The sequence below is a fragment of the Chiloscyllium punctatum genome, chromosome 40, assembly GCF_047496795.1.
Source record: "Chiloscyllium punctatum isolate Juve2018m chromosome 40, sChiPun1.3, whole genome shotgun sequence".
In the NCBI taxonomy this organism is placed as follows: domain Eukaryota; kingdom Metazoa; phylum Chordata; class Chondrichthyes; order Orectolobiformes; family Hemiscylliidae; genus Chiloscyllium; species Chiloscyllium punctatum.
Genome location: NC_092778.1, coordinates 54,503,266 through 54,733,251, shown reverse-complemented (window position 1 = coordinate 54,733,251; position 229,986 = coordinate 54,503,266). Strand labels below are relative to the sequence as shown.

Sequence of the window (229,986 nt, the reverse complement as noted above, 5' to 3'; positions counted from 1 at the left end):
AAAAGGTAGGGAGGAGGGACTTGGGGAGGGGCATTGGAAATGCGATAGGTGGAAGGAGGTCACGGTAAGGGTGATAGGCCGGAGTGGAGGTGGGGGTGGAGAGGTCAGGAAGAAGATTGCAGGTTAGGAAGGTGATGCTGAGTTTGAGGGATTTGACTGAGACAAGGTGGGGGGAGGAGAAATGAGGAAACTGGAGAAATCTGAGTTCATCTCTTGTGGTTGGAGGGTTCCTAGGTGGAAGATGAGGCGCTCTTCCTCCAACCGTCGTGTTGCTATGGTCTGGCGATGGAGGAGTCCAAGGACCTGCATGTCCTTGATGGAGTGGGAGGGGGAGTTGAAGTGTTGAACCACGGAGTGGTTGGGTTGGTTGGTCCGGGTGTCCCAGAGGTGTTCTCTGAAACGTTCCGCAAGTAGGCGGCCTGTCTCCCCAATATAGAGGAGGCCACATCGGGTGCAGCGGATGCAGTAAATGATGTGTGTGGAGGTGCAGGTGAATTTGTGGCGGATATGGAAGGATCCCTTGGGGCCTTGGAGGGAAGTAAGGGGGGAGGTGTGGGCACAAGTTTTGCATTTCTTGCGGTTGCAAGGGAAGGTGCCGGGAGTGGAGGTTGGGTTGGTGGGGGGTGTGGACCTGACAAGGGAGTCACAGAGGGAGTGGTCTTTTCGGAACGCTGATAGGGGAGGGGAGGATCCCCCTCTCCTCCGCATCTCCTCCACTTCCTGCTCCTCCAGCCTTGAGCCCCACCCCTCCAACCGCCACCAGGACAGAACCCCACTGGTCCTCACCTACCACCCCACCAACCTCCATATACAGTGTATCATCCACCGTCATTTCCGCCACCTTCAAACGGACCCCACCACCATGGATATATTTCCCTCCCCATTGTACAGGGAAGTGCAGCCTAGGTGGGGTAGGAATAGGATGAAACCCCATGCAGGATTACAGGGGTGGGTCTGGGTGAGATGCTGTTTGGAAGGTCAGTGCAGGTTTGAATAGACTCTATCTGCACTGTGGGGGTTCTATGTTCATATTTATCAAAATATGCTGAAACCTTTCATCATGCTTTCATTACCTCCAGACTCAACAATTCTAAAGAACCCTGGCCAGTTACCTCTGTAAATTAGAGGCCATCCAAACTCTGTTTCCCAAGCTTTAACTTGGAAAAATTCCTATCCCTCTTTCATTCCTGTCATCATTAACCTGCCTTGACTCCCAGAGAAGAAATATTTTGAGCTTAAAATTCTCACTTTTGTTTTTCCAGTCCTTCCATGACTTCATCTCTCACCATCTCTGTAATTTCCTCTAGCCCACAAAGTAACTCTCAAAAATATTTGAGCTCCTCCAAATCTGGTCTCTTGTGCATTGCTGATTTTATTTGATCAATCAGTTGCCTCAGCTCCAAGATCTGAACTATTCTCCTTACATCTGTTCACCCCACGACAGTGCGTTCCTCTTGTGTGTTGCTATCAGAGTGGAATTTAGAAGTTGTGATGTTTAGCTACAATATTGCAAGAAGTTGGTAAGACCACATCTGGAGTACAGTTTTGGTCAATTTATTAAAGATTGGATATAAATATTTAGAAGCAGTTCGCTAGACTGAAACCTAAGTTGGGGAACAAGATCTTGTGAGGAAGGATTGGATAGACTGGGCTTGTATCGATTGGAGTTTGGAAGAATATGAGATACGCTTATCAAGACATCCCGGGAGAACTTGGTGGAATCTGTCATGTCAATGTCAACAGGACATTTCCCATTGAGGAAGAGTTTAGAACGAGGGCTAGAAATAAGGGATCTTGCAAGAGATGAGAAGAATATTTTCTCTCCAAAAGGTGAGTTGAGTCTTTGCAACTCCAGCTGTCAGGAATGATGGAGGTAGAGTCATTGAATATTGTTAAGGTGGAAGTAGAGCAACTTTTGACTAAAAAAATGATTCAAAGGCTATTGGCCCTGGGCTGGAATGTGGATTTGAAGCCATAATCAGATCAACAATGATCTGGTTGAATGTCATAGCAGGTTTGAGGGGGCATAAGGCCTACTCTTGTTCTGATTGTGAGTGTCTCTTTTTAACATACTCCTTAAAAACTCTCTCTTTGAGCAAGCATTTGGTTGCACGGCCTGATATTTTCTTATAGGGCTCAAAGTGGTACTTCATTATATATTATCTTTTTTTTATTCATTCATGGGACATGGACATCGTTCGTTGGCCAGCATTTATTGCCCATCTCTAGTTGCAATCGAAACGGGGGTGGTGAACTGCCTTCTTGAACCATTGCAGTAGGTAGACAATGGTAATTGTTGTTACTGAGCATTGGTGGTGGAGAGAGTGGGTATTTCTGGATGCAGTGTCAATCAAGCGGGCTGCTTTGTTCTGCATGGTGTCAAGCTGCTTGGATGCTGTGGAAGCTGGACTCATCCAGGCAAGTGCAGAGTATTCCATGTGATTGCACTAAAGAGGGTGAGGAAGTGATTCATCAGGATTTTGGGTGGGCAGGAACAATTCCGCTCTGAAGTGAGACTAGTTAGGCTGGGGATGTTTTTCTTAGAGCAGAGTTGTCTGAGGGGGAACATGATTGAGATGCATAAAGATTATGATAGGCATAGAAAGCATAGATTGGGAGAAACCTTGCCCTTAGCAGAGGGCTTAATAAATAAGGGGTACAGTTTTAAGGTAAAAAGCAAGAGGTTTAGAGAGGATTTGATGAAAAGTCTTTTGACCCAGAGGGTTGTTGACTTTTAGAATTCTGCCTAAAAGGATGGGAAAGGAAGAAACCTACAGGATCTTTCAGAACTATTCAGATGAACACCTGAAATACCTAGTACAGAAGGCTATGGGCCAAGTGCTGGAAATTGTGATTAGAATGGATGGATGTTTGATGACCGGTATGGACACAATGGCCCGAAGGCCTTCTTTCTGTGCTGCAAAAACTCTGACTCTACAAGATTAAATCAATCAAGGCCATTTCGCTCTTTGCTGCAAAACACATGCATACACAATGATTGTCGCGTTCAAAGTACTACAGGAAGTGTTGGTAACAATGCAATAGGAATGGATTGAAAAGGATAGTAATATATTGGGACTTTGATAGGACTGGAAATTAATAGTAAGTCAGTAAAATTAGTTCATTTTTGGGAATATAGGCAAGCTAGCATTGTCCTTTCTCTCTGCCCCAAGACACTGGTGGTGGCTGCCTTCTTTGACTAATGGTAGCAGTTTTGAAGTAACTGAGTGACTTGCTACTTACTGTAGAAGGCGGTTAAGAGTCAACCACTAAATGGGCCAATAGTCACAAACACAAAGCAAGGCCTTGCTTTATTAGTGAGCTAAATGCGATCTTGCAACACTTCAACTATTTCAGTCACTTACTTTTTCTCTTCTCCAGAGCAGTTGGGGCTGGGCAATAATAGCTGACTTAGCCAGTGACACCTCACATAAAGAAATATTAAATAAATGTTCCACTGACACAAACTTCCAACTTTCAGAATGACTATACACTTAATAGAAAAGGATAGGGAAAATAAAAACAATCCAAAAGACCAATTCAAGAATTAATAAATAGGTGGAAAATTCAGCTTTCATTCAGGGAACATAGAGCTTCACTTAATATGTTTGTTAACAATTTATCACTATGTCAAAATCTGATTTTTAAAATCAAGTCCAGTTTCTTCTTTCACCTGCATAAACAGAAATCATTGAAATAATAGCCAATTGTTTTGTCCTAACCTTAATTTCTCTCAACTGCTTTTTTGAATTAGGTAAAAACAATGACTGCAGATGCTGAAAACCAAATACTGAATTAGTGGTGCTGGAAGAGCACAGCAGTTCAGGCAGCATCCAACGAGCAGCGAAATCGACGTTTCGGGCAAAAGCCCTTCATCAGGAATAAAGGCAGTGAGCCTGAAGCGTGGAGAGATAAGCTAGAGGAGGGTGGGGGTGGGGAGAGAGTAGCATAGAGTACAATGGGTGAGTGGGGGAGGAGATGAAGGTGATAGGTCAAGGAGGAGAGGGTGGAATGGATAGGTGGAAAAGGAGATAGGCAGGTCGGACAAGTCCGGGCAAGTCAAGGGGACAGTGCTGAGCTGGAAGTTTGAAACTAGGATGAGGTGGGGGAAGGGGAAATGAGGAAGCTGTTGAAGTCCACATTGATGCCCTGGGGTTGAAGTGTTCCGAGGCGGAAGATGAGGCGTTCTTCCTCCAGGCGTCTGGTGGTGAGGGAGCGGCGGTGAAGGAGGCCCAGGACCTCCATGTCCTCGGCAGAGTGGGAGGGGGAGTTGAAATGTTGGGCCGCGGGGCGGTGTGGTTGATTGGTGTGGGTGCCTCGGAGATGTTCCCTAAAGCGCTCTGCTAGGAGGCGCCCAGTCTCCTCAATGTAGAGGAGACCACATCGGGAGCAACGGATACAATAAATGATATTAGTGGATGTGCAGGTAAAACTTTGATGGATGTGGAAGGCTCCTTTAGGGCCTTGGATAGAGGTGAGGGAGGAGGTGTGGGCACAGGTTTTACAGTTCCTGTGGTGGCAGGGGAAAGTGCCAGAATGGGAGGGTGGGTTGTAGGGGGGTGTGGACCTGACCAGGTCGTCACGGAGGGAACGGTCTTTGTGGAAGGCGGAAAGGGGTGGGGAGGGAAATATATCCCTGGTGGTGGGGTCTTTTTGGAGGTGGCGGAAATGTCGGCGGATGATTTGGTTTATGCGAAGGTTTGTGGGGTGGAAGGTGAGCACCAGGGGCGTTCTGTCCTTGTTTTTTTACGGTTGGAGGGGTGGGGTCTGAGGGCAGAGGTGCGGGATGTGGACGAGATGCGTTGGAGGGCATCTTTTTTGAATTCCTTAGTCTTTTGAGCAACTCTGTCCGCCTAGCTGCCAATGGCTTTATCAGTTTTTTTAAAAAAAATACACTTTTTGTCTCGTGTTTCTTCTAATAGCATCCATTTCTTCCAGGGACCTCGACTCACCCTCAGAATCTGTCATTTTACAGCAAAACATTTCTATGTTATGATTTCAAAACTGATTTGATTATTAGACAAGTTAGATCCAAGCCTAGCTTGATGGATCATATTCCATCTTTTTATTTTACAAGGTGGTCTTTCACTCGAACACAAGAATGCAATGCTGTAGATTTGGTTTAAACAGTAAAACTGATGTTTATTGCACAAATAAATTAAAATAAAATAGAGTAAATCCAGCTGTTGACATATAACCTAAGTTGAAAGATTTCGAAACACATTCTAAAAATATAATCCCATTTATCCCATCACTTCAAACTGCTTAAATATCATTTATGAATTTAATTTATTTCTTTATTTCAATTCCTGGTCTTGATGGTTTGAAGCCTTTTCCTTGATTTCACACACATTTAAGCTTTACCTTGCTCAGCTTTGAATAATCTTTTTAGGGTTCTAACCAAACAACTCTGGCTTAGAACTTTCAAACCAAAACCCTTATGTTGAGATAATATAAATCCTAACTGCTCTGAACTAACTTCTTTCTTCAAGAGACTTGTTCTTACATCTAACTTCAAACAAGACTTCTGCAAAGTGAAACCACAGCCTTCCAATCTATGGATTTTTTTTTACTTAAAGGAAACTTCAATTCCTGATGTTTCTAAACTGAAACAAGCTAATGAATTGTAATGTTTATTCTGACTGATTGTTCAACTCTCTCAATATCACTCCAGGAGCCTCTTGTCTCATACTAGTTTTTTTTTAAATAAAAGCATTGTTACAGAATTAAAAATCACACAATATCAGGTTATAGTCCAACACGTTTATTTGGAGGCACTAGCTTTCAAAGTGCTGCTTCTTCATCAGGTGGACAACCACTTGAAGAAGAAGCATCACTTCAAAAGCTAGTGCCTCCAAATAAACCTGTTGGACTATAACCTGGTGTTGCGTGATTTATAACTTTGCCCACCCCAGTCCAACACCAGCTCCTCCAAATTATGATTACAGAATGACTGACAAATTATTAACCCCCCCACAAATATATATTTATATTTTAAAAATCAATTACACCTTACATCACAACATCCACCATTTTTATATCGTACAATTAATTTGAAACTCCACTGTATTGTGGTCACTGGTTTTATGGTGTTCTCAAGACGTGGACACACTCGATAATTTCCTTGCTGTTAGAAATGGTATCAGCTTCAAGAAAAGTTTCCAGTCCCCCAGGACTGTCTAAAAGCCTTCAGGAATTAAAGCCTAATCTTCTGAATACTCTGAACAATCCCAGAGAAAAACAGAGGCATCTTAAAGCATTTAAAAATATCCTAACACATTAGTTATTAGTCAGAAAAGTATGAAATGCCAAAAGTGAGTGTGAGACTAACTGCCAGAAACCAATCAGCAGATAATGAGGTGTCTGCTTGTTTTACAATTGGCTTGGTTTTGGTTATTCAGTTGACCAACAACAATTGTCGGAGCAGGATTTTTTTTTGTTGTTTTCCACACTGATTCCAGCTGCCTCAGCAGACACCTTTTTATAAAAAATCTCCCACACTCCCGCCTAACTGTGGTAGTGCTTATTTTTCCCCAGCAACCATGTTGTGTTTGTGCAGGTGGGAGACACAGTGAAAAACACATGGTGTACAAATCTTTATTCAATTTCGACCACCAGGAAGAAAGGAAACACCCAGTGACAAGCAGTGGCCTTCACATCAAAGGGCAATACTACATGATCAAACAGTGAAGGGGAGGGCAGGGATTAAATCAAAATAGAATTGGAGGGGGAAATAATACTCCACTCCCTGTGGCACCCAACTCTCCCTGAATAGCTCAAGGGTATTGATGGACACCGCGTGCTCCTTCTCCAGAGAAACCCGGGCTCTAATATAACCACAGAAGAGGGGCAGGCAGTCGGCCCTAACGACCCCCTCCACGGCCCGCTGCCTGGACCTGTTTATGGCCAGTTTGACCAGGCCCAGGAGCAGACCCACGAGGAGGTCCTGAGACCTGCCCTCCCTCCTCCGTACTGGGTGCCTGAAGATCAGGAGCGTGGGACTGAAATGCAACCAAAAACAGAGAAGAAGGTTTTTAAGAAAATCAAAAAGGGTGTGCAAGCGCCCACACCCAATATAAACACGGTCTGTGAACCACTGCAATCTGTGGTTGCAGGGGACTGCTGCGTGCAGCACCCTCCACCCCAGAACCCTGAGAGAAAGGGGGAGGACTCCTGCATAGACAGCCCTCCATAGGGATCTTCACCACCCGGTGGTAAAGGCACGCCATGGTGTGTCCGGACGGTGGATGAGGAAGAAGAGGTGGACAGTGTGCAGCAGCAGTCGATACAGGTCTCGCCGTGATACGTCCCGAAAGGGGACAAAACTAAAATTCCAGAGATGGCTCAGGTGGTGGGGCACGTTTCTGGGGGAAGTACGGGGCCTTGGGGCCAATGTGAAATTCCGTCCAGGCAGGAGCAGGGCTTTTGAATGCGATGACATCTTCAGGGCAAAAGTCCAACCAGTGTTGGCAGCATATGTCCTTTCATCAAGTGTAATCATTGTAAACAGTGTCTTTTATTTTTCTGTATTTTGAATTGCGAACTGAAATGGGAAAATAAGTTTTAAAAATTAAGGGCTGCTGCAGAATTACTGGGCTTTTCAAAAAACAAGCAACGTTGCACAGTGGCTAGCACTACTGCCTCAGAGTGCCAGGGACCCAGGTTCAATTCCAGCACTGAGTGATTGTCTGCATGTATTTCTGCCATGTGCTCTGGTTTACTCCCACGGTCTAAAGATGTGCAAGTCAGGTGGATTGGTTATGCTAAATTGCCCATAGTGCCCAAGGATGTGTAGGTTAGGTGGGTTAACCATGGTAAATGCAGAGTTCGGTGGGATGCTCTTCAGAGGGTTAGCGTAGACCCAATGGGCTGAATAGCCTCTTTCTGAACTGTAGGGATTCTATGTTTCTCATTGTAAGCACTGTTTCCACAGCTGCTTGTTTAAGCAATAGTTGATGTGCAATTGCAGATGTGTACAAAAGGAGATTCAGTTGGCAACAAGTACCTGATTGGTCTGTGGACCAGTAACTAATGACAAAGCCTCATGTCTGTCCACAACTATGTCATTAGTTCTTATGTACCTAATTAGCTTGGGCTGTGAACAAGATAAGAGAAACCAACAGAACTCCACCAGCTCAGAAGCTGTGTCTTCTGCAGTCAAAGCCACTTTTAGAAAGACCTTCCATAAAGTGTAAACCAGGCACCCTGTGCTTCTTGCAAACCAGTAAAAGCATCTGGAGAATGAAGGCTGAGAAGCAACATTTTCTTCAATAAACATTTAAAATGAGTGCTGTCAGAGTGAAAGATCCCCTCAGAAACAATGACAATAACATGGTAGAATTTTGCATCTCAGTTTGAAAAGGAGAACTTGGGATGGAAATAATTGTTGAGAGTGTGGTGTTGGAAATGTGCAGCAGGTCAGGCAGCACCCAAACAGCAGGAGAATCGATGTTTTGGGCATAAGCCTTATTCCTGATGAAGGGCTTATGCCTGAAACATCGATTCCCCTGCTCCTCGGATGCTGCCTGATCTGCTGTGCTTTTCCAGAACCACACTCTTGACTCTGATCGCCAGCATCTGCAGTCCTCACTTTCTCCTTGGAAATAATTGTGTGAAGCTTAAATAAAGGCAACTACCAAGGAGTGAGGGCAGAGGTGGCAGGAATGGACTGGGAAAAGGGTTTAGCAGCAAAGACGGTTGAGGAACAATTGTAGATGGTCAAGAAGGTTGTTCATGGCTCACAGCAAATATATACTTTGGAGAAGAAGGGGAATTCTAGGAAGAGGATAAACCAACCATGGTTACCCAGGGAAGTTAAGGATTGCAAACAATTGAAAGAAAAAAAACATGCAAATTGGCAAAGATTAGTAGTAATCCAGAGGATTGGGAAAGTTTTTAAAACCAACAAAATATGAGAAAAAAAAGAGAGAAAATAAACTTTGAGGGTAAATTTACAAGAATGTCATGATATACAGCTATGATTTGGAGATGCTGGTGTTGGACTGGGGTGCACAAAGTTAAAAATCACATAACACCAGGTTACAGTCCAACAGATTTAATTGGAAGCACTAGCTTTCGGAGCGACGCTCCTTCATCAGGTGGTTGTGGACGACACCATTGTAAAGCACAGAATTTATAGCAAAAGTTTACAGTGTGATGTAACTAAAATTATACATTGAAAAATACCTTGATTGTCTGTTGAGTCTTTCATCTGTTAGAAGACCATGATAGTTTCACTTCTTTCATATGTAAATCACAAGACATTTTTTTAAAAGTTGCACTTAACTGTAACAATTGGTGTTAGCTAGACAATATGTTGAAGGTGCTAGCCTCCTGTGTTCCCTGTCTGTGCCATGATATTTAGATTAGATTACTTCGTGTGGAAACAGGCCTTCGGCCCAACAAGTCCACACTGACCTGTCAAAGTGCAACCCACCCAGACCCATTGCCCTACATTTACCCCTTCACCTAACACTACAGGCAATTTAGCATGGCCAATTCACCTAACCTCCACATTTTTGGACTGTGGGAGGAAACTGGAGCACCCGGAGGAAACCCACGCAGATACGGGGAGAATGTGCAAACTCCACACAGTCAGTCGCCTGAGGCGGGAATTGAACCAGGTCTCTGGTGCTGTGAAGCAGCAGTGCTAACCACTGTGCCACCCGTAATTTTAGTTTAGATTGATTCTAATCTAAAATTCATGCAGTTTTTGAGCAAAGTATAATGTAACTCCACAAGTACAAATTCACCCCATAAACGTGTACGCGCGCATGTGGGTCTTTGGGTCTGTCTGGGTTGGGGGTTTGTGAGTGTGAGAGAGCGCGCATATATGTGTGTGTATGTGAGTGTAGAGTGTCTTTAAGTTTGTGAGGGGGTGCATGTGAGAATATGGGAGTGTTTGTGAGAGTGAGTGTGTATGTGTGTGCGTAAGTGTAGGGTGGTCTAAGTTACTGAGAGGATGCAAGAGTGTGGGAGAGTGTGCGTGTCTGTGTGTGTATTAGTGCAATGGTGTCATGAACCCAAGGTCCCGGTTGAGGTCCTCCTTATGGGTATGGAACTTGGCTATCAGCCTTTGCTCGGCCACTTTTCGCTGCTGCCTGTCCCGAAGTCTGCCTTGCAGGATGGTCACCCGAAGGTCTGAGGTCGAATGTCCTGGACCACTGAAGTGTTCCCCAATTGGGAGGGAACAGTCCTGTCTGTTGATTGTTGTATGGTGCTCATTCATCCATTGCCGTAGCCTTTGCTCAGTTTCCCCAATGTACCATGCCTCAGGCAGGATATACAGCAAATGCTTCTTTAAACGCATATAAAAAAGTGAACATAAGCCCCTTAGAGAATGAGACAAAAAAAAACTGCAAATGCTGGAATCCAAGTAGACAGGCAGGAGGCTGGAAGAACACAGCAAGCCAAGCAGCATCGGGAAGTAGAGAAGTTAATGTTTTGGGTGTAACCTTTCCCCGAAACAGCGACTTCTCTACTTCCTGATGTTGCCTGGCTTGCTGTGTTCTTCCAGCTTTCTGCCTCCCTTAGAGAATGACGCTGGGGCAATAATAATCCAGGAAATAGCAGAGCAGTTATAGAGTCATTGAGATGTACAGCATGGAAACAGACCCTTCAGTCCAACTAGATATCCTAACCCAATCTAGTCCCACCTGCTAGTACCTGGTCCATATCCCTCCAACCCATTCCAAATTCATAGACCCATCCAAATGCCTCTTAAATATTGCAATTGTACCAGCCTCCACCACATCCTCTGGCAACTTATTTCATACACATACCATCCTCCGTGTGAAGTTGCCCCTTAGGTCTCTTTTATATCTTTTCCTTCTCACCCTAAACCTATGTCCTCTAGTTCTGGACTCCCTGACGCCAGGGAAAAGACTTTGTCTATTTACCCTATCCATGCTCCTCATTGAGTAAATACTTTACACAAGTCTTTACAGTGGAGTACAGTAATTACCAAAGGGAAAAAGGAGAGGAACTAAATACAATAACTGCCAATGCAGAAAAAATGCCAGGGAAGCTAATGGGTCGAAAAATATACAAGCCTCTTGGAACTGTTGGGATGCATTCTAGGATATGAAAGGAAGTTGCTACAGAAATCGTAGATGCACAGATGGAGACCTCCAAGAAATCCTTAGATTGAAAACCAATGTAACATTTTTATGTAAGAAGGGAATGAGACAAAACTCTCTGTTATTGGGAATATGATAGGATATTATCAGGAATGTATTAGCAGGGCACTTAGAAATACGTAAGAGAAGTCAGCTTGGCTTTATGAAAGGGAAATCTTGCCTGACAAATTTACTGGAACTCTGAGGTGGTAACAAGCAGAATAGATACAGGGGAAGCAGTGGCTGTAAGAGATTTGAATTTTCAGAAGGCACCACATTTTAGGCTATTTCATAAGCCCATGGCATTGAGGGAGTAAGTTAGCATAGATAAAGGATTGGCTAACTAATAGAAGACAGTTTAGATAAAGGGAGCATTTTCAGGATGGCAATCTAACAAGTGGTGTACCATATGAATTTTGATGAGGAATGCAAACATATTTTAGCTGAGTTTGAGGGTGAAACACAAGTAGGTCAGAAGGCAAATGGTGAGGATGACAAAAAGTGCATGGCCACAGACAGATTAAGCCAGTTGGCAAAAACATGGTAGATGGAATATAACATGGGGAAAGATGAGGTTATGCACTTTGGCGGGAAGAAGAGATACTGAATATTATGTTAATGGAGAAAGACTGCACAAAGCTATTGAACAAAATAATATGGAGGTCCTCATTCATGAATTTGAAAAAGGTAGCTTTCAAGTTCATTAGGTAATATGAAGTCATATGGAGAATGTTGGTCTTTATATCAAAAAGGGAATTAAGTAAAAATGAAGTAGGTTTGCTAAAATTATACAAAGCACTGGTTGGACCACAGCTGGAATACTGTGAACAGTTTTGGTCCCTTATCGTAGGAAAGATATACCAACATTGCAGACAATCCAGAGAAGATTCTCTTGGTTGATTTTGGCAATGGAGAAATAATCTAATGAGTATAGGTTTGGGTTGGACTGATACTCACCAGAGTTTAGGAGAGTAAGAAATCTTCGAGTCATACAAGATTCTCTGGGAACTTGACAAGATAGATGCCACGGTGTTGCTTCCCCTTGTGGGTGGGTCGAGGATCAGAGGGTACGATCTCAGATAAAGGGTTGCACATCTAAGATAAACAGTAGGAATAATCTCTTCTCGGAGGGCTGAGTCATTAAAAATGTCTCTCTTAAACTTTAAATGTACTTAATCAGTAAGGGAATCAAGAGTTGTGGGGAAGAAAGCAGGAAAGTGGAGTTGAGGTTGATCAGATCTGCCATGATTTAATTGAATGGCACAGCAGACTTGATTGGCTGAAGGGACACCTCTGTTTGTTTTAATAATGACCACATTCCAGTTTCCCTCCATCCATCATACCCATTTTTTTTTCCTGCATGCGTAACACGGAATTTGTAAGGGGATTAGAGTTATAACTAGTAGTGTTATATCCCCATGGTTCATAAATTGCTTACCTGTAGCTACAGTCTAATTACTCCTATTAAATTGCAACTTTTGTTATGGGAGGAAACTTGGGTTCACAGAAAACACAGGCCAAGTCTGAAAGTCAGGTAAATTGGGGAATTCAGTTAAAAATCTTTTAACTTTTGTGATGTTTCTGGAAACAGCAGCGATCAGTTAGAGCTCTACTCCAGTGAGACATAACACAATCAATTAGTGTGTCTGGCACCATGTTCTCACTCCCACTGCACTCTCAAATTCCCAAGCTCTGCAGGTCTTATAATTAAATTACGATGATCACATGAACATCATAGTAACAATTAGTAATCCTTGCTGAAAGGACAAAAGATTTCAATTAAACAATACATACGGCAACTGTAACAGAGCATATTAACAAAAGTGATTTTTTAAAAGTTCAGGGAACTCCAATTGTTCTGCTTGACAAGATCGTGAAATCATGAATTTGCTGACCCAAAGTCTGGACTGCTTCAATTTCTTTGTCTCACCATTAGCAACATTCAGTGACAGACATCACATACTACAATTAAACAATCAAATTGTACTGTGCTTTGTATATCCAGGTCTAATAATTTGTTAAAGCATTTAATTTTTTTTGAGGTATTCAGTTAGTTACCTTTCATTGTCTATGTTTGGGTTATATTAACACTTCAACCTAGAGGAGTACAAAATATACTTCTGGCCATCAATCTAGAACAGTAATCAATAGAGCAAACAATGTTGCATTATTTTTTGAAATTCTCAGAGGTTTTATGATGCACTTCTTAGGCCACACTTTGAATATGCATTAATTCTGGTGACTGAAGCAGAGGAGTAACATAAAAGCTCCGAAGTTTGTGGGGCAAAGCAGGCTTGTCAGCTGTCAACTTTTACAGGAAAATCCAAAGTGGAATTCAAGAAACTAACCCAATATAATATTCAAAGTGAAATTAAGAGTGGTAGGACAAGTAATAGTTCCACACTCGTGACCTCTCCACTCACTCACCTCTATTGCCGAGCTGCATGGAACAAGACTCAGCCAGTTCCACGGTTACCTTTCCAGTCATGTGATCTCCTGCAACGTCTACTTCTCACTTCCACTTTAATACCTCTGGAATCTGTTTTCATACAACTCAGTTTAAGCTTTAATTTGCAATGAATAATTCTGATCACACAGTTGGATTATTAACTTTGATTTATTAGCTTAATACTAAATTGGTGCAGCACAGTGGCTCAGTGGTTAGCACTGTTGCCTCACAGCACCAGGGTCCAAGATTTGATTACAGCTTGGGGTGACTGCGTGGAGTTTGCACATTCTCCCTGTGTCTGCATGGGTTTCCTCCGGGTGCTCTGGTTTCCTCCCATGGTCCAAAGATGTGCAGGCTACCTGAATTTGCCAAAGCTAAATTGCCCATTGTTTTAAGTGCATTAGTCAGAGTGAAATGGGTCTGGGTGGGTTACCCTTCAGAGAGTCGGTGTGGACTGGTTGAGCCGAAGGGCCTGTTTCCACACTGTAGGGAATCTAATCTAAATCAGTTGCTTAGCATTCTTAGATCAATGGTCAAGTATAGTGAATCTATAAATTTCCATATTTTAGTCTAGGAGTGACCTTTGATACATTAAGGCAGCAAAAACAATTCAACCAAGACATGTTTAGTTAGAAATCCTGACTTATGACCTGTTATGAAGAAACAAATAGTGAAACATTCTAGATAATATGTCCAAGTCTTTTTAACAATATTAAAACTTTAAGGATTTAAATTATCAGCATTTTTACATGTTTGGCTGAGGGACATCCGAACATTGACTTTGTAATTCACCGAAGATGCATCTAACTTAGAAAACAGAAATCAGTTGTGATGTGTTGTAGTTTCCTTAATGTAATTTAAGCAAAGAAATCTGCCATGTTTTCTTAATCTTGCCAATATGCAAGATATCCCACACCAACTTGACTGATTCTCAACTATCTTCTGTAGTTGCATTCGAAGCCTCTCCGTTACATCAAATGGCAGTCATTCAAAAATAGTAACAGCGTCATCTTCTCAGAACAATGAGGGACCAGCAATACATGCCAGCCGTGTCAGCAACACCCACATTGAGAATGAATATTGAAAAGGGAGAAAGTGTACTTAGGTTTTTTTTAAAAAAAATGTTCTTAATTTGTTTAGTTACCCAACGATACATTGTGAATTGACACAATGACTACCGCCATGAATTCTATAGTATTTTCTACATGCCAAATATATTGTACTGTTTTTGTGCAATGTAAAACGGCAATTTTCTTTGTTTTAAAAAAAAGTAGAAAGTTGATGGACCCAATCAATCATCTGTTATTTCTTTATAACAGCACAAATATTTTTCTTCAAAGTAGCAGCACAACAAACATTATTATTAATAAGCATCATGCAAATGAATAACAAAACATTTCATATGTATTTTGGGATAAGAACTGCATAGGAGGCAAATAGTTAATTTACAAAGAGAAAGAATGTACTCTGATAAATACAGAAAGAACAGCATCGACAGAATTCACTTTTTTTTTCTTTTATTGTCCAAGTACCTTTTAAAAGATAATTGTACAAGTCAGCACACTGAAAGATGACTGAAACCAGGTAACTAAATCTTTTGACGTGCTGCTACTTGAAAACATCTTTAGAAAATGTACATATTTACAATGGAAACCCTTAGAAAAAAGGGAAATGCAAAACCCGTGAATGCAGGGCCACATAAAATCCTGCTGGACACCAAATGCAGGAGGAGAAACCATACTGCAGAACCCTGGATGAGGAGAGCTAATCCTCAGTCATGGGGGTCACATAGCGTCAGACAGGTAACAGCATTGAATATAAAAGGCACTCTGTGATGTACTCTTATTTACACAATACCTTTCTAAATCGTGTTAGGCTTTTCTTTTGACTGCCAGATTTTGGGAAAATTTGTAACTAATTATCCTTTCCGTATAACAGACTGAAGACCCGTTATCAGTTTTGAACCCAGTTCTACACAATTGGGCAGCCGAATGGCAGTAAATGAAGCTGTGTGGAGGAACAATGCCATCAGAATGGAGGTTGGGTGGGCGGTGAAGGAGCAGCAGCATGATAAATTTGATTGTTTACATTGTTAATAAACCGGCAGAGTAATGAAAGCCCAACTTGCAGTGTCAAGTTTTAAAACCAGAATCAATGCCTTTTGACAATGAGTAGGAGTAAGGACACCTGATATAAATAAACCAGCACACAATGAAATTTGACAGATGAAGGTACAATTTTTCTCCGACAATTCCCAGCTTGAATATCCTGATTAAAGTCATTAACAGTAACTTTTACTGTATAGGCCTTTTCTTCCCCATGAGAATGCTTGCCTCAAGAAGCAAATTTACTAATGCAGTTTCTTTTAAAAGGCAGTATTTAATGCACCATTAAAACTGAAGTTGGATACCAATAACTGTAACAAATTGATTTATGGAAAAAAATACTCAAATACCAAATGTAATAAAATGCTAGTGGCTAGCACATTTAGAATGAACAGTTTGGCCAGTGTAGGATTTGCTTTTGTTACCAAGAATGGTATTTTAAAATTTGGCTGAGGGCAGTTTTAGTCCTGTAACAGATTAACAATAACTCAGCTCTACTGACCCTATATAATTTAAAGGATGTTTCCAGTTCAAAGTCTGCAAAAACATGGATATTCTAGGCATGGGTTATGATTTATTGAGCTGGTTGTAAGACATTATGTACTTCATGATGAATAAACTGAGTGGAGTTCAGTTGTGATGAGAATGGCTTTAAATTTAGACCCCCACCAAAACTTGAAAAATATTTAAGTTCTCCGATGATTTCTCCAAAAGTATTCTAGGACCATGAAACGGAGGTCAATTTAAAACAAAATTTCAGTTTGTAGGAAAACAAATGTATTTGGATCTGCTTCAAATGTAACAAAAAAAATGCTGGTGCTTTTTAAGGGATAAGTTGAAACTGTTCCTTGCCTGGATATTTTGAACTGGTTAGTGTATGAGTATTGATTCATTTTAACTCTGTATGCACCTGCAATAGTTTGAAAATGGCAATGGAAAAGCAGCATATCATTTACATTTCAAGTTGCATCCTTAACACTAACACATATGATGGTTTCAAACCAAAAAAATTAAAGTGTTGTTGACTGTTGCAATATCCATTTCATGCTGGATATATTTTGAAAGTGTAAAACATTGCAATTTTAGAGCTTGAATCAGATTCTAAGTTGCTGATTGACGAAGTTATTACCCAAGACTTGGAAGGTGCGAAGATTAGAAAATTAATCCATTGCAATATAGGCACAAGTGTTCCATTAGCTTCAACATCAGCAGCACATTACGTACAATTATGAAATGGCAATCTGACCCAGATTTTCCTATCATTTGGGATTTAGTAGCTAGGATTTAACAGTTCCTGTTTTCAAATTGGAGCTGTGTGCCATAATATGCAGAACCTTGAAAGCAGCATCACCGTAATAAGTGCTATGTACCAACAAATCATTGGTAGTGGGTGGGGAATTGATACCAGTCAATAACTCTCAACATACACATTCCTACAGGGTTGGGTTTAGCTAAACTGTGCAACTTTTTCATATGAAAAGGCCTATACAGCAGTATTTGCAAGGGTGGCCTATGTAAACTTTCTTGATGAACATTTTGTCCTGATAAGACAACAGAATCAGTGATAATCATCCATTCTACAAGTGGAGAAACAATTATCAATGGTTTGAAATATGGACCAAATACCTATTATTACAGATGGCTGTACACATTTGGTGAGCTCAAGTACCTGTATGTATGTCTTAAAATAACATAAGAGCACTGTTACATTAAAAATGCTATTTTCCTCAGATTACATTATATCAAAAATATGCAGCTTTAGTAAACAGTTTCATATTACAATTTCTAATACAATTTTACAATGCTACATTACACTTAGTGTTTGAAATATACTGATAAAGAGAAGATAATGCTGCAAACATTCCCATCAAAGGACTGCAATGGCAGACCTTGGTGTTGAAAGCACCATTTTTTCTGCTGTAATGAGCAGTTGCAAAATATCCCTGTGGAGAGTTGGAAGCTTTTATATGTCAGTATAATGCATTTCCACAGTTAACAACCGTGACCCCCAGTAATGTAGTTTGAAGTAGTCCAAGCAGCTGAAACTTCTCTTGTACCATAACAGACTCCTCTTCATGGCCATCTTGCATTTAGTCAATTTTTTCCACCTTTCCAATAATTTTCTCCTCAAAAATGGGCAGAATGGCTTCCTCATCACGCACCTCTTCAAATACTACCCCACAATCAAACTCGTCACTTACTTTCTTGAAATAATACCTGCAAAACAGAAAAAAAAAATTCTTAATATACTATTTAATGGCACGAGTAAGTGGATGAATTTCAAAGTTGGCATTTTAAAAGCAAAATCTTTTATAGAAAATTGACAATGACAGCAGTTTAAAAATAATCACAGGGTTCAGTAATGTTTACGACAATTGAAAAATTTCTTTTAGTTGAAGTGTTTCCCATCTATAAACTATATCCAGACAGAAAACAGGTAGACAATTTTTGTGATTATGCAACAGTGTGGAGTTTGCACATTCTCTCAAATGTCTATGCGAGTTTCCTCCGGGTGCTCCAGTTTCCTCCCACAGTCCAAAGATGTGCAGGTCAGGTGAATTGGCCATGCTAAATTGCCCATAGTGTTAGGTAAGGGGTAGATGTTGGGGTATGGGTGGGTTGCACTTCAGCGGGGCGGTGTGGACTTGTTGGGCTGAAGGGTCTGTTTCTATACTAAGTAATCTAATCTAGTAAAAATGATTAGAAGCTAATTCTGTAGAGATTGCAGAACCTGTAAACCTTCTCATTCTCTCAGGTATGTTAAAATTCTGCAGTGGTGGAACAGACTTAATCAGAGAATTGTACAGCACAGCAACAGACCCTTTCATCCAAGCCGTCCGTGCCAACCAGATATTCTAATTTAATCTAGTACCATTTGCCAGCACTTGCCCCATATCCCTTTAAACCCTTCCTATTCTTACACCCATCCAGGTGCCTTTTATATGTTGTAACTGTACCCGCTGCCATCACGTCCAGGCAGCTCATTCCTTACATGCACTACCCTCAGAGAGCATTGCCCCTTAGCTCTCTTAAATCTTTTCCCTCTCACCTTAAACCTATGCCATCTAGTGTTTGGACTCCCCTACCCTGGGAAAAAGGCCTTGGTTATTCACCCTATCCATACTCAATTTTATAAACCTCTATTAGGTAACTCCTCAGCCACTGTTGCTCTAAGGAAAATAGCCCCAGCCTATTCAGCTTCTCCTTATAGCTCAAACCTTCCAAGCCTGGCAATATCCTTGTAAATCCTTTCTTAACGCTTTCGAGTTTAACACCATCTTTCTGATCACAGGGAGACCGGAACTGAACGCAGTATTCCAAAAGTGGCCTTATCAATGTCCTGTACAGCTGCAACATAACACCCCAGCTCTTCTACTCAATGCACTGACCAATAAAGGCAAGTATACCAAATGCCTTCATCACTACCCTGTGACTTGACCTTCAAAAGGAGCTATGAACTTACATCTCAAGGTCTCTGTTGAGAAACACTCCCCAGCACCAAGGAGCTAAGTCTTGCCCTGACATGCCTTACCAAAATGCAACACCTCACATTTGTCTAAATTCAACTCTATTTGCTATTCCTACTTCTCAGTTTGTAACAAATTAAGTCAAAGCAACCAATTAAACAACTTGAGCCAAGACACAGATTGGTGTTCACAAAAATGACACCGAACATTCCAGTTGCCTGCTGCTTCAATGCACCACTGTTCCCAGGGCAAAATTCTTGTCTCAGGTGTTCCAGTGAGGCTAGGGCAAACTGAAAAAACAGCATCTCATTTTGTGCTTGGTGACCCTGCAGCCTTCAGGACTCAATACTGAGTTTAATCATTTTAGAACCTGAACACTTTCCATATCCTTTACCCACCCCCACATCCCAAACCCGGTTAGGATGCTTCCAGCACAGACAACTCATTTTTGCATACTTAAGTTCCCCTTTATGACGATTCTATGGCATTAAATAGTATAACAAAGAAAGGCTGAGGTCAGAGGTATCGATTGATCTGCTTCAAAGCCAGAAACTAAAGAGCCTGGGAGTCCTTGGGACTTTTTTTTCCCTAACATTGGAACAATAGAAGCAGCCTGAATGAGTGGGGTCAAGCTCCCAGAGTGCCAGGGCGTTTAGTTTTAATTTCTTAGTAGCAGCTGCTGGGGTCTTGAAGCTGGCTTTGGAAGCTGCAGTGCATCTTTCTGCCACCCCCTCTGTCTCACACTGTTTTCTCTTGATGTTTTTCCTCCTGGACTGGAGAACTGCCTGTGAGAAAATCTATTTTACTGAATTTTGCCTTTTGTCAAGGGCATGTTTATAGGATGTAACCATAGGGGAACAGTTAATTAGTAGTAGTTAATATATCTATTATTTTGTTAAGCATTTTGATAAAGTTTCAGCTAAGCCAATTCTATTTTGCCTGTATTTTAATGGTAGTGTAAAAATAAAGTGCGTTTTGCTTAACAGAGTAGTTCCACCAATTGAATTGCATCTGGAACTCAACATCTCACACATGCCTTTAAATAAGACAAAATTGGGTCTAGGCTTCCTTCTGATTATAATTTGAGGGTGTTTGGTCTGTCCCATAATACCATTAGCAGCTTTTCTTTCTCTCTGACATGGTATCACCCATCTCTTTGACTCAGTAACTCTCGCTCTGTCTAGGCTTTATCTTGTGTCTATCCACTCACTCCTAACCTCTCTTTCCGCACCCCCCCAAAACAAACTAACCCTTGTTTTTGAATACACAATCTTTGTTCCTGGCAATCTAAAGGGCCATTGAACATTAGCTCTGCTTTCTCTCCACAGATGCTACCAGACCTGTTGAGTTCCTCCAGCAATTTCAGTTCTTGTTTCAGGTTTCCAGCAGCTGGAGTTTTTTATTTTATTCAAAGTGAAATCACTACTCCTATAAATGTGCTTAACTAGAGAAAAACAGATTTTAGTGGTTTTGATTTCAATATTTCATGTTCATCTACAAATCACGAAGTATAAAATAAGCCTTTACAAAATTGGCAAATACGTGAAATCAAGCACAACATGCCAGCATGCAAATGAACGTGAGCAAATTGAACAGAGTTGTTTACAATTGCTAGACGACCAGGACCTCTAGGCTGTACATATGGGGCACAGATTTCAGCAACTTTGCATTAAATAGTAGTAAAGGCACCATTTTCTTCAAGCACAAAGTCTGTAACAAATGGACAGCTTCACAAAAAAAACTTCAATCTGCAAATTTTGAACAATGATCTGAAAGTATGTTCAAACAACCCAAATCTTTCAAGTCTTGGGATGGGAATTGGGTTGCCAGTCATAGCAAGAACTATGGTAGTGAGGCTCACTTAATTGTATGAGGCCTTGCACCAATCGCCTCAGAAGGGTAAACCTCCTTTTCAAGCTGATTGATTGATGCTCGCAGGTAAAGGGATAGCAGGAAAACGGGAGGCCTTCAAAAAAAGAGATAACTAGAGTTCAGAGACATGATATTCTATTAGGGTGAAAGGAAAGGCTGGTAGATGTAGGGAATGCTAGATGACTGGAGAAATTGAGGTTTTGGTTAAGAAAAGAAAGGGAGCATATGTCAGGTATAGACAGCAGAGATCAAATGAATCCTTAGAAGAGTATAATGGCAGTAGGAGTAAACTTGAGAGAAATCAGGAGGGCAAAAAGGGGACATGAGATAGCTTTGACAAATAGGATCAAGGAGAATTCAAAGGGTTTTTATAAACATATTAAGGACAGAAAGGTAACAAGGGAGAGAATAGGGTCCCTCAAAGATCAGCAAGGTGGCCTGTGTATGGAGCCACAGAAGATGGGGGAGATACTAAACGAGTGTTTTGCATAACTGTTTACTGTGGAGAAGGACATGGAAGATATAGAATATGGGGAAATAGTTGGGGACATCTTGAAAAATGTCTATATTACAGAGGAGGAAGTGCTGGATGCCTTGAAACGCATAAAAGTGCATAAGTACCCAGCCCCTGATCAGGTGTACCCGAGAACTCTGTGGGACGCAATTGCTGAGTCTCTTGCTGAGATATCTGTATCATCGATAGTCACAGGTGAGGTGCTGGAAGACTGGGGGTTGGCTAACGTGGTGCCACTATTTAAGGGCGGCGGTAAGGACAAGCCAGGGAACTATAGACAAGTAAGCCTGACATTGATGGTGGGCAAGTTGTTGGAGGGAATCCTGAGGGACAGGATTTACATGTATTTGGAAAAGCAAGGATTGATTAGGGATAGTCAGCATGGCTTTGTGCATGGGAAATCATGTCTCAGAAACTTGATTTGAGTTTTTTTTGAAGTAGTAACAAAGAGAATTGATGAGGGCAGAGTGGTAGATGTGATCTATATGGACTTCAGTAAAGCAATCGACAAGGCTCCCCATGGTAGGATGGTCAGCAAGGTTAGATCTCATGGAATACAGGGAGAACTAGCCATTTGGATACAGAACTGGTTGGAAGGAAGACGACAGAAGGGGTGGTGGAGGGTTGCTTTTCAGACTGGAGGCCTGTGACCAGTGGAGTGCCACAAGGAACGGTGCTGGGTCTACTGCTTTTTGTCATTTATACAAGTGATTTGGATGTGCACATAGGAGGTACAGTTAATAAGTTTGCAGATGACACCAAACTTGTAGGTGTAGTGGACAAAGAAAGTTACCTCGGAGTACAATAGGATCATGATCAGATGGGCTAATGGGCTGAGGAGTGGCAGATGGAGTTTAACTTAGATAAATGCAAGGTGCTGCATTTTGGAAAAGCAAATCAGAGCAGGACTTACACACAATGGTAAGGTCCTAGGAAGTGTTGCAGAACAAAGAGACCTCGGAGTGCAGGTTCATAGTTCCTTGAAAGTAGAGTCACTGGCAGGTAGGATAGTGGAGGTGGCATTTGGTATGCTTTCCTTTATTGGTCAGAGCATTGACTATAGGAGTTGGGAGGTTAAGTTGTGGCTGTACAGGACATTGGTAAGGCCACTTTTGGAATATTCTTTTGGAATTTGTGCAATTCTGGTCTCCCTCCTATCAGAACGATGTCGTGAAACTTGAAAGGTTTCATAAAAGATTCACAAGGATGTTGCCAAGGTTGGAGGATTTGAGCTACAGGGAGAGGCTGAATAGACTGGGCCTGTTTTCCCTGGAGAGTCGGAGGCTGAGGGGTGACCTCAGAGGTTTCTAAAATTATGAGGAGCATGGATAAGATAAACAGAAAAAGGTCTTTTCCCTGGGATAGGGTGGAAAAGAGTCCAGAAATAGAGGGCATAGATTTAGGGTGAGAGGGGAACGATTTATAAGGGACCTATGGGGCAACTTTTTCATCCAGAGGGTGGTGCATGTATGGAATGAGCTGCCAAAGGAAGTGGTGGATGTGGATACAATTATAACATGTAAAAGGGAGCTGAATGAGCATATGAATAGGATAGGTTTAGAGGGATATGGGCCAAGTGCTGACAAATGGGAATAGATTAAGTTAGGAAATCTGGTTGGCATGGATGAGTTGGACCAAAGGGTCTGTTTCCGGGCTATATATTTCTGTGGAAGATGAATGGATTGGTGCAGGTTTTAGCTGAACGTAGTAAAAGTTGATTTGATTAACTTGAGGTTTTTGCCTAAGAAATTATGCTGATTAAATGGTGACAGTACCTCTCCTATGCCCATGGAAGGCCACCCAGCAAAGCCTGTTAGGTTTTCCAGTGACCCTGAGGAGGGAGCCCCTGCTATCAGGCACTCGTTACAAATTGGAGGATCCAGGATTGAGCAAGGGGTCTTGCCCCCATTGTTGGTCACCTATTCCCCCCCCCCCCACCACCCCCCCCAATCACACAACCAACTACAAGCCACCCCTTCCTCCTTCACTCACCTGTGGCCACAGGCAGCTATAGTGCTGGCAGGAGCCACAGCACCTGCTGGCATAAAAAAATCAGATGCCACTATTTGTGTCAGGGAGGACATATATTGCCAGGGACCTCAACTGGGGGACAAAGCCCAACGATGACCAATTAGGGGAACTTAATTCTGTTTGGTCTTCTGTTCAAAACTAATGGGAGCTCTATGTCTCCTCTCCAAAGTGATGGGTGAGACCATTGTTGACCTTACAAAATCCCAGAAATAATGTTTAATGCTTACCTGTATAATGTTATTGCTTATTATTAAAGCGATAATTCAATTTCATCCGTTCAAGAAGTTATTTATCTTGTAACAATTTTTTGAACTGAAATTGTTTTGAACCTTATTGTTCACTGATTGCTCATCAATTTATCTTCACTTACATACCTGTAATTCCCTTTCTTAGTCAACAGCTCCTTGAACTGTCCCAATGTGACCACACGTCCTTTAACGGATGTCCTGTATGGAATTGGCTCCCCACAGAAATAGTATGCCACCACAATGTTATCACCAGGCTGAGACGCACCATTTGCTGACTTCTTTTGAGGTTTATGCCTATAATGGAAAGAGATCATGGTGAGTTTTTTTTTACTTCATCTTACAATTACATATTGGTAAAATGCCTGCAAAAATAAGACTGAGGAGAGGAAAGAATCAGCACTTTTTCTTACTAAACAAACCAAAGAAGTATAAATAATTTCAATTAATAAAATTATTACAGGCAACTAAGCAACGTTAACAAAATTACTGACTTCAATGAAATACCTGGTTATTCTAACACTCCTCAAATTCATAGTTTCCTTCAGATTCAAGCATAAAGCAAATGAAATTAAAAGAAGGTCTTAGGCATTTAAAAGTACTTTAATCCATTCATGCCATACACTATTACAATTCAAATTGAAACAAAATGTATTAAAATGATTTGTATTCTAAAAAAAACTGGTTTTCACTAAAAAGATCTGTAATTACCCAAGTTTATTGTTACAATTAAATCTGTGCATATTGTCAATTGATGGTGATTTTATAAAGTCACAATTTTTCAAGAAGGTGATTTGAATTTAAACATAAAATGCATAGAGCTAATACTATAACGTTTAGACAATGGAAGTCCTTTCTTAATAACTGAACAATCCTCATTAAAAACTGAGGTAACTGGAATAGAAGGGCTTATGCCCGAAACGTCGATTCTCCTGCTCCTTGGATGCTGCCTGACCTGCTGCGCTTTTCCAGCAACACATTTTTCAGCTCATAACTGGAATAGACCCAAGGGGTCAAATGGTATCATTTGTCACTAAGATTCCATGACTGAAGATGGTCCTTGAGAATTAATCCTCATGCAAAGTGGCAGATGAAGGATTCTTAATCTTGTTATAGAAAATACACCACAGTAAAGTTGAAACTTAACAGAATCTCTGAAGTGCACCGTCTTGTTTTATAGTCATTTGTTAAAATGGTGACAAGTGCCCTCTTCCATTATATGGCAGTCTTCAACAGTCTGGCTGCAAAATTACTCCCCAAAAACAGTAACTTGGAATTAGAAAAGTATCTACCAGTCAAATAAACAAACTGTACACCAGTAAACTTTGACCAAATAGGTATTGCTGAGAGAAGGATTATAAAATAGTCACTGCCAACATTTGAATTCCACTTGTTCTGAACTGTAACCATGGTTTCCAAATTATGCTAAGACATAATTGAACCTAAAGCAGTCAGTGATACAAAACTGTAATTAAAAAGGGAACAAATAGCAATTATCTCAACAACATGAGTCCTTCAAGTAAAAGTAAAAATGAGCGACAGTTTATTTTACCTTCATGAGTATCCCTTGTGGACTGATGCACAACAAAATTACTGACTTCAGTGAAAAATCTGGTTATTCTAACACATAGGCATAGAAAATCCACTTCAACCACTAGATTGGAAAATGGATTTAAAACAGGAAACCTCAATGGAGATTAATGTGGAGCTTAACTGATCAAATTAAAATGCTTACAATATTAAAATCTATTGTGCTGCAAGGCATGGATAGAGTCACAGAGCTGTAAGGTATGGAAACAGACTCTTTGGTCCAACTCATCCATGCCAACCAGATATCCTAAATTAATACAGTCCCATTTGCCAGCATTTGGCCCATATCCCTTTAACTCCTTCCCATTAATGCACCTATCCAGATGCCTTTCAAATGTTGTAATGTACCCGCTGCCACCACTTCCTCTGGCAGCTCATTCCATACACACACCATGCTTTGCATGAACAAGTTGCCCCTTAGGTCCTTTTCAAATCTTACCCCTCTCACCTTAAACCGATGCCTTCTAGTTTTTGACCCCCCCCCACCTCAGGAAAAAGACCTGGACTGGTCACCCTGTCCATTCACCTCATGATTTTTTAAACCTCTAGAAAGTCACCCCATGGCTTTTAACACTCCAGGAAAAATAGTCTCAGCCTATTCAGCCTCTTGCAACAGCTCAAATCCTCCAACCCTGGGAATATCCTTGTAAATCTTTTTTGAACCCTTTCACGTTTAACAACATCCTTCCTACAGCAGGGAGTCCAGAACTGCACACGATATTTGAACAGTGGCCTAACCAATGTCCTGTACAGCACCAATATTATCTCCCAACTCATATACTCAACACACTGACCAATAAAAGGCAAACATACCAAATGTCTCTTTCACTTTCCAGTCCACTTGGAACTCCACTTTCAAGAAACTAAGAATCTGCATTCCAAGGTGTCTCTGTTCAGCAACACTCAAGTGTACAAGCCCTGCTCTGATCTGACTTTCCAAAATGCAGCACCACACATTAAATTAAACTCCATCTGCCACTCCTTGGCCCATTGGTCCATTTGATTGAAGTTCCATTGTACCCTGAGGTAACATCTTCGCTGTCCACTGCTCTTCCAATTTGGGTGTCACCTGCCAACTTACTAACCATACCTCCTATGTTCACATGCAAACCATTTATATAAATGATGAAAAGCAGTGGACCCAGCACTGATCCTTACTAAATTCTGGGTAATCCAAGATAGAATACAGAGAAAAAACTGTAGCTGTAAGAGTTGGTCCATTTCTTTTTGAGGTATTTTCAGTGTTGGAGCTAACTGCCTCGAACTGTAGGAGCAGTATTTACTGTTTTATAAGCTGTTGCATCATTTTGGAACTTGTTTGGTTAATATTCAAAAATGTTAACAATTGTAATTATATAATAAAAATAAAACATCTCTAATTAGATCAGAAGGATTAATCAAGCCATTGATTATGTTGGTAACTGCTAAAATTAAAATCTTAAAATTATAATTTTGAATCATTTTTAAATTGGTCACATTTATTAAAAAAAGTGTCCAGATAATAAAGATGTTTTGGCAACTATATAACATTCAAACCAACTGATATCATTATCCATTTGTTTGTTACTACTTCTGGTAAATAGTTGATATAATAGTTGCGTGCTATACAGCTCAAAATCCACACTGAAAAAGGCCCACGTAATCTGCCAACAAATGGAAATTTCAAGTGACATTGATGGAACTGCAAGCCTAATAATTACCTTTGTACTGTAAATATTCACAATAATTAAGATTCATGAGTTGGAAAGTTAGCATAAGCAATATTGAACACACTTACCTTCTTTGATTTAGCTTTTAGTTAGATATACTCAAGCAATTATGTGAATGTAGCTAAATGTAGTTTGAAATCAAACTGTTGCATTTTCTTTAATCATGCCACCAAACGTAGATTAGAAACACCTTTCCATTATCGCAGCAAACTAAGCTTACTGGCTGAATGCAGTTACTAATCTGTTTCCAGAAGATGAGATTACAGGCAAAACTGATTATGTGAGCTGCACTAGAGGATACTACACCTAAAGTATCATTCTCATTCAATTTCCACATATGCAGCTGAGAGATTCAGACATGGAAATGCCTGGTGGAATTTTACAATAATAAATCTAATGTCAGTTAAATATGTACGGAGTTAGTGAATACTTCGGTTGTCAAATAGTAATGATAACATCTAGAACAAAAATATTAATAAGGTTAAAATGAATAATATACTTCAGACTTAGTTAATTAAAATTCAGTGCAATTAAAGATCTAAAGCCTATGTGCAAACTAATATCTAAACCTAAGATGACAGAGAATGCATCAACAGCAGTGGGACGTACTCTGACTCAGAGAGATCCATGTCGGAGACGGCTGGTACCACATTCAGCACCGGAATGCATGCAGGCCTGACAGAAGTGCGACCCCGTTGGATAACCTCTTGCACATACCTGCAGTGTCATGGAGAATAATCCTAGGAATTAGAATGCTCTACTCCAGCTACGTCTGCTACCTCCTCTCTGATCAATAGCCATTTCTACACACTTTTATCTGCTGCTTTACTCAGATTCAGCACTCATGTTTCATTTTATATTATGGATTATCTTGTCTCTGTGATATTGTTTTAGGCTTAAGTCTTGATTTTAAAGCTTCTGCCGAAAGAGTCAAATTGATCACGTGAATGAGCAAGAAAACAGCAACAGGCAACTTATTAAATGATTTCCATGGGTTATTAACATTGTTCTCCAGAGATTACATGATGTTTCTGTGCACAATGTGTTAATTCTAGGTACAACCAACATATACATCCATGGATCTATTATAAATTAGAATTTCAATTAGATACACTCTCAAAATAGTACATTCATTGCATATGATAACCAATAATTATGTTTTGGCCACTTGATCCAGTAACAGTTATTAATATATTAAAATATATACTTTGTTGAAATGAAATGAGTTTTTTTTCCTAAATGTTGTAACAACTTATTTAAACCTACACCGTGGGCAGCACGGTGGCTCAGTGGTTAGCACTGCTGCCTCACTGAGCCAAGGACATGTGTTCTATTCCTGCCTTGGGCCACTGTTCACGTGGAGTTTGCATATTCTCCCCCTGTCTGTGTGAATTTCCTCCCACAATCCAAAGACATGCTAAATTGCCTGTAGTGTTAGGTGCATTAGTCGGGATAAATGTAGGGAAATGGGTCTGGGTGGGTTACTCTTCGGAGGGTTAGTGTGGACTTGTTGGGCCAAATGGCCTGTTTCCACACTGTAGGGTATCTAATCTTGAAGTTATAAAAATTAAAGAAAATATTTTTTTCATTTCTAATTCAGGAGAATTTTGATAAAAAGTGGACCTGCAAAAGTGTTATTTGATGTATATGTTATAAGTTATTGCACAGCACAATAAGTTGTTAATGTGCTGTTTTTAAGGATTATTTGTAAATTCAAAGTTTGAGTAATGTACCTTTTTGGCCAGCCCCACACTGACAAAACGTACGTTGTTTTTTACTAGTTAATGGCACAAACTAAAAAAGGGTTGATTGCAAGGAAACAGTTTAGGATTATACACCTGGAGAAGAATTAACCTGTTTGATATGATTGCATATCTGAGGCGGTTTAAATATTTTGGTAGATCATCACATTTTAGTAGTATGTTATCTGACAGCCTGTGACAACACAATTGAACTATATTATAACTGAAACTGGATGCAATGGTGCATAGTCCAAAACCAAAATTTGCCATATTTTACCACTGACTACAAGTTTTCAAAGCTCTAAAACACACATTCTGAGAAGTCGTCAGAGCAGACTTTATACTAATTTAAGATTTGATGACAATTTAGAAAGCATATTTCCCACATGGCAAAAAAAAATTGCCCTGCAAAAGCCAGGCTCTTCCTAAAAAGGGAAACTATATTGGGAATCTGTGATTTGATTGAATAGGAGTTCCTTGCATCGGACGGTACTATAACACTGGAAATAACAGATTTTCAAAACTAAGAGCAAGTTAAATTGTGAAAGTAAAAATGTTTGTTCCCAACTTCAGTATCAAAAGCTGCACTTTTCAGCACCCAAATCTAAGCAAGTAGTTAGACAAAGCAAAAGTGGAATGTAGATAATTCGCCTCACCTTTGCTTGGACTGTAGTTTGCCACTCTTCTTTTCCTCTTCTTCAAGCCGTCTACGTGCTTCTTCCAGTTGAGTCAGAGGGTTTGGTGCCGGATTGGGTGGCATGGTTGGATCCTGAATGAACGGGTGTGATGGTTGGACAGGATTTCGCAGTTGTGCACTGACCCATGGGTGAACAGCTCCTGGCCTTTCAATTGAACTTGGTCTAGTATCATGACTAGGTTGTTTCTTAGCTCCACTTAAACTGTACCAAAAAGGAATTTGCATAATTAATTTAGCATTGAAAATATTTCCACTAAATCAGAAAATACACAGTAGAATGAAGAATTTTGGCCCATGTTGAGTTACTTTATTATAATGGCTGGGATTTTTAAAATGTGACATTTGTAAATCATAGTAATTGTTAGATCTGTTACAATTATGAGAACAAAAAACTCCCACATACGATCTATTGGGGATTTCCTTCTCTGCGGAAACTTGGAGGACAGTGAGAAAAATATAAATATTGAAAAGGATTCATGAGAAGATTAAAATATTTAAGTAATACACAGTATTATGATTTCAAATATATATTTAAAAAACCACGCAATGGAGCATTAGCATTTGGTCAAACATAAAAATGTTCTCTTACTTATGTGGAGCTTTTTTGTGCCTGTGAATTTCCTTCTCTCCTTCAATTATCCATTGCATAATCTTCTGATTCCGTTCCATGTCGTCTGGAGGAGCAGGGGTTTCGTAGCTCCCAGCATCGGCTTTTCCTGGTTCAGTCTTCTTAGTATTTCGCCTCGACAGTGTGTTGACTTTACCACTGCACCACAATATGCAACTTAGTCAATTTTAGAAATTTCAATGGTAGCATAACTGCTCAGTTTAGAACATTTAAAAGCAAACATTAAATATTGTTGATGCAAATAATGCAAGTCATTTAATGGAATTTTAGTATGAATTCAGTAGACCTTTGACAACAAACATTCAGTGACAATATCTATAAAACAATGTTCACTGCACAGTAAGTAGCTCAATAGTTTAAGATACTACAGGTCATTCTGCTATTATGTGAGTTTCTTAACACAAATTCGCTATAACACGATTGACAAATTGGGGACACTGTTTCTAAAATGCAAAGTCTGAAAGCGTGTACTGGTTATAACGCAATCCTGGCCTCACTACTTTAAATGGTGCAGCTATTACACAATGTTCTTATTACACTGGATTGCACAAGAGTGAAACTACCACATTATAGCAAAACTGACTACACTGGTGTTTTTACTTTGGGTCATGGGTTCACCTTGGAAGGAACTGGTAACAGAAGACTGACCAGTTTCAATCCAATAGGAAAAGCCATCCCCAATTTAACACTCATTGGCAATTTCCATTAGAAGCACTGATGTACCGACACCCTGGAGTTGTTCAGGGAGAGGTGGGTGCCGCAGGGAGTGGAGTGCATTATATCCCCCTCCAACTCTATTTTGATTTAATCCCTGCCTTCCCCTTCACTGTTTGACCATACAGCATTGCCCTTTGATGTGAAGGGCACTGCTTGTCACAGGCCACTCGGGTGTTTCTTTTCTTCCTGGTGGTGGAAATTTGAATAAAGATTCGTGCACCTTGTGTCTTTCACTGTGTCTCGCACCTGTGCACACACATGGGTACTGGGGAAAAAAAATAAGCACTACCGCAGTTAGGCGGTAGTGTGGGGGGAAAAAGAAGCAGCACTGATGTAGGGGACGGACAGATGAACAGACAGTCAGGAGTGGGAGGAGGTGGTGGTTTGGGGAGAATATGAAAGATGTCACACTAGTGAAGATAAGTAGTTGTGGCCATTGGATATTTACTGTATTTTAATTGGCCTCAGAGTGGTTATAACAAATATAATTAGAAATTGGAAGATTCAATTTCTGACAAATATCACTGGTTTTTTTTTGTTGTTCATCGATGTCAACTATTCACAGAAATTATAGGGCCCAATTATAGTACAATGCCTACATTTTAAATTTTTTAAAAAATGACCTGGGGACATGAGTGACTATGACAAGTTAGATTCATTCCCTCTATTGTTGACAGAACGAAATGAAGATAGGTGCTTTATATTTGAACTGTTGCAGTTCTCCCCGTCTTCCATATTATTCCAATCCTGTTCAACACTGCCACCAACACCTCAAAAATCTCTGGAGAATACAGGGATATGGCAGCAATTAAGAAGCACAACGTGACCAAAGTTCTTGAATTTGTCAATGTTACTTATGCAACAGGCATGTAATGTTTTTTGACAAACTCATGCTGACTTTGCTCCCTTCGTTAGGGTATCCAAGTTGTCAACCTGTTGGACATATCCACTTTGTTGAAGTCTCAGATCTGTCCGTGTTTTGCACAAGCCAACTTTAAACTCCCCAATTAGGTTTTTGCTCTGACCAAAAGCATTAAAAGCAGCTTGAACTAGTCATGGAGTACCTCCTCTGCTATCCACTATGGCCAATATTCCTTTCTTTGGTCTCTCTGGACATAGAATTATTCCTTCTTTGTCTCTTGAAACAAAGAAAGAGACAAAGAGAAAAGTGAAACCAACCTCCAGCAGTTCCCATCCCCACACTTGACAATCTTAGCCGCCTCCTATTTGATCTCATTTCTATACAGTCTCCCATAATATTGTTCATTAAAATTATCTCTACCTGTAACTCAATTGATTTGCAGTTGAATCCCTCATTAATGCCATTCACACCTTCAAACTCAACTACTCTTACGTTCTTCTTGACCTTCCGCTATCTTCCACTATCCATAAATGAATTCAATCAAAATTCTATAACCCATATCTTTTCCATACAATATTAAAATCCCTACATGGCCATGCCTCTCCATCATCTTTTCCAACATCACAACTCTATCCCTTCTAAGTTTGCCTTATTTTGCACCTGAACCTCTTCCTTATGTTCACTATTAACAACTGTGCAATGAAATGCCAAAAGCTCACTCTAATTTGATCCTTACACTCTCCATTTCACCAACTCAGTGTCCTCCATCGTCTCTTCTTCAACCTCCAACTTATTTTTGAACAACCCTACTAAGATCACCTTCTTGTTTTGCAACATCCATTTCTCAGATTCCACCTTGCCAATTGCCATGACACATCTATACTAAAAGGCACAACGTAGGTGCACATTATTGGTGTACCAACTTAAAACAGCAAACATAATTTAAGATGTGTATTTTGAAAATAAGTTTAAGTCCGTCTTTGGGCTACTGCATGCAACTCTGCTACAGGAATGATGTTATTAAATTGTAAAGGGTGTAAAAAAGATTTAGAAGGATGTTACCAAGACTGAAGGATTTTGAGTTATCAGGAGAGGATCGATAAGCTCAGACTACCCCCCACCCAGAGCATAGGAGGCTGAAGGGGGACTTTACAGAAGTTTTTAAAGTCATGAAGAGCAGAGACAAGATGAAAAGCTAAGATCTTTTCTCTAGGGTACTGAATCCAAAACAGGATGGCATTGGTTTATAATGAGAGGGGAAAGATTTAAAAGATTTAAAATCTTTTCACACAGAGGGCAACGTGTACGTGGAATGAACTGCTAGAGGAATTGGTAAAGATGAATACAATTACAAAACTTCAGAAACATTTGGACAGGTACAGGGACAGAAAAGGTTGAGAGAGATAAGGGCCAAATTCAGGCAAAGGACAACAGTTCAGTTTTTGGAAACCTGGTCAACATGGACAAGTTGGGCCAAAGGGGCCTGTTTCCGTATTGCACGACTATGGCTCTAAGTAGGGAGGAGGGACTTGGGGGAGGGGCGTCGGTAATGCGATAATACCTTCCACCCCGACCTCAAATTTACCTGGACCGTCTCAGACTCCTCCCTCCCCTTCCTAGACCTCTCCATTTCTATCTCGGGCAACTGACTCAACACGGACATTTACTATAAACCGACTGACTCCCACAGCTACTTAGATTACACCTCCTCCCAACCTGTCCCCTGTAAAAACACCATCCCATATTCCCAATTGCTTCGCCTCCGCTGCATCTGCTCCCAGGAGGACCAATTTCAATACCGAACAAGCCAGATGGCCTTCTTCAAAGACTGCAATTTCCCCTCAGACATGGTTGACTATGCTCTCCACCGCATCTCCTCCACTTCCCACTCCACCAATCGCCACCAGGACAGAACCCCACTGGTCCTCACCAACCACCCCACCAACCTCCAGATACATCGTATCATCCTTCATCATTTCCGCTACCTCCAAACAGACCCCACCACCAAGGATATATTTCCCTCCCCTCCCCTATCAGCGTTCCGGAAAGACCACTCCCTCAGTGACTCCCTCGTAGGATCCACATCCCCCACCAACCCAACCTCCACTCCCGGCACCTTCCCCTGCAACCCCAAGAAATGCAAAACTTGCACCCACACCTCCCCCCTCACTTCCAAGGCCCCAAGGGATCCTTATATATCCATCACAAATTCACCTGCACCTCCACACACATCATTTACTGCATCCGCTGCACCCGATATAGCCTCCTCTACATTGGGGAACCAGGTTGCCTGCTTGCGGAACGTTTCAGAGAACACCTCTGGGACACCCGCACCAATCAACCAACCCAACCTCCCTGTGGTTGGACACTTTAACTCCCCCTCCCACTCCGCCAAGGACATGCAGGTCCTTGACTTCCTCCATCGCCAGACCATGGCAACACAATGCCTGGAGGAAGAGCGTCTCACCTTCCGCCAAGGAACCCTCCAACCACAAGGGATGAATGCAGATTTCTCCAGCTTCCTCATTTCCCCTTCCCCCACCTTATCTCAGTCCCAACCCTCTGACTCAGCACCGCCTTTTTGACCTGCAATCTTCTTCCCGACCTCTCCACCCCACCCCCTCTCCGGTCTATCACCCTCACTTTAACCTCCTTCCACCTATTGCATTCTCAATGCCCTTCCCCCAAGCCCCTCCTCCCTACCTTTTATCTTAGCCCGCTTGGCACACCTTCCTCATTCCCGAAGGGGTTATGCCCGAAATGTCGATTGTCCTGCTCCTTGGATGCTGCCTGACCTGCTACGCTTTTCCAGCTACACATTTTTAAGCTCTGATCTCCAGCATCTGCAGTCCTCACTTTCTCCTACATTAAATTTTCTTGACAGCATTTTAGTAAGAAAGTATTAACAGATGTATGAAAATGTGATGCCAAAACTAGTAACCACCATGAAATGTATGTGACGAATGGAGAAAACAAGGTTAAAATTCAATAAAAACATTTCTTTGCTTCTCTTCAAAGACACGACAAAATAAATTCTACCAGAGAATGCTCAAATTTCAAGCTTCGATTTACCAAAATCATTTACAACCAGAACCTGTGTTGTCTTCCTCACCCCAACGATCATCCTTCCCCTCAGCTATGAAAAGTATTCAAAGTCTTTCATATCCTTGGGACATTCCAAAGCACTTCACAATCAGCAGATTACTTTTGAAGTTCAGTCACATTATGGGGAACATGGCAACAAACATTGAATCAACAAATGAATGAATGAATGATCAGGTAATCACTTTCTGGTGACACTGGCTGAGGAAACATTATTGGCCGAGGAAACATTATTGGCCAGATCACAGAGAAATCACAACACTTCCTCAAACAGCAGAAGATCTATTACGTCCAAGCAAGCAGGCAGACAGGACTTCATTTGAAAGTTACTGTGGTAATAAAGTTTATCACTACCATATTCTAATAAAAATAGTAGAATTCTATTTTAAAATACAAGAACTGAGAGCAGAACTAGACAACTCAACTACTTGAGTCTGCATCACCCATTTGATATGGCTGATTTTATCACAGCCTCAACGCCACTTTCCTGCTGGTTCTCCATAACTCTTCAACCCATTAATTAAAAATTGTCCCATCTCCTCCTCAAATTTACACTCTGGGTTCATGAATTCCACAGATTTATGGCCCTTTGACAGAAGTAATTTCTCATCTCAGTTTTAAATCTGCTACCCCTTATCCTAAAACAATGACTTCTTGTTCTAGATCACTCTACATGAGGAAATGTCCTTTACTTGTCTACTGTCTCAATCCCCTTTTAGCTTTCGTATACCTCCAATTAGATCTTGTGTCATTTGTTTAAATCCCAGGGAGAGTATTAGGCCTAAGCTACTCAAAACAAATCCCTCATCTCAGAAATCAATCTATCTGAACTGCCTCCAATATAATTACATCCCTCCTCAAGTGAAGGGACCAAGTTGTAATGCAATACTCCAGGTACAGGCTGCCCTGTACAGTTGCAGCAATACTTCTCTACTTACATTCTCCACTCTTTTTAAGCAAAAAAAACAAAATTCAATTTACTTTCCTTATTACCTGCTGTACCTGCATACTAGTTCTCTACGATTAATGCATGAAGACACCCATATCCCTTTACACTCTGAAGTTTCACCCCATTTCAATAATAAGTTACCTTTCTTTTCCTCGAAAATGAATAACCTCACACTTATCCACTATAAACTTCATCTGCAAAACTTGGCCCATTTACCTAACCAATCCATTTTAAGTTTCTTACTGCAGCTACTTCCCTACCTATTTTAGGGTCATCAGTAAACCTGGCTACAGTACATTTTATCTATGCATCCAAGGCAAATTATGAATAGTTGGGGCCCCAAGGACCAAACCCTGTGACATCCCAGTCGTTGATTTTTTCCAATCAGAAAAAGACTCACTTTCTGTTGGCTAGTAAATCCTCTGTCCAAGTTAATAAATTATACCTAACCCTCTGTGATCTTACCTTGCGCATAAACCTTGTGTGTGACACCTTATCAAATGCTTTCTGGAGTCCAGATATACTACATCTGCAGGATCACCATTATCCATATGGCTTTATACATCTTCAAAGAACTCTAGTAAATTGGTCAAACATCATTTAGTCCTCATAAAATAATGCTGACTCTGATGGATTGTGTTATTGACTTATTAAATGTCCTGCTAATACTGCCTTAAAAATGGATTCTAACAACTCCCCACAACACATATTAAACAAACTGGTCTGTAGTTTTCTACTTTCTGCATCTTGCTCTTGAATAAAAGGTGTTATGCTGGCATTTTTCCAATCCACTGGAACATTTCCACATCCAGGGAATTTCAGAATATTATAACCAAATGATGCACTATCTCTGCTGCCACTTGTTTTAAGACCCGATGACGTAGGCCATCAGACCCTCGGAACTTATCTGCTGTCAATTCCAACAATTTGCTCAGTACCTTTCCCCTTGTGATGATATTTGTTGCATGTTGCTCCCTTTCTACCACCTCTGCATTACCTATTACTATTGTGATGGTACTAGTGTCCTCCACAGTGAAAACTGAAGAAAAATATTGATTTAGTGACTGCTATTTCTGTGTTCCCCACTATTAACTCTTCAATCTCATCTTCCAAGGGACCAACATTCACATTAGCTACTTTAAGTTTGTCATAAAATCTCATACCTGTTTACAGTTTACTTATTCTGCACATCTCACAGATATGACCATTTTCCTCTGCAATTCCTAAGTTAATAGTAGCCCCAAATGCTGGATATGGAATTTCCTACCCAAGTCCCAAAATTCAGCTTTGGAGCTTTTAAAAAATTTAGGAGATCTTTGTTTTTCTGGAAGTGTATGTATGTTCAATTCTGAAGCTGTAGCAACTGTTAATGCTTAAGACATGGTCAGAGATTGACACACAAAGACAGAAAAAGAGTGCTTCAATGTTAATTTTGAACTTTTTTCTAGCTCTAAATTGGGTTACTGGATCTCACTGCTTTAGGTTTAATTTGAAGTAACGTTTTGTTTAATCTTTGCACTATTTTGCAATACTTAAAGGATGATTGAGCAGAAAATCTAATAAGGGCAAAAACTCAAATATATTAATTCAACCAAAATATTAGGGATTAGTGGTTTATTGAGGTGCTGGAAAAGCACAGCCATTCTCTTCATCAGGAACGTAATGAAGAGCTGATGCTCGAAATGTCAACTCTCCTGCTCCTCAGATGCTGCCTGACTGGCTGTGCTTTGCCAGCACCACACTTTTTGACTCTGATCTCCAGCATCTGCAGAGCTCATTTTCTCCTTAGCGGTGTATTGGATTGGTTTAGCGATTCCTGAAACAATTCTCCAGATTCACTGCTCTGTTGTATTTTGGTAATCTGATTGAGACAGTATTCACTATCCAAATATGGCCGTTGTACCTCAATGTAACAAGCGGTGCTGATTTTCAATTATTTTTAACAAGCACAGTTACTTGGCATTGTTGCTTTAGTGACCATATACAGAGGAGCCTCGGTTATCAGAATTCCAATTATCCGACAATCGGATTATCCAAAGGAGATCTCGAGGTCCCAAGGTCCCAATGGAAACATTACATCAAAGCATGTTTCCAACAGCGATCAAACAGGCACCATCTCCAAATGACTGTCTGCCCGCCCCCCCTCTCTCTCTCTCCCTCCCTACATTAGATTAGATTAGATTACTTACAGTGTGGAAACAGGCCCTTCGGCCCAACAAGTCCACACCGCCCCGCCGAAGCGCAACCCACCCATACCCCTACATTTACCCCTTACCTAACACTAGGGGCAATTTAGCATGGCCAATTCACCTGACCTGCACATTTTTGTGACTGTGGGAGGAAACCGGAGCACCCGGAGGAAACCCACGCAGACACGGGGAGAATGTGCAAACTCCACACAGACAGTCGCCCAAGGCTGGAATCGAACCTGGGACCCTGGCGCTGTGAGGCAGCAGTGCTAACCACTGAGCCACCGTGCCGCTTCCCTGAAGTCCTATACAGGTGTGTACCCTAAACTCAGCTTCCCCAGATAATCTCTCCAACATTGTCCTGTGCAGGGCAAAGGTAGAACCTGTCAAAAAGTTGCAGTAAAAAGTTGTGTGGGGGGGCTGTGGCTGCGTGAGAGTGTATGTGCTATTTGGAGATTTAACCCACAAAGGCAACTACAGCAATTTTGGTGTCCAGTCCAGCTGCCCAGAGTGGGGGAGAGTGTGTACAGGGTTGGGGGGCAGTGTTGCACAGGGTCAGGGCGGTGTTGCATGGGGTCGGGGGACAGGGTTGCACGGGGTCGGGGGGTGGGAGCGGTATTGCACAGGGGCGGGCTCCCACTCACTGTGCTGCTGCTGCAGCAATCTCCTGAACAGGGAGCAGACATTAAAAACTCAGAGCCCCAGAAGAAAGGCATTTAATCGATTAACCAAATTGTGCCCACCTATCATGTTCGGATAATCGAAGTTCCCCTATACATTAAAACAAGATTACAAAATACTTTATGATCTCATACAATTTGAACCTTCAAATATTTTAATAAATCTATAATCATGTCTTGGATGTAGGCATAGACTCTACCATAGACAGGTTTGCAGATGACACTAAACAGGTGGGAAAGTAAGCTGCAATGAGAAAATATGAAATTAAAAATAGATATGGACATAATAAATGGGCCAAAATTTCACAGATGAAGTAGTTGTTGTCCAATTGTTCTTCTTAAGTGTGCCTCAAAATTTAACTGTCTCCTTAGTTTGGTATAGTTTACAAAATTTAACAAGTACGTACTATGCTGCAGAAACCAAGTCAATAATGTAAAAGTAGAAACGGTATGACAAGGGCACCATACAGCACCCAGCATTTCACTCTAACCTGAAGTCACTATGGATGCACCCAAAGCCTTGAGTTATTTCCAGACCTCTAACAAGCGTCATCTTGGAGTCATTGTGAATCCAAAAATACCATAATTGTTCCCTACCACATTTTCTCCCTGACACCAAGCACAACAGTCACTAGTTCAATTGCTCCATCCATTCTTTGTGCAAAATTGCTGGTCACTCTATAAATCATAAAAGGAACTCCAAAATTTCTCCCCTTAAATAGAAATTCCTTGTGCACCAATAACCTCTCAAAGGTGAAGGTGCTATAGTTCCACAGGACCGTTCTTTCAGAAGGCTGACTGGTGGTTGCTTAACCTGAGGGTCACCATGGTTGAAAAGATTAAGGAGAGTCCTTCAGGTAATGACAGCCAGTGCAGGTGATGAAACCATACTGTTGCATCATTCTGTATTCAAAAACAATTGTCCAGCTAACTGAACCCCTCCAATAATCTATATACACACCATGAACAACACTGTGATAAGTATGTTAACCCTTTGTACAAAACACAACCCCCAAGCATTCTCTCTTCTGGCTGTCCATCACCTGCCAAGCCTTCACCTAACAGAGCTCTGATCCATCTGGTTCACTTCGCTGACATTGATCATTCGATCATCTTCAAACTTCTCCATTAACATGCTTCTCTCCTAGATCCACAGTTTAAATGTCCAGTCCACCTTTGGTTTCTGTCCCATTCGTCATCGACGTGCAAACATTTTGGAAGCATCTTTTACAACAGTAAGGAATATCAAGTTCTGTATTAGTATTTTTGATTAACTGGAAATCTGTTGGCACATTTTCTAGCTTCCCAACTAACAAAGACTCTGATGAGCCATCATTTCTTCCAACTTAAAGCTAGCAAGACCACAAGTACAGTTTTAAGCATTTGTGTATCCAGGTTAGCGATGTCTTCAGATTTCTAAGACATCACTCAGGTCAGGTCAGAAGGTATGGAAGCTTGTCATAACAATCAAGACTGAGCTTTAATTCCAAAGTCTCTTCTAATCAGTTTGAGATGAACTCTAGCACTCCCACTAGAATCACAGTTAAGGTAACTGAACTCAGTGCAGACCAGGTGCCATAACTGGGTCATCAACAAGGCTTCAAAGCAAGATTCAATGCAATTATTTACTGAAGCATGAGGTAAGCTTTCAAAAGCAGTCAGTATAGCATTACTAACAGAAAAACAACAGGACAATGGTTTCACCTACCCATAATTTGAAGACTCCACCGAATTAGGTGCCAAACCCATGCTTTCAGAATAGTTCCTTGATTTTGTTGCATAGTGGTGTGAATCAGCATTCCAGAAGTTACTCTGGACTCTCTGTGTGGCTTCTGCCTCAATTTGTTCTTTTGGTTTCATCCCATTGTGATGGTGAATGTGGTGGTAAACATGTTTGTGATGGTACATGTTTGGAGCCTCTACTTTCCCACCAGTCTTGGACACATGTTTATGCCCTGAAGGTAGCACCGTTCCTATTAAACTTGTAGCCTTCCCATTAGATAAACCATCAGGAGAGCGGGACTTTGGAGAATGCCTTCCAGGTCCTGGAGATTGGCAACCTGGGGTCTTCATCACACGCTGGACATGTTCATCAAGAATGGATTCTGGATTCTCTTCATGAGCATCACGCACTTGTAATCCGCCACAGCCCATCTCAGAATAACGCGAGTTAAAGTGGTGCATAGCCTGGGCAGGTGGTAGTTTGTGACTAACCACAGACGGACCTGATGAAACATCTGCATCCTCACCTTCTTCCTCCTAGAAGAGAAATCAAAGAAATAATTTAACTTTTAGTCCATATTCATTGTCAAATGGTTGCTTCAACATTTAGATCCATCTTTTACAGTGGCCTCTGACTAAAAGCTTAGTATTTTCCAATAATAGAACACTATGGAACTGGTTTTGATCTCTTTTGGTCTTAGTCTCATTTGCTGTCATATTTCCAACTTTTGAGAACCCCTAACCATCCTAAGTAACTACATTACTAAACGTTAATGAGGCAATATGATTATAGTCCATTTTAGAAATATTGCCAACATTTTGCCCACTTGCTTACCTATCAAATATCTATAAACTGTTTGTATCTGTCTCACAATTTGTCATTCCACTTATTTTTATGTTGTTTGCAAATTTTGCTACAGTACATTCGCTTCCTTCCACCAAGTCATTAACACATATTGTAAATAGCTGCACTGATCCTTGTGAAACCCCACTTGTTATACATTGCCAACCTGAAAAAGAACACCTTATCTCCACTTGCTGTTTCCTGTCCATTAGCCAATTCTCTGCCCATGCCAATATAATACCCCCAATATCACTGGTTCTTATGACGTACCTCACAAAACTTTACCTTGTCAAATACGTTCTGGAAATCCAAACACAACATATCTACCAGTAGCCCTCTATCTAATCTGGTTAAGATTTCCTCGAAAAACTCTAATATTAGTAAGACACTACTTCCCTATTGTGCAGTTGTTCTGACTCAGCTTGATTAGGTTATGATTTTCCAAACATGCTGCTACTACTTCCTTAATAATTGATACCAACAATTTTCCAATGATAGATGCTGGGCTAATTGGCCTGTAGTTACCTGCTTATCTCCATCCCTTATGAATAGGGGTGTCATGTTGGCAGTTTTTCAATCTTCTTGTATCCCTTCTGATTTTTGAAAAATTAGAACCAATGCCTCCCACTATCTCTGTGGATACTTCTTTTAGGATCCTAAACTGCAAGCCTTTCACCCCATTTGTTTGTCTCATACTATTTCTGTAGTGATGGTGATGGAATTGTACTATTTAGCATTGTGGATGTTCAAAGCATCTTTCATTGTAAAGACTGATGCCAAATATTTAATTTCTCTGCCATTTTCTAGTTTCCCATAGGTATCTCCCCACAGGGATCTATGTTTACTTTGACTTCTCTTTTCCTTTTTAAAAGGGGTAATATGATTATAGTCTATTTTACAAGTACAAAATAAACTGAAACAAAAGACTATTCAAATAAATCATGGGCTACGATCTAAAAATACCTTTGAGTTTGTCTTAAAGTTTCTTGCCATGTTAGTTACATGTTTATAATCTAATTTAAAATTTCTGTCATCTATGAATATCTAATTACAGCAACAGAAATGTCATATCGGAATTCTTAGGTGCCACATAAAAGACATCCACATAATTGGATAATAAACAAAAAGTCATGTGTGGATCAAGTGTGGTGAATTGTGACAACAATGTGATTGAGAAAGCCATATTAAATTAGGTTATGGCCTGCAGATGGCACTATTGGATCAGTTCATCGATGATGAATGCTAGCATCTTTGGTCACTAACTACAGGTGTTAATATTTTAAGTACATTGTTATTTGAAGCAAAATGCACATGAATAATCTTAAGTACTTTCCTGATCAAAAAATAAGTTAAATTGAATACTAATTACATCACAGGATATGTCTGGCTAAATATTCATGTTACTAAAATGTACTGTGCACTTCAAAAAACTGTGAACGAGACATGTAAGCTTCACAAATTGTTTTTAAAACCCTAATCTTAAATTGCCACAAGATATTTTCCTTCTACCTTTCTCCTATCTTATTGATGACCGTAAATTAAATGTTACCTTCTTCGCAATACAGATTGTTACCACCAATGAATTCTGTTATAAACATCAACATTTCATTAAAAAACTCTAAGGAAAGATATTTCAGTTCCTAAAATTAGGGAACATTATTCACGTAGGGGATAAAATACCTGCAGATTACTAAAACAGAAACTAAAACATTTGCACAGATAACCATAATGTGGCTTCCAGGAAACATCTGAACCCACAGCTGTAATTTCAGACCAATTAGCCATTCAAACAACACCTTGAGAAAAAGAAAACAGGCAGGAATCACTTTTTTCCTGAAGTACAAACACATTCGACCAATTAAAACAACGCAGTGCCAAATGGAATGTGGAAGAGTTTACAGATTACTTATCAATTCTACCACATTCACCAAAAGAGGCCAGTTATGAAAAAGGAATAAACTTAATGAAGTTGAAAAATAGACAAATGAGTAAAACAGCCTATGGTTTACAATGCAATTAGAAGCATCAGTGTGTAATGCAAATATAGCCAAATTTTCAGAATTCTATCAGCCAAGATGCCATTCAGATTGGAAAAAACCAAAAAGCTGAGTGGACTTATTAACCACAGTCATGGTCAAATTGGTAAACAAAGGAAACATCTTGGTGGTGAGAGAAGGCTGGTGACATGCACCACAGAATCAACTTTGATAATCATCATTCAGGTTCTTTAGAAAAGCTGGCATGAAACATAATTTCAAATCAGTTGTTCTGTCTGACTATCAATCTGGATGTTGACCAGTGAACAGACCCACTTAAACTGTGTTAAGGAACCTGAAGGACCATCACCGATTATTGATGGTCTACATGCTGGTTACTATGAAGTCTTAGGCAAAGGTGGGCTGCCAAAAACAACCAGTTGTTGTGGTGGAGCCTGTGTATTGATAGCATCCTTTTTTAAATTGGTATGTTAATAAAATACTGCCACTTTAAAAGTGAAAATTAAGCCTGAATGCATAGACTTAAAAATAAATGCATGAATTAAGTGACCTGAGGGGGGATAATGCAATGTACTGAAAGATGTGTTTACAATATCTCAAATGATTTTGTGCAAGATTACGTCTTGGGGATCTCCTAAATGTACAGGTACATAATTCTTTATCGGAAATTCTGAAATCCAAAGTTACTTTCGTGAAGTTTTTTCTGTATCACAAGGTTATTTGGCATGTGAACAGGTGACCCAACTCCACACCTACTCGACCCACGTCGCTCAGATGTGATGTGGCGGCGTGGCCCAGCACTAGCAGGCATCACTTGTGTTTCAGTGCTCGTACTAGTCACATGTGGGTCTGCTGTTTGCTAAGACTTTTTTTATTTCACTGTGACAATGTCATTCATTCTGAAATCTGAAAAACAACTGGCCCCAAGGATTTCGAAAAAAGGTTTGGGTACCGATGTACCACATCGGCTTATTTTTGGTGATCAATGTGTCTGTTGCCACATAGCAATCACACAAACAAAAATAATATACATTGTAACAATTGAGAAAGCCAGACAACAGTGCCTTAGATTTGCAGTTAAAGACTTCATTTTCATGTATGTTAGGGTTTAAACTCTCATCACAAAACCTACCGCTCTTACGCGTTTAAGCCGTTCTTCCAGCTTTTCCTCTGCCTCTCGCTCTCGCAGCACACTTTCCAGCCGACTGATGAGTTCTGCAGCAAACTTTTCCGGTTCAACATGGATATCCTTTGGCATCCGATACGTGCGCTATTTAGATCAAAATGATTACATGTCAATAAAGGGCTGACATTAATACAAATTCTCTCAGCAAGTCAGTAAAATATTGAAATGAGGTAACAGCATTTTAAATTCATTTTGAAAAAGCACAAGAAACAGGATCCAGCTTTACAAGAATTATGAAAGTGATAATTTCTCTTATCAACAAAAGCAAACCACTTGGAGTTTCAACATTATACAATTAGCTTAGAGCAAAGTGGTACCAAATGAGGAGGGTTAGTGGATCTGGAAAATACAAATTGGAAATTAGAGTAAGTTGCACAGAAAAGGGGCAGATTTATAGGAACTAACGTATAGCACAGAGGAATAAAAGGCAAGACTTGAAAATAGCTTCACAGCTAGTGTTAATATGGATAATAAAGTTAACCTGCAACAATAAAACAAAACCAAACAAGATTTCAAACCGACATTGATTTGTATGGTGTAGCACAGAAAATTGTAATGAAACTGTTGACTGGTCAGTCCACACCTTGGGTGTTGCATCAAGCTTTAGTTAGCAAGAGACAATCAACTGCCGGAGGCAATGCAAGGGTAGAGGTGTTAACTATGATAACAGGGATCAGACTAAGATGACAGAATAGAAAAACTTCACAAAATCACAAACCTAACTGTACAGGATTCTGGAATAGTGGTGCTGGAAAAGCACAGCAGTTCAGGCAGCAGAGGAGCAGGAAAATAGATGTTTCAGGCAAAAGCCCTTCAGGCAGAGTGCCCAAAGGGTGGAGAAATAAATGAGGGGAGGGTGGGGGTGGGGAGAAAGTAGCACAGAGTACAATAGGTGAATGGGGGTGGGGATGAAGGTGATAGGTGAGGGAGGAGGGTAGGGAAGATAGCAAAGAGTACAATGGGTGGATGGGGGTGGGATGAAGGCGATAGGTCAGAGGGGAGGGTGGAGTGGATAGGTGGAAGAGAAGATAGGCGGGTAGGCAAGTCACGGGGACAATGTTGAGCTGGAAGTTTAGAACTGGGGTGAGGTGGGGATGGGGAAATAAGGAAACTGTTGAAGTCCACATTGATACTCTGGGGTTGAAGTGTTCCGAGGCAGAAGATGAGGTGTTCCTCCTCCAGGCGTCGGGTGGTGAGGGAGTGGTGGTGAAGGAGGGGTGGTGAAGGAGGCCCAGGAACTCCATGTCCTCGGCAGAGTGGAAGGGGGAGTTGAAATGTTGGGCCACAGAGCGGTGCGGTTGATAGGTGCGGGTGTCCCAGAGATGTTCCCTAAAGCGCTCTGCTAGGAGTCGTCTCCCCACCCCCCTCTCATTTATCTCTCCACCCTTCAGGCACTCTGCCTGTATTCCTGATGAAGGGCTTTTGCCCGAAACGTCGATTTTCCTGCTCCTTGGATGCTGCCAGAACTGCTGTGCTTTTCCAGCACCACTAATCCAGAATCTGGTTTCCAGCATCTGCAGTCATTGTTTTTAACCTAACAGTACAGGACACTACTCAGACACTAACTTCTACACTAGCTCGCCACTGCAGCAATCTACCTGTGGCACTCCCCTGCCTTCTCCCTGTCGCATCCCTCCTTTTCAGGTAGGGATCCAATCCCCTATTCAAAACAAAGTTAAAAATTACGTAACACCAGATTATAGTCCAATAGGTTTATTTGGAAGTACTAGCTTTTTGGAGCGCTGCTCTTTCAGGTCGTTGTGGAGTAAAAGATCATAAGTTACAGAATTTATAGCAAAAGTTTACAGTGTGATGTAACTGAAATTATATATTGAAAAATCCCTGGATTGTTTGTGAAGTCTCTCCTCTTTTAGGATGAGCATGTTGGTTTCAGTTCTTTCATACATAAAGCACAGAACATTTAAAAGTTACATTCTCAAGTGAACTTAAACAACTGGTGTCATGTCGGCCCAGATAACATTAAAGGTGTGAGCTGCCCTGTGTGAGGCTATCTGTGCCCCAATGATCAGACCGATCCTAATAGAAAAAAAAATGGATTTACAGAATCTGACATGGATTCATGCAGTTTTTGAGCAAAGTAAAATGTAATTCTGCAAGCACAAAATTAAACATATTGAGGACAGATAGATTTCTAATCAGTTAGGGAATCAAAAAGTTATGGGAAAAAGACTTGCAAGTGGAATGAGGGTTATCAGATCAATCATTATCTTATGGAATGGCAGATCAGACTTAATGAACGAATGGCCTACTTCTGCACTTACATCCTATGAATCAGATTCTGGAGGAGAGGATGTATCTTTGAAAATTGGGACTACATTACCATGCGTAGCCACCTTGGTATCAGGTTTGTGCAGAAATAGTATTTACATACTAGACTGTTAACTTTGCTAACAGTGCAATTTAAGTGTTATGAAAATGCATATCGTTAAAATACATATATGGTATTTCATGCTGCAGTGCTGGAATTTGATTATTTTTAAGGCAGTTCTGAGTTACTTTCCTTTTGGACCTTAAAGCATCCTTGTCTATTTTAGCATGGCTCAAGTCCGATCTAGCTCAACTTGCTTTCTGTTGATTTCACTGGGCAACCTAACTACTTAATGAAAAACTACTTCATGAAACTCCATGAGTGCTGCAGGGGCACAGTCCAATGCAAATTCCCTATGAACAGGCAGCAATATTGTAGCTGTTGGTAGGTTTGTGGGCTACAATGATGCCTACGAACACACAAATGGCTACTGATGAACCTAAAAGGACCCTATACCAACAACCAGCAAAACAAATGTAATTTATAAAATACTATGCAAGGACTGTAACAAACGCTATATCGGACAGACAGGCAGAAAACTAGCCACCAAAATACACGAACACCAACTAGCCATCAAAAGACATGACCCACTATCATTAGTATCCTTACATACAGATGAAGGAGGACACCACTTCGACTGAGACAATGCATCCATCCTAGGGCAGGCTAAAGAGAGACATGCTTAGGAATTCCTACAGGTTTGTCATTCAAACTGGAACTCCAATAAACTCATCGATTTGGACCCCATTTACCAACTCTCAGAAAAAGAACCGGAAATGACATCATCCACCTTAACAAGACAAATAGAAAGTGGGACAGAACACCAGTGCTTCAATAGAGGCTCACTGATGATATCACCTAGCATGGTGACAAATCGTCTGAGAAAAAAACCTACCAGCTCAGCGAGCAAACCTACAACCTGAACCTCAATGTGAGCTACAAACCTTCTCAAAAATCACAAACGGTTCACAATAATTCAGGTATGGGCTGACTAGTGCCTTCTATAATTTTAATAAGACTTGCTGATTTTTAAACTCCAGTTCCTTTGAACTAAAAAGGTAATTTTCCTTCTGCATTACCTGCTGGAACTTGGATGCTAGATTTTTGCGATTTACAAACGACAACCCTCAAATCACTCTGTTGGAGTCTTCTACCATCTTTCAAAATTTAAATAACATTCAACTTTTCAATTCTGACAATGCATTCACATCCTTAATCCAAGTTGTTAACCCACAGGTTGCCATCCCAAAAATACCTCGGTTATGCTTATTGTATCTTCTATTAGTTAGCCAATACCCCATCCATGCTAATTTACTACCTCTAATACACTGGGCTCTCATCTCACTAAAAAAATTTGCCTTATAAGCAGTACCTCTAATGCCTGAAGGAAATCCAAATATATTACATCTACTGGTTCCCTTTAATCTATCTAGTTTGCTACCTCTCAAAGAACATGATTGATGCTGGATTCCCTACTTCTCATCATTTAAATAAATGATTTGGAGGTGAGTATAGGAGGCATGGTTATTAACTTTACTGATGACACTAAATGGTGTAGTGGACAGTGAGATTATCTCAGAGTAAAATGGGACCTTGAACAGCTGGCGCAATGGGCAGAAGTGGCAGATAGAGTTTAATTTAGATAAATGTGGGGTATTGCATTTTAATAAGGCAAATCAGGGCAGGACTTATACAGTACAATAGTAAGGCCCTGGACAGTGTTGCTGAACAAAGCGACCTAGGGGTCTAGGTGCATAGGTCCTTGAAGATTAAGTTGCAGGTCGACAGGATGGGGATAGCGGTATTTGGCACGCTTGACTTCGTTGTTCAGAATATTTGCATACAGGAGTTGGGACATCATGTTGCAGCTGGACAGGACACTGGTGAGGCCACTTTTAGAATACTATATTCACTTCCAATCACCCTGCTTTAGGAAGGATTTTATTAAGCTAGAGAGGGTTCAGAAAACATTTACAAAGACGTTACCAAGATTGGAGGATTTGAGTTATAGAGCGGCTAAATAGGCTGAGGTTTCTCCCCCGGAGCACTGGAGATGAGGCATGACTTTATACAAGTTTAAACGGTCATGAGGGGAATGGATTGGGTGAATAGCCAAAGTCTTTTTCCTAGAATGGGGAAGTTCAAAGCTAGAGGGCATTTGTTTAAGATGAGAGGAGAAAAATTTAAACAGGACCTGAGGGGTAACATTTCACGGTGGTGTGTGGGGAATGAGCTGCCAGAGGAAATGGAGGGATGGAGGCACAATTGTAACATTTAAGTTGCATCTGATGGGTATATGAATAGACAGGGTTTAAGAGGGATACGGCCCAAATGTTGGCAAATGGGACTAGGTCAGATTGGGATGCCTGGTTGGCGCAGATGAGTTGGATTGAAGAGTTTGTGCTGTTTGACTATGAATATGTTAAACATGATTTTTCCTTCATTGTTTTATAGCTGTACTGCTTTACAAGTAAGGATCACCACAGTACTGTCATCAACTTGCATGAATTGTAACTTCAGAAATTTAAGAAAACACTGCCTACAGTTGGATGGTAACTTCAGTTGAATTACAAAGTGTTGAAGTTAATTTTGAAGGAAAAATGTCAATTTACCCAGTTAGATTGATTAAAAATGTTGGAGAGAGTTATATATTTACCTGAAATGTTACTTGCACAAAAATAGCCAAAGGTTATTGTAGCAGCTTCAGGAAATAATTACACATTGTGAAATTATCCTGCAAAATCTATGCACTAGTTAACAGCTACATCTGGGCCAATAAGAACACCAGAATCCTCTTTCAAAACATCGGGTTAGTTTTAAACTAACCCACCTGCAGGAACTAGAATGGCTGAACCCAGAACTCAAAAGTGCACCGTCTGAAATCAATGCAAATCAATCATTAGACAGGAGCTTAAAATGGGTATCTGATCCAATCCACTCAGTTGTCTGCTAGTCTAAACTTACACATATGTATGCCTGTGTCACCTAGGCAATAACGTAAGTAAGAATTTTACATTAATAACCACTGAGGACAATTTTGAGGATTATGCAACACTTATAAAACGTGGCTTGTAATTAAGTTTATTCTTTATGCACAGTGAACACAGGAAATCTTCTTTGCAGCTCCCTTACACCCCCACAGTTACAACTTACTTTGATGCTGAAACCTTTTTGTTACTCAGTGTCCATTCTTCACTTTTATTGAGCTACAGTGCTATTTGAAAGAGAGAGACCTTAATTGCAAGGATAAAAGCCAGGAGTTTAATAGCGTGTTATGCCCTTCCTTTCAAAACTGACATTTATTTTTCCCTTACTTCAAGTTTAGCTTTTATGCCAATGTTTCAAAATACCTCATTGCTGTAGTTGAAATACCAGTAGATTTACATCTCAAATGATTGAGTGCTTTGAAGTCAGATGAAGGGCAACACAGATTTTGTGTAAACTGTAACATTTTATTGTTAAGCTATAAAGACAAGCTAAGATAACCTACTTGGATATATCTTTTATTTCAGATCTAACTTGTGCAAAACCAACCAATTTCCCCTATTCAGTTTCATCTTTTTAAAAGTGATGAATAAAACAGAATCACATCCGGATAAGGCTGATCAGTCAAGGTTTCTCTACAGCAACCATGCAGTAAGAGCAGCAATGTGAATGAACAGAGGGCTGCGCAGCTGGGAATAGCCAGTGCCCAATCGTTGCAGCTATTCACAACCAAATGATCAAAGCTGAAGACTAGGTCTTCTGCAGCTTAAGGATGAATATAATCTAATTTAAAGCCAAAGCTAACTGAACTCCCTTAATAAGATTAGTTTGATGGTGGATTTGCTTTTGCCGTATTGAATGTGAATGGAGTAGAGATTGTGAGAATCCAGGCCGTTTCTGGTGAAGAACGTATGACTGTACTGATGGAATTAAACCCAATCTGATGATCCTGATGCAAAGCTATCTCCAGTCAGAACAGCAAGAAATTAACTCTCTACTATGTCATTGGCAGAGATTTCTTACTTCAGCAAAGAACAGTGCACTGATATTCAACAAGTTTAGGGTCATGATAAATAAAATTGTGGCTAATAGCATCACTAAAATGTCACATGCTACTCTAGTTTTCCTAATCAATTAAGCCACAAACATTCAAATACTGAACTCAACTTTTAAAAAAAAATTAATTCATGGGATGAGGGCATCACTGGCTAGGCCAGCATTTATTGCCCAACTGTAGTTGCCCAGGCAGTTAACAGTCAACCACATTGCTATGGGTCCGGAATCAAATGCAGGCCAGACTAGGTAAGGATGGCAGTTATCTTCCCTGAAGGACATTAGTAAACCAGATTGGAGCGCATATTGTACATATTGGACTACAATCTCAAATTTGCTTAATTTTTTCACTTTGTTTACAAATTTACAATTGTATACAAACAGTTCTATGACTTAGTTCATTTACAAACAGCAGCAATCTTCATTCCTTGGAATCTGCTCGGAACTTGGATCCAGAACTGCAACTTCACATTATGATGTAAATGGCTAATACAATTTTGTTTTGTAAGTTCTGCAAAACAAAGGCTCAGTGGGATAGTAATGTGGAACCATTCAGCATTAGCCAAAATCAGAGAAGGAACAAATCTAAATTTTCAATGTAAATCCTCTACAGGCATGCTGTAGATATCAAGAGAACTTGCCAGTATACCATACAAATTGTTCTTTAATAATTTTTGGTAATTGAAAGTTGTAGAGGAAATGCAAACTGACAATGAATCTAGGACTGTTACGTCCATTAGTGTCCCTGCTTTTAATTTCAGCATGATTCAAGTATGCAGTAGATGGAAATGTGAGATCTGAAATCACTTTGTAATACACCAATTTTCAACAATGAATTAGGTGCGGAAATAAAATACAGTATCCTCTTCATAAACACTTATTCTTTGCATCATAAAAATGGCAGTAAATAAAAGTACAGGTACACAATCCTTTATCTGAAACCCTTGGGTCCAGCTGATATTCTGAATTTTTCAGATTTCGGAAAAAGTGAGTTTAGTGGTGAAATTTTAAAAATCTGTCTGAACAGCAGACGCACCTATACGTACTGCAGGCCTGGAGACAGAATCGATGTCTGCCATCTACCCCCCCACCAAAGCCCCCGTCACATCTAAGTGACATGAGTCAAGTAGGTGTGGAGTTGAGTTAACTGTTTGCATGCCAAACAACCTTGATATGAAGAAAAAAAACTTTGAAGCTTTTCAGGTTTTGGATAAAGGATTGCGCACCTGTACTTGTTCTGTTTTTTTTATTTTTCACAAAAAAACTACATAGTCCTAGTTTGGTCTTAAGATACAAACAGCTATTTTGAACTGAAAGAGCTGATCTCAATGTGATTATATTGATTATCAAGCACAAAGCAACCAAATGGGACAAATTTCATTAACTGGTAAACAACACATTCTAGAATTAGTTCAGGTTCACTGATCAAAAGCATTCTTTTGAATTTTGTTGGCTTTGAGATCAAATGATTTAATAAAAAGTTATTTTCTGGTTAATGGTCTTTCCCAAGATCTTGCACAAACTTTATCTTTATCGCTCAAGTGGACCATTTTAAGTTTCAAATAAATATCACAACATGAAGTACAAGTTGGAGTATTTATGATCTTGTTTTTGAAGCTGACATACAGCTAATATTATCTCATGCACAAATACATGAGATGTCACCTTTTCGCATTTATACGACTCATCATTAATTAGCTACAATAACACAAGTTGAATATTTTTATGGCATATATACATAAGTACAAACATCAGTTACAATAAGGCATCACTGCCTATTTTGGACCTTTACCAAATTAAATTTGCATGTTTAAAACATAGCTCTTAAATAGTATTACTCCACAAAGCTGTCATACATACCTATCTCCAGGAGGCCTATAATAAAATTTAGGATTTGAACCCCTGTAGTTAACTGGGAAACACCAATACAATCAATAGTTCCTTTCCCCCAATTGACTTCTTTTCTCTTTCCACATTCTCAATAGTTTGTGCCTCCTGTACCAGAAATAAAAAAATGGAGGGAACATTATCCCACCCTTCCTGGCACTCAAATTGGTTTACATCCCAATTAAAGGACTTAAGTATTTGAAGAAATAAACATCCTAAAGTAGTGTTGTGATGTAAGAACTGAACTAAAATCAAGTTGGCAAAATATCTTAATATATTGTTCTGGTAAAAGTCCTGGCTAAAAAAGGGCCTTGAAGATTTCTACTGAAGTGTATTTCCCTGTATTTAATTAGTCTTGAAAGTTAAGTCCAGTACACTTACCAGGCAACATCTAGCAGTAGGGTTCTACACCTATTACTATACTAATACCGATAAAAGATTCAAGGCTCTTGTAATAATACTTCAATGATAATTCTTAAATGGTAAAAAGAGGAGAATCAGCCACTGATTTTCTTTTTGCTTTATATAGGTGAGTAACTGTCCATAAATAAAAAGCAAGTGGTCATCTGTCAATTTATTGCAATGCAAAAATAAGTCTTTGACAAATATTTGTGTCATTACAGAAAAATATCCTGTGGCAACTGTTCACAGCAAATGTCAAGAATCTTTGGTTAAGGTTATTATGCAAGGAATTTTACAGAAATGCATCACTTTACTGAAGCAAAATTGGTTTGAGAAATGATTTTATCCAAAATGACAACGCTTTTGCTTTCTTAGCTGAAGCTATCTGACCTCATGAGTGTGCTTTGATTTTTTTTGTGTTTCAGATTTAACACTTGAAGGCTTTCTTTCACTATTTAACTCTTTTTGCAGAACACAGGTAGAATAAACTCCAATCCAAAATATGAATGCATTTCACAATATTAGTTGATACTCCAAGTCAGCCATTATCTGCGCAATTTTAAGATTTTGGTAAATAGGACAACAAAAGGAGAAATGGCTAAGAACAATGAGATGAATGGAGTTAAAATCTACATTTCTGTTGAAGACTTTAAAAAGCAACAGTTTTAAAAATGCCTTTTGCTCACCTGTAGAAGGTATATTTGAGGGTGCAATACTTACAGGAATGTGAGGTAGAGGCACTCGCCCATTTGCTTTGGCACTTTCATGCATCTCCCGCCGATGTTGCTTTCGGATTCTGTATGGTGGAATTCCATCTCTGCCCAAAAAAGGAGGCAATTTCATTAAACCATAGCGTACAGAATTATGAGATGAAATTATTCATGCCACTTTGGAAACTACATCTGAGCCAAACAATAATCTGCATCATTATTGCACTTCTCATGAATATTCGACTGAAAACAAGGTAGCAAGAGAAGGAAAACTAGAAAATATTGAGGCCTCGACAACGAATAGTTTCAGTCAAGTGTTCACTGGACGTTTTTTCTCTAGTACAAAGAGATGTCAACTGTAGGAAAAACAATGACTCGCTTCCAAAAATAGTTTGAAGAAAGCTAATTTTCCAATCCTCTGTTGTAAACACTTATCTGCAAAACAATGAGAAAACTCGCGCTTTCAACTTGATTATTTAAACCACTGGGCCTCGACAGTAACAAGAGAGCCAGAAACAACTGCTCAAAAAAAAACAATATTTACAGGAGTTTAAGATATACAACCCTTGAAAATACTAGTGTGAAGAAACAAAACAACAGTTAACTGATTCACGTGCTTGAAGAATCCATAAGTTAAGCAATTGGCACTATTCAATAACCATTTTCAATACATCACTAACCTGAATCATGTTCTCTACCTGACATTATCCACACATTTCTATATCTATACTGTATATACACACATAAAAGTCAAACTTTTAGACTATTTTTAAAGATTCAATTTATAGGGTCGACTATTACACGGGCACAAGTTTTGAGGAGCTGCAGTTCAAAATACTGTATTATTAGCAGAGGTCAATTTGATTATTCAACTAATCCCGGGTATAGAAGAAGAACACAATGAATTGTTGGTAGTAATTTTGTTTATACGTACCAGTACAAAAATTTAACATGTCAAACATTCATTGAAATCCTGCAAAATCACACGTTCAATGTCAGGGACTGGTATAATGGCACACTTAAAATGAAATGTTTATTAAATTCTGAACATGTAAGCATCTTGAACTTTCCTGCCAAATTCTTCCGTTTCCCTCCTATTTATGTGATGAACCTCAGCAACATTAACAAATTTGTCAAAGAATTTAAAGATATATGTAGCTAAAAATCATCACTTTTATTCAGATATAATGGCACAATTAAAATGATTAACTTTTTAATGATATTAACTTTTGGATGTATAATGAACAGTGTGATAAGTATCGATAGACTTATTACTGGTCTGAATGAATGAATCAAAACATACTGTAGTAAACAAAGTGGGTTAAGTAGAATTATGAATGAATGAATGAATGCGATTTTGTTTAAGTGGGTAAATAGGAACATGCAGTTTCCCTTATAAGGGTTGACTTTTACATGAGATATATGGAAAATCCAAGAATTTTTGGTCAAAAATAAGGGGTCAACCTTTTCGTGAGATCGACTTTACGTGAGTATATATGGTATTTAAATTTCCTATATTGAGCACGACCTATTAGCATTATTTTTCTGGAAACAATGGCAACTTCATTTCATTCAAATTTAATAAGGCACAGAAACTATTAGTCATTCACGTTTTGTTTCTCCAAGTCCAGAAGGTGATCACTGCATTCTCTCTTTGTTAAATCTGGCCTTTATTAATACGTGTATTGTGTGAAGCAAACCCAGTTTTTTTTTTAAAAACTGCCCAGCAAAGGACCGCAAAAACCAACTTTGACAACACACAAAAGATGAGAAAGCAAATATAGTGAGAGATATTTGGCAATTTCATCTTGTAAATTACAGTACCAAATATGCCACAATTCTATACATACATATACATTTCCACAGAATGTATTCTATTCTTAACTTTGATGTGTTTGTATATTAGTTATATTATTTTATATTGAGGCTCATGTGAAAGAGAGGAGTCAATTTAAAATGGGAAATTGTGAGATTATAAAGCAAGGAGAATATACATTTGGGAGTGTATGAGCAGATAAGAGCAGTAATTGTAAGACAGACTTAAACACGCTCTCCCTGAAAGTGTGCAGCATTTGTAACAAAACGGATGAATTGTTAGCATGAATAGAAATATGTATAGACGGATAGTTATCCTATATTCATTGTGCCCAAATCTTGGACCTGAATATTGTTAGGTATTTGATATTTGGTAATAGATGAAGTATCTCTATTAACAAATAATGCAATTGGTACAGTGGTGAGAAACCAAATTAGCTCACGAGAACAAGACAGACATACATTGGTTTCATATTAAAAAATATGGAAAGATAGAAGGTTGCTTGTGGAAGTACAGGCAACTTAACAGTACACTATGACAGCATACATAAAGAAATAAATTGGACATGTACAATACCATAATAAATCATTACTGGTTTTAATCCACATGCAATTCAGGATGGCAAAGATAGCTTAGAAAATGCATTCATATTGCAAGCTAGTGTAACAACATCACTCAAGAATTGAGGGAGACAAAGCAGGAAGAATTGAGGTCACTTAGACAAACGTCTCTCATAGGTAAATTGCTGAAATCCATTATTAAGGAAGCGATAACAGGATACTAGAAAAGCCCCAGGCAGAACCAACATGGTTTTGTGAAAGGGAAATTTGAGTTTAATTAAATTAAGGCCTTTAAAGAGTAACAATAAGATAGATAAAAAAAAAGGTAGAGTTGTAAACATGGTGCACTTGGATTTCCAAAAGGCATTCAATATGGTGCCAAAGGTTACTACACAACATATGGCATAAGGATAACAAGCATGGATAAATAAGTTAGGATTAATAAGGATTTGTTAATTAACAGGAAACAAGAGTAGGAATAACTGGGTCTTTTCAGGTTAGCAAGCTGTAACTAGCAATGGGTCATAGAGATCAGTGTTGTGTGGAAAAAAAACAGAACTGAATGCTGGAGACGGGAAATAAATGAACATACAAATTGCTGGAGAAAATCAGCATGCCATGCTGCACATGTGGATAGAGAAACAGTGAATGTTTTGAGTCCAGTAACTCTTCTTCAGGGTTAGGACCTCAACTATTTACAAACAACATCAATGATTTAATATCAGTAAGTATCATGGGGGAAATGTGAATGCACCCACTAACAGGAAGCATTGGGAGTTTTGCTGAACAAAGAGGCCTTTGAGTGCAATTCACAGTTCCTAAAAGAGGAGTCACAGGTAGATAGGATAGTGAAGACAGCACTTGGTATGCTTTCCTTTATTGGTCAGAGCATTGAGTATAGGAGTTGGGAAATCATGTTGTGGCTGTACAAAACATTGGTGAGGCCACATTTGGAATACTGTGCAATTCTGGTCTCCCTCCTGCAGGATGGATGTGAAACTTGAAAGAGTTCAGAAAAGATTTACAAGGATGTTGTCAGGGTTGGAGGGTTTGAGCTACAGGGAGAGGCTGAATAGGTTGGGGCTGTTTTCCCTGGAGCAGAGGAGGGATGAGTGTAAACCATAGAGGTTTACAAAATCATGCAAGGCATGGATAGGGTAAACAGACAAGGTCTTTTCCCTGGGGTGGGGGGAATCCAGAGCAAGAGGACATCGGTCAAGGGTGAAAGGGGAAAGATTTAAAAGGGGCAACTTTTTCATGCAGAGGTTGTTGAGCTGCCAGAGGAAGTGGAGGAGGCTGGTACAATTACAACATTTAAAAAGGCATCTTGATGGATATGAGAGTAGGAAGGGTTGAGAGGGATACGGGCAAGTGCTGGCAAACGGGTGTAGATTAGGTTAGGATATCTGGTGGGCAAAGATGAGTTGGACCAAAAAGTTTGTTTCCGTTCTGTACATGTGTATGTCTGTAGACTTCACTGAAAAGCAGGATCTCATTTAAATGGAGAGATTACACAACTTAGTGGTGTACGGTGATTTGGGTGCACTGGTACAATCACAAATATTAAGTGTGCAGCAACAGCAAATAATTAGGAAACCAAAAGTTGGTATTTATTGTCAGGGAAATTTCATATAAAAAGGAAATGCACAGGGCCTTGATGAAACCACAACTGGAAAAGCTTTGCTTTTTTTATTTGCAAAAAGCTTTAGAAGCAGTACAGGAAACATTCAATTGACTCATACCTGGAATGAAGTTTCATTCTCTGTAAAATGATTGAACAAGTTGGACCTATATTCATTGGAGTTAAGAAGAATAAGTATGAACTTAATGAAATATGCAAAATCTTGAGGACACTTGATAAGCTGAATGTTCCCTCTTGTAGGCAGAACTAGAACTAGGGAACAGTTTAAGAATAAGCAGTCTCTCTTTTAAGCCAGAGATGAGAACTTCTCTCAATTTTTGGAGGATTTTCTTTCCCAGAAAGTAGCAGGGGCTAGGATTTTGCATTATTCAATGCAAAAATTACAAATCTTGACAGATAAGTTATGACATTACAGGAAAATGGAGTGGAGATCAGAATCTGATCAGTCACTCGACTGAATGGAGAGCAAGCTGCAACGGATAAATGACATACTCCTGCTCCTGAATTTTACATTCCCATAGTACATTGAAATAGCAAATAGCTATGAACTTCTAACACTGGATCCAACTAAAACAGTTTTAAGTCACTGGCAACTTACTTATATTTTCAAGAAAAACCAAAGTGAATAAGAAAAGAGACATTTGACTTGAGAGTTACCCTGAATTATTTTATACTTCCTCAGGATTGTTGTTGGAAAGAGCAATTAAAAAATTAATTATATGGGCAACTTTAGTTATAAGGTAAGTCTGTCGAAGCAGGATGATGATCCATGTTACCCAGCATATGAATATATACAGAGTTCAGATTCCCACATAGCGGTGCTGGGACATTTTGTTTTACACTTCAACACCATCCTAAAGAGGAGAACATGTCTTTGTTCACATAATCATGGCAAACCACTGATAATGGCCTCTAATCTATCCGGTTTCAAACACATGTTCTGTCCTGCTGTGCTGGCTTTGATGTTTCCTGGATTGATTCCCTAGTGCCACCTTTGAACTTGAAAGGTTTGACTATTTTAACATTATTTGCCAACTCATCCATTAGCAGCAAGTTCAAACAAAGCCACATTCTGATTCATTAATTTCACATGCCCCTCCTACTCCTCTTTAATGAAGTACAGCACAATGGATGCTAACATTTAATCTTGAAGACTCCAAGGTTGCACTTATGATTAATGAAAGCAGTGTCATATGTGCAGACTTTTTAAAAAAGATGTACGATCAAACATTTTTATGTAGTTGCAGTTATGAGGTTTAAAAATCACCAAATTTGTTAGTTTCTAAACAACATGTATTCAATTCTATTTCAGAATGGCAGGTATTTGTTTCCTATTCAATTTTGTAAAATTGCTCCAGGCAAAAATAAAACATTTGACAAATTAAAAAATGTATCAAAACAGATCCAGAATACATAAAATTACATACATATTTTGAACTGAAGAGATGCATATTTTTACACAATTGTAAAAACTTTCAATAATCAACATAACTTTTTGAAGCAGAAAGTCAAATCCAAAATACAGTGTATTCTGAAAACAGAGCATAATTAACTCATTTAAAGGTAGTTCCTTTACAGGATACCGCCCTTCTAGAATTGCTGCAATTACATCACTACACTATTACAGTCTTGTTGCACTACACATTTTACCAGACAGCAAACAATATCTGCATATTAAATTTGATTTTTTAAAAAAGTTACATTAAAAATTGATCCTTATTAATTGGCTTAATACCACAATATCTAAATTATTTAAAAAAACTAACAATGGAGCACCACAAGTCACATTTTATTTCAACTGCTCAGCTTCAGGCATAGTGCAGCAAGATAGTGATGCCACATATTTATGATAAAAGTCCTCCACTACATGCATTTATCTTGGTTATTGTTCTGGTACAGACTAAAGAAAATGCAAATAAAATACCAATAAAATCCCCATGAAACAAGTAAATTGATAGTTTTTGGGGGGGGGGCACAAAGATGTGCTCAAGATGCCAGATGTAGCTGACATTTTTATTCCTGCTTATCAACTGGCAACTGCTGCTCAAGGTGTATGCAAATTGCATGTTTATTTATGACGAGGACTGAACTATTAACACTTGGGGGAAAAAGTATTTCAAAACCTTATAAATACTAAGCACCAGTATATGGTCACCACACATGGCGTGGAAAATAGAATGTTGTGGCATGCTGGGAAATTAGTCTAAACCACTTAGTTTAAGGAGAAGCAGCTGAAAGGGGTCAGCAGAAGGATAACCAGCAGAAATGTGAAATTTGCACATTGATAAAAATTTATCAAGGGGGCTCCATTTAGTCAGAGTGGTAAAACCTTGCATAATATAGAAAACGTGGAAAAGGAGGGAAAAAAAATCATGGAAATCATCAGCATTAGCGATGTAATACCAATGTTATCATAAAGCCAGGACCCTTTAGAGAGAAGACAATTAAGGGAAAATTAGATGAATTTTAAAAATGGTAGGAGTAGATGCAGCAATTTGTAAAATTTTCTTTTTAAATGTTATACTTTTAACTTATAGTTGTGGCATTATATAATAGCATAAGATTAGATGTTTGCTGACAAGATTTGAAAATAACATTTGATCAGAGATGATTCAAAAACTTTTTTTATATTACAGAACATTCAAGGTCAGACAACTACAGTGGCAGACTAACTAGATAGATTTATTTTATTCATCTAAATGTACCTCCATTTACTCTGATATCTGCTGCCACATGATAGAAAACTTGCAGGAATTCAGAATTAATTAATTGTCTTATACAAACATTTTTATACTATAACATGCTTCAGGGAGAACATATACCTGAATCTTTAAATATCATACAACTAATCATAACCTGCAAAATATTTCATTGTCAAAGACTCATTTTTGGATGAAATGCTACGGGTAAAACATTTACTGGCATTAAATGAAGAGCAGGGCGTTCTCCTATTTTCCCAGGCAACAGTCCTCTTTTAATTAAGACCAAAGACAATTAAATTGGCCAATGATGTCATCAGCTGCCACATGACAAATGATTGCACTTCGAAAACTAAGTTATTCAAAATGAAACGTTTCCAACATCTGTTGTTTTAATTTCCAATTTGAAGCATCGACTTTTTCTCTTCCCCTTTCAGGTAGATGGGGAGAAAAGGGGAATTTACTATTCAGGGAATTTCATGAGGGAATCAAAGTCATATGATCAGTATTCCGACTATTTATTTATTTGTGCAGTTTGCATAATTTTCAACCCCATTGCCCAGATGTCCATACCATCTCATGTAAATGCATTCCAAATTCAGAAATTGCTGTAGAAACTCAGCAGGTATGCAAGAAAGCAGAGTTCAGAACTTCACAAAGGTCACTAGGCTTGAAATGTTACCTCTGCTTTCTCTCCAAAAGTTACCACAACTGTTGAGTTTCTCATTTTGAATTTATTTTAGAGACTTTTAGCACTGCAGTTCTTTGTTTTATTTTAGCATAGCAAATTTACATGTTTTATCTATCTATTCTTAAATATTTTTTTGAAACATCTTCCTATTCAAGGAATAAATGACCACAGGAAAACCTTTGTAAAGAAACAATTCTCTTACAATTAACAGGAATTGTGCGGATTACACAACATTCAAATTTAAATTGTTGTTTTCATTAGAGAATAGAGATCATAAGATAGGCTAAGTACTGGCCATTGAGAAAATATGGAAATGCTAGCATTCTGATTCATACTCCTGCCCTAAATTATCAAAAGATTTATTTCCATAAAACTGGTTCTACAGATCTCTTCGGATAATATAAATCAAGGTTAAGAACCCTAAGGGCATTCAGCTTTAAACACAAGCTGTATATCAATTTTTAATTTCCTTCGATACGATGTTATGAAACAATTTCTTTACCGGGAGCAGTATCAGATTCCAAACATAAGATTGCATGCACTTCTGCTGAAACAGTCACACCAATAGGTTTGCCCAAGTTTAATACCCTGGCATTTGAATCGCTTTCATATTGCTCAATGCCTTCTCTTGCCAGCTAGCCAGCAACTCTCCCAGGAAACCCTCAAACTACAGATAAGCTTCTTCAAAGTGTTTCACAGTTCACTGAATGAGCACAACGAAGGAACATCAAACTTCCTTTTTTTCGGGTGTAAACCTCTACCCAGAATGCTAACAGCTATGTGTAATGAATCTCTTTCCATCTCTTGCTTTTATCTGCTCATTACATAGAGCCTGTTCCTCTTAATCTCCATATAAAAAAGAACCAATGCTCCCCGCAGATCTAGACATGCTGAGCCCTGGTCTGTGAAGAATCCAAATCTAATTTTATGCTGAATTCTGCTTATAATGTTAACCCTAGCCTGTTTACAGCAAAATAGATTCTATCTTAAAATGTGTCAAAAAAAGCTAAACAACGTGAATTCAAAAATAGATCAGAATTTAAAAAGTTTTTTCCCCCCCAATACTAGTTAGAATGCTTATCGTTGCCTTTATAATCAATTCCAAATTTTGTTTTGCACAAAGCAGCTATAGATTTTCTGTGGCCTAGCCAATGTGAAACCAGTATTCTTAAGAGTCTGGGATATTATCGTAAGAATAAGTATGAGTTTATTAGCTGTCACCATTATGATGGTACAAAGCTGACAAAAAAGTTCCAGCAATGCACACATACAGTAAAACATAGAAAACCGAAAGCTGCTGTCAAGTTAGTCGCTCCTCCACAGCTTTGCTCTAACAATACCATGCCAAGAGCTTCAGAATTCAAATACTGTACCACAAATTTATAGTCTTGCATGTAATTATACATCAAACACGCCTGGAAAAAAACCGTCTGTTGGGGCTTACTCATTTAAAAGTGAACTGTTAACAAAGTCTTAAATATTGCCACACTTTTTTTGGCAATAAAAATTAACTTTTACAGTGTGGAGTCTCATTCCTTCAGCTTTAATGATTTTTAAAAAAATAAACTCTATACCTGTCAATCCTAACAAAATTCTTCCCACCTCTATTTCACTTACTGTACTTCATTTCACATTGAATACTTTCAGTATCTGGTACTTCCAATGATGAGTTTGGACAGAAGGGGGTTCTGAAAACTGTAGGTGTCAATGGCTGACCACATCTTATTGATAGGCTTAGATATTTTTAAAAAAAGGTGGGAGTGCTGCCAGTCCACACACTAATTAATAGCTTGTTGAGTTCATTATAGAGCTCCTTAAACAGCATGATAAGTAATAGACAGCAATTTTCAAAACAGCCAGCATGGAGAACGGAGGATCGGAGGCACAGTTGAGCTTAGCTGTTGAGAACACAAGAGACAATAGCTCTCACAATACAGCATAACAACTCTGTATTAAAAGGTGTGTGTGAAAGAGAGCTGTCATGCAGTGGTGCTAGGCTGTTGGCGATAAAGCTGAAAGGTTTGATTTTGAAAGGACACCGTCAACTGCACTTGGGAAGAATAACACTGCTGGCATCCATGGCTATCTCTAGCCATGCCTGTTTGGTCAGTTTTGCTGTTGCCCTTCTTCCAGAAAGTCAGTAGGATACAGCTTTCCTTTATGCTGCAGTCTTCATCAAAGCCTGAAGGGAGGGTTCAGAAAAATGGTCAGGACCACCCAGAGTAGCAGTCCAAATAAGTGTAATACATTTTAACAGACAAACAGGAAAACCAAAGACAACAGTAATCCTCCAGACATGGCAGCCATTTGCCTTTTCAATTATCCCTCCATGTCTAGAACCCAACTCCTGCTTCAGCCAACACCTCTAATTAGTACCAAATATGCCTCTGGGCCCTGACTGACTGCAGCTTTATGGCTTCCAATGAGGTGATAGGTTGGGAACCCAGTGCCTGGGTTCTGACCTGGAATAAACATTTGACACTCCTTGCTTCATCTTCGATCCTTCAATCTGTTTGGCTCAAAGAGAAATCAGCTTTCCCTCCTTTTCACACAAGGCCTGTATTTCCTGGAGAGGACAGTACTGTATACTGTATCAGACACCCAGTGACTGCAAGTTACTGCTCAACCACAAGATGTCTGTGGACAGGTGTAAGCATAATCAGCAGTGAGTAGTATTCTTCTGATACTGAGCACAAAATTCCAGCCATTATACTACTTCATGTGCAGGTATCATTCTGTTAGTGCATAAACTAATCTGTATTTTTAAAACATGCAACATTAATTGTTTGAAACCTTAATAATTAAGAAAATTGTGATTATAAAGTTTAACCATTGCCAAGCTAGGAAAATATGCAAATTGGAATGTAAACTCAGATCATTGAACATAATTGCTGTTTGCTTGTGCTAGTGAGGTTTCCGCTCCACATGATCTTTCATGTCAATGCAAGAATTAAGTCATTTAATGTGTTATTTTATGGGACTAGCTGTATCTATTTTGGGGAATAAAAAAGTGTAGATTTGCTATCCAAAAGTAACAATAAGGTATAGTGGTTTTCGGTTTTTTATATTATGCTTTGTGCTCTTCATTGATGTTAGAACCACTTCTTCCTTCAAATATGCACAAATGTCAAAACATTTGCGCATATATGTGCTATAAGCCAATGGTATGGATATTAAGGTCTTGATCTCTTCATCTATACATTTCTACGCCATGTTGTCAAATTTAAAAGGGACAAAAATTCAGGGTTTTCAAACTGAGTGCTCTGAAATCTCACAATCACAATCTTATACCTTATTTAAATTTAGTGTCTTAAACCATCCATTCACTCCCCAGATGGGCAGAAGCTGTCATCTCAGTCACAAGCCTATGTACATCTTGAAACACGACCATTACCTACCTGGGCAGGCAGCTCAGAATTGCAAAGGACCCACTCTGTACTACATCCTCAGGAGAATTCATACTCTCAACAAACAGTATTTCAACTCCATCTCAAACATCAAAAACTGGAAGTACAACAAACTTTTATCCACCCACCTCCATAACCAGTGCTCCTCAAACATTCCAGAAGATTCCCCTGGCCTCGGAAATACCATTAGCCATGCGGATGATGCAGCTACCACCCCCACGCTGAGTGATGATGTCACTTCCGCCCCCCATCATGGCTACTCCCACAGCCACTTCCGGCCCTCACATCATCGCGGATGCCACACTCTCAGTGACTTCCGCCACCCCTACTGCCATGATCACCACCACTTCCACCCCCACCAATGCCACTCACCTGCATTCTGCTGACACACCGCCCACAGACCCTACCGTCACTATCCCCACCCCCCCCAGAACCCCAAGGGGAACATTACCCCTGCTCATGCCTCCACCCCCATTCCCCCCCACCAATCACACCCACTCCAGGTACTGGCTTCGACCCCACTCCCAGCTCCACACCCACACCAGATCCCAGCTCCCGGCCCTGCCGAGTTTTCACCATCCCCCCAGACCTCCCACTCACTAAGGACGAACGATCAGTCCTCAGCAAAGGACTCACCTTCATCCCCCTCTGTCCACGCATCAATGAATTTAATACACGCCGTGACATCGAACAATTCTTCCGTCACCTCCGCCCCCGAGCTTACTTTCACAATCAGGACTCCCGCCCACCTTCCGAGGACCCCTTCGCCCACCTCCAACACACTGCATCCACCTGGACACACCGTGCTGGCCTATTACCTGCCCGACCTCTTCATTTCCAACTGCTGCCGGGACATTAACCGCCTCAACTTGTCGACCCCCCCTCCCCCACTCCAATCTCTCACCCTCAACGTGCAGCCCTCCAATCCCTCTGCTCTAATCCCAACCTCACCATTAAGCCAGCGGATAAAGGGGGCGCAGTGGTAGTCTGGCGCACTGACCTCTACACCGCTGAAGCCAAACGCCAACTCGAGGACACCTCTTCCAACTGCCCCCTCGACCATGACCCCACCCCCCATCACCAAACCATCATCTCCCAGACCACACAGAACCTCATCACCTCAGGAGATCTCCCACCCACAGCTTCCAACCTCATAGTCCGGGAACCCCGCACTGCTCGGTTCTACCTCCTTCCCAAGATCCACAAGCCTGACCACCCTGGCCGACCCATTGTCTCAGCATGCTCCTGCCCCACTGAACTCATCTCTACCTACCTCGACACTGTCCTATCCCCCCTAGTCCAGGAACTCCCCACATACGTTCGAGACACCACCCACGCCCTCCACCTCCTCCAAGACTTCCGTTTCCCCGGCCCCCAACGCCTCATCTTCACCATGGATATCCAATCCCTCTACACCTCCATCCGCCATGACCAGGGCCTCCAAGCCCTCCGTTTTTTCCTCTCCAGACGTCCCCAACAGTACCCTTCCACTGACACACTCATTCGTTTGGCCGAACTGGTCCTCACCCTGAACAATTTCTCCTTTGAATCCTCCCACTTCCTCCATACCAAAGGGGTAGCCATGGGCACACGTATAGGCCCCAGCTATGCCTATCTCTTTGTTGGCTATGTAGAACAGTTGATCTTCCGTAATTACATTGGCACCACTCCCCACCTCTTCCTCCGCTACATTGATGACTGCATTGGCGCCACCTCGTGCTCCCGCGAGGAGGTTGAGCAATTCGTCAACTTCACCAACACATTCCACCCTGACCTTAAATTTACCTGGACCATCTCTGACACCTCCCTCCCCATCTCCATTAGTGATGACCGACTTGACACTGACATTTTTCACAAACCCATCGACTCCCACAGCTACCTGGATTACACCTCTTTCCACCCTACCTCTTGCAAAAATGCCATCCCGTATTCCCAATTTCTCCACCTCCACCGGATCTGCTCCCAGGAGGACCAGTTCCACCACAGAACACACCAGATGGCCTCCTTCTTTAGAGACCGCAATTTCCCTTCCCACGTGGTTAAAGATGCCCTCCAACGCATCTCGTCCACATCCCGCACCTCTGCCCTCAAACCCCACCCCCTCCAACCGTAACAAGGACAGAACGCCCCTGGTGCTCACCTTCCACCCTACAAACCTTCGCATAAACCAAATCATCTGCCGACATTTCCGCCACCAGGGATACACTTCCCTCCCCACCCCCCGCAAAGACCGTTCCCTCCGCGACTACCTGGTCAGGTCCACACCCCCCTACGACCCACCCTCCCATTCTGGCACTTTCCCCTGCCACCGCAGGAACTGTAAAACCTGTGCCCACACCTCCTCCCTCACCTCTATCCAAGGCCCTAAAGGAGCCTTCCACATCCAAAGTTTTACCTGCACATCCACTAATATCATATATTGTATCCATTGCTCCCGATGTGGTCTCCTCTACGTTGGGGAGACTGGGCGCCTCCTAGCAGAGCACTTTAGGGAACATCTCCGAGAAACCCGCACCAATCAACCAAACCGCCCCGTGGCCCAACATTTCAACTTCCCCTCCGCCGAGGACATGGAGGTCCTGGGCCTCCTTCACCGCCGCTCCCTCACCACCAGATGCATGGAGGAAGAACGCCTCATCTTCCGCCTCGGAACACTTCAACCCCAGGGCATCAATGTGGACTTCAACAGCTTCCTCATTTCCCCTTTCCCCACCTCATCCTAGTTTCAAACTTCCAGCTCAGCACTGTCTCCTTGACTTGGCCGACCTGCCTATCTCCTTTTCCACCTATCCACTCCACCCTCTCCTCCTTAACCTATCACCTTCATCTCCTCCCCCACTCACCCATTGTACTCTATGCTACTCTCCCCCCACCCCCAGCCTCCTCTCGCTTATCTCTACACGCTTCAGGCTCACTGCCTTTATTCCTGAAGGGCTTTTGCCCGAAACGTCAATTTCGCTGCTCGTTGGATGCTGCCTGAACTGCTGTGCTCTTCCAGCACCACTAATCCAGTATTTGCTTTCCAGCATCTGCAGTCATTGTTTTTACCAGGCAGATGGGAATTCAAACCCTGAGGGTGTTGACACATGAAAGTCAAATGTCGTATTAATTCTGGACACAAAACATTGCAAACCAAACTTACAGGTGATTACAAAAAAAAAATGCAGATTTTATAAATCTGAAATTAAAAAAGACTAAAAATACATTTAGACACTTTTTTTACAAACATTTTCTGCTTTCTTAAACTGGAAACTTTATACAGAGTTAGCCATAAAATCTTCAACTCGTACTTCACAGGGTAGGATACAGATACACAAAACCTTGGTCTAGAAAGGATCACAACTCACAATGCTCAGAGACAATTAAAAAGGAAAATAATTGTGAATTCCTGATTTTACAACATTTTGATGCTTCTACGACAGTAAAGAAATTAGTCATTTTAAATCTGAAAAGACTTTAAAATCAAACTGAGTAACCTGCTAAAAAATTTCTCAACTGGTCATTTAACATGTTGTAATAACTTGACATTTAGCAGTAACTGAGTAGGAGTTAAATGCACTTTCAGAAATTCCCCAAAGTATTTTCAGAGAAATACTTTATTGGAAGCAGGTGGAGGTGATGTTGCAAAATTTTGAGAAACAATAGCATAGATTCCACAAAGCTCTCAGCTCAAAGCTTTTGATGGCTGGACTCAAAATTGCATGCTATCAGATCGTTCCCATTAAAGAGAGCCAGATTAAATAACCAGTACCCTTCCACAGACACCCTCAACAACTTCTCCTTCCAATCCTCCCACTGCCTCTAAACCAAAGGGGTAGCCATGGGCACCTGAATGGGACCCAGCTATGCCTGTTTGTCGGGTGTGGGGAAGTCAGTCTTCCATTGTTACACCGGCACCACCTGGCAACCTGTCCCTTCACTACATCGGTGACTGTATCGGCGCCACCTCATGCTCCCACGAGGTTGAACAGTTCAACTTTACCAACACCTTCCACCCTGGCCTCAGATTCACCTGGCCCATCTCGGAAACCTCCCACCCCTTCCTGGACCTCTCCATCACAGTCTCTGATGACCAACTAACCACTGATATTCTCAGCTACCTAGACCACCTCCTCCCACCCTACCTCCTGTATAAATGCCATCTCTTATTCCTAATTCCTCCACTGCAACTGTTCCCAGGATGGACAATTCCACCTCAAAGTCCCAGATGGCCGCCTCCTTCCACGATCGTAACTTCCCTTCCAGCATGGTTGATGATGCCCTCCAGTGCACCTCCTCCACTTCACACACCAACGCCCTTGAACCCCACCCCTCCCAACACAAGGAGGACAGAATCCCCCTGGACACCATCCACCCCACCAACGTCCATATGCAACACAACATCGTCCGCCACCGGAGATATATTTCTCTTCCCACCCTTACCAGCATACCGAAAAGACCATTCCCTCCGCGACTCCCTCGTCAGATCCACACACCCCACTCCTGGCACCTTTCCCTGTCATCGCAGGAAGTGCAAAACTTGCACCCACAACACACCCCTCACCTCCGCCCAAGGGATTCTTCCATATCAGTCAGAAATTCATCTTTACCTCTACCAATGTCATTTACTGCATCTGTTGCACCCGGTGTGGTCTTCTCAACATCAGGGAGAGGGGACACATTCTTGCAGATTGTTTCAGAGAACATCTCTTTGACACCTGCATGCACCAACCCTACTACCCTGTGGTTGAACACTTCAACTCCCCCTCCCACTCTGTCAAGGACATGCAGGTCCTGGGGCTCCTCCACTGACAAACCATTACTACCCAACACCTGGAGGAGGAATGCATCATATTCTGCCTTGGCACCCTGCAAACTCATGGAACAAATGTGGATTTCAACAGCTTCCTCATTTCCCCTCCCCCTGCATTGACCCATTCTCAAGCCTCCAACTTGGCACCGTCCTCAGGACCTGTCCATCACTCCCCCCTCTGACCTATCATCGGCCTCACCATCTACCTACCTCCCCCAACACTACCCCTCTCCCATTTATCTCTGACCCAACCCACAAGCGTCATTCCTCATGAAGGGCTTATGCCCGAAACGTCAATTCTCCTGCTTCTCTGATGCTGCCTGACCTGCTGTGCTTTTCCAGCACTACACTCTCGACTCTGAGCTCGAGCATCTGCAGTCCTAATTTTCTCCTACAAGATTAAACTAAGACTAGATTGAGAATTTACTGTCCCAGACAATTTAAAACATTTTGCATGACCTCAAAATCATATTTTGATCTGATTGACTCACTGTATAAACCACAGACCATCAATGGCAATGCCAGTGTCCTTATAGGAAGTTGTCAATGTTGACGGGATTCAGAATTTTGTTGTTATTCTGGTCCATGATTAGTCTATGAATGCTCGATCATCACTTATTGGTTTACAATTATTATTGCATTTACCATATAAATGTTAGGACTTCTCTGGTCAAGTCTCTGGTCCCTTTAAGCCTTGTACAAGGTGAAAGAGCATGAAAAAAATCTTAGCAGAAAGAGCCAATAAGGTGCAAGAATACCTCTCCATTTTACTGATTATATGAAAGCATTTGATACAATCCAGCTCATGAAAATACCAGAAGACTTCAACACTGAAGCAAGGAACTTTTCTGTCAGTCATTGGTGATATTTACTGAAATTAGATAGCAATCACATGCAAGTCTGAACACAGTAGTTAAAAAGCAACCAAAATAGAGGTTCGATAAATCTGTTCTCCAACTGTTTCGCCCTATACAGCGACTGCATCTCATGGAATTTGAAGAGATAAGTGTTCTAAAGGCAGAAGGGAAGAACCATCAACATCTACTAAGCTGGCACTTGCATCAAAAGATGACAACTGGTAAAACTCAATCAATACAGTCCAAAAAGAAAATGTAGTAGATACGGGCTTACATTAAACTACCTAAAAAATGTACACCTTGATCATAAAAGACATGCAGTATTTAACAAAAGTAAGTGGAAGTGAGGTGGCACACATAAATCAATTCATCTCAGAAACAGTTACATCAGATGTCAAATACATTACTGGAATTAGAAGTATTTTTTTACAAAATTAAGCGACATTCTAAGAAAGGTCAGCTTGAATCTTCAACTGTTTTTAAAGTTGTTGTATTTGGTCAGCAATGAATTATGGATGTAAAGTCTAGAACACTATGAATGAGAAAATAATAAAAACAGTTTTGAAGCTTTGGTCTCCACACGTCTGCTTGATATGTTGAGTACTTCCAATATTTTGTTTTTATTTCAGATCTTCAGCAACTGCAGTATTCCAAATTGCAACACAAGCTTGGAATACAAGTGTTATACTCAGAAAATTAAGCTATGATATGGGGAATTTAAAAAAAAGTGTTGATCACGGAGTTTGAGATAAGATTCACAGATTTCAAAAGTAGGTATGGGCAACAGAAAAATGACATTAGTTTCCAGAGGCCAATTTAGAATGCAGAAACAAAACACATGACAAGTGGAACTGTATGTCATTGCCTGTGAAGCTGAAACTAAAATCTGGTCGGCATGGACGGGTTGGACTGAAGGGTCTGTTTCCATGCTGTACATCTCTGACTCGATGACTCTACTTTGCAACAGTATTCACAGAGGAGAGGGACATAATGGGATGTCGAGGTTGGGGATAGATGTTTAATTACTCTAGGTCTAATCAACACAAGGAGAGAGGTAGTGTCGAGTATTTGAAAAGGCATTAAGATGGACAAGCCCTCAGGTCCGGATGGGATCTAACCCAGGTTACTGAGGGAAGTGAAAGAGAAAATAACTGGGGTCTTAACAGACATCTTTGGAACATCCTTGAACATGGGCGAGGTCCCAGAGAACTGGAGAATTGCTAATGTTGTCCCCTTGTTTAGAGGAGAGTAGAAGGGATAATCTAGGTAATTATAGACGTCAGTGGTAGGAAAGCTGCTGGAGAAGATACTGAGGAATAGGATCTATTCCCATTTGGAAGAAAACTCGCTTATCAGTGATAGGCAATATGGTTTTGTGCAGGAAAGGTCATGTCTTATCAACTTAATAAAATTCTTTGAGGAAGAGACAAGTTGATTGATGAGGACTTCAGCAAGGCATTTGTTAAAGTTGATGGAGAAAGTGAAGTCGCATGGGGTCCAGGGTGCACTAGCTAGATGGCTAAAGAACTGGCTGGGCAACTGGAGACAGTGGAAGAGAGTTGCTCAAAATGGAGAACTGCGACCAGTGGTATTCCACAGGGATCCACGCTGGGACCACTATTGTTTGTGATATACATAAATGATCTAGTGGAAGGTATAGGTGGCCTAATTAGCAAGTTTGTAGATGACATTAAAATTGGTGGAGTAGCAGACTATGAAGAATATAGCAGAAGAGAGGTAGATTTGAGAGTTGGGCGGAAAAATGGGAGATGGAGCTCAATTCGAGCAAATGAGAGGTGATGCATTTTGAAAGATCCAATTCAAGAGCGAACTACACAGTAAATGATAAGTCCTGAGGAAAATGGATGTACAGAGATCTGGGTGATCAGGTATATTGTACCCTGAAGGTGGCAAAACAGGTCAATAGAGAGGGTGGTCAAGATGACATATGGCATGCTTTCCTTCATCCGACGTGGTATGGAACACAAAAGTTGTCAGGTGATGTTACAGTTGCACAACACTTTGGTTTAGCCACATTTAGAATACAGCGCACAGTTGTGGTTGCCACATGACCAAAAGGATGTGGATGCTTTGGAGAGAGTGCACAGAGGTGGTTCACCAGGATGTTGCCTGGTATGGAGGGCGCTAGCTATGAAGGGAGGTTGAGTAGATTAGGATTATTTGCAGTGGAAAGACAGAAGTTGGGAGTGGTGGCATGACCTGATCAAGGTCTACAAAATCATGATAGGTATAGTGAGGGTGGTTAGCAAGCAGCTTCCCCCTTGCTTCTTCTCCCCCACCCCAGAGTGGGGGACTCAATTACTAGGGGTCACGAGTTCAAAGTGAGAGGGGAAAAGTTTAAGGAAGATACGGGTGGAAAGTTCTTTATTAAGAGGGTGGTGGGTGACTGGAACGCATTGCCAGAAGTGGAAGAGGCAGGCACGATAGCATCATTAGGATGTATCCACACTTTTACATGAATGGTCTACACTACCATTATAGGGCAAGCCAAACAGAGAACAGCCAGGGAATTCCAACGGCATGGCACTCATCCACAGATTCTATCAACAAACACATCGATCTGGACCCAATATACCGGCCACTACAGCGGACAGCTGGAACTGACAACCGGAAGCGGCAGAGACAGGCCACTATAAATGCCGGAGGAAACATCACAGAAGCGCTTCACAGGAGGCTCCCAAGCACTGAGGAGGTCACCGAGACAGGGGACGAAACTTTTGCAAGACAAATTCCCAGCTCGGCGAACAGAACCACAACAACGAGCACCCAAGCTACAAATCTTCTCCAAAACTTTGAAGGATATGGAAGATATAGACTGTAGGGAAATAGATGGCGACATTTTGCAAAATGTCCAGATTACAGAGGAGGAAGTGCTGGATGTCTTGAAACGGGTAAAGGTGGATAAATCCCCAGGACCTGATCAGGTGTACCCGAGAACTCTGTGGGAAGGTAGAGAAGTGATTGCTGGGCCTTTTCCTGAGATATTTGTATCATCGATAGTCACAGGGGAGGTGCCAGAAGATTGGAGGTTGGCTAATGTGGTGTCACTGTTTAAGAAGGGTGGTAAGGACAAGCCAGGGAACTAAAGACCAGTGAGCCTGACCTCAGTGGTGGGCAAGTTGTTGGAGGGAATCCAGAGGGACAGGATATACATGTATTTGGAAAGGCAAGGACTGATTCGGGATAGTCAGCATGGCTTTGTGCGTGGGAAATCATGTCTCACAAACTTGGTTGAGTTTTTTGAGGAAGTAACAAGGAGGATTGATGAGGGCAGAGCGGTAGACGTGATCTACATGGACTTCAGTAAGGCGTTTGACAAGGTTCCCCATGGGAGGCTGATTAGAAAGGTTAGATCTCACAGAATACAGGAAGAACTAGCCATTTGGATACAGAACTGGCTCAAAGGCAGAAGGATTTGGATGCGAGCAAAAGAGGTAAGTTTGCAGATGACACCAAAATTGGAGGTGTAGTGTACAGCGAAGAGGGTTACCTCAGATTACAACAGGATCTGGACCAGATGGGCCAATGGGCTGAGAAGTGGCAGATGGAGTTTAATTCAGATAAATGCAAGGTGCTTCACTTTGGGAAAGCAAATCCTAGCAGGATTTATACACTTAATGGTAAGGTCCTAGGGAGTGTTGCTGAACAAAGAAACCTTGAAGTGCAGGTTCATAGCTCCTTGAAAGTGGAGTCGCAGGCAGATAGGATAGTGAAGGTGTTCGGTATGCTTTCCTTTATTGGTCAGAATATTGAGTACAGGAGTTGGGAGGTCATGTTGCAGCTGTACAGGACATTGGTTAGGCTACTGTTGGAATATTGAGTGCAATTCTGGTCTCCTTTCTATCGGAAAGATGTTATGAAACTTGAAAGCGTTCAGAAAAGATTTATAAGGATGTTGTCAGGGTTGGAGGATTTGAGCTATAGAGAGAGGCTGTTTTCCCTGGAGCGTCGGAGGTTGAGGGGTGACCTTATAGAGTTTACAAAATTATGAGGGGCATGGATAGGGTAAATAGGCAAACTCTTTTCCCTGGGGTGGGGGAGTCCAGAACTAGAGGGGGCATAGGTTTAGGGAGAGAGCGAAAGGTATAAAAGGGACCTCAGGGGCACCTTTTTCACGCAGAGTGTGGTACGTGTATGGAATGAGCTGCCAGAGGAAGTGGTGGAGGCTGGTACAATGGCAACGCTTAAGAGGCATTTGGATGGGTACATGAATAAGAAGGGTTTGGAGGGATATCGGCTCTAATGCTTTGAGTCTGATAAGGCTCCATTTTAGAACAGGAAAATTGTGTTTCTCATATTTTGAAACAGGCAGAGATGGGACAAGGGAAGGTCCATTACAAGGTGAATGCTCAGTACTCCTCTCCTCACTATGTAAGGCTCCAAAACATATCTTCCAGGTGAAGCAGCAGTTCACTTGTACTTTGTTTGATCTAGTCTATTGTTTTTGCTGCTCACAACGTGAGCTCCTTCACGTTGGCAAGTTCAAGCTCAGACAGGGTGACTGTATTGTGGAACACCTCTGCTGTTTATAGGAATGACCCCGACCTTCCAGTTGCTTGCCATTTCAATAAATCCCACTTTGCTGTCATGATAACAGTTCTGTCCTAGGCTTGCTGCAATGTTCCAACAAATCACAGTGCAAGTTTGAGGAACAGCACCTCATTTTCTACTTAGGCACTTAGATTCTGAGGCTCAATTCTGAATTTCACAACTTCAAAAGCATGACCTCATGACATTTGTTTTCAATTTTTCTGGTATTTTTCTTTCCCCACCCCTCACCACCTCCAACTAGTCTGTTGGAGGTTTGTGTTGTTTACTGCGCTCACAGCCAAAAGGATCTAGTTTGATAGTTTATAAACAGGGTATAAGCTTATATTAATAGTTTTCCTCCAGCAGTAGTCCCTTTAGCATACTCGCTCCAAAGTAACTGGCCTGCAAATTTCACAGAAAAATAAGTAAAACCACAGAATTTAATCTCAAAACATTTATTCTTGATTGTTGATTAATTATAGAATTCTATTTCTTTACTCTTTTAAAAAGGAGTGATCCTGGCAGTTTTGCATCTAAAAGCAAGAAGCAGGCTCAAAATCTGTTGATCTTTTTACATTAATCGGATCACTAGGTGGTGTTCCAATGTCTGGAGGTGAAGTGCCTTGATGATTTCCCCATGTCTTCAAACAATATCTCCAACAGCTCAAAACAGAAATCCACAAAATGAACTTCCACCGAGACAAGCAAACTTTAAATGATACAGATCCTTGAGTTTATTACCTTTTATTTAGAAGCCAAATCTGCAATCATTTCGGTCAAGTGTTTATGTGCAAGTCACTCAAAATGAAAGATTAGTCAAGAATTGAGAATAGAAAGAGACAAATGCAAGTTCACGTGCAATCATTATTAATTGCTTTTTGAAGTAAAATATCTTGCAATAATATTTCCTGTAATTTTGCACCAAGTGAAATATTCTTAATTAGCGGTAGCTTTGTCTCAAATGCTTGTCAATCAAATCGTAACTGCAGCACCACCAACAGCGAGGGGTTCTCTTCTCTTCCCTCCAATTTTACTTCTGGATTCCCCCAAGGATGTATTCATGGGCTTGTTCTCATTTAGCTACTGTCACTTAGCAAAGCATCCAAAGACGGCAAATCAGCTATACTGATTTCAGAAGCCCTACCTGTCAACTACATTTATCAAACCTTCATGGGCTCAGGTATTAGACTGGCTGATGTTTAGTCTTGAATGAGACATGATTTCTGCCAACTTATATACAAGATAGATTGAAGCAGTCATTGCCAGTTCCCAACTGGGTGTCATGCTGCTGCTATGGATTACCTTACTTTGTTTGGCCACTGCTTCAGGTTATTACCTGAAAATTTTTAAAAAATTATTTTAAAGTCACCTTTCTGACTATCACAAATACTACTTATATCTAGCTTTGTAACAGCATGCAGGTCAAATACCTGTCACTGAAACCCTTATGATTTCCTTGGCCTTCAAACTCAATTCTAATGTGCTTCTTACCAACAGTAATTTAACTTTATTTTCATGGCTAAAAAATTACAAGCACATATCTATCCATACTGATATCTACTGTAGAAACCACCTCCCCACTCCAAAAACACAATGAAAACACATCTATGAAATCTCAACTGATAAACAATGAAACACAAACTAATTAGGTTTCTTAACTAAAGGTTGATAACCACTGCAATTGTTTATGCTAAACAATACAGAACTGATGCACAAGTTACAACCTGAAACTAGCAGTCAGAACCATTTTAAGATGTGATTTATATATTGCATTCTCTGTTGGGTAATCCAGTGCTCAACATGCATGGGGCTGGGGTAAATTCAGTCATGAAAACTTCTAAAAAGGACCAAGGAAGAAAAGAAAATGACAAAGATCCTTGCAACACCCCCTCTTCAATTCTACCCAACACAAGATGGAATCTGCAAGGGAGCTAATCGTCCACACATTTGATCTCAGATGCTTATGTCTATTTCTCACTCACATTTGCTGCAGATAGTGAATTTACTAGCAAGAAAGAACTAACGTGGGACTGGAGGAACAGCTGGAAGGTTAAGTACTCTACTCGCATTATAGTGTCGAGGTAGGGATAGAGGGACACTACACATTGGGGAGGGGAGGGAAGGCTGCAAGGCTGATGGCGGGAAGAGGGAAGGGGTTCCGGGGTAAAAGGATGACTTCATGCTGGGGTGGGGGAGGGGGAGGAAGGAAGGAAGGAAGAGGGAGGAAGGAAGGAAGAGGGAGGAAGGAAGGAAGAGGGAGGAAGGAAGGAAGAGGAAGGAAGAGGAAGGAAGAAAGAGGAAGGAAGAGGAAGGAAGAAAGAGGAAGGAAGAGGAAGGAAGAAAGAGGAAGGAAGGAAGGAAGAAAGAGGAAGGAAGGAAGGAAGAAAGAGGAAGGAAGGAAGAGGAAGGAAGGAAGAGGAAGGAAGGAAGAGGAAGGAAGGAAGAGGAAGGAAGAAAGAGGAAGGAAGGAAGAAAGAGGAAGGAAGGAAGGAAGAAAGAGGAAGGAAGGAAGAAAGAGGAAGGAAGGAAGAAAGAGGAAGGAAGGAAGAAAGAGGAAGGAAGGAAGAGGAAGGAAGGAAGAGGAAGGAAGGAAGAGGAAGGAAGGAAGAGGAAGGAAGGAAGAGGAAGGAAGGAAGGAAGAGGAAGGAAGGAAGAGGAAGGAAGGAAGAGGAAGGAAGGAAGAGGAAGGAAGGAAGAGGAAGGAAGGAAGAGGAAGGAAGGAAGAGGAAGGAAGGAAGGAAGAGGAAGGAAGGAAGGAAGAGGAAGGAAGGAAGGAAGGAAGAGGAAGGAAGGAAGGAAGAGGAAGGAAGGAAGGAAGAGGAAGGAAGGAAGGAAGAGGAAGGAAGGAAGGAAGAGGAAGGAAGGAAGGAAGGAAGAGGAAGGAAGGAAGAGGAAGGAAGGAAGAGGAAGGAAGGAAGAGGAAGGAAGGAAGAGGAAGGAAGGAAGAGGAAGGAAGGAGGAAGGAAGGAGGAAGGAAGGAGGAAGGAAGGAGGAAGGAAGGAGGAAGGAAGGAGGAAGGAAGGAAGGAGGAAGGAAGGAGGAAGGAAGGAGGAAGGAAGGAGGAAGGAAGGAGGAAGGAAGGAGGAAGGAAGGAGGAAGGAAGGAGGAAGGAAGGAGGAATGAAGGAGGAATGAAGGAGGAATGAAGGAGGAATGAAGGAGGAATGAAGGAGGAATGAAGGAGGAATGAAGGAGGAATGAAGGAGGAATGAAGGAGGAATGAAGGAGGAATGAAGGAGGAATGAAGGAGGAATGAAGGAGACTGCAGGGGCTGGGGGAGGAGGATGGGGAGGCAGAAGGAGCCTCTGAAGGAACAAGAATAGTTTCAAACAAAAAGAATGCTCAGCTAACTGAGTTTGGGAGATTATGGTCTGGTGGCATTACCACCAAATAACCCAGTCATCCAAAAAATGTTTTGGGAACCTGGGTATGAAGTCACAAAGACAATTATTTAATTTTAAATTAATTTAGAGCCTCTAGCTTAAGCTCAGAAATTACTTATGGGGAGGCAATATAGTAGGATCTATTGTAATGAACTTCGTCAATTGCTAAACCTAAGTCAGGTATTGATATCCCTGGCTCCTCCAGTCACTGGGATTTAAGTCTGGGGTGGCATGGTGGCTCAGTGGTTAGCACTACTGCCTCACAGTGCCATGGGCCCAGGTTCGATTCTAACCTTAGGTGACTGTGCAAACTCCACACATACATTCTCTGCGTGTCTGCATGGGTTTCCATGGGAAATGTGAGATTACAGGGATAGGGGATTGGGGTGGGTCTGGATGGGATGCTCTTCGAAGAGTCGCAGTGGACATGCTTCCACACTGCAGGGATTCTATTCAATGAAAAGTGCAGTAAATGCCGGATTTAAAAAAAAAACTTTCAGCCTTGTGTAAATGCAATGAAGTAGACTAGCTGTGATCTCAACATGCAGCAGGTGCTTTTACTATATATGCGCGCGCACATTAAAATATTTCATTTTGTAACTTATTCATTATCTTTTAACAATTCACATGTCTTGGAAATTCATATCTTCCTTTACATTGTGGCTTAAAGTTTAATGGAGGGCTGATAATTGAGCAAGAGAAAACAAGAACTGCAGATGCTTGAGGACCAAAGGGTTTGAAAGATAAATGGGAATGCGATAAGATAGTCAAAGGTGGGGGTGAACGTGATAGGTCGGAGAGGAAGGAGGAGTAGATAGCTGGGAGGGAAGATGGACTGGAGAAGGGGCGGGGGGGGGGGGGGGGGGGGGGGCTTGCACTGGTGAAATCCACATTGATCCCATGGAGGGTCCCAAGGCAGAAGATGAAGCGTTCTTCCTCCAGGTGTTGGATGGTTAGGGTTTGGTGATGGAGGCGGCCCAGGTCCTGGGTGTCCTTGGCGGAGTGGGAGGGGGAGTTGAAGTGCTCAGCCACAGGGTAGTGGGTTGGTTAGTGCAGGTGTCCCAGACATAATTGAGGGTGATTAATTCTCTTAATTCTGCTTCTGCGCAAGACCAGATTTCCCATACATTAACTCAAATACAGGCTGTGTTGTTATACTAATAGTTAATTATGTGATGCAGTCACATGCTAAGAATAAAAAAGTAGTGTTTCTGAATCAAAATTTAGTCCTCAAAAATCAAAGTGACACTTGAGAAAGTCTCTAGAAGAGTCAACAGGGAAAAAAAAAACTTGAATCACAGGGTAGCTGAGGCATTCCTGAAGACAGATTTGCAGTAGCTTTCATCAATTATGATATAATGCAACTTTGCTTTTATGACCAGAGCTACCAACAATCTACCCCTCTCTCACTCATGGCATTTGGGTTATTATTTCAATACTTTTCATGAACTTACCATATATTTTCAGTCTAAGTCTGTTATCCTCTATAATCATCTTCTGCAAGTATTCAGCAGATGGTCTCTTAAACCACCCCCTGCTATTAGAAGCTTTGTGCACTACTTCAAAAGAAAGCCACAATGCCTTCAAGCTAAGTGGGATGCTGAATTGATTAAATTGCAAGAACAGGGCCCTACTAACCAAAATTTGCCAGTGCATTAGAGTCCCAAAGTACTTAGCAGATGGGGTGCAATCTGCAGCTCTCTCAATGTTACAATTTTGATGGCTGACTGTGTAAACATATTCTACAGTACTCTGGCGATTAATATCTACAGAAGCTGAAAATGTACCATATATTCAAAGTTAATGATGCATCTGCGCAAGAAGATTCATATTCAAACCATTATTTTTGGTTTTCACTCCAACCACATTTCTGCTTTTAATTGGAAAATGCGGAATAGTCTGCAGTGGAACATTTTTCCACACACAACCATAAATTGCACCCTGACCTGAGAGAGAAATCATATCCATTTATACAATTCCTGCTTCTTCTATACTCCAACAGACAAATTTGAAAATTCTCTGAATGAATGAAAGTACACTCAGGAACTATCTGCATTTCATCATTGTAAGGTGCAGCCCTTTTTAAGAATATCTCTCAAACTTGATTGGGCTAAACTCACATCAAGACCTGATCTATAAAAGAATCAGAATCATGTACTCAAACTCAAGAACATGCAATGTTATGAAGCCAAAATATTCCATTAAACTTTAATACTGCCTACTGAAACAAAATAAATAAGACAAAAATCATACTTTGGAAGACTGGGAGAATGAACTGCTTCACAAAGCTGTGTTGATAAAGTGCAATTAGGTTTTGGATGGCTAAACAGGGTAACAATATTAAGGAATGTCTTTGGCTGTAAGGGCACCTGTGTCTGTGTAGTTCTTCTGATATGGTTGCTCATCTCTGCAACATTCTTTGGTAAATTTAGAACATTGAACTGATTTCCCCCAAGATGTGGCTGCCTATCAGAAGATCTACTCAAATAAGCAAGACCCCAGACTTTATTTAGGACTTCATTTTCAGAGTCAATAATGTGCTAGAAGTTAACCAAGGCAGAACAGTTTGCAATGCAATTCAATTTTCATGCTAATTCATTCCACTGCAACTCAAGTATTTTAGTACTATTTTCTCAATCCTCATAGACTTCTCATTTTATTTTAGGTTTACCGGGCTTATTTTCATGCTGCGTGATGATCACTTTAATTCTCTCCAAGGCCTTTCAATACTACAGTATCTTTTACCCATCTAGAGATGACAACATTTGCCTCCACCCTGCAATGTGGACAATTGTCCAGATATTTGTCATTATTTAATGAGAATACAGAAGAAAATATATATATGGTTAGTAAGTTTGCAATTGACACCAAAATTGATGATATAATAGAAGATCTTATCTAAGATTGCAAAGTTATCTTGATCAATTGGGTCAATGGGCTGAGGATTAGCAGATGGGAGTTTAACATCCATAAATGCAAGGTATTGTATTTTGGTAAAACAAACAAGGGCATGACTCATACAATGAAAAAGGAGGACCTTGGGTAGTGTTTTTGAACAGAGACACTTAGGGGTTCAGGTACATAATTCTTTGAAGTTTAAGTCACATTTAGACGGGTGGCTAAGGCAGTAATTAGCCTTCATTGCTCAGACCATTTGATTATAGGAGTTGGGATGTAATGCCGAGGTTATACAGGATGTTGGTGACCTCTTCTGGAGGAATGTGTCCAGTTCTGGTCGCCCTATTATAGGCAGGATCTTACTAAGCTGGAGAGAGTTCAGAAGAGATTTTCGGAAGTAGCTAGGAATGCAGGGTTTGAGTTATAAAAAGAGGGTGAATAGGCTGCGACATTTTTCACCTGAACGTAAGAGGTTGAGGGGTGACCTCAGAGTTTTATAAAATCATGAGGGGTACAGACAAAGTGAATAGTAGGTCCCTTTTCCCTGTGGTGGGGGATTTCATGACTAAGGGCATATGTCTAATGTGAGAAGAGAAAGATTTTTCTCTTTTGTACAGAGGATGGTGTGTGTGTGGAATGAACGTCCAGAGGAAGTGGTGAATGCAGGTTCAGTTACGACGTCTAAAAGACATTTGGATAAGTACACGAATAGGAAATGTTTGCAGGAATATGGACCAAGCACAGGAAGGATTATGGTCAACATGATCTGACTAATCCAAAGGGTCTGTTTCAGTGCTGTATGATTCTGTGACTATGTACAATATACAAAAAGCAGGACAAATTCCACTTGATTATTATGGCTCCTTCAGACTCTCCCGATCAAAGTGATGGAAGGGTTGTTAACAGTGAGAGTGTGTATGACATGGCATTAAGGAGCCTTCGCAAAACTGAAGTCAACAGGAATGAGGCTGAATACAGGCCATGATTGCAGTCAAACCTAGCACAAACGAATGTGGTTGTGGTTGCTGGACTTCAATGAAACCCACTCTGGGATATAACAGTAGTGTCCTAACCCCAACCACCTTTAGTCGCTTTCATGACATTCTCTCCATCAGAAAGTTACAAGCATGGATGTTTGCTGACAGTTGCAGATGTTCAGCACCATTTGGACTGCTCAAGTACTGAGATAGACAATATTCAGGCCCAGGCTGAGAAGTAGCAAGTGAGGGGAAATAGCATTATCATTGCGAAATCCCCTACTTGTCAGCATGTGCAACAGGCTGATGGTTATCAGGGACCAGAAACTGTACTGGGCTAGAAATCCTGCAGTGGAATCCACCAAACTCTCCAAAGCTTGGCTACTATTGAAAAGGCACATGTCAGGAGTGTGACAGAATACGCCCCACTTGCCTGGACAAGTATGAAGATCATCATCATAGAGGATGAAACAGCCTGCTTAATTGACACCACATGCAAAACATTCATTCCATCACATATGCTCAGTAGCAACAATGTGTACCACCTACAAGATGCACTGCAGAATTTCACCAAAATTCCTTAGACAGTATATTCCAAGTCTGCAACCACTACCACTATTACATTGAAGGTCAAGGAATTAGATAAATTAGACTACCACCACCTGACTCTTCCTTTCCAACTCACCTATCACCCTGTCCTGGAACTATGTTGCTTTCCTTCAGTATTGCTGGGTCAAAGTCCTGGAACTCCCTCCCTTAACACATCTGGGGTTCAAGACGACAGCTCACCATTTCCCTGAACAACAAAATACTTCTGAAGCAAATAACACTCACATCTCAAATGAATTTTGAAAATCATCCAAAACTAGGGTAAGCATCCCACGTTAAAAATTCAAGAATAAAATGCTTCAATTACAGACTCTTAACACCAGCTGTAATAGATTACATTGAAATGACCACCATATGCAATGTAATAATTAGATCATAATTAAACATTTGATTTATTTCTAGCACAATTAAAACTAAAATGAACATATGAAATGTTCACATTAATCGATCAGTTGGATGTCACATGACACCAGGTTATAACCAACAGTTCTGAGGAAGGGTCACTGGACCTGAAATGTTAACTTCTCTTCTCAGATACTGCCAGAATTGCTGAGTTTTTCCAGCAATTCTTGTTTTTGTTTCCAACTTACAGCATCCACAGTTCTTTCGGTTTTTATTTTACAAGAAACTTGTTTTAAACAATTTTTTTATCCAACTCCAACAGTGAATGAATCAACAGAACCATTAACAAACCATACAATCCCCTCATAAAAGAAAATTCTAATGGTATACTTCCAATAAATACTATAAAAACATTAAACTTAGTCTCTCAAAAGTATGGCCAGGAATGCTCCACGCCTTCTCCACTGTTCTTTCAGGAATGCCTCCTCCTTCAAATTCTTCCATCAGGAATGCCCCTCTGCATTGAATTCTGGTGTCAGGAATATTAGATAAAAGTTCTGCTGTATCTTTAGTCAGATGATGGTTACTCAGAGAGCTAATCTCTTCAGAGGGCAGTTTGCTTTCTGGCAAATTTCAAATGCCCTCTTACTTTATATCCTTGATGAACTATTAACTTCTTTACAGTTGGATTGGTTCTCGGTTGTCAAAACCATCACATTTAAATTTAATTGATCCTTAATTTCCAACTGCCAGGTTTAAATTAATTTGCCAAATTTAAAACTGTTGTTGTCGTCTTGGTAAGAATGTGCTTTGCCTGCTAACAGTACATCTTTTTGGTACAAATGTTTCAATAGGAGCGCCTGCAACTACTTTTGGGGTGGCACGGTGGTTAGCACTGCTGCCTCATAGCGCCAGGGACCCAGGTTTGATTCCAGTCTTGGGAGTGTGTCTGAGGAGTTTGCACGTTCTCCCAATGTCCGCATGGGTTTCCTTTGGGTACTCCAGTTTCCCCCCACATTCCAAAGATGTGCAGGCCAGGTAAATTGGCCATGCTATTGCCCATAGTTGTTTGGAGCATTAGTCAAAGGTTGGGGGCGTTACTCTGAGGGTCGGTGTGGACTTGTTGGGCCGAAGGGCTTGTTTCCACACTGTAGGGAATCTAGTCTAAATGGCTTCATGTCATCTAAGATTCATTAACCAACAACCATAACAGAGATCTCTAAAATCTTTATAATCTAATTTTCTTTCAGCTGATGAATGTACAGAATAACGACTACACTCAGATTCCACTAACATAATCTTAAATCACAATTTGTGAATAACAGGAAGAGTGACTATGCTTCCTTGCACTGGATTTAATGAAATGATTGACCATGGAAAGAGCAGAGGATTGGGACTGATTGAATAGCTCTTTCAAAAAGAGATAATACAGGCCACTGAGTCAAATTTCATCCTTCGATGCTTTAAAATTCAAGATATACGAACAATAAATTTTATATTTTTTTCAGTGCAACAAGCCTAAATTAAACTGCAAACTTGATACTAGTTTCTGATCAGCCCAAGGTGAAATATGATCATCTCTTTTCATGTCGTCTTGAACAAAACCAGCAGCTCATAACCACTTTGACTGCAATTAAGTCATTTTTGAAAGATTCTTCTTTAATGGTAAAATGGCTGTTTGACCTCTGACTCAGTTGATCCATAGCACTACTGCTCAGGAGCCAACAATCTCCTCCTAAGAGATTCCATATTGGACAACTTGATGTTCCATATATAAAGCAGTTCATTCCACTACATGTGAATGTCTAACAAAATGTCCAACGTTAAATATGAACCTGAATTTCTTATTGAGATAAAGTTTAAAGAGGGTTGGGAAACTCTGGTATCTTGGGTATCCGGCTCCTCAAGCCTTTCATCTTTATTCCATGTAAAAAAGATACAACTTGCTGTACGTACTCAATACCAACTACGTTGAAGTAAAACTGGAATTAAGTTTATACCTATCTTGCTAAGTCCAAACAAGCTTTTTCTAACTGGATGGACATTCCACCAGGTTAAAACACTACAGAATATAACTTAAACTCTGCTTTATGGTTATTTGATAGGGACCATTATGTTCAATCCGAACCTTAACTAGCTAGTGCCACCAGGGGTGGGCAGACAATCTAAACAATGGAACACTTTGGTCCAAAACAGAACACTACAGCAAATATAGCAACACAGATAAGAGCTCACTATAAATGATACTGACTTACAGTGGAGAAAACAATTAATAAAATAAATTATTTTAGTGTGTGTAGACAAGAAACAAAACTGCTGCCAATGATTTGACTAAAAACAGATTGGCAAGAAACTGAGAACTGACAATTAGCATTTATGCACAATCCAAAAACAAACACAGCACTGTTATATTTTATTCCCCTGTGAGTTGCTTTGTGGAATTACTATCTGTAAATGCAAGTGAATGAAAAGATCAACTTTTACTAGCATATACATGCTTAGTTGGAACATAAACCCTATAAAGCAAATCATTTAAAATAAACTGAATAAATTTAAGTGGAATAAATTACAATTTAATTAACCAAGTCAACTTTGCATTGTTGTCTGCAGAACGAGCTGCTGAAGCAAAAAGGGCAGTAGAGATGACTGGGTTGGATACTTCTAGAATATTCAACTTGAAACAATGGGATCAGTCCTAATGATTACCCTCAGCAACTCAAAAGCCCTCATAATTCACTTTACAAAGCCACCTCAGTTTTTAAACTTTAATATATATTTTCCCCCTAATTATTAACTGGAAAAAAAGGTAGAAAAATAATTTAGCCAATATTCAAAACATTGCTAATCTCCAAAGATTAAAAATATGTTTCACCACGTTACATTTTACAAAGTACTTTGGTTATTTTCCACTGTTTCAAAATATAAAAACAATTGCTATAAAAATTCTACCACATGCAGATACTTACACACTACTATCCGTCAGTGACATGGTATCTGCATCACTTGACATACTCTGCTGCTCACTGTCATTAGCGCTTGTCGCTGGTGCCAAAGCATACCCTGTGTTGACATAGTAAGGATTGACAGGTTCCCGCCATGACCCATGTCTGGATAAAAGAAAAAAAAGTTATGCAAATCATGCTAACATAAATTATGACTTATTCATCTTAGAAAATTAAATATCTCCAAATTCAATGCCATGAGTGTACACAGCATCATTGAAATATTTGGTTATTTTTACAATAGTTAAATAAAAATCACAACATTCACAAGTTCTAAAACATAGCAGACAAAGTTAACAAACTTAAAACACTTGCTATGATTGAGGTCCAATCATGACTTCAGATTTACAAATCATTGAACTAAACTAATGCGCTGCACATATATTGGTGATTGCGAATACCTGATATCTGCCATAATCCAGTTTTTGACAATCTCGTTCAAGTATGTTTCCAGTATATTTCTTGACAGAGATATCAAGATATGCATACCCTTTCAAACTGTGCCGGCATAGATGCTGTAGCATTTGTACTTGCCAATCAAAAACCAGAAAGTATTACTACAGAATGAATGTGAGCAGATTCTATGAGACCCGAGTGACAAACAGTAGTAGGAAGTTAAACTTTTGAAATAATTCATCTTAAAGAATTAAGAAAATTACCCCATGCCTTAAGGAACCTTGCTTAGATTACATCAATGGGACTAGTAAACCTGCAATCACACTGGAAAAAGCTGAGAGCTGAAAAACCAAAACTTTAACAGAGAATGCTGAGTCGAAGTTAAAAACACCCTGAGTTGGAAGTTACGAGCTATATATTTTCTGTATTTACCATTCTGATCACACTTTAGAAAAGGTGTGATGGTCCTTGAGGGGGTGCTGACAGGGGTTTTTACCAGAATGGCTCCAAGCAGTAGTGGGTATGAGTGGAGGGCTAGCTACAAGATCAAGCTAGAAAGGTTGGCTTGCCATCCTTAGAGAGAAGGAGATTGAAAGGAGACTTGGTGGAGATGTACAAGATTAAGTCAGACTTGGGGAAGGTAGACAAGAAAAACTTATCTGATGGTACAGGAGTACAGGTCACAGATTTAAGATTCTGGACAAGTGATGCAGGAGTGACAAGACTGGAACAACAGGTTTATGCAGTGAATGCTATAGTTTGAAGTTCACTTATCATGATGGCAATTGAAGTTAAAAAAAACATTCATGCCTAAAGGAAATTGCACAGGCTCAAAGGAAATAAACTTACAAGGTAATGGGATTGGGCAAGGGGAGTGGAACTAACTGGATTGTTTTGTGAGGAGCTGGTGTGGAACCCATGGTTTGAGTGCCCTCCTTTTGTGCCATTAAATGTTTAATCTTTGACTATGCCATAAACACTTATTTGACATTTTAGCTGAAAAAGAAATTGCAAATTGTTTAGCTTGATCGTATTCTAGATCATGCACACCAATAAGTCTCAAAAGGATATAACCCAATCCATTGGGAGAAAGTTATTGGAGGTGGAGTAAATTTGTGCATCAGCTGGAGGATTTTTTTTCATTACGATCAAGCCAAACACCGGAAAATTAGTGAGTGTGTAAGAAGTGTGCAATGGCATAACTGCTTAGTTTTAAGTCAAGACGTTAATTCCAATTCTGCCTCTGTGCTCTGCATCTGTCTGCTTAACAGGTCAAAGTACAAGAGACATGCTAAAGCAGAATGGGGAGGACTTGCTGGGCTTTGTCCAACAATTTGGCATTGCCTGAAATCTTCAATATGATAATCGGCAATGGTTCCTGTCTACAGAAAAGCGCAGCAGATTTGGCTTGTGCAATGGAAAAGTATGCACTCGTGCAATTAGCTCTGGTTTCATTTGCCTTATATTGACATGAATCATCCACTTAGAGGTATAGTTGAAGAAAGAGTATTTTTATGAACTTGGCTTACAGATTTAGTCCAAACATTAGCATTTGCAAGTTATGGGTGGTTTGGGGTAAAAAGCAGAGCAGTGATGAGGGGCAACACAACATATTCATAGAATTTCAGAAATACTTTCCAAATATATTCTAAAACCAAAACATGTGCAATTAGGAATATTTTTGCAGATTTGGACATCCTGTAAAATTGCAAAAACTGGCCCCTACAGATATGAACAGTACTGAAAAAGCTTCAGTTAAGCTAAATTATTCTGAACCTTAAAACATATCTTATCTTTGCTCCAAAGGATACTACTGAGTACAGGAAGTCACAAGATTAGGACTCTAAAATCAATTTTAGTAATGTTCGCAATATCGTGAATTAAACAACTATTTTCAATGGGTGGCAGAGTGTCCCAGACAGGATGGTAGGATTGAGATTCATTTCCTCCCCCATTCTATAATATCCCTGGTAATAGTGCCTCTTCAACATTGCGAAACCAAAGTTAAGCACTTCTTAACTGCATGGAAACATTTAAGAAGTCAGCATGCCCAATTCTTTAGAGCTAGGACTAGTTGCATGCATTAAAATCAATAAATGATCAGCAAATAATTGTGCAGTCATGAAACACTCTATACACAAAACACACGGGAGAGCCTTTCCTACAGTTCTTGGTTCCCAACTCTCCGTTCCTTTGAAGCTGAACTCCTTGGTTAACCTTTTCTCTGTTCCTACCACCTCTCTTCCCTCATTTTACATTACAATGTAACTTTAAAGAATCGATTACTATTAAGGATTTAATCCTTGCTTCAAAAAAAAAAAGATGTCAACATAACAGTAGGAAAGATCTGGTTGGGCCCAATAAAACAGTATGGGACAAGAGAGAGAATGCTTCAGCTTCTTAAAGATTGCCAGTCTTGATAAACAAAAAAAAACTGATCCCTGATGGGTGACGAGAGAACAACCTATTGCAATTCTTAACTTCCAGGGACTTTGAGCACATAGTAAAAAGGGACCTGACAGGAGATTTGCTAACTGCAAAGCAGCTTATTGGCTGCAGATGGTCTTCTGGCCACATCTTGAAAATCACTGCAGTGGCGGCATCAATGTCCATATTGATGCATAACCAAAGCAGATAGGAGAGAAAAACCAAAATAAATAATAATGATAAATTTTGGTGCAAATACTAATTAGTAGTCATGGAAATCTGTCAGTTATATATCACATCTCATTTTCATTCAATCGATAATGTACACCAAGTTGAGCATAAAGTGTCTATTGTATTATTTGACTATGCATAAATGTACTAACCTTTGTTTATACAAAGAGAAAGTTGGTCTCTGTAACTTCTGTTTCATTATCATAATAAAAAGTTATGAGTGCACAGATATCTGAATACTTGACTTCATGACTAGTCAAGCATCAAAAGTGTATGATTAAACATTACACAAGTTATTAGAAACAAGGTAGCTATTAAAATGGCTTATTCAAAACAATTATTTCAATGCACTTGCTGAATATTTATAGCAATAAGAGGAAATGGTATGAATGAAATTAAGATACGTGACATCCTGTCATTTCCAAAAATCCCTAATTAAGAATGGGTTATAATGAGATGATTGATCCATATAGTTGTCCAATATTAATTCTTTTGAAATAGAGATACAGAAATTCTACAACTGCATTGTGTAGCTTCTCTGGGTATAATCAGACATTTACAAAGCCTTACTGTCCTTTTCCACTGCTTAATGCTCTGCTTTGACTACAAGATTCCAGTCTGCAATGAATTCACTTTTGCACTATGATAATTACTGTAAGCAGCACAATCATTCATTCTTTAAATTTTAAAGGTTAGAAAAACTCCTTTTCAACAGTAGTTTCAGTAAGCAGTACAAGCTTTTTGCAATTCCATTCCACCTCAACTCTGATCTTTCTCTAACTAGCATAACTTTTCAAGAGTGGATCACGGGATTGTAGAAGAACTGTGACAGGCTATTTATGGCTGTTATAGTTTTAAAAAGCTGCCAATTAGTCATTGATTGAGCCCACTGCAACCAAGTCAGTGGAAATTTGCAAGTAAAAAAACCCAAAATATTACTATTCTTTGGGACTGTTCTGTTGTTTTATAAAATCACTCAATTCACCCAGTTAAGTATTAGGGCAAATACAAATGAATACTGCATTTATAAAGCACTTTTTATGACCTAAGATCCCAACATATTTCAAAGTCAACATGGCATTTTCCAACAGCGATCAGAATTGTTAATGCAGGCAAATGCATATGTTAAGCCAGTAGATAGGTGGTTTGATATCAAAGAAATGAGAGCTAATCTGTTCCAAAATTAAAGCACTCATAGTAGTCACAACAGTAGCACCTTATCATGCTGATATATTTATCTAGTCAAATATGAAAGATATTAGAACATAACCTTCAGAGATTTAAGCACATCAAAAATACATTTAGCATTAATATGCATTAACCATTAATTTGCCATCTTTCAACCCTCGTTCTTCACACCCTTTTGTTAAAAAAAACCTCAATGGTCTATGTTCATGTGATCAATTGCCCCAGAATCACCTATCAGTGTTTTCTATCTCAATGCTAATCTAAAATTACCTGCTTCCTGTTACTCATGGATGCCGCACGGTGGCTCAATGGTTAGCACTGTGCCTCTCAACACCAGGGTCCCAGGTTCAATTCCAACCTCGGACGACTGTGTGGAGTTTGCACAGCACGTTCTCAGTGTCTGCGCGAGTTTCCTCCGGTTTCCTCCCACAGTCCAAAGAATTGGCCATGCTAAATTGCCAATTGTGTTAGGGGCATTAGTCAGAGGGAGTTGGGTCTGTGTGGGTTAGTCTTTGGAGGGTCGGTGTGGACTGGTTGGACTGAAGTGCCTGTTTCCATACTGTAGGGAATCTATTCTCTCAATGTCTAAACTTAGGTTTCAAGGCAACACACAAAAAAATCTTGTTCTAAACAGGAGTAGCTTGTGCATAAATTATCTAAGTCTTAACCCTTACTTTTCAATCAAATATTCCAAATTTGAGATTATTTGCACTACAACAGTTGAAAGAGTTTACCCACCGCAGCTGTGCATTCTGAACATGTGAAATCTGTAGATATACCCAGAATACTTTAGGTTTCTCCAAGTTGAATATCCTACTGAATGGAACATATGTTTGTCTTCACCAAAGGACAACCACATAAACAGAGATTAATTCTTCAAAACTTTACCTCCGCTAATTTAAGTTTTGCATAAATAATTCTTCTATGATAAACTACTCAAAATTCATCAAGCAGAATATATCTTGGCATGAGTTTGTTTTCATAAAAGACATTTTACCTGATACAGCAATGCTTAGGTTACCTCCCTTAACATAAAAAACTGAGCATGGATACTGTGGGTACTTGAGAGTAAAACAGACTTATTGTAGGTCTTATATACAAATACTCCCCAGGCACATAAGGGTCCGGTCTAATAACAAGATACAATGTCACAACAGAAGAGCATGCTTCTAGTGGAGTGTCTTGAAGAAATTGGAGGTAAGATAGGAGAATGAAACCTTTAGACTAGGGGTGGGGAACCTGTGGCCTTCTAGGCCATTGTGTGTCACTGTTTGAATTAATCCAAATTTCGCGACATGCATGAAAAATGCTTTCTTGTTTTTCAACCACTTATTGCTACAAATCTACATTCTCCTACTTAGCCAAAAACAAGACGCCCTTAAGGTCACAAATGATGGATACCCATCTAGAAGATCAGCTAAAACTGTAGACCTCCATGCTGCAACCAAATATTCAAATACTTTCCTACAAAAAGCAGTCACAAAGTCATTAAAAGGTTAGGTAACTTTAGAATTAACATTTTTTTTAAATCGTTTTTTAGTTAGTTAGTGCATAGTAGTTAGATTTTTACAAAATAATGTGAATTTTGAATAATACATAATTGAAGTTTCTCAGATGCGGCCTTATTAGATTACAACTAACATAATGCGGCCTTCTAACATGGACAGGTTCCCCACTTCTGCTTTAGACGCTCTGGTCACTCCTGTGATCAGTGATGAGCATGTCTCGTAAGAGATACTGACAGATGTCAGACAAAGGTTTTGTATAATAAGTAAAACACTGGTGAATACTTAAATACAAAACAACATTTTAAAAAGTTAGATTTATTGTCCCCTTGCTGGAAAAGTTAAAAAGATTTCAGTTTATGTATGTGAACAACCACCTGACAAATTTGTATTACTTGGTTCATTTTGAATGGTAGCCAGTGTAATGCATGCCAGAACTGAACTGTCCTTTTTGGCAGCAGACTCATTTCAGAGAAATAAAAGAAATAATCTCTATGACTTTAAAGTACTTTGCTTCAAACTTTGTAAAGATTATGTTTAAAAGCAACTTACCAACAATGTTTTTGAGTATGAAGTAGTTGTTGATATATAATCCCAAGGGTACAAAGTATAAAATGCGGCATCGGTGAGAGAGTCCAAAGCAAAATGGTTTAAAGGAGAGGGGGTAAAGATTTTAAAAAGTACCCGAGGGGTAAACTTTTCACGCCAAGGGAAATATGTTTATGGAATAGGCTGCCAGAGGAAGTGGAGGAGGCTGGTACAACTAAAACATTCAAAAAGGCATTTGGATGGGTATATGATTAGGAAGGGTTTGGAGGGATATGGGCCAAATACTAGCAAATGGGACCAGGTCAGATTGGAATGTGTGGCCAGCATGGATGAGTTGGACTGAAGGGTCTGTGCCCATGTTGTATCACTCGGTGCGCCAAAGAATTCAAGTCAATTTGGGCTCTGCTCTCCTGGACGTTCTTCTCATTCAAGACCATTAGACTGGCCCCTAACAACAGCAGACCTCAGCAATCCACAAGCCACATCCTTCTCAATGCACTTGAATTACCCTTCAAAACTCCAGAACCCTTTGCTCCAGCCTAGTATCAAAACTGAAAGATAGTCATTCCAGTGTGTTCAGATATTAAAATATACTGAAGGGCTACTGGATCCAATACATCAATTCTATTATTGTCAAACAGACGCATCTCTATCAACTCAAACCATCCCTTAAACACAGAAGAATCAGCAGTCATAACAGTGCTACGATCTCAAGGGATCATTAACATTTAGGAACTTCAAAGTTCTAGTTTTTTTTTTAAAACTCAAAAGAATCATAAGTACTAATGTAAAGTCCAAAATTCTCAACAGACCATTTCATTTTTAAGTAGGCTCAAGAGTTCTCTTATACAAGACAGAATTGCAAGCGTTTCTTCATTTCAGAGTCCAAACGTAGGCACCCCATCAGTCCTAAAATTCACTGGCAATCCTCAATCTGGTACTTGACTTGCAGAATAGCACTCTTTGGATGATTCTACTGCTATCCTCTTCTGTTAGCTTTATCAGGCAGATAGAACAAATTTACTTCCTTAATTTGGATGTTTCATTCCAAATTAAGGCCCACTTGCAATTCATGTGCAGTAACTCAATCAGAAACATTCTGGTTCCTAATAATCTCGATGTGCATAGTTCAGGCTGTTGGCAGATACATTATCACCCTCTCAATCTTCCAGCTGACTAAGTGCCTTGTGAGAAAATCACACACAAAACTAAAACAAACTGCTTTTGTGCAAACAATCCCCACTTCATTGTGGCTCACCTGAGTTGTTCTGAAGAGTGAGCCATAGTAATTATGTTCTGGATTAGTGGTGCTGGAAGAGCACAGCAGTTCAGGCAGCGGACCTGCTCCTTGGATGCTGCCTGAACTGCTGTGCTCTTCCAGCACCACTAATCCAGAATTTGGTTTCCAGCATCTACAGTTATTGTTTTTACCTCATAGCAATTATGTGCCATTCTCAGGTTGTGCTTTCATTCTTAAAAATTTAGAGTGGTGGTGGGAGGAAGAATTCAAAACTTGGGGGCATATTTTTTTAAAAAGGTGAAAGTGAGTACTGTAAATGCTGGAGATTAAGAGTCAAGATTAGAGTAGTGCTGGAAAAGCATAGCAGGTCAGGCAGCATCCAAGGAGCAGGGAGAGAGAACAAAAGATAAAATTGATGTTTCGGGCAAAGCCCTTCATCAGAAATTTTTTTTTAAGGTGAGAAGAGAAAGACTTAAAAGGGAGCTGGTGGGGCAACTGTTTCACACAGAGGGTGGTTCATATGTGGAATGAACTGCCAGAGGAAGTGGGAGATAAAAAGGTATACAGTCATTACATTTGGACACGTACATGAATAGGAATGATTTAGAGGGATATGGGCCAATTCAGGTAAATGGAACTAGTTTAGTTTGGGAAACTTTATCGGCGTGGACGAATTAGACTGAAAGGTCTGTTTCCATGTTGTATGATTATGTGGGAATTGCTGGCTGGACTAGCGTTTACTCTGCATCCTTTTCGTCATCCTCTTAAGGGAAGCAACTTGCTATCTTGAATGGTTGCAGTCTATTTGGTATTGATAGATCCAGAATGTCATTAGGGAAGGAAATCAAAGATTGCGACCTAATGGACTGAAAAGTATATGGGTCCTTTAAATTCTCCTTTGGATTACCATTTGCTTTCCAACATCTCTCTAATATGAGAATTTGGATGAATAACTTAGTCCCTTCACAAAGGCAACTCATGACATTTTGTCTCTATGAAAACTCAGAAGTAGCTCACCCATTGTCCAGTGTTATCTTAATTCTAACTCAGACCTTTATAATATACCAATGAAATTCTTTGATTTTCACTTTAAGTTAGTTTATTAACCTCTTAAATTCAGGGTTTGATTCCATTTCCATTTATTTCACATTCAATACTTCAAGTCCAATCTAAAAGTCTTGCTGCTAAAACAAATTATGAAGTTACATATCGTGAAAAATGTTACAGAAAATAAATGGACACGCAATGAGAGGTTGTTCATATTTTGCATCCCTTCTACACGACTAATTATGTCACGAAATGTGGAAAAGTATTTACAGTTAACAGTGCAATCCTTGACAGCAAATTAACAACCAATGCAAATTATAAGCCATAAGATACTGATGTTACAATAATGGTCTGGTACTAATCCTTTTGTTACACTGAAGTTAAGAGATTCAATATTGTAAAAGCAGTATTGCAATCATAATCAGATTAAAATGAAATTATTTCACAGAGGAATCTGGGAGTCCTAGTACACAGATCACAAAGCTAGCAAGCAACTAGGAAGGAATGTTGTCCATATTGCAAGGGAAATATAGAGTGTAAATGTAGAGAAGTGTTGCTATGGATTTGCAGGCCCATAATGATCTGCAACTAGAGTATCGTGTCTAGTTACAGAGGGATATAATTACATTTGAAGCAATACAGAAAAAGTTCACTCGGCTAATTCCTGGAAAGAGGGTGTCTTGTGGACAAAGGTGGAGGAGATTAGCCCTATGTCAACTTGCGTTTACAAGAATGAGGTGATTTCATTCAAACGCAAGATTCTTAACAACTTCACAGGGTATGTGCTAGAAGTTTCCCCTTGTGGCAGAATCTAGAATTAAGGGTCACTGTTTAAAAATAAAAAAGGTACTGACTTATTTAAAACCGAGACTAGCAGGAACTGCTATTCTTAGATGGTCATGTGTATTTTATGATACATTTAGATTGTAGCTACTGATCTGAGTCCTCTGGCTCGGTTTCAAGTTCTGTATGAATTTCTGCAGAACTCAATGTTTCCCAACTTGATCTCTGAAGAGGCCCTGATTTGCAACAGTGCTTGATGCAACGTTGGATACAACAATAAAAGAAACGCTCATCCAACAGTTCAAAATTTGAATACTTAAAAGAGGGGTCGAGGGAAAATCTTTCCTCTCTAAATATTCAATGAAGCAGGAATATTAATAAAAACATCCAGTGGTCCAAAGAAATTAATGAACACTTTTTAAACCCAAGATAGACAGTATACTGGATTTACACTCTATATGCTGTGACACTAGCTCTCCCAAACAGACACTACATTTCACTTTGCAGACAGATTAGACCTAGACTCCAAATCTTTACTGTTAGTTTAACATTAGTGCTGCTCATCAATTTCAAACTCAAAAGGAAAAGCACGATATTATGAAACCTATGACCACAACTATATTAAAAACAGGATCTTCAGAACTTCTGACTGATTTTGGAAACCACAGGAAATCTCCCAAGGGATCTAAGGCACCCCAAAATCCCTCAAGAGATCAAACATGCTAAAGGCACTAATTAAAAAACCTGGAGTATTCCAATAGCAAATTCATAAGCCAATACTGATTTTTCAGTTGATGTTTAACACTGCATGTGAAATGCCAAGCAAAAACAATCTGAACCAGAATGCATAAAGAATTTAGATTTCACTTTCACAAACTTGTTCAAACACAGGCAATTTTTATGGCATTCATTGTTAAGCAAATATAGTTTTTGTGATATCATGCAAATACTGTCTAAGACTGAAAGTCAGGTTTTTAAATTAATTATATACATATTATTTATTTAATTTACGCCTGTTTTTAGACAATAGGCAATAGATGCAGGAGTAGGCCATTCAGCCCTTCAAGCCTGCACCGCCATTCAATATGATCATGGCTGATCTTTCCCAATCAGTATCCTGTTCCAGCCTTATCTCCATAACCCTTGACTCCACTATCTTTAAGAGCTCTATCCAATTCTTTCTTAAATGAATCCAGAGACTGGGCCTTCACTGCCCTCTGGGGCAGAGCATTCCACACAGTCCATAGACAGTCCATAAGCAGGGTTTTTGGGAGGTGTGTGGAGAACCAAAGAGAATAAGAAATGACTTATAATTTAGAATTTTGGAATTATTGTAGATATTGGATCCTACTGACAAGGTATTTTTACAGCTTCAATTTATGACAATATATCATGATGAAGCAATGTTTACCTATTTGGCCTTTAATGTCTCATTCTATCATAAGTATTTTAAATTAAGTTCATGTTCTTTGCAGCTTAGTGCATGATTAAAAAGTGAAAGAGTTGCCTTCACAACCAAAGTAAATATTAACACAGGAGGCGAAGTGAACAGACAGATTCTCTGAAATCAGCTTCTGTTGCGGGCTTCTTTGCCAGTATTACCTCAAGAATAAAAACTCTTGGGTCAATGTTTCAGTACTTGCTCATCTCCACAGAAATAGTGTTGCTGCTTAAACATCGTTAATTTTAACTCAAGTTTCAATATGCTTTCATGTATCGCTCATTGTCTCCAGGTGCTAAGAGTAGGGCTACTTTATACTGAAGCTTAACAAAAATGGCTGTTGTTAAAGTTGCTTTGCCTCAAAATTTTGATAGGGAACATGTTTCAACTTCTGAACTGAATATTTCTTAAGTTTTTATGCAGTTCTCTCTACCAGCTTGTTGTTTTGCATACAATAGCTAATGGTGTGCTAAGTATATTTTGTGTCATTAAGAGTAAAGTTAAGGAGTCCAAAAGGAGGTCAGGTGAATTGGCCATGCCAAATTGCCCGTAGTGTTAGGTAAGGTGTAGATGTAGGGGTATGGGTGGGTTGCGCTTCGGCGAGGCGGTGTGGACTTGTTGGGCCGAAGGGCCTGTTTCCACACTGTAAGTAAGCTAATCTAATCTAAAAAAATGTGACAACATATGAACAGGATGGACTATTACACATTGGTACAGAGATTTCTTCAGTTGTCATTTATGTTCCTCCCAGCAGCCTGCGTTTATTAACCAGTGTTACAAAAAACAAATGCCAAACTAAAGTTTGTTGAAGGATACAAGCATCACCCTCAGGAAACCTCAAACACAAGTTTTACAAACACAGAAGCATATATACTGTTTCTTTCTTTAGTTTCAGGTTTTTTTGGGGGAGTGTGGGGGAGCTGGGGAAGACAGCGAGAGTGTGTGATGGTAGTCTTTGGGTTAGAGGTACTACAAATAGGGAAAAGTAGTTCAGCTATTCCCAATTTAACTGTCTGAGAACTATTTTAACCTGTAGCTATCCCAAGGATAACAATGTACAGGATTTCAATATTCATGACATGGTATTTTAATTTGATAAACACTTCAAAGATTTTTCACTGATTTCTCAGAGCATCTGCTTCAGATTTACTTTCACCAAAAAGCACACAAAAGTAAATAAGTTTGCATTCACCTGTCAAGTTTAATCTTCGTGGCTTGGTGTTGTGAAAGGATGAAATTTGGAGATAGTGAGGACTGCAGATGCTGGAGAAGTCAGAGCCCATAAAGCATGGTGCTGGAAAAAGCACAGCAGGTCACGTAGCATTGAGAAGCAGGAGAGTCTATGTTTTGGGCATAACCCTTCATTAGGACTCATATTTAAAACAATAAAAATTAACTAAGTTTCCTTGATAAATCACAAAGTGAAGTGCCAAGACCTGGAAAACACAACGAAGGCTAAAGATGACAAAAATAAATGAGTAGATAAATTAAGTGGTAGTCAATAGGAATTTTGAGGATTATAGAATTTCAGAGAAGGAAGGTACGTTTGGGGAATGGCGAGCAAGGAGACTGATACCTTTGCGGTCCTGGGAAAAAACAATTTACAGTAGGAGACAGTGCATTGAATCTATTTCAATGCGCAGTGACACGAAGGTGGAAAGTGGAAAATATGCTTTTGAAGTTTATAAGGATAAAAAGATAATAAAGTTCAAAAGCAGCCTTGCTCATTGGTTAAGCAATAAATTAGAAAGATGGAAAGAGGGATACAAACACAGCAGCTTTCAAACAAACTTTTTTTCATTTTGTAACTTGCATAGGAATGCAATCCAGGTGCAAGAGAACACTCCCCATTTATGGGAATAGTATTCAAGTCCTGGAAAATCTTTAGCATTGTACAGTTGAAGGTTGTTCAGTACAAAAATGTCTGATATGCAAGACGAAATCAAGCTTCTTGAAGGTAGCTTTAACAATGAAATTCCATTGAAATCAGAGAAGATTGCAAGGCGAAGCATGTCAATAATGAAGGAAGCCCAAGGATAAATGGTAGCAGCTGGCGATTTGTGAAAGATAAAAGTATGTTCTATGAAGAATGGAAAATCAAGGTTTTTTTTAAAAACATCAATACAATGAAGGAAAAAGTAGTGATTCAACTACTGGAATGAGAGAGAACTAGAGAAGGAGTATAATTGCGTACAATTTTTAAAAATACAGTAGCAGCGAAGAAAAAAAGGCCTGAATAATGACTGGACGGTGTCACTGATAAGAAACAAAATGCAAAGGACAAGGCTCTGCAAACAGACTTTCTCCAAATATCAAATAATAAAAGCTCACTCGCAATGCACACAAAAACCATAAAAGTCTAAACATTAATATAACTTGGTACAGTGAAAGCACTGAAGGAGTTATTACTTTGACAATTATCAAAGCATTTTATCATCTTAAGGATGGAACATGATCACCAGCACAGTATTTAATTTTATTCTTTCATGGGATACAGGGGTCACTATATGGGGCAGTATTTATTGCCCATTCATAATTGCCCTTGAGAAGATGGTAGCAAGTTGCCTTTTTGAACCACTGCAGTCCACGTTCTATAGGTATATCTACGACGCTATTAAGGAGCATTTCAGAATTTTGACTGACTGATCTAAAAGTGAAATATTTCCAAGTCAGGACGGTGAGGGGTTTGGAAGGGAACTTGCAGATACTGCTGATCCTGTGTTTAGCTGCTCGTCTTTCTGGATGAGATGGTGATGATAGATTTCCAAGATTCTGTGTAAAAACCCTCAACAAATTTCTATAGTGCATGTTCCAGATAACATCCACTGAGTAATGGTGCTGGAGGGACTGAATGCTTGTCTATGTGATACCAATCAAACAGGCTGCCTTGTCCTCAATGATGTTAAGCTCAGGTTGGAGCTGCATTCATCCAGGCAGGTGGGGTGCATTCCATCACACTCCTGACTTATACCTTGCAGGTGCATGGACAGATATGGAGTAGTCCTGGTTGCAGGATTCTTAGCCTCTGAACTCCTCCCGTAGCCACAGTATCTATATGGCTAGTCTAGTTCAGTTTCTGATCAATAGTAACTCCCGGGAAGATAATATTAGGGGATTTAAGTAATGACAAAGCCATTGAATGTTAAGAGGTGATGGCTACATTTTCTCTTGTTGGAAATGGTAATTCCTTGAACTTACAGGGCACAAATATTTCTTGCAGCCCAAATCTGGTCAAGTCAAGCTGCATTCAGACATGGACTGTTTCAGTTCCTGGGAAGTCACATATGGTGCTGAACATTGTGCAGTTATCAGAACTGAACATCCTCATTTCTGATCTTCTGGTTGAGGTAAGGTAATGTATTAAGCATTATTTTGATTACTGGCATTGAAAAGCATTTCAGCCATCAAAAAAAAAGGACACTTAAGAATTTATCTTGAATTTTTGAATTTAAGGGGAGAAGTGAAGTGATGGTGAGCACAACTGTGGAACAATGTTTCTTTGCCATTTTCCTCAAACCCTTCTCTGTCCAGATGTCCGCGAGACAGAAAATATGGTGGCTACAGATATGGTGAAGACTTTAATTCCTCAGTGTTATGAATTACTATGTAGGATGCTAAGTTAGGGCTGCAATTTAGACGTAGGTGGTGATCAGCATTCTATACAGGCAAACCGCAAAAGGGTACTCATGGGGGTGGAAGCAACAACTAAGTATGGCATAAAAAGACAGAGAGGGAGTGAGTGATAGCGTGGGTCTCTGTTTGCACACATCATCCCTACAAGTCTCCAGCATCCAGTGGGTTATCTTCTTTTGTCTCCAACTTAGCAGATGTAATGTCCTCTTGCATTGTTGTGTAAACAAATACTGATGAATTAAATAAAGTTAGGCAAAGATGATGGTAAGTACGACTGCACATTTCAGCACCTGTAGAAAGCACTACCGTCTCAGATAACCATGTGTGCAATAAGTACCTGTGTTTCAGCAATTGCAGTTCAGAGTTGCTGAGCTAGAGTCAGAATTGCAGACACTGGAGCATGAGGGAAGGTAAAAGAATTACTTGGGCATTTGTTCCAGGAAGTAGTCACAGGCTTTAGGTAATAGAACTCTGGAGTTGGTCAGTAGTCAGGGGCAGCTGGTTGTGACAGTGAGTCAGGCAGCTATGGGGGAACCAGCATAGTGTTGGGGAGCTTCAGCTCCTGGCTTGGGCCAACAGATGCAAGGTGCTTGCTACCTGCGTGGTGAGCAAATGATGATGATACAGAATGCCATTCAAATGGGGAGAGTGAAGAGGAAAATGGTAGTTACAGGGGACAAATTTGTGTACCTTAAAAACTGGGAATTCAAATTTGTGCAGTCTTGGAATTAAGGACATTTTCTTGGGGTTTAACATAAACCAGGAGTTCAGGAATCGGATCCACTTGTCTTTGCTCATTAAAAACCAATGACATAAACCGGGAATGATGCTCAGGGATAGGCTGAGCAATGTGATGCTCTTTATTTTAATTTGAACTCTAAGGCAAACATATCTGGGTTGTAATCTGAACCACACATCGACTAGCAAAAGGATCATGCAAATTAGTGAATTAAATGACTAGTTGACAAATAGAAAGCTATTTGGCAACTCCAAATAGAAAAGTAATGATGGGTCAGCACTCATCAGTAAATGTATCGTTGAGTAATGCCCATGTAGGGTAAAAAGGTTAGTAAATGGATGGGAGAGTCATCCACAATACGTTGGATGTACTCTGGCACAAATAAAAAAAAGTAAATAAATATTTTAGATTTAGCAGTCAATACAGCAACATGGTAGCAAAGTGACCAGGATCAGGAAATAAATATTTTAGAAAGACAGATAGAATAGCAAAGGAGTAGCAGAATTCATGATATTAAGTGATAAAGACATTGGTGAGAAAGGATATGGGCTGAGAGGAAAATAGAAAGGAAGCAAATTTCATGAGGTACAATGGGAAGAACTAAGTGGGTCAAAGTAAATATTGTTTTGAACAAAGAACTATTCTGAAGAGTCATATCTGGATTTGGATTTGAAAAAAAAGAATGAAGTAGAAGCTGCATGTATGGAAACTAAGAATAGCTAGGAGCAGTAAATGCTGGTCGGAGTTGTTTGTGCGTCACCAAACAGCAGTAATACTGTCTACAGAGCATGAATGAAGAAATTAATAAAACTCCAAGTGTTTTAGAAACCAAAGGTTATAAAATATTGATAAAAAGGATACAACAGAATGACAGTAAACTAGCTAGGAATGACAAAGACTGACGAATTTTGACAAATACATTAAAAATAGGAAGAGTGACCAAAGTAAATGTTTTCCTTTCGAAGTAGTGACAGGAAAATTAACAAGAGGAATAAGGAACCATTTAAGGTATTGAACTAATATAAGGTCTGCCTTCAGAGTAGAAGACACAAGTTGTATGTCAGGAAGAGGGGAAACCCAGGACCTAAAAACAATGAGGAAATTAAAGGTACTTAGTAATAAAAAAAATTAGAAATGATAATCTCTGGGACTCAATGGCTAAAGATGACAGCTGTAGAGATGGTTATAGAATAGTATGCATTTCTTAAATTCCTTAGAGATTTAGAAAAGGTCCCATTTAAGTCTAAGTTGACAAGTGAAACTTGATCAAGAAACCAACAGCAAAAACAGAAAACCACAGGCCAGTTAGCCTCACATCTACCATTCAGAAAATCAGAATTTATTATTGATCAAGTCTTAACGTACTTAGAAAGCAAACAATTATTACAACAGGCATGATTTGTTGTAACTATTAGAAATCCTGCAGTGTGGAAACAGGCCCTTTGGCCCAACAAGTCTCCATTGACCCTCTGAAGAGTATCCCACCCAAATCCATTCTTCATTTCTCTACATTTACCCTTGACTACACACCTCTGAACACTAAGCAATTTGGCAAATTCACCTAACTTGCACATCTTTTGGATTGTGGGAGGAAGCCCACGCAAACACGGGAGAAAGTGCTCACTCCACACAGTCGGCAGAGACTGGGATCGAACCCAGATCCCTAGCACTGTGACAAAAGGAAAATTCTGTTTGACAAAGTTGCCAAGCTTCCAGGTCACTGTCAATTATGATTTGCAGTCTCCATCCCCAAGTCCTCACCGCAGTTATGAGATAAGCATCAAGAGACAACAACAGCTTTGAGTAACAGGCTGCAGAAGCAAGTCTCAAGTTATCATAGTGGTGACAGGGAGAGTCAGCAAGAGGACAGAAGATGACAAGACCAGGACTGGTGGTGCTAGGGAAAGGCCAGCAGTGAACTTATGAAATGAAAGGCCAAGTGGAATGACTTAAAATGGGGCAACTTTAAAAATGGTGCGCTTACACGGGAGGAGTTCAACTAAAGCTTATTAGATTGGCCTATGGAATTGTTGCGAGGCTGTAAATTGGACTTTAAATCTCTGTGGAAGAATGAGAGGCAATCTTTTTGAAGCACTAAAGATTTGGAAGGGGCTTCATAAGTAAATGTTTACAGTTTTTTTTCTACCGTTTGGGAAATCTAAGATGAGGTGACAAAGTTTCAAGATAAGAGGAGGTTAATCATTTAGGATTGAGATAAGAAATTGCTTCACTCAAAGGCTTATCAATCTTTGCAATTCTAAGAGGGCTGTAGCTTTGCAATTGTTCAATATATTTAAGGCTCGAAAAACAGGTATTTGATTTTCCAGGAATTAAGGAATACAAGCAATGAACAAGAAAGTGGAGTTGAAGCCCAAGATCAGCTATGATTGTATTGACTGGTGAAGCATGGTTGAACGATCATTGTTTACTCCTGGTCCTATTGTCTTTGTGATCCATGGCACAGAAGGTCCAACTAATGTAAACAGTACAACCCAGAATTCATTTTTTAGATAGCCCTTTTCTACATTACATGAACATTCCTATCTTAAAAGAGGCACCATATTTTGGAACTATATTTTGGATGGTGATTTTGGAGCACCTTTGTCCTGAATTTATAATCAACACATTCTTTGAGTCAGCAAACTGCACTGCATATAATTGTAAACTTTAGCACTGCATTGCATACAAGAATTCTTTATTCCAACTGTTATGCTATTAGGACCTGAGGATGCCAATAACAGGACTACTTGCATGGTAAGTGGCAATAACAGCAAGTGAGACAGAACTAAGCAATCCCACAGCCAACGGACCAGGTCTAAGCTCTACAGTCCTACCACATCCAGGCATGAATAGCAGTGGACAATTAAACAATTCACTAGAGGCGGAGGAGGGAGGCTCCACAAATACCTCTATCCTCAAATGATGGAGGACCTCAGCACATCAGTGCAAAAGACAAGGCTGATGCATTCACAACAATCTTCAGTCAGAAGTGCCAAGTGGATGACCCATCTCGGGCTCCTCCAGTGTCCCCCAGCATCACAGATACCAGTCTCCAGCCAATTCGATTCACTCCACGTAATGTCAAGAAATGGCTCGAGGCACTGGATACTGCAACGGCAATGGGCCCTGCTAACATTTCGGCAATAGTACTGAAGACGTGTACTCCAGAACATGTTGCTCTCTTATCCAAGCTCTTCCAGTACAGTTACAACACTGGCAGCTACCCAACAGTGTGGAAAAATGGTCAGGTATGTCCTGTACATAAGACGCAGGACAAATCCAACCCAACCAATTACTGCTCAAACAATCAATCAACTCTCCATCATCAGTAAAGTGATGCAAGGAGCCATCAGTGCTATCAAGCAGCACCTGCTCAGCAACAACCCACTCAGTGATGTCCAGTTTGGGTTTCCCCCGAGTCACTCAGCTCCTGATCCCATTACAGCCTTGGTTCAAACATGGGCAAGAGAGCTGATTTCTAGAGGTGTGGCAAGAGTGACAGTCCTTGACATCAAGGCTACATTTGACCAAATATGGCATCAAAGAGCCTTGGCAAAACTGGAATCAATGGGTATCAAGGGGCAAACACTCTGGTTAGAGCCATACCTGGCACAAAGGATGATGGCTGTGGAGGGTCAGTGATCTCAGCTCCCTGCAGGAGGCCCTCAGAGTAGTGTCTGAGGTCCAACAATCTTCAGCTGCTTCATCAATGACCTTCCCTCTGTCATAAGGTCAGAAGGGAGGATGTTCGCCAATGATTGAATAGTGTTCATGACTCCTCAGATACTGAAGCAGTCCATGCTCAAATGCAACAAGATCTGGACAATATCCAAGCTTGGGCTGACAAGTGGCAAGTAACATTCGCACCACACAAATGCCAGAATGACCACTGCCCCTTGACATTCAATTGTATTACCATCACTGAATCCCCCACTGTCAACATCCTTGGGATTACCATAAACCAGAAACTCAACCGGACTCACCAGATAAGCACAGTGGCTACAACAACAGGTCAGAGATTAGGGATACTGCGGCGAGTAACTCACCTCCTGCCACCCCAAAGTCTATCCACCATCTACAAGTCACAGGTCATGGAATACTCCCCACTTGCCTGGATGGTTGCAGCTTCAGTAATACTCAAGAAGTTTGACACCATACAGGTCAAAGCAACCCACTTGACTGGCACTGCATCCACAAACCTTCAATCCCTCCACCACTGGCGCTCAGTAGCAGCAGTGTGTATTACCTACAAGATGCACTGCAGAAATTCAAAAGTCCTTAGACAGCACTTTCCAAATCCATGACCACTTCCACCTAGAAGGACAAGATCAGCAGATACTTGGGAACACCACCACCTGCAAGTTCCTGTCCAAGCCACTCACCACCATGACTTGGAAATATACCGCTGTTCCTTCAGAGTCATTGGATCAAAATCCTGGAATTCCCTCCCTGCTGACATTGTAGGTCAACCCACAGCAAGTGGACTGCAGCAGTTGCAAGGCGGCAGCTTACCACAACCTTCAAGGGTAAATCGGGATAGGCTATCAATGCTGGCCAGCCAGTGACAGCCAAATCCCACAAATGTTTTTTTTTTAAAAAAGTACAAAGTCCCCTCTCAAATTAATCAGGTAGTACCAGCTTCCTCTGAAATGATAAATCAGTACTGCGTGTACATGTCAAGTAAATTATTTATGGCACAAAGGGCAGTCATTTGCCCCACTGTATTTATGCAGGTTATTCTGCGATGAAACCCAGTCAGTCCTATACCTTTGCTCAGTAATCATCGCCCTGCAAACACCAAAGTTCCATCACCCACCATGCTCTAGATTATTAGCTGCAAGTATCCCTTGCCAGAATATATTTTAAGAAACAATTTTTCTAATCAATCTGTTCAGAGATGGTATTATGTCTCTGGAGTAGGTGGTCCTTCTAATCCAGGGATAGGAATGCTGCCACTGCACCACAAGATGGCCCATTACCCAGAGTCTCTTTTATTCATTCAGGAGATGAAAGCATCACTGGCTAGGTCAGGGGTTCCTGATGAAGGGTTTTTTCCCGAAATGTCGATTTCGAAGCTACTTGGATGCTGCCTGAACTGCTGTGCTCTTCCAGCACCACTAATCCAGAACCAGGGGTTATTAAAAGTAAACCACATTGCTGTGGGCCTGGGGTCACATGTAGGTAAGGCCAAGTAAAGATGGGAGTTGCTTTCCCTCAAGACATTTATGAGCCAGGGTTCTTCTGACAAATCAGCAAAGGATTCATTATTACAAATTTTAATTGAACACAAAATCAATAAAACAATCAAATTTCCAAACTTCACAGTTCTGTGTGCTTACATTTAAATTTGTGTTCTTGCATTAGCATCTTGCTTGCTCTTACAACGAATTTATTACTCGCCCGGTGGCTCATTAGCACAGCGGTTAGCACTGCTGCCTCACAGCACCAGCGTCCCAGGTTCGATTCCAGCCTCGGGTGACTGTCTGTGTGGAGTTTGCACATTCTCTCAAATGTCTGAGTGAGTTTCCTCCTGGTGCTCCGGTTTCCTCGCACAGTCCAAAAAGAGGTGTAGGTCAGGTGAATTGGCCATGCTAAATTACCCATAGTGTTAGGTGCATTGGTCAGAGGGAAATGGGTCTGGGTGGATTTCTCTTCAGAGGGTCGGTCTGGACTGGTTGGGCCGAAGGGCCTGTTTCCACATGGTAGCGAATTTAATCTAATAGAAACTAAATCACAGTCCTTCACATTATAGGGTAATTAACAAGCCATCTTTCCATGATAACCATGAGGAAAAACACCCCAATTCCTCAAGCCACTCACTCCAGGTAGCATCTCAGAGAACCTATGCCGCTTGTTTTTACTGCTTGACACTCTAAAGCACAATGCCTTAAACTCTTCCAACTGCAGTCTGAGAATTTGCAAAACTTCAGCAATTATTCCTTGCTTTTACATTCTACATCTATAGATTCAATTGGTCTCCCATGAAATGCCAACTTGACAGACTAGTTTATTTTCACATTTCATCGCTCCATGAATGAATGTACATCAAAAGCAGACGATTTAAAATGTACTTTTCTTCATTTTAGAATGTATTGTATCATATTTCCCCATAGTGATTGCCAGCCTACCATTTCCTCATTTGGTAGAGTCAATACATTGTGTTCAGTTTTCCTCAATAAAGAAATCCAGACTATATTCACAGTAACAATCAACCTTAAGCAGAGACAGTAGAGAATCATTCTTCCTCTTGTCCGCAGTTGTTAAATCACTATTGAGGCATAGGTTTTTGGAATGTACTACAAAATTAGTTAGGCGACTAAGAAAGTGGTCAGCCCTATTTAAGATCACCAACTATGTTCAACACTTGGTTAAAAACAACTGCTGATGAAATATTATATGCATGCAACAGTTCTGAAGTTTATTTCAACATGAATTTTTCAAAGAGATGCACTGCATGTTAAAAATGATTTTTAACTGGGAAAACATTATTCACATCAATAGCACTCACTTAGAATATCAAATCTTAAAAAAAAGTAACATTCAGCCTTCATTCTTCTGCTAGCAATCACTTTAAAAAAATATCAATTCAATGTGCAAGATTAACTCAAAACGAAGTATAACTATCTCTTTGTTCCACAACACCCCAGAGGACCTTACCATTAAGTGTTTTTATCTCTCCACCCTTCAGGCACTCTGCCTGTATTCCTGATGAAGGGCTTTTGCCCGAAACGTCGATTTTACTGCTCCTTGGATGCTGCCTGAATTGCTGTGCTTTTCCAGCACCATTCTAAACTAACAATTAAGTGTATAAGTCCTAAGAAGATTTGCTTTCCCAAAATGCAGCACCTCACATTTATCTGAATTAAACTCCATCTGCCACTTCAGCCCATTGGCCCATCTGGTCAAGATCCTGTTGTAATCTAAGGTAACCCTCTTTACTGTCCACTACACCTCCAATTTTGGTGCCTTTCCTTTCACCCTGACAGGAATATACTTTCTCTGGATTCTTGTTATCTCATTCCTGAAGGCTTCCCATTTTCCAGCCGTACCTTTACCTGTGAACATCTGCCTCCAATCAGTTTTCAAACGTTCTTGCCTAATACCGTCGAAATTACAAACTTACTAACTGTACCTCTTGTGCTTGCATCCAAACCATTTATGTAAGTGACAAAAAGTAATGGACCCAGCACCGATCCTTGTTGCACTCCACTGGTCACAGACCTCCAGTCTGAAAAACAACCCTCCACCACCACCCTCTGGTCTTCTACCTTTGAGCCAGTTCTGTATCCAAATGGCTAGGTCTCCCTGTATTCTATGAGATCTAACCTTGCTAATCAGTCTCCCATGGGGAACCTTGTCGAATCCCTTACTGAAGTCCATATAGATCACATCTACCACTCTGCCCTCATCAATCCTCTTTGTTACTTCTTCAAAAAACTCAACCAAGTTTGAGAGACATGATTTCCCCGCGCACAAAGCCATGTTGACTACCCCCAGTCCTTGCCTTTCCAAATACACACACCACCTGTCCCTCAGGATTCCCTGCAACAACTTGCCCACCACCAATCTCAGGCTCATTGGTCTATAATTCCCTGGCTTGTCCTTATCACCCTTCTTAAACAGTGGCACCACATTTGCCAACCTCCAAGCTTCCGGCACCTCACCTCGACGATACAAATATCTCAGCAAGAGGCCCAGCAATCACTTCTCTAGCGTCCCACAAAGTTTTCGGGTACACCTGATCAGGTCCTGGGGATTCAGGATCAGGTGACAGGTGACAGTGTTTTCTAGGCAGTGCTCCCCTTCAGGTGGAAGATGAACTGAAAAGAAGAGGGAGTGCAAAGGAAATGTTCCTTAACATGGAGAACAAGCTGCTGGCTTCACAATTTTATGGAGATCAACAGACTACACAGACTGCCTGCTCAATTATCTGGTTCAAATAATATCAACTGCCCTGGGTCACAAACATTTTAGACAAAAAAAAACCCACAAGTGGTCTTGTATCCGAAATGGCTGCTTCTTAGGGTTAAGAAAATGTCTGGAAATTACTCATAGACTGATTGATATTAGATAACTATAGTCCTAAATAATAACATTTTGCAGTGCTCTCAAGCAGCAATTGCAAAAGAATAACCTACTTATTGACACTCAGTTCAGCCAGGCTTTCCTCAGGGCAGTGTACTAGGCCCAACCATCTTCAGTTGTTACTTGATCAGGTGTACCTATCTTTTAGGATAAGATCAGAGGCGGAGTTGTCTACTGCTGATGAGTGCACAGTGTTCTGCACCATTCATGACTCCTCAGACATTGATGCTGTCTGTGACCATTTACAACAAGATCGGACAACATCCAGGTTTGGGTTGACGAAAGGTAAAATGAATGTTACTTACCTAAATGCAAGACAATGCCTATCTCAAAATAGATAGAACTTAACCATTACTCCATAATATTCAATGACTACTATTGCTGAATTCTACACGAATCAGCAGCATGGAGATTAACGTTAACAAGAAACTGAACTGTGGCTGTAAGGGGCAACGAAATCTTTACAGAGCAACTCTCTTCCCTTCGCTATAATGTCTGTCCACCATGTACAAGAAAAAAAAGGTATTAACAATACTTTTCATTTGCCTGGGTGCAGCTCCAAAAAAACTCAAATCTTGACATTATCTGTGAAAAAGCAAGTTGCTCGATTGCTCCTTCCACTACTGTCTAAATTTCTTTCACCGTCAATGCTTAGTGGCAGTAGTGTATACCACCCACAAGAAGCACAAGAAATTCAAAGCTCTTTAGACAGCATCTCAGAAATCCATTGCTATTACAGGTGCTCAATCCTTTATCCAAAATGCTTGGGACCAGCTGGTTTTGACAATTCAGAATTATTTAAATTTCAGAATAAGTGACAGTTTCATGATGAAATTTTAAACCATTTTACCAGAGGAGCATGACTCATTAAGTAAAACAGGCCTCGAGAGAAAATGGAGGCCTGCTGGTGCTGGGCCACACCTCCATACGCCGCATCTGAGTGACACTCGAGTTGGTGCCGACTTAGGTTAAGTGTTTGCATGCCAAACAACCTTGTTAAAGAGAAAAAAAAACTTCACAAAAAACGTTCAGACTTGAGATTTCGGATTAAGGGCTGTCTACGTGTACCATTGAAAAAGCAGATACATGGGAATACCACCACCTGCAAGTTCCCTCCAAGTCATTCACAATCTAATCTTGGAACTACATTGCTGTTCAAAATCGTGCAACTTCCATCCTAACAAGACTGTGGGTGTCTCTATGCTAAGGACTGCCAAGTTTTTCAGAGCACCGAGGGATGCACAACAAATGCTGGCACACAAATTCTTGATGAAGGGCTTTTGCCCAAAACTTTGATTTACCTGCTTCTCAGATGCTGCTTGACCTGCTATGCTTTTCCATCACCACTCTAATCTTGACTCTGATCTCCAGCATCTGCAGTTCCCACTTCTGCCAAATGCTGGTCTAGCCAAGAAGCTCACGTTCCATGAACCAACTAAAAACACCATACTCCAGAAAGGATGTCAAAGTCTTAAACAGGATGCTCAGCAGAATAAGTAAAATAGTACAGTGATGTGGAGAAACAAAACACACAGATTTCTAAATAAAGATTTTGATAGAAAAAGGTCAACAAGAAAAGCTCAACATAGATTAACAGTAAACGCAGAGAATAAGAGACAACAGGAGGAAATTTCATGCAACAAGCTATAATAGGTAATGAATTTACTGAAAAGATAGTGGAGCAGATTCAATACTGTAATAACTTTCAAAGGAAATTGAAAGGATACTTCAAATTGCAAGATTTTCAGGAAAGGGGTGAGTGAAATGAGTTAATTCCAAGTGCGAGCAAACATGTTAGTTCAAACCATCTGCTTGTGCTAGATCACTCAATGGCTTCATAAATCCTTCTCACATGTGTACTACTTCTGCACCACTCCAAACCTTAATTCTTTGACCCAGCTCATTTAATTCTGAACTGTCAAATCAGACATTTTCAAATACATGCAAAATGTGAGATATTTCGTCTGAAAGTCAATTGCATCAGATTTTATAGGAACATTCAAAAGACAAATAAATGTATTTGAAGAGTACTCTGCAGGGTTATAGGGAAAGGCCTTGGGTGTGAACCCAATTGGACAGCTCGGTCTAAGAGCTGACAAAGGTACAGTGGACTCCTATCTTCAATGATTCCACTGGAATATGTTCCCCATTCAGTCTTCTTAAAAAGAGATTATTTCTTGAATGCAAACAAGAAAGTGGTTTGGATGCAATGTTTGCTATCGCATTATTTCTAAAAAGGAAGCAATAAAACACTGAAGGAGGTGGATTATGGAGTACCACTTAATTGTGCAATAAAGGATTTTTCAGGCACTTCCTCATGGAAAATATAGAAAGCTTTTATTTAAAGGTGCATTTTCTGACAGTGCCAGATATCCTTTTGGAGAAGTTTCTCATTTCCTCACTCGTTCATACTCAAGACAGGTTTCTCTATACCTTTTAAATCAAAAATCCCTCAATTTTGCAACCCACCCTCAGTCGTCTCTCCACTAAAGGGAAACAACTCAACTCCTCCAATCTCTGCGCATAAACGAAGACCCTCACCCTTGGTATCATGAAGAACCGCTTTTACATCCTTTGGATGTAGGTTTACTGGAAGGTTTGTTTTCAGACATTTTGTCAACATACTAGGTAACATCAGTGAGCCTCTGAATGAAGCACTGGTGGTATAGCTGCTTTCTATTTATATATTGGAGTTTGCTTGGGTTGCACCACTCCTTGTGGCACTCCACTGGTCACAGGCTTCCAGTCTGAAAAACAACCCTCCACCACCACCCTCTGTCTTCTACCTTTGAGCCACTTCTGTATCCAAATGGGTAGTTCTCCCTGTATTCTATGAGATCTAACCTTGCTAATCAGTCTCCCATGGGGAACCTTGTCGAACGCTTTACCGCTGAAGTCAATTAGATCACATCTACTGCTCTGCCCTCATCAATCCTCTTTGTTACTTCTTAAAAAAAACTTAATTAAGTTTGCGAGACATGATTTCCTACGCACAAAGCCATGTTGACTATCCCGAATCAGTCCTTGCCTTTCCAAATACATGTAAATCCTGTCCCTCAGGATTCCCTCCAACAACTTGCCCACCACAGAGGTCAGGCTCACTGGTCTATAGTTCCCTGGCTTGTCTTTACTGCCCTTCTTAAACAGTGACACCACGTTTGCCAACCTCCAGTCTTCCGGCACCTCACCTGTGACTATTGATGAGACAAATATCTCAGCAAGAGACCCAGCAATCACTTCTCTAGCTTCCCAGAGTTTTCGGGTACACCTGATCAGGTCCTGGGGATTTATCTACTTTTAACCATTTCAAGACATGAAGCACTTCCTCCTCTAATCTGGACATTTGTGCAAGATGTCACCATCTATTTCCCTACAGTCTATATCTTCCATATCCTTTTCCACAGTAAATACTGATGCAAAGTATTCATTTAGTATCTCCCCCATTTTCTGTGGCTCCACACAAAGGCGCCTTGCTGATCATTGAGGGGCCCTATTCTCTCCCTCGTTACCCTTTTGTCCTTAATATATTTGTAAAAACCCTTTGGATTCTCCTTAATTCTATTTGCCAAAGCTATCTCATGTCCCCTTTTTGCCCTCCTGATTTCCCTCTTAAGTATACTTCTACTTTCTTTATACTCTAACGATTCACTTGATCGATCCTGTCTATACCTGACATTTGCTTCCTTCTTTTTCTTAGGTAAACTGTTAGGGGGGGGGGGGGTTCTAGGACTAGAGGGTATAGTTAGTTCCAATTCAGTACCCTCTCTTTTGTTTCCTTGTGTATAATACTGTCACCCAACAATACATCTTCAATAATCCCATACGTGTTTCATCAGAGACTCTTACCTTCAGTTTAGCATCAGCTATGAGCTCATTGAATTTCTGATTGCAGAGTCCATGTAGTTTGAAAATGATAAGAACCTCATCATTGATTCATGTGACAACTCTATATTTTATCTCTTCAGACAAATCATTGTTACCATTGATATCCACTCAACATTTTGCAGCAGAATTTTATGTGGAATTTTATTGTAATTCCTCTGAACATCCAGATGCACCCATATCACATCATAAAATATCCAAATGTCAACTTGAGTAGGAGTATGTGCAAAAGGTTGGGCAGATTTTGCCTAGCTAAAATTGTATGCCATGCTAAAATTGTATGCCCTGTGGTGATCACTTCACTTCAATTTTGCTAATATACTGTTGTTTTGCCTCTCTTTCTTCTGAATCATACTAAGATTTGCATTATCCAATATTTGAACTGAGTAGCTTTAAATTCTCACCTTGCTGTAATATTCTACTTATTTAGTGTATTATCAGTCACTGAAATTGAACTTTCAACTGAAAAATAACCTGCGCCAAATGCAGACTTGATGGATCAATTGCTGGGCCCTCTACTTTTTGACATTTACATAAATGATTTGGATGCGAGCATAAGAGGTACAGTTAGTAAGTTTGCAGATGACACCAAAATTGGAGGTGTAGGGTACAGCGAAGAGGGTTACCTCAGATTACAACAGGATCTGGACCAGATGGGCCTATGGGCTGGGAAGTGGCAGATAGAATTTAATTCCAATAAATGAGAGGTGCTGCAGGTAGGGAAAGCAAATCTTAGCAGGATTTATCCATTTAATGGTCAGGTCCTCGGGAGTGTTGCAGAACAAAGAGACCTTGGAGTGCAGGTTCAGAGCTCCTTGAAAGTGGAGTCGCAGGTAGATAGAATAGTGAAGGCAGCGTTCGGTATGCTTTCCTTTATTGGTCAGAGTATTGAGTACAGGAGTTGGGAGGTCATGTTGCGGCTGTACAGGACATTGGTTAGGCCACTGTTGGAATATTACATGCAATTCTGGTCTCCTTTCTATCGGAAAGATGTTGTGAAACTTGAAAGGGTTCAGAAAAGATTTCCAAGGATGTTGCCAGGGTTGGAGGATCTGAGCTACAGGGAGAGGCTGAACAGGCTGGGGCTGTTTTCCCTGGAGCGTCGCAGGCTGAGGGGTGATTTTATAGAGGTTTACAAAATTATGAGGAGCATGGATAGGATAAATAGACAAAGTCTTTTCCCTGGGGTGGGGGAGTCCAGAACTAGAGGACATAGATTTAGGGTGAAAGGGGAAAGATATCTAAGAGAGACCTAAAGGGCAACGTTTTCACACAGAGGGTGGAACGGGTATGGAATGAGCTGCCAGAAGATGTGGGAGGCTGGTACAATTGCAACATTTAAGAGGCATTTGGATGGGTAGATGACTAGGAAGGGTTTGGAGGGATATGGGCCAGGTGCTGGCAGGTGGGACTAGATTGGGTTGGGATATCTGGTCGACATGGATGGGTTGGACCGAAGGGTCTGTTTCCATGCTGTACATCTCTATGACCTACTCCCTTTGCTGGTAATATCTTTAAGACAGCGATCAGATTAACCTTTAACCTTCTAAGGTCTGAAAACAGGCCTTACCTCTCTTCATAAATTTAATCCCTAAAGTCCAAGTATCAATCTTGTAAACCTACATTATACTAACTCCAAGTCCAATATATTCTTCTTAAAAAGGTGTAACGCCCAGGTCTGCTCACTGTACTCCAACCATGGTTTTGTACAACAGTACCTTAACTTCTCCACCCTTGCACTCCAATCCTCTAGATATAAAGACTAGCATTCCGATGGCCTTCTGGATTATTTTCTATTATACTACAGGAACCAGCAATAATAAACTAGCAAAAGCAGTATAAGAAAAAATATCACCTTATCAAAGAACATATTTAATTCCTCAAACACTGAAATTCTTTCCATAAATCATGCCATTGCCCAGTCCTCTGATGAAGTATCTAAAAAACTACCTCTGACACAGCTTTTGGTCATCTTCTCAAATCACATCAGGTAGCACAGTTCCAAATTTTGTTTTTAGAAATGCTCCTGTGAAATACCTCAAGGCACTATATTTCATTAAATATACTATGAGAGTTGCTATTGTCAAAAACTTTTAGCCAGCAATTGGAAAAGTGTACTACACCAGCTAATAAAAAAATTGAAGAAAGCTTTTATGAGGCTTAAAATCAATTTTGCACTAACAAGCTGCCACGTTATATATTATTACAATTAACTATAAATAATGTCAGTGTAGGCATTGAGAAAATACAGGCAAAAAAGCAACATAACACTTCTAAATAGGTTGTTTGAAAACTGTCCATCTCAAAATCTCAATGGGGCAAATTTAAGAAATGCAGCATCTATGAATGAAAAAGTTTAAAATTTACATTTTGATGGGGCCTGAACATATACCAAAAAATAATCTAAAGTTATCAGTATTTTGCAATTTCAAAGTTACCTACAACTGTATATTTTATAAATTTAAATTTAATCTCTTCTTCACAACTTAAGGGCTTTTATGTAAGATCTTCTACCACTCAAAAAAAAACAAAATTACATCAAAGTCACATCCAGGCTAGATAGCCAATTCAGTGTGAGTATTCCACAACTTTGTATCAGAATTTGGTCTAAAAACCACTTAAATCTAATAGTATCTTGGCTACTCATACATAGATACTACTACAACTTCAGGCAAGGGGAAACACAAGTTTAAATACAGATATACAAAAAGATTGCTGTTCAGGATGTGCTGTAGACAGGCAGGAGGCTGGAAGAACATAGCAAGCCAGCAGCATCAAGAAGTGGAGAAGTTGATGTTTCGAGTTTGGAAAAAAATTCTATCGTCTACCTCACCAATGAAATACACTCAAAAAGTGTGAAGTTGCCGTACTGACAAATTATCACAAAGTTCAGTCATGATTATAGGCCCAGCGTCCGTTTAATATTCATAAATCCCTACAGTGTGGAAGCAGACCATTTGGCCCATCGAGTCTGCACTGACTTAGAGCATCCCACCCAGACCCATTCTCCCGACCCTACCCACAGGACCCTACATTTATCATGGTTAATCGAAGTAGCCTGCATATCCCGGACACTGGGCAATTTAGCATGGCCAATCCACCTGACCTGCACACCTTCAGACTGTGGGAGTAAACCAGAGTACCTGGAGGAAACCCACACAGACATGGGGAGAATGTGCAAACTCCACACAGTCACCAGAGGGTAGAGTTGAACTTGGGTCTGTGGCACTGAGGCAGCAGTGCTAACCACTGGATCATCCTAAAATTAGGTAGTAATTAATGCTAGTCAACATTTGATTGTAATTTTTGTTGGGAGAGGTTTTAAAAAAATTTACTCTGTCCCCTTTTCTATCCGATTTCAGATAGCCTTGATTGACCTGTTCAGATATGTTCTGAAACACCTGGGATGGGATGTGAACCAAGCCTTCTGGCCTAGAGATAGGGACATGACCACTGAACCATAAAACTCTCTTACTCTAATCTTACTGTCAGTCATGTAGTTTCTTTCTGTACCCGAACTGGCATTAGAATTTACCCAATCTAAGTTGCCCCATTTATTGCTGTTTGACACATGAAGTACATATAGTTGTTTGAGCTATGCGCTCAGATACTAGCTGTACAAATTCATTAACTGCAATTAGCAGCACTCACTTTCAGCAACTTGCCACTAAGATTGTTGAAATTTATGATGGGAATGAATATATACTATAAAGCAAAGTGCTGTAACACTTTACATATATTACAGCAGCCTTTCAACTCAAGTGCTATTTGTGTCATGATAATCAACTTTGCAGGAAGCATCGGCTGATGCGACTCAGGCTTCCTACAGAAGGATACAGTAGACAGAAGATACACAATTTGCTGGTTTCCATTTCCTCAGGTTTTTTTTGGAAGCTGAGGGTTGAGTTACAACACAGAAGTGTGTTAACACCATGTTTTTAATTCAAGTGAACCCAAGCTGTCTGCCTAAAGTGTGCACACATCTCATAGTAGAGGTCACATGTCCATGACAGATTAGAACAGGACTTGTCCATGATCACCTTTCAATCCAAATAGTCCCTTTTAATGCAAAGAAAATATGCATATCACACACATTTTTAGCTAACCTAGTCTTCAAACATTTACAAATTACTGTTTTTGTATTTTAGCAATTGTTTGTTATTTCAGTTAGTCACGCTTTTGTCTGTTCTATCCACGTATGGCACACTTGACCTTAAGTGATCATACTTGTAATGATACACATGCGGGTTATAAGCTTTGCCTCCAATATCCACTAGTTGAAATTAGGTACTCTCTGGTTTGTTTTTCAAGATTTTCTCAGCTGGCTGTGTTTGAATTGCAATAACCGGTGTCTGACAATGCAATCATTTTATTCTATGATTTCAGCATCAGGATTCTGGTGTTCCTTGAGCAGCACTCTGTCATGAACTTTGTGTGTGCTCGTTAGTCGGCGTGGCCCGCAAAACACTAAATTTCTCCTGGCATTTCAAGTCATTAGTCCAAGCTTTTGACTTAGAGTCAGATGTCCAGCACGGAAACATAGCCTTTGGCCCAACTCGTCTATGCTGCCCCGATATCCTAAATTAATGTAGTCCCATTTGCCAGCACTTTGCCCAGATCCATCTAAACTCCTTCCTATTCATAAACCCATCCAGATACCTTTTAAATGCTGCAATTGTCTCTGCTGAGTGGATTTAGCTTTGTAACTAATTGTATGCCTGGCACTTTATGTTCATTTGATACTCTCATTTTGCTGTCTTTATTGTGAAAGTACACATCATTTTTCTCCTTTAGATCTGAAGCACTCAAGCTACTCAAAAGATGGAGAGTGATTCCTCTGAACTTTCAGATGACATCTCAGGCCACATTTATCTGATCCATCCAAATTTTTAACTATTTACTCGAGGATGCAGGTATCTCTGGCTAAACCAACATTTATTGCCAATCCTAATTGTCCAGAGGGCAGTAAAGAGCCAACCACATTGCTGTGGGTCTAGAGTCACATGTAGGCCAGACTAGTTAAGAACAGATTCCCTTCACTAAAAAAGACAATGAACCAGATGGGTTTTGCCAAATATTGACAATAGCTTCATGGTCATCATTAGGTCCTTAATTCCAGATTCTTTATTGAATTCAAATTCAATATGCCATGGCAGGATTTGAACCTGGGTCCCCAGAACATTTAGCTAACACTATCTAATCACTTCTGGGCAAAATAGTTTAGCTTCTTGCAGTTAAAAGAAAACTTTCTTCCACACTGGATATTCTATCTTTTCTATTATGCAATAAATTCCATAATATTTACAATATAAAAAACTTTCCTGTTGGGTCTGGTTTCTTTCCTCTGTTACATGCGTATGACATAGGCTATTTCTTTCCTTAAAAATATTGGACAGGTCTGAGCTACATTGTGGACAAACTTGTTCACCTAGTTATGCATTGTAGTTGTTGATTTAAAAGCTCAGAGCTTCCATGCAATTTATAACATGCAAGTCAGATTCTCTTCTCTTAGCAGTCATGCTCTCATGATCAGGTTTCTTGTCCCTAAAATGATTTTATCTTAAATTAGTTAATCACAGTTTCAGCAACACGAGATAATCATGTTACATATAGATAATGGACTCTTTTCTCCTGCCTTGGTCCCTAATATTGAACATATACTATTCACACAACACTCACTGACTAAAAGTTCCTCAATCTCTCAGAGCACAAAAAGAAACTGCGGCGTGTGTTCAAACAGTACGACAGCACATCCATACCTTTTTCTCCCAAGTAATTTTTTTTTAAACATTCTATTCAATTGATGTGAACATTTAGTCTGTTTTGCCATTTATGCAAGACTTTAAAGCTTTCTTCTATATCCAATATTGCCAGTGAGATGCTGCCACCAGATGGCTGCTCTGACTTCCATGTTAGGAATAGCTATCATTTAGTTTCTCTGGGAAGGAGGGAAGAATTAGGAGCTGCATAGAAATGAGGGGAGACAAATAGATGGAAATAAGGCAAATCTTGTTAGCGAGATTCAGAACTCTTCATTTAAATTCCAAAAGGAGAAAATCGGAAGCTTTTATCTCTGTTGGGAATCTGAGGGTTTTTTGTTCCTCGCGATCTTTTCCTGATTTTCGCACCACTGCCCATGCCTCTCAAGGAAGAAGAAAATTTGCGCAATAGTTTTCTAAAATTCCTACTAATAATCCATTCATTCTGACTGCAGACCTACCCAAAGAATTGAAGCCACGATTCCACTTTAAATGTATTGCTCATCACTATTCAGGTCTTCCCCAGTAAACTTTACTACTTGGACAGGTGTAGACACCCAGCTGTTCAAAACCATAGTTATGAGGGGATAGCACATCCTTCAATTCCTCTGGATACGCATCTCTGGATCACCACAAAACCAGACTCCATTTTACCCTCAATTCTGCAATGCATCTGTAATGCTGGGTGACAGCTGTTTCTGTTTTGATGCAATGTGGGCTGGATGCTGAAGAAAGGGATCTGTGGTGATGAACTCTCCATCTAGAGTGCCTGGGTGGTTCACTTGAAAGAGCAAGAATCACCACAGAAAAGGAAGTGAAAGCGACAGAGGCAGCTAAAAGAAAAAGACTAAAAACTGTCACATTATATATAACAAAAAGTTTATGCAACTTCAGCAAGAGCATGGTGGAGTGCACATTCAGCAGCACAACCCATGCAAAATATAAAACAGCCAAGTTGGAAAAAAATATTGACTGTAGCAAAACTTCTTAGACGATGGAAGAAACGACAAGAGCAAGAATGTGGGTTTCTTATGAAAAGCCAATAGCCAACCTAGACATAAAGCCACAGAAAAGATGCATGAGTAGAAGTCAAAAAGAATGTGTCAAGAAATGGATGCTGGTGAACATTCCAAAGAATTTTAAAAACTGGGCTTATGAAAACAGCCAGTAAGTGAAAGTAACAAAATAGCTGAATAATCAGATCACCAGTGGCAAGAGAACACATTTGTGTTGGTTAGTATTGCTTAACAAATAACAAAAGCATGTTAGGCAGTACCTGCAACATTACTAAAAATTCATCACAAGAAATAGGCAGAGATAAACTCAACTTTATCATCTGATAAAACTGAGCAGAGTGTAATAGAGGCTGAAGGAAAATAACCCAGAGTCTACAGAAAGTAAACTTATCTGATTCAGCTCACACAGCAATAGTTTTAAGCTAAAATAGTAGTCAAAGCCCAGATATTTGGGAGATGGGTATATTCAAGTCAGAACTTTAAATGAAAGCATTTAGATAAAATTCATTGGATAACTTTGATCATGCTATGAAGTATGTAACATCTAAGTACTGTTGAATAAGAAATTTTAGTTACAAGACATAAAAAAAAGATGAAAACCTCAAAGTATTGACTGCTTTATGGAAACCTAGGTGACTATCATTACGAAATAGTGGCTATTTTATATCATGCAATATTACATTATAAACAATGAAGTTGTCCATCAGTCCTACAGGAATAAAGTTATTTTCAATGAGTTGCCCAATAAAATAAGAGCCCATGAACGAAATTCAATACATTGGTCTCATTCAATTAAAATACAAAACAGATGTACTGCAACAGTGAATTACTAAGTTGCATTTATACAGCATCTTGTATACCTTGAAGATGCCTAAACCACAATTATTACTGAATAACATGGACAAACATAGCATGCATTTTACTCTCAATAAGATCCCAAGACATGTACAACAGGCTATTCGGTTTTGCTTTTATTATGTTGATTGAAGGAAAACGGTAGCCAAGGAGTGCTCTCTAAGCTTTGCATAGTGAGAAAGTAGCTTTATAAAGTCCATCCAGACCACTGAATGACTCAAAACTAACAACTTAGTGATCTTTCAGTACTTATGTTTATGCTATCATTGTTGTTATGTGTTTAGTATGGAATTGGGTTTAAAAACATACATATTTCCTTAGCCAATCTGGCACATGTATGGATAGCACTTATCAATCACCAAAAATTGTGTGCTACATTTTTAACAGAAGTTATGCTTTTGAATATTGGATATATCTGTCAAACTGCATTCTTTGCACTCCAACTTGAAAATAGTGAATGATTTTCAACATTAAACTGAAGATTTAATGGAGATCACAAACTACAATATCATTCATCCTTTTTGACAGGATTATGCATCATTAAACACTTTCCAACTGTTATAAAGGCAGATCGTAGGCAGTATGTTAATTACATGTGCCCTCCATGATGGACTGTCCATCTAGTGAAGCCTGATGGTTCACTTGAGCAAGCAAGGTTAATCACCAAAAAAAAAAAAAAGAGTGTGTCACCGGTCACTGGACCAGTAATCCAGAATCCCAGGTGAATGGATAGCCAGGAAGAAAACAAAAGCGAATACTGTTGGTGCTGGAAATCTGAAATCAAAGCAAAATTCTGGAGAAACTCAGCAGGACTGGCAGCATTTGTGGAAAGCGAAACAGTTAACATTTTGATCTTTTCTTCCGTATGCTTTATCAGGCATTCTGGTTTTTATTAATAATGCTTCAAGAATGCGGGTTTGAATTCCACCACAGCAGGTGGAAAATTTAAGTTAAAAATAAAACTTAGATTTAAGAGTGAGTGAACTTAATGGTGTCGATGTCAGAAAAACTTCTCATTTACTCTGCCTTTAGGGATGGAAAATCCACCACCCTCATGTTGTCTAGACTACATTATGACTATAGATACACAGTAAGGTGGTCCACTCCCAACTGCCTTTTGTAATGGCCTAGAAAGCCACTCAGTTGTACTTAATCACTACAAACCCAAAGGAAGGAATGTAGTCAGATGGAACACCAGGTACTGACAACAACAAGCAGACACGGTCCTGTCAACAAAGTCCTCCTTAATAACATTGGAGAGCTTGGGCAAAAACTGGGAGTGCTGTTCTACAGACTAACTAAGCAACAACCTAATATAATCTGTAAGGTATGATATGGCAATGTGCCAGAGACGATTACAATCATCCCTCTACGTTCTGACCCACCAGAAGGTTGCAGCACAGTGATATGCAGCAAGAAAGGAATTTCCTGCAACTCCTCAACATTAACTACAGATCCCATGATGTCTAAAGGCATCAGGTCAAAAATCAGATCAACAAACGTCCTGCTGCTTACACCAACCACCACCTCCTTGGTGGATGATTCAGTCATGCTCCATGTTGATTAACACTTGGAAGTCACATGGAAGGTTAAAATGGCATAGAATTTATTCAGAATAGGGAACTTTCAATTTCCATCACCAAAAGTGGTCCAGTAACACCATTATCGATGGAGCTGGCTAAGATCTAAAGAACACAGCTGCTAGACTGAGCTTGCAGCAGGCAGTAAGGGAACCAAAAAGGGAAAAACATTTTTGATCTTGATCACACTAATTTACCTGTTGCAGATACATCAGTCTATGACAGTACTGGTAGAACAGACCTTGTGTAATCTTTGTGGAAACAAAGTTCATCCTGACATAGAAAGTATTCTCAATCATATATGGCACTACCTATTGTGGTAAGTGGGTTTCTGAGCAGATCTAGCAACTCAAAACTGAACATTATTGAAGTGCTACATGCTGTCAGCAGCATCAGAATTGAATTGTACCATAATCTGTACCGTCATGGCCTGGCATTTCTGTCACTCTACCCATCATGTTCAAGCCAGGGTCAACCTTGGTTCACTGAACAGTGTGCATGAGAGCATGCTGGAAGTAGCACCAGACATACCTAAAACTGAAGAATCAACAACACGGACTACTTATATGTCAAAAGGCTGAAGCAACAGGTGGTAGGGCCAAGTAATCTCAATATCAGCAGCTCATGCAGAAGCTCTGGAGGAATGATGGTAGACAACATGAGGAAAACTCCACAGATAGCCCCACCTTCAACAATAGAAAAGCCAATATATCAGTGCAAGAGAGAAGGTGAAAGCATCTGCATCAATTGTCAGCCAGACGGGCTGATAGGAGGAAACATTTTGGCCTCCAAAATACTCAAACATCACTGATGCTGTTCTGCAGCCAATTTGGTTCCACCCCACATGATAAAGGAACTTCTGTAGGCACAAGATACTGCAAAAGATGTGGGCCCTGAAAATGCTCCAGTATATGCACTAAAGATGTGCTACAGAACGACCCCTGCCCACATCCAGGTTGTACTAGTACAATCATAACACTGGTATATACCAGACAAATGTGGGAAATTATCCAGATGTCCTTTTCACAAAGCGGTCAAATTGAACTTAGTCAGTTACCAACACATCAGCATATAGCTAAAAGTAATTAAGCAGTAGTTGCTCAGCAATAATGGGCTCGCTGATGGAGCTTAGGTTTCTCAAGTACCACTCGACTCCTTATTTCAATTCAAACATGGATAAAAGAGTTGAGAGACAAGGGGAGAGTGACTTTCTAGCACTTGACAAATCGTCAAGGAACCCCAGCAAAACTGGAGTTTATGGGAATCAGGGGAAAGACATTGAAGTTATACCTAGCACAAAGGAAAATGATGGTGGGTGTTGGAAAAAATCAATCATTTCAGTCCAAGTACATCACTACAGATGTTCGTCAGGACAGGATCCTAGACCCAACCATCTCCAGCTACTTTATCAAAACAACATTTCCTTCAAAGATCAGATTGTTCCCTAATGATTGCACAATGCTCAACACAGTTTGTGATTTCAGATATTAGAGCAGCCTAACTTCATGTACAGCACTACTCGGACAACACCTAAGCTTGGACTGAGAAGCAGCAAGGAACATTTGGACCATATTAATGCCAGGCAATGAACAACCCCAACAAGAACAGAACTATTTCATTAATGTTCACCAGTATTAACAGCACTGAATCCCAGCCTGTAAACAAAAGCAACTTAGCCCTGAGTACTATATTGAGAAGAGTGTTGGGAACTTGCATAATAAAAGGAGAAGAAACTAGCATTTGGCAAGTATCTGGCAAGTGGTTAGGTCTATTCTGGGGTTTCTAAAGTTTGGCACAGCCTTAGAATTAGAAGGGGTAAATTCAGAACAGAAATGCGGAGACATTTCTTCAGCCAGAGAGTGGTGGGCCTGTGGAATTCATTGCTGTGGAGTGCAGTGGAGGCCAGGACACTAAATGGCTTCAAGGCCGATTTTGATAAATTCTTGATGTCACAAGAAATTAAGGGCTACGGGGAGAATGCTGGTAAGTAGAGTTGAAATGCCCATCAGCCATGATTAAATGGCGGAGTGGACTAGATGGGCTGAATGGCCTTACTTCCACTCCTATGTCTTATGGTCTTAAAGCAGTATAGGGACTGATTTTGAATGTTTTCAAATTGGAGTCAGACATAGTTCTTAAAACTAAAGATATGCGAAGAAAGCAGGAATGTCATCTTGTTTCTCCCCTCAGTTGAAGCAAAACGCTCAGAGACACAGTATAATTTTACCTCCATCTTTATTCCGGGCCCTGGAGGGAGAGAGAACAATCGCCCATGTGCACAGAGACACGAGTACACTGTCTTCTCTAGAATAGCAATTTCTTAAATGAATTTATATAGTCATTTTACAGAGGGGAGCATCCAGATAAGGCAACATACATATTGATTAGATGACCATCAACCGTAAAGATTGAGCCATCTACTGTTACACAATGAATGTTCTTAACCTTAACTGGCTTCATATAATGAATACTTTTGACCTTATTAAACTGACCTTACATATTGAATGCTTCCAATATTTTTAAATGGCTCTACATAATGAATGCTTTTCCACTTTGTTAATCCATTACTCCTGTCTCCAGTAGCCCATTGTTAACTAAGTTCTTATCTGATTGGAGTCATGCTCAGCTGAACCGCATTTCACAAAACTCAGAACTTAATTCTTTCCCTACCTGCTTATTCTCTCCCTGAGAATGTGTAGAAGTTAGATAATCAGCTGACTGGCCTACTCCCACATTATATGTTTATATGGTGTTAAGATAAAATACATAAAAAGCAAATAACTGAGTAATGAAGTAGTTAATTAAAACTCATTCAAGTGATGGTTCATAGTTGCAACATGCAGGAATGACTAGATGCCATTACGATCCAGGACAAATGCATCTGCACTAAATGTTGTGGCTCAAGGAGTGACACAGAAGCACATTAAGGAGGAAAATGTTATTCATAAATTTTGTAGCAAGTGGCAGCTTTACATCCCTTCAGATAGAGTTTTCCAATTTGATCAGTGATCTGGGTTAGGGAGAATGGGTGCACATGAGGCAGTAATAGGTAAAGGTAATCAGAGGGCAGAAGCCTCAGCCTTGGCAATTGTCAAATAAACTTTAGGATGTATCAGGTTGTCGGACAAGAGTAATAGTGCTCCATCACTAACCACATGAGAAGATGGAGTATAAAAGAATAAATACTGTGAACTTGTCAGAAAGGGACAGTGATTATCTTGGGCAATTATAATCTACGTATTAATTGGAAAGATCAGTTAGACAAAGGTAACCCAGACAACGCGTTTATAGATTGTTGTGACAGATTCTTGGAAGAGCATGTTCTGGTTCAGAGAGCAGGCTATACCAGATCTAATTTTGCGAAAACAAAAGATAGGATTCACTTCTGATGTCATTGCAAAAGTGCCTCTAGATAGCCTCACATGGCGAGTCCTCCTGCTGGAGTGCAACTAAAAAAGTTATACGTAGAATCAAACTTAAAAAGAAACATAATTGTACAAAGATGGGCAGCAAGTCAGAAAATTAGACAAAAAAAAAGACAATAATTAGTAAGAAAAGCACAGCAAGACTGAATGATATTTAAATAAGTAAAAAATTAATATTGGAAAATAAGTAGGTGGAAGAAGAATTTAGCAGGTATTTTAAATTGTTTTTCACTAAAAGGATATCAACAACATTCCAAATACTGATGGAAATCAAAGTGGAAGGAAGGGAGCATTGCAAGAAAATTACAATCACCAGGAAAGTAGCACTGAGCAAACTGCTTGCACTTAAGAGTCCATACCTCTGGGGTCAAGAACCTCATGTTCAATTCCCAACTCCAGAAGTATGCGATAGCAAATATGAACAAGTTTATTAGAAAATATATTATCAGCTACACCATAAAGTATTGCCAAAATATGAATATAATGTAGCAAAATGTGAAATTGACCATTTTGGCAAGAATAACAAATTGAAATATAAACGTTCAAATTGCAGAGGTATTTAGGTGTCCTGTTGTATGAAATACACAAGATCAGAATGCAAGTCCAGCAAGTAATTAGGAGAGCTAATCAAATGGTATGCTACTGTGAGCAGAGATGAACACAAAAATATCGAGGTTATGCTTTAGTTAGACAGACCACTGGTGAGATTGCATCTGAAGAGGACTCAGACAGTATTGCTCTCTTTATGGAAGGATATGAATGTATCAGAAACAGTTCAGAAAAGGTTTACTTAACTGATACCTAGAAGCGAGGAGTGGAGTTGTCTTATGAGGAAACACTGGACAGGCTATGCTTATATCGGCTGAAGCTTAGAAAACCAAGATGCAACTTGATTAAAATATACAAGATCTTCAGGGGGCTTGAAGCGAGATATGGAAAGGATGATTCCCTTGGAGAATCTTGAACACTTTGAAATTAAATGCTCACTTGCTTAAGACAGAAATTAGAAGCTTTTTCCCCCACACAGAGGGTCACGAATCTTCAGAAAACTCCTCAACAAACGAGTTTTTGAATACTTTTAAAGGGCAAATAGATAGATTCTTGATAAACAAAAGAGTAAAAATGTTCTCTCTGATTACACTACCTGCAGCTTATCTTTAGAGTAGACATGATCTTATTGAATGACAAAGTAGCACTGTTAAATCTAACAACCCTGAACAAAACATAAGGATTGGTTCACTAATTCAAGAAATGTAACATTATAGTTGCAAGAATTTACACTGTTCTGTACTCCAATAATTTGTGACTGTTCTGGGCCCAAATAAAGCATCAGATATAGGCATAGAGTACAAACTAGGAGCATATGTAGGCCATTTTGCCCCTCGGCCCCTCAAAGTCTGCTTCATCATTCAACAGGATCATAGCTTATCGATTTGCATTTCGAATTCCACATTCCCATCTACCCTCGACAACATTGGATTCCTTTTCCTAACAAGGATCTATCTTCCGCGGTCTTAGAAATATTCAATAACCAAACATCCACCGTCTTCTGCGATAGAATTTAAGTTTCACAACTCTGGGAGAAAAGAAAATTCTTGTCTCAGTCGAAAATAATTTCATAATCCACTGAACAACTTACCTTTTCAAGTACTAAAGCAGCTCACCTTCATACCCAAATATATTCAACACAAAACTGTTAAAGTGAACAAAGCAAGTCTGTGATGCTTTTTATATTGACTAGATATTGATTTCTCATGCACAGTGCAATACAGACAAGTCCTCATAGAAAGCTAAAAAAAAGTCTAGATTTCTTTTAGGTTACCGACCCATGCCAATCCACTTTTCCAAAAGATCTATGTAAGGCTGAAGATGGGAACCTACATTTGGCTCAGATTTACAAGTTATTAAATAAAGTTAATATTCAAAATGCAAAACAGGTTGAAAACATTCAATAATCAATTTCCCCACTGTTATATTTAATTATTTAACAATTTCAGATTTGGTTTCTATCCACAAGTCCATCCCTTATAATGAAAATTTAATTTAGCTTTGACAAGTTAAAATTCAAGATCCCTTCTCTTATTCTGGTAAATTTAAGTACATAGTTATAGAATTGGTAAATATGTGCTCATGTGGTGCACGTGAGCATGGGTGCTCACAAGCACATGTGTGGTTGTGTATGCATTCGTGCACATCTGTATGGGCATACGTATATATTGTGTATGAATTTCTACATATATATTTCTACCTATATATCCACTCCTGCTGCAAAAGCCCAGATTTCATCATTTGCACTTCATAACTAACACTTTACATTATGGATGAGCTGTATGTTAGAGTCGTAGAGATGAACAGCATGGAAACAGACCCTTCAGCCCAACTCGCCCATGCCAACCAGATATCCCAACCTAATCTAGTCCCATTTGTCAACACTTGACCCATATCCCTCCAAACCCCCATCCAGGTGTCTTTTAAATGTGGCAATTGTACCAGCCTCCACCATTTCCTCACAGCTCATTCTACACACTCATCACCCTCTGCTTCAAAACATTGCCCCTTAAGTCTCTTTTATATCTTTCCCTTCTCACCCTAAACCTATGCCCTCTAGTTCTGGACTCCACCACTCCAAGGAAAGGACAGTGTCTATTTATCCCATCCATGCCCCTCATGATTTCATAAACCTCTATAAGGTTTATTTGGCTCGAACAACAGCTCTGCCAACCATCCAACCCAAACTTTGCGTTCACTATGTGGATACACCTTTGTCATCACTAAATGAAACAAATTCGAGGAAACCTTCAAGGCCATCACCAGTACCCTTACTGGCATAAAATTCACTAAAAAGAGGAAGAAAACAATAACAAACTGCCATTCCTAGATGTCGCAATAGAACGAACAGCCAATGGGAAACTTCAAACCAGCATCTACAGGAAAACAACATATACGGACCAAATATTGAACTACAGAAGCAATCACCCCAACATCCACAAATGAAGCTACATTAGAACATTATTTCAACGGTTCCACACACTGCAGCACAGAGGAACTTCGCAGAGCAGAGGAAAATACACTATCGATAGTGTATTACAAAAAAAGATACCCAATGAAGTCAGATGATTTTCTGAGCAACAAACCCAAACAAGCAAACAAAACACGCCCAGAAACCCTAGACACTCTCCCCTACATCAAAGACACACTGACTTGGATCCCATTTACCATTCCCTGAGACAAAGAACCGGAAATGATGTCACCATGGTAAATAATATCAACCCAAGGAAACTCGAACATAAATAGAAAACAGGCCACACCACCAGTGCTTCATTCGGAGGCTCACTGAAGATGTTATCTAGTATGGTGACGAAACGTCTGAAAACGAACCTTCCAGCTCAGCAAGCAAATCTACATCCAGAACCTCAACTTGAGCTACAAATCTTCTCAAAACTCATTAATTTATGTGCATTAAATTTCATTATTTTCTGCTTATCCACATTTTTCCATCCAGCTCTGTAGTTTCTAGATGTCTCCTTTGCTTCCACAAAGCCATTGTAGACCATGCCATGCACAGGCAGGCTGGTAGCTTCTCCAAACATTTAACAGGCTACAGCTGCCAATATCTCTGGTGTCACCTGATGCACAGAATTTCATCCAGTCTGGAGGCAAAGATATCCAAAGTGATACCCATTGCAGCTGAAATTGGTACAGACTCCACTGAAATTCAAATACATCAATCTTCCAAGCAGTGCAATACAAAACATTCCACAATAACTACAGGAATCAGATGCCCTTTGTTTTAGAAAGCAAAGTGGACATGAAACACAATCATATTATGAAAGGATACCATAATTCTATCCATTTTCATTGGAAAACTTCAATTTTTCAATGAAAATTTATGGCATGTTTCCATGATTACACAAGATTATAACTCAGTAATTCTGCATTGCAAAAATGAGACCACTTAAGTCAACAAGTACAAATAGCAGATATATTAGCAGAACTACAAAAAAATATATTTGGAATAAGTAATCTGGACACAATTTGCAGAAAACAGATAGAAGGAATATGCCTTTGAGCACGATTAGATAAATTGAGACAAACGTACAAGATACTGTTATGCTTTTGTGCATTTTCCAATTTTTAAAAGCCTTTAGCAGTAAATGGCATAACATATCGTCTCAAGTGGAGAGATAGTTTTTTTTGATGTAGGCAGTATATTGCCTAGGACATTACTGGATATCAGCCCAGCTTGGGGCGCACGGTGGTTAACATTTCAATTTAGTGCCTCAGCCCCATACTGAATCGAAATAGCATGTTGTAGATAAACAACTGTTACTATGCATCAGGAAAGAGCACCATTTGTCAGTAGGTATGTAGAAGGGTGAAATGGATTTGATTTTCATTACTCATTGTTTTGTTCATTTGTGTAAGGATACGACTACTATAGTTACTTTCTCGTTCTGAAGGTTAATTGGCTTGGGCCAATGCCTATATACTTCAATGTTTTTGCAGCTTTTTCTTCAGAATGATCATATTCTATGTAATTTATTATTCATTGTTCATAAAATAAAAATCTAATTCTAGCTGCATCACTATAACATAATGTTGATGAAAGAATGCAAGACTTCACACATTTCTGCTATTTATCTCGCCTCAATTACTTTTGCCAATGGCTCAAGATAAGAAGGAGATTATATATCATCCAGGCATCCGATACCCAGCAGGAGGATAGATGAAAGAGCTTTTTAAAATATATCCTATTTGGAGAGATACTACAGACTTATTTATACTTTCCCCTCCACTTGTTTCTCGAATGCCCTTCAAGATGTTGGAAACTTTGTGTCAACAGAAATCCTTTTATTTCAAATTCATCTTAAGTGTATCTAATCTTGGTTGCCATTTCGTTTAGATCATGACTGCTTCAAAACACTATCTATTTGCAGTATCAATTTAATATCTACTTATTTCAAAATTACTTTGTTTAATATCAGAAACTTCCATATCGCGATGTACTTGTATTTCAGTTATGTCTTTTAACATATCAATTATGCAATGCTTTGACTCTGACTATGTTAGAACAGTGGGATTTCCCTTTCTTTTAATGCAGTACTGTTTTTGGAAAATCATAGAGATGTTGAAAGTTGAAAATGTTGAGAGGCAGACAAGTGATCAAGGAAATCATGCCTTTTCATTCTAAGCTCATTATTAGGAACAGTTTCATAATTCTGCAAAATTGTTTAGAAATTGCTTACAATTTCAGAAAATGAAGCAAAGATGTGCCTTCAAAAAAAAAAGCGAAGACTCATCAATTCAAAAGCAGATGCATAGAAGCACCACCATACGGAGGTTTCCTCTAGACCTGATCTAAATTGATTTGGAACTGTATTGCTGTTCCTTCACTATTACTGAACGAAAATCCTGCAACTCCCTTCCTAACAGCAGTTTCCACACCATGTTAAACTTGAGCTGTCTAACAATATTAGACTGCTAGCTTTGTTCTTTGCAACTTAGGTTATACCTATTTTAAGATGTGGCGATTTGATTCAATTGAGTCATTAAATTAAATTTACCTTAATACTATAGGATAATTGGAACCTTCCCACAAAACTTGTTACAAACACATGATGAACATTTAATGCTTCTGATCCTTAACACTATTAAGCCATTTACCTGCACTCCCGACCTTCATCAAATCTCCTGTTTGGACCAGTACGTTGTGGGGCTGTTTCCATAAGCAGTTTCTGTGTAAGCCTATTTACAGTGGCCAAATCTCTCCCTTTTTGTTCATCTGTGTCTTGGTCACATTTCCATTCCTCATCTTCATTCAAAGTAGGTAAATATCCCAATAATGTCTTTCCTGTCCCAGACTCTGAGCTCTGATCACTGTACAACTTTGGACTTTCTCCACCTGTCCTGGTATATTCCAAATAAATATCAGACTTCAGGAATACAGGGTAGGTGTTCTCCTCCATCATTGTCTGAATTTCAGTTTGGGCCTGGTCAAACATGACAGGATCTATCTGTTGCTTCATAACACAATCCTTTATGAAGCTTTTAGTAGCTGGCTTGATCTGCCTGGAGACAATACCATTATTGTCCAAAATGTACTTTTTATATATGGCTTTTGCCAATTTTAGCCTTTTTTCTTCATTAGAATCGTTTGGTTCCAGTTTTCTAAATCCAGTGCATGCAAACCAAAAATCCAACAGGTCAGCACAGTCTTCTTGTTTCAAGAAAGTTCTGAATAAATTTATTCCATCCTGATCATCCAGTAAAGAGTGTAAGGACTCTGCCCATCTCAGGTATGGCGGTGTTGGTGAAGCACTACCCTCAGGTTCATAACCCAAATCCAAATCTGGCCTCCGTGGGGTTGCTGTGGATGCCTCATTTTTAAGCCCTTCGGTTTTTATGGGGTAGAAACTGTGATTCAATTGCCTACTATCCGTAGTCGCCAGCTCACCTTCCTCTCCAGGAACTGGTGGTCTTGGTGCATCTTCAGTAAAGCTACCCCCTAGGTCCATCAAATACGCCTTTCCTCTGGCACTCATTTTTGTAGCAACCACATGTACAGCACCAAATCCAGTTCAGTCCTAATTCCTCTTTAGTCAAATATTCAAGCAGAGACTAAATGTTGCTGGTGTGGTGTTCTTCCTGTAATTAAAAGAAAAAAAAAGTTATAATTCCAGCAATATTAACACCAAACATCCACAATAACTTTACTTTGCAGCTCCTGTGAGCTTAGCTAATGGAGACCAAATATCACTTAAAATTTACAAATTGCAGGAAAGAAGAAATGACAAACATTCTTTCCAGTGGTTCTCTTAAATCCAAAACATTACACAGAAAACAAAGTACCCAAGTCTAGCTCATGCTGTGTCACTTCATTTTTTTTTAAAAACATTAACTATTATCTTATCACAAACCAGGACATCTACAAAATTTGAAAATATGAAACAAACTTTCCACTTTATCAATGAAATAAATAGGCTCAGAGTCAATTCTATTATGATATTGTATGACTGTCGCTTAAGCTACTCTCCCAAAGGAAGTGCATTAAGCTCTTCAAATGCTTCCAACCAAAGCCACCAGTAGACTGCCATAGTTCTCACACTAATATGAGTAAAGGGACTAAATGCCTTGTCCTTTTTTTATTTAAAAATATTATTTTTGCATTGAAATTCTAAGGGTGATAGTAAGACTACGGTCAACAAACTGCACACCGAATTAAACAGTAGTTGAATGTTGACGTATAACGTTTAGGGGGACAAAAGGGAGAAAAGAAAGGATAGGAGAAAGCGTCGTCATGTCTGAAGCTTCCAGTAATAACTCCATTCTATATTTACAGATCCAAAAATTGCTCATTAAAAAAGTGATGATTTATGTTTACAAACTGAATTACTAAAGCAGTTAATAAAAATTTTAAAAATACCAGCAATACCATGCAGTGTTCATTCCTTTGCAATGGTGGCTTTGGTCACACAAGACAAAAATTGCAGGTTCAAGCCACTACAGAATTTGAGCACATAATCTGGACTAACTTTTCAGTGGCATACAGAGGAAGCACTGCACTATCAAAAGGCAGCATTAAAGTATTATTACATTTGCTCTCTCAAAGTTACACAAGATTCTACAGCAATAGGTTTATGAGAGTTCTTGATGACCTGGCAGCATTTACCACTCAACCAAGATGTGTACAATAGATTGTATGATCATTTATTTCATTTCTGATCATATGATTTTGCTTATTGCAAATTGTCTATTTCCATACATGATAATGAGCTTCAATTGAGCTGGTGAATCTAGTGAATCATGATGTGACATCAAAAGTAATTAATTGGCTCAAGTATTTTGTAATCATTATATTGAAAAAGAATTATTCAAAGTGCAGGGTTGATCTTCAATTGTTTTTAATGATTTCTTCCTCCCACCCCCCCCCCCCCCCCGCATTTTGTTTAACCTTTTCTAAGTATCTTCTCACTTAAAATTATAATCATCTATAACCAAACAGCACTGAGTATTTTACATTGAACACATCTTTTAACATTTTATGCAAAGTATGGCAAAGACTGGTACAAGACCGATCTCCGATAGCTACAGTTTCAATAGCTAAAACAAAAATCAAACTTCTTATAAGTTGTGCAAAATGTCTACTATTGCTTTTTTGTGAACTAGATTTGCAGGATATTTAATTTTCAATAGAAAATTGAAGATCCCCAAATGTTGTAAGTCAATAAATCAATAAACACTTTGTAGTATTACATCCAAGATGAAAATGTAAATCCATGCCCATCCAACTGATATAATCTCTGAATACTAATTCAGGTTTTTGTCAGTGTGTATAATTATGTTACTTTTGAAAATACACAATACATTTTGCATAAATTCAACAGCATGTTCTGGTTATTCCATAATCATGCTACATTTTAAGAATGACATTTCACTCCAAGACTTGATTGTTATAAACAAAAATCAAATTGTGGGAAAAACTCAATGTCTGGCAGCATTTGTACACAGCAAGCAGAATTAATGTTTCAGGTCCAGTGACCCTTTTTCAGTTCTGAAATGTTGTTATTTCTGCTTTCTCTCTACAGATGCTGCTAGACCTGCTGACGTTTTCAAGCAATTTCTATTTTCATTTGTGATTTCCAGCATCTGCAGTTCTTTAGTTTTCTTTAAAATTAGAAATTGTAAATAATCTAACAAATTAAAAAACTTTGGTACACCATTTCTGATGAGGTTCTGTCAGCCAACAACTTTTCAACTTAACTAAAACTACAGTCACATCTTGTGTTTTTAAAAGTAGAAGACTGCCATGTCTCAAATTAAATCTGACTTTTGGCAGAAATCTACTTACTATTTTTGGGGTGAAGTCATAAAAAAGGTTTAAAATTAAATAATATTGCACAATTTATGCAAAGCCTAAGACAATCATGTAGCATGCAATAGAATGCATAGCATTAATGTAAGCCCACAAATATGCAACACTTCAACTATCTGGGCCATGCAGAAAAAAAAGCATACATCATTCCAAAAAAATGATGATTCTATATCTACTGTTGTCATATCTCTTTCCAAATTGTTTAATTGCAACACAGGTAGAAACCCCAACAATTGAGAGTCATAGAATAATAAAGCTTAGAAACAGGTCCTTCAGCCCACCATATCTATATCAGCCAACACTCAAACTATACTAATTACATTGACCTGCACTTGGTCCACAGCCTACTATGCCCTGGCATTTTAAATGCTTTTGTCAAGAAAAAGTCTTGAAGATAATGGAGCAGAATAAATAAAAAGGTAGGATTACTTCTAATTGTTGAGGATTCTAGAATTATCACTTGTAATTCTAGAGGAGAGTCATCATGAACCCAACAAGGAATTCAGAAAAACCTTCATTACACACTGAGAAAACTGAAGTACCACCTGCTTTTCTGTTTAAATACCGATGACCAATTGAGGGACACATCATAAGCATCAATATAAGCAGTCTAGACGGTAGAACTATTAAAAGTAATTATTCAATGGCAAGCAATGAAAACTAATACTCAAAATATCTAGAAATGCTTGAAATACAGTGTCAAACTTTCAAGTTACAATTATGTGCATAAACATATGTTAGTATAGACTTCAAGCAAGTTTATTGTCACCTTGTATATGTAAACATATAATTTTAATTTGCATTTTGAATAAAAATAATTTCTCCAATTTTAAATATTTTGAAACATATTTAACACTATTGACCTGAGAGTTTGATACGGATGGTGGTAAGTTGTTGGAGATGATTCTAAAAGGATAGGAATTACATGCATTTGGACAGGCAAGGATTGATTAGGGATAGTCAATGGTTTTTTGTAAGGAAAATCTTGTCTCTCAAACTTGATTGAGTTTTTTTAATGAAGTAACCAAAAACATTGATGAGAGCAGAGTGGTAGACATTATTTACTTAGACTTTAGTAAAGCCTTTGACAAGATTCGGTATGGTAGGCTAATTAGTAACATTTGATCACATGGGACTCAGGGTGAGCTTGACAATTGGTTACAAAATTGGCTTTATGACTGGAGACAGAGGGCTGGAAGACTGTTTTTTGGACGGCAGGCCCATGACCAGCTGTGTTCCACAGGCCACAGTGCTGGATCCACTTTTTTTGTCATTCATAGAAATAATTTATATGAGAACATAGAAGGCATAGTTATTAAGTTTGCAGATGACACCACAACTGGTAGTATATTAGACAGTGAGGGTTACCTAATTTTATAACGAGATCTTGATCAGTTGGATCAATGGACTGAGGATTGTCAGATGGAGTTTAATTTGGATACGTGAGATTTTGCATTTTGGTAATATAAAGACAGGATCTATGCAAGTGATGGTAGGAACCTGGGTAGTTTTTGTACAGACAGACTTATGGGTTCAGATACATAATATGTTGAAACCTGCATCACAAGTAGGGTGGTTAAGGTGGCTTTTAGCACACTTGCCTTCATTCTCAGACCTTTGAGTATAAGAGTTGGGATGTCATGTTGAAGTTGCACAGGATGTCGGTGGGGCCTCTTCTGAATGACTGTGTTCAGTTCTGGTCGCCCAGTCATAGGAAGGATATTAAGCAGGAGACGATTCAGAAAAGATTTACCAGGATATTACAGGAATGGAGGGTTTGAGATATAAGAATAGACTGGAAAAGACTGGGACATTTTTCAATGGAGCGTAGGAGGCTGAGGGGACCTTCAGCTTTATAAAATCATGAAGGACATAGATAAAATGAATGACAAGTCTGTTTTCCTTAGGGTGGGGGATTTCAAAACTTGAGGGGATTTTTTTTAAAACAAAAGGTGAGAGGAGAAAAATTTAAAAACGAACAGGTTCATAGCTCCTTGAAAGTGGAGTCGCAGGTAGATAGGATAATGAACACGGCATTTGGTATGCTTTCCTTTATTGGTCAGAGTACTGAGTACAGGAGTTGGGAAGTCATGTTGCGGCTGTACAGGGCACTGTTTAGAATAGTGTGTGCAATTCTGGTCTCCTTCCTATCGGAAAGACGATGTGAAACTTGAAAGGGTTCAGAAAAGATTTACAAGGATGTTGCCAGGGTTGGAGGATTGGAGCTATAAGGAGAGGTTGATTAGGCTGGAGCTGTTTTCCCTGGAGCATCGGAGGCTGAGGGGTGACTTTATTGAGGGTTATAAAATCATGAGGCGCATGGATAGGGTAAATAGGCAAAGTCTTTTCCCTGGGGTGGGGGGAGTCTAGAACTAGAGGGCAAAGGTTTAGGGTGAGAGGAGAAAGATAATATAAGAGACCTAAGAGGCAACTTTTTCACTCAGAGGATGGTGCCTGTATGGAATGAGCTGCCAGAGGATGTGGTGGAAGCTGGTACAATTGCAACATTTAAAAGGCATCTGGATGGGTATATGAATAGGAAGGATTTGGAGGGATATGGGCCGGGTGCTGGCAGGTGGGACTAGATTGGGTTGGGATATCTGGTTGGCATGGACGAGTTGGACCGAAGGGTCTGTTTCCATGCTGTACATCTCTATGATTCTATGACACGAGGAGCAACATTATTAAAAAAAAGTGTGGTTCATGTGTGGAATGAACTGCCAGAGAAAGTGATTGATGCAGGTATAGTTACAATGTTTAAAAGACATTTGGATACGTTCGTGAATAGGAAAGATTTGGAGGGATGTGCCAAAACAGGTTGGTGGGACTAGTTTGGTTTGGGAACATGGTAGTTATTGATTGGTTGAACCAAAGGGTCTGTTTCCATGATGTATGAGTCTATGACTTTATAGTAACTAGGAAGGACAGAGCAAAAAATTATATAAACAGTCCACAGTACTTGTTCATGCTAGAGTGGCCTAGTTTCCAACAATCCACTCCACTGGGGAACCACCCGCTGAAATATATATTATGTTTAAAAACCCGCTTGAAAATGTATCTAGCCCTGCAGTATAAAAGCTTGAAAAGCTGTCGATTGCATTAAGTATACTTAGCAAATAACATTTAAAATTAAATCTAAGAGCAACTATATCAATTAGACACCTTTTTGCAAATTCATTCCAATAGCATATACTGAATATGGAAATAATCAAACGGCACAACTGACATTGTCAAGCATCGACTTCCATTTAAAAAAAGTCTGCTCGTTTGAATTTTTAAAACCACCTACAATTGCTATTTAATCTGCTGCAGTGCATAAACTATTATTCATAGAATCCCTACAGTGAGAGAGGCCATTCGGTCCATCGAGTGAACACCGATACTCTGAAAAGATCTCACCCAGACCCTACGTTCCCCCCACCCCACAACCCGCAGTAACCATGGCTAATCCGCCTAGCCTGCGCATCCTCCCGATGGGAGGAAACCGGAGCACCCGGAGGAAACCCACGCAAACATGGAGAGAACGTGCGAAGTCCACACACCCGAGGCTGGAATCGAACCCGGGTCTTTAGCGCTGAGAGGCAGTAATGTGCCATCATACCGCCCTAATCATTCACCAAATACTTTTTTTTTCCTATGGAATCTTCTGCTAAAGGTTTTTTTTAAAACACCATCCACCTTCAATCTATGTCTAAATAGAAATACCTTACACTTGACAGGCTAGTTACAGAGAACGGCAGATCGAGTTGGTGGTGAAAAGCTGTATCTTACACTTGCGAGATGTTTGCGCATCAATCCCCTTGATCTGACTGATACATCTGCAGCCCGCATCGCATTCATTTCTTGGCCTCTCCGGCACAGTGGGGGATGGGAAAGAGCAAACGAGACCCCTTTTAGCTACTTGCAGTTCTCGTTTTGTTTCAAATAAAACGGCCCAGGCCGCTTTTAAAAAAAAAACACTGCGGCTTGCATAACTTTCTAACGTCAAATGTCGCAACAGTACATCAAATTAATTAAAGATTTCGGTGTAAACAAATCTCATCTAAACTTGATCTAGAAATGACTGGCATAAAACCTCAGCACGATTCAAACCCCAATGCACATTTTCAGGAACCTCGACCCCCCCCCCCAATAAAACACGCTCCTAGCTAGCTTCCCGGCCTACCTGTAAAAATCTATCTTTTGCTTCCGAGTGCATCTAAGATCTTTGAATCTCAAACACCATTAGGAAATTAACAACAGGAAAATACTTAAACACTTTCTTTGTTATTTTCAATCTCTCGCACTCAGGCACACACATTCCCTGATCCTTCTTGAAAGAAGGAAATAGCGCCCCCTGTTTTAGTACTTGCAAAAAGGAGTTCATCTACTCATCACAGAAACCGAAAATCCTTTGGCCTAAACTCTTCATTTAGATCAATAATAAAATGACTTGTAAATCTACAAAATTCATTAATCTTGTTTTTGTTTTGCTAACGGTGTTGAATTTAGCGCAAATGGAGTCTTAGGATATTCTCTAAGTTTGTATTTATTAGAATACGCCTTTTGACATAGCGTAAGATGTACTTCACAATAATCAAACGCCTAATTAACAGAATACTAGTCAACGAAACTTGACAATTCTAAATCATGTTTACACTGTTGCAAATCTTCATAAGTTATTTCTACTTCATGGACCATTTAAAAATTGTTTTGTATTAACTACGTTTACATGTCAAGACAAACTTCAAACATTACTTTAACTTGCAGGGCAATAGCATTTTTAACAGAAGGAACCTGGAAAAATGCAAGGAAACGGCATTTATTCACAATATTGCAATTATTTATTCTGGCGCGGGTCACAAAATATAACTTACATAATGGGCTCGCAAGAACAAACAGGTCACTAATACCCTGGAGTGGAAAATAAACAAGATACAGAAAAAAGTACTCTGCATTAATTACATCCGATCAGAAAGGCCTAATCTTTGTTTAGCTACAAAATGTATGACAATAACAATGGAATACAGTTATTCCACGCACCATGAGCCGTGCTTTAGACGTTGCACTAGTTAAAAACCACCAGAAAAAACAATCCAAGTACCTGTCCATTGTCCTTTGAAACTGGTCAACTGAAATGTACTTCATTTTTGTGTTGTATTAAACAGTATTCCTGCAATACAACTGTTTCGCATTTTTATTCATTAAACGCGATACGGACATTCATAAGTATCCAAACTTAGAATTCAATGCAACCACAATCCCTTAAATCATGTGCGTGCTCCCCCGGTTATAATTATGCATTTAAAACGCAATGAACATGACAAACAGTTCTTGATATTTTGCTTTTTTCAATCTCCTAAAACCAACCAGCCCAACCGCACCTGCAAATACGAATTGTGAGATAATTAGATATTTTTTTTAAAAAACGGAAACTTATGGAAACCCGGAAACATCACATTAGCTTGTCTCTTTTTAGTTTGGTTTCTCGTTCGATCAGTGCTAGGTAAAGGACTAAGCTATATTCGAAGTTCAGAGGTCAGCCAAGGTCAACTTCTCACTAACACTTTCATCATTAAAACAATTCAAACCTCAATTCTACTTTTCTCAAAAGGCCCAATCCACAGTAATTTTCAGTACCCACAAGAAAGTCAAGCTAGATTACTGTATTAAACTACTGTATCGTGAGTAATTTCCATTTCGCCCATTTTGCAACTTATGTAATTGTCTGAAAAAGCATGAACAATATTGTCAACCACCATATGGCCTAAACTAAACATACCTTTGCAGCAATAGATGCAAAGTGAACGTCGCGCACTTTCAAAGCTGATCAAGAGAGCGATTTAAAATTAGTTCTGCCTAACCGGAGTGAAGCATTATAAAGGCAGCTCTGTTAAAACAGACACGATCACATATTGTGTGTATGTGATCAGTGCATAAAGAAATAGAATGTAAAGCAGACCACTTGTCAAACACAGAAAAAGTGTTGCGGAACAGTAAAGGGATACAGATCCACATTTGTACGTTTATTTGACAAGAATCACTTTGAAGGCCAATAAACAAATGCTAAAACACAACTTTGGTGTCCAGTTTTTTTTTTGAAATACAGAGCAACAGCTAATTTAGCTCAGGAACGCGAACAGATGCCACTGCTATTTGTACCAACAACTGTGAAGTTGGACAAAGTTTCCAGCTACTTAAATGACTAGATTCTTTGCAGCTTGCCTTCCAAAAGGCGATGTTTCCTCTGCGGAGGAATTGCAGCTTCCCTCCGTTCACCGTGGATAATGTAAGAGAGCTGGCAGAACACAACAGTTGCAGGGTTGACACCAGCAACCCAAAGAGGCGTTGAGGAGAAGCGGGAACAGGTATGAAGTGGATAAACATTTGACCGGGGTCCCGCAGACGATCAATCGCAATTGTGCACAAAATGTGGGGAAATGCATTTCAAACCAGACCTGCAGATTCGTGCAAGCTCCCCACACCCCCCGTTTCCAAAGAAAAGAGAGTGTTACAACGTGCCAGTTGAAGAGGAGAGCCTGAGAATCTGGAGCAGCAACGTTTCCCCCTTTTTGTTTAAATTAGTTTCTTTGAAATCAATCCCACCTTCCCCCCCCCCCAAAAAAAAATAAAAACAAACCCCACGCTTTTTGTTGCAGTGGCTACTGGGACCGACCGCTTGCATTTAATTTCGTTTCGTCTTTTGCAAACAACACGCACACTGCTAAAGAGAGAGAGAGAGAGGAAAAAAAATTACAGAAACCGATCCCGTCATTTTTGTTTTGTTACCTGGGCACACAAACTTCCTTCCCCCACGTCCTACACAACATGCACCGTGGCGGGTAACTCCTTTCCCCAGGCGAATCTGTGAGAAAGTTTCTTCCATGAGGAGGATCCGTGGTCACGGCCGGGTAGAAACGGCGGCGACGGCCACCTCCGCCCCGGCTCTTGCATGGTTTTACAATCTCAGTATAATCCCTTTTCTTTTCAGGAGAAGGAGGGGAGGGAGGGGGAAAAAAAATTGAGGAAAATAAAAAAAGCACCCACCCGTTAAGAACAACACCACCTCTCCAACCACTAACACCACCACCTCCACCTCCACTTCCACCCTCACACAACAACCAGCTTTGATCGGTTTGACTGTGCTTTTTCTTTCCTCCCCCCCCTTCCAAAAAAAATCTTTTCCTTTCTTTAAAGAAAGGGGAAAATAAATATAATCACATTTCAACAAAGAGCAAATCGGAATTTAAAAGAAAATCTCTGTTAGGTGAACATGGAGGAGGAGGGGGTGAAATAAAAATACTCCAGGGAAAGCGACGAGTTTTTTTTTCCGGGGAACAAAAAATCTTTTTTTAAAAAAAAGATTTTTTTTTTGAAGAGGGTTCCTGCAACTGTAGAGGGATCACGACGCCCTTTTTAATCCTCCCCCCCCCCACACACACACCACCTCCCCTTTTCCCTGCCGCTCAGCCGTTGCTCGCTCTCTCGTTGTCGCTCGCGACTAACCGCCTCTAACGATGAACTCCGAGCCCCTGCACCGCCAGCCCCGACATCAAAGCGCAGCCGCCGCCGCCGCCAGCAGCAGCAGCAGCAGGTCCTCGCAGCTCCACGCACCAACTCTCCACATCTCGCACACTTTTAACTCCCTTCAGAGGGGCGCCCTCTCCCCTCCCCTCCCACACACGCACAAAAACCCTTACATTCCCGTCGAATGGGTTGAGGGGGGGATCCCAGCAAAAAGGATCGAAGTTTCTTTCCACCTTCCCCTCTCCCTTTCATCTATTCATCAGGTAGGACCTCATCAAAGCTTCTCCGGACTGAGAGGGGAAAGAGAGAGAAAAAAAACGCCTCAGCGTTTGCTTTGCTCGGCGATCCATTACCTCATCGACTCCCTCCCTCCCTCAATTGCTTCCCCCCCACATCTCTTCCTCCACCTCCTTCCTCCTCCCCCGCGCCAGGTCAGGATATTGATTGGTCGAGTCGGTCCAAAGGTATGTCGGGGGATGTAGTCCAAGGCCCTCACGGTTTTTCCCGTGCACGTCAAAGCCATGCCTACAACACCCACAGGGCATCGCGCGGTTTGGGGCGCAGGCGCGGTTTCCAAGTGTAGAGCGTTGACTTGCTCCTTCAGTGAGTTCAGATGGTGGCGACTGTGTTGTGTGTTTTGGGGAAGGTAGTTCTCGTCTTATTTTTCTTCCAACGAAGCAAAACATAGTTATATATTGTCATCTTCTGTACGTCTGTATCACAGCTTTAAATGCCTGATCTATTGTAAGCCATGGTTACATACCACCAATTGTCAGCAATGTTATGAAAACCAAAAAGGGAGCAAACTTCTGCTCATTGAACGTCCCAGGCCTATCATCAGATTATATATTAAATGGTTGGGAACAAGATAATGTTTCTCTACGTACTGCGTTAGCAAATGGAGGGACATACGAATGATTAAGCAATTTAACCTATCCAGGCTGATTTTTCTCATTCAGAGAAGTCATGGCTGATTTGTAATTTGCCTTCATTAACCCACCTAGGCAAAGCAAAAGAAAATCTTTATAAATCTCTCTTACATTTGAAATGGCACAGTTCCCGCAGTATTTTAAGAATAGAGTTCCAGATTTCTTCTGTGAAAAAGAAACCCTGATTTCACTCCAAATTGCCAAGATCTAACTTTAACATGGTCACCTTTATTCTGGATTTTGTCTTGAGATAAAATAGTTTCTCTTTATTCTGTTAGGTCGTTTTATCATTTTCATACCTTAATTAGATTATGATTCTACCTTCTAAGCTCAAAGCAATAAAAGAAAAATGTATCTAAACTCATAATTTAACCCTATGGGCTCTAAATGAGTGCAGCATTTAAATTTTAACAAAAATAGAAGCTGCTGGAAAGGCTCAGAATCTGTGAAGAGAAATCAAAGTGAACATTTTAGGTCCAGTGACCCTTCCTCAGAACTGATGGTAGCTAGGAGAGTTTTTTTGCAGAAGATAGGATGACAATAGAGGATAAGGAATAAACAATAGGTAGGAATAGAGCCCAAAGAGAGAGAGAAGATCGCTATGGACAAAGAAGTTGATAATGATCTGGCTGGGAGGGTGAATAACTGTTAATGGCTAACAATAGGTGGTGTATAAGAGCAGACTATGTGATAACAAGGCCTGCTGTGTGTGCTAAGGGCTAGGACATGAGAGAGTTCAGGCCCTGAAATTTATTGAACTCAATATTGAGTCTCTAAGCTGAAAATGAGGTGTTGTTCTTCCAGCTTGTGCCGAGCTTCACTGGAGTACTGCAGCAAGTCTGAGATAGAGATGTTGGCCAGACAACAGGATGATGTGTTAAAGTAAGTAAAAACAATGACTGCAGATGCTGAAAATCAAATACTGGATTAGTGGTGCTGGAAGAGCACAGCAGTTCAGGCAGCATCCAACGAGCAGCGAAATCAACGTTTCGGGCAAAAGCCAAAGTGGCAAGCAACAGGAACATAGATGTTCTGCGAAGCGATCACCCAGTCTTTGCTTCATTTCCCCAATGTAGAAGAAACCACGTTGTGAGAGCGAATACAGCAGATTAGATTGTGAGAAGTGCAGGTAAAGTGCTGCTTCATCTGGAAGGTATGTTTGGACCCTTGGATATTGAGGAGGGGGGAGGTAAATGAGCAGGTGTTACCCTTTGACGGTTGCAGGGAAAGGTGTTGTGAGGCTATTGGGGGGTCGGGGCTGTTGGGAGTGAAGGAAAACTGCACCAGGGTGTCCCAAAGGGAATGGTCACTGTGGATGGCAGACAAGGTAGGGGAAGGGAGGGGAATATGCGTCTGATGATCTTTTGGATGTGAATGCTGGTGGGATGGTAGATATGAACAAAAGGAACCTCATCACTGTTGCGGAAGGGAGGATTATAAACCAACATTTTCCTAGTTACCAACAGTTCTGAGTAAGGGTCACCGGACCTGAAACATTAACTTTGATTTCTCTTCACAGATGTTACCAGACCTGCTGAAGTTTTCCAGCAACTTCTGTTTTTGTTTCTGATTTGCAGTATCTGCAGTTCTTTTGGTTTTTATTTAAATTTTAATATAATAGCTAAAGTAACTTTACAGCATCACTTTGACATTTTGATTAAATACTTTACAATCACTTGGCTACTTTTATGGATTGGTGCATTTATCTAATGAACTTGTAATTGATGTTCATAACACCTTGGTAAAGGTAAACCAAAAAATTACTCAAAAGTAAACTGAGTGTTGGATAAGGCAATCCGAGTTCATACAGATTGATGCATGGATGATATGCAGGTGGATCAGAGGAGGCAAAAGCATTTGAAGAGTTAAATGAAAATACACTTGCATGCTGCAAAGGTAGTTTTTCATGCTTCATCTTTTCAGTGAGCTAAGAATAATTTAACATTATTTCCATATGTCATGAGTTAGATAATCCAAAAAGATACTTCATTCTCAATCTGTCCTGAGCTATCTAATTGCATTCTTCTGACAGTAGAGATGCTATAATTAGGCTAAACCTTCCTAGGGTAAAGAGATTTTCTATCCTGACCTGAACCTAGAAAAGAGTTGGCATCTGTGGCTTGAGGCATTACTTAAGATTAGATCATCTAATGTTCAAACTGTAAGAAATGATAATATCATGTCTGATCATGTTATTTCTCAAATGTTTGTCTACCTATCTTCATGGATTTAATATTAGTGCAAATGTTTTGACTTTGAATTGGAAGTCTCAATCATTCTGTACTTAATATTTTCAGTATTGACCCTCGAGAACAAAACAGATATTGTACAAAGGGGAATGAGCTCAGTGCTTTTGATACTCCTCGCAGAGCACAAAGTCATAAATTTAGTTTAGCAGTAATATTGCTGAACTACTCCCCATGCTCAGGCATAGTGATTGTCCCCCATCCCATACCTAACATCTCTCCCATCATTCAACCCTCTTGCCTCTCAGATCAATTCATTAGGTCTCTACTGTGTAAATAGAGGCCATTCAGCCATTGACCCTCCAAAGAGAATCCAACCAGAACCACTCTCCCAATCTATTCCCCTAAGCCCACATTAATCACCGCTCATCCACCTAGCCTGCACACCCCTGGACACTAAGGGACAATTTTGCATGGTCAATCCATCTAACCTGCAGTTCATTGGACTGAGAGAAGAAACTGGAGCACCCGACAGAAACCCAAGTCAATTCTCAAGCCATCCTGACCTGAGCCCTGTTGTCTTTTGAAACCTGTATCCTGAGTTCTTGCATCAATTGCACTTTATTCTGGAATTCTGGCTCTTTGTGTTCATAGCCAGGGGTATCAAATAGTGAGTGTGGGTTGGACGCTACTGTGACATGAAATGTAAAACTTGGTCAACAGCATGTCTGGGAAGCATCCTTTAGAGTCCTAGGTAATCTAGGATGTTTGGCAGCCTTAACTTATGTGCACACAGCAGGCAGTCAAAGTTACCAATACAGAATGACCACTTGGGAGAGGTGGTGGAACGTGAGTGGTGCCTGCATATACAAACTTCAGCACACTATGAATGTCTTTAGGGAAAGAAACAAAAAGACTTGCATTTATATAGCACTTTCCATGACACTGGGTGGCTCAAATCTCTTTACTGGTCATGAAGTACTTTCAAGTGTAGTAATGTAAGAAGGTGATAAAAGAGAGAAACAAACATTTCCTATATTCTGAATTTTAAAAGTGATTGTACATAGGGTGCAGTAATGCTGCGTTAACTGCATACTAGTTATAATCCAAGATGGGGACTTTCCACCCTCTGCACTGTCTAAATTTGATATGCCAATTAATTTCTGGTGGGCTGGATAAGCTGATGGTGACAGTTCATCACCTTTGTTAATGATTTTCTTTAAGTATTCAACATTTATCTCCACTGTTGCACATTAATTATTTTCTAATTAATGTAAAGTTAACTTTGTAAATATGCATCTGATCAAGGAATTTTTCTTTTTGCTGCTTTACATCCTCTCTGATTGTCTACATGGTATTGATATTTTTATGGAGGTGCTTTTCAATTTAAAGCCTTATACAAATGGTGATATGTGAATTGGTTTCCAATTTAGTTTCTGTTTATACACTGCATTACTGTTCTGCCTAAGTTAAAAGAACGTATAAAACTGATGAAGATGAGCACTTTGTAACTGCCAGTAGTCTGTATCTTAAAGATTGGCCTTATCGTAATTTCACTGCTAAATAGGAACAGTGTGCAGATGGTAGAAGAATGATGAAACTGTAATATGTTTGCTGATGAAATTTATCAGGATTGTAGACAAATATCTCCCCAAGAGAGGTGAGAATCAATTTCTGATATTCTGCACAATAGTGAACAACCAGCCATTTTCAACATAACCACATGAAAACTAACATTTCAATTTAAAACATAATTTTGCAATCTAAATTGTAATTTTAAAAATGTGCTTAGGTGTTCAATACAAATACAGTTCTTTCTTTTTTTGAGTGATGATGCAATTTATGAAAATAATTCTTTTTTTATTCTACCAACCCAGATATAGTTATCCTGTAAGATGTATTTGATAATCCATTTACAATATGAACATGGACTGTTTGTTTGTGGGCTATGATTACGTTTAACATTTCAGCTGAAATCTTCTGGGGACATAAGTCTAGAACCATAATTTCCTAATCTTCTCTCAGTAACAGGATAAATACATATCTTTTCCAAAATCACACAGGATTCATCTGAAAACATAAGAGACAAATAATGATTATGTAATGATGCCAGAATTATCGCATGGGTGGTTCCACTACTGTTGCTGGTCCTTATGTCTAACATGCATAATCCCTATTTTGTTATTCTTAAGATTTTCCAACGCTAAATTACTGCACATGTAGTCTGTTTTAGTAACACTGTAGCTTACAAGGCTATCGGTAAGATGCTAAAATCAGTACTCCTCAAGCCCCAGGCCAGTAGTACATACAAGTTATTCAATATGGGTACAATAAAATTATATTTTTTGTAATATGTAGAACCTGTAACTCCAAAGTAAGTTATCTTCTGAAGGCAAAACTATATTGTCACTTCCTTTCATAGTGTAATCTACTTCTAATGTCTAGTAGTTGTTTATGCCAAGTTAATTTACATTGAATTTTTTCAATAGTTTTTACACTAAGTCTTTATTTCATTAATGGGAATATTACAATTTCAGTGTTTTTAATCTGCCTGCATACTGTTCCTATTTATAAACATGACAGGCTGCTTCTCACATCTCTCCACGATTGAGAACGTACTTTCTTAGAATTACCATGAAGGAGGATGAAATGTTACATTGACAAGGCCATCTTGAGCCAGGTAGATAAGAGTAAAATCAAAATTTTTTTCAAAATTGTCTTCCTCACTGAAAGTAATGGCATGCAGCTGGTTCCGATCATGTGGAACCATCTAAATGTTGCATAAAAGCCCAGTATTTATTTCCCATCCTTAATTGCCCAGAGGCCGGTTAAGAATCAACCACATTGCTGTGGATTTGGAGTCACATGTAGGCCAGACGAGATAAGAATGGCAGTTTCCTTTCCTAAAGGGTATCAATAAACCAGATGGGTTTTCCCCAACTATTCCAGACGTTTATTGAATTCAAATTCCATCATCTGGTGTGGCAGGATTTGAACCTGGGTCCCTAGGGCATAGATCATGGAACCCCTACAATGTGGAAGCAGGCCATTTGGCCCCAGTCCACACAAACCCTTTGAAGAGTCTCTCATCCAGACTCCCCCCCCCCCCCCCCCCATTTTATCACTATACCCCCACATATCCCATTTATTCTCCACGTCCCTGGACACGATGGACATTTTAGCAAAGCCAATCCACTTAACCTGCACATATTTGGATTGTGGGAGGATACCAGAGCACTCAGAGGAAACCCATGCAGACACTGGGAGAATGTGCAAACTCCACACAGACAGTTGCTCAAGGGTGGAATCATACCCAGGACCCTAGCGATGTGAGGCAGCACTGCTAACTACTGAACCACCATGCTGCCCCATTAAGATGGTTTCTGGATTAACAGTGTGGGGCCATCTCCTCCCCATGCCCATTTATATAAGTGACCCCCTGTATTATCTATGTTTAACACAAAGCAGTGTCAACTTCTCAATAGGATAGAATCCTTTCAGAATGTCAGCGTCATTGTATCATCCATTTGCACGTTAAACTGGCCAAAGTGTATTCAGCTGGTTCAGTAGATGATGTCATGAAGATGAAGCAATGAAGATGCCTTCATGATCAGAATGGCCTCAGCTGTTCCAAGCTGCCTTCACAATCTCAAGTAGAATGACATGACTTCTCTATCATTTCCCAACTTATTATTTATTTGTGTGGGGAGGAGGGGCAATCAGGTCTATAATTTATATTAGAAACATACTGACTGAATTACAACATGTGTTAGCCACAGTTAAGCATTTAGGTCGATTCTAGTGAATTTCAGAGTTAGAGTGCAGTGCCTCCAGCACTGATGAAAGGAAGTTTTGCACTTTTATGTGCTGTAATCACAACTAATCTTGGAGGAACTGTTGGGCGAAGTTCACAGCACAGAATCAGATAAGTTAATTGTTGTTTTAAGTCTGTCCAAGAGAAAGGCTGCAGTAGTGAGTATAGTGGATTCTTTCTTGATTATATGTTTTTGGAGATAAGTCTCTTGATTAAACTTAAAATATTAGCCATAGCTATTCATTTAACCTGGGGCAGTGTTTGTAGAGGAATAAGACGGTGTGATTTTCTGGGTCTGTATATTGTGAAGGAGCAAAAACGACCTTTGCAGTGATATGTACTTGTCAGATATGGGAGTTTAAAGAGAGTTTAAGGGTTACTGCGGATTATATCTGCCATAAATGCTGTTGGATGCAAATCTTATCAGATCGAGTGGATCGGTTGGGGAGACAGATAAGAAGCGATGAGGAATTTGCAACAGCAACAGTATGTGATGGATGGCAGTTATAGGAAGGGGGGAAAGTCTCAGATACAGTCACATAGATGGCTTAACTCCAGGAAAGGTAAGCGAGGTAAGCAGCTAGTGCAGGAATCTTTTGTGGATATACCCATTTCAAACAGGTATGCTGTTTTGGAAAATGTAGGGGGTGATGGATTCTCAGGGGAATGTAGCACGAACAGCCAAGTTTCTGGTATTGAGACTGGCTCTAATGCAACGAGGGGTACGTCGGCTTCCAAGAGGTCAATTGTGTTAGGGGATTCTGTAGTCCGAGGTACAGACAGAGGTTTCTGTGGCCAGCAGAGAAAAAGCAGAATGGTGTGTTGTTTCCCTGGTGCCAGGATCAAGGATGTCTCAGAGAGGGTGCAGAATGTTCTCACGGGGGAGAGGGGCCAGCAGGAGTCATTTTCCATATTGGAACCAACAACATTGGAAGGGAAAAGGTTTAGACTCTGAAGGGAGATTACAGAGAGTTAGGCAGAAATTTAAAAAGGAGGTCCTCAAGGGTAGTAATATCTGGATTACTCCCAGTGCTATGAGCTAGTAAGGGCAGAAATAGAAGGATAGAGCAGATGAATGCATGGTTGAGGAGCTGGTATATGGGAGAAGGATTCACATTTTTTGATCATTGGAATCTCTTTTGGGGTAGAAGTGACCTGTACAAGAAGGATGGATTGCACCTAAATTGGAAGGGTTCTAATATATTGGCAGGGAAATTTGCCAGAACTGCTTGGGAGGATTTAAACGAGTAAGGTTGGGGGGGGCGTGGAGGTGGGACCCAGGGAGGTAGTGAGGAAAGAGATTGATCTGAGACGGGTACAGCTGAGAACAGAAATGAGTCAAGCATTCAGGGCAGGCAGGGACAAGGTAGGACTAATAAATTAAACTGCATTTATTTCAATGCAAGGGGCCTAACAGGGAAGGCAGATGAACTCAGGGCATGGTTAAGAACATGGGACTGGGATATCATAGCAATTAAGGAAACATGGTTCAGGGATGCGCAGGACTGGCAGCTTAATGTTTCATGACATACATGCTACAGGAAGGATAGAAAGGGAGGCAAGAGAGGAGGGGGAGTGGCATTTTTGATAAGGGACAGCATTACAACTGTGCTGAGGGAGGATATCCCCGGAAATACATCCAGGGAAGTTATTTGGGTAGAATTGAGAAATAAGAAAGGGACGATCACCTTATTGGGATTGTATTATAGACACCCTAATAGTCAGAGGGAAATTGAGAAACAAACTTGTAAGGAGATCTCAGCTATCTGTAAGAATAATAGGGTAGTTATGGTAGGGGATTTAACTTTCCAAACATTGACTGGGACTGCCATAGTGTTAAAGGTTTAGATGGAGAGGAATTTCTTAAGTGTGTACAAGACAATTTTCTGATTCAGTATGTGGATGTACCTACTAGAGAAGGTGCAAAACTTGACCTACTCTTGGGAAATAAGGCAGGGCAGGTGACTGAGGTGTCAGTGGGGGAGCACTTTGGGACCAGCAACCATAATTCTATTAGTTTTAAAATAGTGATGGAAAAGGATAGACCAGATCTAAAAGTTGAAGTTCTAAATTGGAGGAAGACCAATTTTGACGGTATTAGGCAAGAACTTTCGAAAGCTGATTGGAGGCAGATGTTCACAGGTAAAGGGATGGCTGGAAAATGGGAAGCCTTCAGAAATGAGATAACAAGAATCCAGAGAAAGTATATTCCTGTCAGGGTGAAAGGGAAGGCTGGTAGGTATAGGGAATGCTGGATGACTAAAGAAATTGAGGGTTTGGTTAAGAAAAAGAAGGAAGCATATATCAGGTATAGACAGGATAGATCGAGTGAATGCTTAGAAGAGTATAAAGAAAGTAGGAGTATACTTAAGAGGGAAATCAGGAGGGCAAAAGGGGGACCTGAGATAGCTTTGGCAAATAGAATTAAGGAGAATCCAAAGGGTTTTTACAAATATATTAAGGACAAAAGGATAACTAGGGAGAGATTGGGCCCCTCAAAGATCAGCAAGGCGGCCTTTGTGTGGAGCCACAGAAAATGGGGGAGATACTAAATGAATATTTTGCATCAGTATTTACTGTGGAAGAGGATATGGAAGATATAGACTGTAGGGAAATAGATGGTGACATCTTGCAAAATGTCCAGATTACAGAGGAGGAAGTGCTGAATGTCTCGAAACGGTTAAAGGTGGATAAATCCCCAGGACCTGATCAGGTGTACCCGAGAACTCTGTGTGGGAAGCTAGAGAAGTGATTGCTGGGCCTCTTGCTGAGATACTTGTATCATCAATAGTCAAAGATGAGGTGCCGGAAGCTTGGAGGTTGGCAAATGTGGTGCCACTGTATAAGAAGGGCGGTAAGGACAAGTCAGAGAAATATAGACCAGTGAGCCTGACCTCAGTGGTGGGCAAGTTGTTGGAGGGAATCCTGAGGGACAGGGTGTACATGTATTTGGAAAGGCAAGGACTGATTCGAGATAGTCAACATGGCTTTGTGCGTGGGAAATCATGTCTCACAAACTTAATTGAGTTTGTTGAAGAAGTAACAAAGAAGATTGATGAGGACAGAGCAGGAGATGTGATCTATGTGGACTTCAGTAAGGCTTTCGGCAAGGTTCCCCATGGGAGACTGATTAGCAAGCTTAGATCTCATAGAATACAGGGAGAACTAGCCATTTGGATACAGAAGTGTCTCAAAGGTAGAAGACAGAGGGTGGTGGTGGAGGGTTGTTTTTCAGACTGGAGGCCTGGACCAGTGGAGTGCCACAAGAATCGGTGCTGGACCCTCTACGTTTTGTCATTTACATAAATGATTTGGATGCAAGCATAAGAGGTACAGCTAGTAAGTTTGCAGATGACACCAAAATTGGAGGTGTGGTGTACAGCGAAGAGGTTTACCTCAGATTACAACAGTATCTGGACCAGATGGGCCAATGGGCTGAGAAGTGGCAGATGGAGTTTAATTCAGATAAATGCGAGGTGCTGCATTTTGGGAAAGCAAATCTTCTTAGGACTTATATACTTCATGGTAAACTCCTAGGGAGTGTTGCTGAACAAAGAGACCTTGGAGTGCAGGTTCAGAGCTCCTTGAAAGTGGAGTCGCAGGTAGATAGGATAGTGAAGAAGGCATTTGGTATGCTTTCCTTTATTGGTCAGAGTATTGAGTACAGGAGTCGGGAGGTCATATTGCGGCTGTACAGGACATTGGTTAGGCCACTGTTGGAATATTGTGTGCAATTCTGGTCTCCTTCCTATCGAAAAGCTGTTGTGAAACTTGAAAGGGTTCAGAAGAGATTTCCAAGGATGTTGCCAGGGTTTGAGGATCTGAGCTACAGGGAGAGGCTGAACAGGCTGGGGCTGTTTTCCCTGGAGCATTGGAGGCTGAGGGGTGACCTTATAGGGGTTTACAAAATTATGAGGGGCTGGATAGGATAAATAGACAAATTCTTATCCCTGGGGTCAGGGAGTCCAGAACTAGAGGGCCTAGGTTTAAGGTGAGAGGGGAAAGATATAAAAGAGACCTAAGGGGCAACTTTTTCACGCAGAGGGTGGTACGTGTATGGAATGAGCTGCTAGAGGATGTGGTGGAGGCTGGTACAATTGCAACATTTAGGAGGCATTTGACTGGGTATATGAATAGGAAGGTTTTGGAGGGATATGGACCAGGTGCTGCCAGGTGGGACTAGATTGGGTTGGGATATCTGGTCGGCATGGACGGGTTGGACCGAAAGATCTGTTTCAATGCTGTACATCTCTGTGACTCTTTGACTGTAACGTGGCTTGAATGTTTAAACGTGCATATGTCTATTTGATAGCTAAGTCCTGTTTATGTTGGTGGACAATGCAACTGCATTCTGGAGTTCTCAATTGAAAAATGAGGTGTGTATTGAATCTCTCATATGTGGAAAAAAGACCTTTATAGCAATTAAAGACCTTTACAGGTGAGAGAAAATAACACACCTTTTATTTTTTGTTTGGTCTTCAATCCAAAATATCTGTTTTTCCCAATTCTATATGCATAAACAGTTCTAACTATTGTGTGAAGAGAGTATGGTGTCAAGGGTTCTGAATATGAAAAGCTTTAGTGTTAAGAGAGGTTATTAAAAAGTACTCTCTACCACATACCAGATACTGTTTAATAACTTATTAATATTTTATGGTCACATCAAAGGTAGTTTGAAGACTCAATGTCCTACTTCCAGGCTTTTAAAATTATTCCATTTTTCCCCATTAAATGTGCCATTCAAAGGCCACAAAATGACTATAGTTCCCTAACGGGAGCTCATGTGTCAGATTTAGAAGCTCAATTGTCATTAGTTCCTTCGAATAGTATCGCATACATACAATATTTGTGCAGCTTATTTTTCTGTAAACCAGCAGTAATGCTGGCAGAACACTTCCAATATCATTCTCTGAACATCACACCACTCCTCTCAGCTGTCAGTTTACTACAGAGAGTCACACAGAATGAAAACAGCAGCATCTCAGAAACCGTCAGAACGTAAAATGCTCAGGATCTGTCAACCCTCTCTTTGCTGATGAGCGGAGAGTCATTTCTATCCAACAACACAGGGCCTTAACATACTGTTTTTAAAAAAAATTCCTGTTAACTGCTGACAGGAAACATGTCCACAGTTTCCAGACACGGGACCACAGCCATAAACAATAAAACCAAAAGTACTGACAAAACAGAAAATGGTCTGATAGCTATTAGAAAGAATAGTTTGAAGGGAATGATGCAAGGGTGGCAGAGATTTATTTTGTCAAGATTTATGGTGTCATTTATATATCTTCAATTATATTTCAGCCATATAATTATTTATGCATTGTTTTGGATAATATTTGACTATTCAAATTTGATGCTCGAATCATAAAATGATGCAATATCGAAGAAGGCCATACCTGTGCTAGCTGTGGAAACAACCATCATATTAGTTGCATACTGCTCCTCCCTTTCCTCATAACATAACATTTTTTTCTTACCAAATGTATATACAATTCCCTTTTGAAGTGAGTAGTCTACATATTTGTTGTCATTTGCAGGTGTGGAAAGAGGATGGAAAGCTATGTTTTTCTTTCTGCAGCTTTGCAGTTCACATTGGAGGAGCCGGTGTTGGACTGGGGTGTACAAAGTTGTCCACCTGATGAAGGAGCAGCGCTTCGAAAGCTACTGCTTCCAAATAAACCTGTTGGACGATGACCTAGTGTTGTGTGATTTTTAACTAAGTCAGAGTAGTCTACTGATGAGTGCTGTATTGGAAGTGTTGTGTTTTATGCTTCAACATTTCCACATTGAAGTAGCAGGGCACACAATTTGTGCAATTTCCTACATTTTGATGTTCTGATTCTTGAAAATGCCTATGGTCTGTCCCACACATACTTCCACACAGGCAGTGAGGGGCAATTGCAGAGTGTCAATTCAAGTTTGTGTTGCACATGTTGAAGCAGATGTTTACGGTGTGACACAAAGCCTATGCAGATCATTTTCATTTTAGAAATTACTTCAGCAGTGTGGTAGGAAAGAAAATAGAAGCGAAATGAATTATTTTGAGGCCATTTACAAAAAACTGCATTCTGATACATTTCTCCAATAAACAAGTAAAACATTTCCAGCAAGGCTGTTGACCTTGACAATGTCCTGGCAATAGTATTGAAGACTTAATGCTCCAGAACTAGCCAGGCCTGTAGCCAAACTATTGGATTACAGTTACAATACTGGCATCTACCTGACAATGTGGAAAATTGTTCTCAAGAAGCAATCTTGTCTAAACTAACACTCATTAGTTTTCTTTCAATCTTCAGCAAAGTGATGGAAGGAGCTGTTTATGGTGTAACCTAGCAGCACTGATGCAGCAATAGCTTGTTCACTAATTCTCAGTTTGGGTTCTGGTAGCATTTCCCATGTGTGGATGTGCTGCATTTGCATTAAATGTCAATCAAAACAAGATTAATTGAATGGGAGTGCCTCTGAATCAAATGTGTAGTCTTCACAGTGTACACAATTGTTCTTTTCCTTACAGTCTCCACTGCAAAGGTCCACAGTCTTCCCCTCATGACATCAATAAACAACAGTTTTTTGTCAATGGTATTATGAATCAGTTGTTCGACAATACATAACAGTAAAACTTAACCTTTCATCTTCATGCTTTTAATGCTAATTGAAGTTGATGTTCCCTTGATACCTGTTCACTGACAAGGACACATTGGCCTCAACTTTGACTCTCCTCCCTCTTCTGATTGATAACAGAAAGTCAGGAAGCATATTTAAATTGTGCAGCCAAATTCAGTCTCCAATCATCATAATATCTATTATTAATATTGGAAGTTCGGGCCCTAGATAAAGCACTTGCTAAAATTAGGCAGGGGAGTATTAAGCATGCAAAAGCTCTTAGCACAATTTATTTTAACCTCAACAAGGTGGGAGTCCTGTTTTCTAAATTGTTGAAGGGTGTGGGTATTAAAACCAATATTTGTTTCCTTTCTCTGCCTGCCTTTCACAAGGTAATGAAACCATTCCAATCAGTTTGGTGTAGGTATGACAGCACTGCTGTTGGAAAGGATGGTTTGTATGTCAACTCAGTGACAGTGAAGGAAATAACATTCCAGACTGGGATGGTGTATGACTTTGAGATCACGTTATGCTTACTGCCCTTGTCCTTCTAGGCTTTTAGATTTGTAAAGTGCTGTCAAAAAAAAAAGCCTTGGTGAGTTGCTGGAATACAGCTTTGTACTGCTATATACTGCAGCCATGTGCACTGATAGTGGAGGAATGAATGGGAAAGAAGTTGAATGAAATGCCTAACAAATTGTGTTATTTGGCCTGGATGGTGTCAAGCTCCTTGGGTGTTTCTGGAACACTGCTCAACCTGACTTATGTAAAGCTTTGAGGAGTTGGCAGGTAAGTTGCTTGTCACAGATCATGACCTGCTCTCATAACAATATTATTTGTGACTGCTTGAGTTAATTTTCAGGTCAATCATGAGTGATCCCCTGTAAAATTTGATCTTGGAGGTTTCAGTGATGCTGAAGCCATCAAATGTCATGGAATGTTGGTTAGATCCTTTGTTGGAGATTGTGATGGAGAGGAGCTGGTGTTGGACTGGGGTGGACACAGTTAAAAATCACACAACACCAGGTTATAATCCAACAGGTTTATTTGGAAGTACTAGGTTTCAGAGCACAGTTCTTTCATCAGATGGTTGTGGCGTATAAGATCATAAGACACAGATTTTATAGCAAAAGATTACAGTGTCATACAGTGATACATTGAACAAACCTGGATTGTTAAGTCTTTCATCTTTTGGAATGGATTGCAGATTTCATTTAATTAATATGTAAATCCCAGAACTACTTTTAAGTCACCTTCTGGAGATAAATTAAGGTTTTATAACAAAAGGTGACATCTCAACGCAGACAATGCATTAAATATGTGAGGTCAGAGTCTGTGTGTATCCTAATCTTGAGTCAGACTGGTCTATTTCTAAGGTGGAATTTACAAAATATTACATGGATTGACTACCTGCAGATTATGCATTCTTCGAACAAAATAGAAGGTATCTGCAAATATAATTCTGCAAATACAAATTCACCCCATAGACTTAAACTTCTCCAACCCACCCTCTCTCCCACCCACCCCCTTCTCTCCCCACCCCCTTCTCTCCCCACCCCCTTCTCTCCCCACCCCCTTCTCTCCCCACCCCCTTTCTCTCTCTCTCTCTCTCTCTCTCTCTCTTTCTCTCTCTCCCCACACCCTTCTCTCTCTCTCTCTCTCCCCACACCCTTCTCTCTCTCTCTCTCTCTCTCTCTCTCTCTCTCTCCCCACACCCTTCTCCCTCTCTCTCTCTCTCTCTCTCTCTCTCTCTCCCCACACCCTTCTCTCTCTCTCTCTCTCTCTCTCTCTCTCTCTCTGTCTCCCCACACCCTTCTCTCTCTCCCCTCTTTTTCTCCCCTCCACGCCTTTCTCTTTTCTCTCTTCCCCCTCTCTCTCCACACCCCCCCCTCTCTCTCCACAACCCCCCCCCCTCTCTCCACACCCCCCCTCTCTCCACACCCCCCCCTCTCTCTCCACACCCCCCTCTCTCTCCACACCCCCACTCCACACCCCACGACCCCTCCTCCCCCTCTCCCCCTCTCCCCCTCTCCCCCTCTCCCCCTCTCCCCCTCTCCCCCTCTCCCCCTCTCCCCCTCTCCCCCTCTCCCCCTCCTCTCCCTCCTCTCCCTCCTCTCCCTCCTCTCCCTCCCCCAAGACCCCTGCCCCCCTCACGACCACCGCCCCCCTCCCCCTCCCCCTCCCCTCCACGCCCCTCCTCTCCCCCCCACGACCCCCCTCCTCTCCCCCCCATGACCCCCCTCCCCCATCTCCCCCCCACGACCCCCCTCCCCCATCTCCCCCCCACGACCCCCCTCCCCCATCTCCCCCCCATCTCCCCCCCACGACCCCCCTCCCCCCTCTCCACGTTCCCCCCCCTCTCCACGTTCCCCCCCCCTCTCCACGTCTCCCCCCCTCTCCACGTCCCCCCCCCCCCTCCACGTCCCCCCCCCCCTCCACGTCCCCCCCCCCCTCTCCACGTCCCCCCCCCCCTCTCCACGTCCCCCCCCCCTCTCCACGTCCCCCCCCCCTCTCCACGTTCCCCCCCCCTCTCCACGTTCCCCCCCCCCTCTCCACGTCTCTCCCCCCTCTCCACGTCCCCCCCCCTCTCCACGTCCCCCCCCCTCTCCACGTCCCCCCCCCTCTCCACGTCCCCCCCCCTCTCCACGTCCCCCCCCCTCTCCACGTCCCCCCCCCTCTCCACGTCCCCCCCCCTCTCCACGTCCCCCCCCCTCTCCACGTCCCCCCCCCTCTCCACGCCCCCCCCCCAACGTCTTTCTCTTTTCTCTCTCTCTCTTTTCCCCCCCCCCCCCCCCCACACCCTTCTCTCTCTCCTTCCCCCACCACTTCCAAATCTTTTATACCATGACACAAACCTACATTCATCCTGAATGGTGTTCTCAGCAGGCTATATGCCGATTGTTGAAGTCTGCTGATATTATTGCCCTGTTACTTTTGAAAATCTCTTGGTGTTGCAGATATTTCTCTTTCTATTTCTAGCTATTTGGTAGTCCATGATTGATGTAAAATACTTTTGCAGAGCCCTGATGATTTCTCAATTCAGTCCAGAGCAACTCAGTTTGAACGGCATCTTTGATATTCTTCTTAATGCTTTAATTGTCCACTGAGTCATACAGTCCTCCGCCCTTTATGCTTTCTCTATCTCGTCTGCACATTTTATAGCCGGCAATATTTAGCTCCTTGTATTGCCACATTTGAAAGCCAAGTTTCTGCCAAACCTAATGACATCATAGTAATTATGTAGTAATTAGTGCTTCTAGTTTCCTGATTTCTATCCCAAATGCTTCATACATATATACTAGCCACTTCAATCTTAGAACATTGTTATTCCTTTGACAACTTTTTCACCTTTCCTTATTTGCTCAACTGTACTTGGATTCTTTTGTCCACTCTGCATTCCATCCACCCCCCCCCCACCCCCAACCCCCAAGTTCATTGATTTAAATAATTACTCACTGGTCTATTCTTGATCCCAGGACTTTGGTGCCAGTCACTTTAGGTGGAGCTAATCTCTCCTACACACATCCTTTTGTTCTAGAATAGGTCTGAATGCACTTCAAACTTCAAAGTGTCCCTCAAACACACCTCTTTTCAGCTTTGCATGCAATTGTTTTTATGGCACAGCACCAAGCAACACCCACTGAGACATCAGGGAAGCTTATATTTTTAAAGATATGTGATGAGAAGTCCTTTTTAAGACAATTCATGAAAGGTGACGAAGCAAAATAGAGGGATAGAAGGAGCCATCACTTAAAATGTGCCTAGATACACTTACCTAAATGTTTTTCGTGAAGCACCTTATTAAAAGAAACATTTCAGTCATTGGATTGCCTAACAGGAATCAAGACTATAGTCTTCAAAAGTCTGTTTTGCAAAGACCTTACCAATGATTAGACCAATGCATTCTTCATCATGTGAAAATGTTTATGAATACATCTATTGTGTCAGATTTTATGTAAAATTTGCATTGCATCAAGCAAATTGTTCCTCGCAAAATTACAAAGAACAATGAATTCATTAACTATACATATATTGTAACTTGCAATAATGCAGCCTTCTACAGATGGCAGTGAAATGATAATGACCTAAATCCTATGGTCTTCAGATCATCAGGGCCATATGGTAGTCCTGGCACACTGACCTATAAGGGGATTGCCTGAGAAGGTGCATCTTCCAATGGGGAAATTCCCCTGTTCCTTGGGACTCTCTGCAAATGCCTGAAGACATCAAATGGTCTGAGGTACTTAACTGGACAGTTATCATGGAAATGGTAGATTGATTACAATCTTGCCTAACTACAGGATACCTAACAGAACTGCCCCCACCCCCATACCCATGCCGACTGCTCTTAATACCACCTCCAACTGCCACAGCACCCATCTGCAATCCTTGCCACCTGTCATCTATCCCATCCTTTCCATTTAGCTCACCAACCTACTCATATATCCATTGATCCATTCACCAACATGCAACTGGGACCTGTAAGCAGGATATGGCATCTGGTGCTATAAAAAGGGGATTTGTTCTGTCCTATCAGCCCTACTGTCCATCTCCACTCTGTTGTAAGGAAGCTCTCCATGGAGATCTGCACTCTGTATTTTTGGCTGGCAAGTCTCTAATGATGCATGGGGTAGTGCCTGGCCATAGTGTTTGAAAGGATCAGCAAAGCAATGATTACCGTTCTTCATAAGATCCAAGCCATTGTCCATATGAGAACTTGTTTCTTGTGCTGAGGAAGAATAATTTGTGTGGGAAAAGACAAAAACTGGTTTGAATTTCAAAACAAAATGCAAACGGAAGCTGCAAGTATGGTTAAAATGACTGCATAACCTGACCCATTGAATATCAACATAATGCTCATTCACAGAACCCTCCTGTGCTATAACCAGGTGTAAACATCCAATGTAAGGATAAAATCACAATTAGTGAGGGACTAAACTGTTAGTAAAAATTCTTAATCCCAGTCCTCAGAACCTTAGTGATCCCCAACTCTAAAGATTTTCAGAGCCAATATCGCAATTGTGTCAATTCAACTGCTAATTTCTAATGCTAATAAAGCAGGATATAGAACTCTGTTAAAACAGTTATCGACATCAGACCTTCACCAATATAAATGTATTGTTACATATATCAGCATTAAATTTGTACTAGCGTTGTAGGAGTAATGAGCATATGTTCCACGTTAGACTCTGCTAACTGTGACTGTGGTAGAGTAATAGTGCTCCTATATTTTTTCCTAGCTTTATATAATTGGGCAAGAAATAAATTGCACTGGAATGTACTGCCAAAGCACATTTTCATGGTCAGTTGGAGTAAAGGAGTACATGCACAGTATGGCAGATATGCTAGCTGAACCATAGAGCTTCTTTACATTATAGCAGAGCAATGCATTGCAACTCCCATCAACTAAGCAGATGCTTGAATTTAAACATTTAAATTGTACATCACTCAACACTTTTGGTTCTTTGTAATTACACAAAAAAAAGTTGAAAAGAATCAGCTTATGGATATTTTTGGTACATGTTGCGTTATTTTGAGAAACAATTTAAAGTCTATGTCTTAGAAAGAAAATAATTGTCACTTTTTTAATTTGTTCAAATCAACGGTCTTTATGAAGACCATCACTTAGCTATTAAAGTGGAAATCTTGCTGGATTTTGTTCATTATCATCATTTTCATATTTCACCACAGTAAATTGTAGATACCAGGAGAGTATTGGAAATGCTGCCAGAGGAAGTGGTAGATGCTGGTACAATTGCAACATTTAAGAGGCATTTGGATGGGTATATGAATAGGAAGGGTTTGGAGGGATATGGGATGGGTGCTGGCAGGTGGGACTAGATTGAGTTGGGATATCTGGTCAGCATGGATGGGTTGGACCGAAGGGTCTGTTTCCATGCTGTACATCTCTATGACTCTATAGAAGATGATATTTTACTTAACTTTAGTGCAACTCAAAGAGAAATATAAAATCTTTATACTTGGTGTGTTCCCATATTGTATACTGGAATTTAACAACTTTAGACCATATCCACGATTATAATTTTCTCTCCGACCTGTCTTTTCCTGGTCTTGTACTTGCTTAAAAGCTGTTTGTCTCAAGCATCCTCTAGTTTTGCTTAAAGATCATCAACCTGAAATATCAACTAATTTTCCATTTCCAAGAAATTGTCTGACCTACCAAATATTTCCAGCAATTTCTTTTTATTTCAAATTTTGGGGGATGCGTTGCAATTACAGGATTCTGCATTGTTGGTAGCAAGTGGTATAGGGTGAATAAAGCAAGTCTTTCACTGGGTAATTTATGTTTGAATATAAATTCACCTTTGATAATAATGCTGCTTTCATGCGTTGATAAAATATATGCCATTTTGCCTAAATAACTTTTCCACAGTCCGAAGATTTTCAACATAAATCTTTTACTTTCTTTTAGACATGCGTTGAATATTACTTGAAATTGTTTGAGTTTCAAACTGAGATTTTACTTTAATATTTTTCATTGGTATGTGCCATTTCAACTTAAGAAGCCAATAGTGTGCAATAATTGAGTTGAGGAATTTACTTTGTGCTTATATTCTTGATTTTGATGTATCTGGAAATTGTTGTACCATCTTGATTTTGCACGCTTTTAGTCCCTAGTAATATGTACTTGTGTTGCTGCTTTTGACTTGCTGACATCAGCAGTGATTTCTTCTGATTGCTTTAGTGGGTTCCACCAGCATATAGCAAAGTTGCAACTTTGACGTACTTTTGATTTAAAGGCTTTTATGTTCCCAAATTTAATGTGATTTGGGGAAAATCTGGCACATGCAGAGATATTTCAATTAAAATCTTTGTTTTATTTAAACAGGAAAAAATAGGATAATACAGAATAATTGAGCTATCAAATATGTTAATGTTTACATGAACAGCTAGTGACATTTAACTAATAGTCTAGTAAAGCATATCTGGCAAGGGCCATGAAATGCAGAAAATGTTTCCAAGTGATCGTTTTATGGTTTCCCTACATATTTTATATGGTCAATGAAAGTGTTTTAAAACTGGAAAGTTTACTGTTTTTGATGGCTCGAATTATTGTTTTCATTACAATATTGGGTTTACGGAGGTGATGCAAAAGCAGACAGCTGTATTGCTTACACATGCATTGTTAATAAGATGCAGCACTAGAGCAGGCCCTAAGTAGACTTGGGTCAGATGTCTACTGCTGCTGTGCAATATTGTTGGATGCCAAATAATCTACTAACCAGTGCATGAAATCAAAGCATTGAATAGCTCTTGAAATCACTTAAATCACTTATTAAAGCTTGATGGTTACTGAATATATTGCTGAGAATATTCTATCACAAACCACAACATATACCTTTTGAAAACTCAATTTCCTTGCTTATTGTTTCTTAGCATCTTGCAAAAGTATTGAGAGTTCAAAGTAAATAATTAGAAACCAGTTAAGATTGGTGCACCAGTAGGAACAGCAAATTTCTCCTATCGTCTAATATCTTTAAGACAAAACAAATCACACTACCTAGAACCATCAGCTTTGTGGTGGAGTCTAATTCTTTTGTTAATTTAGAATGGGGAAGAATTTGTACAAAACAGATCTGATACTTCAAGACATGTCTTGCTGAGTACACATGTATATACTGCAGCCATCCCCACTTGGATACATACAATGGTTTGATGCGCTTATTCAAGTTAAATGGGATTATGCCCTCAACATAAAATAATATGAAGGAAAGGGTTCAGATTTATAATCCAGAGAGGCTATTGTTCAATTTTCTAATAAAAGTTGACAAATGGAAATGGATACTAACATATATATTAGTTGCTAAATTAGGAGTATGCAATTCACGCCTCAGACCTGCCTAGCCTTTCAATATGATCATAGCTGATCTGATTGTAACCTCAAATTCACATAAAAGCAGAGACTGCTGGAGAAACTCAGCAGGTCTGGCAGCAACTGTGGTGAAATAGAGAGAAACAGTAATGGTTGTTGCCCAGTATGACCCTTTTTCAAAACTGAAAGGAACTGGAAAATTAGGGCTTTTATGGAAGGAAGAAAAGTGGTCTTCTCAGCTGAAGAGTCAACAAGACGTAAACAAGACGTGGTTGAGGAGGGTGGAGGATGTGAGGAAAATGAAGTACTGGTATCATACTCTGAAGTTGTGGAATTCAGTATCTATGTCTTAGAGGTTTGTAAATGGAAAATGAGGTGCTGTTCTTCCAGCTTGCATTACTGAAGTTATACTGGACTTAAAATGCTAATTCTGTTTCTCTCTTGACAGATCCTGTCAGACTGGCAGAGTTTCTCCTGCACATTGTTTTTATTTCAGATTTCAAGCATCGACAGTATTTAATTGTGGTGAAATCTGCATTCCTGCCTACCCCTGAGAGTCTTTCATCTCTTTGTTTAACAAGAATACACCCAGCTGTGTCTTAAAACTGTAAAGGACTTTAATTCCACCCTCATTTTCAGGAAGAGAGTTTCAAAGACTCAACCCTCAAAGAGAAATAAACTGTTTAATGGGCAACCCCTGATTTTTAAACAGTCACCCTTGCTTCTCAAGAAGTAGAAACATCCTCTCCACATTTGCCCTACCCAGACCCCTCAGGATCGAAACCATTGTCAATTGTCTGGAAAAACCGAACTGGTTCCTTAATTTCCTTTAGGCTAGGAAACTGCCGTCCAATTACTGGGTGTCACGAGTTCAAAGTGAGAGGGGCAAAGTTTAAGGGAGATATGCATGGAAAGTTCTTTACACAGAGGGTGGTGGGTGCTTGGAATTCTTTGCCAGCAGAGGTGGTAGAGGCAGGCACAATAGCGTCATTTAAGATGTATCTAGACAGATACATGAATGGGCAGACAGGTTTAGATAGAGGATCTGGATTGGCACCGGCTTGGAGGGTCGAAGAGCCTATTCCTGTGCTGTAACTTTATTTGTTCTTATCCAGCCTGATGTACATGTGACTCCAGACCCACACTAATGTAGTTGACGCTTAGCAGCCCTCTAGGCAATCAGGGATTGCAGTAAATATTGGCCAAGCCAGTGAAACCTTCATCCGATGAATGAATTTTTACAAATTCAATCATGTTGCCTCTTACTTTTCTAAGCTCCACTAGGTACAAGTCTAGAGTGTGGTGCTGGAAAAAACCCAGCAAGTCAGGCAGCATCTGAGGATCAGGAAAATCGACAGTTTGGGCAAAAGCCCTTCATCCTGATGAAGGTCCTTTGCCTGAAATGTCGAGTCTCCTGCTCCTCAGATGCTGCCTGACCTGCTGTGCTTTTCCAGCACCACACTCTTGACTCTTAATCTCCAGCATTGGCAGTCTTCAGTGTCCAACTGTGAGGCAATGGTATTGTAACATTGTCCTGGATTAACAATCCAGAACTCCAGACCATTGTTCTGAAGGCATTGGCTTGAATTCCACCATGGCAGAAATTGAATTCAATAAAAATCTGGAATAGTGTGCTGAACTTAGAGCGACTACGTAACCACCCAATACCGATTGTTATAAAAATTCATCTGGTTCAGTAATGTCTTATAAGGAAAAGAATTCTGCCATCCTTACCTAGTTTGCCTATATGTTACTCCAGGCCCACAGCAACATGGTTAACTTGTATCTGCCCTCCGGGCAATAAATGCAGCCTAGTCAGTGACACCCACATTCCACAAACAAATTTTTTAAAAAATCCTCATTAACAATCCACCCATTTCAGATACAAGTCTAATAAATCTTCTCTGAACTGCTTCTGATGTGTTTGCATCCTTCAGCAAGATATTGTACATGTTTACCAGATTCTATCTCACCAGTTCCCTGTATAACTGAAGCTTAACCTCCCTACTTTTGTATTCAGTTCCCCTCACAATGAGTGATAACATTCTGTTAGCTTTCCTAGTCACTTGCTGTACCAACATACTAACATTGTGATTCATGCATAAGAATATCCAAATCCCTGTGCATCTTAATCTCTCACAATTTAGATAATTTTTATTCTTTCTGACAAAATGTACCATTTAATATTTTCCCACATTATACTCCATTTGCAAGATGTTTGCCTGCTCATTTAAACTATCTTTCTGTTGCTTTCTTGTGTCCTCTTCACAATTTATTTTCCCACCTGTCTTTGTGTTATCATGAAATTTAGCAACTGTACAAAATTGTCTGTCATTCATACAAATTGTAAATAGGTCAGGTCCCAGCACCACTTGTAATGCCTTGCCACCCAGTTAATGACCCAATTATGTCTACTCTCTGCTTCCTGCCAGCCAATCTTGCATCCATGCCAATATGTTACTCCCTGCACCATGAACTTTAATTTACCGCAATAACCTTTGATGTGGCACTTTTTCAAAAGCCTTCTGCAAATAAAAGAACATTTATCCTCTTTATCCACAGTATGTATTAACTCCTCAAAGAACTTCAATACGTTGGTCAAATATAATTTCAATTTCAGAAAAACATGTTGACTCTGCTTAATTTTCTTGAACTCATCTGGGTGCCCTATTATAACTTCTTTAATAATAGCTTCTAACATTTTCCCTATGACAAGCTAACCTGCCTGTCGTTTCCTGCTTTCTATCTCCCTTTTTGAAATCAAGAGTTATGTTTGCTATCTTCTGATTTAGTGGAATCATCCTGAATCAAGGGAGTTTTGGAAAATAAAAACATATATATATATAAGTATTTCACTAACCACTTCTTTTAGGACTCTTGGATGAAGTCAATCAGAATCCAGGTATTTGGCTGCCCACAGCTCTGACAATTTATTCAGTACCCTTATCTGGTGATTGGGACTTATCCACATTCGGTCCAGATTTTCATTTTTGATCTATCACTGCTTTAGGGATGTTACTTGCGTTCCCTATTGTGAAGACCAATGAAAAATGCCTATTCAATTCACCTGCCATTTCTTTATTTTCCATTATTGATTCTGCATTCACTTTTTCTACTGGATTTTTACAGCTTTTTCTCTTTAAATATTTGTAATGCTTAAGTTTTAATATTTCCATCCAGCTTTCCTATACTCTAAGGTTTCCCTTCTTATTAATATCTTTGGCAATTCTTTGCTACTTCCAATATTCCATTCAATCTTCAGACCTTCCACCTCTCTTTGCATATTTGTACGTACTTTGATTTTGATACTGTCATAGTCATTGAGTCATAGAGCACAGAACCTGACTGTTTGGTCCAACCAGTCCATACCAAACATAATCCAAATTAAACTAGTCCAACCCGTCTGTTCCTGGCCCATATCCCTCCAAACCTTTCCTATTCATGTACTTATCCAAATGTCTTTTAAACATCGTAATTGTACCCACATCCACCTCAGGAAGTTCATTCCACACATGAACCATCCTCTTCTCACCTTTAAAATGTGCCCCTTACTCTTGAAATCCCCCATCCTAGGGAAAAGATAACTACCGTTAACTCTGTCTATACGTGTTGTTATTTTATAAACTTTTTCAGGTTGCCTTTCAACCTCCTACACTCCAGTGAGAAAAGTCACAGCCTAGGCAGCCTTTCTTTATAATACCAACCTTTCATACCCAGTAGCATCTTGGTAAATCTCTTCTAAGCCCTTTCCAGTTTTTTAACATTTCTAGTCAACCATTGATGGCAGATCCATTCCTTGGAATTGTCTTACTCATTGGAATGAATCTATTCTGTGTGTTCTAAAATAATCCCTTAAACGTCTGCAATTGCATCTTCATTGACTTGTCCTTTAATCTTATGTGCCATTTCACATTTGTGAATTCTGTTTTCATGTGCTCATAATTTCCCTTTTCTTACACTTATAAAATGTCTCAAAAACATTCCTCTGTCCCTCAAGCTGAATAGCAGTAGGAGGCCCATCCTCCGAGCTGTGTATGTCAGGAATATGTGACCATTTCAATTAATTTGTAGCAACATCTGTAAGTGTTCAATGCAATGCATGATCATATAATGAGGATTTGGAGGTTCTGGTGTTGGACTGGGATGGACAAAGTTAAAAATCACACAACACCAGCTTATAATCCAACAGGTTTATTTGGAGGCACTAGCTTTCAGAGCAGTGGTGGTTGTGTGATGAAGAAGCAGCCTGATGAAGAAGCAGCATTTCGAAAGCCTGGTGCCTCCAAATAAACCTGTTGGACTATAGCCTGGTGTGTGATTTTTAATCATGTAATGAGGGTATTTTTAGTTTAGTAACAGTGCATGACTTTTCCTTTTGCATGAACCTGTGAAAATAAATGTATTTCCAAATGTAAAATATATTAAACTTGTCAATGGTTTGAAGTAACATTATCCTCTTGAAACATTTGGTGATCCAAATAAAAGCTTTGTCTCAGTGAGAATCTGGATTTGAATCCAGATCATTAGACGCCACAGACCTATGACTGAATCTTTAGGCTAAACTTCATTTTTGGCAAGTTTGAAGGAAGGTTTTTCTCCATGAGTCCTTAACAGTTCTTCTCCCATGATTGTCCCAAACTTGCCTGATTAACTATCAACCATGCCCCCAATGACACCATTCCTGCCCAATTGTTCCATTCACCATAGCCAGAAATGCTAGCCAGAGCGGGCACAGGGAATGGGTTGGGTAATCAGCTATGATTAAATTGAATGGTGCAGCATACTCGAAGGGCCAAATGGCCTACAACAGATATTTTCTATGTTGCTATGCACTCCTAAGTGTGACAATGAATGCAGAACTGTACTACAAGTGGATCCAAGCTGTGCCACAATGATGTGTTGAGACTGGCACATTTTGGATGTCAGTGTTCATGGCTCAGGGGTGTGAACAGCTGCTGCCCTTGGAGCTTGCTGGTAATAGTGACTGGCGTCCAAAATGGAGATCCAGAGCAGCAAGCAAGTAATGCACTGAATTTGTCAGATACCCACTCAGGCTTTCACAGAGTGAAGTTTCGGTGTATATTTTCTATTTGATTGGGAGAATGGGAACCTGTGTATTAGTAAAGTGGGATTATGTAATAATGAGTATGATAATGAGCTATAATCCTTGTTAATTGTTCAGCACAAAATTGGAATGTGTAACTTTATTCGTCTCAGCATTTTGAAGTGTGTTCTTTAATATCTCGCCTGATTTTCACAAATTTCTCACCATTGGCTGTTGTGGCATGGTTATAGTGGGCTAACCTCTGAGCCAGGAGTTCTGCATTCAAGTACCACCTGCTCCAGAGATGCGTTATGACATCTCTGAACAGGTTGATGAGAAAATATCTCACCACAGCACGCCAATGAAGGCCTGAGAAGATTTTGCCCTGTTTCGATTCCAATTTATATACAATGCTGTTGTCCAGTTTTTGCACCCTCTCTTCCTAAGTGAAGGGACATATTGAGACAAACAAAGAACCGTAAAAGTTGAAGATCTGAGACAGAAAAACATAAATTGCTAGAGAAACTCAGCAAGCCTAGCAACATCTATGGAGTGGAAACAGCTTACATTTCGAGTCCAGTGACCCGTCTTCAGAACCTTTTGAGACATTATGGAATTATACTAGAATGTCAAATATTTCCAGATGAAATTCAATTCTTCATTGTTTCAAATGGGTATCTATTTAGGACATTGCACTCAGAATGATTACAATTAATTCACCCTAAGGCAGAGGGTGGGCTGCACTAAAAAATACCCTCATTTATACACTGTTTTCTCACAACCCAAACACAATAAATTTGGTGACTAAGACCTTGATTAGCATGATTAGCAGATCAAAGAATTGTATTTTTATTTCCATGTGAATCTTCAGCAGTTGGAAATATTCAAAGTAAAATGTCTGTCGGATTGATAATCATGGTAGCTATTTTACATATGGTTCAAGCAATAATGAGAACAGTGACTAGTTGATCTTTATTTTAATGGTATTGATTCAGTGAATAATCTTGGTCATGCAAACAATTTTTGATGTCCACTGGAATAAGCAGATGAACTTCAAATGTCTAGCCATGCAATATTTCCTCAACATTTTGTTGGATTGCCAGAATGCATGACAAGAACATTTTGCATTTATATGGCACTGTTAAAATAGAAAAACATTACAAGGTACTTCATAACTTATTTTTACAAACAGACAAACAATACATGCTAAAAGGAAAGGTGATAATAGTAGAGGTGATTCATGGCTTGGTCAAAGAGTGCAATTTAACGAGTGGATTAGAGAAGTGAGGATGGAGGGGTTTAGAAAGGAAGAACATGGTCCCTAGAAAATTGCCACTGGTCATAACAAAGGAGGGATCAAAGCTAGAGTGTGAAGTTATGGATTGATGTTGGGGATTGGGTAATGGCAAACTATTGACATCAGTGATGACTAGGACCCTGATGAGAATTTTCTCAAATTCACAATTCACTAGATTGGTGCATGTTGAGTATGTGATACAACATGCTTTGAATTTACATTTTAACATTCCAGTGAAAGGACAAGAATCACGTATACAAAGAATCTCAGTCCTTGTGAGATAGAATGAAGAAGAGAGAGAGCCTAAGGAATGGTGACTAGTTTTAGTCAATTTTAATGAACCTGTTTGGACAAGTTAGGACAAATCTGGGAGAGGTGAGACATGACCCCAGACTTGGCTCAAAAGTAGGGGCACGACCATTCTGCCACAGGACCCAATGACAGGTTCTGTGCTGATTCAAATCAAAGTGCTATTCCAATGTGTTTCCTTTATAGCAGGATATTTCAGGCACTAAAGAACCTCTCCAGCAGCCAAGGTAGGATCTTAACCGAGACTCTGTTTACCACACTTGGTGCAAGTTTCCATCTTAGTAAAGAAATTGAAGATTGCATTCAATGACTGAAGGATCATTAAGTTGAATGCCATTTAATTTGGCTGCCAGTGCTCATTAAGAGGTCTGTTTGGCATTTTAGCTTTTGCTTATCAGCCCCTCATAACAGTGACCATTGGCAGTAAATTTATCATCTGAGAGATTTCAAATGTTTCTTAATTATACATCACCATTTATTGTTCACATACTGTTGGAAGTGTGTGTAGATCTTTGAAAACATATTGGATGATTTTCTGCTACAGTTTACCAAGAATTCAACAACCAGTGCTTATTTTGGAAATTATCAAGAGTAAGTTCTTTGCTATTGTACCTAAATTGACACTTTATAGAAATCACCAGGAGAAAACCTGATCATGGATGTTTTGTTTGAAGCTCCCTTCAAGTGGGAGGAATGGGAAGAAAGCATTAAAACAGGCAGGGCTGCACTAGCTGCTGTATTAATGTGGGACAGAAAGGTGAGGTGGCCTTTGTTCCATGCTGTGGATACAGCACATAGCTTTTTGGGTCCACAGGAACAGGCATGTGCTGTCTCACTCGAGTCATCCTGAAACCTTCTGTCATAAGTCAGCCAAACCATTCCACACCTTCAAAGTGGGTGAGTGAAGCCAAAATATATTGCTCCATGAAAATTGTGTCTAATCAGCATTTGAGTGCAAAATCTGCAGACGTCTCTGTTTTAGCACCTCCGGGCAAGTTCAATTTATGGTAATCAGCATCAACAATTAGGGATAAAATAGTATGCTAAAACCAGACTTTCAAACAGGTGTGCCTTATTAACACAGCATCCATTTAGTGCTTGTTTTCACCTTTACACCAAAATATCTCCCAGATTCTCTGACTTTTTTTTGCAGGTAGAAGAAAAATCCAAACACTGCAGTGACAAAAATGCTTTTCAAGTAAGAATGAAAGCAAAGCGTCTGGCACATAATTTTCAGCATACTGTGCCATTTGCATGTCTCATGTTGTGATTACCTTTCTGAATTATTTCCACAATGTTCTCTATCAATGATCTTTGCAATGAAGTTCTTTGAAGAGCTGAGTTTTCTGATCATGTCTGTCTCATCGCTTATGATCATAAAATCCTACTCTGTTAATGCACTAAGATTGGCAACAATTTACTGAGTAAGGGCAAAAAAAGTAAGAATTTGTTTACCAGAAGTTACTGGCATGGAAATTTTACTTCTGCCAGCTTCCATCCTTTAAACTTTTATTATTCATTTCTCAAAGAATAAAATCTATTGAAGTGCCAAAATAAACTTTTCACTTGACAGAGAGAATTCAATTGTAATAACATACGGATGGAAGCCTGCTGTCAGTGAGCAATGCTCTGAGATTTCTGTGATTCACTGCCGAAGATGTTACATGAGCTCATTTCAACAATGGTTGCTGAAGTTGATTCATGTCCTTTCAAAAAAAGTCATAACACCTTGACCAATAAATGAAATATAAACAACAGTGAAAGGAGTGATTACAGTATTAGTGGATCTTGCGCAATACTTGTTGAATTTATTAGTTGAGAAGATTGTTATGGTTTTGGTACTGTGCCCATAAATTTAAAGGAAAAAATAAAGGGGGTCATGTGACTCATTCTGAAGTTTACCAACCAGTGAGCCTGTATGGATTGATTGTTAGAGATCAAAGCAGGGCTTAAGTCGTTTACTGGGAAGAAGATGCAAGATATGTTAACAGTGGAGACTGAAATTTTCCAAAGTCCCAGAAAAATGTTGAGAATGCTGGGATATAAACAGTTATGCATTAAGTTTTCCATTTAATTACAAGATGAAAAAGGTTTGGGCTCTCACGGAAAGCCAGTTAACGTTTATACCTGGACGCAAGACCCAAGTGATTCATAGAGTCATACGGCATGGAAACAGACCCTTTGATCCAACCTGTCCATGTTGAACATAATCCCAAACTAAACTAGTTGCACCTGCCTGCTCATGGCCCATATATCCTCCAAATTTTTCCTATTCATGTACTTATCCAAATGTCTTTTCAACATTGTAATTCTGACATCTACCACTTCCTCAGGAAGTTCATGAGAAGGATGTAGAGGAAGTAATTGTAAAGATCAGATTGCAAGCTTTCTTAGGAAATCAATGAATATCGCAACATTTTGTCTAGATCCAAGAGAGAGGGAGCAGCTAATGGCCAAAAAAAAAGTCTCTTAGGAAGCCACACAGGAATATGGACGGAAGCTCATGCTCAGATTGAAGAGACCAAATTTGTTGGGAGTTAGAAATAAGGCTGGAAAAGTTGACTTGCTTGCATTATAGGGAGAGACTCCAGGAAAAGAATACCTTACTGTGAAAGTCAGTTCCAATATTTCAAGTTGCCAGACTGAGATAAGAACAGGAATAACTGCTTGGGAATCAAGAAACACTCTGGGTTGATTCTGGGAAAATTGAATATTTACACAATGGACTATGTAATGAATACCTGTGAAATGTGTTTTTTTTTGTTTGGGCTGGGAATAAGGCGAAGTATTGCATTTTGATTAAAGTATAAGTTGTCCTCAAAAAGAAAATAATTAATTGTACTTTTAGCCATTTGTTGCAATAAAAGTTTTATAATGTATAATCTTGTCATGTCATTCTATGAATTACCAACTGGAATTTGCATACACTTTTCCAAGGTTATACCTCTCTATACAGATAGTAACAACTAAAGAACAATTATGAGATTGGTTGTGTCAAAATAAGATCTGCAGAGATGACTGCATTGATGTTAGAGAAAAAGCCTTTCACTCAACTGCAGTATAATTGGTTTCCAGAACAGTAAAGCTACTTCTGAAGACAGCACAGATGCTTGGTGATAAACCTCAAAGAAACAGGAGAAAAGCTATCCAGTGTTTTGTGCTGTGAAATTGTAGGACATGTGTTTTGAGACTGAAAGTGTGAACTTGCATGGTTTGGGGAAATCCAAACTAAAACTGAATTATTTTTCCACTTGATCTCCTTGTAGCCGGAAAAGGATTGGCAGAGTGTGGAAGCAATGCTTTTACAACAACTGCATATGCTGCCTTTTACTATAGCTAAGTCATAGAGATGTACAGCATAGAAACAGACCCTTCGGTCCAACCCGTCCATGCCAAACAGATATCCCAACCCGATCTAGTCCCACCTGCCACCACCTGGCCCATATCCCTCCAACCCTTCCTATTCATATACCCATCCAACTGCCTTTTAAATGTTGCAATTGTACCAGCCTCTCCACTTCCTCTGGCAGCTCATTCCATACACGTACCACTCTCTGAGTGAAAAAGTTGCCCCTTAGGTCCCTTTTATATCTTTCCCATCTCACCCTAAACCTATGCCCTCTAGCTCTGGATGCCCCAACCCCAGGGAAAAGAATTTGTGTATTTATTGTATCCATGCCCCTCATAATTTTGTAAACCTCTATAAGGTCACCCCTCGGCCTCCAAAGCTCCAGGGAAACCAGCCACAGCCTTTTTTAACCTCTCCCATGGGGAACCTTGTTGAACGCCTTACTTATAGATCATATCTACCACTCTGCCCTCATCAATCCACTTTGTTACTTCTCAAAAAACTCAACCAAGTTTGTGAGACATGATTTCCCACGCACAAAGCCATGTTGACTATCCCAAATCAGTCCTTGCCTTTCCAAATACATGTACATCCTGTCCCTCAGGATTCCCTCTAACACCTTGCCCACCACTGACATCAGGCTCACTGGCCTATAGTTCTCCGGCTTTTCCTTACCACCCTTCTTAAACAGTGGCACTACGTTAGCCAACCTCCAGTCTTCCGGCACCTCACCTGTGACTATCGATGATATATATATATATATATATATATATATCTCAGCAAGAGGCCTAGCAATCACTTCTCTAGTTTCCCACAGAGTTTTAGGGTACACCTGATCCGGTGCTGGGGATTTATCCACCTTTATGCATTTCAAGACATCCAGCACTTCCTCCTCTGTAATATGGAAATTTTGCAAGATGTCACCATCTAATTCGCTACTTTCTATACCTTCCATATCCTTTTCCACAGTAAATACTGATGCAAAATACTCATTTAGTATCTTCCTCATTTTCTGCGGCTCCACACAAAGGCCGCCTTGTTGATCTTTGAGGGGCCCAATCTCTCCCTAGTTACACTTTTGTCCTTAATCTATTTGTAAAGAACCCTTTGGATTCTCGTTAACTCTGTTTGCCAAACCTATTTCTTGTCCCCTTTTTGCCCTCCTGATTTCCCTCTTAAGTATACTCCTACTACCTTTATACTCTTCTAAGGATTCACTCGATCTATCCTGTCAATACCTTACATATGCTTCCTTCTTTTTCTTTACCAAACCCTCAATTTATACTTTCTCTGGATTCTCGTTATCTGATTTCTGAAGGTTTCCCATTTTCCAGCTGTCCTTTTACCTGCGGACATCTGCCCCCAATCAGCTTTTGAAAATTCTTGCCTAATACCATGTCTGAGAAGTTCACAACACAATTATAAAAGCAACTGCGATACTGACCTACATGGGGGAAACAGTAGATTGAGACTTTGGTTTAAGATGCAAGCTTTAAGGAAAGTTATAAAGAAGGAAAGAGAGGCAAAGATTTAGGTACAGAATTAGAGAGTTTAAGGACTGAGCAACTAAAGTTTCAATTTAGGTTAGATTCCCTACAGTGTGGAAACAGGCACTTCAGCCCAACAAGTCAGCACCAACCCTCTGAAGAGTAACCCACCCAGACCCATTTCCCTCTGACTAATGCACCGAGAACTATGGGCAATTTAGCATAGCCAATTCACCTAACCTGCACATCTTCGGACTGTCGGGGGAAACCGGAGCACCCAAAGGAAACCCACACCAACACTGGGAGAATATGCAAACTCCACACAGACAGTCGCCCAAGGCTGGAATTGAACCTGGGACCCTGGTGCTGTGAGGCAGCAGTAGTAACCACTGAGCCACCATGATGCCCCCCCCCCCCCCACACACACACAGTGAAGTGCTTTTAAAGAGATTATATACACCTTTAGAAGCTTTTAAAATTACAGTTAAAACACACAGATGTGATAAGTTGACAGAAAGAGTTGCATTTATGTTGTGCTTTTCACTAGCAAAACTGCTTAATAGCTAAAATGCTTTTGAAATTAGCCACTGTAGCAATGTACTAAGCAAATGCTTCCCCAATAACATTGATACCATTAAAGGTGTGAAACCAGTTTCAAATTGACATTGGTCCCCACAGCTCTTTGCAGTCACTGTAGTATGAACGATATGCTTGTGGAATTTCATTGTATGGAGTTTCAGTTGAAACATTACTGTAACAATTTAGAAGTTCTTGTTATCCTTCAGTAATGCAAATCCGTTTCTTATCCATCGTCTTTAAGAGTCAGATAGCTTTGTTCCATCTGCATCATCATCGCTGGCAATTGCGCGGGAGGAATTTGGTAACTATGCAGTCTGGAATTCTTACCACTTTATAGGGCAAGTCCTTTAATGTGGTTTTCTTTGATCTTTCCCTTGCTTTAAAAATGGAAATCATGCTTTCACCAAAACCCTGTTGCTTCTCAATATTTTCATCGCGTGCACATGAAGACAACCATCTTCAAAGAAAATAACAACTGTTACAAAATTAACTACTTAAATGATACTCATAGCGATAAGATTGATATCCTGATGTTTGAGAGGAAATCAATTGCAGCAAAAGTCAATCTCTTTGAAAGAAAGTTAAAATTCAAATAGTTTGTTTTGTTTGTTTCTTCTGAGCAAATCACACTTTAGACAGATTGTTAGAAAACAGGACAGATTGTTCAAGTGGTCAAGGCTTGGAATGCTATGCATTAGGAAAACACCTGCTCATGGTTCACACTAAGTATTCACTCCTTCCACTGCTGAAGCACAGTGGGTGCAATGTGTGTCATGTACAAAATGCACAATAGAAACTCATCAAAGCACTCTTGACAGCATCTTCCAAACCTAGAACCGCAACAATCTAGATGGACAAGGTCAGCAGAGGCGTGGGAACACCAACATCTGCACATTTCTCTCTGTGTCATACACCATGATTTGGGACTACATCTCCATTCCTTCACTGTCACTGAGTCAAACTCGTGGAATAACTTTGCAAACAGCTTTTGTTGTATCTGTATGGACTCCACATGGAGTGTAGTGATTCAAGAAGATAGCTTACAATCACCGTCACAATAGTAATTAGGGATGAGAAATAAATGCTGATGTCATGAGTGACACCCCACATCTCATGAAATAAATAAAAGGAGGATTGAAATACTTGCTTCTCACAAGTGGCACCACTTATCCTTTTACAACTGTAACATCTTAAATTATTGTAGTTATTGCAGGACCATTTTAAATAGAGATAAAAAGAAAGAAAAACAAATATGAAATAAAATACAAAATGCTGGAAATGCACATTCTGTGTTAGTTTCTTTAAAGAAAAAATACATCGTGACCCAGATTTGCTGAAAATGAGGCATCTCACAACACACTTAGATATTTTGCTTTTTATCTTTTGACACAAAATGTTTCACCTGAACTTGCAAGTGTGGGCTAGTGATGATCTGGAACACGACTGATTAGTGAGGTGTTTTTAATAATGAGATTTAAGGATTGAGAGATAAAAAGGAAGAACTGACCAGATGAATTTGAGGAGTTGTGTTCTGTCATATCAGGTATGCAAAGAGGGAGAGAGACAGATTGCAATACACGTGCTGCTATTTATTTAATTAAATTCTTGTCTTTAATGTTTTGAAATTAGGAATAAGACATTTGTCCCCTCATTCTAGAATGCCTGCCATTGTAGAAGATCATGGCTGATCTATCTGAGGCCTTGACTTTTCTTTACTGCCAGCCTCTTGTAGTCTACGCTCCTCATTGTTTCAAAGAAGTCGCTTTACCTCTTTGAATACTTTGTGATCTAGCCTTCACAACTCTCCAGGTGACAGATTTCTAGATGATCGCTATCTTCTGAAAGAAGAACTTCCTTTTCATCTCCGCTTTAATCAAGTATCCAATCTGTAACCATGTCCCCTAGTTTGAGATTCTCTACTAGTGGAAACATCATCTTAACATGTTCCCTGTCAAGCCCCCTCAGAATCTTAAATGTTTCAATAAGATCACCCCTCGTTCTTCTAAATTCTCAATAAAGGCCTAACCTGATTAACTACATAACAATCCAGGTATGGCTTCACCAACACACTGTACAATTGTAACAAAACTATTTTTAAACTCCAAAACCCCTAGCAATAAAGGCCAAAATTTAATTTGCTTTTATTACTTGCTGCAGCCACATGCTAATTTGTGTTTCATGCACCAGAACATTTGGATTCCACCTTTATGGCACTATTTTGGGTTCTGTCTCCATTTAAGTAATCTGTCTTCTGATTCTTTCTATCAAAATGCATGACCTCACCCTTTCCTACATTAACCTACAACTGTCAAGTTTTTGCCCACTCATTCAACCTATTCACTTACAAATTCCATACGTCCTCATCATTCAGAGAGTTGGTGTAACAGGGTGGGCCGAATGGCTACCCTCTGATACTGTGGTCACAAATGTGCCCCCTGCCAATTTTTGTATCATGTGCAAATGTGGATACATTACACAGTTTGACCTCTTCCAACTCATTAATACAAGTGACAAATAATTGAGGTTGTAGGACAGATCCTTGTGGCATTCCACTAGTGTTGTATTTGCAACCTGACAATCAATTAATCCCATCTTGTGTCCGTTAACCAATGCTCAGTCAACGCTAACATATTGTTCCGAATAATGTGAACTCCCAGCTTGTGCAATTCCCTTTTTAAATATCACCTGACTGAATGCATTCTGAAAATCCAAATAAACAACATCTACTAATTTCCCTTTATCAGTCCTGTCTGTTATATCATCGAACCTCCAGCAAATGTGACAAACCTGGTTTCCCTTTCACAAAACCATACTGACTCTGCTGTGTTAAGATTTTCTGAATGTTCTGCTATTTATTTCTTAATGGAATTCATTATTTTCACAAGGACAGATGTGAGGTTAACTGAGCTATTGTTTCCTGCTTTCTGTGTCCCTCCCTTCTTGAACAGGGATATGACATTAATAGTTTCCCAATCTACTGGAACCTTCTGAGAATATAGAGAGTTCTGGAATATTTCATCCAATATCTACAGCCACCTTTTTAAAAACACTCTTAAGATACAGACTATCACATTGTGGTACACATTCAGACCCTTTAGTTTCTTCCAAACACTTTATCCTCATGATATAAGACTGTAAAAAGATCTTTCCTCTCATTAGCACTTTGTTTATCTCATATTGGGATGTTTACAGTGTCCCCTACTGTGAAGATTGATGCAAAATATTGGTTTAAATCAGCTGCCATTTCTGTATTTCCTTTTATCAATTCTCCAGTTGCATCATCTAAGGTTCCCACATTTAACGTTGGCTGCTCTTTTGTATAGCCATAGAAGCTCTTTCTGTTTGTTTGCATGTGTCTACTTTCAACGTAATCAATTTTCCCCATTTCTGTTAGCTCTTCAGTTATCCATTGCTTTTCCTACAAATAAGTTCCCAATCCTCTGGCCTACCACTAGTTTTTTTTTCTGCTTTGTATGCCTGAGTTGAATAAATTGAAGAACAAGCCCTTTCCATTTCTAGAAAAGAGTCTGCACCTGAATTACTAACTTTACCTATTTTTCAGAATTGAGTATGTCTGCATTTTTGCAGCCCTTTGTTATTCCATTTTATAAATGCACCACTTTTCCTTCAAATGCTATATTCTGTGAATTTTAAAATGTGTTTAAAAAGATATGATCTGTAAGTTGATGAAGTACATTTGATAAACTTCGATGGAAAAAAGATACCAATTGTTTAAACCAAGTATTTGATTAAATTATGACCGTAGAGAGGAGCCATTTGATCTGTAACCTGTAGGCTTCAAGTATCAGTCTTGCAGCTGCCTGTCACTCAGACCTGCATGCCTCGGGCTAGTTATATCAACTCTAGGCCAAACAGGAGGAAGCAAAGCAGTTTTGGGGCAGATGTGCTTATTGTTCAACTCTCACCGTTTAAACAGTAGTTCTTACTGAGACAATGGCAACAGTTCTAATCACTTTCCATGTCACTGGAAAAAAATCAATGCAGAAAAAAATTAAACTTTGATATCAGTTGTGCCAATTTGAAAGACACTTTTGCCAACAGTATTAGACACAATTTCTGGTGTTTGGAATTGTTTACAGCTACAGTACAAGAAGCAAGTAACCAAGACTGTAGCTGAACTGAGAATTCATTTCAATTGAAAGAAACCTTTTAAATTATTATTTAATGCTTCATCTATTTCAACTCCCTGGTTTCTTGTTCTGATTATGTTAACAGTTGGTTAATGAATTGGATTACAATCTTTTATTTATAGTGTAGTTCACTCTAAAAGTGAAGATGTAATTGGGGTTGAGCTAATGAAAGTAATGAGAAAAATTAGCACTGATAATCTTGTTGTTTCAATGGACCAAGTGTAGTACTGGGGAGATGGTTTAAAACATTTCTCCAAGATTCCACTTTCAGGAGATTTATATGATCTTGAAACATTAAAAGTTGCAAGTTAATCTGTTTATTGTGTTTCTATTGTTGCACTTAGTAGGTATGCAATCACCTCCAAGTCACACACTGTCCTGACTTGGAATGTGATGCTGTTCCTTTATCTTGCTCGATCAAAATCCTGGACCTTCCAGCCAAACAATATTCAGTATGTACTTATCCAATATTGAATGCAGTGGTTCAAATAAACAGCTCATGAGCACCTTCACAGGAGAGTTTGGAAAATGGTTGCTAGTCTTGCCCCCTCTTAAATGAATAAACATTGTTGCAACTAAAATTAGTTTCTGAATTTAGTTTTTTTTTAAAAATGCTATTAAATCAACGGTACTAACCCCTTAAAGACATGCAAGTGTGTCAGTCCAACCCTGGCGAGAGTACATTGGAGATCATGTTTTGGTTAAGCTTTAGTGGCATATTCTGTCATGTTTTACTAAAGATGCTTTATCAATACAGATTATTGAAGTATTACAACAGATCGTTCTGCCTAAGTATAACAGATCATTTTGGCTTCGCATGCATACAGATAACATTGATGACACTTTTGTGGCTGCAGCCAATAATTTTACATTTGATTCTGTCAAGCGTAGAGAACCCTTGGCTTCCCCATCTGCAAAATGACATCTTATTCAAATTGATGCTTTGTGCTGCATTGTGTAGAACATATCATGAATAGTGTCTCCTTTGAAGAAGCACTGACTGTTGCTATGTTGGCCACAGCATAGTCACGAGCCCTGCTGAGTTGCTTTGTAATTCTGACCCCTCAAACACACCAATGAAACATGAACCTTCACAAGCATTAACTAAAGAGCAATTCAGATGTCTCTTTCTGTGAGGGAATGCAAGCTCATCTGGATAAAATTACAAATCCTCACACCTAATTGGGCAATTTCATGGTACAGGAACTGTCTGCTTTCTGGACTGATATTGAGCAGAATACTGCAACAGTAGCCTCGGCCAAATGAGACCTCAGGCACCTGGGAAAGGACAGTTAGAGCACCCTTTTGTAAATGCTTCCTCTGATGATAATCTTTGGGGCTCACAATTCAGTGCTTTTTTAACACACTTGAAAAAGCTGAAAATATAATCATGGAGGAGCTTTTCTGAAATCTTTCAAGTGGTCTGAACAGTGCGCATAAACAACCTTTGCCCTAGCACAACCAGAATGGGACAGTGGTTTTTGTTTTATAGTCTGGCTCATCAACATGTACAGGATGTCAATCAGGAAAGTCATATGAAGGCCATCAAAGACATTTTTGGGAATCCTCCATATCTATTCTTTCCAATTACAACTTCACTTGGGAGTAAAGAACATGATACGCTCGTACACAATGCATGAAAATGCTGTACAGTGTCATGTCACATTAAATGCATTGCACATAATAATGGTTCTAATTATTGACTCTTCCTGGGTTTATACAGAAGTGTTATCAGCTACTCTTGAACTGGTAACCGGTATCTCTCAATTTTAATACTTTGTCTCCTTTTGTGAAATCCTGTGTATCAGGAATAATTCCAACTGCAAGAGAAGGTCCAATTTGGAGAGGTACTGGAGGAATTCACACTTTATACACTGTCAATGCAAGCATGAGATATAATGCAGGGAACAAATTTAGCAATTGTTTTCTGCCTTGACTCTGTTTTAAGTTCTCCTGAACTTCATTTCACTTTTTGCCTCAAGAGATTGACATAGGTCGATCAGTCATTTATTTTTCATCAATTACCATTTATGAGTTCTGGTTCTATGTTGTTTACAATGAAGTAATAACCTGGGTTTACTTTATGCATTTATAAAATTGTTTCATTCTGTGTACTTTGAGGGTTCTTCTATTATTTATTATAGGGCTGTCGATTTCACAGGCTTGGCCAGCATCTGTTCTCCACTTCTATTTGCCTTTAGCGTGGTGAGCTGCTTCCTTGATTCTGCAATCCGATAGTTTATATGAACACCCATAGGGCTGTTAGCTAGGAAGTTCCAAGACTTTTACCCAGTAACAGCAAAGCAATGGAGATATAGCTTGAAATCAGGATAAAGAGTGGATTGGAGAGGAACTTTGTGTTTTTGTGTCTCTGCTGCCCTGTCCTTTAAGACAGTAGTGATTGAGTATTTGGAAGATGCTGTCTAAAGAGCATTGGTGCATTTTGTAGACAGTATATACTTCTGCTATGGCGCGTCGGTGATGGAGGGAATGAATGATTTTGAATGTGGTTCTATTACATTGGGCTGCTTTATTATGGATTTGGTCTTGAGTGTTGCTAGAGCTACATTCATTCCAGAAAGTGGAGAGTATTCCATCATGCTCCTTTCTTGTGCCTTGTAGATGGAGGATAGGCTTTGGGAACTTGGTGTGAATTACTTGCTGCAAGATTCCTAGTCTCTTATAGCAAGAGTATTTATATGGCTAATCCAGTATAGTTTCTGGTCAATGATAACACCCAGACTGTTGTTAGAGAGGGAATTCAACAGTGGTAGTGACATTGATTGTTAAGGGTTGTTGGTTCAATTCAGAGTTATTGAAATAGTAATTCAATATTGTATTAGTCTGGCTCTTGTGTGGTGCAGGTCTTTATGCTACTTATCAGCCCGAGGCTGGATATTGGGAGAAAGTGGATTTCACCAGTTTCCTTAATTCCCCTCTCCCCGGCCTATCCCAGATTCAACCTTCCAACTTGGTACCGCCCTCTTCACCTGTCTTACCTGTCAATCTTCCTTCCCACCTATCCGCTCCACACTCCCCTCCGACCTATCACCTTCACCCCCACCTTCAACTACCTCCCGCTTTCTCAGCTAGCTTCCCCCTAGCCCCACCCCCTCCCATTTATCTCTCAGCCCCCTTGGCCCATAAGCCTCATTCCTGATAAAGAGCTTATGCTTGAAACGTCAATTTTCCTGATCCTGGGATGCTGCCTGACCGGCTGTGCTTTTCCAGCACCACACACACACTACTCAAGCCTGGATATTGTCTAGTTCTTGCTGCACGTTTGACAAGGACTCCTTAAGTACCTAAGGAGTCATGAATTTTTGTGTACAGGGCATATGTGGGCAATTTTCCTTCTTGCCAGATAAATGCTGTTAAACATTGTGAAAACATCAGGGAAAATCCCCACTTCTGACTTTATGATGAGACAATGATTGTGGTTATTGTTTAAAAATCCATGCGATTCAAGAATGTCCTTCAGAGCTTTCCTTCCCCAAGCTGGCTTCCACTCTATAGCAATGTGATTGGCTGTTAACTGCCATTTAAGAGATAAGTTCAAAAGCAATTAGAGATGGGTAACAAATGCTAGCCTTGCCAGTGACATCAACATCCCTTGGAAGAATAAAGTAAACATTGAACTGTTTTTCATACAGTTCAGACTTGTGTTAAGAACTAATCCAAGCAAAAAACAGTATGCATTAGACTCTCCTTAACCTAATTACTTAATTTAGGAAAATGTAATCTCCCGATAGAAGAACAAAATCTGTGGATTTCTCTTGATTTCTCAGTACCATTGAGAAATAATAAATATTATGATCACATGCCTATGAAGTTAAAAAGACTAGAATTTAATATTTCATGAATGAACTGACTCCTATGTGGCTGTACTTGTATCTGTAACACTTGATGCTTTACACGACCAGATAAATGTTTATCTCTGTACAGTTGAAAGTAATCATTTTACTTGAAGTTTTGACAATAATCAATAATATTAATTGCACATTCCATTGTGTCTGTGGAAGGGAAGGACTAAGAAACCAGACCAGCGTTAAGAGTAAAGCAGTGACAGATCCCAACAATGACACTGGATTATTATAAAATGACTTTGCCTGGAACTAAGTTAATTACCCATGATGGGGCTAATATAGTTAGAAACAAAAGGATATACTAATCAGAATTAATTGCTATTTACCAGAGTACTGGTAATGACAGGCATGTAATATGCTAGTCTGGTGATATTTTGCAGAACAAAATGCTTTTGGCTAACATTATATCATTTAACCTTTATCCATCAAAACATTTCAGCAAGTGTGTTATTGTAATGTAACCTTTGGAGCTAAGATTGGATGCATTTAAATGGCCTGAACAGGAGTCCCAGCAGTCACAACAGATTTGACTGTAGCTCTCAGATCACAGGGTCACAGAAATAGTTAACTACAGCTGTAAACATCCGGTAAGCATGAGAACATATTTCAGATAAATGTTTTGCGTCCTATTTCCTGTTGTTTTGATATGAGAATTACATGTGGAGTAATAGATGGCTCTTAGAAAATTACAAAGACAGCTACACTTTATTACTTGGAGGAGCCATTCGGAGTGTATAATTAACCACAGCAATGCAGATTAAGTGACACCCAAACCTAGAAGATCCTATAACAGCCCTGAACTTGATCTTATTCTCTCTTTCCATCTTTAGATATTCCTTAAAATCTATCTTTTTGTTTAAGCTTTTGACTCCCTGTTTCAGTATCTCTTTGTGATCAGGAGTCATATTTTTTCTGATAATAACTCCTATAAAGAGCCTTAGGATATTTTGGGACAATGGTAAAAGCTCTCTTATTGTTAGTGGAGGAATAAACAATATGTTTGTACAACCCCTGATCATTTATTTGATATCATTCACTTTCTTTGTTTTAGCTTTACTGTGATGCAAGAAAACAAATACTAATATCAGTCAGAAGATGTTCCTTACACATTCTTCATCGTATTAGTGATTAAAAGAGCTGAGTCGACAGGTAGTTTTCTGGGATTTCAGTTTTTAAATCCTCTAGTATGTTTAACATGCTCGAGTATATTGTGTATGGTTTGACCTTTTGTTTCAAATTGTGCTGAAAGCTGAATAATAATATTAGTTGCTGACCAGACCTAGAAGAGGCCAAATATCACCAAACTAGCATGGTATTCAGAACCTTGGCGGTGGATATTCCACCCAAGAGTTGCCAACTAATCAGAGGATCAGGATCTTCCAGCAATGCAGATGGTGAAGGTGAATACGTGAATCGTAGGCAAGGGAGAGATTTACGGTAGTTTTCAGCATCCACCCTTCCCATTGCAAGGTGTCTCAATAATGAGGGACCTCTCCTGAGAGGCTGCTGGTAATGTTTGGCAAGTGCATTAAACTCAATTAATCTCTGAGTCACCACTAAATTGCAATGGGTTCAGGGATAATGGGTATAAGTAGACTCATTAATGAGGCTCATTAACATCCACCAGTGGTTGTTGGGAATCCCACATCAGTTTCTGACTTCACGGTGAACTAGAAGAGGTTTTCATTAATTTTAATCAACCTGTTCAGAGATGTTATGACACATCCCTGGAGAGGGTGGAACTTGACCACGAACAGCAGCCACAATCGTGGTTGTTAATTGGTGAGACCCACTTTCATGACAATTAATAAGATGCCCCCATAAAACTGTGGGCCAATGATAGCTTCAAAGCACTACTAAACCCCTTTCCTACCCCACCTCTGAGGCTGAGTTCAGGATGCAGAAACTGTTCCAATTTCCGATTCCCATCTCTGCAAAGAGAATATTGCCCATACACTCATCAGTAAGCATGTCAGTCATTTCTCAGTGGTTCAGAGTGTCAGAGTTTTGATTTATTTAATCAGCTTTATACATTTTTCTTTCTTGGTGAAAAGGTTTGGTAGTTTTATGGAATTGTTATCACTGGAAATTGTTTATTGTCTGAAAAAAAACGCTGGCTAGATGGAAAATATTCACTAGAATTTCAAACTTAATAACATATGTCTGTTTAAATAATGTAACTTTAAATTACTTTTCTTCTGGGATATTTAATTATCATTGAGGAAATATGCAAGCCTCAGGAACATTCCCATTGGGAACAGATGAGTCCTTGTCATTTTTTCAACAGAGAATGAAGACTTATGGCTCATCCAGCTGATAGGGGCCATTAAAATGGATTGTTGGCTCTGCGCTGTCCATATTCATACCAGGTATTTGAAAACACTGGAGCTGAGTGTTCTCTATCAACTAAGGTTGCAACCCTCCTTCTCACAGTACAGCTTCACCTTGGAAGGAGGTGAAGGGCCAGAGACAGATATCGGTGAAGCAGAAGGGGTCTGTCTTTACTGGCTATTCTGATGTAGGTAGGAGTGTAACATGCTTTTGCTAGTTCACTAGTTTTCTGCTTTTTTTATTTCCACATGGGAAGAAACCAAGAACTGAAAGTTGTGCTTCACACATTGAAGAAGCAGGTTGTTGATGGTGGAGAAAAGTTAAAGGTTTCATGATGAATATTGTTTGAAAGGAGACATTTTGAAAAAAGCTGCCCACAAAAATCTAGTGATCAATGCACGGCATCATATTATCTTTTGCTGGTGGCAGTTAATCAGGGCGCTTTAGGGAACATCTCTGGGACACCCGCACCAATCAACCACACCGCCCTGTGGCCCAACATTTCAACTCCCCCTCCCACTCTGCCAAGGACATGGAGGTCCTGGGCATCCTTCACCGCCGCTCCCTCACCACCCGACGCCTGGAGGAAGAATGCCTCATCTTCCGCCTTGGAACACTTCAACCCCAGGGCATCAATGTGGACTTCAACAGTTTCCTCATTTCCCCTTCCCCCACCTCACCCCAGTTCCAAACTTCCAGCTCAGCACTGTCCCCATGACTTGTCCTACCTGCCTATCTTCTTTTCCACCTATCCACTCCACCCTCCCCCCTCTGACCTATCACTTTCATCCCCTTCCCCCACTCACTTATTGTATTCTATGCTACTTTCTCCCCACCCCCATCCTCCTCTCACTTATCTCTCCACCCTTCAGGCTTCTGCCTGTATTCCTGATGAAGGGCTTTTGCCCGAAACGTCGATTTTCCTGCTCCTCGGATGCTGCCTGAACTGCTGTGCTTTTCCAGCACTACTCTAATCCAGAATCTGGTTTCCAGCATCTGCAGTCATTGTTTTTACCTGGTTGATCCTTATACCAAGTCAAGGTGTTGAATACGTATGCAGCAATAGTAATGTCAGCAAGTGGCTAATGAAATGAATCAGTCATATTGGCATGATCATGCAATGGGAAATTAAATATCTTTCACTTATAAAATTTAAAGTTTCAGAGAGCAAAATAAATGATTGTGGTTGGATTTAAATAAAAACAAATAGGATGAACAAATGTTACTTAAAAATAATATTTTTAATGTGTACATTATTAGCATTTATATAATAGGTGTAATTTAACAATCCATAAATATAAAACTAGCCTTTCAAGATTAGTATGGGTGTTCATCAGTATTTTGAAGCATGTATGTCAAAAAACCCAGTGGGAACTTTTTCAATGGAGTGCAACTTCTTCAAAGATTATTTACAGTAGTTTACAGGAGGATGTTTTCATTACTTTGTGAGTGGAATACAGGTTGTAGTCGAGCAGAACCTCTACAGTAAACTTTCCAGAGGAGCGTAGAATCTTTGGATTCCTGTGTTATTTTACATTAGTGCAAACTCCCAAAATTTGAGTGGAGTAGCAGCAATGAAGACTAACAGTTTTGCTGAAATTACAGCAATAATGTATGACCATTACAAAAAGCTAAAATATGATCTATTAAATTTCATTTCCATACAGTTAACTTAGTTTATAACAATAAGGCTGGGATAAGTGATCCAACTGATGTTATTTGTCGATCAGGAAGACCAGTCAAGAGTATATAGAGATCACATAAATCAGTAGTGTATTGTCCACCATGAAAAGCATTTATTGTGCTTGATGTCCAGTTTTCTTGATTACTTCCCATTACCAAATTTGGGTTGACTGGCAGAGCCACTTGTGAAAGGAGAATCTAGCACTGGGTATGAGAAACAGCATCTAGAACGACAATGAATCATTACAATGTGCATATGAGAGAGCATGAAGTAGAGCTTTATATGTCAGAGGATATGCAAAGCACTTCCATTATTCCACATATTTACATATTTGATCTGATATGTGGAATGGGTTGCTTAAAGGTTTGTGATGCCCTGTGATACAAAGTCACTGGTCCCCATGCACATTAATTAGAAAGTAAAGGAGTGGCAGATAGAGTTTAATTTAGATAAATGTGAGGTGTTGCATTTTGGCAAGGCAAATCAGGGCAGGTTGTATGCATGTAAGAATAGGGTCCTGGGCAGTGTTGCCGTTGGGGTGTTGTTCCTTGAAAGTGGAGTCACAGGTAGATAGGAGTCCTTTGGTCAATACATTGAGCGTAGGAGTTGAGATGTCATATTGAAGCTGTACAGGACATTGGTTAGGCTACTTTTGGAATACTGCATTCAATTCTGGTCTCCCTGCTGTAGGATGATGTTGTTAAACTTGAAAGGGTGAAAGAAAAGATTCTCAAGGATGTTGCTGGAATTGGAGGGTTTGAGGTAAGGGGAGAGGCTGAATAGGCTGGGGCTATTTTCCGTGGGGCTTTGGAGGCTGAGGGATGAACTTAGAGAGGTTTATAAAATCATGAGATGCCCGAATAGGATGAATTGCCAAAGTCTTTTCCCCATGGTCGGGAGGTCCAAAGCCAAAGGGCATAGGTTTAAGGTGAGCAGAAAAAGATCTAAAAGGGATATTAGGAACAATGTTTTTATGCAGAGGGTGGTGTATGTATGGAATGAGCTGCCAGAGGAAGTGGTGGAGGCTGGTACAATTATAGCTTTTAACATGCACCTGGATGTGTGTATGAATAGGCAGGGTTTAGAGGGATATGGGCCAATACTGGCAAATGGGACAAGGTTAATTTAGGATATGTGGTCAGCATGCACGAGTTGGATTGAAGTGTTTGTTTCCGTGCTGTACATCTGTATGACTCTAAGTTACTATGTTGACATGATTAAGTATGATAGCGGTCTTCTAAATGGCAAGACCTTACTAATAGCAGTGAGGTGAATGGAAAATTAATCTGTCATTTTGATAATGTTGGTTATGAGGCATTGCCAGGGCACGAGTAGAACTTGTCGTTTTTTTCAAGATGGCGGCGGAGTAGCAGGGCAGCGTGCAGGCTCCTGCTTGGACTTCATCTGCTCCGTCAGCTTTTATTCTTTTTTTTTCTTTCACTACTTATTTTACTTCCTTTAATCCACTTGAGAATGTACAAGGCATGATTAGCAATTTTGCAGATGACACTAAAATAGGTGGTATTGTGGACAGTAAGGAAGGTTTTCAGAAATTGCAGCAGGACCTTGATCAGCTGGGGAAGTGGACCAAGAATTGGCAATTGGAGTTTAATATAGATAAGTGTGAGGACTTGCATTTTGGAAAGTCAAGTCAAAAACTAAGAGTTTTGTTGTGAATGATAGGCCCTTAAGGAGTATAGTGGAAACAGGGACCTAGGAGTTGAGGTATACAGTACTCTGAAAGTGGAGTCACAGGTAGATTCAGTGATGAAGAAGGCTTTTAGCACACTGGCCTTGATCAGTCAGGGTGTTGAGTATAGAAGATGGAAAATTATGTTGCAGTTATGCAGGACATTCGTGAGGCTGCACTTGGAATATTGCGTTCAGTTCTGTTTACCTTGTTATAAGAAGGATGATATTAAACTGGAAAGAGTGCAGAAGAAATTTACAAGGATGATGCCAGGACTCAATGCTCTGAGTTATAGGGAGAAGCTGGACCAGCTTGGACTTTTTTTCTTTTGAGCATTGAAGACTGAGGGGATCTTATAGAAGTGTATAAGATCATGAGAGGCAAGGATGCACTCAGTCTTTTTCCCAGGGCCAGGGAACTGAGGACTAGAGGGCTCAGTTTCAGGTTGGAAGGGAAAGAATAAATAGGAACCTGAGGGGCAACTTTTTTTACACAGAGGTTCATAGGCATGTGGAATGAGCTGCCTGAGGAAGTGGTTGAGGCGGGTATATTAGCAGTATTCAAAAGGCGTTTGGACAAATACATGGACAGGAAAGGTTTAGAAGGCCAAGTGCAGGGAAATGGGGTTAATGTGGACGGATATTTTGATCGGCATGGACCAGTTTGGGCCAAAATGCCTGTCTCCGTGCAGTAGGACTCTATGACTCTACTTCCCTTATGTGAGGTGTGAGTTTGTGCAACGCGGGAGAGGATGAGCCCAACATCGTGGCGAGAGATGTCAATGACAGTCATCCTGAGTGGCGATGAGAGTAGAAACATGCATCCCGAGGCAGTGAGGGCAGGAACGTGCATCCCGAGGCAGTGAGGAATGTGCAGCCTGAGGCGGCCGGCTGTGAGACATGCAGCTTCTCCCGAGTTGGAGGCAGCCTGAGGTGGTTGGTACAAGCACTAAAGCAGGCAGCCCATGATGGTGGTGAGAGCAGGAGCAGGCTGCGAGATGGCAAGAGTAGGCAGCCCGTGGCAGTAGTGGGGCTGAGGTCAAGCTCTTGTGAGGAGAGCAAGCCCAGTGTGGCTAGACATTTAAAGACCATGATGTTGAACTTCTCACTGTGTTTCTTTGTGTGTTTTAGTTTTTAGTAAGGCGGGCTGTAATGTTTAACTTTTTTAACCTTGTTTCTTTATTTTTCTGCTTTTGCCTGAGATTCTATACCTTTACCTAAGCTGGCGCCATAAGTGGCGGCTTGTAAACATTTCACTTGACTCATGATAATAAACCTAATTCTAATTCTAATTTTAATTCTCTTTTGCTATTCTTTCAATATTGCATAAAATGTTTAGTGTTGAGCTGAATCACTGACACAAGCAACCAAGACTTTGGACTGATGTTTCACTCAAAGGATAATACTTTTTTTTTAACTATGGAACATTCACTGGCTTATGCCCTGCAACCTTGAGATGGGAGTATAGCTAACTAAGTCAAACTAACACTTAGCATCCATTTCTATTTCCATTATGTTAACGAAATGTCAGCTCCTCTCTCAAAATGAACACTTGCTATCTGGGACAGATTAAAAGGTCACTGCTTTAGGAAAAAGTATAAATTGGATTTGAGTCAGAAGAATTGAATTCAGCATGAATATAGGAACAGAGGTAGCTGGAGTAGTTTAACGTCAGGAAGAAAGACAGTTGTCCTACTTAGGAAAGAAAGGATCAATTAGGAATGAGCTTCACAGCATGAAACTCCTTCAGACTGAATCACATATTAACAGCGTATTTGACAAATTAAAATAGAAAATTCAGGAAATTACTTTTCCTGCATCACAAAAGCAAGTGGTTAAAGAGAGCTTTAAGTGATTGCTTGAACAAAATTTACAATTTAGATATATTTGAAGTACACCAACAATTTTTTTTTTGGATGGCAATTTTACATCTTCAATATCTGACATTATAGAAATTGATTTTAAAAATGAAAATTATAGCTTTTATTTTTATTCTGGCTTAATTTTATTCTACAGAAGCTCATTGCTAAAGCTTCTCTGTCTTCGCAAAGCTACCATGTCACAACATTCAGTAATAACAAGATCTGCTCTCAATTCTTAATTATTTCTGGTGATCTGTTACAAAATAATCTGAACAATCAGAAATACACTACAAAAATCATGCTGCTTTACAGGAAAGGTTTGAAAATTCATTTTCCTTTTATCCATTCAAAATGGGACTTTGTTAGCAGCCAAGTACATGATTACATTCAGTTCAACCCCTCGCAGACCAGTAAATGAAAACTTCTTGTCATCTTTTATTCTGCAGAAGGCTTTTGAAAAGAGGAGCTCTCATCCTGAAAGCAAAGTAGTTTACTTTGTGTCATTGGGATACTGTAGCTTTGTAAAGACCTAGCTGACTGCTGATGAAGGCCACATCTTTCTATCAGAACTATGTCCCGCTAAATCAATAAAAAGGCACAAATTACTTTAGTATGCTATCAAAGCACCCATTTTATTCCAATTAAGTTTCATTTGTTTTCAGTGCTGCTCAGGCAAGCAGTTAACCCACAAATGCTGTCAGCGTGCAGCATAGAAAATGGTCATACAATCCATAAGACCATAAGACATAGGAGTGGAAGTAAGGCCATTCGGCCCATCGAGTCCACTCCACCATTCAATGATGGCTGATGGGCATTTCAACTCCACTTACCCGCATTCTCCCCTTAGCCCTTAATTCCTCTATTATATCTTTGCAGGCTCTCTAATAAAGCTATCCATTAGTCACATTGTCCTTCCTTTCTCCATTGTCCTGCAAGCCTTTCCTTACTAAATGTACATGCAGTTCCTTTTTGAAAGTTACAATTGAACCTACTTTACCATAAATAAAATATGAAATGTTATTGAGTCGTTCTATTATTGACATACATTCTGTTAAGTCTGTAACATCTACATTCTGCTCATTGCAAATATTCTAACAAAATGAGCTACAAAAAGTTGTTTACCTTCAAAATGCTTCTTTTTGAAATATTAATTGTGTTTGGAGTTTAAAGGCATTGCTGTAGATTGATAACTCAATTGTGCCTCTTGGAGAACAGGGATATAGTAAAAGCTGATCCCCTGTAATGATTTGGATGTGAATATAGGAGGTATGGTTAGAAAGTTTGTAGAATTCACAGAAATTGGGAGTGCAGAGGGCAATGAAGATTACCTCAAAGTACAATGGGACCATGGTCAGATGAGCCAATGAGCTGAGGAGTGGCAGATGGAGTTTAATCCAGATAAATGTGATAAATGCATTTCAGAAAGGCAAATCAGGGCATTATACATATAATGGTAAAGATCTGGGGAGTGTTGCTGAACAGAGACCATGCAGTACAGATTCATAGTTCCTTGAAAGTGATGTCACAGGTAGGAAAGGTACTGTAGAAGACGTTTGGTATGCTTGCCTTCATTAGTCAGTGCATTGAGTATAGCTATTGGGGGTTCATGTTGCAGCTATACCAGGACATTGATTAAGCCACTTTTGGAATATTGCATTCAATTCTGATTGCGCTTCTAAAGGAAAGACGTTATTAAGACTAGAATGAGTTCACAAAAGATTTACAAGGGTGTTGCTACGGTTGGAGGGTTTGAGCTGTAGGGACAGGCTGAATAGGTTGAGACTATTTCCCCTGGAGCATTGGAAGCTGATGGGTAGATTAGATTACTTACAGTGTGGAAACAGGCCCTTCGGCCCAACCAGTCCACACCAACCCTCTGAACAGTAACCTACCCAGACCCATTTCCCTCTGACAAATGCACCTAACACTATGGGCAATTTAGCATAGCCAATTCACCTGACCTGCACATCTTTGAACTGTGGGAGGAAGCCGGAGTACCCGGAGGAAACCCACACAGACACGGGGAGAACGTGCAAACTCCACACAGACAGTCGCCCAAGGTTGGAATCGAACCTGGAACCCTGGTGCTGTGAGACAACAGTACTAACCACTGAGCCACCGTGCCGCCCCAAAGTAACCTTAAAGAAGTTTATAAACTCACGAGGGGCATGGATAGGATGAATAATCAAGGTCTTTTCCCCAGGAGAGGGGAGTCCAAAACTACAGGTCATTGGTTTAAGATGAGAGGGGAAAGATTTAAAAGGGACCTATGGAACAGCTTTTTCATGCAGACAATGGTGTGTGCATAGAATGAACGGCCAGAGGAAGTGGAGGAGGCTGTTATAATTACAGAACTTAAAAGGCTACTGGAAGGGTACATGAATAGAAAGGGTTTAGAGGAATATGGGCTAACTACTGGCATATGGGACAACATTAATTTAGGAAATATGGTCAGCATGGATGAGTTGAACCAAAAGGTCTGTTTCCATGCTGTGCATCTCTATGACTGATTCTAGGTAGGGCACTTCCTCAGAGTATGGCAGGATTTTAATTTCGAGTCAACAAGGCTGGTTCGTGGAGGTTTCAGGATGGCATTCGCTGATGTCCCTGAACAGAAAGTGTTTGAGAAACTCTTTTGAATCAAAGAAGAGCCATGTCAGACCAGAAACATTTTAACTCTGTTCCACTTTCCACAGATGCTGCCAGACTTACTGAGTTTCTTCAACTTTTCAGATTTCCAGCATTTGCAGTACTTGGCTTTGATTTCAGCAGAACACCTGTTACTTTCAAATGAAAAAAGCTGTATGACAAAACGGAAACTGAAAACAAAAGGTGCGAACCTATTCACCTGAAAACAAAGTTATTTAAATACTTTGGATAGTTTGGGTTGTTATCTATAAAACTGAAAATTCCTCAAGTCTTTCAGGCTTCTATTTTTAATTAACCTGTTTGGTTGTGTAATGATGCACTTTAGTAGCAGGTAGGACTTGACTTTCTGGCCCAGAGAGGGAGATCCTACCCTTGTAGCCTTTAACTTGGCAATATTCTTTCATTTTGATTAATGGCTGTGAACGGAATTTAATAATGTCTGCATGCATTCCTTTAGCTGATTGAAAAGGATGAATCGAGAGCATTGTGTACTAAATTTAGGTTGTGCAGAGACTCTGAATTGTTTATCAAGTGCAGCTTTTGTCAAAGCTAGATATGTCAAATGTTTATATAACTCGTATCTTGCAGCATTCCTTCATTCTTCTTTCTGAGGTTTTCTTTCTTCCCCCACCCACACTTCTGGTTATTCCAGTGACAGTTACCATTCCCCACTAATTGGAGGGAATAATGTATGTCCCACTCATATCCCACTGAAGCAGACCTCCACATAGACACAGCTTGACACTTCAACCAAATTGCTCCAATGAAAAGTCTTCTGGACTCGAAGCATTAGCTAGTTCTCTCTCCATGGATGCCATCTGACCTGCTATGATCTCCAGCATTTGTTGTTTTCAGTACAGATTCCAGCATCTGCAGTAATTTGTTCCTGTCTTCCCCTGGTTATTGAGTCTCCATGGAAACAGATTGATGTCAGTAGCTTAGCATATGGATGATCATGCCATGAAACTGGGTCACACCACTCTATGACGCAGCTTGTCAGGGCTTCAAACATTACTTAACTAGTTTATACTTCTATCTGGCTGGTTCAACAGCTAACCATTCATCCAGTTCTGATGGAAGGACATCAGTAACTCTAAAAGGATAACTCTGTGTCTGTCACAATAGATGCTGCCCAAAATAGCTGAATGTTTCTAGCATTTTTTTTTGTTATTTTTCTTCTAGGTTTCTGGCATGTTTTTGCTTCAACATCTTGATTCCAGTGAAACTTTTTTTTTATTTGCATAACCTGACTTTGTTTTATCATCAGTTTATTAACATAAGCCTACGGAAATGGTGGATGTGGGTACAATTACAATGTTGAAAAGACGTTTGGATACATACACTAATAGGAAAGGTTTGGAGGGATAAGGGCCAGGTGGAGACATGTGGGGCTAGTTTAGTTTGGGATTATGTTCGGCATGGACTGGTTGGAGTGAAGGGCCAGTTTCCATATGACTTCCATATTATAAAGCAAGATGAGCATATGGCCATTCTTTTTAGAAAAGTTGCGAACAAACTAAAATGCTGGGATGGCCTGTGTCACAGTAGTTACCCTTTGTGTTAGACCCTAGCTCCAAAACTTTAAAAGATGAGCTCAGGGTTAGGGAAATGTCAATCATCAGACTTGCTGTGAATATTATACTATAACTACAACAGCTGTGGGACAAACATTCCTCCTACATAATAATATAAACCAACATACATATACAAACACAAACGTATTTGGCCACTCAACATGATCATAGTTGATCATCCAACTCAGTACCCTGTTCCTGCTTTTGGCCTATACCCTTTGACCCCGTTAGCCACAGATCATACAGTTCCAAGCCAGGATAGTGTGTGTTACCTGGTGGTCTTGGTTAGTTTACCCTGATACACTGATACTCTTTCACGTGATATTTTTCAGGAGTGTATAAGACTGGAAAACATGACTGATCTGATAATGCAGAAGAGGAAATGATTACATATATATTTGAAAATGCAGGCTACTTAGCCCAGGTGAGCCTCCTCCTACCTTCCTTCATTTCATCCAGTCAGAATAAACTCTTCCTCCATCATCCCTCTTGAGTTCATAAGTTGTTGTTATTTTTCTGTCAGTTTTACATTATATAGAACATAGAACATTACAGCACAGTACAGGCCCTTGGGCCCTCGATGTTGCGCTGACTTGTCATACCAATCTGAAGCCCATCTAACCTACACTATTCCATGTACGTCCATATACTTGTCCAATGACGACTTAAATGTACTTAAAGTTGGCGAAACTACTACCGTTGCAGGCAAAGCACTCCATACCCTTACTACTCTCTGAGTAAAGAAACTACCTCTGACATCTGTCCTATATCAGCCCTCAATTTAAAGCTATGGCCCCTCGTGCTCGCTGTCACCATACTTGGAAAAAGGCTCTCCCTGTCCACCCTATCTAACCCTTTGATTATCTTATATGTCTCTATTAAGTCACCTCTCAACCTTCTTCTCTCTAACGAAAACAGTCTCAAGTCCCTCAGCCTTTCCTCGTAAGACCTTCCCTCCATACGAGGCAATATCCTAGTAAATCTCCTCTGCACCCTTTCCAAAGCTTCCACATCCTTCTTATAATGCGGTGACCAGAACTGTATGCAGTACTCCACGTGCGGCCGCACCAGAGTTTTGTATAGCTGTAGTATAACCTCATGGTTCCGGAACTCGATCCCTCTATTAATAAAAGGTAAAACACTGTATGCCTTCTTAATAACCCTGTCAACCTGGATGGCAACTTTCAAGGATCTGTGTACCTGGACACCGAGATCTCTCTGCTCATCTATACTACCAAGAATCTTACTATTAGCCCAGTACTTTGCATTCCAGCTACTCCGACCAAAGTGAATCACCTCACACTTGTCCGCATTATGATTTTGCTCTGAGAGTCTGCAGGAATTTAGAATCGTAGAACAGGAATGGCTCAAACACTTAAGAAATCCTTAAGAGTACACGTTAGGATAGAATAAAAATTTCATTGTACAAGATTTTGAAAAGGCAGACACAAAATTGTGATTTCAGGCACAGTGATGTCCTGAGTTGGAAGTGTAAACGTACCTTCATTTTTTATTTTTACAAAAAGTACTCCAATAATTTGCCTGCTTATGGTACTGGCAATTATGATCACAGTATGGTACTCATTTTAAGAATGTAGTTTGACTCCATAATCATACAGGAGCTCCATATGCGGAACCGATGCCATCCCATCACTAGCACTGAGCTGCCTGCTGAATGACATTAAGATTTTACTGCCCTCTCAGCAGGCAATACGCTTTCTTCCTTGAAAAGGTCTAAAAGGATTTCCAACTGTGAGGGCACTCTCATAATCAAATGTTAATGTCAATCAATGTTAAAAGTAGGAAGTTCTGGGTTCAGTGCGTCATATTCTCCCAATAAAAGTGCTGTCAATCTCTGATATTTGACATGTAGGTTTGTTATTCAATCTACTTTTCAGAAGGTAAGTTTGTGTTTCCTAACTTTCTGCTCTTGCTCTATTAAAGCTGGTGACTTTTGCTGGTGGAAGGTTTGATGGGTGGTTCAATTCCTGTGTTAGCCGGGAAAGAAAGACTTGCAACATCTTCAAATTACATCATGGAATCTTTTCATGCTTTTCTGACAGGGCCCTATTAAACAATAAGGTTCAATGTCTCATCCGAAAGATGGCACCTCCACTAACAGCCAGTGGCCACATCAACTGAGATTTTGCATTCTCGCCTCTGGAATGTAGTTTGACCCCATGACCTTCTGACTCTCAGCTGAGACCACATTATTGAACCAAGGCTGACACAGTGAGTGTTGGCAGGCAGTCTGACTGTTGAGGATGGGTTTGATATCTCAGCCAGGTTTAACCCTGTCCTTTTTGGACATCCCATGCACAAACATATGTACACTTTCTAGAAGGAGTCAGTGATAATGGTCAGAAGTATTCTTTTACCCTTCCTAGCCTGGAGACACTGAGACAATTATTTAGTTACATCATCTTAAAAGCTAATTCTTAGTGGAGTGGGGAATAGAATTTTAATTTTGTAACTAATGCCTCTTTATTCCCATGCAAAAGTCTCAAGAAAACTTTGACCCTTATTTTGGAAAAAAATTTAAAAGAACAGCAAATACAACCACCTTCTCATCAAGGTAGGCCCTAATATAAATATAAACCTGAGTAGCTACATTGTACATATTATGATATCTACAATTTGTTCCTTTATGACAGAGTAAAAATGAGTTGGAAAGTACTGCCTTTAATTCTCAGTTTTAGTAATAATTCCTCATAGCCACAAGCATAATGGTGGTTCTTCAATGGGCATTGGTTCCTGTGGTCTACTGTGGGAGGGGGCCACAGATAGCAGACAGATTTTCAATGTCTGATCATTATTTAGTAGGCACACTGACAAGTGTCAGTTTGAGATGTTACCAGTGCTCATTGTCCATACTTAAACGGTGGTCGAGGTACCACAGAGTACACTGCATAACTTTTCCAAGAGGCATCACTGATCCTGAAATTTCACTGGCCTTCTCACAGTGTCTTGTCTTATCTCCACTGGGAAACAGAAAAATCCATTGGAACCACAACTTAATAATGAGTGAACTGTTAGCAATGACACAACGTAAATGTAATGGCCATTATTAAACATGACTGACCTTCTGAATAAGAGAAGATATTAATGATTGCTATGTTCTTTTCTAGTGTTACTTTTAAATTCCCTTATAGTCCATATCTTTTTTAGTGTGTAAAGCTGTGTTTTGTTTTAATCCAGTGTATCACAACATAATTAAACATGCCATCAGAATGCGAAATCTGAGATAAAACCCTGCCTTTGTGTCCCAGGTCAGAGGATCATGAGATGTAAGGGAACAACTTGTTTGCTGTTTAATATTAAGATGGGGTTTGTCAACAAATTTAGAGATCAGTTTGTTAGCTATGTGTATGGATCTATCGAGAGGAATGACTGATTATGGTATGACGGTCAATCAACTAACTAGAAACCAGGTAGAAAACTGAACAGTAATCGTTCACCTGTCTTTCTGTTTTAAATATAGCTGTTAAAAACGATCAAATTATTTGACAACAGCATTAACCTTTTGTCAACCCTGATTTGGTGTTGAAACATCAACTGTAAGAAAATTGTCAGAAATACATTTATGCCTTTAACGTCAACTCAAATCAACTAAGGGATTGATTCTGACTGCATTGAAGTTGGGTCAAAATCACTATGATGTTAGTTGTCTGTAGCTAATATTGACAGCAATGGAAACACATATATACCATTTTGAAACTTGCCCTATGGATCTTACAAATAATGGCACAATCAACAACAGCACAGAAAGCAGCATTTCAGGGATGTTACTGGACCACACGTGAAATATCTACATCAATTCAGTTCTAATTTCAAACTGAAATTAACTTTTAAGTTGTACCATTTTAATTACTTGCTGTAGTCATGGTATAAACAGAATATATAATGAACCATGGGAAGCAATCACTCATTCTACTCTAAGCACTGATTATAAGTCATTCATAATTTTGCCCCACATTAATTAATAGTTTTTCCTATTCATGTGGCTGCATATATTCTGCATGCTCCTATAACAAATCAATTCTAGTGAAAATTTTATAACCATGATATTTTCATTTTCCATTCTGAAGATGACATTTAATTTCAATATACACCAAGATTAAAAGTTGTTTTGTGGTCCAGGCTAACACCAGAAGAAATTGTTTTGTAACATAATGGTTCTGAAGGTGCTAATGTTCATGTTACATTGGTTCCTATCATTGTACTGATGTCATACACAGTCTGTGAGGATGGAGATACAGAGTTCAACTGTAGTTTCCACAGAATGCAATTTTATCTGTACCAGCTCCCTAAGGTCCTCGTAATTATACCTGACCAAATGTAATTTCACATGTTGCCATTATGCAATAAATCTTTGTTTTCTGAGAAAACTGTCTTTTTTGTAGATATTCTAAAATGGTGTGCTCTTTACCACTAATCACCACATAGGCCCATGGCAAAGCAAAATAAAAGATGAATTACCTAAGTCAACTCTTACTCAGTATCACGTGTTTATACAAACAGTCAACCCCACAGGTACCAGGAATTGGTCGCCTGCTAAAAGTACTACATGGTTGCAGCAATATAGATTTGTCCTCTGCCAGGACAAGAAGAAATCCAGAAGATTTGGAAAATAAAAATATTTCAAGTTTGTGAGTTTACAGCTTTAAGAGCATTGCTGTTTTAAGAACTTTAACACTTTACACAGTCAGTCAGCAGTTGAAATAAGATTACCATCAGAGGAAGACAGCAACAGCTATGAAGCTCAGCACCCACAAAACTTCATCCAGAAGTTGGTAAGAGATGTTGGGGAAAAATTGTGGTCTGGATCGACAGAAAAGCTCTACTTGGAATGGACAGAGGCATTAATGAAGGAGACTTCATAAGGAGCACCTGAATGCTCCAGGGGCAAAGTTAGAGATCCCAAAGGAAAAAGGAAATAACTGAGAAAATTGTGCAAAGACAAGGGATTGTAAGTGTGGGATCAAAGATGGGAAAATGTCCATTTTACCTGGGAAGCAATGTGAAAACCCCTTGTTGGCTGTAGAAGTTGGAAACCCTCTAAAAGAAGCAGACTTCAAGGTTCAAAAGTCAGTGTATCGTATCCCAATCAGCACGTGCGGAATCGCAGAAGGAACTTATAGGATAGGCTTGTTTTCACTGAAATTTAGAAGAAAAGAATTCTCCTTATCTGATTTCTAAAAGGGTGACCACTAATTTTAAGCATTACTGATTCACTGGCTTCATGCTGGATTAATGAAGAACTCTGTCACAGTCATCGAGTGACCAGCTGATTGGGTCGTGATGGTACGTTGTGTCGTCCTCTTCTAGGTTTCACTCCCTTCAGTCAACTCCACAACTGGCTTCAGGATCAGAATCTATTCTCTGAAGTGCAACTGAAATTGGACAAAAGTGGCATTTGAGCCCGGCCTTCTGCATCTGTGTCAAGATGAGAGTGGTACTGGAGTTCCTACTGTTCACAATGTGCATTGTTACCATCAACATTGGCTTCACAATGCATGGTGAATGGATCAGAAAAGACATTTAGATGGGAGTTGCAGAATTGGGAAGGTTTCAGAATTTATTAAAGCTGAAAATAAGTTAAAAGAATTCTAATTAAAGTGTCTAGCTGAAAAATAAAGCCAGTAAAAATGAAGGTTTAAAAGGACTGTGTTTTTGAAATTAAGCTACAGTTATGTTGCCAAGATTTATAAAGGTTGCAGTCAGAGACCTTTCTTTTAAAACTTGTGTAGAAAAAAAAGTGGTCAGTGTTTTAGACCATCAAAAGATGGGAAAATGTCCATTTTACCCGAGAAGCAGGGTGAAAACCCCATGTTGGCTGTAGAAGTTGGAACCCCCCCTAAAAGACTTCAAGGTCCAAAAGTCAGTGTGTCGTATCCCGATCAGCATGTGCGGAATCTCAGAAGGAACTTAAAGGATAGGCTTGTTTTCACTGAAATTTAGAAGAAAAGAATTCTCCTTATCTGATTTCTAAAAGGGTGACCACTAAGTTTTAGACCTCTTTATTCTGGACCAACCCATAAAAGGAAATATCTTTTTCAAATACACCTTGACAAAACCATTCAGATCTTGCACACTCCAGCCAATCATCCCTCTTTGTTCTAAACTCCAGTGAAGCCTGTCCAACATTCCACATATCAGTCTAGGACATCTCCAGTGTATTTCAAGATATGTCTCAAAAGAGCACTGTATAACTGAAGTATAACATCCTTACTATTATGTTCAATTCCTCTTGTAGTTAAGGATGTTGTCCAAAGAACCTTTTTGATTATGTGCAGTACTTGCATGTTATCCTTTTTGTGACTCATGCACTAGAATAACTAAAGCCCTCTGCATCTTAAAATTTGCTTTTATTCTTCATTTGAGTAATACTCTACTTTTTCATTCTTCCTGCCAGAGTATACAACTTCACATTTTCTCACATTATATTGCATCTGCTGGATTTTTCATCACTCACTCAATCTTTTGATGTCTTCTTCACAACCTGCTTTTCAAAGGATCTTGATGTCATCTACAAATGTATTTATCTTGCACTCAGGTCGCTACCTAACAACAGTTGACACATCCTGCCAATCACACAAAGACACATTTGTCCATATTGTCTGTTTTCTGCTAATCAGACATTCTTCTGCACATGCTAACACATTGCCATTTACCCCAATCCTAGAGGCCTGGATTCAAGTCCCACCTGCTCCAAAGATACATATCATTATCTCTTTGTTGATTAGAAAATACCTGCTCCTTACACCAAAACTTTTATTTTCCAATTAACCTTCGATGTTGTACGTCACCACTAGTGGAATTTCAAACACAGTATGTCTATTAGCTCCCGTTTAGGGTATGTTACTCTGAGAAACCTAATACATTGGTTTAATATTATTTCCCTTTCACAGAACCATGCTGACTTTTCCCTAAGGGCACAACTATAATTTCTTTAATCACTGATTCTAACACTTTCACAATGACAGCTGACAAGTTGACTGGCCTATAAGTTTCCTGTTTTATGCCTTCCTTTCATCTTGAATAGGAAGATTGTATTTGTTACTTTTCAGGCTGATAAAACCTTTCCAGAATCTAGGGAGTTCTGGAAAGTTAATGATTTGGAGATGCCGGTGTTGGACTGGGTTGTGCAAAGTTAAAAATCACACAACACCAGGTTATAGTCCAACAGTTTTAATTGGAAGCACTAGCACTAGCTTTTGGAGCGCCGCTCCTTCATCAGGTGATCAATCACCTGATGAAGGAGCGTCGCTCCGAAAGCTAGTGTACTTCCAACTAACTGTTGGACTATAACCTGGTGTTGTGTGATTTTTAACCTGGAAAATTAAGCAACACATCTACGAGCACATTAGCAACTTTTTTTAAGACCCAAGGATGAAGTCCATCTGGACTCGAAGACTTGTCAGACCACAGCTCTGTCAGTTTGTTTAGTACCAACAGCAAATTCTAAGATGCAGAGGGCTTCAGTTATTCTAGTGCATGATTCACAAAAGGCTAATATGCAAGTTCCGCACATAATCAAGTTGGCTAATTTGGCATTATCCTTAGCGACATGTGAAATTGAACATAAAAATGAAGATGTTATACTTCAGTTATACTGTGCTGTTTTGAGACACATCCTGAAATGCATTGGAAGTGATTCATAGAGGTATCCTAGACTCATATGTGTGATACTAATTTCACCAAGTTTCTCTCTTCCCTCCACCTTCCAATTTCCAACTATATATCTGGAATGTTTTTTGTATCATCTATAGTGAAGATAGAAGCAAAATGTTCATTTCTTCTACCATTTCCTTATATTCTACTATTAACTTCCCATTCTCACTTTCTGGATGACCAACACTCTCAATACTTACTTTTGTTTTTTAAATACCTGTAGAAACTATCTGTTTTTACATTTCTAGATAGTGTTCACTTATACTCTAATTTCTTCCTCTAGATTAAGTCATTTGCTAGCATTACTTATATTCTGACCAATCGCCCAACCCTCCACTCATCTCTGCAGTTTTATGCTTTTCCTTTACATTTGATGTTTTTCTTAACCTATTTAGTGAACCATAGATTATGGGTCCTTTCTTCAGAATTTTTCTTTATACTCTGAATAACTAATTTAATATTCTGAAATATCCCTTTAAATGTTTTCCACTGCATCTCTCTTAATCTATCCCCTTACCTAATATGCCAGTTCATTTCAGCTAGCTCAGCTTTCATGCCCACATAGTTGCTCTCGTTTAGGTTTAAAATACTAGTCTTAGACTTAATCTCCTTCCTTTCAAACTGGATATAAAATTCACTCATATAGTGCTTATTACTACCAGGGATGGCCTTTACTCTGAGGTTAATAATTAATCCTGTCACATTTCACAATATCAAGTCTAGTATAGCCTGTTCTCTACTCAGTTTGAGAATATGTTACTCTTCTAAAAAAAACTATTCTGAAAGCACTTTATGAATTCAAATTCAGGATTACCATTTGCCAATCTAAATTTTCCAGATTATATGTCAATTAAAGATATCCATGATTACCACTGTCCCTTTATCATAAGCACCCAATGTTAGTCTCATGTTATGGTTATTATTAGGGGGTCTGTAGATCACTCTCACTAATAACGTCTTGACTTATTTCTCATTCCTAATCCTCACCTTAACACAAAAACTGATTCTACATCCCGATTTCCTGAACCAAGGTCATCACTAACTATTGCTCAAATTTCATCTTCAGTTAACTATGGGAGCTGGATTTTCAGGGAATCAAGGAGACTTGCACAAAGCAGGAAAATGTCAAATGCTTATAGTTTCTGCATTTTGAAATTCAAAGGTTAATTGGCACAATACAGTCATACAGCATGTAAATAGGCACTTAAATCCAATTAGTCCACACCAACCATGTTCCCAAACTAAACTAGTCCCACTTGCCTGCTTTGGCCCATATCCCTCCAAACCTTTCCTATTCATGAACTTATCCAAGTATCTTTTAAATGTTGTAACTGTACCTGCATCTATCCTTCCCTCTGGAGTTCATTCCACATATGAACTACTGACTGTGTAAAAAGAAGTTGCCCCTCGTGTCTTTTTAAAACCTTTTCCTCTCACCTTAAAAGTATGCCCCCTAGTTTTGAATTGCCCCACTCTAAGGAAAAGACCTTTACTATTTACCTTATTTATGCTCCTCATCATTTTATAAACCTCTGTAAGATCACCCCTCATCCTCCTATGCTCCAGTGAAAAACATCCCAGTCTATTTTTATGACTCAAACTCTCCATTCCCGACAACAGCTTTTAAAGAAAGTTATGACTGGCTTTTAAAGAGCATCTTCTATGCTTGCCATTATTTATATTGGTTTTATACAGAGGGTAAACTAGGTGGATGGGCATGGAAATGCTATTCATTCAAATATATGGTGTATGAGATGCCATTGGGTGTAGGTGGAGAGTCATGATTTGGCATGGAGAGTATAGGGGGATATTTTGGAGTACACTGGGTATGGGTTGACATAAGCTGCCATGGATGGATCGGGGCGTAATGGGATGTGAAGACTGAAGTCTAGAGGCCTAATATTGAACAAAGCCACTGGGACAGTCGTAGAGAACTGAGGCATGTCTTTTAATCTGCTTGCCTGGAATTCAGCAGCACATCTTGGCCACATATGAATTGTTTCTGAGGATATGGGCCCACTCACACATGCATTTTGGACAGAGGTCATGTTTTTCAAGGCATTCTTTCCCATGGCAGGTGCACAGAACCAGAAAATTTTCCAATTCCCTGTACTCACCTTTAACTTAACAAACAAGTCCATAATCTTCAGTCTTTACAGAGAGGAAGTGCACTATCTTCTGCTGCTATATTTCAAATGCAGTATCAGTGCCCTAAGATAGGCAACACACATTATAAGGCTGTCCTCTCTCATGCTTGGACTCAGAATCAAGAATGCACTGTTTGGCCTTGGCTGGTCGAACTTTCTTTTCATTTCCACTTACCTTGCTCTGGTATTGCAAATAGTAGACATTGGCCAAAATAACACTATTTTTGTGGAGCTGCCTTTCTCACTATTCCTTGGCCTTCAGGTCACAGTTCTGTGTTGTAATGTATCAGACACTGTCAACTAGTGCTGAGGCGATAAGACCATATGGCAGTCAAACCAGAGACAATCGGCAATTAAAATTTGAGACAACAGAAGTGGAAACACTCTTAATGAGTTACCATGAGATTTTTTAAAATCCCATTTATTTTATGTACTTTTCTTTGAAAATGTCAGAAGGAAAAATGTGGTAGGATTATATTGAAAGCAGCAACAGTAATATCTAGGCTATTGTGAGTTATATACGGTGGTAGGAAGGAGGACGAAGATCCCAGGATATCTCATGATGCTTTCCATCCAATTAAATACTTCTGAAGTATTGACCATGTTGTTTTGAATGATATTGATGGAAACAAAGGAAGCAGTGGCATATGAGGCTTCACATGATGATGATAATGTTGTATCACCTGTTTTCCACTCATCCTAAGAAAAATCCCAGCCAGGATTTAATATTAAGTCAAAAGTGTTGAAGCATATTATTTGACAAGCTGATAAATGTACCTCAGCAATAAACCCAAGTATAAATCCCCCTGACTAGTTTACCAACAATATAATGACATTGGTTCATATTTGGTGGGATGAGCAATAAATACGAGTGATGTTCACATCCCAAAAATAACAAAAGGCACACACACACAGTTTGTGACAAGTGTTATCAATAGTGTAAGACTGTGTAATATTGATTAAATTAAATATGCAATAATTTTTAAGAAAACCTAAGTTAGGCCATAGACCCTTCTCATTTACTCCTCCATACATAAATATGGTGGCTGCTCAGCTATATTTGTCCTCACGCTTTGTCCAATTCCCTGATTTCCTTAATATCTGAAAACCCATCAACCTCCAATTTGAATACATTCAATTACTAGGTATCAACAGCTGTCTGGGGTAGAGAATTCCAAAGGTACACTATATTGAGAAACATCTCCTCTCAGACCTAAATGACTGGTGGTGAAATTGAAATGCCCATCAGCCATGATTAAATGGCAGAGTAGACTCGATGGGCTGAATGGTCTTGCTTCACTCCTATGTCTTATGGACTGGCTCTGTATTCTTAGTTTATGACCTATTGTTCCAGACTCCACAACCACAGAAAACATCCTTGCAGCATTTACTCTGTCAAAAGACTCGTAAGAATTTTATGGTTAAGTGAGATCACCTTTCATTCTTTAAAAGCTAGGGAATGTAGGCCTAGTCTTTTCAATCGCCTGAATAGGATGAGTCCCTCATCCTTGGAATCAATTTGGTGAACGTTTTATTGCACTCCCCCCAAATCAGGTATATCCTTTCAAAACTGCACACTCTGCTTCAGGTCTGACCTCTCCAAGGCCTTATACAATTACAGTAAGGTGTTTCACTTTTATATGCTGCTGAATCTTAGAGCTGGTCTCTGGTCTTCTCTGGCAATAGAAAATGATATACAGTTGTTCCTCCAGAGTATAAAGAACTCAATTTTAGGGATATAAATGGAGCTTGGTTGTGTCTGGCTGCGGTAGTGGTTGTGGTGAAGTCAATTACACTTTAAAGGTGCACTGTGATGGGAAGTTGTTTAGAACAGCAGAAATGTTGTATGTGAGCATGGAGCATGGTATCCATTGTAATTCTCCCATTAGCAGCAGCTTCAAGGAATTCCAAAGTTTAGATTTAGATTCTGTCGAGCACATTATCATCTCAAGAGAGATAGTGGGGTTCATTACTACCACCACTTTGGTACCATATTTACATTCAGGAATTCCTTTCACTTATGTTTAATACAAAGCAAGTGTTGTTGCAAAAGATGCTTAATTGAAATGCAGTAATTAGAGGTTCTGGTGACATTACCATCTAAATATCTATTTAATTGTTTTGGTTTTGCCTTGGGGATGCTGTAGCATTAATCATGTGATGAAGTAGTGCACACACTGTTGTCCATTAAAGTGGCTGTAAGACTGTAATTTAATGCCACAGAATGTCAAATGTATACAATATAATTGGGAGTGCTCAAGCTTTACAATTAGTTTATGCTCTCAACTTTGTTCAAAATGTTGTTCAATTTAGCACAAACCAAATTTCATATTTAAACTTAGTACCTTATTGACAATATAAAACTCATTTCAGTTTCAGTGTCTTGCTTTTACGATATGTGCTCTCTAAACAATATGTTCATCAATGTATAAAGATCACAGTAGAGATCTGAGATTTTTGAACATATTCCAAGCAGAATATGAGGAGGTTGGAGCAGGGCTAATGAGCATCAACTGTTTTTTGCCTTTCTATTTTGCATATGCCTATCTGCGAGTGTCAATAACCAATTCAGACATTGTGATACCCTGCTGTTATTAGCCTTCTGAACAGACCTCTCTAAATTTAAATGTTGATCTTGCTCTTTATGTGCCTTCTCTGCAGCTGCAACATTGTTTTCCTTAATCTGGTTTATTAGTTTTATGCCCTTTGTATGGTATGATCTGCCTGTACTGCACACAAAACAAAACCTTTCACTGTACCTAGGCACACATGACAACAATGACTCAAAGCAGATGTTTGGCTATCAATTGATGCCAGATCTCTGCTAGTGCTGTATGTCTTCAAGCTGCAATAAGTGTAAGATGTAGTGAGGGAAACCGCCTTTTTGGATTTCTTGGCACCATCCTTCTTGGAGGGTGACAACTCTCTTTTGACACATGACGTCCTTGTGATGCCCAGTCTGTAATTCAGGATTCAATCCATGTATGTTATAGATATGGTAGTTATTTCTCTCCATGTGTCCTTTTGAATGTTAGATGCTCACGTTTAGGACAATTTTAGCTTTGCTTTAAAATTTTGTACTTTATTATGGTTTTCAAAATTCCCTCTTAGCTCTGCACCACCTGAAAAAGGCCACCTGAACTACAAAGGCCTTAAACTTCCTGGGGCTTTTCCACATTTAAGCGTTACCCTTTCACTGACTCACTCTAATAGGCTCCATGCCAGATTAATGAAGAATGCTGCCAAAGTCATTGAGTGACCAGCTGACTGGGTCGCGATGGGTCAACTCCACGACCAGCTTCAGGATCATTTGAGCCTGGCCTTCTCAATCTGTGTCAAGATTAGAGTGGTACAAGAAATTTGCCTGAAACATTGATTTTCCTGCTCCTCAGATGCCGCCTGACCTGCTGTGCTTTTCCAGCAACACTCTAATCTTGACTCTAATCTCCAGCATCTGCAGTACCCACTTCCACCTTCTCAATCTGTGGCACTATCATTGTACCCTGGAGCCACCCACCTTTCAAGTATAGGCCCTAAAATCTATCGGGATGTGCAACGTGTGGATGACAGGAAGTGATCGTTCCCTTTTCTATTGTTTACAGCCATGACTAATGTTACAGTTGGGAGTTAAAATAAAAGGTCAGAATAACCCTAGCTGAATTTCAGGGGCTTTTAGGGTCAGGACACAACAGAAAAAAAAGTCTATGTTTAAAAATGTATTTTCCATTTTCTCCGCCTCATCTTCCTTATACTATGTACGACAGGCAGTTCATTGGCCCATTCTTATTTCCTGCTCATTGATCTTTTGTTCAGGCAGGGAGCATCGGTTACTTAGATTTGACATCCTTTTGTTGACTTTCTACATCCTATGGAAATACAGTTAGCCTGCTGTTTCAAAGGAATCCACTATCTCACTCAGAAAGCAAGTTGCAGATGAAGTAAATCAGGAAGCACTGATTAAGTGATGCCAATCTCTGGTTTTAATAGCCTGCCGGTTAAAAGAAGGGGAAGGAAAGAATGCTGAAAAGCTGCAGTCTTCAAATCCGTATCCTACTGTTCTGCGGCACAGTATGCTTGAGCTCCCAAAACCACCTGCTGCACTGCATTTCGTAAAGCATTAAAAATTCTCTAAAACCACAAGGGTTGCAAATCAGAAAGCAGGTTGGAGGCGTTTTGATTCAGCATTCTTGCTCCATGCTGTGCTATAGCCGCAATGCACTCTCATCTCAAACAAAATTCATGAGAAACGGCTGCAGAATTACCAGTCAATCAAATAAATATTTCAGAAGCAAGTAGCACTTGCTTTAATGGGCTGCATTGTCTGGGATTGATGTCTTAGAAGATAAAACAACTATTCGAGAATTTCAGTGAAAGCATCAGTTTGGGGTCTTTCAAATGTTTCAGCCGATGTGTCTCTGTGCAATACCTCATTGGACAGCATGGTCCCTTTAATACAAGGAGCTGAAACAGAAGCTTTGTTCCTATTTCAGTTTTTCTGCGGTATCATTGATCCTTGGGGATTGCAAGTGACTAAGAGTGCACATATTACTTTATAATTCAGTAAAATAAAGAACTTGCCTTTTAATATAACACATTTTATAAGATTATGATATTCCAAGGCTATTTATGCCAATGGATTATCTTTGAAGAGCAGTCGAAATGTTATCAAATACCATTAACAATGTTACATACAGTCAGCTGCCACAATGACATGTTTTGAGTGACATTTGATGAGGGAGGAATATTAGCCTCATCACTGGAGGAACTCTTTGCTCCTCATCAGTAACTTTGTGGGATCTTTCGTTTTTACAGAACAGGCTGAGTCAGGGATGGCTTTTGCCCGAAACGTCGATTTCGTAGCTCCTTGGATGCTGCCTGAACTGCTGTGCTGTTCCAGCACCACTAATCCAGAATCTGGTTTCCAGCATCTGCAGTCATTGTTTTTACCTGCCTGAGTCAGGGATATGCCGGATTACAAGGTTACAAATTGTGGTTGAACGTAATTCTGTTGCTGATGGTCCACAGCACCTCAAGGATGCTCAGTTTTGAACTGCTTTGTTCTGAGTGCATCCTACATAATAAAGGGGAAGGTATTGTCAGTATGATGGCAAGACCTTCACAAAGACTAGTCACTCCTATCAATACTGTTTTGGATAAATACATTTGTGACAGGTGGCTTGGTGAAGGTGAAGAGTCAAGATCAGAGAGGTGTTGGAAATGCACAGCAGGTCAGGCAGCATCCGAGGAGCAGGAAAATCAGTGTTTCGGGCAGGAGCCCTTCATCAGATGAAGGTGAAGTCAAGTATGTTTTTCCCTCTTGGTTCTCCCATCACCTGTTGCAGGCCGAGTATTGGTGCTACCACCCTAAATGACAGACATTGAAGTCCCCCTACCCGATTACATTCTGTGGTTTAAACAATTGGTGATTCTCATTGTATTCAAATGAATACTGAATCATCAACTCAGTGGGGTCAGTACATGATTGTCACAAAAACTTTTCCTTGTGCATGTTTGACCTGTTGTCTTGGGACATGGAAGTCAACATTGAGTACTCTCAAGGTCACTTGGTCCTGACTGTAGATGACTTTGAAAAAAGGTTACTTTTGTAATACAGAACAATTGGTACACAGCACATTCCTGCATTTAGGAACGTGATCATGACCAAACAATTTTTTTTGTGAAGCTGGTTAGGGGATAAATTGGGCAATAACTCCTTCCCTTTTTTTTTGAAATAGTGCCTTGAAATATTTTTCCATCAAGATGAGACAGCAGAAATTTTAAAATCACCACATCCAATAGAATCATAGAGATGTACAGCACGGAAACAGACCCTTCGGTCCAACTTGTCCATGCCGACCAGATATCCCAGCCCAATCTACTCCCACTTGTCAGCACCCAGCCCATATCCCTCCAAACCCTTCCTATTCATATACCCATCCAGATGCCTTTTAAATGTTGTGATTGTACTAGCCTCCACCATTTCCTCTGGCGGCTCATTCCATACACGTGCCACCCTCTGCGTGAAAAAGTTACCCCTTAGGTCTCTTTTATATCTTTCCCCCCTCACCCTAAACCTATGCCCTCTAGTTCTGGACACCCCACCCCAGAGAAAAGACTTTGTCTATTTATCCTATCCATGCCCCTCATAATTTTCTAAACCTCTATAAGGTCACCCGTTCCAGGGAAAACAGATCCAGCCTATTCAACCTCCCCCTGTTGCTCAAATCGTCCAACCCTGGCAACATCCTCGTAAATCTTTTCTGAATCCTTTCAACACTTTTCCAATAGGAAGGAAACCAGAATTGCGTGCAACATTCCAACAGTGGCCTAACCAATGTCCTGTAAAGCCGCAACATGACCTCCCAACTCCTGTACTCAGTGCTCTGACCAGTAGTGCCGCAATCCCTTTGAACTGTACTGAGGTGTCAGTCCAGATTTTTGTACTCAATTCTCTGGAGTGAGTTTTGAATCTCCAGGTTACAGCACGGTTTTTAAAATGTAGTTCTAGCAATGTTCCTGATACACCATGGCAGTTACTATGCTGTTTAATACGTTTTGACTGCATTCACCAAACAATTAGGCTCTGTTGTTGAGTGTAGTTGAGAATTCTCCACTAATCTGAAAATTTCTTACTCATGACTCCCCATGTTGGATAAAAGACTGAATGCAACAAATACACAAAAGCCTCAAACCTTGTGAAAAATCAAAGGTTAACTACTGCATTTAACTCATTACAAATAAGGTATAGTTTGACTTAGAAACAATCACACAAACTCTTCATCACAATGACAAACACAGTGGGTCCTTTGTGCATTAAATCATCCTTTTGCCATAGATAACTCTTCGCTTTGTTGTTCATGACTTTAGATTACAATGAGCAAAGTCGTTTGGCTTGTGTTAGCAGGTAAATGTACTTTAATAAGTGATCGCATTTGTTAAGTAAAAAACACAATGTATGTTCACAAGGATTTCATTCTTTGAAGCAACATATCCACTGAATATTCTGGCATTACTAATCCTTTCGAAGATTAAAAGACTCATATAAATGATCAGTCTATTTACTTCTATAGATTTCTGACTTTTGTGTGTTTCTTGATCCTGTTTAAAGGATTTAAGAATCTTTGCAAAGAGCTAAAATCAGAAACCTAGAAGAAGTTAACTATATGTACTTTACAAATAAGAAGAAATAATTTCAAATAAAGTATTCTAAATGCAACAGATAAATTATAAAAAATTACTTCTATTTAATATTTATTATCTCATCCCTGTGTCTGCAGAACAGGCTCAAAGGCTGAATTGCCTATAGTTCCTCTGTATACGCAAATGTTGTTGAGTACCTCACTTCCAGAGAGTGACTTACATGAGGAGAGCAGTTTTTGTTTAAACCATTAAAAGATTTAGGTGGCCATTGCTTTTTTTTCTCTATGGGGATTCAGGTGACACAGGCAAAGCCAGCATTTGTTGCCTGTCTCAAATTGCCCTTGAAGACAGTTAAATATCAACTACATTGCTATCAGACGTAGGCGATGATTTGGACATGCCAGTGTTGGACTGGGGTGTATAAAGTTAAAAATCACACAACACCAGGTTATAGTCCAACAGGTTTAATTGGAAGCACACTAGCTTTCGGAGCGACACTTCTTCATAAGGTGATTGTCAGACAATCACCTGATGAAGGAGTGTTGCTCCGAAAGCTAGTGTGCATCCAATTAAACCTGTTGGACTATAACCTGGTTTTGTGTGATTTTTAACTTAGACCTAGGCGAGGTAGGGATAACAAGTTTCCTTCTCTAAAGGGTGTGAGGGAAGAAAATTGTTTTTGTGGCATTGATGATAAATTCGTGGTCATAGTCAGTGAGACTAGATTTCAATTTGAGATTTATTTAAATGAATGAATTGAACAAATATTTCAGAAGATACTGTGGTGGGATCTGAACCCAAGCCCATGAAGCATTAGCCTAGACTTCTAATATTAGATGTCTGAGGTTACTAGTCTAATGACATTTCCACTGTGCCACCATCAGCACCATGGCTCAATGGTTAGCACTGCTACCTCACAGCACCAGGGACCTGGGTTCGATTCCAACCTCATGTGACTGTCTGTGTAGAGTTTGCACGTTCTCCCCGTGTCTGTGTGGGTTTCTGTTGGGGGCTCTGGTTTTCTCTCACAGTCCAAAGCAGTGCAGATTAGATGGATTGACTGTGCTAAATTGCCCATAGTGTTCAGGATGTGTAGCTTGGTGGGTTAGCTGTAGAAAAAAGAATGCAGGGTTACAAAGGTAGGGAATGGGTCTGGGTGGGATACTGTTTGAAGGGTCGGTGTGGACCAGTTGGACCAAATGGCTTTTTACCACACTGTCGGGAGTTTATGATCTCCACAACAGACATCAAGGCATCGAGCACAGTGTACCCAGTAGGCATGCAATTTTATGTGCCTTCTGCCAGCCAGCTATTCTGGAGTGACTATGTTTTGGGGGCAGGGGCTGTGTGTAAAATTCCACCCAATAATTCTGAGCCACAGTGATAAAAGATAGAGACATCTTACTGCAAATCTGTTCACTAGAAATACCTGCACCACCATATCTTAGTCTATATCTATCTTTTAGTTTGGAATTTAATTCAGTAAGCAGTAAAATACTAGGCAAGTACATCTTCCAAGAAGCTACAATAACTGTTGGGATATAAGTTGCTGTTTTGTCTCCAATATCCCAAATTTCAACTCTCTAAATTCCCAACATTTGCAGTCTAATTACACTACAATCCTTTTTGACCAATAACAACACATTATTCGCTTATATTAACTTTTGTGAACCGTTTGTAAGTTACAGTGTTCTCTCATATACTGCATATGGGGCTGGATTTTACACTCCTGAACTAGTTTGAAGATGGGAGGACATGTAGAATATACTCACCTGTCCCTAACCTGTCTACAAGAGAGGCACTGAGCCACCTTTATTCTTGCATCCATCGGCCTGGTGAAGTCCTCAATTTTAAAATTGATAGTTATTGAAATGCCTCTTCTCTCCCTTGCTGGTCTTTTATCCGTGGTAAACAAGCAGGAGGCTGGGAGAACAATTCAAGCCATGCAGCATCAGGAGGTGACGAAGTTGATATTTCGGGAAATGCATCCATGAGGAAAGCCCAGCACTTCGGCTAATGGACTGGTGTCGGGAAAGGGGCTGACACCTCCTTTGCAGGCCCTGGGTCTATCTGAGACAGGCCTTCCTCTTGCTTTCACTCTTCTGCTCAGTTCAGCTCATCCAGACCCTGTCACCAAGAACCCTGACCCAAGGGTCACCATTCTAAAATGTTAACTCTGATTTCTTTCCACAGATGCTGCCAGACCTGCTGAGCTTTTCCAGCAATTTCTATTTTTGTTAAATTATATACAGCTGATTGACAGTTACAACTAACTTACAATTATTTTAAATTTGTAAATTAAATTCATAATGTTTAAGTTTCAGTTGGAGATGTTGTCACCTAATACTGAGCATAGAATTCACACTTTTACCTAATTCCCAACTTTAACACTATCTTTTGAATGTGCTTCTTTTGCAATTACTGTGACTGATCAGTGAGCTCAGTTCACCTTTCCGAAATAAGTCTGTAAACTACATTTGTTTCTTAGTTTTTGATGCTGTTATAGAACAGACAAGTATATAGAAGTTTGAAACTTGTTCAACCCAACCTCTTATCATGATCACAGAGTATAATGAAGTATGTATTTTTAATTCCACCATGCATTTTATAGATTAAAGATCATGCAGCCAAAAAGAATGACTGTGGATGTCAATTTAGTGGCTGTCTGGAGAGTGACGCTGTGGAATGTCACGCCTGATGATGTGTGAAGGAAGCTTCAAATGGATCGAGTCAAATGATTGAAATGCACTACAACTGAACTGTAAACTGCAAGTCATCTCAGACTGTGAAAATAGTGTGAGGAAAGATAGCAATCTGGACAAAAGACATTTTTGTGTCTTCCCTTTAAAGAGTACACAGGGTCAACGGTTAAATTCCAGTTCAACCTTGGTCTATGTGTGCTAGTGGAAGAAAGTGTTCCTGGAAGCAAAGGTATTCATGTGTCCTAGCCTAAGTTAGAGCGCATGTGCTGTGAAATCATAATCAAAAAGATAACATCTAATATGGTCTGAAGGAGTGCCTGAGACCTAATAGAATGAGGGAACAAGTGATAGATATATGTTATTTAAGAGTTAATTTGATTTAAATTGGTTGTACTGATACAGTGTGCTAATATTCAGGGATATGAGTTTTATGGAATATAGCTAACTGAAACAAAGCTCTTACATGAAAGTGTGGACTTGAATTAAAGCTTAAAAAAAGCGTTTCAATTGACCTGTAAAGTCAAGATTACAAAATTGACTGTTCAACTATTATTAGATTAGATTAGATTACCTGGGCGGCACAGTGGTTAGCACTGCTCCCTCACAGCGCCAGAGACCCGGGTTCAATTCCCGCCTCAGGCGACTGACTGTGTGGAGTTTGCACGTTCTCCCCGTGTCTGCGTGGGTTTGCTCCGGTTTCCTCCCACAGTCCAAAGATGTGCAGGTCAGGTGAATTGGCCATGCTAAATTGCCCGTAGTGTTAGGTAAGGGGTAGATGTAGATGTAGGGGTATGGGTGGGTTGCGCTTCGGCGGGGCGGTGTGAACTTGTTGGGCCGAAGGGCTTGTTTCCACACTGTAAGTAATCTAATCTAATCTATTAATGTTCCACTATCTTCACCAGTGACCCATTGCAACTGATACGTAGATCTTCTCATGGTTTTTTTTTAAATGGACTTGTACACAAATTAGAAATGTGAAGTATATGTGTTGCATTAAATTTTTTCTGAGATTTAATAAACTAATAAACTCTCTCTAGTTAAGTCAAGAAAGTCCATTTAAAATGGGTCTTTTTAAAACGTAATAAAATCAGAAATTGCTGGAAAAACTCAACCTGTTCTGTGAAAGGGTCAGTGAACCAAAATGTTAACACTGCTTTCTCTCCACAGATGCTGCCTGACCTGCTGAGTTTTACCAGCATTCTCTGATTTTGTTTACAATTTCCAGCAATCACAGGTTTTTGTTTTGTATTTCCTTTTAAAATGCAGATTGACTTGGTCTGGGAGAAAGGTAAAGTAAGTTGTAAATTAACTTTATTGTAACCAATGTGGAGGCTGGGTGAATAAAGGAGAGAAGACAATTCATCCCTCCTTACCTCGGAGCTTGACAATTGAGGCATTGCATGTGGAACTGTGATAACTTGGGGAACTTTGTCTGATTGAAACACTCCCCTATCCTCCTAAAATCCCCAGTATTGGATAGAGTAACCTTCACAGACACAAAAGTATGCATTACTACTTGCTATCCAATGTCTGAGTGCATATCAAACAAAATGGAATCTCCAGCTTAATAACAACTGACTCTGAATTGCTGCATTCATTTTCCAGTTACAATCAAGATGATGCTGAAGTGAACTTGTGCAGCAATGTATAATTGTGTATGTCTTTCTAAGGTGATATTACAGAATTTATCAGACTTCACAGCACTAATCCTTTGGAATATTGAAGATTGCTTCTACCCTCAGTAAATATGAGGCCATCCAAATCATGAAGTTCAAATCATCAATCATGCCTTTGCTCACTGACTTCCATTGGCTCTCATTCAAGAGACATCTTAGATTTTTTAGATTTAGATTACTTACAGTGTGCAAACAGGCCCTTCGGCCCAACAAGTCCACACCGACCCGCCGAAGCACAACCCACCCAGACCCATTCCCCTACATTTATCCCTACCCCTAACACTACGGGCAATTTAGCACCTAACTTTTTTATAAATTGTCATCCATGTTTTCAACCTCCCCCAATGCCCTGATGCCCAAATCTCCTCTCTGTAATGAATGAAATCTAGCCCCATTACCATCCTGGGTATCTAATTCTAGTCTCTTGCGCATCCCCAATTTTAATTTCTCTATTACTGGTGACTGTGCCCTTAGTTGCTTGGGCTCCAAGCCTTGAAATTCCCTCCCTAAACCTCTCCACTCTGCTTTTCTCCTTTGTCTCTTGGCACCTGGAGTCATAGAGAGAAAGGCCCGTTGGCCCGAGTTGTTCATGCCGACCAGGTTTCCTAAACTGAACTAGTTTCGTTTGCCTGCATTTGGCCCATATCCCTCTAAACCTTTTCTATCCATTTACATGTCCACCTTCCTATGTATTTTATTAACTTTGTAATATTCTAGGGGTACAGCAGATGATGCATAAATGAAAATTTTCTCTTCTGTACCTGACTTTACATTCATGTCCAATTAAGTGTTTGGACTTTTTATTATGTTAAAGGCATGGTATAAATATATGTTGTCGCTGCTGCTTATTTAAATGACATAAATGTACCAGAAACGTCCAAGTTCAAGTAATAGAGTATAGCGTCTATTCAACAATGACCTGACTGCCTGAAGTTTTATTCTCATTGTTAATGTTTATCTGATGCCAATTGCACATATGTACTCCATTAGATCCTGTAATTCCTCCAAGTCAAGCTCCCTTATTAAATAATATTCATTATTTTTTTAAAAATTCAAAGTGACAACATAAATTAGTGAATGAATGGGAAAATAAATAGCCACATCAAGATAAATCTTGCTTTTGTTTTAAGAAGGGATAATCTGATTTCCCCTGTAAAATAGAAAAATTCCTGATGATCAGAAATCACTGGAATGACAAACATTTAGCAGAGCAATGGGAATTTCCAGCAAGGTCATTAACACAAGAAACACCTCTAAGAACAACAAGAAGGATTATTGCATCTGAATCGAACTTTGGGGAATTTTCCAATTATCTCAGTTTATTCCAGAAGTAATGCAAATTGTTAAAGATGTTCACAAAGCATCAATGGTTCATCTTCAGTGTAAATAATTCATCAAAAATTATTTCTACAAACACTATAGGATGAAAAAGCAACGTGTTTTTGAAACAATGTCATTGTGTGTAAAAGATCGTATCGAGGGTGCAGATGGCATGATACAACAGCACCTGTTCTATTCTACAGGTCGTAGCTTTGCCTAGTGATTTATTTTGTTTTGTGCGTCATGGCAGGTGATTCTGAGTCGAACACAACACACCATTGATGCAAAATTTCATCAGCAATTTTTCTAACCAAGAGGAGAAAGACTGCTGCTATAATGTGGGTAGGAGAATCAGCAGGAAGAATTCACGTTCCAACAAAGCAACATTCTTACACAAATGACCTTGCAAAGCTGAAAGTATGTCATCAACAGTGATCTTGTCCAAACTGACCTGTGGAAGTACGGCTTGGAGCAAAATCAACACGGGGTCCAATGTAATTGAGGCCTAGTGAGGTGAAAGATGACATCTATCCTTGTGAAATATAGTTTTGATGAAATTTAAAGCATAATAATGTGGCAGTTACCAGGAACATCACTCAAAGGGAACATTTATTCAAACACTGATTTATTCACTATTCATTCTCATGGAAGTCTATTGGCTAATAGGGATAGTCTGGAATGCACCATCCATTTTTTGATCATCTCGTGATATGTGCAATTGAAGCTCTTGAAGCCCTTGTTTGTTCAGTTTGGTGCTGACCCAAAGAATTGACCAATTGTTTACAATTATAGTTGACCAGGTCCTAACATTACAGGAGACAGTGGGACAATTGTAAATTAATTTGTTGGATAGTAATCTGGTTTGCAGCTCAGTCTGTTAGGCTGATTTAATGCACTGCATTGTGGCAGGGACCATAGCTGCTGACTGACCCACTCAATTGTGTGAGAGGTCACGCATTAGTCCTCAGGAAACGGAAAAACCTTCTGTGATTAGCGTGGAGGGCAGAAAAGGGTACCTAGTAAGGGCAAGCCCATGACGAGGAAGGTGTCAGCTATACATATACCAGGAGGTACGCAACATCATTAAGTTGATGGTTCACACTAATGGACTGTACTTCTTTCACTAAGATGATCATCTTGTAATCTAGTGGATTTGAAGCTGTGGGCCTCTGTTGCCTGTGATGGATTCTTTAAGTTGACCATCAAAATGTTGTAGTGCGTACAAAATTCTTCAAGGTCTTTGCAGAGAAGAAAAACCTGCCACAAGTGAAAATCCTCATGATGGAGCCAACGTTTACTGTGCTGTCATGACTGGGTGGTGATGGTGCATCTCTCCAACCTCCACATTCCTAACCTGAATGTACCCACCATCCAAATTATGCACTCTGACAGAGTTGGGAAATGCACCGAGGTCAAGTACACCTTTTGGGATTTGGATCACCAGACACTCATCAAGGTGCGTCTGAATAGATGCTCATGGAGTAGTCCTCCATCCTCTCTCCAGTTTTGCTATCTCGGGAAACTGTGACCAATTGGCCTGTACTGAGCAGCCCTACATTTGTCATTTTTGTGCCAAGGCTGATTATGTGGTGGCCAACTTCAGCACCAGCAAGAAATGCAAGCAGAAATAGGATTGCAAACAGACTAAATGCTGCAATCTGTGGAAATGTCTGTAGGAGCTGCCCAAAAGACTGCACAAGTAGTAAAAAGCAAAGAGGAACATGTGTGTGGCGCTGCAAATGTGACCACTCCAAGGAATCCTTTCCATTCATCATGCTCTGCACTGAACAGAATGAGACAAGGGAGGGAAGGATCAGAGGATTTCACAAAAGAGAGCAGCAAACAGCAAAGCATCAGTAAGATATCCCGAGTCTCCCACTCCTCAGCAGACTAAGTTGATGGAAGAGAAACCAGCAGAGGAAGAACTGGGAGTGTGGCAGCTGATAAAACAAAAAACTGGTCATGTGAGACTGACATTCCATCTGCATTATGGGTAAGATTCTGATTATTGGGTGCAAGGCATGCTTAGTAGTGTATGTGGTGCGGGTCTGGCCTATTCCTCACTCCCGTACAGTGGCATTCTCGCACAAAAGTCTTCTGCTTAATCTGGAGATTGAAAATGGGAGGTATTTATAGAAATATGATGTACAAAGATCTTGATAAAGGGAGGAAAATTGTGTCCTTATGGCCACCTTTGCATGCAGCTGCATTAAGATATGTGTAAACCTTCAGTTCACAAACATAAGTGTCACTGGATGTTAAGATTTTACCTGCTGCAACACAGCATTTCAAGTAATTGGACCATGTCATACTACCATGGAGTTGTTTATGCAGAAAAAATGCTTTTTGCCATAAGTCCATTAGACATTGGTCAGCACCTAACTTCCTGGATACCTTGTTGTAGATCTATTGGATAGTTTTCCAAGCAGACTGTCAAAGTCATTTGGTGGAGTGCCTCAAACGAGTGCCAACATGTGACTCGGCTGGTGGTGAGGAAGGCCTTTCCTATCAGATCTTAGATTAGATTAGATTAGATTAGATTACCTACAGTGTGGAAACAGGCCCTTCAGCCCAACAAGTCCACACCGACCTGCCGAAGCGCAACCCACCCATACCCCTACACCTAACATATCGGGCAATTTAGCATGGCCAATTCACCTGACCTGCACATCTTTGGATTGTGGGAGGAAACCGGAGCACCCGGAGGAAACCCACACAGACACGGGGAGAATGTGCAAACGCCACACAGTCAGTCGCCTGAGGCAGGAATTGAACCCGGGTCTCTGGCGCTGTGAGGCAGCAGTGCCAAGCACTGTGCCACCATGCCGCCCACTTATGGCCCAGAGTTTCGCCCCCCTCCCCCTTCCTCACATTGCCTTTGAAGTGGTTGTGTTGAGGAAACGTCTGTTGTTCATCTCTTTGGGGATGATGCCTTTACAAAGGAAGTCTGGGAAGAGATTCAGGGCTCTTGCAAGATTCAGCGCTCCATGGGCTGTTGTCAATGACACACACTAAGACACACATCAGTTGCAGCTGGAAGACCATTTACTTGGTGAAAGGTGCACTGGGGTTTACTAGAAACTCGCTAGTTTTCCAGTGCACAGATTTATCCAAGACTGAAAGTTGCAAACTAGCACATTCCATGTGCCTTGAGACACTGAAGTTTGGGGAAGCTGCAAGACAAGCACAATGGAGATAGGTCTCTAAGGCATTTCAGAGTAGAACAGTTGTATGGAGAAAACATTAATTTTATTGCATTTTCTATAATTTTCAATTTGAAATTATTTGCCTTCAGGCTGTATGCCAGCCTTGGAATATATATTGTAATTATCAACTGTCTTATGGTTGTATTGAGGCACCTTAGATTGAAACATGCTGTTTGGAGATAGGTTGAATTTTATTGTGATTTCCAAATTAAAATGTTTTGAATGTAATTTTACAATTTTTATGAATAAAGTATATTTTTGTTCACAATGAAATCCTAGATGTCAGCAATGGGATTTCAGTTGGGATCATCGACCCATTATCTCTAAGGTTTTGGGTCTTGGGGAAGGAGGGGCCTATCCTTGCTCCGAACCTCTGACACCTCTCCACAACCCTACCTTGCTTTTCTGATCCTGCAATCAGTTGCCTTTGGTGTAGATCCCTTCGTGATCCTGTGTCTTTAGTGAGTGCATTATTATCAGCTGCCACCACTCTCTGCTGTCAGCCAACTCTCAATGAGTGAAACTTCTGCTGCTGAGGGCCTTCAAGGTAAAAACAAATCACATGACACCAGGTTATAGTCCAACAGGTATATTTGAAAACTCTAGCTTTTGAAGCACTGCTCCTTTATCAGGTGCTAGTAAGAGAGGAAGACCTTAGACACAGAATTTATAAGGAAAAGATCAAAGGGTCATACAACTCATGCTAACAAATTGGACACACTTTAGGTCTTCCTCTCTCACTAGCACCTGATGAAGGAGCAGCACTCCGAAAACTTGTGTTGTCAAATAAACCCGTTGGACTATCACCTGGTGTCGTGTGAGTTTTCACCTTGCCCAGCCCAGTCCATCACCAGCATCTCTGCATTATGAACACCTTCATGCTGGAGGAGGCCTGAAGGTGACATTTAATACCTGAAGTGCGCTTAGTTGTATCCGCGAACCACAATGAATCGACAGACATTCCCCATTGGTTCTCTACTCAGTGACCAAGATCCCTCTTGTCTGACAGAATCCTGACTGTTGATTTCACTGGGAAGCAAATTGAATGGGGGTGTGAAATCTGCATTGCTCCTTATTCCATCAGTTAGAACTATTCCCATCATCCTTGCTGTTCGTAGAGAGCATTATTGCTGTAATGTGATACTCAGACCCTACATTTGCATCCTGGCACCTGGGAATTAAATTTCCTGAACTGAGGGACTACATGCTGCAGGAGATTGTTGCGCAGGCGTGTTTAAAAGAGTAATGTGACACTTTTTGGCTCTGCTAAACAATTACAAATCCCACCAAAATCTGGACAGAAGTCCAAATGTGAAGAATGTGATAACCCCTGTGGGAAATACAAGGCTTGATTACAAGGTTTAAGAAGACCCATAGATCTCTGCAGATCTCGCACTGAAAACAGAAGGTGTTAGAAAAACCCAGCAGGTTTGGCAGCATCTGTGGAGAGGAAAGCAGAGTTAATGCTTTGGGTCCAATATGTCTCTTCTTCAGAGATGACTCAGGTTTTAAAAGATTATTACCTTATAAATATGTGTTATTCACAAAAAAACTATACATAGTTACAAATGCGGTTCGGTTCTGTACAATAGCATATGAAGAACAACAAATAAACACTGAAGTTTGACTCTATCCAACAAACAAACCAAAGGTATCTCTTACTTGTACATATTTACATTACTTGAGGCACTAGGAGGTTCAATAGCTGATTGGACCCCCATTTATCTTCAGCAGGAAGATCTCAGATGGTGGTCTTTCCCTTCTGCTCCTTGGCGGCAGCTGCTCCAAGCTTTAGTGTCTCCCTCAGCACGTTGTCCTGGACCTTGGAATGCGCTAGCCTGCAACACTCGGTCAGGGTCAACTCCTTGTTCTGGAAGACCAACAAGTCTCAGGCAGACCAAAGAGCGTCTTTCACCGAGTTGATGTTCCTCCAGATGCAATTGATGTTTGTCTCTATGTGCATTCCGGGGAACAGATCAGACTCGATATTACTGCCAGACCATCTACGTTTCCCCAGCACTTTCTGTTTTTATTTTATATATCTCCAGCGTCTGCAGTCTTTTACTTTAAGGATGTTGGAGTGCTCTGATCAAAACAATTATAGTCACCATTTTAGAAGTCTGCCTCGGCAGCAGCAAATCAGACAAAATTATCATCCATTGCTCCAACTGATTAGTTTTGAATAAGCTAATTAACACACTTCAGATAGAAGTCATTATCAAAGTTAGGTTAACCATATACAAATGAGTCCTTTGTGCTGGCAGCGATTTAGGCTTTTCATTAGGAAGTGAAATATAGCTTATAATGCTAAGGGTAGATTACGGATAATTTGTCTTTGCCTCACAATAGATCTGGATCAAAGCATCCCAATATTCTCAATTGGGAATACAATCTATAAAATGACAGCCTAAATAAGAATAATTAGTTAAAGAGAAGATTTGTCTTATTGATTGTTCCTGTGATTGCTGTAACATCACAGAATCCAGTAGGATTGCTGCCTTCATTTGCAAAGACATTAACTCAAATGCAAAAGACATCTTTTGTGCTATTTCTGGGGAATAATTGCCTTACTCTGGTAACTATGCTGCAGTCAGCTTAGAAGAAACATCATTTTTCAGAATTCAAAGCTAAACAGAAACACCAGAATAGATGTGTTTCATTAAAAAACACTGTTAGGAGGGAAAAAAAGATTAATTAGGTTCTATAATGTTGGCAGTGGAAGTTCATACTCTCAAAGATTTATTTAATGCAGTCATTATGTCGCTGCAGCACATGGGCTCAGATCTCTACAGTAGAGCAAGTAAAGGAAATCAAAGAAACCAAGTGCAAATTAGGGTCTTTCCCAAATGGTCTAACTTCCTCAAAGTCCTCTCTGCAGACTGGAAGTGGGTATATTGCTGTGCATAGACTGGAACCATTTTCTCCGTTTTGTCCAATACCATACCTGAAAATATGCTAACATTGCTCTAGGTAAAAGCTGTTCATCATATTTTTAGTAAAGTCTTAGTCACAACTAACTATTAAAATACAAAGTCATATGAAACAAACAACCTGTTTGAAGCAAATGTTATTCTTTGATTGAAGTTATCATGGTCATCTGTCATTCTTAGCATTTTAAATATCTATAATCAATGAAATTTTTAATAAAAATGTTGTTTTCTGATGTCATTCATTTAAATGACTGGTTCTCATTCTGAACAAGCTTGAGGGGTTATGGTTGTCACGGGGAAAAAAAGAGAAGAGTAATCTCTTCACGGTATTATAGAAATTATGTTTCTTGTTTACTTTTTCTCTCCCCAGGCCAGCTTCTTTCCAATTGATTCTGTAATGTTGTATTCAGGGCCAGAACGTCTTCCACTTTTCCAAGAGTGGGTCACACATTGTATACCTTGTGTAGCATCTTTCAAATCTACAGCCTTTACTACCTAGAAGAACAAGGATAGCAGAAACATGGGATCACACCATCTGCACATTCTCCTCCATGTCACACATCATTCTGACTCAGAACTATATTGCTGTACCTTCAATGTCCTGGCATTCCCTCTCTAACAATACTGTGGGTGTGGCGACATCACATAGACTGCAGTGGTTCAAGAGTGTGGCTCAGGGATGGACAATAAATGTGGAGCTTGCTAGTGATGCCTATATGCCATGAGTGAATTAGAAAGGATCCTCTATCATGATGTTGCACACATTTTGGATCTGACACAAGTCCGATAGGACCACTATTCATTGAGCATGGAAGATGAATGGCCAACTGAAGCAAATCGTCTATCTACAAATATAAACTTCCAAGGATTGTCAAGAATCAGCCAGCCAAGTTTATTCACATGGATTGAGTATTAGCTTTCTTGCAATGCATCGTTTTGCTGCGTTGTGGTTTTAAATGGTAAAAGAAATTCAAACAGTGATGAAAGCCACATGGGTCGCTAAGTGCACGTATTAAGTGCTGGACCTGAAATACAGAAGATTCTTCTAGCCTTGCATCGTCACATGGGGGCAGCTGATCTGGATTTGCACTTGCCGGGAAGTCTTAGATCCCGGCTCCGTACATCTTTCCCGTGAAACGTTGATATGGCTAGTTCAGTTATGTACTCCTTTTGTGCTTTGATGCAATTCAACTCAATTTTATTTGAATCTTTCGAAGGATTAGAACCCACTGTGGCCATTCTAACTTTAATCAAGGGGCAGGCAACTGCGCAGATAGAGCTGCTTAGCTGGGGGTCCGTCTTTGTAGTGATTCCGTACTCGCAGTGGAAAGTGTACAGTAGCTACTGGAAGTACGGTCCTCCCTAATAAGTTGATGAGTTAGTGATTCTTTGAATTGGACCAAACAGCAAGGAGTAGGGGAAATTCAATTCTTTGATTAACCCTTTTGCAGTTGAACATTATCACTAAAACGGAAGGGGAGTGTGCCTCGTATTATTGATTTCTCTCATTTAATTTGTCATCAGTCAAAGAGTAAACCTCCTGTTCTCCTCACTCAATTGAATGCTGACAGAAAGCTCCATGAAGGACAAGCAAATTACTCATGGACTGATCTTGCCGCACAATATGAAAGCAAATAATGCGATATAGAACCATGAGGCAGCCTGCACGACCATTTAACGCAGCAATAATGGAGATTCTAACTGTGACCAGATTTTATGCTATTCAATCAGGTTTAATTAATGTGATTATGTATCCACAGGCAAACTGGACTGTGAAGTAAAAGAGATAGGTTATGGGGATCATTAGCTGTGTAGAGCAGACTGTTCTCAACTCATGACACTTGCCTCATGCTCCAAAGACTCAAACAATAAATGCGAGACCCAGAAACACATACTGAGAGTAAGTCTGCTTTACATGGTTGCCAATCACTGTGCTCTACGTGTAATCAAAAGGTTTCACCTCTGGTTGCGTCTCCTACATATTTCACACAGTAAATATGGAACCGACACAAAGGGACACCTCCAGTGAGGGAATTCCATTCTCACACTCAACTGCTTCTTGATTAAAAGTAAATGACTACTGTGGCTTCTAATCCTCAGGAAGATTCAAGTAATTGAGTCAAATCAAATCCAAGCACAAAGGCCCTGTATAACCGAACAAGCCGCAACAGCGCTTTAGGAAGGATACATGGAGTCAGCCACTAAGCCTTCCCGACAAGTGCAAATCCCAGCCAACTGCCCCCATGTGGTGACACAAGGCTGTGGGAATCTGAAAATTTTCACTGGTCTTAAACCGTAAAACTTAACAGCTTGTGGCCCAGCGGCTTTGCCAGCATTGCGGCTTCATATCTATGGAAGCCACAAATAAGCAAATATTACCCTTTTATTTGGGTGACCAAGGATGTGAAGAGACAGGCCCGGAGCTTGATTCCTGTGTTATTCAGTCAATCTGCACAGCAGCCTTGTGCTCAATTATTATGAATGACAAGGTTTTCTGAACAGAAAATATCATCAGTAGCATAGGAACAAGTGTGGACTAATCAAGCTCTCAAATCTGATCTGTGATTCAGTTAGATCACAACTGATCTATATTTTAACTTCACTTATGCCATACTTATATATGGCTCTATAACTGTTAATAGCTTACACTAACAAAAATCTCACCTACTGTCTGTTCTATAAGACTGAACGCCATAACAATGTGGTTGCTGAAGATATTAAAACAAAAGTAAAGAACTGAAAGGGAGGTGGTGGTGTAACCCAGAAGCCCACCTAATGCTTTAGGGACATCGATTCAAATCCAAACATGGCAGCTGAGGGAATTAAAATTCAGTTCGGAAATCTGAAACGGAATGCTTATCTCAATAATGGACACTGAGCAACTATTATCGATTGGTGAAAGAAAAAGTATTTGCTTCACCAGTGTCCAATGGGAAATGAAATATGTTATCCTGACACAGTCAAGTCTACATTGGGCCCCTATGTGGGTTGGCTCTTAACTGCCGTCTGAAATGGCCAAATCAATTAAAGGACAATTAAGGTTGGGCAACAACCATTGGCCTTGCCAACAATACTCACATCCCATCAAAGAAAACAACTGAATGCTACAAATATTTGATGAGACATAAGTGTCGTTGACAAGACATACATTTATTGCCTAACCCTAGTTGCCCTTGAATTGATTGGCTTTGTTTTTCTGTTAATGCCAACCATGAGCTTCAGTCGGCCCACAGTTTATCTACTTTTAAACTGCCCACTTGAACTGATCAGATCTCTGGATTGAGTTGCTATCGGTCTATGGGTGGAATTTAGTTGAGACATCTCCAGTTTCGCCTGTGAGTTGGAGAGCTGGTGAGAGATCCGTGCTAACCTTTCACGGCAAGCCCACTGATCCATATGACAACTAGGCAGTAGTGAGGCCATTGGCAGGCCTTTACCTGGTAGTATAAAGACCCCAGGGATGGAAGCTCCATCCAGAGAGAGCAGCTGGCATCTCTTGTGCTCAGTACTACCACGGGAGAGGGTGTAGCTATTAGGAGATAAACACCCATGGAGACCAAGATTGCAGAAGTACCCAGGATTGAGAAAAATGAATTGGGTGGGAGGGGGGTTGATTCTCAGACAAGGAGTTGTTGTTTGGGGGGGAGGGTGGGGAATGGTGAGAGGGTGGAAGAGGGTGAAGGTGAATCAAGGCTAGCTCTTTTCCTGATGTCCAGTCAATCAATTGAACACTGATTGCTTAGATTGAGGTCCTGCACACCACATCAGACACCTCTCCTAAAGTGACCAGCTGTCCACACAGTTTGACTTGTTGACCATACTGCTCAGGGACATAATTGGGTTATTCCTAGTCACAGTGGGGTGAGACCCTTAAATGGGTATTAATTGGCAATTGGGCAGAAAGGTCAGCCATTGGCCTGCCCAACCAATTAATTAATTCCAGTGAAGGTGGGAAAAGTGATGGAGGTCATGTCTTATTAAATACTCTTTCCCCCTCCAGGAGTAGAAGATTCCACCCACATGGTAATGATGTGCATTTTCTGAGTAGGCCTATTACTTGAGTGAAAAGGATGGATGAGGGACATAATTTAAATAATTTTTCAATTTAATTGAAGCCAGCTTAAGCCAATGGTGCAGTCTCATTTCTCCCATATCACATTGCTCTCAGACATTGAGTCTGCTATGTATTGGTTGTAGGAGCTCAAATATCAATTTTCTGTCCCTTCCTGACCCCACTTTATCACAGTTAACAAATCTGAAATTCTCTTCCCAAGCCCCGTTACAATGCCCTATTTCCCACCTCTCTTTCAAAAGTCTCATGTGTCTCCACTAACTCTCCAAATTCCAGCCAGCTTGGAAGGGACTTTCTAATGATCTTTGGTAAATTTCTGCATCTTGTATATAGTAGACACTGCTCCTACTGAGCATCAGTGATGGGGGAGGTCTGAATGTTTGTGGATGTGGTGCAGTTGGAAATCTTTACTCAAGTCCATATAATGTGTCTGTGTGAAGAATGTGCAATTTCCTGGTGTTTTGCTTTTTAAAGATAAAACCATTTGTCAAAAGAAAACCATAGGTTAATTTCAATATTATAATAGACATAAAATGGTTTAGCATGTTTCTTTCTGTTCATTTAAGATGGAAATTAATAAAAGGAATTCACTTCGAGTGAGCCTCATCAGTTCATTGGAAACAGTTGAAGTCATTATTAATAAAAAAAATCGTTTAATTTTTGTTGGCCTCAGATGTCATGACAACAATGGTCTTGTATTTAGGAAAATAAGAACAGGAGTAAGCTGTTCATAACTCTTTCCCCCTCACCATCACCACCTCTCCCACCTATACCTTTTCTAGAGTTCTACAGGATCATAGCTGATCTGAAACAAGTCTAGAAGTTCTTCCAGACTGGAATATTGACTTTGGCACTGCGCAGTGTGGAAAATCACATGCAGGTTCCTGTACATGGCTAACGGAGGAAAATACTATCTGCAGTATTCATAGCACCAAAGGCAGTGGGTTGATTTTGCTCAGGAAGCCAAACAAGGTGTGATTTAAAGGTATGATTGTGATAACCGTATCAGCTGTAAGCTGCACCTAGAATAAGCTTTGCTGAATAGACAGGCATTATAAGCAAAATAGTAACTCTAAGACAGCTTGGAACAAACTAGCAGTGTATATATTTTATATAGGAAATACTTGGTGATGGACATACTTCCACCAGCTGCCTAGTAAATGGGATCACTGGGCACGGAGTGGTTCCTCAGGACAAGGTTGGTACTTGCTCATGACAAGAACCTGCATATGCTGTCAATGAACATGCAGAGGTGCTGCCCTGCAACTACCGCACTGTTCCAGCTGACCGGGAGTCTCTCCAATTCTTACCGTTACAGAATATTAAACAACCCATTGGGTAGTATTACGACTCACTTTCCACAGCCATCAAGTATTGAAGTGGGACTTGAACCTAGAGCTCTAGCCGAGAGATAGGGATGCATTACTAGATCTCAGTCATCACAAGAGTCCTACCTAGAAAGCTCTCTTAAGATATGCCACCTCAATCCACGTTCTTCCCCAAATGCCACAGGTGGTAACCTTCTCTTCCAGATAGAGCAAAACACTAATCATCAGGTATAGTGAATAAGCATTTTAGAAAATAAGTATTTGCACCTGATACAAAAGCTGCCACAATCTCCATTCCACCCTCACCCTACGTCACCCTGCCCCCCTCACTTAGCCCTTATGTTTTAAGATTCCTTTAACTTTCACAGTAGTCCTCTAAGGGAGGTA

At 40.0% G+C, this 229,986-nt stretch overlaps 1 protein-coding gene and 1 long non-coding RNA gene across 12 annotated transcripts; one reads left to right on the top strand and one right to left on the bottom strand.

The window, feature by feature from the left end:
- Positions 1 to 15,066: 15,066 nt before the first annotated feature.
- axin1 (axin 1) lies at positions 15,067 to 142,501 on the bottom strand. Of its 10 annotated transcripts, none has more exons than XM_072559938.1 (12): positions 142,338 to 142,501; positions 141,427 to 141,620; positions 131,451 to 132,431; positions 85,970 to 86,110; positions 53,791 to 53,887; positions 44,361 to 44,498; positions 40,374 to 40,924; positions 30,128 to 30,304; positions 29,498 to 29,740; positions 27,709 to 27,816; positions 23,930 to 24,097; positions 15,067 to 17,888 (listed from the first exon to the last, which is right to left on the bottom strand). In XM_072559938.1, the coding sequence occupies exons 3-12, from the start codon at positions 132,326 to 132,328 to the stop codon at positions 17,762 to 17,764; spliced, it is 2,628 nt and encodes an 875-aa protein (XP_072416039.1). In that variant the 5' UTR covers positions 132,329 to 132,431; positions 141,427 to 141,620; positions 142,338 to 142,501; the 3' UTR covers positions 15,067 to 17,761. The 10 variants fall into 10 exon arrangements, with proteins under 10 accessions (XP_072416039.1, XP_072416040.1, XP_072416041.1 ...); XM_072559939.1 differs by lacking the exon at positions 142,338 to 142,501 and adding an exon at positions 142,144 to 142,320; XM_072559940.1 differs by lacking the exon at positions 141,427 to 141,620.
- A 237-nt stretch (positions 142,502 to 142,738) lies between these two features.
- On the top strand, positions 142,739 to 227,778 carry LOC140464626 (uncharacterized). 2 transcript variants are annotated; one of them, XR_011954953.1, is made up of 3 exons: positions 142,739 to 142,810; positions 143,898 to 144,246; positions 224,570 to 227,778. It is a non-coding gene; the product is annotated as an uncharacterized lncRNA (long non-coding RNA). The 2 variants fall into 2 exon arrangements; XR_011954952.1 differs by lacking the exon at positions 224,570 to 227,778 and adding an exon at positions 218,314 to 221,413.
- The last annotated feature ends 2,208 nt before the right edge of the window (positions 227,779 to 229,986 follow it).

Excerpts from the sequence above, each read along its gene's own strand:
- axin1 (XM_072559938.1), bottom strand. The coding sequence starts at position 132,328 with ATGAGTGCCAGAGGAAAGGCGTATTTGATGGACCTAGGGGGTAGCTTT. Across the intron at positions 29,741-30,127 it reads CACAAAAAAGCTCCACATAA|TTTAAGTGGAGCTAAGAAAC; the intron begins GTAAGAGAACAT and ends TTTTTGGTACAG. Across the intron at positions 27,817-29,497 it reads AAACTACAGTCCAAGCAAAG|GTATGTGCAAGAGGTTATCC; the intron begins GTGAGGCGAATT and ends ATGACACTGCAG.